The following is a 288,358-nucleotide window of genomic DNA, read 5'->3' on the forward strand; positions in this document are numbered from 1 at the left end:
TCAAGGGTTTGAATATCTCAAGACTCTGGAGATCTGCGCATGGCACCGTGCATGCTTAAAACAGCTTTTACTTTGCAAGAAATATCTTATTTATTATTCATTAGATTATTAAATAAGACCCACTCATAATTTCTGTAACAAGACAGGTTTGCAGATCATTTTTCATTTCGAAGGAGATTAAAAGAACTTTATATGAAAAACATAGAAAATGGAAGGAAATTGTCAGGATATGGCCCTTGCTATACGGCAAGAATGTATTTTTAAAATCAGATTAACAGTGCAAAAAAAAATGTATGCTTTAAAATGTTGGCAACAGTAGCAGATTTTTAAAAAGAAAGTTTGAGTATGTTGAGATGTTGCCAGCAACATCTAGATAGTTTTAAGAGTGTCTTTGTGAAGACAAGTTGTTAGGGGAAAAAGAGCTAGGGCAAAAAGTACATTTGAAGCTTTAAGTAAGTCACTAAAAATTACTTCTTCCTTAAAACAAAAACAACAAAAACAAAAAAATAACTGGCTAGACTTTGTGTTTACCCAAGCCAGTTTGTGGTACTATATGTGAGTGGGAAATGCATTGTAAATCCTTTTAATTTTTAGGGCTCCTTTGAACACTATGAATTAAATTGTAAAATAATTGAGGCAGATAGACTGGCAACTTTGTGGAAGGCTTGCTTGTATGTTAGTGTTTAATATGAATTGGGGTGGTAGAGGAATTTGCTGTAAACCAACATGAAAATTCTTAACTGGAAAAGCCAGCTCAAAGTCTGTGGAAAGAAAAATAAAGAAAGCAGTAGTCAGCGGTACGGCCGATCACCCTGCTGTAAGCTATTAGGCTCTGAAGCTTTAATAAAAGGGCATTGTGCACTTACAACGTGAGATATGATTGTAATTAAAGGCTTCGATAGGTCGTTAGAATTGTGTTAACAATCCGTTGACATGCTCACAACTCTTCTTAAGTCCACTTTTATTGATTTAGGACCACAGAGCTTTCCCTTTCTTACAGAAAGGTACTTGTAAAGCATCTATATTACTGCAATTTACCCTTGAATTGACTCTAGTTTTTAGTGTCCAATGAGGATGAGAGGGTGGGGAGAATGTACTGTGTTGGCCGCCCTTCAGCCTTCTTTGGTCTAAAAAAATCAAACACCCGTCTTTTCTCAGGCATGATTCCTTTGCTAGGCTGTTTTTTTTAAGCATTTGGGGTTTTTGATGGCAAAGCTGATATAAACTTCACAGAATGCATACCTCTGTGAAGAAGTGAATACATCTTTGTGTGGAGTCAAATGCTTTCTTTGACAGAGCTTTCAGAAATTCTTGATAAAGTACCAAACCCATAAATTGTTCTGTGCTGTGAATATTTATTGCTGAGTGTTTCCAATCTTTCTGCATTTTATAAGGTTCTGCATTTACTGCTTTAATAACTTGTATCACATCCTGGTGTTCTCTCTCTCTCTCTCTCTCTCTCTCACACACACACACACACACACACACACACACACACACACGTCTTTTATTTGATTGGAAGGTTACAAAGTCTCAGCTGAAACTGGGCATTTCGGAAACTTCTAAATAACTAATATGCATTAGTTGATTGTAAAGGGGCTGTGGTGGAAGCTTTTCTGCTTTGGAAGAAGGAATCAGATGCTACTTGGTGGGGTGAGAAAGGGGAGATGAGGACAAGGAAAGAAGACATGTGATCAGGGTTCTGTGTGTGACCATCTCCCCAGCCTCTGACTAGCAGTGCAGATCTGGCTGCAACCAGCAGTACACGAGTGCCTCCTCTGGGAATTTGCTGTATCTGCAGAAAGATACCCCTGCAGACACGTCCCCATGCCATTCTGTGAGTCTCCTCACTGATAACATTACCAGTTCAAATGAAGATGCAGCCGTGTGCCCTTTTATTCAGTTCAGAGTGTAGTATAGATTTTCATTCTGGAATAACTTCTTGGCTATTTTGCAAAGTGTTTGTGGAAACATGATTCCTTTTATTGAAGTCGCATAAGTCACACCTGGCACAAGGTAAATACAAGGGTAAATTAAAAATAAACATGAATAAAGCTGATATTTCTTAGAAAAGCAAAGTACTGAAAACAGACCCTTTAACTATAATCTTGGAGTTTTGTCATTCCAGGAGGGATTCAGAAGGACTTGGCCACGTTGTTCAGTCTCTAATTTACACAGTTCTCCTAGTTAATTTAAAACTACCTTTCCCCTTTATTTTTCATTCACTTTCACCTAGGGTAGAGGCTGTTTGTGCTTAGCTGAAATTGATTCTATAAAGCACCTAGAGAATTTCTCTTTCCACATTTGATAACCAGATGCACACTACAGGCTGTGTGATTCATTTCCAGGGCTCCTGCCTGCATATTTAGGCCAGTTAACAGTAGGAGGTTGTGGTCCGTGGTTGTAATGTTATCTGGCCCAGGGAGCTAATGGATTTGATCACAGTTTCTTTACATGAGAAGTCACATATCACAGAGAGTCTCCAGTCCCACTAATTAAAGTGTAAAAATTATACCTTTTAAGTGCAAAGGAGAGGGTTCTTTCATCAGTATTAAAATATTGAATGCCATATTAACCTTTTGATTATAAACAGATGCAACAAATCAAATGGCAGTGTATTTCTGAACTAGAATGAGTTCAATAGGAGCAAACAGACATCTCAGAATATAGGATTTATAGTGCCAAGTTCAAGGGAGCTAAAAGGATAGCTATTTTACTGAAGTGTTGCCACATATAGGTTTTAAATCCTAAGATATTTTTTGAGTTGGTATCTTGTTTCTAAAACCTTAAATGGACTTTAGTTCAGATTTTAATAGAAATAATTAATGATATCATAACATAGTAGGAAATGTTGTTTTGATTGCCAGAATTATTTAGAAAGGATAAGGCAATTTTAAGGTTGGATACTAAGAATTCTTTTTTCCTATAATATGGAAAGATACAACCTGAGACAATATAATCCTCTGCTCTTTATTTTTACTCTATAATTCAAAACTCCACCCCAGGGATGATCATGATGAACTCCCATTTTGAAAATTAAAAGTCACAGTCATGTAGAAATTTGGATATAATCAAGTCTATTTTTTTTTCTTGGCTTTGGGGAAGATGGTAAATGTTCAAAGCTCATACATCAAGAAGACATTCATTCCCAGAGATGGGCAAATTCTAACAAACACTTTAAAATACTCATTACCTCCAGTCATGCTCAGGTTTGTCAGCAACCAGTTATGTGACCTTGAGCATTGCACTAGGATTCTGTAGTTTTCAGTTTTGGTCTTAGCAAAGAAAGAGAAGGCTGGCTTTGGTTTTCTAATGCTTTTTACAGTTCGAGCGTGTTATTCATTAGTGGTTCTAACCACTTCCATCGTCTCCAAACATACCCGTGACAGAGTTTGTGGATGTCTTTGTTTTCCTCTAATGTGAACCCTTGGGAGAACCAACCTGTTAAATTCTTTAGTTTTGGGATGGCATTATCTGACAGACATTGTCCTAAATAGCTTGTTACTGATAACGCAGTTGGATATAAAGTATGGCTGCCACTTTGAAACCCTGTTTTTATAGGACTGGCTTCTCTCTAGAGTTGATTTCTGACATCTGCTCAGTCATGAAGGCAGGGAGCTGGGAGTATTTGTTTTTCGCTTTTGGCATTTCCCAAAGTGTATTAAGTGAGTCTACTTTAAAACAAGCAAAGAAACAATAAGAAATATTTTATGCAAAACAGACTGCTCTGACTTTGTAGACTAGATAAATCACAGGAGAACCTCACTGGGAACAGGTGGATGCTGTCCTAGGGAAATAAAGGCACATGAAGGCCCTTAACAGAAAACGTTGTGTGAATCAGGAGACAGCCTTTTCATCGGATTTAAATAATGTCATTAAATACTCAAGGAATTCCCCAAAGGGAATAGGTTTCTTTTCCCACAAAGAACTAGCAAATGGAAGGTTGCTGTTGAAGCAATGGTAATAGTGTATGTGGTGCCCTCTAACCACTGTCATGGAGTGGTGTCATTCCCACTTTGTCATGTGTGTTGTTCACCTTTCATAAAGATCAATTAAAAATATATCACTTGTCAAAGTGTAGTTCAACTTTAAAACGGTCTCAGAAATGACAGTTTCTTCCCAAAGGAGTCTAGACCAACAACAAAATTTTCCTGTTTTGTTTCTACTGTGACAGTGTGAGTTCTTGTGCTGTTAAATTTTATAGATCAGGCATTTTATAGGTCAAGCAACAAGGAAACTTGGAGAATATTGAATGTTAGTTTCTGGAGGTGTTCAGAAGTTAACCATCTGATTCTTAGGAATCATTATATTAAGTGCATTGACAATCCTCAGATGTCATTTCTACAGTTTGTTCCTATAAAATGTAATTATTAAATTCATTTTTGGTACTACTATGTTCCACTTATTCCTAAACTGTACCCATTTTAAAAAGAGAGGCATTTCTTTTTAAAAGTAATATCGTATAGGATCTCTGTCTTTAATGTGCTGTGCACTGTTATTTAATGCTATAACTAGTACTCCAACAGTATTTTTTCACTTTGTGTTGCTATGTGGGGGCAAACTGTTGAAATCTTTACTTAATATATACTAAACTGATCTTCTGTATATAAAGAGAATTGAAAATGAATCTTGATGTGAATGCAAGGGGAGAGGGAGCGGGAAAGGGGAGGGTTGCGGGTGGGAGGGAAGTTATGGGAGGGGGAAGCCATTGTAATCCATAAGCTGTACTTTGGAAATTTATATTTCATTAAATAAAAGTTAAAAAAAGTGATATCACCAATGATAAATTGTGTCTACATTGAGTATATTTCAAAGCAGTTACAGAAGACCTCATCTGATGCCCATTGGGGCTGCAGGCTGCATTGCCAGCTGCTCCTTGCCTAGAACCCAGAGAAACTGGTGACATAGGGCCTCTACTTGTGAAAAGCCATTGGTTATTTCAAATTTAAGTGCCACCAAACCTAAGATAGTAACATACTACCTTTTGATATAGTTGATGGTTATATATTTTATCACCAGTTATTTCTAAAAAGCTCGGTAGCACTTAGTGTATCTTTTGAAAAAGCAGTCTAGCATATATAAATTAATTAGCAAGTAGGCAGTTAAGATTTTAAAACTACTCTTGTATTAGTATGTTCCTGTGTAGAGGCTGAATATGATATATTTTATTCTTATGTTTTTAGCATGCTGACTTTAGGTGGAACAGATTCTGGAAGATTTGTACTTGCTCATTAAAATTGGTATGCTGATGCATAAAACATATTTTTGTTGTCATTGGTAAGGGATTTTTAGTCCATGTTTTTAAGGATGAACAAAACATTTGATTAAGAGCATAATACTCCGTCAGATTTTTAAAAGTAGATTTGCAGAGTTGCTCAGTGAAGTAGAAAATCTAAGAATTTTATGTTGATGAATTTGTTTTGGTAAAATAATAGCTATTAAGTTTAAATGAATAATAAATAATCTACTTGGAAGCCACTTAGTTTAACAAAAATAATTAGAACAGAATAGTCGCATAATAAAATTATTTCAGGTCAAGTAAATGATATTGACGTAACAAATACTGTCTGGTTGATTTTCATCACTGCTATTTTTAAAAATTTTTTGCTCCAATTCATTTAATTTTTCTTTTCAAGGCTTTATTTTGTCTGATTGATTGAAGTGTGTTGTGCTGATCACAGTACTCCTTCTGGTGATCTTCATCTATTTTCAGTTTGGAAAAAAAAACTGAAGTGTTGTATAATGTTTTAAAAATAAATTCTTTGCCTTAAAATATCACAGAAAACCAAAACTCCTGAAATCGCCCTCAGATAGTTTTAATTCAGAGAAATTGTTAGTCTAGTAGTTGTCATCAGGACTCTTCCATATATCTGTAGTTGACCACTCTTTAGCTCTCTCTTCAGGTAAAAACTTCTTTCTTTTTCCCCAGAGTTACATATTTGTCACTGTCTAGGAGTTGACCAGATCTGTAAAAGTCACCTCAACTACATACTGGCAGGTTATTTTTATTTCTCCACTGTTTGTTTCTGAACTAGTGATCAAGAAGAGGAGAGCTGGCCAAACCTCCAGGTCTCTGTCCTACGCTTCCCCTAAGGAAGCCAGGAGGCGGTACAACGTGGGTTCCAGATTGTTTCTTGTTTCTGATGTGGCTCCTGGTGTTAAGTCCAGGGCTTGAACTCAGGACGAGGCAGAAGAAAGAGAGGATATAAATAATGTGGAGGTAGGATTTGTGCTTTGAAGTTCCAATTTGTGAGGTAGTTATTTATTTATTTATTTATTTTATTTTACAGAGTTAGACAGTGAGAGAGAGACAGAAAGGTTTTCCTTCTGTTGGTTCACTCCCCAAATGGCCGCTACAGCCGGAGCTGCACCAATCCAAAGCCAGGATCCAGGTGCTTCCTCCTGGTCTCCCATGCAAGTGAAGGGCCAAAGCACCTGGGCCTCTTCCACTGCCCTCCCAGGCCACAGCAGAGAGCTGGACTGGAAGAGGAGCAACCGGGACAGAATCCGGCGCCCATGTGGGATGCCGGCCCCACAAGGCGGAGGATTAACCAAGTGATCCACGGCACCGGCCCAATTTGTGAGGTGTTTTTAATGCACCATGAAAAGTCAGCAGTTGTGATTCATCCTGGTCTGAAGTTAATTTAAATTTAATAAGTACAGTTGGGATGTTTTTTAGTTGCTAATATTTGTGAGAACATAAGAATCCTGTGTGGAGAGGTTATGCTGGACATGAGGAAACCCCAGTTTCAAGTTTTGGTTATTTCTGTGTGACAACCACAAAGACCTGAAGGCTTTTGCTAAGACTTCAGTGCCCTTAACTTCTTTCAAGATAAGCTCCGACTTGAGGAGTGGAGTAGAACTGCTATGCTTCCTTTTCCTTCAAAGACTGACAGATCTGACTGACAAGAATGCAATGGTTTGAGGAAGAAATGTGACACTGTGACCAGACACTCCAGCCCCTGCTGGACGGCATATATGTTCTGGCAGAGTGGGTAACTACCAAAACAGTTGGGTAAGCGTGTTATGAAACACGCGCTTCAGATCACGATCACGATTGTTCAGACTCTGTTTTGCTTTTCTAAACGCACTCCACAATGAATATTGCAGAGGAATTTATCTGCTTTATAAAAGAACCAAAGTGTCCTTGTGTATTCTGGTAGGCTTTATAGCAAAATAAAGTTTGGTTCAAGAATCTGATACATATTTCAAATACTGTAGAACAACAGAGTGGAATTGTTTTCAAAGTGATTGTGATTCATGAACATGGTAGATTTACCAAGTAATTCACATATGAGCTTATTTTAATAGAATGGACTTAATCCCTAGCCCAGATTCTTTGTAACTATTTCCTCATTAGTGAATGCCCAAAGTGAAATCAATTTTTTTTTCAATACTGATACCAAAGTTTGACTTTAAAAAATTGTAGAAAACATGTCATTAGGACAAAAATTGTTCATTTTTAAAAGTACTTTTGTGCTTTTTTTTTTTTTTTACATTTAATTAGATTTTTTCATTCATGACCATATAGGTCTCTGGCATCAACTAGAATAATCAAACATGTTCTTATTTTAGCATGGCTAAAATTAGAATTAAAACTAGTATCACCTCACTAGCTGACTTTAGCTTAATATAATCAGTTTCAAACTCAAATATTTAACAGTCGCAGTCAAACACATCAGGCATTGTCCTTAACATTTCATGATTTGCTCGCCGATGCCATTATTATTTTTGTTTTCTAAGTGAGAGGATTGAGGCTTCCTCTCTGGAATTTAAATTTTTATGTATTTGCTTTTTAAAGATTCATTTTATTTGAAAGGCAAAGTAACAGGGAGGAAGAGACAGAGAAGACTTCCATCTGTGGTTCTTTCCCTATTTGGCCCGGCTGAAGCCAGGGGCCAGGAACTCCATCTGGATCTCCCTTGGGGGAAGCAGGAGTCTTAAGTACTTGGGCCATCTTCCACTGCTTTTCCAGGTGCATTCACAGGGGGCTGGATGGGGAGTGGAGCAGTGGTGTTCATGTGGAAATGCTAGTGTTGCAGACAGAGGCTTAACCTCTGGTACCACAATGCTGGTCCCTGGAATTTATTTATTTTTACAATTTAACTTATCTAAAACTGCATAGTTCAGACATGAAAGACCCAGAATTTGAATCTTTATCTCCTGTAGGCACCCATGTTACTCACTAGTATGCAATAATTATACTCATTTCCCCAATGTTTAATTCCAAAACCTTACATGATACTTTGTTTTTTAGCAGTTGGGTGCCGTTTCACAGTGAAACAACATTATCAAGTTCACTTAATCGATGACACAGCCTGAATAATATAGGATAGCTGTATCACATTAAGATTTTTGTCTGAATAACCATGCATACTTTAGACAGTGATGAGACTGGCAGTATTCCTCAACTGTCAGTTTCATGAGCTAGTCTCAGTCCTGCGGCTAAACTCTAAATGCCTCACCCCATCCGTAGCAACCCCCTTGGAAAAGAGAAGCTGCAGAGCTTGCCCCCTCTTGGGAGGGCTACCCCCCTTCTGACTAACGGCTTCTTCTGGTCATGATTCCTGGCTCATCATTGAACTAATTCATATCTATGGGAACTACTTCCTACTTCAAGGTCCCAGAGACCTGTCTCCCAGGGGATTAGTCAGAGCTCCATATAGTGAACTTTCAGCCTAATTGAGCAGCCTGTGTTGGACTTGCATGATGCAAGTTACTTGTTCCTTATGATTCTGAGTGTAGAACTACCTACCAACCCTGCAGCATGGTATCTAGAAAGAGCAAATTCATTTCTGCTTCTTGAGTAAGAGATCTGAATTTTGGGAGATTGTGCTCAATGTACAGTTAGTTGACACCTTCTAATAATCATTACTGAATCTGATACTTCCTGGAATATATGAATTAGCTGAACTTTTGATATTCCAGAGCACATTTTTCAATGATCCAAACTTTAGAGAGGTTATTAAAATTCATGTGTTTAACTTTTCAACTTTTATTTCTTTTTAAAAAAATTATTTATTTATTTGAAAGGCAGAATTACAGAGATGCAGATATATATATATATATATATATATATATATATATATATATATATGTAGAAAGAGAGGTCTTCCATTTGCTGGCTCACTCCCCAAATGGCTGCAACAGCTGTAGCTGGGCTGATCGAAAACCAGGAGTCAGGAGCTTCTTCCAGGTCTCCCATGTGGGAGCAGGAGCCAAAGGACTTGGGCCATATTCTGCTTTCCCAGGCCATAGCAGAGAGCTGGATCGGAAGTGAGGTAGCTGAGACAGGTGCCCATATGGGATACCAGCACTGCAGGAGGTGGCTTTACCTGCTATAACACAGGATGGGATCCAATTTTTATTTATTTGAAAGAGAGTGCTGTCTCCCATACACTGCTTCATTCCTCAAATGCCTGCAATAGCCGAGGCTGGGCCATTTCCAAAGCCAGGAGTTGGGAACTCAATCCAGGTCTCCCACATGAAAGGTGGGGACCCAGGAACTTGAGCCATTGTCTGATGTCTCCCAGGATGTGCAATAACAAGAAATTAGAATTGGGACTGAAGCTGGGACTTGAACTCAGTTATTGTGATATAGTATGCAAGTATCACAAGCTGTGTTTTAACAGCTGTACTAAATGCCTGCTCCCATATGTTTATTTCAATAGGATCAACACTACCTATTTCTTCCAATTGTTGGACTATTTAATATATTTAATATTTATATATTATTTTACATTCCTTCTATGATACATGAGTAGTTTTTTTTTTTTTCTGAAGCAATTTGTCAGAAATACTTGTCTATTGAGTTGAGATGCTCCTGTCATTGGAGAGAGGGACAGAAAGATGGAAAAGCTTTTAAGAATAATGTAGCTTCTGCTTTATAAAGTCTATTTGTTTTGTTTTCATCTCCCTCAAAAGAAAAAAAGAAAACAGGAATCTGTAAGTGATAGCCTTTTGCTTTAATCATCCCATTGTTGGTTTATAGAAAGTAAAATGAATTCAAAAACTAAAGTGATTCAAGTTGAGTGTCTTGTCACAAATTCTCATTCCTCTGTGTTGGGGGTGTGTTTGGAAGTTTATTTTGTAAATGATTTTTATAGCTCTTGCATAATCAGGATTCTGTAGCTGAAATAAATAGACATTAGAATAAAAGGCTTTAGCCTTGCAGCCACTAGAACACCTCTTGGGTGCATGCCAACCATCCATAGGGCTCTCAAATACTGTCATCTCACCCTTCTGTCAATCTTTATAATCCAAGTTCATAAATGTATATGAAGGAAGACCCTACTATGCACAGGCCATGCTGTATGATATTCAGTAAGTGTTTGTAGGATTGCAAATAACTGTGGAGCAATAACATAACCTAATGTGAAGCAAGCGTACGTGACAGTAAGTTTGAGGGTGGAAAGTGGAAACCACGGAGCATTTCAGCTGATCTCAGTCAAATCAGAACACATCAGAACAGCTGGTGTTCTGTGACTCAGAATCAATCAACCGGGTTTGAATCACCTCATAGTTCTTTATTTCTCTTTACAGTTTCGAAGAGATTTAAGCCAGCATATGTCCTTCCCATTTGGTTAAATCCCTGCTCTGAGCTGCTTTGCTATCCCAATCTAATACCAATGAATGAAACCGACTGGATTATAAAAGAAAAAGTATAAAGACTAAAATTAAAGTGATTTCTGAAATGATGCTGCCACATATTGTAAAATGAACCATATGCTCAGATAAAATGCCCTTGAAAAAGCATGGAATTTTAAGGTTGTGTTATGGAATGAGAATAATGCTACATCAGCAGTGTTTGTATAAATAACAAATATGGCAACATTTATTGTAATTTTCAAGTGTACAATTAGTATTTTAGTGATGATACCATTAGTGGTACCTTGGGACTTCAGTAATACATTGGGAGCTGAAAGCTAAACATTATTTTGTGTTCTTGGTTGACACTGTCTCATCTCTTTGTTCTGATAGGCACCTATTACACCATACTTTGGCGAAGGCTGTTCAGCAGTGGTGACCTCTTCCAATCCAACACTCTACAAATTATTATCTCTGGACTCTCAGCTGACACCCTGCCGGAGGCAAGAGCTACTAAGCTAACTGGAACTGTGCCTTTTCTCTTGTCAAGGTTTTTTTCTTACACAGGAAGAAGAAAGAAAAAAAAAAAGATGAAGTTGGGCAAAGTGGAGTTCTGCCATTTTCTGCAGCTAATAGCGCTTTTCCTGTGTTTTTCTGGGATGAATCAAGCAGAACTCTCAAGGTCTGGATCAAAGCCCTATTTCCAATCAGGGAGGTCCCGTACCAAGCGCAGCTGGGTGTGGAATCAGTTCTTTGTGTTGGAGGAATACATGGGCTCAGACCCCCTCTATGTAGGAAAGGTAGGGTATTCAGCCTTTTGAAGTTGTAAATGATTATTGTCAATGTCTGTGTTTGGTTGGAGAGCTGCTGATTTTTTGCTTTAGGGATGGAAAACTCAGAACCTGACTCCCATGAAAGACTTTATGAAGTTTGGGGGCGGGGGTTGTTTATAAAAGAGTGAAGCTGCAACTTGGGGAGAGATGATTTATTCCCGAAAATAGATGAGGATTCTACAGAGGCCTTGTTGATCATTATTGTAGTTCACAGGTAAAGTTCTTAGTACCAATATCAGAACAAGAATATCCACTAAGAGATGAAAAGTAGTGGGCTAGTGCCAAGGTTGTTCGTTAGCTTCTGCTTTTGAGGTACAATGTAAATGGTGTTCAGGCTTACATTTATGCTAGCATAGCTTTTCCCAATAATTGCTATTCAAAAACTGCAAAGTGAAAGTATTGAGACTAATGCCTCTAAATTATGAACAATTCAGTCTTCTTTGGTCATTTCTGTTTATTTTCTGTTTTCTTTCCTTTTAAAATTTTCTTTCAGTTAAAAATGAATGTGAGCAGAATTAAGTAAAAGTAATATTAGACAAATGGCACTTCATGTTGTTGGGTGGCCGATTAGTAGCTATGCTGAGCTTTTTTTAAACTTCATTCTGTCTGATTATTTGGGAAGGATATTTCCATTCAAGAGCTGCGTGAACTGAAAGACTCGTCAGGAGAACTCCATCTTTCCCACTATCCTCATTTCATATGTACAGTCTATAGTCTACTGTGGGTTCAGTTAGTTTCATATTTGTAAAGATTGCCTGAATTTCTCAGTGTTGTGTGGAGCACCAGTGAAGGTTTTCTAAGTAAGGGATATTAGCAAGAAATCAATACCTTTCTGAATCTCCTCCTCACTGTCGATTTGATGCTTCTATTCCTGGTAAAATGAAGACCCGCTAACTGATGAATTTATTTGTCAATCAATTTTTCAATGTTGAAAGTCCAGCGAAGTATCTTTGTTTCTTATTCCGTGGGTCATTTTTTTTTTCATGTAAACACATCCTAATTAAGGGTGACAAAACTGCTTTGTTGGTAGGAATATTTACATAAATTAAGGTAGTGCTTATTGTATTATTTATCATAGTTTCCTCTTAATACCTCTAGTTTAAATAATAACTAACACTGTAGAGTAAATGAAAGTGTTAAAATAAATCAGAGGTTTCTAGGGATATTAACTAGGATTACTTTCAACACTGCCATAGCATTTTCCTACCCTAAGAAAACATATGTGGATACACAAGTGTCTCTGTGTACATCTGTCTTTAAAGCCATTCTTCCTTGTCAATGGGGCCTTCACATACACTTGCCTATGTGCAAAATTTATCTTACTCTCTGATTTGTTTTCTCGTGAAAATAAGAGAGCACTAGCCATAATTCAGTATTATTCACTAAGAATCTAGCTCTTAATTGCATTCAGTTTAATGGGCATTCAGGAGGTTCATCAGGCTTTCTTTAATGGACAGATCTACAATATTCAGTTAATTTATAATCAATAGCTTTTTGTGATAGTGTAATATCTTCCTAAAACAGCAAAATATTTCAAATTAGCTTGGTTTTCTAGGGTAAGGTTGACAATTAAAAAGTCAATATGACTTTTAAAAGTTAAATGCTTCTCTTTTTATAATCTTCACATTATAATTCAAAATGCTCATGCCTAAATAATCTCTACAATTTATTATTATGAGAATTTATTCACCTAGGTTACTTATTTTTGAAATGAGTATGAAATTACAGGGCAATGGTTGGTATTATTTTTCTGAGAGAAATTGTGTGGTCCCCTGATTAGGTAACAAAAAAAATATTGTGTATTTCATTTTTAATCAATTACTGAAGATCACTTAACAGATTATAGATGACAGGGATGTTAAATGGGTGTTGATTTGTTGCATGCTATATATTGGGAGTTCCATACAGCTGTTCATAGTTCGAACTAGGTTTTAGAAAGCTCTTAAATGACTGAAATACAGAAAAAAGAAAAGAAAAATCATTTGTGATACAGACTTATGAGCAAGAGACAAAAAGCTACAACTTTAGAAGAATGATTTCTATTTCTTAGGCAAAATGTAACAGGTACCTTGGGTTCCTGGATTTTCCATATGAGATGATGAAATGATTGTTTTTTTTTTTTTTTTACATTGGTATTGGAATAAACAAGGTTTAAGAGTAATTTTGACCTCAGCTATATTTTAATCACTTGAGCATGTAAAAGTAGATGTATTTTCAGTTTTTGTTTTGTGTATTTTTTATTTGAGGGGAATGATGGCTATGACCAGAAGTGTTTATAGGACTGAGAGATCTAAAAAATTGTGATGAAATGTGGAGGAAGAATGGCTAGACAGATAATCATATGAAGAAAATAAATAGTTTGATTAGTAATTTTCATATCTAACTAACCTATGTTAGTTAGATGGCCACACCCTTAGTCATCTTGACAAAATCTAGCTTTGAGGTAATTTGGAAGACGTAAATTCAATAGCTTAATTTGATCAAATAATGGGTAAGTATAGCATGTGTCAGATTGGCATTAGGGCTATTGTTCGCTCTATCACTTCTTACTTGTTGTATAACTTGGAATAGTTTCAAAGTTGCAGAATTAAACTTTAATTTTCTCATCTCTAAAATAATACATTATATGAATATAATGAACATATGAATAATGATATCTGTAATTCATGTCAATAAATAAGTGAGTTAAAATATTTGGAACACACATTTACTGGATATAGCTATTATTTATAACATGGCAATTATAAAATCAGAGTAATGGATTATTTGAAACTGTTGCGTATATGATCCCTCAGATGAAAACAAACATTATTTAATAGAGTTCACATTGTTTCCAGTTAATTAGAGGAAAGATTCTGTTTGTATATGCTTAGGAATGTAACATGTAGCAGAAATATGGTTAGTTGGTAAACAAAATTGATCCTGGAAAATTCAAATATCAGAGAAATCATGTCTGAGTTTTGTCAGACCTTCAGATTTGGGGACCACATTAGTACCTTGATGCCAGCCCAGCCAATTAAATGACTATGGACTAAGCAAAATATATTCATTAAGACATTGAAGATAATGAGGCCACAATGTGGCTTTAGGTCATGTTGTTTTAGATACATTGCTGGTTTTGTTTGATGTGTAATGAGCAAAATAGAATAGTCTGTCCAATGGGGCCATAGATGCTTCTACAGCCCTTACTGCAAAATTGCCAGGGAACGAGTTTTGGGGCCGTGCAAGGTTCTGAGTGCCAGTATCACTAACGTCCCATATTGTTTTCTTGAATTATAATTTGATATGCTGCAGAACCCAAATGTACAGACTTAAGGAAGGAGCCCTAAAATATTTCTCTGCCTGGGGTCTAATTTAGAGAAATGGTGCACCTTCCCCCTAGTGCATTTCATAATGACCACCGTGCCTACGTTCTTGTGCTGGTGTGAGGAGAATGAATTGGAGAGGCCTTTCCTCCTTGTGACTTTGGATCACCCCTGACTGGGTGATGTGCGGTGCAGAGGAGCTCATGTTTCCCATCCATCTTGTTGCATCAGTAAGCACTTTTCCAGCCCTGATTTTTCCTCACGTTGGCATTTCTCACTAACATCCCCTAACTATCTGACAAAAAAATCTGTCTACCAAACCACCTAGACTCTGTTCCAGGTATTAAGTGTTTTTCATCTTTCCTAACTGTAATGGGCTGCCAGCCGGTGGCTGTGCTCGAGGCCATCACTTTCACTGAAATGTGTGCTCCGTGCCTCTTGCACAGTCTGCTTCCCGACCTGCTGCCATCACTCTTACCTTTTTGCTACTCCTCTTTCTTCCTTACTCATTCAGGGAGAATTTATACCTATTACCTCTGTACAGGATGTGCAGGATTCACTTCGTTTCAAATTCAAGCTTGCTTGAGCATGTTGGTGAGCATTTTCAATGCGTTTAATTACACCTCAGCAGTTTCTATCACCAAGAAATTCTGAGTCTCCTGTTAGCTAAGCTACATTCAGTGTTACAGAAAAGAAATGTCTTCGTGAAAATATGTCATGTTAAAAATTGATTTATAGATTAGTTATCTTGGAAATTTTATATTAGATAGAAGGAAAGCAGCGAATCCCAAGTATGAATTACTTCTGGAGGAAAATATTCATCAAACTAAGATGTGTATTTTATAGATGTTGGTGGGAAAATACAGGAAAATTATTCTCAAAATATGTAGATTATCTAAAGTAAGATAAAATCTTAGGAAAAAGCCCTTTTTTAAAAAAATGTAGAGAAAAAAATTTTTCACAATGTCTTGATAACAAGAATTAATTTGTGAAACCCCTTGTTCTCCTCTGTTGTTAGGTTGCTAGTAGAAGTAGGAACTCTGATGGTTCCAAAAGGAACTTGGAGACGGATCAGCTCTTTGGGATGCAAATATGTTCTGATTTTTAGAATTATTTTGAATAGTTACTTTTAGATCTTATAATAGTCCAGTGAAACTATAAGTTATTTGGTGCACTTTCCCACAAAAAATGAAGAATTCAAATTTTCCTTTTTGCCATTTTGAAAATAAAATGTCAGATTGTACTACACATTTCAGGAGCTTACCATGAACTCAGTTTGCTATTGCTAACTCTCATCAAATTTATGTTCAGCAAGAAGTGAAGGTTGTAACTGCTAAAGTCTTTATCAGGTGGAACTAGATAGCTAAAGTTCAGGGGAGTGGGGGAATTTTATGTATATATCTAAGTATATCCAAGCAAGATTGTCTAGATTGAACTCTAAATTCCATGATTGTCTCTCTAGGTTGATCAAAATCATTTAGATAGGGGTTGGCACCGTGGCTCACTTGGTTAATCCTCTGCCTGTGGCGCTGACATCCCATATGGGTGCCGGGTTCTAGTCCTGGTTGCTCCTCTTCCAGTCCAGCTCTCTGCTGTGGCCTGGGAGGGCAATGGAGGATGACCCAAGTGCTTGGGTCCCTGCACCCGCAAGGGAGACCAGAAGGAAGCACCTGGCTCCTGGCTTCAGATCTGCACTGCACGCCAGCCATAGCGGCCATTTGGGGAGTGAAGCAATGGAAGGAAGACCTTTCTCTCTGTCTCTCTCTCTCACTGTAACTCTACCTGTCAAATAAAAAAAATCATTTTGACATGCTGTCTTCTTTAATATCTGTGTTTACACATACTGCACTTGCAACTCGAATGATTATAGAAACAGGAAGATGAAATACAGACTATTTGTGCTTTTTTTACTTATAAAAAAGGAACAAATTTCATGTATTTAGTACATACAGTTCTAAGAACATAATAATTCCCACCCTACCACCCCCTCTCTCTCACTCCTACCCTCTCTTTCATCTTTTTTAAATTTCTTATATTGAATAATTTTAATTTTCTTTATAATCACAAGCTTAATCCTCCACTAAATAAAGAATCCAACAAATAGAAGAAAAACTGGTGTTCCTCAATAGTATAGAAAGGAGGTATAAACAATAATTAAATTTCAAAACATTAATTTTGCCCATATATATTTTTTCGTACTCTTTATGTTAGTTACCACAAATCTTGGAAAACATATTTATCATTTTTGGACTGGCTTAAGCATAATGATTTCCTGTTGCTTCAATTTTATTGTGAAAACAGGATTTAATTCTCTTTTATGGCTGAGTAGTATTCCATCATGTATATATCCCATAATTTATTTACCTAGTCATCAGTTGATGGACATCTGGGTTGATTCCGTATCTTAGTTGTTGTGAAGTGAGCTAATGTATTGGGGGTGCAGAGAACTCTTTTATATGCCAATTTCATTTCCTTTGGATGAAATCCCAGGAGTGGGATGGCTGGATCTTACAGTACATCTTTTAGGAATCTCAATATTGTCTTCTATATTGGTTATATGAGTTTACTTTCCCATCAACCGCATATTAGGGTTCATTTTCCCCCACATCCTCACCAGCTTTTGTTATTTGTTGAATTTTGGATGATAGCCATTCTAGCTGGGGTGAGGAACCTCCATTGTGGTTCTTATTTGCATTTCTCTGGCGGCCAATGCTCCTGAGCATCATTTCATGTGTTGGATACCCATTTGTATTTCATCCTTTGAAAAATATCCATTCATATCCTTAGCTCATTTCTCAACTGAATTACTTGCTTTGTTGTTGAGTTTCCTGAGCTCCTTATATATTCTTGATCTTAATCCTTTGTCAAATGTATAGTTTGCAAATATTTTCTCACATTCTATCAGTTGCCTCTTTTCCTTTGCTGGGTGTTTCCTTTACTGTGCAGAAGCTTCTTAGCTTGATGCTATCCCATTTGTCTGTTTTTTATTTTATTGTCTATACTTCTCGGGTCTTATCCAAGAGTCTTTGCCTATGCCAGTGTCTTGTGGTGTTTCCCCTGTGTTTTCCTCCACTAATTTGAGGATTTCAGATTTTAAATTTAGAACTCTGATCCATTGTGAGTTGATTTCTGTATAGGATATAAGTCTTGTTTCATACTTTTTTCATGCAGAGATCCAGTTTCCCAAACATCATTTGTTGAAGAGGCTGATCTTTCTTCAGGGATTGATTTGAGCTCATTTGTCAAAGACTAGTTGGTTGTAGATGTGGATTAATTTCTAGGGTCTCAGTCTGTTCTATTGGTTGGCATGTCTATTCTCGTGCCAGTACCAAACTGTTTTGATTATAGCTAACTTACAAGTCTTGAAATCAGGAATTGTGATACTTTCAGCTTTATTTTTATTGTTTAGGATTGCTTTACCTATTTGAGGTCTCCTGTGATTCCATGGAAAATTGAAGAATTGATGTCATCAAAATGTCCATACTATACAAAGCAGTTGCAGATCCAATGTGATCTCAATCGAAATACCAAAGCATTCTTCTCATATCTAGTTGTGCTCTTGCATACATTTATGTTGAATTTTCACATGTCAAAACCAAGAAAAAAGCTCAAGTGATGAATTGGGTCTTTCTATTTTAAGTGCACTCTAATTGTTCTGACAAGGTTTATGTGGAGTGCTCATTGATAAGAAGTCACAGAATCCATGGCGGTCTCTGCAAGTCACAAGATACGTAACAGAAATGTTTAAGAAGTAGCAGGACAGTTACCAAGCCTTTGCTGATTTAAACATATATTGGTACGTGCTGTCCTGGGGAGATTTCATCCTAATCACTTTACATTATTTGAACTGTCTGTGACTTATGTTGACTATAGGAGTAAAACACTAGTTTGTATAAATATGTGAATGTTGAATCCAAACAAATCTCATGTGTATGCTATTAAACCTCACCTCTGTGCTCCTTTTCTTTTTCCTCCTTTCTCTCCTTTCTTCTTCAAATGCACATCAAACATCTACTCTTTGATAAGTATTGTGCTAAATGGAGACATTAAAAAACAATAGACTCTCTGTTAAAATTGAAAATACAGTTGATAAGCCAAGCACGTGGCCATAGAAAGCAGTGTATTCCAAGGCCAACCTATAGTGTGTGTGTGTGGGGGGGGTGGGTGAAATGGAGAAACCAAGGAACTAACTCATTGATCCATGAACAGAAACCTGGCATACCTCTGTGATTTTTTAACTTTTTGATATAATCCTCAGATCAAAGTAAAAAAAAAAAAAAAAAGAGGTGTACCTTCTTAGAAAGTAGAACAGACTCTTCTAAAACTCTATTGGGGGTAGCTTTGTACAATAGAAATATCAGTAACCAGAAACCCTGTGTTATAATTGTAATTTTGAGTGAGATACTGAAACAGTAAGTTTCAGTGACCTCATCTGTAAAATGTAGATCAAACAGTTAAAAAATTGTGAAGTTTTTAGTTTGAAATTATTTCAGATTAATAAGTTGCAAAGCACTATTCACAACTCCATTTACCACAAATATGTAGCCATGTTGAGATATTAATAAATTATTTAAACCAATAAATTAAGGTATATATAATGCTATTGACTAATCAACATTGCATTCAAAACATTTTTTTAAAGATTTATGTATTTTAAAGGCAGAAGTGTAGAGAGAGTTAGAGATAAAAAGAGAGAGGTCTACCATCTACTGGTTCACTCCCTAAATGGCTGCAATGACTGGAACTGGTCCAGGCCAAAGCCAGGGACTTCTGCCAGGTCTCCCAGTGGGTGCAGGAGTCCAAGCACTTGGACCATCCTCTGCTGCTTTCCCAGGCATGTTAGCAGGGAGCTGGATTGGAAGCAGAACAGCCAGGACTCGAACTGGTGCTCATATGGGATGCCAGCACTGCAGGCCAGGGTTTTAAACCACTGTACCACAGTACCGGCCCTGCATTTGAATTCTGCCAGTTCTAATAGGGTACTTTCTGTGGTGAGAACCAATCCAATATCATGCCTTCCCTTTGTCCTGCCTCCTTAGACTTTCCCAGTCTGAGAAATTTCTTTAGTTTTCATTGTTGTTATTCTTGACCTGTAACTTGGTAGAATATCTCAGAATGAGGATATGTCTCATGCTTCTTTTTAGTATGTTTTTCCCCTTTTCACCTAGGAGATAGTAGATGTGACTACTTAGTGATTTTGCCATTGATCATATGGTTAAAAATGTCCCTACCAGATTCTTCCACTGAAAAACCATTTTGCTAAAGTTTTTCGATCTTCATTAGTTGTAAAATCATCTAAACTATCATTGCAAATGAAAATAAATACTAACCCTGTTTGAAGGGTATGCAAAGAATGAATCATTATAGTTTGTTGTCCAATTTCAGGATGATGTCTGGATAAATTTATATTGGGGGGCCAAATTTAGATATGTAATACCATTATATATTGTCATTTTATGTGCTAATTGATCATGTTTCTCAAAAGCACATCCATTTGGAATGTCGCAGGGAAATTGATTTCTTTTTCTGAACCATGCAGTAGGAGTCTTTATTATCCATGATTATAGGAAAGTTTTTTGCCAACCTAGAATTGAAAACAAGTGCTGCTGTTCCCCATCATTGTTTATAAAATATAAAGAACTGTTTGCATTGAAAAGTTGGTCCCTTATACTTAGACATCATCATTATAAACAACACATTGTTTTTGAAAATAACAGACACTTAGAATCTTTTGTTAGAAGAGGTAGACAGTACCATCTAACTCCTATATTTTTATGTAGTCACAGAGTTGAAACTTAATACAATTATATTAAAGTTTAAAAAAATTAGTAATGACAATTCTTTCCAATGGTTCTTTATTAGAGTCTCTAGTATTTCTGTTTCATAGTGATAATGATTACATCTTCAGCAAGGCTTGTCAGCTGAAAGAATTTGTTTTTCTGTTAGAGATGAGGTCATAGTACATTTGGAAGTAAAATAGGTGGATCCAGGGGACAGCCTTCAGAGTTGTAATTGAGAAGAACTAGAAAGCGTATCTGGATTATTTACGTTCTGAGACTGTAGAACAATTTGAACTAAAATCAGCATTAATTTGTCATAAAATCAGGCAGACAGACTTTGAGGAAAGATGTTTTAAGTGTTGTCGTGGTCTGTTCAGGCTGCCACAACGTCGGACTCTGAGTGCCTTAAAAAGTAGAAATATATTTCTTATGGCTCTGGAGTTCTGAAATCACAATCATGGTGTGGGTAGGTTCAGTTTCTGGTGAGAGCTCTTCTCCAGGCATATACACAGCCACCTTTCCCCATGTCCTCACATGACAGAGGTCTCTTCTTCTGAGGCTACTGACACTATGGGATGACAGCCCACCTTTATGACTGGCTCCATGTAACCTTAATTATCTCCAAAGCCCTGTCTACAGAATCAGTTACAATGGAAATTGGGACTTTCATAAATGGAATTTGTGGCATCACAAGTAAGCCCATAGCACATATCTAAATATATGTTAATTTATAAAAGAAAGAATAGCAAGTAGTTTTTATATGTTAATATATTAAACAGTTTAGTTGTAATTAGTTAATTTGACTGTTTCAGAAATGTGTTGAAAAAAATAGTTTCACTGGGGGGTTGAAAATTGTACCTGTATTTCATTCATTGCACTGTTGAGATCTCAGGTCAAAAACCTGAGAATTATGTTCCGTCCTACCAGCACATGAACAACAACAACAATAAAAAGAGAGACCTGGGGGGAAACAAGTCCGTACAGTGAGGGCAACCACATGTTTAGTTAGGCTAGAATCCTTGTCTTCTGCAAGATAAATGCAGCAGGGTAGTGTCTCAAGACGAGGCTGTGTTATAGGAATGGAAATTAAAGTACTAGAACCAGAGTGATTAACATCATTCTGGCAAGTTGTGTGTGCAAACAGTACACAATTATCTGATAAGAATGCTTCCCTTGGAATGTTTACTTATCTCCTTAGTTAAAATGCTGACATGTTTTAAGGTATTTAGCTGAAAACACAGAATCAAAATTTGGCCAACATATACATAATGTTCAACAGATGTGAGTTTGAAAGATTTGTGATGATCACCAGTGAAATTAGTCAAACCATGCTTAAATTAGATTTTTCTGATTTGTGAGTCATTTAAGTGTCCGCGGTGCAACTGTTTATGTGTGGAGAGAAAGATTACATATTCTACTCTTGGTTCTGGAAATGAAGAAGTAATGATAAAATATGGCATCTTCTTTTACATAACGTATCTGAGAAACTCAGTTCTGTATCTCATATTCACTCTATCATAGGCGAGGTTTATGTAATTTTCTCAACTAAATCATGACAGAACTGAACTTAGGAGATTAACTGATATGTTTTCTTAATTCAAGAAAAGTAGTTCCTGGTGAGCACTAGTCATGGGTATTCCATTTAATTATACCCAAGAAAATTAAAATCATAAATATTTGAAAATTTAGTAAAGAAGTATGTGGAAATTGTTACATTGCTATGGAAGATGGTGTAGACTTATTTGTAGAGTGAAAGAATAATAGATTCTATAAGGAAATGCAGAACCAAGTCTAAAATAAAAGAAACTACATAACTATATAAAAGAGCATAGCCACAACCATGGAGAAATGATTTCTGTAAGATTAGTATCAAATGATGGGATGTAGGTGAAACTTTGACATTGAAATAAAAAAATAGAAGCTTTATTGAAAAGGATACATTATCTTGCTTTTTCATTATAGCTCCTGCAAAGACTGTACCTGTGGCAGAGCAGCTGTCTTCAGTGAATTTTGTAGAGCAGTTGTGGCGTGTAATGATCTGAAACAAGACTGTTTTTCTCGTTGATTAGATCATTTGTGGAAAACGTGAGGACGATGGGTGATGGGGAATGTATACAAGTGAGTAAGGATTCATAATTAAAATCAGAGGAGGAAGTGGATTCTGTTACTGGTCTAAGAATTCACAATGGATATTTCTGATTAGAAGCATAAATCATTAATATTTTGTAATATTTGTTCTCAGTGCTTTTCTTTACCCTGTTGATGGCTTCAGAGTTATTTTTAAGTTGGATTTCCCTGAGAGTTCTGCACACACTGATGAAGTTCACTTTTCACAGCATGTTACCTACCAACAGCTTAGGAATGATTGGGAGAAAAAAAATACTTTAAGGAGAAAGGCATTCAAGCTACTTTAGAGGTTTCAAGAACCATATATCACTCTTTCAAATTATTTTCCCAAGCAATGAAATCCCTAGGAATCTAGCAAGAAAATTTTGGTTATGAGATGTACATATATCACATATAATGATCTTATTAAACTGCATATGTTTGCTTAATATTGAAAGTTGATATTGTATTAATGTCAAATATTGTCATCAAAAAGAAAAATAACATTCTTACTGTGCATTTTAATATTAGAGCTGCTTCAGGTTTTAAAACTAATTTACTCTGGTCTCCTTTTGAATTCAGGGATTTTTGGTACAATATCCCCGTTGGGTGAGTATGCAGCTTCAGGTCCATCTCTTGGTGGGATCAGAGGTTGTGTGGAAACACGCATTTCAGAGTTCCATGATTTGGGGTTACATACTGGCTCTACCACTTCCAAACGATGTGATTACAAGCACGTGAAAACACACCTCATAAGGCTGTTGTTAACATGCAAAAAATGAAGGCATAGAATAAAATATGAAAGTGATGGATTATATTAGTAAAAGTTATGAGCTTTAAGAGTAAAGGGATTATGTGCAATCCACACTTAGTGCCTGTGTTTACTCAATAGGGGATTATTTCATGCCTAGGAAGCTTATGGAATTGTGAAACATTGAGAGTATTGTGGTGAGAGGATATTCAGCTTTGGGACACCCCTAACTTTTGTAAGCTGAATTACTCTTAGCTATTAAAATATTTGAGGAAGAAATTTTGCACCCTTCCAATTGTAAATGAACTCTTGAAAGGATTAAATACATGTATATGACATGATTTCCAGAACTATCCTCACATTTAGTTCTTACTTGTTTCTTGATTTTATAAAATATGATGATCACGATTAAACTTCATTCATCTGCTATAATATATCAATCATTTGAAAACAAAAATCATTATTTTTATGTATGTTGCTTTTGGTATGCATTCTATCCATCTAATAACACACAACATGACTTTTTAAACTATCATTATTATTTATAGCTCTTGAAAAAGACACTGTAAGAAAAATTAGCAGTTGAGACTTAGCATGATAAAAAAAAAACTCATGAAAATGCTTAAAGGAAGCAGAAGTGAAATTAAATATTAAAGTCAAATCAATCCATCTGAGAACTGTTTTCTTCAGGGAACTGTTAAATAAGGAGCCAGGATCTCTTCTTATGCAATAAGGTATGAAAATTTACGGTCCAGACTCTTGATTCTTGTTTCTGTTACTCCTCCTTTAGGTCTTTTGGACAGCACTGCATTTGCCACATTACTGAATCTGAGGTGTCCAGATGAGCATGATTGCCTTGGGGCTGGCATTGGGAGGGAGTGTTCATAGCTATTGCAATGTCTGCAACCATGTCTGGAGCCCTAGGTTCCAGAATAGTCAAATCAAAAAATGTGAGATCTGGGACCCTGAGGGGTCTGGATTTGAACAATGGCTTTGCCACAATAATATTACTGGTCATGACCTTATCCTGTTCATAATTTCTGTGGTGGCCCTGGCTCTCTCTTAAAATCATTCATATATCAAGCAGAACAAAATAAGGGAAAGCAGTAAGGTGGGGAGAGAGCTTGATACTTTTGTGACTGTCTAGAATGTTGAATATATAACTAAATCTTGTCCTTCAAAACCAAGATAGAAGGAAAACTTCAGGTGATTGCCTGATAAATGTACAAGATAAAAGCAAATGGGAATTGGACCTGAAAAATTGAGGTGGTAGATTTTTGTTTTGTTGTATTTTCTCATAGGGCATTAAAAATTATGTTCTGATTTACATGTCATATATTTTTCTTTGAGTTTATGATTTAATAAATATGGTATAAATAATAAAAAATTGGTATATTATGTTAGTGCATCGAGAAAAATTTCAATGTAGTTGTTAACTCCTAATTAGATTTCATAATCATTAAGACTTGAGTGTGATCTAGTGTGATGACTTGCTTGACAAACACTTAACTGTTTTTTTTTTTTTTTAACATAGAAACCTTTTATTTAAGGTATACAAACTTCATGCATTTCATATATACAGACTTAGGAACATAGTGATTCTTCCCACCCTACCCTTCCTCCCGCCTGCAATCTGACCCTTCGTCCTCCCTCTCCTATTCTCATTTTTATTTTTTACAAACATCTATTTTCCATTAACTTTATGCTTTTGGATTAACCCTACACTAAATAAAGAGTTCGACAAATAGTATGGAAAAAACAAAACAAAACAAAACTGTTCCTCAACAGTTTAGACAAAGGCTGTTCAAAATCATCGCACCTCAAAATGTCAATTTCACTTCCATAGATTACCTTTTAGGTATTCTATTAGTTACCACAGATCAGGGAGAACATATGGTATTTGTCTTTTTGTGATTGGCTTATTTCGCTCTGTATAATGGTTTCCAGTTACATCCATTTTGTTGCAAATGAAAAGATTTCATTTTTTATACCATTGTGTAGTATTCCATGGTATGCATGTGTGTGTATACACATATACACACACATATATATAATATATAATACATATTATATATCATATATGATTGTATATTATATATAATAGATACAATATCATATAATATATGATTATATACAATATATAATATGAATATATACATATATTGTATATATTATGGTATATGTATAATTTATTTATACAGTCTTCAGATGATAGACCCCCGGGTTGATTCTATATCTGAGCTATTGTGAATTGAGCTGCAATAAACATGAAGGTACAGATAACACTTTCATAGTCTGATTTCATTTCCTTTCAGTAAATTCCCAGGAGTGGGATGGCTGGGTCATATAGTAGGTTCTATATTCAGATTTCTGAGGTATCTCCATACTGTCTTCCACAGTGGCTGTACCAGTTTACATTCCCACCAACAATGGATTAGGGTACCTTTTTCCCTACAGCATTGCCATCATTTGTTGACAAACAGTTATCTTAATCTCTCTAAAGTAGCTTTACTGAGAAGTCTTATGTAACAACAGTTCCTTTTTTTTTTTAAAGATTAATTTATTTATTTGAAAGAGGAGAGGCAGAGAGAGAGAGGTCTTCCATCTGATGGTTCACTCCCCAATTAGCTGCAACAGCTGGAACTGTGCCAATCCGAAGCCAGGAGCCAGGGGCTTCTTCTGGGTCTCCCATGTGGGTGCAGGGGCACAAGGACTTGGCCCATCTTCTACTGCTATCCCAGGCCATAGCTGAGAGCTGGATCGGAAGTGGAACAGCCGGGACTAGAACCGGTGCCCATATGGGATGCCGGCACTTCAGGCCAGTTCTTTTTAGTGTACAGCACTTCTTGTTTGAGATACAGAAATAATTAATTAAGGATTACTTGTTAATATCAGTTCACATGCTTTATTTCTTTTCATTTTTTAATTTTATTTTGAAGACACGGAAAGCTGTTACATCCACTAGTTCATGCCCCCAAATGTCTGCAAATTGCTGAGCATGGGCCGGGCTGAAATCACAAGCCTAGGACTCAGTCCATTCCTCCCAGGTGGGTGGCAGGGACCCCAATACTTGATGCCTTTTGCTTCCCAGGGTGCACATTAAGCAGGAAGCTGGAATTAGAAGATGGCTGAGCTGGGACTCTGAGCACTCTGAGAGGAGTGGATGTAGGCATCCAATGCAACATTATAACTAGTGCACCAAATGCCTACCAATATAGAGGCTCATATTTTTACTGTGCATTCCATCTCTACTTTCTATAATGGACTTGATTCAGGTATTTTCGCTTTAAAGCATATTTTTTAAACAACCTAAAGTCTAAGGAGAAATCAAGGATGCACTCCAGCAAGATTCATCACATTGGCACACTTCCTGACCACAGACAAGTCCTTTAAATTACCTTTCCTTGTTCTCTCATCTATCACAAAAGGATGGGGACACCAACTCTCCTTTCTCCACAAAGTCGGAGTCAGCCTTGAATTGGATAACATCTGCTAAAGTGCTTTGGAATGTATAAAGTATTAAATGTTAAATAAAAATTTAATGAGAAGAGGAGATACTTGTTATATTTATAAGATGTTAAACACAGACTTTGCAACACATACTCTTTTTTGAGAATTATTGATGAATAATAGTAAGACAATATGTGTTTTTAATTATTGATGTATGATACTTTTCTATATATCAAAACACTTCCAGGACTTGGTTACCACTTTGTTTATGTATTTGGATTCAAATCAGGTTTAAAATCATACAGAGTAGCTTTTTAAACTACACATTGAAAAAAGGGCAGGACACACACACACACGCAGATTGTTCTATTTTGAAATCTCAAAGGCTGATGTGTGCTTTGAGAGCTTTCCAGGAGGAAGGCGATTCCAGAGCCATTAGAATTCCTGAAGAAAAGTGATACTTAATGGAACTAGATAAATGATATTGTTTGTTAATCTCTCAGTTAATATTTTTTTTTAAAGACTGTGCCTCAGGTTAGCACTTAATTTAGTCTAAAGTTTGACTCAAACCTATTGCTAGGGTTTACTGATCTCATACTTGATTAAACTCTGAATTCAGAAACTGAGCTTGACTAATTCATTTTAGTTCTACAGAGGTCACATTACTAAAATCTGAAAGGTATTCAGAATTAATACAGATTACATAACATTTTTGGAGCAGTAAAATTCTGACATTTTCAGGAGGAAATAGATACTGAAAATCTTGATGTAATCTAAATACATGTCTAGGCATGCATTTTTTATTTATGCCAATGCAAATATAAGCAAGTGAAAAAAATATTCTGCAATTCTGATAGCCTTAGGGGACATGTCCAGGGTTCCAGGAATTGTAGAAGCAAATGTCCAAGAATATAAAGAAAAGTCAGGTGACCTCTAATATAATCAAAGAAACATCAGGGAAAATAATGGCTGTATGTTATTTTTATGTTTATTTCATAAATAAAATGAAAGACATGTTACCAAAATTAATCATTCAAAGAATATGAAATAACAAGCAGCACAGTTTGTGGTGTAGTGTGTTAAGCCACGGCTTGGAATGCCCGCATCCCATATTGGAGTTCCTGGTTTGAGTCCTGGTTGCTTTGCATTCCTGACCCAGCTTCCTGTTAATATACCAGGGAGGCAACAGATGATGTCCCAGGTTCTTGGGTTCCTGTCACCACATGGGAGACCTGGATGGAATTCTGGATTCGTGGCTTCAGTCTAGCCCAGCCCTGACTGTAGACTGCATTTGGGAAGTGAATGAGCGAATATAAGCTCATGCTCGCTCGCTCTCTCCCTCACCCCTTCCTCCCTCTCTCCATTTCTCTTTTTTTTCCTTCTCTATGAGTCTACCTTTTAGATAAACAAAGCTTTAAAAATGAATGTATAAAAAAGGGCTTCCATAGATGCAATTCTACAGTATAAAGCTGAGGAAACAGATATGATCAGTATTTCCTGATGCCCCAAAATCATGTCAGTTGACTATATCTAGATGAACACTACCTGAATTTTAGGGCAAGTTCTACACGTTTGAGCATGGAAATCCTCAACTGTGTTTGATAAAGTGAATGCTAAACCACCCAGAATCTCACTGGGGACTTCTTAGAGGTATGCTGTAGGAAGGTGAGCCTGCAGGAGAAAAGCAAAGCTTTGCAGCCTGGAGCTCATTCATCCATTCAGAGGAGACATTTATGCTTTATTCCCCTTGATAGAAGCATCCGGTTGAATGGAGAAAATGTACATCCCGGCATCACACACTCTTCACTCAATAACTTGAGGTTTTGTGCTTTCTCCCTTACTCCTTGCTCCCTTATGAAATGAGAATTATAGTAAGACTGTATGCTGTCTTCCTGCACATCATAAAAATATAGCTATTATTGACTATAGCTATTATATTGTTTTTAAAAGTGTATATAAGTGTGTGGTAATTCCAGGTGTCACTTTTGTAACCATGTCTTCTTAGAGATGCTCAATTTTGGATTCACATTTGTCTGCTTTAATCACATCTCATTGAGAAAAGTCCTCAGCCACTTAGTGATTTTAATCTGTATTTTTCAGAGAGTCAATGAGTTTTCCTTTGTACTTGCTTTATTCTGATCCACAACAAAATGCCAGGTATGTGCAAGTGTCTGTCATTATTATTAAAGAGGTAATGTGCTGAATCAAAAGCACATGACCTTGAATTTGTACACAGTTATTTAGAATGGTGAACTAAAATTACAAACCAGATCAAAAACTGCACAGAGGAAAATGATTTGCATTTACTTCCAGGGATATACACTCTTATTCACTTTTTACTGTTTTAAAAATTAAAAATAATATTTGATTAATGTGTAATATTTGCACTTTTTAGAGACACCATATATATATATATATATATATATATATATATATGTAAGATGATCATATTAGGCAATTATCAGGTACGTTTTTATCTTCATGTTTGGAACCTACCAACTCTTCTCTTCCAGTTCTTCCTACAATATATAATACAATCTTGTTAACTGGAGTGCTCTACTGTGCTGTAGAACTCTAGAACTTATTATTTTTATGCAGTTGGGCTTTGGTACCCATTATCCAACTTCCTTTATTTTAGCCCCTCCTCTTAGCCCCTCCCAGCCTCCAATATTCACTATTCTATGTTCAGATTGACCTTTTTTCAACTTCCACATATGACAGAGAACATCCATCATTTTTTTCCTACCATCAGAGCTTGCATTGAAATTCGATTTTGATCCCAAGGAGCCTGGGTCTGAAGAAAGTGTCACTTTGCAGAGTGAAAACAAGTCCATGTCTAAATTTTGCACCCTGATGGCCTTGTTTGCCTCCCTCTAACCTGGCCTTTTAAAAGAGAAGTAGATGGGATTTACCCCCCTAAAACTCTGACACTGATTCAGTGACACTGTCCATGGCCCCATCTTCATTTGAGTCACATCTAGTTTTCAACAGTGCTTTTTGGAAACCAACAAAGCTATAAAATAAAAAATAAATGACTGCTAAATATGGTGTTGGGATGGGAAAAAGTGTTAGGTTCTTTCAGTGTTTGAGGAGGAACACCTGTCCAAACTAGAACATAATTCTACCTCGTGATGACACTGTTGTCAGGTTATCAGAAAATGCCAAGAATCATTTTCCTTGGATCCACTAACCCTGGTTAACCTTTCATCATATTATATATTTTGGATGTGTTCAATTTTATGCCATCTGCATTTAGTAGGTCATAAAGCATGAATGCACAGAGAGATATTGCTTTAAATAAGAAGCAATATTTCAAAATAACAGGTTAACAATACTTAAAATTTATCTTTTAGAGAGCATGAGTATAATCTCAGCCTACATATAATTACATGTAAATGCATGCAAGTATACAGTCACTGTTTTTACTGTAAACATTTTATATAGTCTAATGAAGCTTTATGCCACACTTTTGGAGTTATTTCACTTGAAAAAATGATTTTACATGTTCAGATTAGTATTTTATACATTTCAAATGGTAGTGTTATTGGGAAGAAGGAACAACAAAATAAAATGATTCAAATTTATTTTTAATTTTACATTTCTTCCATCCCTCTTTATCTGTCACTATTTTAAAGATTTATTTATTTGTTTGAAGGGCAGAGTCAGAGAGAGGGAAAGACAAAGAGAAAAAGATCTTCCATCCACTGGTTCATGCTCCAAATGGTTGCAACAGCTAGGGCTGGGCCAGACAGAAGGCAAGAGACTGGAACTCCCATCTAGGTGTCCCATATGGTGGCAAGGGTCCAAGCACTTGGGCCATCTTCTGCTGCTTTCCCAGGTGCATTAGCAGGGAGCTGGGTAGGAAGTGGAGCAGCCAGCACATCAATCAGCGGTCCTATGGGATGTGGGCATCACAAGTGGAAGCTTAGTCCATGCATCACGATACCAGCCACCCTTATTTTCTTGCTATACTGTCACATTTTAGTAATTGTATGACACTTAATAGTAGGAGTTGTTATCTTAAATGGGACAGAAAAGCATGTGTCTAAATATTCCATTGGTTAACTTGTAGGTAGAAGTAAAATTCATCAGTAACTGTAGTTTCAAAGTAAAGCAAAAATTTACTGTAGATGAGTTATTTATTTACAGTTGACTCTCATTGTAAATGTGGTTATTTCTGTGAAGTTGCTCCGAGTATTGAATTAGTGAATATTGAACCAGTGCTGCTAGGAGAAAGAGGGTTGGGTTCTTACAAGCCTCTGGTCCCAATGTTTTCATCAACCTGATTTGTTAACATTGAACTCAGCCAATGTACTCTAATGCAAGCCTAAATCAAAGTTACATAACACACATATTTTTCTTCCTAAGGCACATCAAGCCTTTTATGACTAGGATCAGTATACTACACTTGAATACTACATCTGGAAGTCATTTCAAATAGTAAATTAAGGAACAAAAGTTAAAAAAAAGTGTCACTAAAAAGATTGAAAAAAGCATAATTGCTTAGTGTGAGAGCTGCAACAAGAGAGCAGAGTGTTGCCCTATTTTCCCTCAGTTGGAAAATGTGTGAATTAGCGGACTCAATTTGTTGCTGCTTTCAGTGTGTCCATAAATGAGCTTGAACAAATTTTATAAACAGGAGGATACCAAAATACAGAGTCCAGGAATAGTGAAGATTATCCATTTAGCAAATGGTATAAGCAGAGTCATATTTGGACGACAATGTATGATGACTTTAATATTCAGGGACTAGGTAACTTATTCACCCAACTATATAGATGAATAAATAAAAAAATAATTAGAAAAAAAGAAAATAGTGATTAAGATAAATTAGCAGTAAGATAATTATAAAGCAAGAATGACAACAGTGGAAAATTATAAACAGCTGGAAAGAAGCAGGATTTTCTGTTTGGGTGTGTATATACTAGACAGAGGATTAATAAAATAATACACTGTTTAATGGCAACCGTGTTTCCTGTAGAACCTTCAGTTAAAGTCAGCAAATGATCAATGGATTCTTACTTAAGTCTATGAATATCAAATAGTATCATATACTTAAAGTAACCCTTAATGGTACAAAATGTTTCTGTGGAAAATTTATTAGCAAAAAATTTTCTTTTGAAATTGGGAGGACCTTTATGAGCTGAAGAAAACACGTTGAGGATCTTAAACTTATTCTTAGCTCTGCTCACAAGTGCCTTGTGCCTTGCTTTATCAGTCTAGCCTGTTGGATGGAAATCCTGACTTAGGGCCAGTCAGGTAATAGTCATTATGAAAGACAAAAAGAACTTAAAGGTGTTTACATCTTAGTGGGGGACATATTTAAAAATCAAATAAGAATGAAGAGTGTAATCAATGCTGATATAGAAAGGAATAAAAATAGAGTGTTAATAGAGATATTAAAAAAAAAAAAAAAAGGTGTGGGAGTTTAGCAAAGGCCAGAGAGAGGTTATAGAGTGAACAGAGTAGACAATGTTGACAGGAATAGCTAGTAATGAGTGCCCTGGTCTGTTTGTGTTTGATGAAATACAGAAGACTGTTGCCACTAATTTGGAGTGAGTAGCACGTGAAAGCAGAGAGGAAAGGGGAGCTCACCAGTTAAGTTGTCATGATCTGACCCTCTATATTATTTCTGTTATTGATGTAATGGCATTTGGCTGTGTTTAAAATATGCTATAAGAAAAGAACATTAGCAAACAAAACAATCTATATGTCTGTGTATTGTAGAGATGTTACCCCTGGCCTTCTGCCTTCTTAATAATGTTCCACAGGTTTTTTTTTTTTTTCCTTTTTTTAATGAATTACTTGGGGGAAATCTAAGGTAGTCTTAGTATCTGGAAACATTACGCTTGATTTCCATGTTCAATCTTCAGATTTCTGACCATACTCCTTGTCCTCTTTTACCATAATAATTAGGTAGGACTAATCTGCCCAACAACAACAGCTGTTGGGAGCAGTGTGCTTTTTGATGCTTTTTTGTCGCCTTCTGATTACTGAATCCTTTCTTGTCTCTAAGCTTGCTGTTCTAATGTCCTTGTTCATTTATGCTTCCATGTTGTTTCTAGTATCTTTAGCTACCATCATAATTCTTTTCTGGGGGAAAGGTATGCAATAAATGGATAGTTGAACAAATAGACATCAGGAAATTAAACTTGTGTTCTATGATATTTGTGGCAACTGTAGCTCAATTATTGGCTTTTGGATCTTCAGTTAACTATAATTTCGTTAATTTATTGCAACAATCCATTTGCAAGGCAATGCATTCAAACTGTTTTGAATGAAAAATTTTGTTGTATCTAACAATTTTAATGTTACTGATTTAGAGACCCACAATATAGGTGAAAGAAGCCAATATATCATATGTCAGCTAACCTATACCTGTTTGTGTTGGGTGATTCTTAGATCAAGGAAACAAAAGAAACCTATAGTTTCATATAGAGACAGCATGAAAACTGGATCATTTTGTTAGAATATGCTGAGTATGGGGTAAAGAAGATTATCACAGTGTAGCTTAATGCAAATATATTTGGTTAAAGTGGTAAAATAAAACTAATTGCATTGTTGAGGCAAATATTGATTTAATGAACACATTCTCTAACTCAGAGCATTTATATACATGTGTAAGAGAAAACTGAAAGGCATTAAAAGAAAAGACATAAGTGACAAAGATAATGAGAAAAATATCTAATGGTGTTTAGGAAATGTATTATATATCATTTTCCTAGCAGCGTTACTTTTTAAAATTTTTTTTCTTAAAATTTAAAAAAAAATGTATAGGGAGGGGAGAAAGAGAGACAGAATGAATATGTATTTCTCAAATGCCCACACAAGTTGGAGCTGGGCCTGACCAAAATCAGGAGTCTTCCATGTGGGTGGCAAGGACCTGATTACATGAGCCATCAGCTGTTGCCGTTAAGCATGATCATTAGCAAGAAGCTAGTGTAGGGGGTGGAGTCAGGATTCAAACCTAGACACTTTCTGTGTGATGTTGGCATCCAAGCAGTGTTTTAATTACTGAGCCACATACCTGCCCCCTTGTGGCATTAGTAGTGGAGCTCATTGTATGTGTCATGGAGCAGGTATTTAGTATTTGCTTTCTTACTTTGATATTATATAATAAAAAGCATGAAAATTATGATTGTAAAATACTGTAAATTAGAAGAGTTTCACTGAGAAGATTTCTACAAAAGATAAAAAATTACTAAGGGTTAAACTCTTTAACATATAAATTTTTTAAAAAGATTTATTTTATTTATTTGACAGAGTTACAGATAGAGGTAGAGACAGAGAGAGAAGTCTTCCATCCACTGGTTGCCTCCCCAGATGGCTGCAATGGCCGGAGCTGTGCTGATTGGAAGCCAGGAACCAGGAGCTTCCTCTGGGTCTCCCACACAGGTGCAGGGGCACAAGTACTTGGCCCATCTTCTACTGCTATCCCAGGCCATAACAGAGAGCTGGATTGGAAGTGGAACAGCCGGGACTAGAACCAGTGCCCATATGGGATGCCGGCGCTTCAGGTCAGGGCGTTAACTTGCTGAACCACAGCGCTGACCCCAACATATATAAAATTTGTAATCAGCAGTACAGTGATAAATTTTTAAGCAACATATTATCTTAGGATACTAAACATTTGGTTTAAAATCTCTCATAATTACTTGCAGTGTTCAATGCAACTGAATGTTCTGCCTTGGCATTCAGGGTCTTTTATACCCTGGGACCACATATAAATTACCTGGCATAAAGTAAATAAATGGATGCCCATTTATTTGGCTATTTTATGAATTGGTAGGAATAAAATACTTAGGCTTATATTTCTACAGGGGATGTACCTTATTGTATCATGGAGTTCATTGAGGAAGTACTTTTCCAGTTAAACAATTTCATTTATGACCTCAGAAGCATATTTAAGAGTTAAGGTGATTACCTTGTACAGATATGATTTTTTCAGGGTCTAATCCTGACATGATGTATGTAGATTTTAAAGCCTCAAAAGTAAAAAAAAAAAAAAATTGTTCTGGACCTTTTACAACATTATTATTCCATTGCTAAGCCTAATATCTCCCCTTAGTTCTTGAGTCTTAGAAATGACCTGTGGGCCGGCACCGTGGCTTAACAGGCTAATCCTCCACCTTGCGGCGCTGGCACACCGGGTTCTAGTCCCAGTTGGGGCGCCGGATTCTATCCCGGTTGCCCCTCTTCCAGGCCAGCTCTCTGCTATGGCCCGGGAAGGCAATGGAGGATGGCCCAAGTGCTTGGGCCCTGCACCTGCATGGGAGACCAGGAGAAGTACCTGGCTCCTGGCTTCGGATCAGTGAGATGCACTGGCAGCAGCGGCCTTTGAAGGGTGAATCAACGGCAAAAGGAAGACCTTTCTCTCTGTCTCTCTCTCTCATTATCCACTCTGCCTGTCAAAAAAAAAAAAAAAGAAAAAAGAAATGACCTGTGTGAGTATGAGAGTCTAAATCTTGAACTGCATTAGTCTCGGTGTGAATCTAACTTTGCATGGCCATCCATGAATCCGTACTAAAATGTTTAATTGAATGTATTACTTACAATATCCGTGATGGGATTGAGTTCTTGTGAAAGATGATGTTGTAAAAGGATATCCTTAAGGGTTGATAACTCTCTGGGTTAACTTTCTTTGTTTCCTGCATTGTGCATGAAACATGCCCATCAACTCAATATTTCTAATACAGCATTCTCACATTTTTATATATTTGAGCCAAAACAAATTAAGAATCATTATCCTTAGCAATAATTGTTGACACATGCAGACTGAAAGTCATGCATCAAACATTTAGAACATTTTATAAATCATTGTGTATTTTTAAAATTTAGTGGAGAGTTTATGTACAAATACATGTAGACAGAAAACTTTATTGGCAAAATATTTAACTGATGTCTGAAATTTATTGAATTATGCCACATGCACTTAGATTCTCATAAAATGTAAGAAGTATTATTGAATTTTAAGGAGATTTGTTTAATTATTTGAAGGGCAGAGTGACAGAAGGAGAGAGGGAGAGGGAATGGGGGAGAGAGTATCTTTAATCTGTTGGTTCACTTTTCAAATGCATGTAACATCCAGGGCTAGGGCCAGACTGAAGCCAGGGACCCAGAACTCTATCCAGACCTCCTACTTGGGTGGCAAAGGCCCTAGTACTTGTGCCATCATCTTTTGCCTTTCCAGGTGCATTCATAGGAAACTGAATCAGAAGTGAAGTAGCTAGCATCCACCAGGCATTCCAATATGGAATGCTAAAACCCCAAGTGGTGGCTTAACTCACTGAATCTTTACATCTGCCCGAGAATTATTAAACTTCTGATGGTAGGTGGTTGAGAATAATTGTTTCTGTTGCTGCTATTGTTGCTGTCACAGCTGCTGTTATAGAGGTGATTTTTGCCATCAGTGCCGTTTAATTTAGAAAGGACTTCTTGAGCATTTCGCAGTCATTCTACAGGAGATGATGAAAATGAGAGTAGTCACTAAATACTTGAATAAGTCGCACATTTTGAGAAATTATTTTTAAATGAACTTTTAAAAATTATTTGTTATACGAGCTTTATGTATTTCATATATACAGATTTAGGAACATAATGGTACCTCCCATCATACCCTCCCTCCTGTCCACACCCCAACCCTTCTTCCTCTCTCTACTATTCCCACTTATAATTTTTAGAAAGATCTATTTTCATTTTACTTAACACTTGTAAGCTAGCTCTACACTAAGTAAAGAGTAAATAGTATGAAGAAAAAAAAAAAACACTGTTTCTCAACAGAAGAAACAAAGACTGTAAACAGTCATTGAATCTCAAAATGTCCATTTCACTCCAATACATTATAATTTAGGTACTCTATTAGTTCTCCCAGATCAGGAAAACAATATAGCATATGTCTTTTTGGGTCTGACTTATTTCACTAATTATAATGGTTTCTAGTTGTATCCATTTTGTTTGCAAAAGACAGGATTTCATTTTTTTTATAGCTTAGTAGTCCTCCCCACTGTATTTATGCCATAATTTCTTTATCCAGTCAACAGTAGATGTATATCCAGGTTGATTTTATATCTTAGCTATTGTGAATTGAGCTGCAATGACCTAAATTTTAGAAGAATTGATTCAAGTAATAAGAGTCCATACAGAAGAACAAATTGGAGCTGCTTAGTTTTGAATCCTTTGCCATGAAGGACTGCATGGGCTATGCAGATACACCAAGTAGGGACAACAATGTTAAAAATAAAGAGCTGGAATTACTTATACTGGGAGCTGTCTCTTCTGTCAAGTGAAACAGGGTCTATATTTCATTCTTTATTCCTGTTACTTTGTGGATGATTTAAGTATTTCAAGAAATACATTACACAGATGAATATGGCTAAGAAACTGCAGTTCCTAAGTACACTGAGACTAATAGGAACATGCATTCAGGAAATACATTACCTATGTATTTCCTGAAAACTCAGTGAAGTTTAAGGCATACAAGTAGCCAGTTAGTGTGAAGACTAAACAGTAAATTGCATTTACTTTTTGTCATTTTAGATTGTAGTACATTTAAGGTACTGGAATATTTTATATTTTATTTTATTTTATTGACAGGCAGAGTGGACAGAAAGAGAGAGGGAGACAGAGAGAAAAGTCTTCCTTTTTCCATTGGTTCACCCCCCAATGGCCGCTCCATTGGCGTGCTGCGGCTGGCGCACCGCACCTATCTGAAGCCAGGAGCCAGGTGCTTCTCCTGGACTCCCATTCAGGTGCAGGGCCCAAGGACTTGGGCCATCCTCCACTGCACTCCCAGGCCACAGCAGAGAGCTGGACTGGAAGAGGAGCAACCGGGACAGAATCCGGTGCCCTGACTGGAACTAGAACCCGGTGTGCCAGTGCCGCAGGTGGAGGATTAGCCTAGTGAGCCGCAGTGCTGGCCACACTGAAATCTTGTGTTAAAATCTCTGGTAGGTGGAGCCAATGATGTGACATAGTGGGTAAAGCTGCTGCCTGCAGTGCCAGGATCCCACTTGTGTGCTGGTTCTAGTCCTATTTGTTCCACTTCTAATCCAGCTCTCTGGTATGGCCCAAGTCCTTGGGCTCTGCATCATATGGGTGATCCAGAAGAATCTCTAGGCTCTTGGTTTAGGATTGGCCCAGCTCCAGGCATTGTGGCCATTTGGGATGTGAACCAGTGGAAGGAAGACCTCTATCTCTGCCTCTCTGTAACTCTGTCTTTCAAATAAATAAATACATCTTTAAAAAAAATGTAGTATGAAAGATAAACAGATATTAGCTGAAAGGATTTTTAGTGGCCAATTTGTAGTATTCAGTTTATTTTTTAATTTTTTAAATTTCATATAAGTTGTTCAAGTTTCATGTATTTCATATATACAGATTTAGAGACATAGTGATACTTCCCACCGTATCCTCCCTTCAACAGCAACTAAACAAACAGTCCAGTTAAGAAATGGGCAAAGGACTTGAATGGGCATTTTTCAAGAGAGGAAATTCAAATGGCCAACAGACACTTGAAAAAATGCTCAGGATCACTAGCTATCAGGGAAATGCAAATCAAAACTACAATGAGGTTTCACCATAACCCAGTTAGAATGGCTCTAATATAGAAATCAGTAAACAGCAAATACTGGTGAGGATGTAGAGAGAAAGGTACCCTAATACACTGTTGGCAGGAATGTAAACTGGTACAGATACTGTGGAAAACAGTATAGAGATATTTCAGAGATCTGAATATAGACCTAACATCTGATCTGGCCATCCACTCCTGGGAATTTATCCAAAGGAAATGAAATCAATACATGAAAGAGTTTTATCTGTGCCCCTGTGTTCATTGCAGCTGAAAGGATTTTGGTGTGTGTTTTATTAATTAATTAATTAATGTTTGACAGGCAGTGTTAGTGAGAGAGAGAGAGAGACAGAAATGTCTTCCTTTTTCCATTGGTTCACCTCCCAAGTGGCCACTGCGCCCAGTGTGTTGTGGCCGGCGCACTGCACCGATCTGAAGCCAGGAGCCAGGTGCTTCCTCCTGGTCTCCCATGTGGGTGCAGGGCCCAAGGACTTGGGCCATCCTCCACTGCACTCCTGGGCCACAGCAGAGAGCTGGACTGGAAGAGGAACAGTTGGAACAACCGGGACTAGAACCTGGTGTGCTGGCGCCGCAGGCGGAGGATTAGCCTAGTGAGCCGCGGCACCTGCTCATGTGTGGTTTTTTAAAACATATTTTCACTAAACTCTGCCCTTCATTTGGTCACACCTTGAGAATAAGCTTTCTTGTATAACAAGAAACTGAAACAGGTTCATCAAGTAAGCAATTTATTAAAGTTAGGCTATTGACAACATGGTTGCTCACTTGCAAAGCATAGACTAAGACATGGATTGTGATTGGATGCACCAGGGATTTATATCGTTCTCCATTCTCAGAAACCTTCAAACACTGTGGACATCTTTTGAACTTAAAGCCGTTTTTATCTATATTCCTTCTGAAATTATCATTGAAATTTACAGACAAAATATAAAAAAACAGGAAATCAGTTGAGGGTGTCATTACTTAGTTGACTTTGGAGCACTTTACCTTATCTGCTCATCCTATAAATTATGCACAAAAATATGAAATACAAGGAAGGAAGGAAAGAAACCCTATTTGTCACAATATGTGTAGCTGTAGGCCATGCTTATAATGTGACCAGCTGTTTATAGAAAATCACTTCCTGCACAGAGATCACAGGAGCCATCTGCTGGTTTGCTAACTAATACATAGATGCTTGCATCTCTAGTGCCTCACTCCCTTCTGAAGTCACTACCTCACTGACCATATAAACTTGGCTGATGATGCTACCTGCCTGACATCTGTGCAATCCAAAGAACAGAAAGTGAATGCCATAAAAGTTCTACTCAGAGGAAAAAGCAGTAACATTACACTTGCCTTCCTGAAGATGGAGGTCCCCAGATTGTTCATTAGTGAGCTGGTGAGAATCATAGTTCCAATGTGAATCCACTCTGTCCTATCTAAGCTTAGATTTCAGCTGTAGCTAACGCAGTCTGTCTGGTTGAAAAACGAAATTTATGGATTAAAGACATATGAAAAAGAAGAGATTCGTAGTTTGTAATAGTTCAATAAGAAGTTATGACTATTTTTCAGTGACATTCATTGCTACTTTTTGCAGATTTTTCATGGAGTATATAGGCTGTAAATCCATGTTGATGCATATGGATTCATAAATATATGGGGGGTGTTTGGCAATAGTCATTAAGATGCACTTGGAAACCCACATCCCAGTGGGTTTGAATTGCAGCTCCACTCCCAATTCCAGTTTCCTGATAAAATGAATTCTGTGAGATAGCAGGTGGTAGCTCAAGTATTTGAGCCATGTTTACTGTTTGGGGAGACCCAGATTGAACTTCTGGCCGTTGGCTTCTGCCTGACTCAGTCCTATATGTTACAGGCATTTGGGGAATGAAGCAGTAGATGGGAGATTCTCTCGCTCTTGCTCTTGTTCTCTCACACAGACACACTATCTCTCTACTTCAAATAAACATAAAATTTAGAATATGCAAAGACATATTCTTGTGCTTATATAGGTTTCTATATGAGTATAACAAAATATACAGATGATCTCAGTGTTGCCTGACAGTGAATATTATAAATTGATAATGGAAGTTAAAGGACACAGCACCAAAATTGGCTTAGGGACATCAGGAAAGATTTGAAGGATGAGGTCATATTTCAGCTAAGCCTTGAAGGGGGAGAATGTGTTCTGTAATAAATGGGACAAGAGGAAGATATTGTTGTGCCAAGGTAGTACCCTGTGCAAAGGCATGGAGACATGAGAAAACATATTTCATTGAAGGGTGTGTAGTGACTCTGATTGCAAACTAATGAAACTGAAGAGGAACAGAGACTGCCATGCAGCAAGAGCTGCATGATCATGAAAGTTGGATTTGGTTGGATTTACTTGCTAAGGTTTTGGGGGTTTGTGTTTTGCTTTTTGCTTTTCGTAAGTTTGGCGGATAGTGTTGAACCAAATTACATTTTGGAAAGGTGAATTCTCATAGAGTAAAAGGTATAACATTGAAGATGGCAAGATTAGAGATTTAAAGCCAGTTCGGTGATCATTAAATATCCCAGTCAAAACATTCTAGGGATAGAAATATGGTAATGGGGAGAGAACAAAAGGATAAGATGAATAAGAATTATTTGGAAATTGGAGTAGTTCTGAGGGGATTAATAATGAAATGTGAACTTGAATGTGCAGTCAGGAATTCAGGAAGGAGGGAAAAGAGGTTGCCTCTTTCTCATTTTTGTATTTATAACATCGGCAGAAACAACTTCCATTTAATGAATACCATTCACTGGCTAGTAAATCCAGTGTTTCTAGCCCAAGGCTGGAAATACCAGATCAAGATGCCATTTCTCGCCTTTGAATTTGAAGTTGCCAGAGAGACTTCATGTGGAGGTGTGGGCACATGAAGTACTAGAATCAGTAAATGCAGAAGGTAGGTGAGAAAACAGCTAACTAAACCTGGCTGGTGGTGCAGCACATGATGTTTGACGCCTCTCAATGAGGAAAGATTGACTTTTCACTGAAGTGGTTAACAGGGACCCTTGGGGTTGAAGGGTGAGAACTACAATTTCTCAAACTTCATGTTTTCTCCCTCCTCTTCACCCTTTGTTTCTGCTCACTGAAGTAGTCAGAAATATTTTTAAAAATTGCATTAAATAGTCTTAGTAGTCTTCATAGGAGAACCATTGTTATAAACTGTCTATATAAGGTAATTGATTAGTTGAAAATGTGCCCGCTAAAGGAAAAAGTGCATGCTATTATTTATTGTGTCTGTAATAGTACATTACATAGACATTATGAAGAGAAGAAAATCTGTGTCCTTGAAAAATGTATTTCAAAGACATAGGAGATGTTTATTTTGAAGATTTCATTACTATTCTTGCTTATGAAGCAAGTTTCCTGCAAGTTTATGAAATACTTTAAGAAGGATTTAATCTGAATGTTATGAATGGCACTTCTATTTTTTAGTGTTTATCATCTTTATTTGAAAGATTAAACCTCTATGTATATATGAAAGTGTATTATACATACATGTGTATGTATGCATAAGTACTTGTATATGCATATTTGTATCTAATCAGTCACTTCTTTGCATACATTTGTACATGCAAATTAATAAAATGGCTTGGTTTGAACCATTGTCTCAATGTGAGGCTTTTGAATTGATAGTACCGATAGGATACAATGAAAACAGCCCTTTGTATAATATTAGGTGATTAATAAGAGTTGCTTTATCTCACTTAAGTGTTTGACTCTTTGAGGTTGGGGAGGCATTATCATCACCAGTTCACTGAAAGAAAGTTAGACAAGGACACATAATCAGAAGTGGAGCCAAGCCTCAGCCCCAAATTCTCCCTGTACAGACTGTGCCTCCGTTCTACTGTGGGCTGCTGTCTACGGCATCTGTGGACTCTCTCTGCATGAACCAATTCAGTAATATTGCAGCGTAGCTAGTGTGTCTCAAGGTTTATTTTCTGTTCTATACCAATATAGAAAGTGTCTTACAGAATTCTTAGGATTACAAAGTATTTCATGTATTACAAGTGTAATAGTTTAATTTTCATTCTGGAATTCTGTTCAATAAATGCTAGTTTTAGAATTCGTTCAGAATATGACAGGGTAATTGGGAAAGCAAAACCAAATTGCCTAGTTTGCATTGTTTCAACTCTCATGGTCATATATATATATTCTCCAATCTTCTTAATTTGTTTCTCTTTTGACTATTTTAAATTTCCTTCTCTGACTTTTAATTAAATGACATGTGACTAAATAAGCTTTGTCTTCTAGATACACTAATTTTATTACTTAGTATCTAATGCTTTAGTATTAAGATTTGAAAACTACAATCACCATTTTATAGTGGCATCTTAGCTATCTTGCTGAAGCACACCTAAAGCTGGTATTCTGTGCCTTAAAACTATGGCTTTGAGGATTTCTTGCTTTACTCCTTGGAGGTCCAGCGTGGCTAGCGCAGCCCATCTTTTTGTAAGCATGGCAAGACATATGGAAGACATCTTAAAGAATTTAGAAAAGAGAAGGAGAACAGGAAAGGGAGAGCTTTCTGACTTCTGTACCATGGAAGAGTCCTCTAGGGCTCAAGAAGTGGTCAGTGTCTATTGAGTACAAGTGTAAAGTATCAAACACCTGAGCTTTGCAATCTCCTTTGTCCTCTGGCCCAGGGAACCTTGCAGCTGTAGCAGCAGGCAACATTGAAGCTCAGGGCTGTGTGCTAACCATTTTATAATTTTTTACCTAATGTTAAAAACAGACTGCTGCTGGGTTAGGTCTATGAATAGCCTCTTTCTACAATAGTATGTGTGTGAATAATGTTGCATTCTAGAAGAAATTTTCAGGGTTATTTCCCAACATGACTTCTGAGTTGCCTTAGAATCTGGTTGTCACTGTGCCTTCCGGAGCAGGAAAAAAAGCAAAAACAAAACAAAATCCAAGATTCTATTCACTTTTTCCTCTGTTACCTGATTTCCAGAGCCTTCTCATCCATGCAGGCTGGGCTCAACAAAATTCCCCTCTTAGCCAGTTTCTATCAAAATGGTTATATCACGCTTTTCTCAGTATTTTAAAACTCATTATAAAGACAAGTGAGGTGTTGAAGAGTGTAACACAGAATCCCCTTTCACAAGTCATTATCTGTAATTTTTCCCTTTGCCCTTTCACTTCTGATAGCCTGTCTTTAAGGCTTTTTTTCCCTTTAATACCTTACTACCTTCTTACTACCTTCACAATGCATTCACCTCCTAATTTCTCTGTCCCTTTTTTATGCTGAAGCATTTAGTAATTACCCTTTTATAAAGGAGCATTTGGATGGAAGCCTTTGTCTCACTCTACATCCCACAAGGTTTATGAGACATTTCTTCTACATAAATATACATATGAAGAATCCATTTGTTTTCATTTCATTATAAAACAACAATAGTGCTCAATCTATTAAGAAGCCTGTACAACAATGCTATTATGACTCAGCCTGTAGATTGGAATTCAAGAATTTGGTAAGCTTTTTAGGTAATGGTGGTAAGTATAAATTGCTTATAACATCTCATCACACTACACTTATCACCTACCTGTGCTATCATTCAGTGTGATTGCAGTGGAGACTTGATTTTGTAAAGAAAATAAGAACAAGATAATCTTAAAAGATGTTCTGCAGAAAACGCATGTACTGCTAAACAAAATGCTGCTGTTTATTGGAACTGTTGTCACGTTCCTTTGAGGAATGTAGGATATTCATGGTTTCATGTGCTCCTTACACATTTATTTGACTTTCCTTGATTTTTATTTTAAATAAATGCAAAATACAGATCATTGGGAATCAAATATGATGGATTTGATTTTAGGAAAGCCCCAGGCAATGTGATTTTGCTTTGCAAAGCCTGTTGCATTCCCAGGAAAGACAGGGAAAAGTACAAGAATGGGGAAATTAGAAGTAGAAAGTAAGAGGTAAAAATAAAAACAAAAGTGGGTGTGGAGCTGGCTTTGCTGCATAGCAGATAAAGCCACTACTTGAAGCATGGACATCCCACATCAGGGTACTGTTTCAAGTCGCAGCTATACTGCTTCTGATCTAGCTTCTAGTTATTGTTAAGCCAGCAGATGATGGCTCAAGTACTTAGGCCCCACTACCCATTTGAGAAAACCAGGATAGAGTTTGTGGCCCTGGCTTCAGCCTGACTCAGAGCTGGCTATCAAAACCATTTGCTGAGTGAATCCATGGTTATAGAGCTCATTCTTCCTCTGTCACTTCTCTCTCTCTCTTCTTTTCAAATACATACATAAACTTTCAAAATAAAAGAACTAAAAAGAATCACGTGCTATCAGTTAAAAAGATAAAAAGAAGCATCTTTTTAAAATTACATTTTACCCTCTAAAATCAGGATGCCTATTATAATCAATAACATGTTAAAATTATATAATATGGCTTTTCTTTCCATGGTAGTATATGATGATAGTGCACATTTCAGTCAATGGGTTCACACTATTTAAAACCTTGAATACTAAGCTAGTATTTAGAGAAGAGAGAGAAAAAAAGAGAAAGTGTTAGTTTCCATTCACTGGTTCATTCTCAAATGCCCACAATGGCCAGGTCTGCGCTTTTCAAAAACTAGGAGCCAGGAACTCAATCCTGGTCTCCCACATGGCTAGCAAGAACTCAGTTACTTGAGTCATCGCCAGTGCCTCCTAACGTCATCATTAGCAGGAAGGTAGAATTGGAAGCTGGACTCAAGAATCAAATCAAGCCCTCCAATATGAAATTTGGACACCTAGCTGGTATCTTTTTTTTTTTTTTAAGATTTATTTATTTTACTCGAAAGTCAGAGAGAAGGAGAGGCAGAGAGAGAGAAAGAGATCTTCCCATCTGCTGGTTAACTTCCCAATTGTCCGCATCAGCCGGCGCCACGCCCATCCTAAGCCAGGAGCCAGGAGCTTCTTCCAGTCTCCCACGTGGGTTCAGTGGCTCAAGACTTGGGCCATCTTCCACTGCTTTCCCAGGCCACAATGGAGAGCTGGATTAGAAGAGGAGCAGCAGGGACTAGAACCGGCACCCATATGGGATGCCGGCCCCTCAGGTGGCTGCTCTACCTGCTGTGCCACAGCACTGGCCTCTAGCTAGTATCTTAACCACTAGGTTAAATGCTTGGCCTCTAAGCTGATCCTTAATATGGAAATGTATAGGGTACCATCTGTTTTGAGCTAGAGAGGTGTGTGAAAAATCATGTGATGTGTTAGAGATGTTAAATGATGGGAGACCAGTTAAGTGCATTTTTTAAAAAGGTCTGTCATTCATCCACAGGATAAATAAATACATCTTGATTCAGGGCAATAATGGATGAAGTGGAAACAGACAGTTGGAGGGCTTTGGAGGTGGAGCACTGAGCATTGCCTACTAACTGGGAGTGGGGATCAAAAGACAGGGAAAAGTCAGAAGCAACAACCTGAACATTCAGTAGCTCCATATTCATGTTCTGATGCACTAATAGTTGGCATTGTTTCTGTGAGGGAATCCCAAGAACCTAAGGTCTTCAAGGTCATTTCTAATGGTGGTGGTGGGCTTGGAGGGATCAGGGGTGAGACTGGGGATAGGCAGTACAGTAGAGTGGGTAGGAAATCAGGCTTTGTTCTGGGAGAGAACTAGAGTTAAGTCTGTGAAATCCTTGTGGGAGCTTGGGCAGAGCAGTCATGCTTTTAAATTAGCGTCTTCTCAGGTATACAGTTGTGACCATAATGCCGACGACACAAGTTGGTAAAGACCACTTTACCTCAATGACTGACATGTAATTATACTTAGCAAATATTAGCTGGTAGTGTTAGCTATTTGAATAGAAGAGCTATAAAACAAAATGTGAAGCCAAGTGGATAAAGACCAAGATTGAAAATGTAGAGAAGTATAAGGTTGAAGAATGGAGTAGAACTGCACTATTTAACAGCAGTGGAAGAAACTTTGAATTAGACTGGATCAAGTATACAGGAAAACTGTTATAATTTCATCATTGTTTAAATGGCCCTATTTCACAAAGTATTCCTTCCAAGTCAACCAATTACAGTGATTATTATTTTTAAAAATATTTAGTATGTTACAACATTTGCCCTTTTATGCAAAGATTTTTTTTTAAATCTAAGCAATGTAAAATAAAGGTGATATACTGGATTTTTTTTTTCATAGCAAAAGACATTTTCATTAATGGAAGGAACATTAATAGCAGGGCATGAGACGCCCACCCAAAATGATGCCCTCCAGGAATGTTTCTCTATATTGATATCCCTCAGCGGCAGGCTTTTCCCAGAAAAAAATCATTATCAGCTCAGCACTGCTGCAAGGAGTTTTGGGTAGTTCAAACTGAAATAGAATAGCACATCTAAACCATGTATCTATAATGTGACAGGATGAAGTTCAAAGAAAATGTGTAACATTGTAAATCTCAAACGAAACATAAATGAGCTTTCTTAGTGTGTGTATTAGTGATCCTAACTGAATTTGGGCATAAGATTTCAAATAAATTTTAAGTCACTACTACTCAAAATAAGCACTTATAAATAAATGTAGTTGGCCCAACTGTTGTATGTTTGGATAACATTATATTGGTATACCCTTTGAAGGTATTTTGTGTATGTTCTTGACATGATTTCTAAATCAAAAGCTAATTAATTCTCTTGAACTATCTTAATCAAATTGAAAGCTGGTATAACTAAGCAAACACAGATCCCCATTCTCAAGTGCCTTAATGCATTTATTCTACAAATTTTTGAAATCAGATTTTTCTGGGGAGGCAATAGCTTGCACATGTCCTGAAACACTACTGACTTTTCCAAGGTGGCATAGACATACAATTCTTATCTGTCATTTTATAAATTACTTTAAACTAAGGCAATCTATCATATCTGGAACTCAGCCTCCCTGCCTCATATCTTGTGCAGTTTCTACAATCTGCAACGACTATGGGACACTGGACCCCAGTTCCCTCAGCTGTCATTGTATGTCATGTTGCAGAACACAGGCATGAGTTGGCTTCAGTGTTATTCTGATCACTTCTGCAGTTGTGATCGTGGTACTGAAGAGCCTATTGTATTCATCTTGAAACCCAGGTCTGTGCATTGATGGATAATAGAATAGAGCTTGACTATTTGATCCTCATTCGGAAAAAAAGAAAGGTGTGAAGTGTCATACACACTAATAAATTTCCCTGTTAAAGTAAATAACCAGAGAACCTGTTAACATTCTTTAAATCTGACAGGACTTCATTGGTGTAAAAGCTTGACACAATTTTACAAAACTCAGTCTTCATCAGGACTTAGTGTCATTCATATTCCTTCAGTGTGTTCTCAGCACTGTGACGTGGCCACATCTTTCTAGTGTTGCCAGTGGAGTTCGTCTGTTAATTCCAGAAATACCTGCATACAAAGAGAGCAAAGCCATGCCTGTCTCCTGCAGGAAAACCAGTAATGACTTTCCAATGTCTACAGGTAATCGCTGCTTGAGGATGACCCACACTTGTGTCAACCTGTTGGTCAACCTGCTTACTGACTTTGCTCTGTGGTGCTGGTGCTTGCTCCCCTCTCTTAAATTCACTCCATCTCTCTCTCCTTTTTATGATGGATTTAATAAGCCAATGATGTTTGTTTAGGGAAATTTGTATCCTTAGGGCATTAAGCTCTACAGTTAAAACTGTTAATGTGTGTGAGGCAGGAGAGTAAAGACTCTGTGGTTGCAGAGACTGGGGACTAACAGGGCTCAGCACAGAGTCTACCGATTTTTTTTCCCATATGATACTTTGCTTGGAGAAGAAAATCTGAGGTCTCCCTAGGTCGCTTGAGCCAGAATGTGGCCTTCTTATTCAGTCTTCCTACTATTACTTAGATAAGCTGATTACATATTCTGTGAGTGTCCTGTTATACGGGCCAAGTTTGTTGTTTAGTGTTTATGAAATTATGCCAGTGGTTTTTCCCGAGGTATGTTTTTAAAAATGTACATGTTCTCAGAAAATGATTTCCCAGGTTCTACAAATATGCTCATTCCCTTTCTCTTATGTCTAATTAATAGACCTATTCCTCCTCTGACTTTCAAAAAAGTAGTTTCAATGTGATGCAAGAACATTTTTCTCAGACTCCCTGTGTTCATTTCTTCCTTTTAGGCCAATGGTTCTCTCTTTGGATGTGTAGTAGTTTGACTCAGGTAGTTTTTACAAATAAAAAGTCCTGAATTATGGGCAATATTCTGATTGAGTTACTGAGTGGTGGGTTCTGAACATCATGCCATTTGAGTGAACATAAGACATTCACCCTGGGCGTGGAGAACTGAGGAGGAATGCATGCAAGTCGGGTCCCTAGGTTCCCTGAGCTGTGGGAATTTTGCTTCATTCTCATCCAGAAAGGAAAAGCAGTGCAGTGAATCCTCTCCACTCTTGGGATTGCTTCAATCACTGTGTGAGGTTTCTAGAAACCAAAGCGTTTAAGAATGTGAAAAATATGAGTATGTCAGTTGTCGACTGAAGGAAACAAATTGCACTCTGCCTGTGGTTATGACATTCACGAACTTGGCCACTCTGATGCCTCTGCCTTGTCTGCTGTTCTTCTGTTTCCAAGTACACATCTCTCCAAGACGCTGTGCATGTGGCTCCCAGTCCCAGGCCCCTGGAATAGCTCAGGGAATGATGAGGACAGTTGTGCAGGGAACCACTCTCCAGTTAGTGAGCGAGTCATCGGCATCCATTGTGCGTGCCAGGTTCATTAGGAAATAGGCTTTGAGACAGGGATTGACCTATAGCAAATTTTTCTGATGGATTCCTGGCATAAACTCTTGGAATGGAGAAAAGCAGGAAGCTGGATTAAGCAGTAGAAGCAGTTGATTAGTCCAGCATAGGGCATGGCTGATCTTTTAGGGAGCTTTGGAGCGGGGAAGGCTCTTCAGACCCTCCTTACTGAGACTTGATTAATGGGTTTAATTGTTCAAAGATCAGATCTCTGTCTTCTTCTTGGGAAGAAGAAGCTCTGTGTTATCACTGACATTCTGTGTTCATCCATACTTTGTCCGTACACTGGGTTCCATGAGGCCACAGTGGACACATAAGATTATTTCCTTATGCTCCAATTAAAAAGCTACTCTAGAGAATTCTCTCGAAATTATACAAATATTGAGGTTGTATCCCTCAGAGCAGACTGAAAATCATGTTCCCATTGCTTTAACCATGACTGTTTATGTTTTCTAATGGTCCAGTAATTTTTGCTCTGTGACAAAGGGCCATGCTTTCTGTTGTGGGTGGTGCCTTTTTGTATATTTATTTATTTATTTAGAACACAAAACACACTATGGTGTGATTTTCTTAATTCATTTGTAAAATTAGATAAAGTGGACTTGTTAGTTAACACTATCATTAATTTTCACTATAATGGTGGGTTTGACAGACATTAAGTTATTCTGTGAAGTTACTGTATCAGTTGCTAAGCCCTTCCTACCAGTTTCTGTACTCACTTTGTCTTGGCACAAATGGCCACAGTCCTTGGGCTCCACTCTGCATGGTGCTGGTCCAGTCTTGTTTATGTACATTCTCTGCTCAACTTTAAAAAGTGAAATAGAAAGTCATCATGCAGAGAGAAAAACTTGGGCTTTTCAGGCATTTGCTTTTAACTGATTCTGGCCCATTGCTTGGAGTTTAAAACGAGAGCAAGGTACTGTCCTACTTGTGAGCCCTGAAGTAGGGAACAGGAAGTGCTGACAGTTACATTGAGGATGAGACTTAGCTTCAGGTTTGATCATTAAGGATTTGACTCTAGGCACATTTCTAAACTTGTGTGGAAGTTTTGGGTATGGCCTGGAGACAGCATTGGAGACGGGAAGAGATCAGTGCTCTGGAGTTTCCTCAGGGAGGCGACTGTTGTTGTTTGGAACAGAGAATGCTTCTCTGCAGAGCTGTCTCTTGGTCTTCAATGAAAAGGCTGTGGATTGAACGTGAAGCGCAGAGTAACCATGCCACAGGCACAGATGTGCAGTCTTTTCAAATAAAATCAAGATTATTCTCCTTAGGGAATGAGTATAATTCTATTGTACCACTACATATAAAACTTGTAAATATGGATAGAAAATTAAACGTTATGGAAATAGGTTTCATTTTATAGTAACTTCAACTTAAAGGCCAACTGTACATTTACAGTTACCGATCTAGAATAGATGAATAAACCGGGATTTGGGAGGGATCAGGGCAGCCCAACAAAGAGCATTCCCATGTCTCCATTGCACTGACCCGCACTTGCAGTTTCTGCTGCTAAGCCCGTGAACTGAGACCACAGAATGAACATGTATCACAGCCGAATTACTCTGACCTTTTTCTGAAAGTGAAGACAGTCTAACTACTACTCCTTTTTTATTCGCTGATGGTTAAAAAGTACAACAAAAAATGAGATTGTTCTTGCCAATTTTAATATTCCCAATGCACTTCCTGAATTATCCCTCTCCTTTGGGTTCCTATGTGTAATAATTAATGTCCATCCTCAAACCACATCATCAGAACTGTCTCACAAATAAATTGTGTGCCATTACTCTGGAACACAGTAATAATTATAAACTGAGAATATTTCAAGCAGAAAGAAATGACTCATACATTTTTTTCATCTATAATATTTCTTCAACAGTTTGATAATTCCAGTGTACCTAGTAGCATATAAAAATATTTATTATAAAGCATTAGAAAACTTGTATATAATGTGTATATTCAACTAGTTTTATTTATGCCAGTTATTGCTTAAATTTACTCTCAAACATAAAATTTTAATCTTGTAAATTTTAAATAAAACTAAATGGGTTGTAACAATCTGTAATACCCTTTCAAAGTCAGGAATCCATAATAAATATACCAATGACAGAACATACCATACCTTTGTTAATATTTAATACTTGTTTTAAGTATTAATACCTAACAAAATCATTTTCAGATTAACTTGCTACTCAACAGAGTACAGCTTTTACTCTGCCATCATTATTCCATTTGATTTATACAAATGCACTAGCAATATAGAATTGTATTTATATAACAGTGAATTTTCTTATTCCAGTGGTCATTACAAAGTAATGTATACAAAACAATAATCATCACCATCCTCTATACATAGGTTAGTGAGCACTATGGAGGTTTTACTTTAGTTTTATTTTAATGGTGTCAAAGCTTTCATAATAAATATTACCTCTTTTACAATTGTTTTGTCTTAATTTCAAATTTGCTCTTTTTTGGTGACATGAAAAGTTTAGTTACAAAAATTTCCAAAGACAAAATCATGAAAAAGTGCAAGCCTGACAGTATAGTAATTAACCTTTAAGGACTGCATTTACCATGTCTTCTTGAGTACGGCTTATGTTGAAGTATGGAGATGTGTGTGTCCACTTTATAAAGGCAGAGAATAAGGGCATGATCATTCGTAAGATCAATGACAGGTGGAGTTCCAAAGGACACACAGAGAAGAGTTAATCAATATATTGGATTGATTCCTTTTACCTCAGCCTGATAAATTGAGGAATACTTTCCTTTTTCAGACATCTTTAAGCAGGTAGATTTATAGTGGTAGGACAGGTGGTTCATATCAAACCTTTTCTAGTTAAATAGATGTGAGAAATTCATCAGAACTGCAGTGCATTGCTCTATTTTTAGCTGTGGTCTCTACAATCTTAAGTCATACCATAAGTGATGTCTAAAAGATTAATGGAGGGCATGGATATTTGGGCATCCAAGGACATTCAGTCCCCCCAGCACCTTCGTGTGCTTGTGTAAGTTTGAATAGGTGTGCCTCTGCACACATGTATGTGTGTGTGTGTGAACTGCTGTGTGAAAGCTGAGGAAAGAGAGGGATGAGAATGTATGTCTATCTCATGAGAATTACAAATGTGTAAATGTAAATGTCCACAACATGGCACCAAGAGCTACCATATGGTTATAACATGAGGTATCTGAACTCCAAATAGGAGGTTCCAAGGACTAGGGAGAATAATCTGTACAGGCTGTTTTTGCTTGTCCTGTTTTGCTTTTTGCCTGATGCTAGTATAACTTAAAAAGGTCAAAATTAAAATAAAACAAATAGTACTATTTTAAAATAGTTGATTGTAATTTTAAAAATGAAATACAGAAAACTTTTTTAGAGATTTATTTATTTATTTGAATGTCAGAGTTATAGAGAGAGAAGGAGAAACAGAGATTTTCCATCCAATGGTTCCTTCCCTAAATGGTTGCAACGGCTGGGACTGGGCCATGCTGAAGCTAAGAGCCTGGAGCTTCTTTCAGGTCTCTCATGGGGGTAGCAGGGACCAAAGCACTTGGAGCATCCCATTAGCAGGGAACTGGATCCAAAGCAGAGCAGCCAAGACTTGAACAAGCACATAGGTGGGATGCTGGCATTTCAGGCAGTGGCTTTACCCACTATGCCACAGTGCTGGCCCCCAAGCAACAAACTTTTTATTGAGAATGTGAAATGTGATAGGAAAAAGAACCTAGAACCTACAAAGTTCATAAATTACAGAAAAAGTTGACTATGAGATCAGCTAAAGTAGATTTTTAATATACAGCAGAATTATTTCATCCCATCATAATAATTTAAGCATGCTATGGAAAAGAAAAAACGGGATTGCAAATCTTTAATAAAAGGGAATTCACATTTAGCTGAATGGGACATCTGTTCATGTGTGTGACAGGGAAGGCAATGCGTTGAAAGAGGTAGAATTATTTGCTGTGCTCAGGCAGTGGGATTCTAGTCCCAGCATGCACTTGGCAAAACCAATACACTGTGAGATGGGGTGCAGAAGTGAGACTTGAGGGATAATATGTAGTTGCATTGAGCGCCTTAGTTGGGTTAAGCCCATACACCCTACGAAGTAAACAAACATACTTGATGAGCATGCTCAAAAGGCCAAGGAGTGAGAAGCAAGAGCCAGTCGAGTAAATGCTCCATTCAGTTTGAAATCACTTCTGAGGAGTGCCTTCCTAAGGTTATGCTTCCCACAGATTCTCATGAAAGGACTGCAAAACTAGGTGCTCCCAGTAATGGGCAGCCCCACACTTCACTCAGTAGTGCTTCGTCATAGGAGCCCTTCAGAGCCACTGTTGCTGTAACATGTGGATATCATCATTTCTCACTGTCATCCTTTCACAGTCATCAGTAAAGATACTCCTGGCATGCAGAAATATCTATCGCGGGCATCACATAATTTAATGTATATTTGAGGGGAAGCAATTTCTAGCAGGTGTTAACACAGCCTAGGTGAATTGTGCCACTAAAATTAGTTGTTTATTGGGGGGTTCTAGTGTGAGTGAAAGGATTCAGGATTCTTAGCGTGGACTGTAGGACAGAGAGAAAGAGAAAGGGTTTGCATATCATGGAGACAGTGGTTGTGGACCTCCATCAGGCAGGGGATGATGGAACCATAATGGATTATTAAGAAATGTATCTACTCTACGTGTACACTGTGCTTTGCATTCCTGTCTGGTGTAGATTTCGGGAGTCCATGCCAGTTTAGTATTTCTTACGTTTTACCAATTGTGATGCTGACATAATGATACAGAGGATTCGCACAACAGCCATGTCTCTCCCTTTGCTTCTCATGACTTGGACCTCACTATGGGTTCTGTGCTCTTCACCTTGTGTCCATTTTGGAAAAAAAAATTCTTAATGTAAGCATTTAGTTTGGTGTCACAACAAATATCTTGAAAAAAGATTTAGAACTCAGGTAGTAAAGGTGGGCTTGTCTCTTGATGAATGAATTGAATTTTTGTGGGAGGTTATTGTTTAGACTAATCTCAGGATCATATATATATATATATATATATATATATGTGTGTGTGTGTGTAAGTGAAACAGACGTAAGATTTGGTATGCCTTAGAGTGCCAACATCTGATTGCTTCTTATTTGCTTATTTATTCATTTACTCTAATGTTGTAGGACTGTACACTTTAACTACTCATAGTGGATAGTAACACTTCTCAGTTCTATTTATAGTGGCCAATTATCTAAGATGTATGTGTGTGCATGTGTGTGCATGCTCCCACACAGTCACATATGCCAATTTAAGAAAGACATTTGCTATTTTTATACTTGCAACACTTTCTTCTTTGTTGAGCATTCTTTCTCAGCTGGGAAAGGGGGCAGTTTTTCACCAACAGTATGGTTTCATTGTACCTATTAAGATTAGAATAACACACGCAGTCCTACAGATTAAATGTCTGACCGCGTCAGATAATTACGTATTCATCTTAACGTTTCCAAGTTGATCATCCACTTTTAACGGCAGATGCTTACACTAACCTTGCAAGGACACCGAGTTTAGACTGCAAGCAATTTTCTGTTTGTGAATTTGGCAGTGATTACAAGCCTAGTGCTGGGCCCAGCTGGGAGAGAATTGTCAGTGATGAGGAGGATGGTTAAGTTCAAGGCTCTTGAAAAAAGATGTATGTGGAGAGGGAAAGGAAGAAGGGGGAGAAATCTGATACTTGAGTGAACAGAGAAGAAAGCAATGTGAACTTTTTGCCTTTAAGATCTTAAGGTATCAGTAGTGGGGAACAATGAACAACAGTCATGTAAAAAACGGCCCCAGAGCTAGATGGAAGTTCACAGGCAGGACTTCATGTGTGTTTTCTATGGAGTTTACCCTGTCTCCCGTGCCAGAGTGCCACAGGAACACGGTGTCATTATGCCATGAAAACAGTGCCCAGTTGACATGAATGAGTCCAATGAGTCATCAGGGCTGGATCTATAAATGGTGGTCCTGAATGGCAATGAAAGCTGTAGGAAATCTTAGATGAAATCCACAGCCCATGTATTTATTTATTTATTTATTTTTGACAGGCAGAGTTAGACAGAAAAAGAGAGAGAGAGAAAGGTCTTCCTTTCCATTGGTTCACCCCTAAATGGCCGCTACAGCAGGCGCGCTGCACCGATCCGAATCCAGGAGCCAGGAGCTTCCTCCTGGTCTCCCATACGGGTGCAGGACCCAAGCACTTGGGCCATCCTCCACTGCCTTCCCAGGCCACAGCAGAGAGCTGGACTGCAAGAGGAGCAACCGGGACAGAATCTGGCATCCCAACCGGGACTAGAACCCGGGGTGCTAGCGCAACAGGCAGAGGATTAGCCAAGTGAGCCGCAGTGCTGGCCTACAGCCCCTGTGTTCCTCATCTGCTGAAGGTTGTCTGCAAGTGTCCCTAGTGTCTCACAAGTCGGTTAGCAGGAGCAGGTGGACCGGCCCACATAGCTGCTGCTCTGTAGGACCACAGATGATGGTTAGGGAATCCGGAATGGTTGCATTGAAAAGGGGGCTAAGAGATGGGTAGCTGAGCAAGTGTTTTTATCTGTGGCCTGTGTTTTGTCACGTGATTCAAGTCTTTTGTGGTGTTGAGCCTCTTTACGATGTGGGGAGCTATCAGGTAGGGGACGGATGGACTTACCTTTCTTTCCCCAGGTTCTCCATTGCAGCAGCTCTTCTTGCCCCTACCCCACAGGGAAGCGGTTCCTATTCCAGAGACTGGCAGTGGGAGTTGAGCCTTGCACTAGCAGGCCAGTATTCATAATCCTGGTACTGCCCGAGAGCTGATGCGTGAACTCAGTCAAGGTCCTTACCTTTCTTCTCGGTTTCCTCATCGGCTAATGGGATTAATGAGGGCACTGTGGATTTTGACTGAAGCACCGTGTAGAGAACAATAAGAACAGGGAATAGATTATATATTCTCTCTCTCTCTAGAGAGAGAGACCCTGAAAATGACCGAAGAAAATTCAACAATTCATCACAGTTCAAGAACATACTTTCCCCCAAGGTATGGTATACACAGGGCCCAGTGATCTGTTAGATAATTCCATATGGAGAAAATTAAAATATAATGGGCCAGAAATTTTTTCTTATATTATTCAGTCCCAACTAACAACTGCATGAACCAGAAGAAAGTCCAGGTAGTTAAGTACTGTGCAAGAGAGGGAAAACACAGCTGTTACCATGCAGGGGAGCCGTCCGTCGCTTCCGTAAATCCATGGTGCAAAAAGCCACATCTGCAGCAGCTACAAGGGACATGAAAATGAACTGTGCCGGTGCTTTCTCCTAAGTGACTTTCCATAGTTTACATTTTGTCACCTTATCTTTTAAAAATGCAAACATAGTTCTGTAGGGCAGTGAAAAGCTTTGTTATTTGGTAAATTGGGTTTCTATGTTCACATTAACTGAAGTCCAGGATGATGGCGGTTATAGGGAATGAAAGGGGTTGAAACGACAGATTGAGTGGTGTGTTTCTCAGGTTATGAAGTTCGGGAAAATGTGTAATTATTTCTAAGTTTCCTAAGGTTCCTCTGTTCAACATATTGTTCTGACATACAACAGGGACAGTTTCAGCTATGAAATGCAAATCCGTAGTTGCTGCCCTGCTCTGGATGTTGGGGTTAATCATGCAAATCTAATGCAGTTCTTGGTATTTCCAGAAAGGTTTTAGTTAAAGTCCCGTGCACGTATTGATTTAAAATGCTGACTTAGAGAGCAGTGTAATTTTTTTCAGCTTTACATTTTAACATGCAGAACAGGATTTGGAGAAATCAGTGACTGGACATCCATCCATATTTGTTAATCCTGGGAAGGGGAGTGAATAAGGATGAGGTAGGAGGGTAGAACAGAAGGGTTCCCTTAAACAATATGGGGAATTCGGAGCATATTGAATGACAAATTATAACTGTATTCACAAGTGTTCCACCACCTTTGTTTGGAATCAGACCAAACCTACTGATTATATAGGTATATTGAATGTTGTCTCTGTTCCAAGAACATGGCTAATTCAGGCAAGGACGGACCAAATAAAAAATACCACCACCACCAGTTCCTAACTTTGGGAATGATATAAAATACTTGGGAAATGAGACTATCTACAGGAAGAAATGAAATTGTCTTGCTCACTAGAGCAAGCTTGACACATTCTAATCGCCTCTCTGCTATGCGCAATCAGCATTCAGCTTATCTTTCCAAGAACAATAAACTTTCATGTACTGCTGCCTGACATAAGAATTATTTTTACATATCTCCATATCGCTGACTCTTGTAAGTTAATCTCATCTCACATGAATTTTTCACCAGCTTCACTCTGATGTTGATAAAGGAGATGGTTCCATCAAATACATCTTGTCAGGCGAAGGGGCGAGTTCCATTTTCATTATTGATGAGAACACGGGGGATATTCATGCGACCAAGAGACTGGATCGCGAGGAACAGGCCTACTACACCCTCCGAGCCCAAGCACTGGACAGGCTTACCAACAAGCCTGTGGAGCCTGAGTCTGAGTTTGTGATCAAAATCCAGGATATCAATGACAATGAACCCAAATTTTTGGATGGCCCATACACAGCAGGAGTTCCTGAAATGTCTCCTGTAGGTAAGTAAAAACCATACTACTTTTGCAGTGAGCATCTGATTTCCAGTGGTTTGTATTTAAATCCATATTTTTGTTAAGTACTGGAAAATGTATTATCTATAAAGCAGTTATCATGGTCAAAGGAAGGTGTGAGTTAGTAGCCAGTACCGTTAATTCAACACATTATTTTAGTTATATGGAAAAATACGAAACTATTTTTACATTTTACACTGTTCTTTTTACATTTTTTTTTACAACTCAATGTTTTTAGAAATTTTTAGGTCTTACAGTTTGTTTTTCATTTAATGTTTGTTTATTTGTTATTAAATGAATACAGTTATACCTCAGAAGTTAAACAATAACACCCTTCCAGATACAGCCCAGCGAAAATCTGCTACTGTTATTTCCATGATACTAGGATAATGATTCTCTTTCCAAAGATCATCGTGTGGCTGGACAATCTATGCAGAAGGTACCCAGTGGCAAGCCAGAGTGACATTCTAACCAACTGGTCTGTGTAATTGTAACAAGTGTGGTTGAACCCACAAATGTCCATTCACACGTCATCCTTCATCTTTCTGTAATTTCTCCAGAAACTTAGACAAATGAGAACTTTTTGTATTTGTAATAATCATAGCATGATACACAGTTGGGGATATAAAGCAATAATGAAGGTTGTTTTACTCAAAGGCATTTGGACATTGACTCATTACTTGAAAAATACAAAGCAGAGCAATTCTAGTATGTACTTTATACTAAATATAAACTGTTTGATATTTCATTTATGCAGGCACAATTGAAATGATCTTTAGCCAGGATGCAGTTTCAGTGTGGATAATATTACAAAACAATAATTAAAAGACATGAGAGTAGAAGAGGGACTAGTTGATTTATTTATTTACTTATTGTTTTTAATATTGAAGGAGGAAGTTTACTTAAAACAACATTGGACCTAATTTATCACATGGGGATTTTAGCCAATATTATTTGTGTTATTTTATTTATTTATTTTTCTTTCTTTTTTTTTCTTTTCTTTTTTTTTTTTTTTGACAGGCAGAGTTAATGAGAGAGAGAGACAGAGAGAAAGGTCTTCCTTTTCCGTTGGTTCACCCCCAAAATGGTTGCTACAGCTGGCGCGCTGCGCCGATCCGCAGCCAGGAGCCAGGTGCTTCCTCCTGGTCTCCCATGTGTGTGCAGGGCCCAAGGACCTGGGCCATTCTCCACTGCACTCCCCAGACCACAGCAGAAAGGAGCAACCGGGACAGAATCCGGCACCCCAACCGGGACTAGAACCCAGGGTGCCGGTGCCACAGGTGGAGGATTAGCCTAGTGAGCCATGGCACCGGCCTATTTGTGTTGTTTTAAATAAAAGTCATTTTAGTCATTCAATCAAGACCTCTCGTACATGGGTAGTTGGGATTTAAAGAATTGTATCGTTCATAAGCTTTAGGGGAGTCACAGTTTAGTGACCCTGAGTGTTTGTGTACCAGATGAGAGAGGGGCAGCTTATTTGTGGCACCATGGCCTTCGCTGGCTGGAGAAATACAAACTGGAAGTGAGACAGAAGAATCAGTGCTTCTGCTCAGAAGCAGGTCTGACACAGGTGGCAGAATCTCTGCATCACATGTGAGCATTTCTGTGGCCAACAGGTGTGTCCACACTGAGTCCTGCCCACACGTTCTCATCAAAGGCGGCAGCCACAGCAGCAGTAACCAGAGTCTCTACGTTGGGGAGAAGACACGTTTTCCTCCCAAAATTAGTGATGTTTACTAAAATGAGACTGTGTGAGGAGTGTTTGACCACTTCCGTTCAACTTCACAGCTGTGGTAGGGGCGTTTTGGGCACCATTCTTTGGCTTGCTAAGGTTGCATAGACTGTAACCATGCAAATTGGGTCTGTGTCAACTTTTTGTTATAGAAAGTAAGTAATGCACTGTAGTTTTATTTGATGGTGGTATCCTGATATCACACAGCATGATTATTAAGGACACCAGTATGTGTTTTAATTTACTTGAATTCAAACAAGGTCAAAACTTTTAGAAAATGATTTTTGGATATCATCAGATTTTACTTCATGCTAATTTGGACCACTGGGTTAATCTAAAAATTTTAACTTAGACAATAGAAATTTATACAAAATATGTTGCTATAGATTTGCAGTGTTAGAGTTTATGATGCTGTTTAATATTAACTAACTAATTATAATATCTACAAAATAGTATGGCCTGTACAATGCAAAGTTTCTATGTTTAATATTCAGGATTTTATTTTTCATTTGATATTAAATAATTATAAGATTTAATCCTCATGAATTATAACCTAGGAGAGTTTATTGATCACCAGAGGAGCATCAATAAACCTAAAACTCAATAAATTTATTTGCAAATATATGTATTTATGTATGTATATAGTCTGTGTCCATATATATAATATGTAATATAATCTGTATGAAATTAGTTAATGGCTACTTCAAGAAAATACATTATGCAGAAATAGATTAACTGGTTTTATTTTCATTGTTATTTTGAAGTTGCTCATTTTTTGAAATGAGATAGGAAATCCCCAAGTTAGCACATCAGCAGAATATATTGATATAAAGAAGCATTATAGAGAAAGCAGAAATAGGAGTGTAATTTATTATAGCATGTAAAATATTCACAATTTAATGAATTTTTATAAATACAATTTTTTATTGATTGGTTTTTAAAGTCTGAGTGACAGAGAGAGAAGGAGAGACAGACAGATATACACACACACAGAGAGAGAGAGAAAGAGAGAGAGAGAGAGAGATCTTCCATTTGTTGGTTCACTTCCCAGATGGCTGTACTGGCCAGTGCTTGGCCAAGCCAAAGCCAAGAGCCATGAGCTTCATCTGGGGCCCAAGCTCTTGAGGCATCTTCAACTGCTTTTCTGAGGCCATTATTAGGAAGCTCGACCAGAAGTGGAACAGCCACGCATGAGGCAGCACCCATATGCAGGCAGTAGCTTTACCTACTGTGCAACAGTGCCAGCCCCTCAGAGTTTAATTCTTGAAAAAGGTTTAACAAGCGCATTACTCACCATCTTGTGCCTACCAGGCATCCATAGTGCAAAAATACCTAAGAACATCGAATAAAAATCTTCAGGATTTTGGCTGGCGCTGCGGCTCAATAGTCTAATCCTCCACCTGTGGTACCTGCACACCGGGTTCTAGTCCCAGTTGGGGCTCCGGATTCTGTCCCTCTTGCTCCTCTTCCAGTCCAGCTCTCTGCTGTGGCCCAGGAGTGCAGTGGAGGATGGCCCAAGTGCTTGGGCCCTGCACCCGTGAGGGAGACCAGGAGAAGCACCTGGCTCCTAGCTTCGGATTGAGGGGTGAACCAACGGCAAAGGAAAACCTTTCTCTCTGTCTCTCTCTCTCACTGTCCACTCTGCCTGTCAAAAAAAAAACCAAAAAATCTTCAGGATTTTAAAAACGTGATGCCATGTCCTTATCTTCATAATTCCTTCCTAATGTTAAAGAAAATTGAGTTCGTAAGATCAGTCTTCCAAATACAAAAAATAGAATGGATTTGTAACAAAGTGCACATTCATGACTTATTTATTTAGAAAGATCTGTGTAAGAATACATCTAAAGAAGATGTTATAATTAAAATGTCACATACAGGAACTTAGTAGAAACAAATTAGGACCTTAAAGAATACGTCAATGTCTCATGTCCATCAGATAGGACATAAATTACATAATAGTATGTGCTAACTATATAAACTGTGCAATCATGAATTATTTTAGTATTTTGAATATTATATTTGAAATGGAAATAGAACAAACATATCAGTATTAATGTTTTCTAATGGAATAAGTTAGTTCTTGGTAAAATGAAGAAGCATGATCACATTTATCACATGCTGTAGAGAAAAACCCTAGTAATGCTATTTTTAAAGCTGCTTTGCTTTTCCTTCCTTGGCAGGGCTTCATTTAGATATTCATGCATAATTTGTTTTTAAGTTAGTTCCTTGAAACGAAGACAAACCAAAGCAACTCTCAAGTAGATAGGGTGGCCATCTACCTACTACCCATATAATGGGTCAACTGTACAATTCACAACATTTCTGTTTCTGTCTGGCTCTACCTAAACACAACAGTGAGATACCTCTATAATTTGTTAGTTGAGGATGTTATTAAATGCTATGCTGCCTTCTACATAGAGACTGACTTTTAATGAACCTACTTTTAGTGAAAACTGGAACCTGACCCTCAGAAGTGAAATTCCTAAAATTTCACTCCCGTCTGAGTCTCAGTATATGCTGATGTAACATGTGTCATCAATGTTTTTTTAACCTATGTATTTTCATAACTCTTAAATAAATCATGAGTTTACTAACCTTTAGCATTATTGGGAAGCTGACAGGGGCAAAGTAGGAAAAAAAAAAGTACGACAGTTTTGCGTGTGCCTTATTAAAGCAAAACCAATTAAAAATTGTAACTCTAATGGAGAATCTGCAATATTTTGTGAGTTCTTTCACTTTATCCCATTTGAATGTGTTTAACTCAATGGCTTTTGGATCATCACCTAGGGACCTCAGTGGTACAAGTGACAGCCACAGATGCTGATGATCCTACCTATGGTAACAGCGCCCGAGTCGTCTACAGCATTCTGCAAGGGCAGCCTTACTTCTCAGTGGAGCCAAAGACAGGTAAAAAACAGAAATGCGGAATCTCTGTAAGAGTCATCAGTGATATCTTGGCTTAGAGTCAATATCAATTTCTACTAAGTAAAATTGGCACTGATAACAGTCACTCTATTTTATCATGTTCCCGTATATATATCTACTATGATAATACATAGCATATTCTTAATGCAGGAGTTACCACCCATGTTCTTGACAAATTAAAGAAAATTCTATATATTTAAATATATTTCAGCTGCCTTCTCCTGGCTGTATAAGAAAATTTTGGTTATTTACTCTGTAAATTATTTTTGTTTTCTTCCACAGATTCACATAGGGAATTGTACTTGGCCATGTCTTTCAGTTGCATAGTTCATAGTTTCACGTTTTCCTTCCAGAAGCCGTTTTCTCAAGGAAACATGTTGAAACATAATGATTAGGATGATAGTCGGCTAGGTCAAAAACTAAACTAAAAGTATTTTTTTTTTCATTTGGGGAAAATTGTTACTATGAGTTGCAATGTATGTGGGGAGAATATTTATGTGGTTGACTTATTTGTTGTGTTTGAAATCTGAAACAGTTTGAATTGAGTAAGCTGTAAGTTAGAGCATTGTAGATATGGTTATAAAATTATATTTTAATACATATGAACTTTCTGGGTCTGTGCATAGGGAATGGTGCGGATATAAATATTGCCCTTGTTTTTTTTAATCAGTGTGAAAATATAAAATATCTCTGCTTTTAAATAATATTTTTCTGTCATATTCTAGTATTCTTCAAATACATAAATTTATGATTATAATTTTGATAGTACTATGCCCCCAAGTGAATACTACAATGCTATTGGTCTTGTTTTTCATACTTATAAAAAAGACAATATTTATTGATCTAGTCTCAAGTCATGATGAGGATAAATGTCTTTGGAGAATAATAGCTATAATGTGTGTGAACAGAGAAGAAATTTTAATCCTTGCTCATTCATTGGTGCTTTTATAGCAACTGCCAATTCATTTCTATGTGGTGGCAAAGTTTGAGTAGACATAGTTATAATTAAGCAAGTATTGAAGGAAAACCAAATGGAAGTATTTGATTTATGGTACTAATTCTATAAATGTAAAAAGTGTGCTCATGTTTGACTGAAGGATAGATTAGAGAAACCTAAATGCAAACACATATTCCTTAGCTTATATATCTACTCTCTGCAGCTTAGAAAGACATTGACAATTTTCTCACAAATTGTACATCCCTGCATTATAGACCCCATCTTACAACAGCATGTATTAATTCAAAGGATTAGTCATTTTTCTGCTACTCTTGATTGGCTTGTGATTTTTAGCTTTGCTGTAAGATAATAGGATTTATATATATAATCCTGTGGAGGTAAAGATTCAAAAATTGATAGATAAGAGGATAGTATATGTCATGGGGTTACATTTTTAGTCCTTCAAACTTAATTTTAATTTCAGAATCTAAAAGACTGTGTATTGCAGGAAAAAAGTCGAGTTTTTTAGATTCTGTAATCATAGTAATCATTGGAACTTCTCTTTCTATTTTTGTCAGTGCAGAGATTTGTGGGCATTTTTGTCCTTTGCTAACTCATGCAATGTAAAGCAAAAAAAAAAAAAAAACAAACAATAAATTGCATTGACAAACATGGGCAGTTTTCAGTCCTTTGGGGCATGGGAACTGTAAATGAAGTTTCAGTTCCTCTTTTCTACTTGGTGTCAGTCTGATTCTTATCTGTGTGAGAACTAACATTATTTTCTACTAATGTAAATCTAAACGTTTGGGGAAGAAAGTACATGTCTGACAGGATAAAATGTTAAAAATATGCCAAGTAGAGAAAAATAGGTACAGTTGGTTCTTGACCAGTGCAGTTCTATAAGTTTGTTTAACTTCTAAGAAGAAAAAAAATATGGTTAGAACCTCAGAGGATGTATTCTACTAAAACACTGTTTACAGGCAGAATGACCAGAGGGTAACTTTATTTTCTACTTTGATTTATTTTTCCAAAGAGCTAAAATGTAGATAGTTGTACAAACCAGTGTTGACTAACTACTTCACTATACAAATAATATGGCACCAGAAACTAGATAACATAGTATTAAACTACTAGGTGATCCTTGTCCACAAATGTGCTGGGAAACAGGATTATTCTTAGGCACATTAATCTGTTCTGTGGCCTGCAAGCCAACAGATACTGTTTTTGAATGTATATGATATATGGCAGGACTTGCTAAGTTTCACTTCAAAATGAAAATGTGACCCCTTGATCTAAAATTAGTAAGAATTTCAGTATATCATCAGCAAAGCTTTAGACTTAGGATGAGGTCAGTGTACCTGTACAGGTCACACACCAGAGTCTGTTATGGAAAGTGGATCAAGTGTTAAACTCTAATTGTCATTCAATTCTTTCCATATGACATGTGCAGCTGCTACGTTATGATTCCATGTGAATGGTTTCACTCTAAAAAATACCTCTCCCAAATATGCCCATCATGCACGTTCCTTTTTGTGTTGTGGCTCCTGTTGTGGCATGGTGTTAGCCCTGGCCCAGCCTACTGAAAACAATGTAGAAGAGAAGCCCCTTCCTCAAAGACTCTTGCTAATTGATGCCAGCTCGGGAATCCCTTGGTGTCTAGAAGCTGCCAGCTGTACTGCCATGGTTCTTTTCTGTCTTTCCAAAGGTAAAGGATACCAAGTTAGATAAAAAGTGTATAGACTAATAGAAACTTATTAGGCACTCACCTCTTAAATCTTTTGCATAAAATGAAATGTGCATTCAAATAATTTTGTGATTTTAATTTGAAAATAATTTTCTTTTTTTAAAGATTTTAATTATTTATTTAAGAGGTAAAATTATAGGTAATGAGAGGGAAAGAGAGAAAAAGGTCTTTCATCCACTGGTTCACTCCTCATGTGGCCTCAACAGTTGGAGCTGGGCCAATCCAAAGCTAGGAGCTAGGAGCTTCTTCCAGGTTTCCCATGGAGGTGCAGGAACCCAAGGACTTGGACTATCTTCTGCTGTTTTCCCAGGCCATATCAGAGAGTTGGATCAGAACAGCAGCAGCTGAGACTAGAACCAGAGTCCATATGGGGTGCTGGCACTGCAGGCAGAGGATTAACCTACTGTGCCACAGCACCAGCCCCATTGAAAATGATTTTCATCCAATAGTTTTCTCAATTAATCAACAACTTACTTCTTAAAAGAACCATGACTATGCATTTTCTCCATATTTGACATACTACTGGTAAATGCAATAATAAAATTATCTTTCTTAGTTGTATTGCTTATTTTATTAAGCCCATGAATAAATGACATTTCAGTTTTCAAACTATTATTATTAAAGGGCATTTTTAAAAGCAGAAACATATCTTCAATATTTTTGCTCATTTCCTAAGTTCCTTTGAAATGTAATTTTCAAGTATCATGGATATTTATTTTCCTTAAAAGTTGAAATCATTTATTCCAGAATCTTTGCCATCACATCTCAGTTTCTGTATTTGTATGAAAGAGTAGTGTTTGACACTATTCTTTGTTTATTTTTGTAAACTGATAAACAAGTTACATAATGATTCAGAGTGTTAGACATAATAGATTTTATCTTTCATATAAACTTTTTTTTTTCTGAGAAGCAATTCAAGTATCAAAGGTATATACACCTAAGAATGTCCAAGTTACTCTCCATTGGCCCTCAATTTTTTTTAACTTTATTTACTGTAGAGTTTTGCTGCTTTTTCTAATTTCACTGGTTATCAATATGTAACATCATAGAAAGAGTTGGATTTATGATGCTTCATGAAATACTCAACCAGGAGCTCTCTCTTGCAAAGGGGGTGGCATTTAGGACTCTACATGAATTTTTAAAAGTGACCAACACTAACCATTTTGAATGTGTATAGGGGAGTACTTATTTCTCATTTGTAATATAGTAGATGATCACATTACATTAAAATATGCTTATGTATCTCTGCTAGCAAAACATGGCATTGGAATTGTTTCCTGAATATGTGCTTTATTTGTAAACATCATATAATATAACATTATTTGATATTAGATAACCCAGAATAGGCTAGTGTTGGTTATGAACATCCTTGGGATATTTTAAAATATTAATGATGCCTATTCAAAGAAACTGAATACATAAATACCATTACAGATTCATCTCATTGCCAGAGATATCTACCATTCTAATTCACAGGTTCACATTAACATAAAAAAAAGCTGTCATCTCTGTAGTAGCTACTGAGAGTGCTAACATAATATCCAATCACATCTGTTAAAACAGAAGCACAGCAAAAGGACAAGCTGTATGAATTTCCCACTGTTTTTGTAGCACAGAATCTCCTGTCTGTTTCTCAGTGACACTCTCAAGGTTGACTCTGTTCCCTTTTGGCGATGACTGTACCAAATGGCTTTGTTCAACCATGGTCCTTACCTCCGGATATGAACAAGTATTAAATAAATGCAAAACATAAGGAAATTAATGTCTCTAAGTCTGTGACCTGAGAACTCTAGGTGTACCTATGTAAAATAAACATGGTAAAGAAGAAAATGTGTTAGACAGATGGTTTTGGGAGTTGGTCAGTGCAAATAACCCAGGTCTTAGTTATTGTAAGAAAGTTTTATCAGCCAGCGCCGTGGCTCAATAGGCTAATCCTCCACCTTGCGGCATCGGCACTCCGGGTTCTAGTCCTGGTTGGGGCACCGAATTCTGTCCTGGTTGCCCCTCTTCCAGGCCAGCTCTCTGCTGTGGCCAGAGAGTGCAGTGGAGGATAGCCCAAGTGCTTGGGCCCTGCACCCCATGGGAGACCAGGAGAAGCACCTGGCTCCTGGCTTCAGATCAGCGCAGTGCGCCAGCCGCAGCGCACCTGCCGCAGCGGCCATTGGAGGGTGAACCAACGGCAAAGGAAGACCTTTCTCTCTGTCTCTCTCACTGTGCACTCTGCCTATCAAAAAAAAAAAAAAGTTTTATCAGATCCCTGAGAAAGGTGGTTTTTGAATATTGAGATTCTTTTAAGACTTAATCCATTCAGAGTTATATTTAAATATTCATTGCGTTTTAATGAGGAAATTTCCATTGATTTGAACCCTTACAGCATGAATACCCTCTAACCAGTGTTGCTTGGGTTTATGTGCTTTCCTGGCCTCTTAAGGCTGATCCACAGCCTGGTTCTGGATAATCTAGGCCCCACAATTGGTTCCCTGAACTGCGGTGCATTGCAAAAATGATTGCTATCTGTTACATGTGGGACATACAACAAATCTTTTTAAAATACTTATGTGTTTAAAAGGCAGAGTTACCGAAAGAGAGAGAGAGAGAGAGGGAGAGGGAGAGGGAGAAGAAGAGGAAGAGGGAGAGGGAGAGAGAGCGGTCTTCCCATCTTCTGGTTCACTCTGCAATAGTGTCTGAAATGGAATCTGAAACTCCGTCCGGGTTGCCTGTGTGAGGGAAGAGGCCCTAGCACTTGGACTATCTCCCGCGGCTTTCCCAGGTGCATTAGCAGGGAGTGGAATTGGAAGCACAGCAGCAGAGACTTGAAATGGAGCCTTTGTGGGATGCTGTCATACAGGGTACTGCCACTGCTTGGGCCCCTGCCACCCATGTGGGAGACTCAGATGGATTGCTAGGCTCGTGACTTCAGCCTGGCGTTGCCCTGGCTATGGCAGCCATTTAGGGAGTGAAGCAGCAGATGGAAGGTTGTCTCTCTCTTTCCGTCTCTGTCTCTCCCCTCTCTCTAGCACTGCTTTTCAAATAAATAAATCTTAAAAAAAAGAATAAGATTGGATTCAAGCAGTTCCAAAGCATAGTCTTAGCTATTTGCGCTGCATGTTTGTGTGAGTTCAGCTATTTATCTGTATTTAAATATGAGAATAAGTTTTTAAATAGGGGGCTTATCCAACTAGAAATCTATTATGACTGTATAGATTCAACTTATTTAAATTAAAATTTTCCAAATTTTTGTATTCTTGTTGAAACTGTGTTTGATAGTTGAGGCATTGGGAAACTGCCACTGATACCTGTATTAATTTGAAAAGTTTGTGATGATTTTTGCCTTGGAAAAGTGTTTTTTTTAAGAACACATACAAAGAAGCAATAAGAAGTGTTCAAAATCAATGAGTTGACTTTGTCTATTAGGTTTCTAACATAATGACGCTGTATTTCTTTTCACAAATAATATCTCTAAGCAAAACTATGTTAGGGCCTGGTGCTGGTTCTGTAGCACAGCGGGTTAAAGCGTCAGCATCATATGTGGACACCAGTTCAAGTCCTAGCTGCTCCATTTCTGATCCAGCTACCTGATAATGCACTTGGAAAAGCAGTAAAAGACAGCCCAAGTCCTTGGGCCCCTGCACCCATGTGGGAGACCCAGATGAAACTCCTGCTCCTGGTTTCAGATCAGCCCAGCTCCAGCTGTTGTGGCCATTTGGGGAGTGAACCGGCAGATGGAATGCCTCTCTCTCTCCCTCTGTCTCTACCTATCTCTGTAACTCTCTTTCCAATAAATAAGAAATCTTAAAAAATAAAATAAAAACTATGTGAAGAAGGGACTGCAGTGTTTTCTGTTTAGTTGATAAATCATGGACTTATTACAGTGAACATGCAAAGGGGATAACTGACTTATTCAAATTGGTATTAGAAGGAAATGAGAGATGAAATAAGGCTCTGGTAGAACATTTTCCTAAAATAACTCATTTTACTAATATTTTACTAATACTTTTCATATAGATTAAACATATTTGTAGGTCAAATGTTCAAGATAAGTAATAAGTAAGATAAGTAATACTTAAGTAAGATAAGTAATACTCAGTTTTAAAAAGATTTACACAAAAAAGGATGGTTAAGAGCAAGAAAACATAGAAAAGCATAAAGATGTGTAAGTCTTGGAACTTTGTAAAACAATGATTATGTTTGGTGACAATGAGTTCTATGTTTATTGAGATTAGAGTTAGCAAAAGTATTGAGAAACCAAATTGAAATATTAATAGAACCAATACAGTCTAAGGTGACAATGTTTCAGACACTCACCAACTGAAACTCATGCTTATAGCACTATGCTTTTTTTAAAAAAATAATTGTAATCTTTCAAAGATTAGTTGTAACAGCAAATAGAAAACCAAAAGGATTCGTGCATTTCTGAGAGTCTCTATTATTGTGACTGTTGCAACAGATGCAGTGCATTTTTGAAATAAGTAAGAAATGCTAAGTCAAAACCAAAAGCCCTACCTGCTCAAATAAGTGTAAATTAAATGCTTAAAAATGTTGCAGACGCGTGTGCATTCCTGCTTAACAGCAAGTGCTCAGATCTAACCAGTACTACATTTTCTTAAGCTGTTATGAGTGACATCTAACTTGGAATCTTAGAAACTGATCACATACTGCTATAAATTATTATAAGCTCTTCAAAAGCAGAAAAGAGAAGAAAGAAATACCTTCACTGCTTTGTTCTAGTACAGGTAACTACCCATTATTCTAGACAAGGTGTCCATTTTGTTGACATTTAAGCTAGTATTTCACTCACCATGTTTCCCTGAGACCCATGAAGATGACTGTCTATTTTCTTTGCTTTATATTATTGTATATGTTTACCAAAATATGTGATGTGTAATGCACAGTGAGATTATTAAAAAGCAAAAACAAAACAAAACACAACCTAACAAAAGCAACAACTGAAGGGTAGGTATCTTGCTACCTATTTCAGTGTTATTTGCTGCTATAAATGCAGTGGTTCAGTATGCATTTCATTAGGATTTGAAATTTTACAGGAGTCATCAAGACCGCCCTTCCAAACATGGATAGAGAAGCAAAAGACCAGTACTTGCTTGTCATTCAGGCAAAGGATATGGTTGGTCAGAACGGAGGCCTGTCAGGAACTACATCAGTCACCGTGACCCTGACTGATGTCAACGATAACCCTCCCCGCTTTCCTCGAAGTAAGTACCATTTTTGTTCACTTTCCTCACCAAAATTTGTAAAAATCTTTAAAAGGAATTCTTTAAGTGCTTCTCCATCAAACACTATTGTCTTGCATTCTCTCCGAATTTTATTTTATCAAGGATAGTTTTATAATTGATTAGTTAGTAACTATAAGGATATTGAAAATAAATAGAAACCATTATATATTTGTATTACTTCTATTTTTAAAATGATTTTAATTAATATTTTGAGTATTGGATAAATATTATATTTACATAACCATTTTCTTTTCTAAGCCATATACTTTTTATACATTCTGTAATTTCAAAGTTGTTGTCAATTAGTAGTATTCAAATATATCTTATCAGTTCTATACCAAAAATATTGGTTTATTTTTAAAGATGAAAAAATTAGCAACAAACATTTTCCTTTTTCATTCCACACTTTTTTAACCAATGTAACACACTTAACATTCCTTTAGCAGTTCTAACACATCTTTCTTGTACTGACATTCAGGGTTTCAAAAGAAATCAGTCCAAAGAACTAGAACACCACATGCCCTCAATTCAGCTTCTTTGACCAAAGTCTTTTTTGACTTAACCAAGAAAAAGGGAAAAATAACATATTCTCTAGGTAGAGGTGTTGTGTTTGTAGAAAGCATTTCATCTCATACTCTTTTTAGTTGACTTTTTTTTTTTTTTTGTCAGCATATGTGGTACTTCTTTAGAATTCTCAAGAAAATAGGGGATTATACAGACTCTGATGTCTGTGCAAAGTTTTTAAAATGCTTATCCAATAGAAATGAGAAAGTAAACTTTCTACCACAAAAGGAAAGCAATGATATCAAATAAGGAGGCTTTCTTGAGCAAATTTGAATGATATTGTTTTTTCTTCAAATACTGCTTCTTCAGATATTCATCTTGTTTATATATTTTTAATATTAATATTTTTGCAATATTTACAAGAAGCATTATTATCTCCTTGATGTATAGAAAAGTCACTGAAAGTTTAATTTTTCATAAAAACATGAAAATGAGTCTGTTTTTAATTGTGACATTGTTGGATTATCATATTACAGTAGGAAGTTTTAGGGGAAAAAAGTAAGAATGTAATAATCTTGGGTTCTTAGTAAATTAACTGCTTTTCTTTAAGTCTGGAAGGATAAGGCAATGTACTCAGATAAGACATTATGCTTGGAATTTTAGTTTTAGTTATGTTTTGATAAGATACAGCACAGATTGTCTAAGTTATTGGATACTCTGCTTATTAATGTGAGGAAAGGCAAGGATATGTCCCAGAAGCTTACATTTTTTTCTGACTTTTCCCACCAATTAATTATCATTCTAAGCTTGAAATTTTCAAATCTTCTTGAGAACTTTTCCAACTGTATCAAAGAGGTCACACGAAAACCCTAAGTATATGCTGTAATCATTTTTTAAAAAGTTTATAACTATCACAGCCTTTAGAAACTCACAGCCTAAAAGTGATTCCTTCATAGGAGTGCGTTTTTCTTTCCATCTTTCTCTCGAAGAGAACCCATTCTTCTCCTTTCATATGAAAGTACGAATGTGCCATAGTTTGTCAAAAGAGAATGGTGTAAGATGAAGGAGGTAAGATAACATACACAATTAGAGAAGAAGTAAAGAAACAGGATTGCGAGGTGCCTCCACTTTCCTGGTGATGGTCCAGCTGTTTCCTCTGCCTCCTAGCCTTGTTTTTCAAGATGAGGGATGGTGAGGAGGAGTCATTTTAAAAGTTAAACACTCAAAAAGTTACCCTTAATTTCTTACTTATATTTCTTCATGTTCAAATAGTACTGACAATATTCTTGGACTGTCATACCCTAATTAGTTCCATATACAGCTCACAAAAGAATTCTCATCTTTAGTAAATGTGTAAGCTAAAAGTAGATTAATGAAAGGGAACACCAGAAAATTCATGGAAAAATTTGGATTGAAATATGTTTATTTTGTTGCAAAAATATTTTGAAATTCTCTGCATGAGGAATCTTTAAAAAGTTCACAGAAAAAATGGGTTATGAAAAAACTTCATGAATTTCCAAGTGTTCTGCACCCACGTACACTCATCTTTTAATTTATTGTTCCATGTACCTTTTGAAGTGTCACTATATTGTCTTCTACTTCCTGTCCTGTTACCTGAAATGTTCTTCAAAAAATACTACATAAATTCAAACATTAAATTATCAGAACTATTTAGCCTTTTATTTGCCCATTTGAAGCCTAAGCTGTTCTATTTTTATTTATTATTTGTTTTTATTTATTACAATTAATTGTATTTATTACAATTAATTGCCTATATTTAAGGATTATATATTAATTAAAATTATTTTAAATTTATTTTTATTAATAAGAGTGTCATTTTTTTCTCAGAGCAAGAAATGCAGGAAGGGAGGAAGGGAGGTGTTTTCCTTGCCTGTCCTCAAGCTACCTGCCTCCGCTATTACATAGTGATCATTATCAAATCATCCCAATCAAACTGCTTGAAGTTACATGAAACTTACCATTTGTCTTAAGTTGCCTTAAGTATCTTATTTATTGAAAAAAAAATAAACAAATTAAACAAAGAGGATGCAAAACAGCATCTAGGTCTTTGTGGTTGTGAGTTTGGTGTGAGGTTATGTTCAGTTCACATTTTGAATTTCACAGGGTCTTACCAGTACAATGTCCCGGAATCATTGCCTGTAGCCTCTGTGGTGGCCAGAATTAAAGCTGCCGATGCAGACATTGGAGCCAATGCTGAAATGGAGTATAAAATCGTGGATGGTGATGGGTTGGGAATTTTCAAGATTTCTGTTGATAAAGACACACAGGAAGGAATCATTACTATACAGAAGGTAAGGTTTTCTTTATTTTTATTTTTATTTTCTCCTGGGACGGCATCACAGGAAACTGAGAAATCATGTCTGCTTTGACAGCAGAAGGTATTAGACAAACTAAACAGCCATATGGAACCATTGATATTTTAACTTTAGTAAGATGAGTTAGGCATTTCTTTTCTCTCTTTAAAAACATAATTTTATTTATTTATTTGAGAGGTAGAGTTACAGACACAGAGAGGGGGAGACAAAGAGAAAGGTCTTCCATCTGCTGGTTCACTCCCCAAATGGCCATAGTGGCTAGAGCCTAGCAGATCCAAAGCCAGGAGCCAGAAAACTCTTCTGGGTTTCCCGTGTGGGTACAGGGGCCCAAGCACTTGGGCCATCTTCTACTGCTTTCCCAGGCTATAGCAGAGAGCTGGATCAGAACAGGAGCAGCATGAACTTGAACTGGTGCCCATATGGGGTGCCTGTGCCACAGTAGAGGCTTAGCCCACTACACCACAGAACCGGCATTTATTTTCCATGCCAAAATGCTAGGGAAACTTGAGTGACTATTTATGATACCCCATGAATTTTACTGTCTGAGTAAAACCACATCCCATATCCATGATCCTAGAACAGTAAGGCACACTGGCAAATGTGCTATTGCTGCTTTGAAGAACAAGTTGGGGAAATGAATGTTTCTTCATGACTATTCCACTAATGAAACCTTGAAATCAACCAAAAGTCTGTGTATACAAGTCATTTTATTTTGTTGATACATGGAAACAATACAGATACAATTGGAAGTAGAAACTAAAATGTGAAAACTTACTATATTACCAGTTACTCTGGTTTGTATTTTGCATTTCTTTCTTTCTTTATTTATTTTAAAGTCAGAGAGAGAAAGAGATTCCCCCATTCAGTGGTTCACTCCTCAAGTACCTGTTATGAGTGAGGCCAGGCCAGGCAGAATCCAGAAGCACAGAACTCAGTCCAGGTTTCCAACACGGGAAGCAAGCACAGAGCTATTGGAACCATGTTGTGATGCCTCCCAGAGAGTGCAATGGCAGGAAACTGAAGTCAGGAGTGTACCTGGAGCTCAGAACACCCAGCTACTCTGATATGGGTTATGGGCACCCCAAGAAATGTCTTAACTGCTATAGTAAATGGTCCCTTTTTAAAATTTACAGTAATTGAAGGACATACAAGAAGTATTGTGAAGAATGAGACCTATCATATTCTCTAAGTAAAAGTGCAAAGGAGATAAAAAGTCAGTGAAGATTCTGTGCCAATGTATATTTAAATTATCCCCCAATAGGGGCAGGCATTGTGGTGTAATGGGTTAAGCTACCACTTGGGTTGCTCACATCCAATATTGGGGTGCTGGTTTGATTCCTGTTTATGCTACTTTGGATCCAGGTTGTTGCTAATATGCTTTGGATGCAGCAGATGGTGGCCCAAGTTGTTGGGCCACTGTCACCCATGTAGGAGGCAGAATTGGAGTTCCTGGCTCTTGGTTGCAGCATGCCCAGCCCCTGCTATTGTGGCCATTTGGAGAGTGAACCACTGTATGGAGGATACTCTTTTTCTCTCTCTCTCCTCCTCCTCCTCCTCTCTCTCCTCCTCCTCCTCCTCCCTCTCCCTTTCTCTCCCTCTCCCTCTCTGTTCCTCCCTCCCTCTTTCCCTCTCTCCCTCTCTCTCCCTATCACTCTCCCTCTTTCTCTTTCTCCCTCCCTCCCTCTCCCTCTCTTCCCCCACCCCCTGCGTCACTTTGCCTTTCAAATAAAAACATAAACCTTCTGAAAAACTGGATTAACCCTGACATTGAATATATATGGAGGAAAGGAGCTCTTCTACAGAATACAGGTATGATCTTTGGCAAGTTTTCAATTAAAAATAAATTGAAAGATGTTATATCAGAATATAGTCTTATTCTATCATGTATTTGAAATATTTAAAATATGTAAAAATCCCTACTTACAAAGATACTTGGATTTTTTTTGCCAGTTTTACATTCCAGGTTTATAATTCTATAGTTAACACCCCTTGATAATTAACATATATAAATCAAAAAGTAATATTTTATTTGTTGTAGGAAAACATATGTTTGATTTAAGGCCAATGGGAAAATATTTCTGCAGTTATTTCCACTGACAGCTGTTATTTGAGTTCTGCTGGTGAGAGTCTGAAGAAGTTTTAATAACTAAGATAGCCAACTGTGGTAAAATATTTTGTTGTCTAAAATAAGAAGAATACAGTAAGGTACACTGCTGCTCAGACTTCAAATACACATCTGGAGTCAATCTGCTAGGTTCAAGAGTCTTTAATACATTAAAATGATTTTTATTGAACATGTACATACATTTTATATATTATAATAAAGACAGCATGGATGATCGAAAAATATATTCAAAATGAGATATTTGATATATTTTCAATTTTGTAATAGAATTCCTCAAACTTTAGAAACTTGCCTGTGAAAATGGAAGCCTAAAGAACACCTAGAAATTCAAAATAGAGATCTTTCTCTCACCATACACAAAAACCAACTCATCAGGGATAAAAATGTAAGTCCTGTGAAACTTCTAGAAGAAAACGTGAGGAAGCAATTAAAGACATTGGGATAGGCAAAGAATCTTTAGAGGAGACCCCCAATAGCATAATCAGCTAAAACAAAACAGATGAGTGCAAAAAGGCAACCTAAGAATCTCCTGCACAACAGAGTCTACAAAGTGAAGACACAGGCAACATAATGGAAAATTCATTTGCAAGATGTTCACCCTTCAAAAGATTAATGCCCAGAATAAAAATGGACCCAAACAACAGAAAAACAATCAAATTTTGAAATCAGCACTACTTGAATAGATATTTCTCAAGACATGCAAATATCTAAGTGTATGAAAAAATGCTCAGTATCACTAATCAGGGAAATGAAGATCAAAAGAACGGTAAGATATCATCTCATCTCGACTAGAATGACTATTATCAAGAAAAAAAATGATAAATGTTGGAGAGAATGCATACAGATATGTCCTATTTTATACCTGTAATAGGAATACAAATGACTACAGCCTGTATGGAAAACAATATGGAGATTCCTCAAAAGTCTAAAAATAAAACTAGAGGGGCGAGCACTGTGTCGTAATGGGTAAAGCCTCCACCCCCAGTGCTGGCATCCCATATGGGCGCAGGTTCGAGTCCCAGCTGCTCCACTTCCAATCCAGCTCTCTGCTATGGCCTGGAAAAGTAGTAGAAGATGGCTCATGTCCTTGGGCCTACTCACCGACATGGGAAACCTGGAAGAAGCTGGTGGCTCCTGGCTTCGATTCAGCACAACTTCGGCAGTTGCTGCCATCTGGGGAGTGAACCAGCAGATGGAAGATCTCTCTTTCTCTCTGCCTCTGCCTCTCTGTAACTCTTTCAAATAAATAAAATAAATCTTTAAAAATAAAACTATAAAATAACCTCACTAATAGATGAATATCCAAGGGGAATGAAATAATTATATAAAAAACACCTGCATTCCCATGTATATTCCAGCACTAGTCCCGATAACCAAGGCACAAAATAAACCAGTGTCCATCAAATGAACACATGAAAAGATAGTCAGCAAAAAGGGTGAAATACTGTCATTTGTATTGATGTAATGGAATTAGAAGACATTTTGTTAGGTGAAATAAGACAGCTACAGAAGACTTAATGTAAATGATTGTTTGGGAGCAAATGTACACAATATAGGAGAATATTAAGAAACAGTCATGGGGCTGGCGCTGTGGTGCAGCAGGTTAAAGCCCTGACCTGCAGTGCCGCTGTCCCATTTGGGCACCTGTTTCAGTCCTGGCTACTCCACTTCTGATCCAGCTCTCTGTTGTGGCCTTGGGAAAGCAGTAGAAGATGGCCCAAGTGCTTGGGCCCCTGCACCCTCATGGGAGACCTGGAAGAAGCTCCTGGCTCCTGGCTTTGGATCAGTTCAGCTCTGGCTGTTGCAGTCATTGGCGGAGTGAATCAGCGAATGAAGAACTCTCTTTCTCTCTATGGCTCTACCTCTCTCTGTAACTCTGTCTTTTAAATAAATAAAATAAATATTTAAAAAACAAAAGAAACCATCAAGGTGAAAATGTTGATAATTTTTTTGCTGTGGCATAAATAGCCAGTAGGGTTTCAATATTTTGTGAAGCAGTTTTTGTTCATTCTGAGTAAATGTAGAGTGGAAATCCAAATTTGCCATCTGGCTACCAAGGGTAAAATATCCATATTATATTAAGTGTGGGAATTTTAAAGATAGCCCCAGAAAGATGTTGAATGCTAACATGATTTTGCTTGTCCTTCTAACCTACTAAAATACAGGGTTTATGAGAGCAGTAGGTTAGACTAAGAAAATTACAATGATTTATTACTTTTAAATATGGTTGCTCTAACTTGCTTTTATTTTTGCTAATGTAGAAAAGTGTCTTGGTTTCTAAGTTTTATCTTAATATGCAGGAAAGGAGCAGAACCATCTTACAGTGAAAGCAAAATAGTGTAAAGCAACAGATAACATGACATTAGAAATATATTTTTGCCATTTTTAACAAGAACATTTATTTATTTTCATTGACTTGAAAGGCAGAACAATAGATCGAGTGATTGATCAATCTTCCAACTCCTGGTTCATTCCTAAGTGAGCACAATAGCCAGGCCCAGGTCAGGCCAAAACCAGGAACCTGGACCTCAGTCTGGGTCCCCCTACGTGGATGGCAGGGGTCCAAGCACTTGCTTCAACATCTGCTGCCTCCCAGGATGGATATGTAAGAAGATGGTTTGGAAACAAGAATGTTCAAGACTTCAGTTGGCATTCCATTATGAGACCCACTGACCCAAGTGGTTGCTTGACTCATTGGGCCATAATACCTGTTGCTGCCATGTTTTTATGATCACTAAGTCAGCATAATCAGATATATGTATGTTAAGGCAGTATATATGAGATTTTGTTATTTGAAATAGGTAAAATTAAGAAAAATGTTGTGATGCTTACAAAGTGTAACTAATCTCTATATAGAAATAAGTGGAAATAAAAATCTCAGTTTTCTTAATGTTAAAAATCTTTTTTTAACTTTTATTTAATGAATATAAATTTCCAAAGTACAGCTTATGGATTACAATGGCTTCCCCTCGCCCCCCCCATAACTTCTCTCCAACCCGCAACCCTCCCCTTTCCCACTCCTTCTCCCCTTCCATTCACATCAAGATTCATTTTCAATTCTCTTTGTATACAGAAGATCAGTTTAGTATACATTAAGTAAAGATTTCAACAGTTTGCACCCACATAGAAACACAAAGTGAAAAATACTGTTTGAGTACTGGTTATAGCATTAAATCACAATGTACAGCACATTAAGGACAGAGATCCTACATGAGGAGTAAGTGCACAGCGACTTCTGTTGTTGATGTAACAAATTGAAACTCTTGTCTATGGTGTCAGTAATCACCCTAGGCTCTTGTCATGAGTTGCCAAGGCTATGGAAGCCTTTTGAGTTCACTGATTCTGATCATATTTAGACAAGGTTGTAGTCAAAGTGGAAGTTCTCTCCTCCTTTCAGAGAAAGGTACCTCCTTCCTTAATGACCTGTTCTTTCAATTGGGATCTTACTCACAGAGATCATTCATTTAGGGTTTTGTTTTTTTTTTTTTTTTTTTTTTTTTTTTTTTTTTTTTGCCAGAGTGTCTTGGCTTTCCATGCCTGAAATACTCTCATGGGCTTTTCAGCCGGATCCGCATGCCTTAAGGGCTGATTCTGAGGCCAGAGTGCTATTTAGGACATCTGCCATTCTATGAGTCTGCTGTGTATCCTGCTTCCCATGTTGGATCATTCTTTCCCTTTTTTATTCTATCGGTATTTGCAGACACTAGTCTTGTTTATGTGATCCCTTTGACTCTTAGTCCTATCATTATGATCAATTGTGAACTGAAATTAATCACTTGGACTAGTGAGATGGCATTGGTACATGCCACCTTGATGGAATTGAATTGGAATCCCCTGATACGTTTCTAACTCTACTGTATGGGGAAAGTCAGCTTGAGCATGTCCCAAATTGTACATCTCTTTAGCATTAGCAAATGTTGCTTCACAAATTCTCCCATCCTTCATCACATACTTCTGTATAAATAATTGATACTGGAGGGGCTGCCTGGTACACATCAGCCTAATTTTTATTCTCAAAATATCTCTATTCACAAAATTCATTTCTAAGGTTTTAAAATTCTTTGTAATTTTTAAATTGATTTAAATTTCTTTTTAAGGAATTTGTTAATACATTAGATTCTCAGTAGCACAATAAGTGTGTGATAATTACTACAACAAAATTCTCATCAATTCTCATGTTAATGTTCTATTAATTCAAATACAACAGTTTCCATGTAGTTTATAGATACAATTCTAAGAATATGATACTTCCCTTCTTCCCTCTCTCCTCCTCCTTCCTTTCTTTTCTCCCTCCTTCTCTCTCACTTTCTCTCCCTCTCTCTCCCTGTATCTCTCTTTCTGTTTTTGTTCTTTAAGATAAGATTTTTAATTTACATAATTTACATAATAGTAAAAGTCTTAATGCTACACTAAATAAAGAATGCAACAGGTAAAAAGCAAAATTTTCTACTGATGTATTTCCTTATCTAAATAATTCAGTGGAGAATTCTCAACCATATCAAAATGAGAAAACAAATAAGTTGTTCCAGTAAGAGGTGATTAAAATAGTAGAAAGTATATATTTACTTTGTAGTTCAAGATTAGTTATACTGAGATTTCTACACCTATAAATAATTCGTAGTATTATTTATTCATTGTTTGTAGATGAAAACTATATCATCCTCATGCAATTTTTTCATGCATTTATTTAGAAATGTTATTCACAGTTTATGTGCAGCTTCTATCTATGCCTAGTACTAGTAAGTCTCATTGTATAGTCTCCAGGACCTATCCTGTTTAAACCTCAAATAATGCTGGCATCTCAGCCCCTTATAAGGATCTGAAAGTACTATTAGACCTCAAATTTTATTCAGACTGCTGTTTGCCAGATAGATATTTCACTATTCATCCATTGTATTCAAAGATCTAAAGTTGTATATTTATTTGAAAGACAGAGTTAGTTACAGAGAGAGGTAGAGCCAGAGAGAGAGAGAGGTCTTCCATCCAAATCACCGCAACGGCTAGAGCTGAGCTGATAGGAAGCCTGGAAGCCAGGAGCTTCTTCCAGGTCCCCCACACAAGTGCAGGGGCCCAAGGACTTGGACCATCTTCTACTGCTTTCCCAGGCCATAGCAGAGAGCTGGACTGGAAGAGGAGCAGCTGGGACTAGAACCGGCATCCTTATGTGATGCCAGCACTGTGACACAGTGCAGGCCCTCCAAGCTCTTCAAATACCTCCTACTCATGTATACACTTATCTGTATGATCTTCTATGCTGTGTGCTTACGTCCCTTCACTGTTACTAATCTTTAAAGTATGGAATAAAGGTTCCATTATGCCTTCTTTAAGCTAAACAGACAAGCCAAGGAAGTGAAATTTTCTCTTCAAATTTTATTTTTCAAGGAAGGGAGTGTGTCTGTGTGTGTGCATTCCTCCACATAAGGGGAGCTACTCTATCACTAAAATGCAGATGTCTCGGTTCTACAAATGTCATTGCTCTTTTCATAGACTTAGCTGCGACAACAAAGAATTGGGTAAATATCCAAGGCTCTGTTGCAATGTGCAAGAGAGCTCAGGTCCCATCTGCCAGCCACCTGCTTATTCCCAGCAAGCCTCTCCCAAGGATTTGAGCATAGCCTAGGGTAGGAGTTGTGGAGAAGGTGTATAGTGCTGTCCCTGATATAAACAAGGTGGAAGGACACCTTCTAACAGAGGTGACCACAAGTACAAAGACTCCACCGTATGAGATAACACAGTAAATCCAGGAAAATCTAGAAGACTTCCACTAACTAATGTGGAAGAAAAGTGTGGGTGTGAGCACCCAGTGAAGTCATGTGGGTGAAAGAGCTGTACTACGCTTGCACCAGAGTGCTGTTAGTGAAAAGGAATACATACAGCATTTTAGCAGTAGGAAGGGCTTGCAGATAGTGAATATTACAAGGTATTTTATGGGAAGCTTCAGGAGATTAGATGATGAGAAATTAAATATTTGCTCATTTCGCTTGAACCTTTATTCTTGAAAGTGTGATAATTCTAATTCATTTGTTTCAAAGTACTATTCTGCAGTAAATATCAATATTTATTTACAATGCTGTCCCTTTTGTGGCACCTTTCTTTCAAGTTTAGAGCCTTGAAGTAATTTTTAAATTTTACTTTTGCCCATCTTGACTCACAGTAGCTTTCACTGTGTTTTTCCCTTCAGCGTTACCTAATCATGGTTTTCCTTGCTTCATCCTAGGTTAACTCCATAGCTTTTTTTTTTAAATTTTTATTTAATAGATATAAATTTCCAAAGTACAACTTTTGGATTACAATGGCTTTCCACCCCTATAACCTCCCTCCCACCCGCAACCATCCCATCTCCCACTCCCTCTCCCATCCAATTCACATCAAGATTCATTTTTCGGCCGGTGCCGCGGCTCACTAGGCTAATCCTCCGCCTTGCGGCGCCGGCACACCGGGTTCTAGTCCCGGTCGGGGCACCGATCCTGTCCCGGTTGCCCCTCTTCCAGGCCAGCTCTCTGCTGTGGGCAGGGAGTGCAGTGGAGGATGGCCCAAGTGCTTGGGCCCTGCACCCCATGGGAGACCAGGAGAAGTACCTGGCTCATGCCATCGGATCAGCACGGTGCGCCGGCAGCAGCGCGCCTACCGCGGCGGCCATTGGAGGGTGAACCAACGGCAAAAGGAAGACCTTTCTCTCTGTCTCTCTCTCTCACTATCCACTCTGCCTGTCAAAAATTAAAAAAAAAAGATTCATTTTCAATTCTCTTTGTATACAGAAGATCAATTTAGCATGCACTAAGTAACGATTTCAACCATTTACACCCACACAAAAACAGAAAGTATAAAGTACTGTTTGAAGACTAGTTATACCATTAACTCACATAGTGCACCACATTAAGCACAGAGATTCTACATGGGGAGTAAGTACACAGTGACTCCTGTTACTGATTTAACAATTGACACTCTTATTTATTATGTCAGTAATCACCCAAGGCTCTTGTTATGAGCTGCCAAGGCTATGGAAGCCTCCTGAGTTCACAAACTCCAATCTTATTTAGACAAGGCCATAGTCAAAGTGGAAGTTCTCTCCTCCCTTCAGAGAAAGGTACCTCCTTCTTTAACAGCCCGTTCTTTCTGCTGGGATCTCACGCACAGAGATCTTTCATTTAGGTCATTTTTTTTTTTTTTTTTGCCAGAGTGTCTTGGCTTTCCATGCCTGAAATACTCTCAATAGATTCTTAATTCATGACTTCCTTCTATATTCTCAATCTTTATCCTTCTAAAAAAAGGCTACTCAAAATGCAATATGGTTTATTTTTATTATTCCAAATAGTGGCCTTTTTGATGATTTATTTTATTCATTTGAAAGAGCTGCAGAGTGAGGTAGACACACACACACACACACACATGCACACGGGAGGGAGAGAGAGATAGAGAGAGAGAGATAGAGTTCTTCCATCCACTGGTTAACTCCCCAGTTGGCTGCAATGGCCAGAGTTGAACCCATCCTAAGCCAGGAGCCAGGAGCTTCTTCTGGGTCTCCCACATGGAAGCAGCAGCCCAAGGATTAGGCCATCCTCTGCTGCTTTCCCAGGTGTATTTGCTGGGAGCTGGGTGAGAAGCGGAGAAGCTGGGACTGGAATCAGCAATCATATGGGATGCCAGCACTGCAGGCCAGGGCTTTAACCCACTGTGCCACAGTGCTGGCACCTCCAAGGAGTGTTTTTAAATTTTATTTAATTTATACAAGTTTTATATATTTAATATATACGGATTTTGGAATATAGTGATACTTCCTACCCTACCCTCCTTCCCGCCCATGCTCTAACCCTTCGTTCTCCTCCCTCTCCACCACACTCCTTATGTAATGCATCTTTTTTGTGTGTGAAGATTTATATATTTATTTGAAAGGTATAGTTACAGAGAGGCAGAGCTAAAGAGAGAGAGAGAGAGAGAGAGAGGTCTTCCATCTGATGGTTCACTTCCCAGACGGCCCTAATGACCACAGCTGTACCAATGCGAAGCCAGGAGCCTGGAGCTTCCTCTGGGTCTCCCACGAGGAGGCAGGGGCCCAAGGATTTGACCCATTTTCTACTGCTTTCCCGGGCCCATAACAGAGAGCTGGATCAGAAGTGGAGCAGCCGGGTTTCAAACCAGAGCCCATGTGGGATGATGACACTGCAGGTGGTGGCTTTACCCGCTACGCCACAGCGCCAGACCCTTCCACACTTAATTTTTACAAAGATCTATTTTCACTTTATATGCCGATCTTATTCTACTTCCTAATAGTTCATATTTGAGAATGTGGAAGTGCCAGTTATCCACATTTGATCACTACATATATATATATATATATATATATATATATATATATATATATAAAGTTATATACTGTACTCCATAAATAAATAAAAATATTACATCTATTAAACACAATTTTTAACAATTTAATACAACTTACAGTTCACATAATTCTCTTAAATCCTTACAAGTACTTGCACAAATGCCATACAGCAAAGGAGTCTGCAAATCAATGTGTGAGTCCCCAAATTCTCACCCTGTGCCATAAAGCAGTGGAGTTGTTGAGAGTTTGGGATGGATTTTTAACTCAAATTAGAGAGTATCCCATCTAAGCCCAAGAAATTCTGATAGAAAACAAGTGGTGCCTGCTTGCATCATTCCCAGCGTTATATTTTTTCAGCTTTTACTAAGATAAGCAATAGGATGCCATGGACAGCGCACCAGAACGAACCATTTTTTGGCAGATCTTCCAGTGCTTCTTAAGTATAGGCAAACATTTGCGACCTGGCATTCCAAGATGTTGACAAGATTTTTGTTAAATACATACATTTATTTTTTTAGAAGTTTCCAATGTGTAAATGCTACTTCATATTCATATAAAAGATTTCCAATGTCTATGTGTATAGAGTCATTTCTATTGGAATAGGTGATTTTGTACCTATGGCCCATACTTGATAATCAAATAAACTTATTTTCCCTCCTATAATCTAATGAAACTTTAGTCCATATCCTTTTTACCATCACAGTGAGAATGAAATTTATTGTGGATTGAACAAATATGATCATAAGTTGAATATTCCCTTGTGTTTTAATTTGCATAGGGTAAAGTTTGGATCGGGAAGAGAATAACAGAAAAGCAATCTTTAAAAAAATACATTCAAGAAAGAAAACGAGTAGAGAATTATGAAAGATTACTTTTTTAAAAGATTTTATTTATTTCTTTGAGAGGTAGAGTTACAGACAGTGAGAAAGAGAGAAAGGTCTTCCTTTCGTTGTTTCACACGCCAGATGGCCCCAATGGCTGGAGCTGCGCCAATCCAAAGCAGGAGTCAGGAGCTTCTTCCTGGTCTCCCACATGGGTGCAGGGGCCCAAGCACTTGGGCCATCTCTACTGCTTTCCCAGGCCACAGCAGAGAGCTGGATTGGAGGGGGAACAGCCTGCATTAGAACCAGTGCCCATATGGGATGCTGGTGCCAAAGGCAGAGGATTAACCTACTGCGCCATGGGCCAGCCCTGAAAGATTACTTTTGATACTGCTTTACAGCTCCAGTGTCATTAAAAAGAGGATTAAGTAACCAAATGTGTTGAATCCACAGGAGTAAAATCTCAGTAAAGATCTTTTTTTTTTTTCATAATATCATGTCATCTTCTATATGTTAAAAGAATGTGAAGGGCGGGCATTTAGGTGCAGCAGGTCATCCTGTCATACAAGCTGATCACATTGCACATTTGAGTGGCAGTTCCAGTCCTGGTCCCTTTGCCTCTAACCCAGCTCCCTACTAATAAGCCTTGGGAAGCAGCATACAATGGCTCAAGTACTTGAGTTCCTGCCACTCAATTCAGAGAGCTCAATAGAGTTCCTGGCTCCTGGATTCAGCCCATATAGCCCTGTCTATTTGGGGAGTAAAGCAGAAGATGGAGGATATCTCTATTTCTTTTTTTTTTTTTTTTTTTTTTTTTGTACAGGCAGAGTTAGAGACAGAGAGAAAGGTCTTCCTTTTCCATTGGTTTACCCCCCAAATGGCTGCTACAGCCGGCACGCTGCGCCCATCAGAAGCCAGGAGCCAGGTGCTTCCTCCTGGTTTCCCATGCGGGTGCAGGGCCCAAGCACTTGGGCCATCCTCCACTGCCTTCCCGGGCCACAGCAGAGAGCTGGACTGGAAGAGGAGCAACCGGGACAGAACCCGGGGTGCCAGCGCTGCAGGCGGAGGATTAGCCTAGTGAGCCACAGCGGTGGCCGGATATCTCTATTTCTCTCCCTGCCCCTTTTTCTTTCTTTCTCTCTTTGTCATTCTACCTTTCAAATAAATAAATCTTTTATAAAGAGTATATCTTGGAGCCAGCACTGTGGCATAGCAGTGCCGGTACCCCATATGGGCGCCTGTTCTAGTCTCGGCTGATGCACCTCCATTCTAGCTCTTTGCTATGGCCTGGGAAGGCAATAGAAGAAGATGGCCCAAGTCCTTGGACCCCTGCACCCACGTGGGAGACCCGGAAGAAGCTCCTGGCTCCTGGTTTCGGTTCGGTGCAGCTTCTGGGGAGTGAACCAGCAGATATAAGACCTCTCTCTCTCTCTCTCTCTGTGTGTGTGTGTAACTCTGACTTTCAAATAAATAAATAAGTCTTAAAAAGTAAAACATATTTTTAAAAAAGTATATCTTATTATACAGTTTAAAAATGGAAGACTTGGTGATGAAGCTACAGATTTAAAGTTAAAGCAATGTACTCATAAATACTATTTACTGGCCATTTATGAATATTTCTATAAACCTCCCTATTGTCTGTATAGCGCTTCAAAATCCACACACTGTAAATATAAGGATTATTCCACATGATTGAAAACTGTTTTTTGTTCCATCTAGAATTCTTTTCTTTCCCTGCACTTCTCTATTGTAAGTAACAACTTAGAAACATTCATCATTTGTTTTCCTTTAAGATACTGCAATCATTTCTCTAATGTACTTCAGTTTTCAATATAAGACCTCAGTTGGGATTAAATATGGAATTTTTCTTCTACTAAATGCATTATAATAGTATGGTAAAAAATGAGCATTTTCAAAATGCATTTCCTATGATGGATAACTACACCTTTGCTCTCCAACATGTGGATGGCTTGTTTTGTAGCTCGCCTGCCACTCTATAAGGATAACATATTTAAGCTTCTTCAGGACATTTTTGCTGTGCTATTTTCATAATTTCTTCATATCTGTACCCTACTAAAGGGTGAACGATGGCAAATAGCAGAGCATTTTTGTGAAGATATTGATAAACTGTCTGCTTTCACTCATTGTTTGTGAGGAGGAGTAGATGCTCAATGTCCTTTCAACCTTCAATTCAACTGTATGTATTTGTAACATCTATGGGTTTTTCATCTTGCATGAAAATGTGATCTTCACCTACTACTTGAAATTAATAAGAGCTAATTTCCTAAACCAAGTATGTATTTCAGTATTTCATAAAATATTGCTCATGTGTGATGGGGGAAAATAAGAACAAAAATTTTTCCTATTTATTTTTTTTCTTACTATATTTTCTTTCAAATATATTTTTCAGTTATTCTTGCTGCAAAGGTATTTGTCTCATTTGGCATTGATGTTGATATGAAGGCATTTATTTTGGGATATTTCCATTTTAAATATTGAGATATAACAAGATTAATTTGGTGAACCTCTAAATTGCATATTATGTTTTACAATTTGGTCAAGCAGTTATTTCTATGTCTATATTTAAGTATATCCTCATATCTGTTTAATCATTATGCATGTTTGTGTGCACAGATTTGTTATTATCTCATCAATGTTTAAACTTACTTACCTGTATTCAAGTAGTTATGACAGAGATGAATTTAAGGTATTATAAATAAAATAAGCATTTTGGAAGAAAGTTGACATTGGTGTAAATACTAATATGTGGTACGCTTATGAAAATATACTAGGTCTCTGTTCACTCAGGAATATTTTCTAATTTCTTTGACTCTGGTTATCACAGTAATGTTCTCAGAATATGCATGTGTCAAAGACATTTCTAAAGAAGTCCACATGAAATTTATGTTATTGAAACAAGTCTCAGATAATGTAAAATTTTGCTTAATGGTGTCTTTTTCCATTCTATGTTGATTCCTGGAGCAGTTTCAATGGATAGATTTGCAATATATTTTTAAAATTGGTAGGAGATGATTAGGAAGGTCAGAGGGAGAACTTAAAGACACTCCAGTGTCTGATGTTTAAACAAATGGCTAAATAGTTGTGGTGCTGCTTGAGAAAGGGAATGTGGAGATGATGGGTAGTTTGAAAATGTCGTGTTTGGCATTCCTGTACTGTCCAGGTAAATATGTGAAGGAGGCACAAGCAAGGTTATGAAACGCAAAGGTGAGGTTGAACTACAGACTTAGGTCAGGGTCATAAGCACACGTGCATGGCAGTCAAAGCTAAAGAACGGTTCAGAACTTCCATGGAGCACATATGTAAAGTGAAGGGAAGGATGCTTTGGATATTCTTTGGGGAAATGAAAATACTAAGGTGCAGAGCAGAGAAAACTTAAAACAGGCAAGTTTTTGCTTCTAAGGTTGAAATAATTTGAAAGAATTTAAAAGCAAACTTATCAACAAAGCTAGCAACATTCATATTCAGATAAAGACAGGAAAAGGGATTGCCTACACTATCAATAGAGGAGAGAACAGATGGACCCTGGAGTCTATGTTGGATACCAGAGAAGAGACATCCTGATAAGGAAAAGAAATTTTCATGTCTAGACCTGACATCTTCTCAATTGTTTAATTTAGTCATTTTGATCTATTTTGATTCATTTTTTTTCTGTATATGCTATCATCACATTAAAAAGCTGAAGTCACCAACTCATTCTTTCCCTCTTCGTGACTGGCTCCATGATCCACTGCTGTTTGATAAATATCCTCAAAGCCTTGTGCTTTAAAACGAGAAAATCCCTGTATCTCATCACTGGGTGGTCTAGTAGTGTTGCCTGGGCTCACCTTGGGTGAGCTCACACATGTATCAGTGGTGGTTCTGTGATATGGAGTTGGCTGCATGTATGCTTCAAGGGGACTAAAAGGATGCTCTCCACAGCACTAGCTACCCTGGGCTTGTTCTAAGAATTGAATGCAGAAGCTGTCTGGACTCTTGGGGATGATATACAGAATTGATGTGATACCATTTCTGCCACAGTGTATCAAATTGAAGCAAGGCAGGGGTCCTCCTAGATTGGGATGAGGGAAGATAGGTATAAGTGTTGTGGATGTGGGAAAAATAGAAAAAATAGTCTCAGTCACAGCTGCAGAGACACGAAATAAACCTAAGCTTACACTTAGGAGATAGTGACAAGACTGAGTATCCGGTTGGCTGGCTTCCACCATCGTCTTCTCTCATCTGTCATCCTGACTCACAAGGTAACTTCCTGGGTCAATATCAGTTAGTATTGGCGTCTGTTTGATGAATGTTCCCAGGAAACCATAAGCTGAACTGCCTTTGGGTCACAGTCTGTACTCAGCTTCCTTGGTAATGTATGAGATCCTCCTGTGATGGGCGCTGGGTACAGTCAGTAATGCATGCTGGGAAACATGGAGCTCTGCAGTGTCAGTCTGCCTTCAGGTGCTGGCCAGAAACGGAGTCATTTTCAAGCCTTCTTTATGCTCATAACAATTAAGACAGAAGACAGCTTAAACTCACAGCAGGAGCTTGTGCTAAATGTTATACTGGCCCAGAAGTACCCATAGCACCTATCAATATTTTACTGTACATGGTAAAAGGAATTTTGTGCATGTAACTAATGAGCCTGATGTGTGAAGATTATCCCTGGTCATCTGATTTGGCTCAGGACAAACAAAAGGGTCCTTAGGAGATGGATGCAAGATGAATCAGAGTCGGGAGGAAAAAAGAGAGATGGCAGAGGAAGATGCCTTGAGCTAGGAGTGTACGCAGCCACTGGACACTGTTAACAATTCTCCCCTGAAGCTTCCGTAAGGAATGCACCCTATCGATGCCTCGGTTTTGAACTTCTGACTGCCCAAACTATAAAATTGCAAATTTGGGTTTCTTTATGCCTCTGGATTTGTAGTAGTTTGTTACCACAACAGTGTTAATGTAGAAGTTAAAGTGGAACATTTATGTGGGGCAAAAGCTAAAACAACACAAAAGATAGTTGTGAACCAAGTATGGACAGGAATCTGGGTAGGCCATGTGCTGCATTCCGCACTCAGTTAAAACAAAAATGCATCATAGCACAGACGTTTTGGTGATAATATCCCCTGTGTTTCTGTCTCCCTCAAACTCATCCCTCCAAGAAACATTCCTCTTGTATGTCAAGGTTTGGGCTTATCCCAAGTTGTCCTTTGTCATTTTCCTGGCATTCTGGTATACTCACTACTATTTTAGATTTTTGTCTTTATGCTTCCAATTTATTCTGATTTCTTTAAAAAGCTAGTTTGTGGGCAAACAGCCACTACAGTCACACTACCAAGGCTGCTTTCGGTGAAATTGTAAGAAACTCAATCTCTTCTTCTTCTTTTATTTTTTTTTAACATGGATTTATTTATTTGAAAGGTAGAGATAAAGAGAGAGAGAGAGAGAGAGAGAGAGAGAGAGAGAGCGAGCGAGCGAGCTTCCACCTGCTGGTTTACTTCCTAAATGTCTGCAATGGCTGGGGCTGGACCAGGCTGAAGCCAGGAGCTATGAGCTTCATTCAGGTCTCCCACGTGGGTGGCAGGGGCGCAAGGACTAGGGGCTTGTTCTGTTGTTTTCCCAGGCACACAGCAAGGAGCTGGATCAGAAATGGAGCAACCAGGACTCATATCTATGCCCACATGAGATACTGGTACTGCAGGCAGTGGTCCAATACTCCAGGCCACATCACCAGTACCCAAACCAGTACCCCCTTTCTACCTCCATTGCCGGATTTGTACAACAGAACTGACAAAGTCTATATTGTGCTTTAAGTTATTGGAAGAATTAAGGAGTTGGGAACAGTTAATGAATTAATTTTATAAAACTTCTAAGGTAATAGCTTGCATATATTAAGATTAATAAAAATGTCTTGTTAATGGGAAATTCATTCAGTAGTTTATAATATTGCCTTCTTGTAGACAAGTCCAGCTACAAATCTGAAATATGCTTTGCACTTAGTTGGTAATCAAGAAACTCAGGGAAAATGTGGCAAAGTCTAGGTACTAGGTTATATCCACTTGAATTTCCTTTAAAAAAGTGTAAGGACTCATTATATCTACATTAAAACAGTAATTTCAGATCTTATGGAAAACAAAATTTGGTATGATGATGGAAATAATAATTCATATTATCCATATTCTGTAGTATCTTACATATTTGATGTTTAGGCTATAAATTCTTATCATTGATTATGGTACCTTTATCCCAAGATAACTTCAGAACCCAGGCACTTTTCTATGTACAGATAACAGTGTGTAAAATGTGAGTATTTTCCTCTTCATCAGCTGTGGTAAAAATAAGGTTAAAAATAATCTCAATAATTATTCTCTTAGAAAAGTGAAGTGGACATGGAGGACGCCAGTAATACTTTTTACTAATTCTAATTTTGTTTGTACTTACTTTACTATTTTTTAGACAATTCATTTGAACTCACATAATTTTGTCCCCTCATGCAGAAATCAGTGAATCTATTATGTTCAGGACAGTTGTTATTTGATATAGAATTGTAATATTAGTAATTTGGGGTTCTATTGTAACAATCTTGGAGTCTCCTGCAGCAATAGATTTCAGAAGGGTCACTCCCCTTGCAGAAGACATCTGTGGAGCTGGCCAGGCCTGCAGAACTCTGTGAACACAACCCCGAGGTGTATCCACACAGACTCATAGAATTTGTTTTACATGTATTATCTTTCTGATATCTCCTCTGTAAAAATTGTTCCCTCAGAAATCTGGATATAGGTTTCACAATCCACAAAAAATTTGAGACAAATATCTTCATTTAACTACAAACATCACTCATATCTCTCAAACCAAAAATTGCACTGAACAAAATTGAACATATAAGGAAGACTTCTTCTAGGCCATTACAATAGGGGAGATAGACTGCATTCAGCCCAAACTAAAATTTGCTACAACAAAGAGCTGGGACATTAAGGGTGAGGAGTGGGTATAAGCACTCTGTTTTTGTTCATTGGCTTTATCCAAATGAAGAGTAAATGTTCTTAACCTTTCTGACAGGAGGTAGTATATAATGAGGAGTTCCATTGACCGTTTCATTTCAAAGATATGGCCCCTGGATCCTTGAAGAAGGTATTCCTGGGCTATGAATGATCAGCAAGATATTTTTTTTAGAAAAAGATTTACATCTCAAAGGGGCAGGGAAGCATTTGCTATTACAAATGTACTAAGAAAAGAGAGGTCTTGACCTAGAATCAGAAGAAGCCTGTCTAAATGTGCTTAAGCTGAGGGTAACTGAGAGACTTTATTGGTCACAACTTAGGTTAAGAATAAAGTAAGGACAGCAAGGCAGTCTTGCTTTTGGAAAGTACTTGGGGGGCTGGCACTGTGGCATAGTGGGTAAAGCTGCTGCCTGCAGTGCTGGCATCCCACAAGGGCACCAGTTTAAGTCCCTGCTGCTCAACTTCAGATCCAGCTCTCTGCTATGGCCTGGGAAAGCAGTAGAAGAAGGCCCACGTGCTTGGGGCCCTGCACCCATGTGGGAGACCCGGAAGAAATTCCTGGCTCCTGGCTTCCCAGTCAGCCTGGCTCCAGCCATTACGGCCATCTGGGGAACGAAGTGGATGGAAAACCTCTCTCTCTTTTTCTCTCTCTCTCTAAGCCTCTGCATTGTATAACTATGCCTTTCAAATAAATATTTAAAAAAATAAAAATAAAAACGAAAGTACTTCGGAAATGACTTGAGACTCCTTTGGCCATAAATATACAGAGCTATTCAAGCTGAGATACCTTTTCCAAGGATCTGGATCACTTCTGATGTTCCGAGTAGCAGATTCATTTATAGTAAAATTATCATAAAGGAAAAATCATAACAGAGGGTTATTTTTCCGTAGTTGTGAACTCACTTAAGTCCATTTACTAAGGAAAAATTAAAATTTATATTCATTTTATCTAGAAGTAGGGAGGAAACAAAGTTACAGAATGTGTGTTGCTTTAAAAGGCAACTGGAGACACTAGAGAGGGGAAATGCTTTTAAAGATGAGAATCTGTCAGAGAGCTTTTGCACAAAATCAGCATTAAAATAAGACATTTAACATGTAGGCATGGACATGTGTACACGGGCTAACCAGCCCTGATGGTATTATGATGTAGTTAGAAAGAACAGAGTGCAGAATTTCCAGAAAGGACTAACTTGGAAAAATTCCTGAAAGATTAACAACAGCATTGGACAAATGTCCATGATTCAAATGGAGGTCACTAAGCTTAAAGAGAGTTTACTTGGTGATCGACTGGAGGCCAAATCCAGTGAACACAGAAAAACACAGTGCAATGATTTCATTAAATGAATTTAAGATTTTACTTAGATTTTACTTAGGTTTTATTATTGAAAATGGTAAAAATGCCAGGAAAAACTAATGAGACTCCACTGATCACATTATGTGTGATATATTTCTAAAAGTCAATAATGACTGTTGTACACTGACTTTTCCAAGGACAAAGAATCTGGTTCAGGAGAGGAAGCAGATGAGAAAGAGGGAGGTTGACTTTCCAGGTGTCCATAACTCAGCAGGACACATTCATACTAATATTAGTAGTGTAATAAGAATAAAGCAAATGCTTACACAGTGAGTATTCTGTGTCAACTACTGCTTTTCTATACATCTCCAAATAATTTACACTGAGCCTGTGGAGTGGGTGAGGTAAGCTACTTGCTACAACATATCACTGGGTGATAGGATGCCCTAACTGCTCACAGAGCTTGAAGCAGGCGTGTTTCTTGGAGCAAAGGAGAACGGATGGTGCACACTTGGGATCTTGAGTTCACGGAGTGTGTCTGCCCCTTAATCATGGGATTTTTAGATTTTCACTGCATTGTTTTCCTATCCAATTTTCAGATCGATTTATCATACTATTTTAGTCAGTTCAAGTTTCTGTAAGAACATGTTATTTACTGGGTATTTAAACAGCTAGCATTTTAGCATTTTTTTTTTTAATTTTTGACAGGCAGAGTGGACAGTGAGAGAGAGACAGAGAGAAAGGTCTTCCTTTTGCCGTTGGTTTACCCTCCAATGGCCGCCGCGGTAGCGCGCTGCGGCCGGGGCACCGCGCTGATCCGATGGCAGGAGCCAGGTGCTTATCCAACAGCTAGCATTTTGTTTCTAACAGTTCTCAAGGTTGGTAAATCCAAAATCAAGGCAGATTCACTTTCTGGTGGGCACCTGCTACCTGCTTCATGGATGGCTGTCTTCTTGCTATGTCCTCATCTGGGAGAAAGAGTCAGGGGTTTCTCTGCGATCTCATTTATAAGGCTAATAGGAACGTTCATGAGAGCTGAGGGCTTTAGCCTTATGACATAATTCTGTGCCACATGCCCCCCTTCCTAATGTGCTATAGCAAATTGGGGTCAGGATCTTAATCTGAACTTCAGGTGAGCATAAATATCTAGTCCAACATGAATACTAACCTTGAATTTCTAAAATTTTTAGCAGACATAAAAATTGCACATATTTATAGCATCCAAGTGATGTTTGGATGCATGCACACATTGTGTAACATCCAGTTAGGCTAAATATATCTTATCTCAAACATGTAGCATTCTTTTAAATTGAAAACATCAAAAGTACAATCTTTAGTTTTTTTTTTCTTTTCATACAGGTTATTGTTTATAGTCCTTATCTATATGCCCATGCAACAGTGATCTTTCTACTGTTTGCTTGTTAAACATTATGGTTTGTGGTGCATTAAGCATATGATTATAAAATGATTTGAAAGTGAGTTATTGCAAAACTTATAAAAAAAGAAAGGGAGTGAGGAGATTGTGATAAGAAAAGAAGTATGTTTATCTTAGAATCATACCTATGAAATAACATTAAACTGGTTCACTTTATATTAATAAAAATTTTCTAAAAAATAAAAGTGTAGTGCCCTAATTTATCTATAGTCACCCTACTGTGCAATAGGCCCTCTGAAGTTCTCACTCCTATTAGCTATAACTTAGTACCCATTAATCAACCTTTCCTATCCCTCCCAGCCTCTAATAACCACCATTATATTTTTAATTTCTATGAAATCTTCTTTGAAACATGTGTTAAAGCTGTGTGTGAAACTCCTAGTGCATAGTTAGCTCTCATTGTAAAGATGTTTCATTATGACTTAGGTACAGGGGTGGTGCAAACACTTATAAAAGTGATGGTCTCTAAGATATTTCAGTGAGAATGAGAACAGCAGATGATTGGTGCGGGAAGAGACAGTGTCCTCCAAACAGTCCATTTTATTTGTAGCAAAATGAGTGGAAGGAGGAAGGGAGATGAGCATTGAATTGGGAAAGAACGTGTGACTGCTGATCTATTGCACCTTAGGAGTTAACTTCACCCTGTTTGACTCCTTATGTCAAAGAATGGCAAAGATCTGGCTGCCTGCTTTCCCCATGAGCCAAGGATGTTTACTATTATTAAATGATTGAAAAATTTCAAATTGAGAGGAATGTGCCACAAAATGTAACTCTCAGTGTCTGTTCATGAGATATTATTGGTGTACATCTGTGTGCATTCAGTTCAACGTGGCACAGACGGAAGTTTGCACATTCTTGCCTTGAATGTAACTCTTCTTTTTAATCCTGCATTTTATCGCCCCTAATGACAGTAAATTTTGAGGATCCTATTTTATAGTTTGGGAAGTAACAGCAAACAAACTGCTTCCTTTGTCTGTGTCTCCAACGTAGATGCCTCTTGCCTGGAGAACAACCAGGTGCTAGCATCACCTTGAGGTTCTGTAGCCTCACTCTTTCGAGTCTTTGTCACTCATGGTGGATCAGCTCAGAGTTGATCCCAGGGTCTTGTTAATCCTGCTTCATGGTTCTTATTGTGGCTTCTGGTGTGGACACTGCTTTGGTTAAATTTCCAAAAACGTACATAGTCTCTGATCGTAGATGGCTTTAAATGTTGAAGAGAACTGGCTTAGATGATATGTTTTCCTCCTTACTCTTCTGCCTCTTTCCTCACTTGTTTATTTTTTAAAGGATAACCTTGGTAATTAAATGTAATGGTGATAGAATGTATTGCTCTTATAGAAATCAATAATGAGAAAGAAAAACATTAAAATTTTATTGCACAAACATATTAAGAATTCTATCCATCACCCCACCTCTCTGACAAAGCTCTATCTTTGGCTTATCTTTATATGATCTGAAAATGACTTTGTATAGCTATTCTTTTGTCTGCATTCTCGATTCATAGGTTTTCATATGAACTCTTTCCTTGCTCCATTTTCATAACAGCTTCTTGACAACCAATCTTCATGCATAATATTATGTTTCTTTATGACTTTGTAGCATCCAGATGTCTTTACTTCATGTTGCTGCATTTTTGACATGTTTAGTAAAAAAAAAAAAAGTTGCTACAGAATAATTGCATTCAGTTAATTTTAAATTCTTTTAATGGTGAGACAAACTTTTACATTAATTCAGAAATACTTAGTATCCCTTGTGGTAATGTTGAAAACATGAACAAATATCTTAGAGGTTATTGTAGCTTTGCATTAATTTGAAAGAAGATGTCAAATAGGAATTTTAACATGTTATACTATATACAGACATGCAGTATTAAGATCAGATTTCTCCTTTGTCCTTGTAAAGAGGAACAGAAGAGTAAACTGAGAAGTCTTTTTTTTTTTTCCAAATAACGAGTAGGTAAATAAGAAAACTTTCTTCTTAGCAGTTCAATATGTTCATTTTCATCTTTGGCCCCAGGAAAATTTTAATGACTCAACCTGGTTTATTCAAAGCGAGGTTACATCATAATTACCTGAAGAAGCTTTAAAAATAGATTTGCCTGTGCCTCATCCTGGATCTGCCAAATCAAAATCATGTGGGAAGAGGCCAGGCCTCGTGGGTTCTGATTTTCATCCTTATTGAAGACCACTGGGCTGGACTCAGTATTAGATAATAAACAAACAAAAACGGTTACTTCATACAAATACTAGTTAGTTAATATGTTTATGACAACACTTATTATATGCCCAAACTTTTTTATGTGAAACCTCAGATAAGACTTATACTTTTCTTCTCCTGAAACAATTTTATGAAGTTTTTCGTGGTCAAGAGAAAACCATATACCTGATTGTATTTCCTCTCCTGTCTCCTATTTTAACCATCAAGATTTCCTAGATCAAAGGTATAATTCATTTTAAGGCTTTTGTGGACTGGCTGTCCTTGCTGTACTTTTACTTTTCCTCATTCAACAAGAATTTGTTGAGCATCTTATATAGAGAAAAACATTGTAAGTACTGGGAATAGTGATAAACAGAGCAGTCTGGGTTTACAACTTACGGGATGAGACAGATGCTAAACATTTTGGTAAATTTGCATTACGTAGTGGAAACCTATTTATTTTGGATTTTGTAAAGCTGTAACTTGAAAAATTTATATTTTTATCTCATATTAACCAGAGATGAGCATGGGTTAACCGTCTTTATCTAATGTTTATATGCAAATATACATATAATATACAGTAAATATACATACACAAATTCACATATACCTGTTATATATGTTTGATTATAAATGTATATGATATTCAAAAAGTTCATTAAAGTGCACAATATGAAAAAACAACATCTTTCAAAATGTTTTGCACCCAGATGAACTTGAATGGAATTATGAAATAATTCCATTTTATAAGCTTTTTGAAGTACTCTCATAAATGTTTTATTATATTTGATATAAATAGTAAATATACACTACTTTATAAATAGTATAGCATATATTGTATATGTTATGTGCTTGTAGATTCTATTTTGTATTTATTTAACTGCACTGCTTTCTTTATTTTACTCAGTCTCATATCCTTTATGGAATGATTCGGAATATATGTACATGTCTACATGTGTACACACATGTATGGCCGTAGAGGTATGTGTGTGTATAAGGAGTGCATTTGGATTACAGTTTTCAGCATTACACTTTAACTCATATTCTTAGTTTTTATTTTAAAAGATTTATTTTACTTAATTGGAAGGGAGAGTTACAGAGACAGGAAGAGACAGAAACAGAGAGAGATAGAGAGAGAGAGAGAGAGAGAGAGAGGTCTTCTATTCGCTGGTTCACTCCCCAAATGGCCACAGTGGTCAGAGCTGGGCCAATCTGAAGTCAGGAGCTTCTTCCAGGTCTCCCAAATGGGTGCAAGGGCCCAAGTGCCTGGGCTATCTTCTACTGCTTTTCCCAGCACCCATATGGGATGCTGGCGCCACAGGTGGAGGCTTTAGCCCACTATACTACAGTGCCAGTCCCCTTAGTTCTTTTTTTCATAAATGTTGACAATTAAGTGGAGTATGCATGATAGTTTGCAATGTTTCTCCTGTTATTTACTATTTTAACAGTTTTTGATTTACATCATAAAAATAAAGATTACTTGGGGACAGTTTTGGAAATCCATCAAAAGCTCTTTGTATCCATGCAGGAACTGAAGCATGCTCTCGTCACAAACAACTTCTGCCCATTCTGTACATAAGGCTGTTCTTCCATAGATGGTGTTTCACTGCTGCCATACTTAGTGGCCTTTCCTTCCAAGCTTCCGTACTGTTTGACTTGGTCATGATGTTTTGAGGAATGTTTCAGCATATTGATCCTCACAGAATAAAGATTCTGGACAATAGTCATCAACCATCTGGGGGAGTTATAGTGATGGAGGAATAATGAAGGTAGAGATCCTGGGTGTTCTGCTGAGATGGATCAGAAATGTTTCAGACTGGATATCTCAGTATGCTACCCCAGCCACTGTACTTGACAGCTCAGGGTCATAATATTATCTTCCAAATCCCACACATTTTAAATGAGAGATTTCATGGAAGGCTATATTTTTCTTCCTTTTTTTTTATCACCCTTGGGAGTACTGTTAAATTACATAATTGAAGAATATCCCATTGATGTCTCTCATGGAGGAGTTTTTAAATCTTATATATTTTCTTTTAGTAACAATCTGAAGACCTGTGTGTGTCAGCTGAGTGGATTAAGTTAGCTCAAAAGCACTTACCATTGTCTATGAGACAGAAAAATAGCAAGGATTCTGATTGGCATTTTTATTTATTATTTTTGAATTCCAGTGGTGCATTTGCATGGCAGACTCATTTCTATGCTCAATGACATGCATGAGTGAGAAGGCTGTGCTTTGCTAAGAGGTAATTTGATTCTCTTGATAATTTTCTCTATAGGAACTGGATTTTGAAGCCAAAACAAGTTATACTTTACGGATAGAAGCCGCAAATAAAGATGCTGACCCTCGTTTTCTAAGTTTGGGACCATTCAGTGATACAACAACCGTGAAGATAATTGTGGAGGATGTGGACGAGCCCCCCGTGTTTTCCTCCCCCTTTTACCCCATGGAGGTATCAGAAGCTACTCAAGTGGGGAATATCATTGGCACTGTTGCAGCTCATGATCCAGACTCTTCCAACAGCCCTGTGAGGTAAAGGCTCAAAACTTTGCTTTTCTCCCATTTTAAGTGAGTGTGCCATCATTCACCACTCATGTGATGCCTCTCTGTTCATAGGAACATGGCAGAAGTGAACAGGATCAGAACAACATAACATGTTACTGATTTAATTTCAAAAAGAAAAAAATAATTTTGAACACTTTGTTAATAGTTTATAATCTGAGTTCAATAGTGTGCTTTAGTGTGTGCATGTACTTGTGTCTGTGCATAAGATAAGTGATTCTTATATTTTTAGTAACTATTAAAATAGAATATACTTGAAATAATATGACCATCATACTACAGGTCTTAGCTTGAGTTTGGAAGATATTAAATTTTACAGTGTGAAAGTGGGATTTTTAAATAAAAAGAGTATAGGTTAAAAAAACCAGTAATTATTTCCTATTCAGATATATTCAGTTTATTAGCTAATCTCAGACTTTTAAATTTGAATGATGCTTAACAATGGTAACTGCTTTTGAGCTAACTTTTGAGCTTAGTCTGGATATTGTCTACAAAGTGTCATGAATATTATTGGTAATTTACAAAATGATTCTTGGCTAATATATGCTAATAATATTCCTTATTTCCTCAAGTAATACATATATTACTTTAAGTAGTAAGTTCGAGCTCTCCTTTTTTTTTTTTTTTTCCTACCAGTAATAGAACCTAGTAAAGAATTGGCAGGAAATCATACTGATTGTTTATTTATCTATGCAATAAATTCTGGTTATGTGGGTGGCAATCCTACTTTTAATGTGGTAATTGTAAATCATATCTGGCATATTTTGAGTCACCAATGTACCAGATAAATAAGTGGACTCCTGTCCCTTTAATCACTCTGCTTTCGTTGTCAAAACAGCTCCCTGACTTAAGCTCAATCACACTCAGCAATTGACTTGGCAAGATTTGAATTTGAGTTGTGCAGCTCTTGGTAGAACACCAAGTCTTCTGCACTCTTGACGATAGACAGCTGCACAACCATAGGCCTAGAGAAAACTACCTAGGATAGCTTGACTTCTGTTTTTCATTTAATGGTGAGATATTGAGACATGTTTCATGGAGTTGGGAATATAGAAAAGGACAAAGACATACTAATATATATCACAATGTATTAGAAAATGAATTAATATACTTAAGAATATTTTGATTGATTGTACTGATATTTTTATATTACTTATTTTTCCTTTACTCATTATCTTGTGTGTCAGTCTTTTGAAGCTGTTCTGAGAATATTTCACTTTTACATTTTGTTTGAAGAAAATTAACAATAGTAATATTTAATAACAAGGTAAAACAGGAAGAGTAGCCTCCAGTGAGTACTTCAGTTGGAGAGAGATGACATGAATGTCAGGTTTACTATTGGACACACAAACATGGAAAGCTTAAACGACTGAACTCTGTTGATTTTGAAAGCCAAGAACTCTGTGACCTTACAGTGAAGGGTTATCAGTCTAGTACTAAATATATCCCTACTTTTCAATTTCTTAAATGTAGTTAAAATTAGTATTAATTTACATTAATATCTCAGAAATACATAGGTTGACTTTGTCTTAAGTGAATTAAAATATTATTTTGTATGTGTTTTTTGTAGAATTGATTTACTGACTTACGTTTTACTTGTACACTTGAAGCATTTCTTCATACTTTTTCATAAGGTCAGCATGATAATTCATAGCTTAAATTTCTGTGGGATTTGTCACTCACATATTTCTCTTCCCCTATCCATATGTGATAACTTTTAAGTGTTCTCGTTTCATACTTTTGGTGAAAATGCTTATTCTCATGCTTTGCCTGGAAGATTGGTTGGTTTTCTCCAGCACTGCTGATGCTTGGTTTAGGGCCTGTCACTTAGTTGCCTAATGTTTGATTTAAGCCAACAAAGAGGAAAAGTAACTCTGTCTCAGGTCTTTTGAGCAATTAAATTAAACAGGAAACATAAATGGTGCTTTTAAATTGAGACTTGCGACTTAAATCTGAGCAAGTATTAACATTATGATTGTGATTATTAAATATTATATTTTCAGGCCACTTTATTTCAGTCAATATAGACAATGAAGAGAGATATTTTATATATAACCATATTGACTGTCTATATTGAATATTATTTTATACTCACATCTATTCCACATATAGAAAATACTACATAGTTCTTTGATGCATGTGAATTTGTCTTTGTATGGAACACTCATGCTGCCATCAGAATGTAAACCCTGCTCCAATATATGCCAAAGGATGCATAAACTCGTTTCTAAAGTAGTAAGAAGATGAATCTCCAGATTGAAAAGGAAATGAAGAATCTTAACAAATGATGGCTTTGTTCTGTTGCTTTTGAAATATTACAGTTCTTGATGACTGGAAAAGTAGCATTTATTTCATAACACCAGCCAAAGCCCATTCCTAACACCCCCCCCCCCGCATTGTAATTGTTTAAAATTAGATCAATGGTATTGAAATTGTAAAATAATGTGAGCTAATGAAAAAATCATTTTGACTCTATTGACATTTTTGTTTTATAATACTGAAATATAATATGTGCCATTTATGCTTGAAATATTTACTGATATGTGGGGGAAGAGATTAGAGTTCTAGAGATAAAGATACTTACTTGCCTCAAGCATGGTGAAATTGAGATCCCTGCCTTGCCAGCATGTTAGAAATTCCACCTCCTTGATTAAAACACCAACCAAAGCCCATTCCTAACCCCGCCCCATGTACTTGACTTTCCTAAAAGGAATACTGGAGTGCCTACATGATCAGCGGCACCTTGCTACTTTGACTGTTGACAACCGTAGTCGTCACAAATGAAAAAACTTTTTTTTTTTTTTAATTCTGGGGAAATTTTATTTATTTTGAAAGGCAAAAAGAGGAAGAGAGAGAGACAGAGATCTCTCATCCACTGGTTCATTCCACAAATGCCCACCATAGCTGGGAATAGGCCAGGCCAACACTGGTAACCTAGAACTCAATCCAGATCTCTCACACGGAAGCAGAGTCCCAGGTGCTTTCTGACTCCCAAGGAGTCCGTGAACAGGAAGTGAGAACTGGAAGCAGAGCTGGGGCTGGAACCCAGGCACTCTTAACGTGGGTTGTGGATGTCTCAACCACTGTGCCAAACGCCTGCCCATGGAGAAGGATCAAACGAACCTGGAGCCCACACTCTTGTGTAATGTTTTCTCTTTTTTATAATTGTACCACCACCCTGATAGCTTATCTAGACCACTGTTTCATGTATGCTTTTTTTTTTTTAACCCCCATATGGGACCTAAAGCTCCAGTCAAAGCTAAAGATAAAAGTTAGCTGGTATTTAATTTAAAAAATTGTATTTTTGTGAAAAAGTAGGTAACTGAGGGTAAATTCATTCCTGGCTTCTTTTCTTTAAAGTAATTATTTGCCTAATTTTATGTGAATTCTGCCCTTGAATGCTAAATATCATGCCTTACCCATGGAACTGGGAAGGGTTGATTATGCTCTGCTGAGTCGGATCATCTTTTGAAATGGTGGAAATTCCACTTCTGTGCTTCTAATGCACAGTGGTAAACATGGCAGGATCAGCCTGGAGTCTAAAAGACTCCAACCCATTCCTCATGTGAGCACTGGCATACTGATCAGTGACTCAGCACTCAGTGTGCTCTGTGCAAGACACTGGGGGGGGATGCTGATGGGAAACAAAGATGAATAAAACCTTTTCTTTGACCTCTAGGAACTAGAATCTGCATGAGGTAGCAAACTCCTCTAAAAGTTAGACATTATGTCCAGAAGAAAAATGTCAGCAGTGGAACATGGCAGATTGTGAGATAAATCATATTTACTCTGAGTTCACTGGACAGGAGACTTTGAAGAAGTGATAACATAGGTTGAGCTTTGAGAGATGGCACAATTTGGACAAGCCAAAGAAACATAATGCAAAATGCATCTATATGATATTTAGTTATAACCTAAGAGCCAATTGCTAAGTTATGAAATTAGCAAATTCATTACTTAGGCAGTACTATTTGCCCATGATCCCATGCTAAGAATAGCCAATGATTCAAAACATGATATTATCACAAAGAAGATCAGATGTGAAGACAGATGAACCAAAATAACTTGCATTCATTTGTAGCATTTCTAACATTTTAAATAGATAACTGTGTTTATATTTATGTTCAAAGATATTTTTGTAATATTTACTTGTAAGTTCTTTTGACATCCCTTGTATTCTGTGTCCTCAAATAAAAACTATAAAATACCACCAGAGATAATATTATGTAATGTGACTAGTATGAACATATTTGGAGGTGTTTAAATAATTCAGTGTGTATTTTAAGTAGCTTGTAGCATGCATGCATTTGTCAACATTATTCTAAGTTGTGACTATCTGGGTTTTGTAAGAAACAGTGTGCCAGTAACATCTACAAAATAGTGCTAGCAATAAAACTGGTTAATTTCAAAAGTAGCAGAAACTAAGCTATAATTTTGAAAATGCTATTTATTTTAATGTTAACTACTACTAAAAATTAAAAAAATGTATTTAAGTATGGTGAAAATATAAAATGCATTTTTGTTTGAGTGGAGTGCTATGTATGCAGAACTGCTTTTCAAAAGGTGTTAAGAAAGAAATGTCTGGTTTATTTAAGTCATTTTCCATTTTTGACTATATTGTTCTGGAATTAATATTGCTGGAGGGAAAGACATTCTGTGTTAGCTTTTCAGAAGACCCTAGGGAAAATGAATTTTTGAGAATTGCATTTTCTAATTTGTTCCTCATAGTGTTTTCCAGGTCTAAAATATTTACTGAAAAGTAAATATTTAAAAAAAACACCTGCAGTCTCTTTGTTGTAGATCACTGAGAACTGTAGATGAGCTTGAAAGAATAGGGGCTTGCTCTTATTTATCTTGCAACGTTCTGTTAGCATTACTTCAATTGAAATAAGCAGAGAGTAGCCACAGTGAACGCTAGATTGTGTAAGGTTAAAAATGCTTAAATTCCCAAGGGAAAATTGAATTGCTACTATAAGAAAAGTGAATGAGGACGCAAACAAAGCATGTGCAATCATGAACAGGATGCAATAGTTTGTTTGGAATTTTTTTTCATTAAGCCCTTATAAAGCAAGAATTGTTTTTCCAGTGTTACAAAAATAAATGTCCTTGGCCATGTAAGGAGCACATGTATTTCCAGGATTTTTGTCGATCTCTCTGAAACCTGAGCAATACTTCACAGCAGTACTCAGCAGCGCACTCATACACACACCATACTTACAGATTTTATACTGGATTAAGATCTCAACTCAACTAATTGAGATATTTTGTCCATGTTATGTCTTTTGCCATTTGGGGAGTACTGAAGATATGTTAGTGTGAACATATCCCACTCACCTGAACATTCCGTTTGTGAACCCTGACATGCAAATTGAAGTCATGGAGGTGCTACCTGTAAATTTTAATTGCTCTCCTCAGCTTATCAAATAGCAGTGATGATAATAGCAGGCATTTGTTGTGGAATTCATTTTATAACAGATGTGCAGAGTACTAACAGCACACAGATGTATGCGAGGCAGTCTCAGCCCTCAGTCTTCTCCTAAATGTGGAGCCCTCTTGGTATTTAGCTATAGAAAAGATTTCATAAAACCTTTGAAGATCCAAGATTAAATCTGTAAGTGAAAGCTCATCTTTAAAATTTCCTAATTTTGCAGATGAAGAAATAGAAAAATTCAAACAGTGAAGGAAAAGTCCCAATTAGTGCATTGGGTTGGTGGTGGGATCATGAACATCCTTTGTTTCTGTTTATGGTTCTAAGGCGCGTTCAGGAAAGTGGAAGATAAAAATATAAAATAGTCATTTAAAATATATTTAAAATATATAAAATAGATATTTTATATATTTATATAAAATATAAAACGAATTAGTAAATATCTACCATTTTTACCCCTTTTTAGTGAAAACATAAAGATGTACATGTTTAGAGTGCTATGTGATACTTTGGTTTGTGTGTCCATTGTGTAATGTATAAATTAGTGTAAATACATATATCTTCCCAACTATTTATAATCCCTTTATGGTAAAACCATTCAAAATTCTCTTCTCTAGTTTTTGCAGATTATACATTGGTATTGAAAATCCTCCCAACAACATTCTTTTGCCTATCACTTTCTGTAACTTAGTTTTAAGGACACCATGTCTACAAGGGAAGCTGACAAAGATATATTTTTTTTCCTGGTGACCATATAACTGTCTACCAAAAGCAGTATTTTCTTCATAATAAATGAGAAGACAGAGCTATTAAGGATGCAAATATAAGTCTTTTCTACACATGATCTTACACATTTATTTGAGAATCAGGGAAAAAGTTTATAAAACATATTAATTTATTAATGAAAACATTTCTTAAAGTGTCATTAGCATGTGCTCAAGAGTAATTTTTAATGTCTGACTGAATGATAGGATGATGTGATAAAGAAGTCATAAATCGCAAATAAACAAACATATAAATACATGAAGACTCCTGTCATTTGGATGAGGTTTGAGTGTCCCCTGATGGTTCATGTGTTAAAATTGAATTCCCATCGTGAGATATTATTAGGTAGAAACAATCCTGCTGATTATATTTTGAGAGGGGACCTTGGAACGATTAGATCAGATCAAATCATTAGTTTGAACCCCATGGTTGAGTTTTGCGCATTTGTATTAGACAGGGAGGGACCAGTAGACTATTTGTCTCATAACATGAGATGCTCTGCACCACTTTGGAACTCTGACAAAAAGAAAGCCCTCACCAGATGAGATCAGTACACCTGTACCTTCAGAAATGTGAGCCCAAATAAGCCTGCTTGCTTTATGAAGTGGGCTATATCATGGTGGCAATGACAGGCTAATGCACACACCTGCTCTCCCCATCGCTGCACATACATATAAGCACACTTACGTAGTTGTGCTATTTAAAGAGCTCTATGTATTACTATTACATGCATACATAAGTGGATTCTACGGAGTTTATTATTTAGACATGATTAACATTTAAATTGCAGAAATTTGGTTTGCTCATATTTATTCAATTCCTTTGAAATACAAAGGCCTAGGCTTTAACTCAATCCCTCAGCGACTAGTGATTTTTTTATATAAGGTGATTAGTGGTTGAGAACATTTAACATACTAAGTGAATTCTAATATTTAAAATATTTTATTTTAGGGCCTTGAGACTATTGATAATAGAGGCAAGTCTTTTAGTCATAGACTTTAGCCTTGAGAGAAATTAATTAACTGATTTAGACAGATGTATATCAAGTTCAAGGCCTTTTTCATTTACTAAACTAAAAATTTATTCTGTCATGAATATGCAAATGTTGTTACTACCTTAAATATTTTATTTGAAAATTAAAGAAGTTTAGAGTTAGTTTAATTGATGCATGAATGCCTTGTTATTAAACTGTAAGCTTTACAAAGAATAATATCAATTGCTCGATTATCATTGGTTAAAATATACTAATGAATATGTATATATTATATATAAGCACACATGCTTACTGGTTGCATATGTATGTTTATATATGTATAGACTATATGTTTAGGTATATGTACCCCAAAATAATCCTTTTCTAGGGAAATGCATTCCTCATATCTCACACTTAATACAACTGTAAATCCTGCATCATGAAGCTGTCAATATTCTGAAAATCAAATAGTAGTAAGCAGTTTGGGGAAGAAGACACTGTTAAAAGTATTTCAACTGGTGATGCATTTATCATTATTTTTCCTCTACCAATCCATCACCTGTACTAGAAAAAAAAAGCATTAACAAAATATACCCAAAGTAAACTGAACGAATAGAATAGTAAAGAGATAGAAGTCAATTTATTTGAAAAATAATAGGAATACAGAAATCAATGAAATTAGAAGCTTGTAGTAACTGAGGAAAATGGAAGAAACACAATAAACATAAGCAAAAATGTGAGCTATCACTACAGGCCCTGAAAACATATAAAGAAGATAACAAAATCCTATGAACAGCTGTGCCCTCATAAATTCTATAGTTTAGATGAAATTTGGCAGCTTGAATGAAATTGGATAATTGTTCACAAAATATAACCTTTCCAAAACCAGCCAGGATGAAATACGTAGTCTGAATACAGTAATCTCAAAAAAATATTGCATTTGTGATTTACTCCTGAAAAACAAACAAAAAAACCTAAGCCAAGATGATTTCATTGGAAAATTCTGCCAAGCATTTAAAAGAGAGTTAGAACTAACACCAGTTCCACATGGCATTTCTGAAGAAGAGAAGAAGGAATGCATCCCAACTTTTTTTGTAATTCCAGCATTATTCTCACTACCCAAAACCAGGTAAATGTAGTAAAAAAGAATAAAATATCAGATAATGAGCTCTCATATCAGCATTTTCAACCAATTATTAGAAAATTCAGTCAATATAGGCAGAATTTATCATGGTAAAGTATGGTTTAACCAAGAGTTATAATATTCAAAAATCAGGACAATATAGTTCAGCATATTAAAATATTAAGTTAAAAATTCAAATCAATTTATGCAGAAAAATCTTTGGTGAAATTCAACACTCCTTTCTGTTTAAAAGACAGTAAACTAACAATACAGTGAAACATCTTAATTCTGATAAAAGAAATCTAACATGCTACAAGTAATATAATGAATAGTGAATGAATCAATACTTTCCACTACAGTTCCAAAACAAGAAAAACATATCCACTTATATTGTCTATCATTCCGGAAGTCCTTGTCAGTGCAATAAGGCAGGAAAAAGAAATGAAAGTTGTAACAGTTTGGAAAGGAATAAGTAAAACTGTCCATATTTAAATGAAAGTATGATCATTTACACAGAAAATCCCAAAGAAATCTTTAAAATACCATGCAGCAAGAGATTTTTCAGAAAACAAAGATACAAAGTCAATACACACACAACACACACACACACACACTCACACATACTTGGTTTTTATATATTAGCATAGGGTGATTAGAAATAAATGGTAAAAGCCGGCGCCGTGGCTCAATAGGCTAATCCTCCGCCTTGTGGCGCCGGCACACCGGGTTCTAGTCCCGGTTGGGGCGCCGGATTCTGTCCCGGCTGCCCCTCTTCCAGGCCAGCTCTCTGCTGTGGCCTGGGAGTGCAGTGGAGGATGGCCCAAGTGCTTGGGCCCTGCACCCCATGGGAGACCAGGAGAAGCAACTGGCTCTTGCCATCAGATCAGCGCGGTGCGCCGGCCACAGTGCGCTAGCCGCGGCGGCCATTGGAGGGTGAACCAACAGCAAAGGAAGACCTTTCTCTCTGTCTCTCTCTCTCTCACTGTCCACTCTGCCTGTAAAAAAAAAAAAAAAAAAAGAAAGAAATGGTAAAAAGAAACAGTTTACAATAATTCCAACAACTCATATATATTTAGGTCTAAGTATAGCAAATCTTGTATGGAATTTGTGTAATAAAAATATAAAATGCTGATGAAAGAAATCAAGGAATTCCTAACAGCATGGCCTACTGTGTTTGTGGTGTGGAAGACTCAGTGCAGTGAAAATGTCAATTCCTGCCAAATCAATCTATAGGTTCAATGAAATTCAATGAAATCCCAGCTGTAATTTTTATAGACATAAGGCCACCACAAAATACACCAAACACCGGAGATAGAGGAAAGGTTTATTGTCTGGTGGGGGGGAGACCAGTGCACTGAGGGGAGAGGGTGAGCGAGTAAAAGAGAGTAAGAGAGCTAAAAGAGAGAGCACTTGATGCAGAACAGCTCCCGTTAAACCTTTGCCAGGGGCGCAGGCAGGGAAGTAGGTGCAGTGACTCTCATTAGGGTGGGGGTGGAGCTGACACTGGCAGTTGGGCCATGGGGCTTAGAACGGAAGCCTAATGTGCAACTTGGGGCCAGGGGCCAGGGCCTAAGATGGTGACCAGGGCACAGATGGTGCCACAGATAAGACTGTGCTATTTTACTAACAATAGATATGATCTTTAATTTTATAGATGTAAACTAACTGAAAGACTAAAATTTGTGTGAAAATGCAAAGAATCTAGAATGTTCAAACAATTCTGAAGAGGAAGTATAAAATCTATCAGATTTTCGATTTATTATTTAGCCACAATAACCAAGACATCGTGGTGTTGGAAAAGTGGGTTGGGAAGCACAAATCAATAGAACACAATGGCTACCCTAGAAGTGGCTCCACAAACATAGGGAACATTGCTTTTGTGGAAGTTACAAAGGGAAATTGAATGGGCCGGCGCCGCGGCTCACTTGGCTAATCCTGCAGCGCCGGCACCCCTGGTTCTAGTCCCGGTTGCTCCTCTTCCACTCCAGCTCTCTGCTGTGGCCCAGGAAGGCAGTGGAGGATGGCCCAAGTGCTTGGGCCCTGCACCCGCATGGGAGACCAGAGGAAGTACCTGATCCTGGCTTTGGATCGGCGCAGTGCGCTGGCCATAGCAGCCATCTGGGGGGTGAACCTACGGAAAGGAGGACCTTTCTCTCCATCTCTCTCTCTCCCTCTCACTGTCTAACTATGCCTGTCAAAGAATAGGCCTCCCAACAAATTAGCATAAAAACTGGGAAAGCAATGAAATCCTGGTCTAACCCTTTTGTCTTCCACAAAGTTTAGCTCAAAAAGGATTCAAAAGCTCCTGGCTCCCAGTTTTGGATCAGCCTAGCCTTGGGCCCTTGCAGCCATCTGGGGAGTGAACCAGTGGATGGAAGACCTCTCCCTCTCTCTGTCTATAATTTTAACTCTCGAATAAATAAATAAATCTTAAAAGGATCTTGTTTCTAAGTATAAAGTGCAAAACTATGAAAAATTTAGAAGATAATACAGTAGAAAATATTCCTGTCCTAGTGAAAAAAACCAGATTTTTAAATGTAACACCAATGGAACAGCTCTTAAAAAAATGTATTAAACTCTTTCAAGTTTAAAAGAAAATTTGTTCTTTGAGAGCTGCTTTTAAAGAAATTGAAGGGGCTAGTGCTGTGGCATAGCACGTAAAGCCACCACTTGCAGTGCCGGCATCCCATAAGGGTGCCGGTTCACAACCGGGCTGCTCCACTTCCGATCCAGCTCTCTGTTATAGCCTGGGAAAGCAGAAGATGGCCCAAGTCCTTGGGCTCCTGCACCAGTAAGGGAGACCAGCAAGAAGCTCCTGGCTGCTGGCTTCGGATCGGCGCAGCTCCGGCCATTGTGGCCAACTGGAGAGTGAACCAGTGGATGGAAGACCTCTCTTTCTTGCTCTGCTTCTCCTTCTCACTCTGTGTAACTCTGACTTTCAAATAAATAAATAAATCTCTTTTTTTAAAGAAAAGATTGAAAAGAAACATTTTTCAAATTATATATCCAATAGCAGTCTAGGTTTAAATCTGTGTAAAGAACTCTGAAAAAGTCATAACACAAGCAAATATCATGATTTTAAGAAGGATAATTTTTAACAAATCTTAACTGAAGAGGACTATGAGTATGACATAACCACATGAGAATATGGTCAACAGAATCAGGAAAATGCAAATTAAGGTTGTATATGGTGAGGTTACAGAGCAATGAAATCTCAATATTTCTAGTAGGAATACAGATTTGGACATTTGTGATAGAAAAGGTTGAGAGTTTTTTTTTCAGTTTTAATATACTTTTTAAAAATTTTACTAATATAGAGATAACAGATTCTGTGTATTTCATAGGTACAATTCTAAGAAGATAACCATACCTTCCTCTCTTCCCACCTCAAATGACCCTCTTCTTTATTTTCTTTTTATACTTTCAATTTTTTCAGTAACATTTTTATTTCATATATACTTATATATGAAATTATTATTTCATATATACTTATATGAAATAAAGTATATACATATATACTTCCCATTATACCTTCCCTCCTCCTTTCATTCCCACACTCCCTCCTCCTTTTCTTATTTTTCTTTTATTTTTTACAATGATATACTTACAATTTTCTTTATAATCACAAGCTTAACCCTCCACCAAATAAAGAATTCAATGTGTAGAAAGTATAAAAACCACTGTAGACTAGGTCTATAAACAATAAACAAATCTCAAAATAACAATTTTGCTTGAACGTTACATTTTTGTACTTTGTATATTAATTACCACACATCAGGAAAGAATATGTACACATCTGACAGTTCCTTATAAACTTATATATATGATCTGACTCAGCAATCCCACACCATAGGGAAAAGAAAGTATCTTTAAACTTACATTAGCTCTACTAGCCAAACCTGCCATAAATACAAAAAAACTTTCAGTAGCTGAATGGGCAAACATGCTTTCCTATATTCACATGATGAGCTACTACCAAACATTAAAAAGGAATGGACAAAAAGTTGGATAAATCTCATTTATTACACCAAATAAAAGCAGTCAGCCCCACAACATTACATTCGATAGGATTCCTTTTAGAAGACATTTTCAAAAGCTTTAAATTAAAATATTGGGGAGCAACACCTACACTGATATAATCAGAGTTCAGTTGTCAGGGAAGTTGTACCCATAGGAGATATCATAAGGGAATTTTGAGGTGAAAGGCCATTTCTGCAACCTGGTCTCATTAGTGGTTGCCCAGTCCACATGGGTTAAAATTTACAGACTTTTATTGAAAAAAATCAACGTTTGTGTCATTTTTTATTACTAATAAAATAAAAGCTAAAAAATTGTGCTATCTCTTCTGAAAATTGCTTGAAGAGATGTGTAAATCCATTACTTTTGATAGCCTAGCCACAAACCCTGAATCAGGAGGGAACATAGGCAATATTGTCTAGAAAGCCTGGAATTTTGTATTATAGCTATATACAGGCTCATGTTTCACAAAAGATACAATAAGCAGTTTCATAACACTTATCAATGAGCTTTCATGCCTCACTTATTCTTTGTTTATAAAATATATTGAAGCTGCCGTCCAAAATAATTTAATAAAAATTTTTGTACAAAATAATTTAATAGGCCGGCACCACGGCTCACTAGGCTAATTCTCTGCCTCTGGCGCCAGCACCCAGGGTTCTAGTCCCAGTTGGGGCGCCGGATTCTGTCCCGGTTGTTCCTCTTCCAGTCCAGCTCTCTGCTGTGGCCCAGGAAGGCAGTGGAGGATGGCCCAAGTGCTTGGTCCCTGCACCCTCATGGGAGACCAGGAGGAAGCACCTGGCTCCTGGCTTTGGATCTGCACAGTGCGCCAGCCGCAGTGTGCCAGCCATAGCGGCCATTTGAGGGGTGAACCAACGGAAAAGGAAGACCTTTCTCTCTGTCTCTCTCTCTCTCTCACTGTCTAATTCTGCCTGTCAAAAAAAAATTAATAAAAATACTAACAACCTTATTCCACCCATTTTCCAAGTTGACTCCCAATGACCTATGTGACAAATGGAATATGATAGAAACGATGACATTTTACTTCCAAAGCTAGCTTGGAGAACTGCTGCAACTTTCACTTCCTATTTTTGATTTATTGCTGTGGGAAAGCCGAGTCTCAGGCTCTGAGGCCACTCAGGTAGTGTCGTGAAGGCTGACTTGTCAGCACCACTGAGTCAAACCTGCCATTCATTCCCTATCTAAGTGAATAAGACCCTTTGCAACTGGATGCCCCAGCCCCAGCCAACATTTGACTGCAGTTTCCTTGGAAATCAAGAACTAATATGCCTGCCAATACACTCTCATAAGAAAGAAAAGATAAATTGAATGCGTATTACTGGTTTGGCCACATAACGTTAGGTGTTACAAAGTGGGTAATTACTGAGAAATGATAATGATGTCCATGTTATATGAATTGATAAAAAAGAACTGGAGAAACAAAAAAATATCAATAGAGAAAAACATGTTGATAACATTGATATAGTAGTGCTTCACCAGGGTATATAACATGGGAGAAGGTGGTGTGGGGCAGTGTAAGAGGCTTGAAATAGAGTTCAAAGTAGAACATATGAGAGCTGAGAAGCCAAGGGGATGTTTGTAGAATCTGTCACTATGTGGGGGTAGGGGATCAGGTCACTGAAGACCAGAATGCCAAAGATGTTAGAGGTCAAAAGATTTGAAGCACCTTGTGTCTCTTTGAATGGGTGACTAGCCCTCATACTTAAGTGGGTATTTTCTTGTTTCTCTGTTTATTTGCTTAATTATTTCTTTTTTTAAAGATTTATTTTTATTTCAGAGGTAGAGGTACAGAGAGAAAGAGACAGAAAGCTCTTCCATCCGCTCGTTCACTCCCCAAATGTCTGCAGTGGCCAGAGCTGGCCCAATCTGAAGCCAGAAGCCCAGAGCTTCTTCTGGGTCTCCCACACAGGAGCAGGGGACATAGCATGTGGGCCGTCTTCCACTGCTTTCCCAGGCCAAAAGTAGAGAGCTGGAGCTGAAGAGGAACGGCGAGGACACAAACTGGCGCCCTTATGGGATGCTGGCCCTGCAGGCTGCAGCTTAGCCTACTGTACCACAGCACCAGCACCTAATTATTTCTTTTTAAATGAGGACCTGTATGTTGCTCTTCTAGAAAAACTGTGACGGAATTTAAGGATGACCATTAAGCAGGGGAGGGTGAGTTTTGTGTATGGAACAAATAGTATCCATGGAATAAGAATACAAGTACTTCACTAATGCTTGGATTGCAAATGATTTGAGAAAAATGCCTTTTACATGTGAAAATAGTCATGTGATTTTAGGGTTTCTACTTTAGAATGTGTCTTTGGAACCCTGGTCAAGACATCTAAGTAGAAGATAAAAAAAAGGAATGATTATCAGGTTGGTGTTTTAAAAAAATTTTGCTATTAACTATATTGAAAATAGGCAAGATGTATAAATAAGGTAGACAATGCCCATGAGGAAAATTATATTCTCACTTTAAAACTTTCTTTCCCTTTGGTCTGAAAGGGAGGTTTTTTCTACTTACTGTATACTTCGCTGATGGCGAAGTGAATCTAGCTATGAGATTATTATTTAAGCTCTTATTTTGGCTATGCTATTACAGAAAAATGTTAGCCATCTCTTTTATAAGGTCTAAAGATTAAATTGTGCGTCCTACAGATTCCTTCATAATAGAATTAGTTTCCTACCTTGAAGAGAATAGAGAAATGAAAGAACAAGTTGGGCTTCGAATAGAGAAATGAGGGAGCAAGTCCTAGATCGCTTGCTGACAATAGCAATATCACATGAATACTTAGCAAACCGTTTCAACCATTAGATAACAACTTAAGAAAACATTTACCAGAAGGTCCAATGCCTTCTATAAATTTTAAGAATCATGTATTTGAAAACACCTCTTAAATATCTAACATGGTGTAGTTTGTTTAATCAGTAAACTTAAGCACAACCATCTAAAATGTTTTTAGTTTCTTTCTACCAACACGTTTAAAACATATGATACACAGATTCAGGTCACACAAATTAAAATGTATCTTTGATTGATTTTAGCAGCTTAAATTTATGGACAATCTTATCCATAAGCCATTTAAAATAAAACTCTTAATAAAATTTCCCCATGTGGACATACAATATGTACACACATATAACATAGCATAATAGACCAATATAGCAATTTTAATACTAGCTTTTAAAATCTTTAACTCTTTTTGTAGATTGCCAATTGATTTGAATTGCTTTTTGTTTTTAGTAACCTCAGTTAACCATACTTTCTCTCAGTTGGTACTGTTAATACATTATTGGCTTCATCTGTTTACAGAGCCATCCCAAAGTACTGAATACAATAGAAGTGGCTGGAAAAAGTCCATAGGAACCTATAGGAGGACAGCTAAACACAGAACCAACAACGCTTTAGTTTTATGAGCAGCACATCATATATAATATGGATGACAAAAGACTTTAAGTCGCCATGTTTAAAATTATAAACTCATCAACCAACAAGAGGCACTTGCTTACTTCACAGTATTTTTGAAAGCACCTGTAGGATTTTACAAGTATTTAACCCTTTAGGCCTCTGGAGCTTTCTCATTAAGATAACTATCATGTCTAGTAACACAAGATCATTAGACTTTTTAAAATATATATATTATTATTATTTTTGAAGGATGTATAACCATGGCCAGGGTTATTAAATTTATTATAAATGTATTTAAGTAGCTAAAATGGTAATAATAATAAATTCAAGGTTATAATAACATATCACAGAGAATTATAAAGATAACTATGTTATGATGTTGCTTTGTACTGTGGCAGAAAAGAAAAAACATTCCTGATATATAGGATAGGAATCAGTTATTACACAGGAGAAGCTTAATGTAAGAAAAATGTTTGTCTTATTAATGTAACGGATGATGGAATCAGCAGGAAATTGGTGATTGGCTATAGAATTAATGAAATAATTTTAACAAAGTATGACCAAACATAAACGTTACTTTTTTTAAATTTTTCAATTAGGTATTCAATTGACAGAAATACAGACTTAGAGAGATACTTCAATATTGATGCCAACAGTGGAGTTATTACAACAGCCAAATCTTTGGATCGAGAGACGAATGCTGTTCATAATATCACAGTCCTTGCAATGGAGAGCCGTAAGTTATAAGGCTTAAAATTAAATTAGGGTGGAGGACAGGGAGACTGGAGAATAGGCTATCGTGAGATTATAAATACAATCAGAATTTTAAACATTATATATATGAATTGAACAGAAACTTGAAAAGTCCTAAATTTTTGACGCATGAAGTAAATTTATATTGACTAGCTTTATTTGTAACATTTAAATTTTATTTTTTTATATTCTTGGTATTTTTATTCAATGCTGTGTTAAATGTTCTAGCTAAAATTTTAATAAAAAGAAATGACTGTGAACTAACGAATATGACATACCTTCAGAGGGCTGCTGCTTTATTATCAGGCCAGAGTTCATATATCATTCATGCTGAAATGGAGTTGATTAAATAGTTTACAATAGCAAACTAACCACTAATTCATGCACTCAGATTTAAATATTCTACATTCAACTAATTTTAGTTTCTGATAAGAAAACTTTTGAAAAAAGAACAAATATTTAAAGCATATTATATATATAATGTTTAATATATGCATATATTTAATACAAGTGTAGATAATGCACATGTATATTTATTTATAGAAATATGAGCTCTAGCATTAATGGTGTATTCTAGCATACATAGTGTGCCACCTATTCTTTGACATTTAGCTGATGACAGACAAAATACATAAATACACATGGGTATGTCAAAAAGTTAACGGAAAGTGGAATTAAAAGATAAGTTTATTTTAGTGAAAAAAAACCCACGTTTGAGGGGCCAACATTGTGATTTAGGAGGTAATTCTGCTGTTTGTGATGCTAGCATCCCATATGGGCTCCACTTCATGTCCCAGCTGTTATACTTCAGATCTAGCTCACTGCTGTGCACCCAGGACAGCACTGGATGATGGCCCAAATGTTTTGATCCCTGCAACCCATGAGGGAGAACTGGATGAAGCTCCTGGCTCCTCCTGGTTCAGCCTACCCCAGATCTGGCCATTAAGGCCATCTGGGAAGTAAACCAGTGGATGGAAGACCTCTCTCTCCTTCTTTATCTCTGTAACTCTTTCAAAGTAAATAATAAGTATTGAGGGGGAAAAAAAAACTTTGAAATGTGTATGTAGATTCATAATACACATTTTTCACAAATTCTTTGAAGATGCTTATACGTCTATCCATAGATTCATTTCTATGCACAATATATCCATAAACATACATTTAAACATGTATATATGCATACATATGTAGAAAGATACATACAGTACATATATCTGTAGCTTCCTTTGAGGCATACAGTGCTGTGGTTCTGGATTTCATAAGATACTTTATGGCTTTATTCTGAGTTTGCTTTAGAGAGGCAAACCTGATTTCTTGATTCTAATTGTCTCCTGAGTAAAATGGCAGCGGAACAACAGCTTTGCTATCAGAGTAAGTAATGCATTATCTTATTCATTAGAGAACCCATCTCAAGTGGGAAGAGGCTATGTGGCCATCACCATTCTCGACATAAATGACAACGCCCCCGAATTTGCCATGGACTATGAGACCACCGTCTGTGAAAATGCCCAGCCAGGACAGGTAAGAGGCTTTCAAACACTGTACTACCGTTCTGTGACTTTAAAAATATCCAGCAGCACTTGTCTTTGAAATTCTTCCAGCTTTCAGATAAAATGTAATCAGCTTGTTTCAGCAAAACCAACACTTTGATGTGTAGCATAAACTAATATTAAAGGAACTTGCAGAGTCTGGTTTAATTGGGTGACAAAAACTCCTAGGGAAGAAAAGGTAAACACTGTAAAAGCAGCCTGATGGCTGAGGGCTCCCACTCCTTGTAAGGGAAACACAGAGCATTAAGGTTTAGTGGGCTGCTCCCTCTTACACAGCAGGGGTTAAGTGCCTTGACAGTCTAAGAATTAAGTGCAGTTCAGGCTCATTTTGGTTGGTTCACCCATGGTGTGCAACACCTTGTGATGTGTGCCGGGGTGTCTAATCAATTGGCATGGCTTATTTCCCAGGTTCACAAAAGTAAATTCAAACGTAAAATTCTAGAAGGACATGATGTTCCATACAGCCTTCTTTTAGATTGGGTTCATTTTACTCCACCTGACCCTTTCTGGCCCCACTCATTCAGAAATTTGGAATTTATTAGAGGGTGTGCAGTTGTTCTGTCTTGGCCTCAGAAAATCAAGGCGTGCTTCCCTGTTGTGTGTGCTCCTTTCCTAGGTAATCCAGAAAGTCAGTGCCGTTGACAAGGATGAGCCAGCCAGTGGGCACCAGTTCTACTTCAGCTTAACAACCGAAGCAACAAATAACCACAATTTTACACTCAAAGATAACAAAGGTAAGGTACCGCTACTGTCATTGGTGACGGCAGCAAGTACAGCCTCACCAGAGCACACCCTTGTTCTCCCACAGAAATGCTGATTATGGATTTTTTTGAGCAGCCAAGGACATTAATTAAAGGGAAGTTGGCCCCTCAAGTAATTTTTATCCATGGATTTGCTGTCATGAAGGAAGACCTGTTATCTAGATCACTTTAGGCCTAAAGCCAAATGGTGAAATTTAGATCTATTTCTTTCTTTTCTTCTGGACACTTGGGTCCTTATTTTTATACCAAATTCTTTATTGCAAAGAACCAAATATGTTGACGGCCAGCTTAATACCTTAATAAGGCTTATGTTGCATAGATAAAACTTGAGACACTCCGAAAAAATTGGACTTTATGCATTTTTAATTTTTAATTTAATACTTTCAATAACATAAAATATTTTTATATTTTGCAAAAAAAGGAAACCAAATAATAGTCATAATATATTTATGATACTGAGAATTATAAAATTAAAGATAATAAATCTTTCTCCTGTCAAATCACATTTCTATACTTCAAAGGTAACTGCTCTTAGCAGTTTCCCAAGTGTCACGAACAAACTATCTTTACACAAACGTGTGAATAGATTCTGGTTTCACTTAGTAGATATGCAGTGACAATTACAAGAATTATAGAGAAAGCATAAGAACCTGTTCTTTTTTGTCTAATTTTGAATTTCTATTCAGGATACTTATTTCAGCAGACAACTGTATTTGAACGTGGTATAAAGGGAGAATAATATCTCCAAACAGTATGGAAGATGTAGTTCTTCCTTTCATTTAGGCTGATTATGTAAGCTTGGTTTCAGGGGAAATTGCAGTAATAGATATTCCAGTCAAATACTGGCCTGTCTAAAAAGACTTGGTTTCAGAAGATGGGTATTTTGAGGACTTTTGCCTGAGGCCAAAACCTCCTTTAGAGCAGCAAATCCAACTCTGGCCTCAAAAACTAATCTGAAAACAATAATTTTCTCCTGATTCCATTCTCCATTTAAAGAGCACGCTATCTATTCCCTTCAGTACTATAAAAAGAAGAACATTTCCTATGCGGGCAATCCCAAACTCTCTCACTTAATCATAGACGGAAAGCGTTATTCTCGGCACTGGGCTTCATCTGGTCAGGACGGAGACTGGGGCCTGGATGACTTTCACAGGAAGGATGAATACATGGCCCCTCAGTCACAACCGGCGCCACCAGGGCTGCTGAGCAGATGTGTGCCGCAATGTCTGTATTTATATTCACACAGCCACAGCCAAGCTCAAGAAAACAGAGATAGAAAGTATCCAAATACAGTGACAATTCTTATTTTGTCTTCTGTCTTAGGGAGCAAATAAAGCACTTTGTGCATATTGTAAACTCTTTTCTGAATACTGAGTTATCTTCTGATGGACTTACAGCTTCTGCTCCTCAATTCTGTGTATTTGTGTGTGTGTGTGGGGGGGGAGTTGATTTTGATGTCAACCACGGGAGATTACACATCAATATCTTGTGAAACTTTTTCTATTGAATCATAGAAATATATGTCAACTGAGCTAGTGGTGGCATGAACCTGTGCGTTGATAGGTGTGTACTCAACACAACATTCTTCAACAATGCATGCTTAGTTTTTCAGTGAATACCTTTTGCATGTATAAGTTTTCCAGCAAAAGATCAGTTTATAAAAAATCCCACCACTTGGAATCTGAAGATCAAACTTTTTTTTTTTTTTTAAACAGGCAGAGTTAGACAGTGAGAGAGAGAGAGACAGAGAGAAAGGTTTTCCTTCCATTGGTTCACCCCCTAAATGGCCGCTATAGCCGGTGCGCTGCGCCCATCTAAAGCCAGGAGCCAGGTGCTTCTCCTGGTCTCCCATGCGGGTGCAGGGCCCAAGCACTTGGGCCATCCTCCACTGCACTCCCTGGCCACAGCAGAGAGCTGGCCTGGAAGAGGAGCAACCGGGACAGAATCCGGCACCAATCAGTTTTATTTCTATCCCTACTGTAATGACAAGCAATGCATTTTTTGAAGTTCTGTGTGAGCTTGCTGTTTTGTGCTGTTTGAGACAGAATGAATTTCAACTAGGTCCTTCATTAGAGCACTGCTAATTCTTTCAGATTAACATTGGATAAATATAAAATTTGACTGTTTAGAAAGATAACAGATATATTCTCATGAAACTATGGCCCAGATTTTCTTCCTTTCCTTTATATTTTCATTACTTGCTATAAGTTTCAAATCTTATAAATTATCTAATTGGTTAAGACATTTAGGTGGAAAAAGCACCAACAGATATAAAAAAAATGTGATTCTGAAACAGACATCCCACTTAAGTTATAGAATTATTGATTGCTTTTTAAAGTTTCATAATGACTGTAAGTATTTAAATGAAATAGAATATTGATATAAATTAAACAGGAGTGACTTGTTTTGTTACTGATACAATGTTTGCATACCTGTGGTTATAATTTCTAAAAATAACAATATAGAATTTTAAAAATACCTATGTATTTATTTTGAAAGTCAGAGTTAGAGAGAGGGAGAGACACAGAGAGATCTTCCATCTGCTGGTTCACTCCCAAGGTGGCCACAATGCCCAGGGCTGGGCTAGGCCAAAGCCAGTTGTCAGGAATTACATCAGATCTCCCACAAGGATGACAGAGGCCCAAGCACTTGGGCCATCATTTGCTGCTTTTCCAAGAGCATTAGCCGACAGCTGGGCCAGAAGTGGATTAACCACAACTTGAACTGGCACCCATTTGGGATACCAGTGCCACACAGTTGTCAGCTTACCCAACTCACTACATCACAGTTCATACCCCTGGAATTGTTTTAAACTGTACAAATTCCTTTTCTGAGTAGCTTTGCATACTAAATTTATTTTTTAAAAATTAACATACATATGAAATTATAAATATTTGTGGGGTACCATGTGATGTTTCAACACATGAGTACATGTGCATTGTCCAGTTAGGTCATTGCAGGGTTAATATGTTTGGCTCAATGTAAATAAAGCTGAAGTGTCTTGTCTTATATTTTGCTGTACTGAGCTTGGAACTTTTGACAGAAAGTTTAGATTGGAAGTTTCATCTATTCTCTGTGATGATGCTGAAAATATATTTAGCTTGCTAGTATTTACTCTCCTTTCTAGAAGCATATGTTTCAAATTTGAGTAAAATTGGTATCCTATATGTAGTTTTTACAAAGTTGTAATTAACAATTCATAAATGTTTTCATGTTTTATTTTATAACTGCTGCTTTGGTCATAATTGTGCAGAGTGATGTAAGTATCTTAAAATGTATTAAGGAGTATGTCTCTGTTGAAACTGATTCAAAGAGAATTTTTTAATAAAAAGATCTGTAAAGTTATAACTTTCCCTAATTAAGGAATCAAAGTAAATGGAGTGAGTTAAATAAAGTTCGGGACAACCGACTCCGTTGGAAATCTTATGTTATAGACTTGTTTTCTTTATCCTAGACAACACAGCCTCAATACTAACCAGGAGGAATGGCTTCCGGAGACAGGAGCAGTCCGTTTACTATCTGCCAATCTTCATTGTGGACAGTGGGTCCCCTTCCCTCAGCAGCACCAACACCCTCACCATTCGAGTCTGTGACTGTGATGCTGATGGCATAGCTCAGACTTGTAACGCGGAGGCCTACGTCTTGCCTGCTGGCCTGAGTACAGGAGCCCTGATAGCAATACTTGCCTGTGTCTTGACGTTGCTGGGTAAGTGTTATTTCCAGTGCTGAGTCTTTATGAACAGTCACAACAGCAGCTATGCCTCACGACGCCCCTGTTTTCTTCTCCATTCTGTCAGTTATCTTTTTGGTGACTGGAATTGTGACACAGCGTGTGCAGGTGCCATGGGTGATGCTGGCATCCTGTACAGAGTGCTGCTGCTCTACTTGTGGTCAACTCCCTGCTAATGCTCTGAGAAGCCAGCAGAAGGAGGTCCAAGTTCTTAGGCCCCTGCCATATATGGGGGAGACGAAGAAAGAATTCCAGGTTCCTAGCTTCAGGTTGGCTCATCCCTAGCTGTTGGAGCCATTTTAGGAGTGAACCAGCAGATGAAAGACCTCTTTGTCTTACTCTGTCACTCTACTGTCAGATGATTAAAGAGAAAAATCTTTTTGTCTTTAAAAGGTCTTCTAGAGAACATTTGCAAATATTTACTGGATGTTGTTTTCACTAAGAAACAACGAAAACCTGGTCATAGTTTCCAGTGGTATAGTAAAGTACAACTGACAGGAAATATTAATTCATTTATTTAAATCAATAGCAAAGATAAATGGCTTTGTTTTAAACTTTCTCCATTCCAGCTCTTCACTTTAGAATACTCTACAGAGAATTTTGTCTATATTGTTCTGATAATATACTTCTTTAAGAAAGTTTGATTTTATATCCTACACTTTTGGAGAAATATTTAAGGTGGCTTTCTTAGAATATTACAAATTTAAAAGTTTTCTTCTTCAGCAATGTAAATGCAGTAACTCCTGGGGAAGTATCAACATATTTATTGTTCTTTTCCTTGATTGCTCTTTTACAAGATTAGGTTTATAATTCACACTAAAGGTATGGGTTTATGGGTTTATGGTTTTTTTTGTTTTTCTAAGATTTATTTATTTTACTTGAAAGAGTTACATAGAGAGAAGGAAAAGCGGGGGGGGGGGGGGGGTGGTTTCCATCTGCTGGTTCACTCCTCAGATGGTCACAACAGCCAGAGCTGAGCTGATCTGAAGCCAGGAAACAGGAGCTTCTTTTGGGTCTCCCACGTGGGTGCAGGGGCCCAAGCACTTGGGGGCTATCTTGCACTGCTTTCCCAGGCCATAGCAGAGAGCTGGATCAGAAGTGGAGCAGCAGCCAGGTCTTGAACCGGCGCCCATATGGGATGCTGGCACTGCAGTCGGTGGCCCTACCCACTACACCATAGCGCTGGCCCCCAAAGGTATAGTTTTGTAAGATTCTACAGCAACCTTTTAAAAATTGGGACGTCCAGTGTGGCCACAGGGTAATGGGTTTATTCCAGAGCAATATTATCCTTCCATGTAACTTCCTATTACAAGGAAACCGACACTTAATGTTGCACCTGAGACTGTTCTATGTGTTTTCTGGGGTGTTAATTGAATTAAGAAATCCATTTAGAACAGATTTTTATAAAAAGCACATTTACAGAAGGAGGTAGTATTGTATAAAGTTTAAAAAGTATATTTGTGGTGATAGGTAAGCCCAGCTTTTATTTATGCCTTCAAAATGCCCTAGTTCTTCTTCAGAGGAGTATAAATTCCTTTGTAGACATCTTTTTAATTTAAAGCTGAAAATTTATAGAATTAGCATTGTAAGGTTATTGGGAAAATTAAATGAGATAAGTTATATAAGGTACACTATATCTCCCAAATAATGAACATTCAGAAATTTTAAGTGTTTTTGATGATGCAAAAATTCACGCTCTATTAACAAAGCATACACCTAGTAGCTAACGTATTGACAGTGATCTTAGAATAATAGAAATTAGTACTCAAGAACTTAAACTGATCAAATAAATCAAGGGAAAACATATAACATCTGTCTTTTTGAGTCTGGCTTGTTTACTAAGCATAATGGTTTTCAGTTGCATCCATTTTGTTGCAAAAGACAGGATTTTATTTGTTTTTTTACAGATGAGTAGTACTCCATAGAGTATATATACCATAATTTCTTTATCCAGTCTTCAGGGAATAGACATCTGTACAGATTCCATAACTTAGCTATTGTCAGTTGAGCAGCAGTGAATACGGGAGTACAGATAACTCTTTCATATGCTGATTTCTTTTGGTTTGAGTAAATTCCCAGGAGTGGGGTGGCTGGGTCATCTTAGGTCTATATTCAGATTCCTAAAGTATCATTACCATTCTGTTTTCCCCAGCAGCTGCACCAGTTTACATTCCCACCAACAGTGGATTAGGGTACCTTTTTCCCCACATCCATGCCGGCATTTGTTGTTGATTTCTGAGAGTCAGTCTGATGGGTGGGTGAAACTTCATTGTGGTTTTGCTTTGTATTTCTTGATGCTTAGTGATCCTGAGCATTTCTTCAAGTGCCTGTTGGCCATTTGAATTTCCTCTTTTGAAAAATGCCTCTTTGAGTCCTTTGCCCATTACTTAACTGGATTGTTTTGTTGTTTAATTACTTAGCTCTTTATAGATTCTGGATATTAACCCTTTATCAGTTACATAGATTGCAAATGTTTTCTCCCATTCTGTGGGTTGCCTCTACACATGGCTTAGCATTTCTTTCGTAGTGCAGAAGCTTCTCAGTTTGATGTAATCCCATTTGTCTAGTTTATTGCGTATATTGCTGGGATCTTTTCCAAAAGTCTTTGCATATGCCAGCGCCTTGCATGGTTTCCCCAGTGTTCTCAAGTAATTTGATGGTACTGGGTCATAGATTTAGGTCTTTCATCCATTTTGAGTGGGTTTTTGTGTAAGGCGTAAGGTAAGGGTCTAGTTCATCTTTCTGCACATGGAGATCCATTTTCCTCAGCACCAGTTGTTGAAGAGACTCCTTGCTCCAAAGCTTGATTTTAGCTCCTTTGTCAAAAATAAGTTGGTTATAGATTTGTAGACTGTTTCCTAGAGTTTTTCTTCTGTTCCACTTGTCTACGTGTCTTATTTTATGTCAGTACTAGGCTGTTTTGATTATAACTTCCCTGTACTATGTCTTTAGATCTGGTATTGGGATATCTCTTTGTTTTTGTTGTATAAGATTTCTTTAGTTATTCAGAGTCTCTTCTGTTTCCATGTGAACTTTAGCATCATTTTTTCTATATCTGAAAAAATGTTGTTGGTATTTTGATTGGGATCACACTGAATCTGAAATTGCTTTTGGTAGTATGGACATTTTGATGATGTTGATTCTTCCAATCCATGAACATGGAAGGTTTTTCCATTTTGTAATGCACTCTTCTATTTCTTTCTTTGGTGTTTTGTAATTTTCATCATAGAGATCTTTGACATCCTTGGTTAAATTATTTCCAAGCTATTTAATTCTTTTTAGCTATTGTGAATTTTTTTGATTTTAAAAGTTATTTTTCAGCCATGGCATCGTATGTGTATAAAAGGCTATTGACTTTTGTCTGTTAATTTTATATACTGCCACTTTATCAAACTCTTTTATGAGTTTCAATAATCTTTCAGTGGAGTCTTTTGGATCCCCTATATATAGAATCATGTCATCTGCAAATAGGGATAATTTGACTTCCTTTTTTCCAATTTGTATCGCTTTGATTTATTTTTCTTGCCTAATGGCTCTGGCTAAAACTCCCAGGACTATTTTGAATAGCAATGGTGAAAATAGGCATCCTGGTAGAGCTGCACACAGTGACTGCCCAGAGACCCAGCTATACCCCAAGTCCTTGCAGTACACAAGTTTCCCACAGTCACTGGGTGCAAATGTTCCTATCTCCCCTGCCATCCTATCTGATCCACAAAGAGGCAAATGTTCCCTTAGCCAGCTGTTCATAGGTGCTCTGCCGAGGTAGCTGGAGCCCTGGAGCCTGTGGTATGTTGGGAGGCTGGGAGTGCCTCTCAGTCCTATGTGGGTGCCCAGCTACCATCTATCCTCTCAGCTAGCCTCAAAGTCAGTGGGAACCACAGATTTTTCCCTCTGCCAGAATCTCTGGATCACACATATACACAAAAGCCATTGGCCAGATGTTACCCTCTCCCTGCCACTGCCACCAGTACTGCCAAGAAGATGATATCCTGTCTCAGCTAGTTGCTGTGTCTGCACACAAGGGCTTCTGTATCTGCTGCCCAAACCCAAAATGGTGTCCACCCTCTCATCTAGATGCTTGGAGCTGTTGTGGGGAGGGTGGGTGAGGAATGTGCGCCTTTTACTTCCACTGGGTCCATGGGTACTTGCTAGCCCCTAGGGCTCCAGGCTAGATTCACACTACACACTCTCCCTCCTGCTATATCATCATGGGCTGATGGAGTTTGATCTCATCTCCGTCTCCAAGCTGCCTTCTACTCTGGCTCTCGGTTCCTTAGTGTGTTGTGTCTGTTTGTGCTGTGCATCTGCTCCTTCCATTCAGGTCCATGGTGCTCCTCTTCCCCTGTAGAATTTCCACTGTGGTTTTCTCTCTAATTCTCCCTTGACTTTTCACACTTGTTTTTTATTTTTATTTTTTGCTTTTTATCCCTAGCCTAATGCAGTACGTTGTTCCTTGTTCTGCCATCTTAGAATCTCTCAATTTTTTAAAACTTTTAATTTTTTTTATTTTTCAAAGCTGTCTTAGAGATGAAGCTGGTTTCACTTGCACTAAATTCTCTCACATGTGACTTTGGTGTTCCTAGCAATTTAGGTTAGGTTGCTTTATGGTTCTCATTACTTAAGATTCAGGTTATGTATGGTTGAATGTTACTAATGCAGCATTTCTCTAGATGTAATTCTTGGATATCACATGTATGAAGGGGCGTGTGTGTGTGTATACAGGTTTGGGAAATTTTGTCAAAATCTAAATAATTACTTTCTCTGTTAAATTTAAATATAGCACTTAGTGAAACAACAAATTAAGAATGTCTCATTTCTAAGGATCAAGTTTTTAACCTTTATATTTTATTCATTGTTTAAAACTTTCCACAATTATTAAAAAAAACATAAATCCAACAAAATTGTATTTTATTGAAATATAGTTTGGAACCAGGGGCCACCTGCTGCTTTTGTTTTTATAGTGGCTCTGTGAATAATAAGTATGTTCAAATGCCAGCATAATAGCTCAGAATTGTGGTCTATGTATCTTATTTCCTAAATAGTTAGAAGCAAATAATCAGGACTCTTTGGTCTCTTTTGAGTCTTTGTTCATTCTGGATTTTTCACATGAGAGGTACTAAAGCCCATGGAATTGAATATTCACAGAGGATACAGATTAGGTACACAGCCTAACTCATATTTGATTTCTAGTGCACAAACGACCCATTCCTGGGGCAGGCGCTGTGGCATAGATGGTAAAGCCATCGCCTGCAGAGCCTGCATCCCATATGGGGGCCGGTTCAAGTCCTGACTGCTCCACTTCTAATACAGCTCTCTGCTGTGGCCTGCAAAAGCAGTAGAAGATGGCCCAAGTCCTTGGGCCCCTGCACCTGCATGGGAGACCCATAGGAAGTTCCTGGCTCCTGGCTTCAGATCAGTACAGCTTTTGCCATCTGGGGAGTGAACCAGTGGATGGAAGACCTTTCTCTCTCTGCCACTCTGCCTTTCAAATCCATAAAGAAATCTTAAAAAAATCAATTTTTCATACTGCCTCAAAAATGATGTGAGTCTTATGTCTAAACATTAGCTATCTGATTCAAACCTTCTAATCAAATATTGCCAGAAGAGAGCAAGGTGAAGAGGTGGGGTTAGGGGAGAACTTGAGAATTGAGTTCAGTGAAGCTCCTTGGCTTGGGATTCTTAACAAAATCAAATAATTTTCCACATGTCAACTTTTTTAAAGATGTGTTTATTTATTCGAAAAGAAGAGCAATGTGTGTGGGTGGGGGGCAGGAACTGGGAGGTCGAGTGAGAGATAATCTTCCATCTGTTGATTCATTCCCCAAATGGCCATAAGAGCTGGGGCTGGGGTAACCAGAAGCCAGGAACTAGGAACTCTAATCTTTGTCTCCCACACAGGTGGTAGAGGCCCCCGCAGTTGGACCTTCATCTGCTGTCTTCTCAGACCTGTTAGCAAAGAGCTAAGTAGGCATCAGAGTATGGCATGGAACTGCACCACAACACTGGCCCCTACATTTCAAATTTTGTTCCATTGATTTGACAAATTAAAGCTTCTTGTAACCTAACAAAAGGGGATGCAATGAAGTTTGTAGAAAACTGAGACATCCAAGAAATCAACTCTAGTCCTAATCTCTGTGCCTTTCAGAGGGGGAAACAGGTTGAGGTGCTTCAGGATTTATAAGAACTCATATAAGAAGAAAGAGGCTAGTTAATATGGTTATTGGTTTTCTTCTTCTCAACCACTATTTTTAGATTAAATCACAAGGCACCAAACCTTAAAATACAAAAAAAATTCACATGATGTGCCTTCTCAAGATCTGAAATTCATGTTATCTGAAGGTAGATTTATAAGTTTTCACTTATATTTGTATCCTTTTCACTTTATGGGTGAACTTTTTCTCTGAGTTCTCTCACTTTCCCCCTCACTTTCGTCTCTAACTTACTTGCACCTGAATTCTCTAACAACTTACACCTGGATTCTCTAAATGAAAGGGATTATCCAAAAGTTAGAACATGGAATTTCCTTTGTTTATCATGATACTTGAATGGGAATTATTCAGATTTCATGATACAGTGGCCAATCAGCTGCCTCAAATTTTTTTCATGCAGAAAATGCTATCACCATATAGAAAGATGCTCTAGTATTCTCTTGCTTGAAAAATATGTTCCCCATCTCTAACACCAATACCAATTTATACATCTTATTAAGTTCAGATTTATTGATATGTAGTTATTTTATAGTACAATAATAGCATTTCTTAAAAAAGTCTAGTAATGACTGAGACATCAGATTTTTTTTTTCTTTTTGACAGGCAGAGTGGATAGTGAGAGAGAGAGAGACAGAGAGAAAGGTCTTCCTTTTTGCCGTTGGTTCACCCTCCAATGGCCGCTACGGCCGGCGCATCACGCTGATCCGAAGCCAGGAGCCAGGTGCTTCTCCTGGTCTCCCATGTGGGTGCAGGGCCCAAGCACTTGGGCCATCCTCCACTGCCTTCCCGGGCCATAGCAGAGAGCTGGCCTGGAAGAGGGGCAACCGGGATAGAATCTGGCGCCCCGACCGGGAATAGAACCCGGTGTGCCGGCGCCGCAAGGCGGAGGATTAGCCTGTTAAGCCATGGCTCCGGCCGAGACATCAGATTTTTAACAAATAAGGAAAGAATTTCAATTTGGGGGCTTAAAATATATGCCAATATTAAATATCGCCCCCTATTTTTTAGTATATTATGGTTAGATTATATTATTCACAAAGGAGATTTTCACTGTGCATGAAAGCTGCCACTGAATTCACTAAAATTTGTCTTTTTCCCTCCCTAGGCCTCGAGTTCTAAGTAGTTGAAATCCCATAGCATTTCTTCTAGTTCTTTGCTCTTCTGACAAAACTGTACCTAATTAGGTCGGCACAGCTTCATAAACTCCAGTTTAATCAGGTATTTGTAGAAACTCACTGTTCAGTGCATGGAACTCAAATCTACCCAGATGTTTTGTATGGCCACCTTGTCACTTACCAGCCATACATTTTCACTTTTCTTCCCTGATTTCCAAATGCTAAACTACATTTCACCACCCATCACTGTAGCTACTCATGATTTTATTCAACAGAAAAATATTTTCCTGGTATTGTGACAATGGACATTACTGAAGAATATTAGTAAGTTGCTAAAAATAGTAGCACTGCGCAAAAACTTGATCCTCATCATGATTTATGATAGAACATATTTCACATAGCAGCCCTAGAGATAATCATAGCCAATGTGTGAGAACAGATGTGTTCCTCTTTCCAAACAAGTATGAGCATACCAAACATGATTTGCGTTTCCTAAGATCATACTGTGTTTTAGATAATAGCTTAAGTGGTATTCATATAACAAAATTCTTACACAGTGTTATTATTGTATTCCCTTTTGGTATGAAAAACGTACAGCTTAGACAAAATGTGTAGAAAGTGATAGGGTGAATGAGTGTCAGAGGACATGAGCACAGGTAGGATCTCAGACTCATCTGCTTTGTTGGATGTCTCTAACCTATCTTGCTCCTTACAGATGAAAGTATTTTCACATGTAAGTTTTCCAATATGAAAGACCCCTGTGTCTCTGGGAAATGCCTATAGATCTGTGGCTATTGCAACCCAGACATTTTCAAATTAGAGGCAGCAGTATCTTTGATCTGTTTCACACAGTGACTTTTATCAGTGCTTTGGTTAACTCTGTCTAATTAATAGGACCCTCTAATTACTTCCAACCTCCAGAGAACACACATAAAATTTTGTTAAGTTTAGGCTATATTTCAGTACTGCCAAAATATAATATACAAATTGTCTTTGTTCATGAAATAGTCATTTTACTTAACAACAGTGTATTTCTGTCTTAAATGAGATTCAGATTAAACCATTCCAACTCTCACATTTAAAGAGATCTGTGATATTTGTTTTGTGAGAAAGCAAAGTATATTCAGCTGGAAATAAAACTTCCCCTGTCTTGAGACATGGAAAGAATTATTTATTTTATTCACATGTATTGCAAATCTTTGTTTCAGATCATTCACTGCTGATCTAACTATGTGAATTTCCTGTACTATTGACAACTGAAGTTAGAAATCCAAAAAGAAATACCAAGTCCTGAGCAATTTTCCTGTATCTTTGCCTCTTTTTCAGAATTATTTCCTTAATATATTTTCCTGGGTGTAATCAGTGAGACCTCCTTCTTCTCTGTGTTCCATCCTTCACAGTAAATCAGCTCTCAACTACTGTTAATTTTGCTTTGGGAGTTCTTGAATCATTTCATTTCTTTCCCTTGATTTTGTCAAGCATCCACCTCTCCTGTCCTGAATTATGCTGACTGATGCATTCTCTACCACAGCCAACCCATCAGTAAATCATACGGACTAAGGCTTTTAAAGAAAATACGACTGTGACACACTTGAGTTTAAAATAATATTTCCATGACTCCTTAATGTCTACAGACAAAAATCCCTGGAACTCCAGGATTGTACTACTTCCTCCTTATTGGTCTTTATTTCTCTTTACTCACAGGGTATACTTGAGTCAAATTGCCTGTGTTAATTTCTCTCAGCTCATCACTTTGTTCATATGTGCCCTAACCTACCTTACTTTTTTATGGCTGAAATTTCTCTTTCCAGAATTTGTTAGTGTCTAACTCCTTTGTGAGTGCAAAATTCACTTCTTGGCTTCTGAGTTCTAGTTCAGTGCTGTTCCTAATGGCACCATAATACACGGAGTTGAATAGTATTAGAGCATTATACCTTAACTTGACTGACTTATTAGTCTGTTCCTTTTTCTGTTTTCTCTAGTAGACTCCTGCTCTCAGAGGCAGGAATAAGCATGATGCTATCTTTATATATATAGCACCTCATAAAATAATGATCTGACATATAGAAGGTATGCTATCCATGCATGCAGAATCCAACATATAATTTCAATGTACCCTTAATGGAAAATAGCATTTGATTTTATTTTTATTATTATCTATAAAAAGTTTATCCATTAGATCTTGATTTTTCCCATTTTCTGTTTCTATAGTTTCTGAGATGCAGCCCATCTCTTTAACTTTTCTGTAAAATATATATGACAAGGGTTAAAAGCATTCAAATTATATTTTCAGGTTAATGACCATAGATTTATAATATAATAACTTACAATTCAGATTATATGAATAAAGATAGAGGAAATACGAAGTAGAAATGTCAAGGACACTTTGTTACCAATTTAAAATGTTATATCAACATCTGCTTTATCTCAGTCATTCACTTGGATTAGATAAATTACAAAACTTTTTTCTTTTGTGAGCATAATTAGTAGATAGAACCCATATGTTCAGCTTGGATGTTGGTCTTTGTTGCTGAGGATCTGGGTGTTACCCTGACTCCACAGCACATAGATTGAAACAAAATGATAAGTTGATGTCTCCTCTTTCTTTAGTTCTTAGCTCAGATGTCACTTTATATGATACATTTTTCTGGTCACAACCAGACTATCATTTCTCTTTTTAAAGAATAAATTATTTCATGTCTTCGTTTGAATTATTTGATATGCATCAAAAGTACTTACACAGAGCCAAAATTTTTTCCATGGTCCACAAATTGAATCCTGTTCTTAACACAAGCTCAACACTCTAAGATACCAGGCTTTCTGATCATTTGGTTACTCACCAGAAAGGGTCGCAGGGTCTTTCTTGTCATCATTTTCAAACCACACTTTTTATGAAATGTTCTTTCTGACCCCCTTAACCTGTCAAGCTCATATTTTCATGTATTCTCCAGCTTCAATCTTTTCTCTTCCCAAGGAATTCCCTTATCACCATAAATAAATTAGATTCCCTTTACATTCATTATTCTTTATTTCCTTTCTAGTGCTCATCAAATTTCAAAATACATACTTGTTTTCTTAGCTAAAATATAAAAGTTTTTAAATAATAATCTCTTACTTCTCCCTACAGTATATTTGCAAATCCTAGCGTGATACACAGATGAAAAAAATACTGAATAATCCACAAATATAATTTATCGTGCCCTACTGTATTTTACTGTATATTTTATGGTATCTCTGTTATTTACTTTCCATATAGCAGATAAAATGGAGATCACATGCATCTAAATTAATATCAGATCATCATAATCACATATGAGTGCATAATAAAGCTTGTATTTCTGTTTGTGCATCAGGTCCATAACTTTCCAACTGCTACAAGAACCAAAGGAATAGGAATTGAGTTATTCAAGAATTTGTTGTATGAGTTCACATAATACGAATTATTACTTAGCAAAAAGACAGTGCTTTCAATGTGGAGGTACATTTAACAAATTTACAAAAAGAAATTCAGTTGATACTCAAAAGATCACTATGAAGTAACAACTTACAGTCTCCATTTTAGATGGAGGGAACAGTCTACATTTTATTTGGAGGAAACAGAGGCAGAAAGAGATATGATACCTTGTCTAAGTTTACATGTTCAACAAATGGAATAACAGGGATGCAAAGCAGATAAGGATCTTAAATGAGCAGAGAAAATGTATATATGGAAGGGATTTGATAAACATTCCATGGGGTACAATATACAAGTATTGTTTGAATGGTATATGGGATGAACAAGAGTTGAAAACAAAGAGAAAGTGATAAGTTGGAGTCAAAGATTACCTGGAAGTTTCTAGTGTATGTATTCCCTTACTGGGGAGAACAACAAAAATATGAAAAAAAATTAGATGAATAGTATGAGTTTCAACTTAGAAGCTAATGATATTTGAGTGAAGTAATTTGGATTGAAAGCTGTATTAGTAAAAGCAATAGCAGTAATAAGCAGTAAAAATAACTGCCATTTTTATAATTTATTATATTCTTAAAAGTAGCTATATTTTATTATCAATAAAATTGTGAGAGGTCATTCATAATATGATCTAATTCTCCAGAGAGGTAGACACAGCATTTAGAGGTGTAAGAGGCATCAACTTTTGCCATATAAGAAACAATTAAATTTTGGGTTTCATTGGGCTCACCTAGGAACTACATGAGATGGAAAGGGAACAAAACAAAAATAGAGCCTGAAGAGTATTTATTTTAAGTATTTCTTAGAGAAGAGTAGCCACAGAACAAACTGGTTTGAGAGGATAGTGCAAAACTATTTTTCATGGAAACCGACTGAAGGGAGCACCATCATATTCTGTTGAATGAGTTCAAGAAACCTGACCACACTGAGTTTCCATGCTGAGTTCCACATCAAATGGGACAGATATGCCATGCAAGCAAAGGGCTAAGAATGTTAATATTTTTGATATCCTTAATACAGTAAATAACAGGGAAAATAGATTGCTGTGGCTAAAATGCATTCAGTGTATAAGAAAGTGCAAGCATGAGATAGGATAGTTTTACAAAAAAATAAAAACTAAACAAAATTTAGTGTAGATGAAGATAAATTATTGGTTAGAAAATATCTGGAGACTGTTTCTACTTATTGGTCTATTTTTTGATGAGAGCGCTGAACTCTGGTAGAATTGTGTGCATGGGGACAGAAGAGAGGGTTTGAAATTGAAATGGAGTGAGAATAGGAAGCATCTTCATTATGGTTGTTTCTGATCTAAATCCAAAAATCTTCGAATTCAATTCAAGATTAAAAGAAAATTAGCAAAACTTAATTAGTGCCCAACAGAGAAAATGTGGCACATTTTTCATAAGTTTTATGTAAATCAACAGGATCAAAGAATAGTGAAGAATTAAAAAAAGAAAATTATTGAAAGATCCAGTTCTTTTTGCACACTGATATGGATAATTATTTATTATGAATTATTGAACTTCTACACACACCCGCTAGAGTATTTCTCATTTATATTAGATTATTTTTCAAGTTCACTTTATAAGTATACTGATAATCACAGTTAATAGCTGGTTCACTGTACAATATGTAATTTGACAATAAAATTTGAAAGAATATCTTATAACATATGTAATTAAGATTTCTATCTAGTTTTTTCTGAAATTTTTGTTTATCTAGGTTAACTGTGCAAAATAAATTTATTATGAGTCACTGTGTGAATCACCAATGCAATTTTAAACCTTCAAGTGGTTTCATTACAAATGTAAAAAATAAACAAGTGAAATAAATATTATGTTTTTCAACATAGTACCCACAAATTATTATTTTAACATGCAGCAAATATAATTGTTAATGCAACATTTCCTTGTTTTAAAAAAATCTTCAACATTTATGTGCATTTTACAGCACATATCAGTTCAGAATATTCCTGTCTTAAGTGTTCAAAGCTACATGTGGCTAATGACAACCATACTGGGTAGTGAAAATCTACACAGCTATTTTGTGGCTATTAAGAAGCCACAATTGTTCATAGACACCATAGCAAATGTAGTGTGGTGTGGCGAAATCTGACACATTCTTCAAGTTACCACTCAGAGTTCATCCCTCCTATGAGAACTGAGAAAAGAAAAGGAAGAATTTAGGTGCAAGCAGGGTAAAAACAGTTGTTTCTCAAATATATTTCTCTAGCATATTTTGTTATGCAGTTTAATTCATTATATAACAGTCAACTGATTTTTTTGCCTGTGCAGATGTGGAGCTTCTTAGAAGCCGGGGCTATCTGCATATCTCTAATGTGGTCTCAGTGCTCTGCCAGTGCTTGCCTAATGTATTCAACAAATGTTTACTGAATATGTACTCTCTATTACATGCTGTTCCTTGTGCTTAGAATAAACCTATAGAGAACAAAATCACTGCCCTAAAGGGCTCACAGTTTTAGCAAATCGTTGCTCATTAAAGAATATTGTTGAATAAATGAAATTCAGACTTTATAGCAGTGGCAGTAGTAACTAAATGATTCTTTAATCTTAAGAAAGTGATATTTAACAGAGTAGCTTGTAAAGTCTTAAAATCAGATTTTTTTAAGAACTATTTTTCAGAGTATTAGGATGGGAAAGATCTATTTAATGGCACTTCACATTATTTAGTGGCTTTAAGAGAATACCAGACTAAATATTTTGAATATGTTATAAAAACGAAATGCATTGATATCTTTAATAAAATATACACAGTCTTACTTAGGAGTGGTACCAAGCATAGAAAACCCAGAGCAGAGAACTCAGGATGACTTTGAGGTACTGAACTCCAGAATAGCGGAGCACCATGCACCATGCTACAAGTGTCTGTAGATTACATCGTCATGCCTTCTAAGGTGCCTGCCATCTTTAAGAATACCCGGCACGTGGCCGGCACGCGGCTCAATAGGCTAATCCTCTGCCCTATGGCACCGGCACACCGGGTTCTAGTCCTGGTCGGGGCGCCGGATTCTGTCCCGGTTGCCCCTCTTCCAGGCCAGCTCTCTGCTGTGGCCCGGGAGTGCAGTGGAGGATGGCCCAAGTGCTTGGGCCCTGCACCTGCATGGGAGACCAGGAGAAGCACCTGGCTCCTAGCTTCGGATCAGCGCGATGTGCCGGCCGCAGCGCGCCGGTCATGGCGGCCATTGGAGGGTGAACCAATGGCAAAAGGAAGACCTTTCTCTCTGTCTCTCTCTCTCCCAACTGTCCACTCTGCCTGTCAAAAAAAAAAAAAAAAAGAAAAAAGAAAAAGAAAAAGAATACCTATCACGTGATGACAGAAGAAACTCATTGGCAAGCAGGGCTTCCCAATTGTAGACACAAATATGTGATTACTACTCTGCAGGGTGAGGCTGCTGACTGTTGTAGGACTGAAACACTTTTCAGGTGATCTGGTAAAAATCTGGTTCCAATTTAAATGTCTGGATATGTGTTTGCCAAACCACAGTAAAGCTGAGAATAAAGGGGTCCACTAATTTACAGACTGTTGTGTGTCATGCACTTACATAATTTCTCTCCAGCTTCATTTTGTTTCTCTCAGTTTTGGGAGAATGATGCTGTTCTGGGCGACATGTTTATTTTCACCTATGCTCATCTGTACCTAAGTTGATTTATCACAACTTACACTAATCTGCATCTATATGTCCTCCAACATTTGAGCAGTTTACACGTAGGATGTCTCTTGATACAACTTTTCCAGCATCCACCACTGTTTCCTATACTCAGATACTCGGAAAATTTAAATTGAATGCTATGAAACTGAATTTTAAAACACCAGAACTTTAGGTAAGCATTATACTTCTACTGCAGTGATAACATTCTGATTTCTTCTACATGTACTTTCTCTCTTCCTCTCTTTCATCTTGAGTGATTGATTGATTGATTGCTTTTTTAATTTTTATTTTATTTAAAAGGGAGGGATCTTTCATATCTGGTTCAATCAAATGTTCACATCAGCCAGGGCTGAGAGGCGCTGAAGCTGGGAGACCAGAAATCAATCCTGGTTTCCCACATGGGTGGCAGCAAATTGACTACTCAAACCAGGCAGTCCAATGTGGGATGTAGAGTCTCCAAGTGGAACTTTAACCACTTCAGCAAACACATGCCCCTGGAATGATTATATCATGCAGTCCTTAGACCACATTTGTCCTTGAGCTTGTAGACTTTGGCCCATGCTTACATCCTCAATTTTATCCTCCTACCTCTTTCTTTGCCTCCATCCTTGTTGGCCTCAAACCTCTGCCCACTGTGTGCCAAGAATGTTCTTCTCTATCGCTGAGCCGCCAGTTACCCTCATTAAGTCTTCCTCACCTGCAGAATATATAGCTTAATTCCCTCTGTTTAAATAATCAAAACTCTGCTTTCAAATTTTTGGTTGATATCTTTTTCAGTGAATTACAAGTTCCATGAGAAATGTGTACATTCTCTCTGTGCAACATTGTGTCATCATATTTAGTATATATAATAAGTGGCCAACATATGTTTATTAAATAAGTATATAAATTCATGAACAACCAGCACAATATTGTCACATGAATGTACTTTAATCAAAATATTTCCTTTCATCTCCACTGAGAAGGATGTGTGTTCATATGACAGAGAAGACAAATGATCAGATTTCATAAAACGTAAAATATCATGATTACTTAGGCAGAAATATTCATGTTCATACAGGAATTATTTGCATAGTCCCTGAAAAGCAGTTAGTACTTGTTCTGTAAAGTTTAAAATGTATCTTATATGTGGTCATGTAAAAGTTCGAAATTAATATTCCCTAAGTCATTGATATGTTAAATTATCTAACTATAGAAAACGCTTCCCATTTTTTGGGAAGCAAAAACACTTCCCATTTTTTTTTCAAGCAAAATTGAGGAATGAGGACAACTCCATGATATATTAATACCCTCTGTGTGTGTTACACCAGTAGATAATGCATCCATCAGTACTCTTAGTTTTCTTTTTTATTGAAGACTTGTAAGTCAAAAGGCAAGTTTGTGAAAGTATGAAGTATATTTATAATGCAATAAAAATAATGTATGTATATACATAAGAATCAATATATGAAAAAACAGTTGAGAATTTTGAAGTGTGATGCCTACTTTGATGTTGACTTTGAGTAAATGAACATCTAGTTCTCAGCCTTTTCATTCCCTTACTCTTGAGCTCATCCATTTCTTACATCTTTGTCTTTCATTTTTTATTATTTATTTGTTTATCTGAGAGGTAGAGCTACAGGCAGAGAGGGAGAGACAGAGAGAAAGATCTTCCATCTGCTGGTTCACTCCCCAAATGACTACAATGGCCAGAGCTGGACTGATATGAAGCCAGGAGCCAGGAGCTTCTGGATCTCCCTTCTGGGTTCACGGGCCAAAGCACTTGGGCCATCCTCTATTGCTTTCCCAGGCCATAGCAGAGCTGGATTGGAAAGTGGAGCAGCCTGGACACAAACCAGTGCCCATATGGGATACTGGAGCTCAGCCTAGCCTTTTACACCACAGTGCCAGCCCCACATCTTTGTCTTTCAATTGGTTATTTCCCCCTTAATGTGCTGACCAATATGTGCAACATTTTCTGTTACCTTCCTCAACCACTCCATCCAATCACCACTCTCTTTCATACTCACCCTTCTGCTCTCTGCTTTACTCTGATTTTTACTAAGCAAGGTTTTCTGGGTCCCACTTTCTTTCTGCTGTAATTTCTTTTACATTTATGGCACTGTGTGAAATGTTTCAGAAAATAAATTTGTATGTACATTTAAAATAATCATTTTATTCACTGATGTCTCTTAAAACTTACTGATATGGCCTTCGCTGCCATAGCTCAATAGGCTAATCCTCTGCCTGCGGCACCAGCACCCTGGGTTCTAGTCCCGGTCGGGGTGCTGGATTCTGTCCTGGTTGCTCCTCTTCCAGTCCAGCTCTCTGCTGTGGCCCAGGAGTTCAGTGGAGGATGGCCCAGGTCCTTGGGCCCCGCACCCGCATGGGAGACCAGGAGAAGCACCTGGCTCCTGGCTTCGGATCAGCACAGTGCGCCGGCCATAGCGCGCCGGCCACAGCAGCCATTGGAGGGTGAACCAACGGAAAAAGAAGACCTTTCTTTCTGTCTCTCTCTCTCACTGTCCACTCTGCCTGTCAAAAATAAATAAATAAATAAATAAATAAAATTAAAAAAAATTTACTGATATTTCTTTCCTTGAGCAAGTAGTTTCTCCAAGCACTTCTTATTATAGGCTTTGTTCCTCAGTTATCTTCTATGAAAGTTGTAAGCTCACACAAGAGAGACAAGTGGGGTATACCTCTTTGTTTGTCATTGCATTTAATTGCATTGGCCATAAACAGATAATGTTCTTTAATATGCCTAAGATAACTGTCAAATTAGAAAGGACTTATTCCAGAGAATTGTTGTGAAGCTCAAATGTTAAATCCCATGTGCAGAACTTCATTTCACACCTTCACACCATATCTGGGTCTCATTTAATTTTTAATACACATACTTACCCATATATGTGGTATACCTTCTACTTTGCTTATTACCTATCTTATTTTTCTTTGGCTAAATACAAATATATTTTCCTGTGCTATGATCATGTAATTTACAAGTAATGTTCTTGACAGGCAGGAGAGGAACCATGAACACTGCTTTGCTGCACAAAATCAAAGCCTCTGGAATTCAGCTAACTGCTTATGTAATTCTCATGTCTATCTTTATAATCAACCCTGTGAACACTGACATTGGCTACCATCAGGTATAGCTAGGATAAGTTAGCTGAACTAACTTGCCCCAGGAGCACACAGCCAATGTGAGGTAAAGGTGGACTTCTATCCAAGGCCTGCTCTACAGCAAAGCCCACGCCCCTGCTGTGGTAACATTCTAGTGTGGATCTTGGGAACCACAGGCTTTGGACTGGTGGACATGTTGAAGTCCAGAAGACAAAAAGGGACAATCCTCTTAGCAGGGGAGGAAGGTGAGTATCAGACTACTTAGAACAGGAAGACATGCCAGCAACACCTGCTAGTAGGGTAGAGTCAGTGGAGAGCATTGCAGTCAGTGGAGAGCATTCACATGCAAGAACAGAAAAGAAGGAGGTTCACAAGAGCCACAGCAACATGAGAAAGGGGTCAGAAAGGCTCCAGAAATAGAAATGAATGTCTAAATGGCAAGCTTTCCATAAAATGCAAAACTTATAGGATGAACAATAGGGTCAAATAGGAATAGAAAGTGTCAGTACATACGTACATCATACATATATATGCTTTCATCACTATTTCCAAAGATCTCCCTTAAAAATTTCTACATCACTCCCATTCCTGTTGATAAAAGAGAAATACTTAAGAAGGCTCACACTTTTCACTGAGTATAATAAATTCATTGTATTTAAATGTCAGTATTTAGCTTTTTGGTTTTTGAAAGTAGACAGAAGTAGAGGCTTGAGTGCACTTCTCTCCCGCTTCATACAAGCTCACTGTGCTACAGTGAGGTCCATTCGGGTTTCATATTTTTATTTTCTAATATATTCTAAATGCCAAAGCAATCCACTTAGTGTATATTTTGATCCTTTTAGATTTTATAGGAAAAAAAAACTTACGTTGATGCAATAAAAATTGTTAAAAGGTATTTTATTTACAGATAGATAACTGCAGATAACTCATATAGTGTTGAATTCTATCTAAAGTGCCTTTTCTACTTCACTCACACTCAATGCAAAGGTTCATGAAATCTAACGTGTTTCCAATTCAGGGAGCACTGAGTTGCTTAAGGCCAAAGCAGTCTCCATATTCCTGTGGATCCACTAATAAATACAGAGAGTATTCAGTGTGTTTCAGTCAAAAGAACTGCCATGGCTGTTCTCCTTTGCTTCCCAATGCAGCTACAAGTTTCTTGATTTGACTGTTTGTTTTGATCTAGGAAGAATAAATCCTAGTGTTAAAAGGGTGACTTATTTCTTAAATGTACCAGTGGCTGAAGCTGAATGTCTCAAAGCCTGTGTTCTGCCTCTAGGTAGGCATAAAGGCCAAGTTCAGTTTTCACGCCCGACAGCGGGGCTCAGTATATTATACAGCATCATTTATTGTTGATATATCACCTGGATTTTACTTAACAGTTGGGTTTCGCAGACAGGGACCAGGCATTTCTTCAAAGAACCTGACCAATTGCTGTAATCCATTTCCTTCTGAAATCGCGCTTGTTAAATTAGACACAAAACACTTAGAAAATGTCACTTTGCCTTTCCAGCAATTAAGGAGTTCAAAGAAAAAAAAACCCCCTTTGTGTTCCAGGCCTTTGAAATGATATTTATTGTGAACTGGCCCTTCAATCTGTTCTGTCAGATACTCGGGCGGTTCGAGGGAGACATCAATCCTGAGCAGGTGTGGAAACAGGTTTCTTGAGGTGTAGAAGGCTTCTCGTTTACAGCCATTTCAGCCGTTTTTTAGCCCGTCTGTCGCTGTGAATCCAGGTTTCCCCAAGGCCGGGGAGCTGTGCGGGCCCGCAGCCCGGGCCGCGCCGCCCCGGGTCCTGACCGCCCTGTGCCGTCTCCCTCTTGCAGTGCTGATCCTGCTCATCGTCACCATGCGAAGACGGAAGAAAGAGCCGCTCATCTTCGACGAGGAGAGGGACATCCGGGAGAACATCGTGCGCTACGACGACGAGGGCGGCGGCGAGGAGGACACCGAGGCCTTCGACATGGCGGCGCTGAGGAACCTGCACGCCCTCCGCGACGCCAAGACGCGCAGGGACGTGGCGCCCGAGCTGCAGCTGCTGAGCCGGCCGGCGTTCAGGGCCGGCCCGGACAGCGTCCTCTTCCGGGAGTTCATCTGGGAGCGGCTGAAGGAGGCGGACGTGGACCCGGGCGCGCCGCCCTACGACTCCCTGCAGACCTACGCCTTCGAGGGCAGCGGCTCGGTGGCCGGGTCGCTCAGCAGCCTGGACTCGGTCAGCTCGAGCTCGGAGCAGAACTACGACTACCTCAGTGACTGGGGCCCGCGCTTCAAGCGGCTGGCGGACATGTACGGCCCGGGCCGGGACGGCGCCAGCTCCTAGCCCCGGCCCGGCGCGCTGGCCACAGGCCTCGGGCCTAACTTGAGGTTCGGCCTGAGGGGACGCGTCCCTTCCGCAGACTCTGAGCGTCGTCGGAGCAGGAGGAGGGCTTTGGCTTTTTGTGTTCGCTTCCACACAAAGAAATGCTCAGTGGTCTGTGAGTAGATAGCAACTCCCGGATACCTGCAGAGGCACCTAGCGTCTGTGGGCCCGCGGCGCCCTGGGCGCGCCTCCCCGGGCCTGTCCGGAGAGCGGAGCTGCGTGTGCCGCCGGAAACCCTTGGAGCTTCTCGTGCATCACAAATCGGGACACAAGTCACTGACAGCGACGCTTCCAGCTTGCTATGTTAGAGAACCCAGCGGATTTTATTGCTGTTGGCTAGCTAAAAAAATGTTTTATTTAGAAATATATACATTCTCTGAGTTTCCTCCCCAAATGCAGGCCTCCCAATAAAAGCCAGTACAATTTGGTGAAAGGCAATACAGACCATTGTTTTTAGTCAATACGTTATAAACTGTTCCAAATAAAAAAAAACAAAACAAAACGGGGAAATAGTCCTTAAAGTTTACAATAGTTTTGCAGATGCTTGTGTAGGTATGATAAAAAAAAAAGTTGCTGTCTATTCGTCAGTTTTTATTATCTCTTCTGATTTGTACAGGAGAATATCTTTTTTTTTGACACATGGTATTATATTTATTTTAGAGCTCCAATCTCCGCAAATTCAGGTCCATCTTACTGCCTCATAGTGCTAAACTCATCAGAACATGCTGATTTTTCTCCAGCCTGAGCTACATGAAGGAAATGAGGCATGGAAATGGAGAAATAATAGTAAAGCAATTGAGCCCTGTTGCAGTTCACATCTCAAAGAGGAGCACGGCTACACAGACATAGAAATTGTTCTTCTGAGCCATTAAAATGTACAAAACATTAGATAAGATATTTGTATTTTAGAAAGACTTCAGAGGGAATTGAGATTTTCTTTGATGCAAGATTTATTTTTCAAGGTCGTGAGTTCTGTATGCTCCAAAGACTTGCAAGAATCTGTTTTCCAACCTCTTTTGCTGTAAACAAATTGAATAAAAGATTTTTTCTTTTATATCTTAAACAACATAACGTTATAAATTTCAAAACTTGTCTTTGGATTTCAATGCGAATGCATCACCCAAGAATTAACCAAATGGTATCTAAGTTCCATAGTGTTTTAGATGTGCCAAGCTGAAGAGGGCAGTCACAGGGAACCACATGTATTTGTCTGAGATGAGATTCTTAGAAGAAGAAGACTTTTATGACCAAAATAATATTTCTACCTATTTTTCCCTATATTAATACTAGTTTGGCGTGCATATATTCAAGTAAGATTGGATTTTTTTTCCTTCCTTTGTCCTTTAAAATATATTTCATCCTCGGGCTCCTAATAAATCTACAAATAGTGAACACTGTATGGGAAATTATGTTCTAAAGTGCTTCTTCAGAATGGCAGACTCTGGAACCAGGACATCCGTATGTTGATCACATGAAGAGAAACTATGTAGGATTCTGTAAACTTACAGCTCACCTTTAGAAATGAAATATGTGAAAGTGGCCTTCAGCTTCATAAAAATAAATAAATCAATAAATTTGACTATCTGCAACCAGTCCTTTACTTTGATTTAGAGGCATTGTTTCTTCATGAAGACAGTTGATGCTATGTGCTGGATTAATACACATATGTGTGAAATGACAATTTTATAACAGAGTAAAAAATATTGTTCATGACTTTTATTCATACATGCATGCAAGTTTTTTGATTTAAAACATAATATACTTACCCAGTTCAATAAAGTCAGAGTGTGGTGCCAGAATTGTATAGATAAATCAGTAAGGTGCTGAGAAAACAGATTTGTAATAATCCTCTTGATGTCTGCAAGAAGATCAAATAGTTTATTTAGCACATGTGGATTATGCTGTCAAAACAGCTGATTGTTACATGTACCATTAAATGAAGGTTTGTGTGTATTTTAGAAAAGGAACATCACTTCGCTCACCTTGCTTTCTCTCCCTTTATGATATGTGTATTTTCTGTTGTAAAGTTGTTTTCGTATTTACCAGTAATACATTGGAAAAAGAAAGGCTAAGCTGTAAATAATGATGTGAAATTCTTACATATACCCAACTGCTATTCATGTGCAAAATATTCTACCGATACAGTACTAAGATTATTTTTTAAAATTTATTGAGATGGCTAGAAGAATGTCTAATCTAGATAGAATATATATGAAATACTTTAAGGATAATTGTAATGTTGAATTTATTTTTTTTAATTTTAGCATTTATCTTATGCAATCTAATGCTATATATGTTTTTCTGGCATAATACTAGAGAGAGGTTTTGCTTTTAAAGAGATGATGGATAAAGCAATCTTAAAGCCAGTTACAAGAGTCTCCAGATATCCATTACACAAGTAAGTATTATGTAGTAGCTTCAATTCAGTATTTTGTTGGAACCAGTCAGAACCAGCTCTCTGGAATCAAGTGTGCACAATCTCTGTCCAACCTCACAGTGACAACATTTTGGTTGATTGACTTCAGTCATGGTGAAAATATGAAGACTAATATGGGAAATGGCAAATACTATCTTTTTTTCTGGATAATCATTTTTAAATATTTAACAACACTCCACTGCTTAAATTGCTTTATAAAAAAGAAACCTCATGATTGTACATATACTAGAAGTGAATGAATATCAAATAATGGCATGAAAAGAATTTTCATATGACCCTACCTCTAAATATGAGTATATGTGATAATGATTTCTTGTTATCAAATAATTGGAAATATAGGGAGAAAACCCACCTTTTAGGGAAGCAGTGGCTTTGTGATTTCAAATGCAGACAATAGTTCAGGAAATCAATATATTTAACTATTTTCTACTTGTCTATACATAGGCATTAAAAGAAACACAAGATTTAAAATAATACCATTTTAAATAATTTAGGTTTCCTTTCTTTCAGATACTACATTCAATGTAGTTCATAGAATTCTAAGAATATAACACTTTTGTTTCTTAAAACTATTTGCCTTTCACTTATTATTGTCCATATCAAGGAAATATACTCAACCGCATTTTCTGAAATTTATTCTAGCATCATTTTAATTTTACATAAAAATAGGAAAAACAAATCTTATTAAAAAAGAAGACTTTCACAGATCAAGGCTAAGTCATCAATCTTGTGATACAGATCAGTCTCCCTGTTAAAGCACTATCTTAAGATTAGCCAGAGACCCAAATCCAGAAAGAAATATGGAGGAAAAGTAAGGCATGTGGAGGCAATGAATAATTAATTTAAAAGTAATTTCTAGGTGTGCTTGATAAACCATTCCTCTGTCATGAAGCTCCATTGAGCCTAAGTGGAGTTGAGGTTAGAAGACTGTAGGACACATCCAGAAAGTGGTAGTATTTAAGTGATGAAAGCTGCCTTTTCAACAGGACCTCTGAGAATGTTTTAAATTATCTTGTTTTCATGCACAAATTTACTTATTATTCAGATGAAGAGTAGACATGGGCCTTTATTCTCATGCAAATGGTGTAGTTGTGCAATAATAATATTTGTGATGTGACCTACCCATCTAAAGAATGGGATGTTAGAATGATATATAAATATACAATCTAAAGAAGTTTAAACCAAATTAAATATTTTGCAAGATGGAAAACAATGTATTTTAAAAATTGTAAGCACTGGCTGAAAATATTAATCTTTAATTTTTAAATTTTATTTTGGCATCTATTTGCTTGAACACTTTTAATTATCGAAATTGATAATATTTGAAGATTTACTTACAGTATATCTAATGTTGGTTGACACTTCAGCCAACTCTTTTAACTCTTTCTAGTCATGGATGGCCAGAGGCAGGTGGAATATATATGAGTGTGGCAATTAATCTATGAAACATTTTATTTTCTGGTAGTCTATGAGAAATTTTATGCAGTCAGCTATTTTTAAAATAATAATGTCTTATGTGTATATATATATGACAGTATATAAAAATTTGACAAGGAAGGCTAATACAAACTTGCTAGCTGATTATACAAAAATAAAGAAGAAAGGAGGAATAACATTTGAATTTTGAATGTGATTGAAATTGTTTCAGAGGAGTGGGATAAGCCATTGAGAAAAATTCGAGGTATTTGAAGCCCTGGTTTGACAGGTATCACAAAGTATACATGCTAGATAATTTTTCAAGCAAAAACAAGGCAACGAGTGTGTTTTACTTTCTGACACCTTTCATTGTTATGTTAATGTCTACCTGTCCAGAATTTGGCTGGAAAAGATGTGTGTCTATGTGTGTGTGTATGTGTGTGTGTGTGTGTGAGATTGGATGACGTTCCAAGAAGTACATCCGAAGCAATCTTTTAAAAAAAAGAGTGTAACATTATCTGGTTTATATCATTATGTTTTTGTCATTTGTCAAGTAACTGTAGTGACATAAAAATTGAAAATCTGATAATGAAGGGGAAATATTTTATTTGCTTTAATTTATTTTAGAAGAATTTTGGTGGCTAAGAGAAGAGCATTCCACTGAACTAAGTCTATAATTGCTGCATGTTAATTTCATTAGGCAGCTGCAATCTTATTGTTAACATAGACATATGTATTGCAGAATGTCACCAGGCTTTGACCTTTTGAGTACCAGTGTGGAACACGAAGCACTACTGCAGCTCTGTGGTTATAAAATCTGGGTCAGAAGCTCAGCTCCAGAACATTTTTAGCTGCATCCTGGATGCAGTTCTAATTCTCTGAACTGTTATATATTTATAATTAAAATGGAGCTAATGACTATCCTGTTTCAGAGGCTTGTGAGATGATTAAGTGAAAGCACTGGGTAAACTGTAAAACCATGAGAAAATCATAAGCTTTATTATGTGAAATTATGTAAAAGAGTTTATTATATTTATTGTTATATGGTAAACACAGATAATTTCTGTTTGGGGAAATGTGCACTAGGGAAAAATACATGCAATTAATATCCCAAATTGTGAAAGAATAAATATTCAAAGAGGTGATTAGCAAAATTAATTGAAACCACAAAACAAAAACAAGCAGTAAGGTCTTTAAAAGTTAGGTTCAATCAGTTATGAGAATTACAGATGTAAACTGGGGGAAAAGGATTACAAGAAACAATTCGTTCTTCATAAAGGCCTTCCAATGGACCTGGCCCTACTGTGGAACAGCTCTATTTGTACATTGCTCTAGAGAAGATGATTAAAAGACAATCATGTATACAAGTTACATGGTCATGGAGACATCCAGAGTAGATAAAGTGAAGTTCTAGAGAACTACATAATTTTCTGCCACAGGGGTATGTGTAAGTATTAATTCTTTTCTTGAAATGATTATAATGCAATAAAATTACATCATGATAGACATCATCAATGTAATATACTCTTGGTTTGATGACTCAGTGGCACTTATTTTACAGTATCTCATCCTAGCCTTTTATAAATTAAGAAACTCTAGGAAATTAAAAATTTAGATACACTGTATACTGCTGTTTGTCAGTGGTGTTTTACTCATAAAATGAATGCTTTAGTTACTCTTCTCAATCTTTTATTTATTTGGTTATTTGATGCTCTGTGAATGGACATTATAAACAATTAGGTTAATAACTATGTAATGAATTAGAAGAATGTGGAGAAGTACAGCATATTTTCTTTCACACCATTGATGCATTTTAATCCCATAATTAATGTAATTATATTAAAGATTTATATTTTTATAAGTAGGAAAAATTGTATGATTCACTACCCTGCTGCTTCATACTGTATTTTTTTGTGAATATAAAAACTCTGTTTTTAAATATCAAGGTCTGTTATATGTTATATGTTGTATATGATCAGTATTTCAAAAGTAATATTTTAAAACAAATGACATACCTATATAGCAGTTGTATATATATTTGGTTTCAAATTGTGTGCATACATACACGTCTCTCTCTATATATTCATTTATTTGTATATATATATATATATGCTTTACATATATGTAAAGCATTCACACACACAATCACACAATTTGAGGTCAGATGTAAACATGAAGTAAATAGCTTTTAATATTTTTGTTTCCATTTTAAGACAGTTTGTGGCCATCAAATCCAAGTTCTAAAATTACATTTTGTGGACATGTTAAACAACAAGCTACAGATTTGTAAAGCTGCTGTTTACCACAGATTTCAGAACTCCTTTCTCAAAATTTAAGGAAGTGAGTGATTCATTTGAATAAAACATACTGACATTCACTGAAACAAGTTCAACATGCTTATGAGATTCTGTTGGAATTACAATAAGAATCAAGTCATTTTTATAATGTTCTTGCTTAAACAAGAGTCACTTGAATATATAAAAATACCAGACAAAATAGTGTCACAATGCTAATTCAGTTGACCACAGAACTAGTAATACTCGGGTTGGAATGCATTCCAGAACCTGAAGAAATCATTTTAGTTGAGGTCAAGAACTTTCAGTCAAATAGTCTCCTGGAGTATGAAGCAATTGGGATATAAAAAGAAGATATAGGCAATAAGATGCTGTTTTAGAACTACACTACATGTAGAGAAGTAGACAAAGTGTGCAATGCACATGAATCAAGTATAGGAGTCCAAGTGGCAATCATGTGGTAACTGCGTTTATTGCCATGTTTTCTTGATGTGTGTTGTGCTATATTTGAAAAACCAAAAAAAAATAGTTACAGATTAAGTTATTATAGAGGAAAATGAATTCTCATATTCCTCATGATTGGTAAAGCCTGAGATATTGTGCTGAGCTTCTACTATTATCATTCTGGTCTGTCATGGTGATCTCTACTTGGCTTCCAATTTATACCTCCTGATAAGCTGGTGTGGAAGATGAGCATAATTGTAATGAAAGTCTGAAGTTTTCTTCTAAAGAATTGATGTTTTATAAAAACGTAGCATAATAAAATTCTTTCATTGATATACAATTTTAAATCCAAAAATATTATAATATTATATGTGCTTTCAGTTTTCTCACACATCTGTGAATTGTTCAAGTTAGGCATTATTCGGAGAAAATTGAATCCTGGAACAATTGTAATTTATCCAATTATTATGTGAAGTATATGATACTGATGAGAAAAGCAAAAAATCAACATTAAGACATTTTTCCCATTATATATTGTACTATCAGGAATCTTTAAGAAATGGTTATCTTGTTAAGAGTTAAGAAGAGAGTTGAAACTCAGATCAAAATAAAACTCACCAATCTTAATTAGGCTTCAGTTTTTGTTATGAAGACTTTAAGAAATTTCTTATTTCTTAAGTGCTGAGAAAATGATATTAAATTGATTTTTAAAGTAATGAAGAACAAATATTTGTAGTCAGTAAACTTGCACTTCAATGCTGTGTTACAATCAATTTCATATTACCTCCTTGAGATGCTACATCATCCTGAGAAAGGACCATATCAAAGATGTGTCAGACTAAATTTTCTAAGGGTCATCTTCTCTGTAGATTCGTAGACCTTAAACTGTTGGCTCATGACAGTGTGTTTAAAATCCAATCAAGCCATCCACCTTTGTCCACCAGCCACCCGCAACCTTCATCTCCCTACTGCCCTAGCATACCCCTCCTCCCCAGAAAAAGAAAAACTGAAGAAAAACTGAATTCTATGGATCTGAGACGTCAACAAATAGGGCTGCAGATGCTGAGCTGGTGGAAGCTGCCAGTCTACAGCTGGGACTGTGGAAAGCACCAAGGCTCCTGTGTTAGTCACATCAAACTAGGTGCTCATGCCACATAAGGACAAACATTTCACTCCACCTTCCACAGATTATTTTAAATCAAATACTGATGATAAAAAATAATTTCAGGAATCCCCATAGTAGATAAGACACTGTGAAAGAGGTTATAAAAACCTCCCCAAACTTCAAATATTGTAATTATTAGAAATAATAAAAAGCCATATGTAGGATATATAAGAATATAGTAACAGAAATAATAAAGAGATTGTCAAAGATGTAGTATATTGCACAAGTATCAAAGAGCATATTTAGAAACAAAAGATTTAATCTTTGAAGCTAAAAATATACGGATTACAGTAGATTCTTGGTAAGTAAAAAGCTAGGTGTATCAAATTGGGTAAGCTGTCATATAGATTCAAATGATTTAATCTACAGAAATGTAAGAGGTAAGGATGGAATGTGGCAGTATAATGTATCTTTAGCCGTTGTGATTAGTACTAATAAGAACTTCATGCCACGCCACGGCTCAATAGGCTAATCCTCCACCTTGCGGTGCCGGCACACCGGGTTCTAGGCCTGGTCAGGACGCCAGATTCTGTCCCGGTTGCCCCTCTTCCAGGCCAGCTCTCTGCTGTGGCCAGGGAGTGCAGTAGAGGATGGCCCGAGTGCTTGGGCCCTGCACCAGCATGGGAGACCAGGAGAAGCACTTGGCTCCTGGCTTTGGATCAGCGCAGCGTGCCGGCTGCCGCGGCTATTGGAGGGTGAACCAAAGGCAAAGGAAGACCTTTCTCTCTGCCTCTCTCTCTCTCACTGTCCACTCTGCCTGTCAAAACAAACAAACAAACAAACAAACAAACAAAAAAACTTCAGTAGAATGTTTTATCACCTTATTTTACTCTCATGTTTGAATGGTGGTTTAACTGTGTCCAAATCCTTGTATGCCCCCAGCCTTACAAGAGACAGTGCCCACTCTGCAAAACATAGTTTGATTTATGAAGCTTAATGATCCACTTAACAAATATTATCTTGAACATATAAAGTCTCAATTCTAGCAAAAATAAATTGTATACATTCATCAAAACCTGTGGCACAGTTATGAAAAATAAGCAGGGTGCCAAAGCAATTTGAATTAGAGTCAGATAATTAAATGGTCAGGTCATCAAGAACAGGCTCTGTGCTTTATCTCTGCTCTCTAGTGTGCTTTGGATGACTTCATCTGTCGTCACTGAAGATAAAACCAAAGCTCCAGTTTTCTTCCCCTCTGCTAGAAGGCTTACGTAGTTTGAAAGAAAGAATATAATGTAATCAATGCTAGTGGCATAAGTTAATATGGTGGTATATTCACTCCCTGTGTTCTCAACCCCTCAAAATTGTAGCATGAGTATGTTCTGTAGTGATAAAACACAGCGAGGTGTGGATTTGGCCAAATCTGTAGCTGCCAGATGGTACATTACGCACTAGTTCTGACCTATGCCACTTCTATGTGGTCTTAAAGATCTTGACTTTCAAATATCATGGAGAACATCGCCTTGCTTTGCCATTTCACAGTTTTGTAGCAAAAGGGATGCCATCTATTCTCATTCAAGGTAGAAAAAAACCTGCTATGTTTTTGATTTTACCTTTTGGGCATCAAAGGATATTGAGAGGTAAGCAAAGTGTGGCTAGGTCTGGTCCTCGTAAGATGTTAGCTAATTCGTGGCTTTATGATAGGTTCTGATCCTTTGTACCTGAAGACATTTGTTTCCTTGATAAGAGACAATAAGCAACTACAACTCAGTCTTCTAGTTCATACTGCAGGTACAGACTGTGGATATGTCTGTAATTATTTTAAATGGATCAAAGAAAATCAGGCTTTGAAAAGGCCCATATTCCATTTCTTTAGACCAAAAATTAGACTAATTTTAGCAAAAATAATCAGTAAAAAAGATGGGTCTCTTAAAAATGAGTGTTTCTTATTTTTAATAGCATAATGCATTTATATTTTAATTATGTATAATCACATCAGGAGTGGTTTAAGTCATATAAATACTCAACTGAAATGTATAAACAATATTTATATGAAATGTATTTTACATCCTTGCACATGTATTTTTTGAGGACGTGTATTATTGTCACCTACTTAATGTATATGTTTTGGATGTCACAGAGGGAGAGAAATTTAGCTTATTAAAATTTATTATATTTACTTCAGCTTAATACATGATGGGGGTTGGGGAAGGACTCCAAAAACCGTGATCCTTTAATCTCCAGTGTATCCAAGCTAGAATATGTGCTATCTGGGTTTATAGTCATAATCCTTTTTTAGTTTAATTTTTAGTTGACACATGATAATTGTAGAAATTTACATGAAACAACATATTATTGTGTATTTAAAAACATGTAGAGGAGAAAATCTTGAATGTTTTACCACAAAGTAATGATAGATACTTGATGTGTTGGATATACTAACTGCCTTAATTTAATAAACACATGTATTCATGTATTGTAACACACACACACACACATATATATATATCCATGTTTATGTAAAACAAATATTTCTTAAGTTTTAAATGTTTAGTTCACCTTCTTAGCACCATATTGGTGTATAGACAAATAAAACAGGAACAAGAAAGAAATAAAGCCAGATGGTTTGGATGGTTGTAAAGCTTAACTGAGATGTTACGCATGGAAACTAGAATCAGAAAGTTCAGTTTAAAATGGGATGCTCAGAATAGAACACACTGATGGAAAGCAGATGTACCTTAGAGAAACAGGCAAGAGATGATTTGGTTATCATAATTGCCGCAATACATATGTCTGCAATCGAAAAACTCTTGATGATGAATCATACACAAACAAAAAAGTGTCTATAGTTCTTGAGTCAATTCACATTTTTTTTTAACTTTTATTTAATGAATATAAATTTCCAGTGTACAGCTTATGGATTACAATGGCTTCCCCCTCCCATAACTTCCCTCCCACCCGCAACCCTCCCCTCTCCCGCTCCCAATGAAAGCTTCAGAAAATATTGATTGAAAGTAGAGTATCTTTGGAGAACTATTATTCTGGTTGGCTGCGGTTTATGTTAAAACCCCTCCTCATCTTCAGTTCCATTTCCCCAAATTTAATCAGTCATTCATTCATTTTAGAAGTTTTATTAAACATCTACTATGAGGTAGGTGCCGGACATATACAGTAGTGATTTAGGTCGACTCATTTACATGCCCATCTGACGTTTTCTCTGAATGCAGTCCCTGGGTTATATAAATCTTTAATTCTTACTAAATAATGACATTCTTATTAATAAAGCATGTTCCTACATGTTTCATACTGCACACTGAATTAGAATTTCTGGGAGTGGGAAAACCTTGAATCAAGGCATATTCTTCCCTGGTCACCAACTGCTGCGTTTGCAAACAAGTGCCTCTGTGCGACTTTCCACCACTAGGATGAACAAATAAGATTTGTTATACAGTATCTGATAAAATGATTCAGGAATCCACCAGTCTCAGGTAAGAAAAAATTTATACTTATCAATGATACTTAATGACTTCAAACTGTCTTTTCCAATTTGCTATCATGATTAGTACTAATAGTAGAGATTATTTGTTGATTAAAGTAAAATCTGTGAGTTCATGATGGTAAAATGAATAAAAATGATAACAAGGATTAACGAAAGTACTACCTGGTTGTAGGATGCCAGCCAATAAAAACTGAAGGGAGGATGAATGTAAGTAGTAAAAGACAGAAAAATTAGTGTGTGGTGTTTGATGATAAATGTGTTATTTGTGTACATTGATGTTTTCCTCCCACAATATTTATTAATTACAGAGAGAAAATAATAATGTATAGTGGAGAAGTCTGGCAGACACTTCATCACCCAATTAAGGAAAAACTTGTTCAATGCACTGTGATTTAAGTAAGCCAAGAAGGGCACATCATCATTTTTATGTTATTCATGAGAGATATGTGTTTCCTACTTGTAATCAGGAGGACAGCAATACAAACCCAAATCAAAGTATGTGACACAAAAGAATCAGCCTGCGGTTTTCAAAAACGGCAAGTTCTAGAAATAGAAAGAAAAGTGGAGGAATGTTATATATTAACAAAATAATAAATCATACAAGCTCAATGCAACTATTTCCACAGTTAGAAGGTATTTTTTAAAATACTTTTATGATAGTATAACCTGACAGCCAGCTTAGCCCCTGTCAAATCACAAAGAGAAATTTCCCTTCTTGTACTAAATGAATAACAAATAGAATTTATAATTACACTAGAAATAGAATATTAGAGTCAGCATTATCATAGTCCCTAAATTAATCAAAGATAATTGAATTAAATGTATTAAGAGACTTGCATAGGACAATGCTGATACATAATATGTACATTCAGGAGTAGTTTCTATGGTGATTAACAAAGAGTTGTTAGTAACTATCTTTTTTCCATATGACAGCATCTTTTTATTTTTCAACTCTAAGAATTGATTCATTTTATATATACATGTGTCACACACACATTCACATCACAATAATTTGTCTAATATTTCAATAACAACAGTTACACACATTTATGAGCTACAGTGTGGCATTTTTATGCATGTATATAATACGTTTTTTGATTGACATTTCTTCTTTTTTGACATTACTTAAGGACTGGATCTTTAGTATAGTGCTGTGACTATAGTTCATGATAACCTACTTTTATATTTTATGAAAAAATAGAAGAAGCTCCAATAGTTAACTGATTTTTTTCAATTTATAAATATTAGAATGAATATTGTCACTTTTTTCTATTCAGTGAATGATGGTGTATTTGATAGGTTTAGTATTGATTCACAGAATAGAAATCTATGTATTAATTTAACATTTTAGATTTTTCTCTAAGAAGCAGACTAGGGCTGCTTTACTAAGCATCATAAAGTATTTTAAGAGGCCTGTTTAGAGCCCAGTGCTGTGTAGTAATGGGTAAAGCCTCTGCCTGCAGGGCCGTTATCCCATGTGGGCCATTTGGGGAGTAAACCAGCAAATGGAAGACCTCTCCCTCTCTGCCTCTGCCTCTGCTTCTCTATAACTCTGCCTTTCAAATAAATAAATAAATCTTTTTAAAAATGCCAATTTATCATTCTTTTTACTTCTTAAGAACAAAATGAGGCCAAATATTTTGTCATCACTAAATAAATGTTCAACTATTTGCTGTCAAACACAATCCTGATAGAGTCAGAGTATATGAGATGCATTTTATATTAAAGTATTGAAAAGAAATTTAAAATATTACATATAAACAAAAGGTAAAAATGGGGGCCGGCGCTGTGGTGCAGTGGGTTAACTTCCTGGCCAGAAGCACCAGCATCCCATATGGACGCGAGTTCAAGACCAAGCTGCAAAACTGTCACCTGCAGTGCTGGCATCCCATATGTGCGCCAGAACAAGTCCTGGCTGCTCCACTTCCGATCCAGCTCTCTGCTATGGCCTGGGAAAGCAGTAGAAGATGGCCCAAGTCCTTGGGCCCCTGCACCCACGTGGGAGACATGGAAGAAGCTCCTGGCTCCTGGCTTCAGATTAGCTCAGCTCTGGCCGTTGTGGTCATTTGGGGAGTGAACCAGCGGATGGAAGACTCTCTCTCTCTCTCACTCTCCCTCTCTCTCTCTCTCTCTCTCTCACTCTCTCTCTCTCTTGCTCTACCTCGCTCTGTAACTGTCTTTCAAATAAATAAAATAAATCTAAAAAATAAAAAAGGTAAAAATGACAAAATACACTTTAACAAAATAATACAAAACTGGGGGATTTATTTGGTCTGCTTTAAAGGTTGGTAAAAGATAAGCTATTGTTACAAGTTTGTGTGTAGTTAATACTATTAATATCTTTATGTATATTTCACTGAATGAGAAATTATCTCCTAACCTTTATTTAAATTTCCAATGGGTATAATATACTCAATGTTCTTTCTTCCTAGATAATTTATTAAGATATTCATTCGGAGAATTATCACTTCCCCAGAGTATCTAATTCAGAGAAAAACCCTGTTTTTTTTTTTTTTTAACCTTTTCCCAAAACATTTAACACAAGCTCTACCACTATACATCTTTTCTAATATCCTGATAGTGAGAAGCCCTGCAACTTTTCACTGTGTGTTCACCTTTATTACAGTGAGCAATTAAATCCAGCAATGTTGAGCCCCTAGCCTGTTAGGGGTGGCCTTTGCCTATAGAACATTGTAAATGGTTGCACTGCAGGGAATGATGGAGAGATAAGAAGGAGTTCAAAGAGAATGCAGAGTCAAGAGAAAATTTTAATGATGGAACAGTAGTATAATATTTCTGAAGATGTAAGTTGGAGAAATATTAGTTCTAGTTAATGATAAGGATATCAATTATTAATATGTTAAAATTTCGACAGTTATATGGGTAAAATGCATCCTTGCATACTTAATTTCTTTATCAGAGACAGAGAGAGAGGTGAGGAGGAAGAAGGAGGAAAAAGGGATAAATTCAAAGAATATTAGCCACAAACTCTCTAGACACACTGTGACACCCCCAGAAAGATACTTCAGGAACAAAATATTTTTGTGGGGCAGTGAGTTAAGCCTCCACTTGGGACTCCTACGTTCAGTAGCAGAGTGCTGGAATGAAGTCTTGCCTCTGCTTCCCATCCAGCTTCCTGTAAATACACATCGCTAAAGGCAGCAGGTGATGGCTACTGTACCCAGGTGCCTGCCATCTGTGTAACAGACCCAGATGGAGTTCCTGGATCAAGACTATGGCCTAGCCCAGGCCTGACACTTGTGTGCATTGAAGAGTGAACCAGCAGAGGGAAGATTCTGTCTCTACAATTCTCTCTCTCTTTCTCTGCCTTTATAATGAATAAAATAAATAAGTGAACTTTAAAAATGTAAATACAAACCAAAGCATAATATCATATTTTTCTTGCTTCCTCTTATTAGCCTTGGTCGTTCTTTCTTTTTTTACTCATTTTTATGAACAGTTTATTGAAATAGAATATGCATACCAAGAAATGCACATTAAGTATACAGATGAAAGGGCTTTTGTTATCTGATCAAACTCATAGTAGCACCCAAATTAACAAAGCATTATGAGTACCCCAAGAGTCCTCACTTTGCCCTCCCCATATGTTTTTCTAAAGATGTGAAATAAGAGCATATTTTCTTTATAAGGTATGACTTAGCAAACATTATTTATAATAATATGCCAAATGGTTTTACATCCACAAAATTTTTTAAAGACTTATTTATTTATTTGAAAGGCAAAGTTAGAGAGAGAGTAAGAGGGAGAGGGAGGAAGAGAGAGAGAGAGAGAAAGAAAGAATGAGAGAGAGTCTTCCATCTGCTGGTTCACTCCCCAGATTGCTGCAGTAGGTAGATTGGGGAGATCTGAAGCCAGCACCGCAGGTAGCAGCCTTACCCACTATGCCAGTGCTGGCCCCCCATACAATTTTTGTACTCTGTATATTAACTGCCAAAAATAAGAGAAAATGTGATAATTGTCTTTGTCTTTTGGGTCTGGCTTATTTCAATTAGCATAATGATTGCCAGCTGCATCCTTTTTTTTTTTTTTTGCAAATGTTAGGATTTCATTTTTAATGGCTGAATAATATACCATCGAGTATATATGCCACTTTTTAAAATTGAACTTCTATACGCAAGGTAGTGTAGGTAACTCTTTTGTATCCTTATTTCATTTCCTTTGGATATACTCTCAGGAGTGACATAGTTGGGTCATATTGTAGATCTATTTTTAGTTTTCAGAAGAATTTCCATATTGTTTCTCATAAGCTTTCTTTTTTTCATCAAGCTTCTTAGCCTGATTTAATCCTATTTGTCTATGTTTGCATTCATTTTTTGTGTTTCTGGAGTCTCATCCAAGAAGTCCTTTCATATGTCAATGTCTTGCAGTGTTTCCTTGATATTTTCTCATAGTAATTGGTATGTTTTTCAGGGCTTAGGTTTACATACTTGATCAATTGTGAGCTGATTTTTGTATAGGGTGTAAGGGAGGTATCTTGTTTTAAACTCCTGCAGATGGAAATCCAATTTTCCCAATACCATATATTGAAGAGACTGTACTTTCTCCGGGGAATAATTTAGCTTCTTTGTCAAAGTTGGTTGTAGATCAGTGGATTTTAAAAAAAAGATTTATTTATTTATTTGAAAAGCAGAGATATGGAGAGAGATGAGGGATGTGTATATGTATGTGTGTGTATGTGTGTATGTGTGTGTCTGTGTGTGCGTGAGAGAGAGACAGAGACAGAGACAGAGAGAGACAAAGAGATCTTCCATCGGTTGGTTCACTCCCCAAATGGCTGCAAATGCCAGACAGGGCTGAGCCAGAATGAATCCAGGAGCCAAAAGCTTCTTCCAGGTCTCCTACATGGTGCAGGGGCCCAAGTGCTTTCCCAGCATATTAAGGGAGCTTGATTGGATGCGAAGCAGCCAAGACATGAACAGTGCTCAAGTGAGATGCAGAAATTACAAGCAGAGGCTTAAACTTCTACGTCACAACATCGACCCCAGATAAGTGAATCAATCTCAGAGATTTCTATCCTGCTCCACTGGGCTACACCTCTAATATCACGCAGCCTTTCTGAAATTTCTTATGGGTTCTAATAATCTATGTTTTTAGAGGAAAGGTTTATTTTCAGGTGGGGGAAGCCCGACATGCCAGGGGGGAGAAGGTGAGAGATTAAAGAGAGATCAGGAGAGAGGACATGTGTGCAGGAAGCAGGTCCTATTATAACTTTGCATGGGGCAGAGAAATAAGAGCAGCAAATACCATTAGGGTGGGGGTGGAGCTGACACCTGTAGTTGGACTATTTGGTCACCTGGCTTCTAGCAATGGGAGCTAGAGCTGAGGATGGTGTCTGGGGTGTTAGATCATGCCACAGATAAGACTTCACCATTTTATTTACATTCTCCCCTTTTGTTTTTTAATAAAGCAAGTGTTGTATGGGATTACTTCAGCCCCAAAGTCCAGGAGGGGTGAAGGAACAATGATCTGTCTTTAGAGCTACTTTCTGCTGACATGTGGGTGACAAATTACTCTCTACTGGCCTAATAGGTCTCAAAGCTGTAATTCCTGGGTGGGGAGCTGAGTATATATATCCCTATAGCAGCATTTGGCTGACTGCCTGGTTGGTGAAGTCTTTGGTTCATTTCTTTTACCATCTCCTGTAAACACTTAAACAAAGAAGATAGTATAAGGGCCAGGGTGAGAATAGCAGCCAATCATCCTAGGAGTAGCATTAGCCAAGTAATGAGAAGATTTCATAGCGGACAGGAAATGGGGGGTGGGGGGTCCTCTAGACCATAGTGAAGACTTTGATAGATGTGATTTTATCTGGCCTGATTGGTTAACATAATAACAAACCTGTTAAGGCCCCTCTGTTCCATGGTACCACGCCTGTTAGTGAGGTGATATGGCTTTGGAGATCTTGGATGGTTTCAGCAATGTTGGAGTTCTTTTGAAGTCAGTTAGTTGAGATAATATTGTGGCCCAAAGCTGTTCCTGAGATCACTACTGAGGAGAGAGGGAGACTTGGAAGCTGATCCCAAACAAGACTGGGTAAAAGGCTACTCATCTCTCATGGGTAGAGGGATTTTTCTGAAGAAAAATTCTGAACAGGGGCCAGTGCTGTGGTACAGTGGGTTAAAGCTCCTGCCTGATCCCATATGGGCACCTGTTCAAGTCCTGGCTGCTCCACTTCTATCCAGCTCTCTGCTATGGCCTGGGGAAGCAGTGGAAGATGGCCCAAGTCCTTGGGCCCCTGCACCCACATGGTAAACCTGGAATAAGCTCCTGTCTCCTGGCTTCAGATCTGCACAGCTCCAGCTGTTGTGGCTAATTGGGGAGTGATCCAGTGATTGGAAGCCCTCTTTCTCTCTCTGGCTCTACCTCTCTCTGTAACTCTGTCTTTCAAATAAATAAAAATAAATCTTAAAAAAATTCTGAACAATCATACAACATTAAGTTGGGTAGGGACCCATCAATACCCGCATGTTGGGAGTAGAGCCATTGATGTAAGAGTAGAGAGTATGATTTCAGAGAAATGAGGCCCCAAGTGGTCTGGACAGAGTCTAGAACAAAGGACAGAGTCATTAGTAGAGGACCTAAGAGAGTGGCTATCTAAACCACGAATAAGTTTTCCGATTCAGCGACAAATAGATACTGACAGAAGGAGCCTGATTATAATCAGATGGGTTTAAGGCCTTTCTAGTTATGAGTCTCAGGCCTATCTATCTCTGCACAAGGAGTACATCATAAGGGAGGTGTGAACCTCTTTCGGAAGGCACCCTGTTGACTTCCATTACCTAGTTGGTCTGGCCTGGGAGGAGAACTGGCCAGGTACAGGCAGGCGGCATCTCCAACAGGAAATTTACAGTTCTGCCTGCAATGTTGCTAACCCTACTTGGCCGTCCCCACAGAAGCTGGGCCCAGTGAATAGTTTTCAGCTTAGAGACAACAAGATCTGTGGTTCTGACCTGGGCGTCCTTCGACTCCAGGGCAGTTACATTTTCAGTGATCCAGCTCTTGGCTGGCAGAGCTACCAGGGCTCTTCATAAGCTAACTTCTGCTGAAGCTCTGGTTTCCCACACCAAAAGCCACAGCAGTAGACTGGCCTATTGGCTCTCTTTGATGGCAGATCACTGTGTAAAATAGCCTTAATTTACCTGCCATCTATCTTTGCATTGCTTCTGCTGCCTAGCTTTCTATTCTTCCTGGTTTCTGTTAAAGCAGACCAGAGGAAACCTTTAAGAGGATGCAAGTCAAGGGGGTCCTCAGTCCCATCTCTAATCGTTGGTGGCCTAAACCAGAAGTCTGTAGTCACAGGCATGTTCTGGTAGTGGTTTTTCTGTGAGGTAGACAATGCCCATGAGGAAAGCTTTCTCTCCCTTTGCTTGGTTTGAAGGGAGGTTTTGCCTGTTTATTGTGCCCTCGGTAAAGTAAATCTAACCATGAAATCATAATTTAGTCTTTTAGTGGAATCTTTTGGTACCCCTACCTAAAGTGACATGTCATCTGTAAACAGAGATAATTGATTTCCTCCTTTCCAATTTATATCCTTTGGAATTATTTTTCTGACCTAATGGCTCTAGTTAAAACTTTCAGAACTATATTAAATATTAATAGTGAAAGCAGACAGCCTTGTCCGATTCTGGATCATAGTGGGAATGCTTCCAGCTTTTCTCCATTCACTATGATTCTGGCTGTAGTTTACTCATAGATTGCCCTTGGTTAAGTTGAGATATGGTCCTTTGGCACAAATTTTTTTAAGTTTTTTTTTTTTATCATGAAAGAATTTTGGATTGTACCAGATGCTTTCTCTGCTTATATTGAGAAAACCATATGGTTTGTAGCCTTCATTTTGTTGATGTGATGTATCATGCTTATTGACTTGCCTATATTGAAGCATTCTGTATCCCTGGGATAAATACCACTTATTCCTGGTGGAAGATCTTTTTAATGTGTTGTTGGATTTGATTTGTTAGTATTTTGTTAAGGATTTTTTGTATCTATGTTGATCAGCAGTATTAATTTACCGTTCTATTTTGTCATTACATGTTTCTCTGGTTTTGGAACTAAGATAATTCTGGCACCAGAGAGAGACTGTGGAAGACTTCCTTCTCTTTGAATTGTTTTTGAATAATTTAAAAATAATTTGAATTAGTTCTCCCTTAAAGGTTTGATAGAATTCACCACTGAAGCCATCTGGTTTTGTGCTTTCTCTGTTTGGAAGCTCTTTTAAATGACTCAGTCTTGGATTTGGTTAATGATTTATTCAAGTTTTCAATGTCTTCTTACCTTAATTTTAGTAAATTATATTTGTTCAGAAATTTATCTATTTTTTTTTAGCTTTTCTAATATTCTGGCATAGAGCTGTATATAATAATTCTTACTGTTTCTTTGTATTTCTTGGGTATAATTTTTAACATCTCCTTTTTCTTCTCTGATTTTACTAGTTTGGGTCTCCTCCATGTTTTGGTAAATTGGGAAAATTGTTTTATAAATTTTCAGTATTGTTTCAAAAAAAAACTCTATTTCACTGATCTTTTGTGTAGATTTTTATTTCTATTTTACTTATTTCTTCTCTAATTTTTATTATATCTTTCCTCCTCCTAATTTTGGATTTGGTTTTTTTCCTACTTCCTTGAGAATAATTATTAGATTATTTATTCAATACATTTCCAATATTTTGATGTTTGCACATAAACTTTCTGTAACACATAAGTTTTGATATGTTGTGCTTTTATTTTCATTCATTTTAAGGATATTTTTAAATTTCTCTTTTGATTTTTTTCTAAGATCCATTGTTCATTCAGGAGCATGTTATTTTGTTTCTATATATTATTGTGCTTTTTCGAGTTGCTTTTATTGTTAATTTCCAGCATCATGCCATGTGGACAGAAAAGATACATGATATGATTTATATGTTGAGACTTGTTTTGTGGACTAATATATGGTCTATCCTAGAGAATGTTCCAGACAATGATGAAAATAATATATGTTCTGCAGCTGTGGGATGAAACTTTCTGTAGGTGTCAATTAGGTCCATTTGGTCTGTAATGTAGATTAGTTCTGTTGTTTCACTGCTAATTTTTTTTCTAGTCCATGTGTATTTTGTTGAAACATGGTGTGTTGAAGTCTCAAACTATTATTGTTTTGGAGTTTATATTTCTCTTTAGGTCCATTAATGTTTTCTTATAAAACTGATTACCCTAGCATTGGTTACATATACATTTACTATAATCACATCTTCTTGCTGACTCGATCTCTTAATCATTAATAATTGTCCAATTGTCTCCTTAACAGTTTTTGTCTTATAGTCTATTTTGTATGATAAGTATAGCTACTCCTGCTCATTTTTATTTACATTTGTGTGGAATATCTTTTACCATCCTTTCATTTTCACTCTGTATGTATTTTTATAGATGAAATGTGTTTCCTGTAAGCCAGCATAATACATGGATCTTTTGGTATTTTTAATCAATTTGGACAGTCAGTATGTTTTATGTGTAGAATTTATTCCACTTAAATTCAAGGTTATTTTTAGTTAGAAACTGCCATTTCTCCATGAATATTCCTTTATTTTCCCTTTGAATCTTCTTTGTTCTTTTACTTGGAGTTTTTCTGCCTTCACATTCTTTCATGGTATTCATTGTCTTTCTCTGTTTCTATGTGTAGCATATGAGGTATAATTTGTAAGGCTGGTCAGTCCTTTTAATATTTCTTATCTTGGAAGATCTTTATTTAACCTTCATTTATGAGTGATAGCTTCATGAGGTAAAACATTCTGAGTTAGCAGGTTTCTTTTGTTTGTTTGTTTTTTCTTTTAGAATCTAGACTATATCTCTCCATTATCTCCTGATCTCTAAGGTTTCTGCTGAAAAATCTGCTGCAATCTGAAGGGACTTCCATGAAAGGTTACCTGGAATTTCTGTCTTGCAGATTTTTTTTAGCTTTTATTTAGTAAATATAAATTTCCTAAGTACAGTTTATGGATTACAATGGCTTTTTCCACCCCATAACTTCCCTCCCACCCGCACCCCTCCCATCTCCTGCTCCCTCTCCCATTCCATTCACATCAAGATTCATTTTCAATTATCTTTATATACAGAAGATCGATTTAGTGTATATTAAGTAAAGATTTCATCAGTTTGCATCCACACAGAACATAAAGTGTAAAATACTGTTTCAGTACTAGTTATAGCATTAATTCACATTGAACAACACATTAAGGGCAGAGATCCTACATGAGGAGTAAGTACACAGTGACTCCTGTTGTTGTTTTAACAATTTGGCACTCTTGTTTGTGGCATCAGTAATCTCCCTAGGCTCTAGTCATGAGTTGCCAACACTATGGAAGCCTTTTGAGTTCGCCGACTTCAATCTTATTTGGACAAGGTTGTAGTCAAAGTGGAAGTTCTCTTCTCCCTTCAGAGAAGGAAGAGAAAGATACCTCCTTCTTTGATGGCCCGTTCTTTCTACTGGGATCTCACTCGCAGAGATCTTTCATTTAGGTTTTTTTTTTTTTCCAGAGTGTCTTGGCTTTCCATGCCTGAAATACTCACATGGGCTCTTCAGCCAGATCCCAATGCCTTAAGGGCTGATTCTGAGGCCAGAGTGCTGTTTAGGACATCTGCCATGTCTTGCAGATTTTAGGATATTTTCTTTATATTTTACTTTTGAAAAATCATTTATAATGTGTCACTGTCAGGATCTTTTTTGATCATGCCTATGTGGTGTTCTATGCACTTCCTATATCTATATGGACATATCATTCTCCAAATTGGAGAAATTTTCTATTGCTTTAGTGAATAGGTTTTCTAAGCCATTATTTTTCACATGCCTTCAGGAACTCCTAAGACTTATATATTTAGTTGCTTGATCTCACCCCATAGATCTCAAACAATGTTTTTGGTCTTTCTAATTTTTCCTCTCTTGCTCTCATTTTTTTACTTTCTTCCTGGGATTTAAAAAAAATCGTCTTTTAGATTGAATTTTTTTAATCTACCTCACTGTGTTTGTTGATAAGGCTTTCCAATGTATATTTTATTGGACTTACTGAATCCTTCATGATTAATATTTTTATTTATAAATATCTCTATCTCTTTGCAGATTTTTTCATCCATGTCATTTACTGATATTTTTATTTCACTTAATGGTTTTCCTTGTTTTTAGTAACCTTACAATCACTCTTTTGAAATTTTTTTGCAGTCTTAATCCTGGAAATGGGCTTCTTTGTCTTGGCAGGAAGCCTAAGGCTTACACTTGAATTTCATGAATGTATGCTGGGTGGATCCAGGGAGCTCTGGCCACTATTTGTGGGTGGGTCAAGAGCCCAGAGTGACACCCACAATGAGTATTGGAGCACCTCTGACTATAGTCAATGGGAGGATGAAATGTTGAAATAGGCTAATGTGTTCACATTCCCAGCCCTTCTGGGAATCAGCTGAGTCACAGCCTAAAATGGGTTAATTGTACCAAATTTTCCCATCTACCCAGACACACTCACCATAAAGATCCCCAACCTATTGTGTGATGTTTCCCCTGACCTTGCTCTTAGATCCATCCAGTGTGCAGGGAGTTCCAGTTCTCTGTAATCAGGCGAGGTATGTGTATAGGAACCCAGCTGCAACCCTGACCCTCTCATCTCCATGGCCTATGTCCAGAACTGCTGCAATCACAAAGTAGAGGTATCTGCTCTCCACCATGTCTGCTGCCCCATCCTCCATCCTGGTGACCTCCAGCAGGAACAAAATTGTCCACCATTCTGATACAGGACAGATTTTAGTTGTGAATCCACCTCAATAAATTGAATCTGGGCTCATAACAGAAAGGGTGGGAGGCAATGTCACCTTCCTGGATGGAGCAAAATAGTCACCCAGCCCCCACCTACTCCCAGGCCAGATGCAAATCCAGTGAGGACCATGGAATTATTCCTTATTTAAAGTCACTGGAAGAGACTCCTCTCACCTTGTCCTGGGACAGCTGGAAGCAAGCCATGTGGATGAGGGATTAGTTGGCTGTGGGTATCTGCCCTCTCTCTGCACGCTCAACAGAGTCTGTTTGTTCTGTCCATTCTTTCTTGAAAGTTTATCTCATTCCCTTGGGAAAGTGAACCTTCTTTTGTTTTTCTTTCAATGGCTGAAGTTAGTGCAGCTTCATAGCTTATTTTGAAAGTGTCCACTTAACTGACATGTCTGATATGAAATGTTTATTGATATGTATTCATTTACTTGAGAGACAAGAAATACACATACATGAGAGCGCAATCAATCTTACCTATCTGCTTCACGCCCCAAATGCCTACAAGAGCCTGGAATGTACCAGGCTTCAGCCAGGGGAACACAACTTCATCTTGGTCTCCCATGTGGGTAGCAGTGGTGCAGTCAATTGAATCATCATCTACTGCCTCCCTTGAGTGCATTAACAGAAATTTGGATAGGGAGTGAGGTAGCCTGGACTGCAGCCAGCACTTAGATACGAATTGTGAGCATCATAAGATGTAGATTTTCTTGCTCTGCCATTATGCCCATCTCTGTGTTTTAAATATTATTGTGAGGGGCCGGCAATGTGGCGCAGTAGGTTAATCCTCCACCTGCAGCATTAGCATCCCATATGGGCATCAGTTCTGCTTCTGGCTACTCCTCTTCTGATCCAGGTTTCTTCTATGACCTGAGAAAGCAGTAGAAGATGACCCATGTCCTTAAACCCCTGAACCTGTGTGGGAGACCCAGAAGAAGCTCCTGGCTTCTGGCTTCAGATCAGCACAGCTCTGGCTGTTGCCGTCTTCTGGGAAGTGAACCAGTGGATGGAAGAAATTTCTCTATCTCTCCCTTTCACTATCTGTAACTCTACCTCTCAAATAAATAAATAAAATCTTTAAAAAAGAAAAAGAAAAGGAAAGTAAATATAAGAAAGTGATAGTGTGGGAGTAAATGGGAGATGGGTAATCTGCAGCCAGATATGAATTTTGGGTTCAACAGTCCAAAGTCAGCAGTCAATAGTGAATAACCTTTAAAAGAAAAGTATTATTGTGAGATATCAAAGGACAGCACCCATGTGAACACCTAAATTACTATAATTTATAACCCTTCTGTTTCAATTTTTAAAAAATTGTGTTTATTTATGCTTAAAAATTTGTTTTTGTTGACTGGAGATTAGTAAAACATCTGTGTTGATGTAAAAGACCAGACCATTTCTATTAAATGAAGTTTCTTTCTCCAATCTACAAAAATCCAAATAAATTCTAACAAAACAAATTCTCTCAGGAATTTTATTGACGCCAATGCACTAAATAACTGTCACTTCGTGAAAGAAGTAGAACGATATGTGATGGTTATGTTAACAAAGTGCATTTGTTGCCTGGAAGCTCCAAAGAAGAGCTGAGATTCAAGGGGAGGAATGGTTTTCATAAAAATCATGACAAAACTACACTCATTAACTTCTCCTTTAGGGGATGAATTCAGTGTGAGGTATTAGTGATGGAGTTCTTTTTATTTTTAGAAAATTGTGATTCAATGATTTGCTTTAGCTTATTAAATAATTTTGCCTTCTTTTACAGGCAATACCCACAGAGATATAAAAGGTACTTTGTTTGATATTTCATTGCATTTTACATTCAAGGACATTGTAAGGATTTATGAATTGCATAAAATTAAAGCCATTACTGACAAGAACAAATACAAACATGAAACTACTTTTTCTTTCTTTTTTCCATACTAATTACCTTGCCAAAGCTAGAGATGATAGCAGAGATATAGAGAAGCAATTATTTTCAACTTCACCATACTTATTCTTTTATTTTTCTATATATAGAGAATAAAGGTCATTTTGAAATATTGAAATAAAAATTACTTTAAAACTTCAAATCAGAGTACATAATATAGGGTTATTCAACATATGAAAATTTTTTTCTAGACTATAGAAAACTACCTTTTTTAAAACTACTACTTTTTGGCTGGCGCCGTGGCTCAGTAGGCTAATCCTCCACCTTGCGGCTCCGGCACACCGGGTTCTAGTCCCGGTCGGGGCGCTGATCCTGTCCCGGTTGCCCCTCTTCCAGGCCAGCTCTCTGCCTGTGGCCAGGGAGTGCAGTGGAGGATGGCCCAAGTTCTTGGGTCCTGCACCCCATGTGAGACCAGGATAAGCACCTGGCTCCTGCCATCGGAACAGCGCGGTGCACCGGCAGCAGCGCGCCTACCGCGGCGGCCATTGGAGGGTGAACCAACGGCAAAAGGAAGACCTTTCTCTCTGTCTCCCTCTACTGTCCACTCTGCCTGTCAAAAAGAAAAAAAAAAACAAACTACTACTTTTTCTGACCATGGTGGAATGATGCTGGAAATTAACAACTGAAGAATCTATAGAATATATGAAGAACATGGAGACTGAACAACCTGCCCCTAAATAAACACTGGGTTATAGAAGAAATCAAAAAATAAATCAAAAAATTCCTAGAAGTAAATGGAGATGGCAATACAACATATCAAAACTTATGGGATATAGCAGTAGCAGTGTGAAGGGGGAAGTTGTAGCAATTAATGCTTACAGCAAAAAATCCAAAAGGCACCAAATAAACGAACTATCAGTGCATCTCAGGGACCTAAAAAAAAAAAAAAAAAACAAAAACAAAAACAAATCAAACCTAAAATTAACATTAGGAAGACATAAATAAATAATTTGAATCCCCCCCAAAAATACAAAATATCACTGAAATGAAGAGGTGTTTTTTTTTTAAATAAACAAAATAGATAAACCATTGGCCCAACTAATCAAAAGAAAAAAAGAGGGAGAATATCCAAATTAGTAAAGTCACAGATAAAAAAGGAGATCTAACAATGGATACCACAGAAATAAAAAGAATCATCAGGAATTATTACAGATTTATGCCAACAATTGGAAAATCTAGAAGAACCAGAAAGATTCCTGGACACATACATTCTATCAAACATGAGTCATGAAGACATAAAAAACCTAAACATACCCATAACCATGTCAGAGATTTAATCAGTAATAAAGGTCCTCCCAACATAGGGAAGCCCAGAACCCGATGGCTTCACTGCTGAACTCTACCAGACTTTCACAGAACTAATTCCAATTCTTCTCACGCTATCAAAATATTTAAAGGGAAGGTCTTCTCCCAAACTCCTTCTATGAGGCCAGCATCACCTTTATCCCAAACCATAAAAAATACAGCAAAGAAGTGAACTATAAACCCATATCACTGATGAGCATAGATGCAAAAATCTTCAACCAGATACTAGATGATCAAATCCAACAACACATCAGAAAGATTGTCCACCCAGACCAAGAAGAATATATCCATGATATGCAGGGATAGGTCAACATATGAAAATCAATAAATGGGATACATAACATTAAAAATTTGAAGAAAAAAATCATATGATTGTCTCAGTAGATGCAGAAAAAGCATTTGATAAAATACAACATCCTTTCATGATTTAAAAAAAAAAAACTTTAAGCAAATTTGGTGTGGATGGAACATTCTTCAACACAGTAAAGGAATTTATGACAAATCCACAACTGGCATCATATTCAGTGGGGAAATGTTGGAAGCATTTCCACTATGATCCATAACCAGACAAGAATGGCCACTTTCACCATTGCTATTCAATATAGTCCTAGACGTTTTAGCCAGAGCCATTAGATAAGAAAAAGAAGTCAAAGGGATACAAACTAGAAAGAAGGAAGTCAAACTTTCCCTGTTTGCAGATGACATGATTCCGTATGTTAAGGGAACCAAAAAGACTCTACTTAGAGATTATTGAAACTCATAAAAAAGCTTGGTAAAATTGGAGGATATAAAATTAATACACAGACATCAATAGCCTTTGTATACACAGATAATGTCATGTTTGACAAAGAACTTGTAAGATCAGTCCCATTCACAATAGCCACAAAAAATTTTAAATACCTTGGAATTAATTTAACCAAGGAGGTGAAAGATCTCTATGATGAAAATTACAAAACATTAAAGAAAGAAATATAAGAAGACACACAATAAGATGGAAAAAAATCTTCCATGTACTGGATTAGAAGAATTAAATTAAATTAAATCATATGGTTCCCCAAATTCCGGTAGCACATGTGGCACCCCAGATAGCACTTCTGGGGAACTTTAAGGGGCCACATTTTTGTATAAATTTTAGGGGGTTATGTCCAATTTCAAGCTGAAGAAAGAGTAGGAGGTGACTTGGAGTTATTTCAAACATTTAATTTTGAGAATTAGTTTTATTTTTCAAGTCTGGAGACATTGAAACAGTCAATGCATCGTTTTATTTATTCAGATTATCCAAACCACTTGGATTTAGAAGTCTTTAATCATTTAAAAATCACTGGAATTACTAGTGAAAACAACTAAATTCCAAATATTTATCCACTGATGTATTTATACATGCTAGTCTGCATATATGTGTATATATGTATGTAACAATGAAGGCATTTCAAAAAATTCATAGAAAAATAAAATTCAAATGAGTTCATTTTGGTGAAATTTTTTTTTAAATCCATGCTTAGTTTTTTCATAAGACTCATTTCCAAGAACTTTTTGAAGACTCCTCCTGTAAAGAAATTTCCAGGCATTTTTGTACCAATATGAACTTAACTTTTAATACCGATTTATTCAGTATTTTTTAAGTTCCCTCATATGTATTTATATGTAGACAAGTATGTTGCCTTTGTACTGAAGCTGAAGTCCAACAGTCAGTCCACAAATATGTAGCTTGTGTCATGTTCATAGGTTGCTGATGTCTTTAAGACTACTCTTGGAAAATTCACATCCCATTACTATAGGCCCATGGTCTAATATGCTTACAGACACTCATAGAATATTTTTTCTAGTATGTCATGAATCTAAAATCAAGCAAGGAAATATTTTGCAATATGAGGAGTTGTTTGTCCTTTGCAGCCTGCTAGAGTAACTAAATCACTTACAGTTTAGGAGCAATTAAATAAACATGTTCTTTTTTTACTGAGACTGATCTTATGAGTATAAAGGCCTCACATAAACAGTATCTGTTAGAAGATTGTTATAGATATCTTAACTATTTCATTCCTAGAAAAGAGATTCAATCTAATAGCATCCACAGAATTTGTTTTTAATTTATTTGATGATATTTACTTTATATATGTCATTATGAAAAGATTTCACATGTCTACATGTTTCTATGTGTGCTTCCCTACTTTAATATGAAATAAGTGCCTCTCTTTATTTTTCAAACTTGGTTTGAAGATGTGGTTATGGCTCTCTTCTTAAAACTTTCTCTTTTGTATAGAATGCACACTGTTTCAAGGAAGGACTAATTCTTTTCTTGTAAACCAAAAAGATATACTTCAAGGATTCATATAATAGAGCAACTGAAGACGTATTAATGTATTTATTGGAGTGTTTCTGCGGGTCTCCCTAGTTTTGGACCTTCAATTTCAGAATGTTCTGTATGCTATTCAAACTTCAAACGCAAAGCTAAAATCAAATCAAATGCTGTCATTTTTTTTAGTTGCATATTGTTTGCTAGCAACAGAAAGACATTTTGAATAATATGCTTGTATAGTTTTGGTGTCATGGTTCCACAGTATGTGCACCAACCCTTGAACAGTTCAGTAATGTGTTGTGCTGTGTTGAGAATTGCTTGTGTCTGTGATCTGCTAACTTAAAATTATTAAATTTAGTGCACTTTGGATAATGTAAAATTGAACACGGAAAACTAAGATATAAGTTGTACTCTGCAAGCAATAAATCAAATTCTTTTGAGCCTCTAAAATCAGCATAAAATACAGAGAGGGATGAAAAGAGACAATTCAAAGGGCGATTTCCATCATTCCTCATCATTTAGCAGGGCTGCCAGCATACTCCTGGATCTCCCACCTCCACCAACTCCCACCAGCAACTCTGCAGTCACGCTATTCACATGACCATGATTCTTCTCCTCTGTCTTGTTCTCTTTCACCTTGTATAGGATTTCCTCAATGCAGCCTCAACAGAAAAGATAATTAAGATAGTTTTGATTTTCATGTTATAAATCATATCAAAAATGAACTGCATTTGAAGGGTGACACAAATTGTATTCAGAAACTGTGCTTTCATTCTTATTCTGTACTAGTTTGAGCAAATCAGATAATCACATAGAAGAAACTCACGTCAAGTTGAGGAATTATAAACACCATGAAAGTACGCAATCCATAATTTTTTATGAGTGGAAAACTGGGCTTTCAAGATTAAAATTGTATCTACTAGGCATATTTCAATTTTGAACACGATATTTTAGGTTTATTTGTTATGCAAATGCTTTAGTCCTCTGATAATCAGCATGTAATAGCATTTAAATAACTAATAAGGCTCAAAAATATAAACACATAGTAAATATACTGAGTTTTTATAAATCGAGATGGTTCTAACAATAAATAATTAACAAAGAAATCCAGAGATATTGTAGACTATATTGCACTCTTTCCCAACACAAACACTCATATAGAAACCAGTGAATGCATACCCACAGAACAAAAAGAAAGCAAAGCATTTAAAAGATTGAACTTCTGTTTCAGTAGTTTGGAAGTATCCTCTGGTAAATATGCGTCATGTAAACATTCTGATTTAAAGCAAATATGTTATAGTACTATCAGCAGATGTAGACCTTAAAGCAATAAATTTACCAAAAATAAAGTGATCATTTCATAATACTAAGAGCAGAAGTTCATCATGAAGATATAACATTCGAATGTTTACATTGATTAGAACTTCTGAAGATACTAACAAAAATTGAAAGATCAGCAGGTAGCAAAAGACGAACTTATAATAATAGAGTTTTTAATAATTAAAAAATCAGTCTTAAATACAAATAATATAAACCGAATAACATAAATGATACTATTGAAGTTTACATCCAGCAACTGAAAAGAACGTGTTATATTTTTCAAGTTCACATTTAATGTCCACAAATCTAAGGGATGTTTGGTTATAAAGTAAATCCCTGGGTGGGCACTTGGCATAGTACTTTAAGATGTTGCTTGTTGTTCCCTTCATCGATTTCACAGTGCCTGGGTTCAAGTCCTGACTCTGCTCTCAACGTTAGCTTCCTTCTAATGCACACCATAGGGTGCAACAATTGTTGTTCAATCAATTGGATTGCTGCCATCCACGTGAGAGAGCTGAATTGGGTTCCCAGCGTCTGGCTTTGTCCTGGAGCAGGCCCGGCTGGCTATCCTCTGTGTATCAGGTGGAACACGCTCACTCTTTTTCTCTCTCTCTTGATTCTCAAATAAATAAAATATAATAAAGCCAAATGTATTTCAAAAGCATGAAATCTTACAATTATCCTCTCTAAATGCATTAATGTTAAATTAGAAATTAAAGATGAAGATATCTAGAAAAGCCTCACACAATTGGAAATATTCATGCAGCTAGGTAAAGTATTAATTTTGAAAATAGGGAAATGAAAGAATATTTTAAGGTGCTTGTTAATGAACAGACAGCATTCCAAGTGTGGGGTATGGTTAGAGTTCTGCCCAAGGAGAAGTTGATTGCTTATGTGTTTATGCTAATTAAATCCAAGTGTGCTTCAAAATTCTCAGAGAAAATATAATTAAAGATGAGTTATTTTGATGTAAAAAAATCTTGACACCTATGCATATGAGAGGTATTCAAAATTGTCACTAAATTTATGTTGAGAGAAACTGCATGGATTTAAAAAATTGTAATAACACAAACTTATTTTTTTAAATTCTATTTTCTATTAACTTTTGAAGTATCCTATATAATTCCTTCATTTTGCCCCCTACCAGTGTCCATTTCAGAAAATCTGAATCTATCACTCTAGATTTGTTTACATTTTCTAGAACTTATAAGGATGGAATTCTTCTGAATATAATCCTTCTTATCCTTTTTTTAAATCAGTAGATTGTTTTGGAATTGATTGATGCTGTCGAATTGTATTTAGAACTAAGATTCCATGTATGATTATGGTGTTATTTGTTATCCATTCAACTCTTGGAGTATTTCCAATTTAGTTACTACAAATTAAGCCACCATGGTCATTTGTGTAGAAGAGTGTGGGCAAGCCTGCGTGAAAAGATATTGCCTCCTCCATTTAGTGTGGGATAATTCTGGCTGGACCAGGAATATCAATGTCAATCAGCCTGACTTGGCACCCAAAAAACTTAAACCCCACATTATTCGTATCTCTGCATCCTTGGTTATTTTTCCCAGTCTTGAAAACTCATACTCCTACTTCAAACAATGTGTATTCCATCACTTTTTTTCACCCTAAACTTTAGCATGATTTTGACAGTTCTCTTCTAACGTCCAAATATAATCGTGAATTTTTAAATAATGGCTTGCAAATTAGACCATAATAGCAATGGAATGTGCCTAAATTTTAATGTAATCAACTGAAAGAAGAACTATTCCAAATTTTATATAATGTTTTTCAGAATTTAGTGTTTTAAAGTGTTCTTTGCTTTCCGAAGTTAATTTTATAAAAGTTGTTCTTGTTTTAGAGTTGTCCTTTCTTGGATGAAAACTAGCAATACAATCCTAATGTGTCTGCTTTGAAATTACTGGTATAATAAGGGCAAATTTTGGAATTTTTTTTTCCAAAACACTTCACAGAATATCCTCTAGGCTTTGCATAGCCGAAATCTGGCCTCCTTAAGGACATTAGTTCTCCCGTTGAAGTGGATCAATCTCTCACATTATATGAAAATGATACGCTTGACACCTCCAGAAATGAGTGGGAAAATCCACAATTAGAAGATATAGTTGTGTTTGAGCTCTTGAGCAAGCAAAATAATACTTAAGACTCAGTCATGGGTTTAAGCACTGTGGTGTAGCTTGTAAACAGCTGCCTGCAATGCCAGCAACTCATATGGGCACCAGTTCAAGTCCTGGCGACTTCACTTCCGATCCAGCTCTCTGCTATGGCCTGGGAAAGCAGTGTAAGATTTATTTTCCATTTTCCATTTGCTAGTTTATTCCCTAAATGGTCACAAGGATTGGAGCTGGGCTGATCCGAAGCCAGGAGCCAGGAGCTTCTTCCAGGTTTCCCATGCAGGTGCAGAGGCCCAAGCACCTGGGCCATCTTCTACTGCTTTCCCAGACCATAGCAGAGGGCTGGATCAGAAGAGGAGCAGCTGGGACTAGAACCAGTGCCTCTATGGGATGCTGGTGCCACAGACAGAGGATTAACATATACTGTGCCACAGCGCCACCTTCGATAAATAATTTAAAAAAAAAAAAAAAAGTCAGTCATCAAATGTCCTACCCTATTGAAATCTTTGCATAAGATGTGTTTTAGAGTATGCATATGGCAGTACTTTCAAAATCAGAAGTATGAAACACATGCAACCTTGTTATGAAACATTGTCTTGTCGTCAAGGCAAAAATTGCCGCAGACACCAACAAGCAAGAGAGACTTTATTCAAGGCTGTTTGCAAAGGAGAAGAGGTCTGAGCTCTGTGGGAACTCAGCTCCTCTGAAACAAAGCACTAGAGCACTGGAGAAATTTTGAGATGTAAAAGAAGACTTTCTCCCCCAGTAAGCCAGGTTTGTTAACTGCTTGGGGCAAAGTGCACAGTGAAGTTAGGCTCCCACAGTCCCCATCCCAAGAGAGTTGTCTCCCTTGATGGTTGCATATCAAAATGATGGCTCCCAGGCCTTTCAACAAAGACTCCCCTAGATTTTAATTGGGGCAAAAGGCCTTTTAAAATTTTACATCTCAAAGTAGCAGAGAAAGTATTCACTTAACAATGGTAAGGTTTTTTTTTTTTTTCTTTCTTTTCAATAAATGCTCTAAAAGGGAGAAACAGGGATTTAAACTCCAGAAGCCTGTCTGGAATAGAGTCAAGGGGAACTCCAGGGCATCTTGGTCACTGGCTGTAACAAAATAGAGCTATAAAAACTGAATTTAAAGATTGGAAGGAAATGAATATTCAAAGAACAAAAATTAAAGCTCTTTAAAGGAGTCATAAGGAATACATGTAAGCTAATAGGATTAAAAATTAGCCACCAAAGTCACAAATAAAAGTAAACAGAGATTCGACACATAACTGCTGACATCTGAAGCTCTGAGAGTTTTCTTTACCGTCTTGTCCTTTTAGGAACCACACATTTCTATTTAACAATCTTGTGTTGTTAGAATCAATGTGTTCATACCTTTGCAATACCTGGTGACCCATGATTAACACATTAGCAACCCCCGCTGACAAGTATTTAATATATTGAGTTACTTTTTTCTCTCCCCTCCACATCTTTGTGCAGGCCATGGCTTATGTATGTGCTCTTGGCTTTCAAATGAAATAAAAAACAATGGATCATAAACAAAAAGGTTCTAAACCAGAATGCAGATAAGCACCCACAATCCTTGCACTGGAGTTGACTGGTACTGTATCTTTAAGCAGGGCAGATAAAAATGCTAGAGTAACAGAGGAGGGAGAGAGAGAAAGTGTGTGTGTGTGTATGTGTGTGTGTGTGTGTGTGTGTGTGAGAGAGAGAGAGAGAGAGAGAGAGAGATCTTCCTTTCACTTATTCATTCCCCAAATCCCTTCCATAGCCAGGGCTGTTGCCAGGCAGAAGCCAGGAGCACAGAACACCATCAGGTCCAGGTCTTCCCAGGCTTGACAGGGACCCAAGAACTTGAGCCATCACCTGCTGCCTCCCAGGAAGTGTGTATGTGGGTGAGAGTGTGGGTGTATACATATGTGTATGTGAGTGTGTATGTCTATATGTGAGTGTGTTTATGTGTGGATATGGATGTATGTGTGTGTGAGCATGCGTGTTTTATTGGGTTTGTGAGAAGATCAAGAGATCATCTTTCTTTATTGACCTGTTTGTGATGCACTTCTACTGTTTCTTCATTCCACCAGAGCAATTTAAGACAATTTATTCACCTTGAGGACACATAAACCTGAATGAAATGTGTAGTTTACTTCTGCAGTGATCTTTTTTCTCTGTAATTTTTGTCTGAGTCTTCTTTTCTTTGTAGTTACAAATTTTAGTCATTTTTCTCCATACCAGCAAGGCTGACACAAAGCATGTACCACACTTTTAGCTGAGCTTATATGGTTTCCAACAATCATGACAATTGTTCTGGGGAAAAAAGCAACAACACATTTGGGACTCACATAAATGAGTTTCCATTTCATCTTGGATCATGCTTCCTACTTTTCCTCATGTTTTGGCTTCCTTAGTTGCTTTGCAATGTAAGGAAAATCCACTTTAAATGTCGTACAGATTTTATACTGTTTAGTAAATAAGATGTAAGTAGTAATCACTTCAAAACCAGTTGCAGACAGACACATAGAATATTGATTTCTGCTTATGAATCTACAGTGATTTTTTTAATTTAGTAAATATAAATTTCCAAAGTACAGTTTATGGATTACAATGGCTTCCCCCACATAATTTCCCTCCCACTCACACCCCTCACATCTCCCGCTCCCTCTCCCATTCCATTCACATCAAGATTCATTTTCAATAATCTTTATATATACAAGATTGATTTAGTATATATTAAGTAAAGATTTCATCAGTTTGAACCCACACAGAAACACAAAGTATAAAATACTGTTTCAGTACTAGTTATAGCATTACTTCACATTGGACAACACATAAGGGCAGATCCCACATGAGAAGTAAGTACACAGTGACTCCTGTTGTTGATTTAACAATTTGACACTCTTGTTTATGGCATCAGTAATCTCCCTAGGCTCTAGTCGTGAGTTGACAAGGCTATGGAAGCCTTTTGAGTTCTCTGACTTCGATCTTATTCCGACAGGGTCATAGTCAAAGTGGAAGTTCTCTCCTCCCTTCAGAGGAAGGTACCTCTTACTTTGATGGCCCCGTTCTTTCCACTGGGATCTCACTCGCAGAGATCTTTCATTTAGGTTTTTTTTTTTCCAGTGTGTCTTGACTTTCCATGCCTAAAATACTCTCATGGGCTCTTCAGCCAGATCTGAATGACTTAAGGGCTGATTGTGAGGCCAGAGTGCTATTTAGGACATCTGCCATTCTATGAGTCTGCCTTGTATCCCACTTCCCATGAACAAAACAAAAATACTAAAATGGATAAAGTATTACATTGTACATCAGCAGTCAGCACAAGAGCTGATCAAGTCATTGTTTCTCATAGTGTTCATTTCACTTCCACAGGCTTGCCCTTTGGTGCTCAGTTAGTTGTCACTGATCAGGGAGAACATACGATATTTGTCCCTTTGGGACTGGCTTATTTCACTCAGCATGATGTTTTCCAGATTCCTTCATCTTGTTGCAAATGAGCAGATTTCATTGTTTTTGACTGCTGTATAGTATTCTATGGAGTACATGTCCCATAATTTCTTTATCCAGTCCATTGTTGATGGGCATTTGGGTTGGTTCCAGGTCTTAGCTATTGTGAATTGAGCTGCAATAAACATTAAGGTGCAGACAGCTTTTGTGTTTGCCAGTTTAATTTCCTTTGGGTAAATTCCAAGGAGTGGGATGGCTGGGTTGTATCATAGGGTTACATTCAGGTTTCTGAGGAAACTCCAGACTGACTTCCATAGTGGCTTAACCAGTTTGCATTCCCACCAACAATGAGTTAGTGTCCCTTTTTCCCCACATCCTCTCCAGCATCTATTGTTGGAGGATTTCTGAATGCGAGCCATTCTAACCAGGGTGAGATGAAACCTCATTGTGGTTTTGATTTGCATTTCTCTGAATGCTAGTGATCTTGAACATTTTTTCATGTGTCTGTTGGCCATTTGGGTTTCCTCTTTTGAAAAATGTCTATTGAGGTCCTTGGCCCATCTCTTAAGTGGGTTGTTTGTTTTGATGTTGTGGAGTTTCTTGATTTCTTTGTAGATTTTAATTATCAACCCTTTATCAGTTGCACAGTTTGCAAATATTTTTTCCCATTCTGTCGGTTCCCTCTTCACTCTCCTGACTGTTTCTTTTGCAGTACAGAAACTTCTCAGTTTGATGCAATCCCAATAGTTAATTTTGGCTTTGACTGCCTGCACCTCCATGGTCTTTTCTAGGAAGTCTTTGCCGGCACCTATATCTTGCAGGGTTTCTCTAATACTCTCCAATAATTTGATGGTGTCAGGTCGTAGATTTAAGTATTGTATCCATGTTGAGTGGATTTTTGTGTAAGGTGAAAGGTAGGGGTCTTGCTTCATGATTCTGCATGTGGAAATCCAGTTTTCCCAGCACCTTTTATTGAATAGACTGTCCTTATTCCAGTGAATGGTTTTAGATCCTTGATCAAATATAAGTTGGCTGTAGATGTTTGGATTGATTTCTGGTGTTTCTGTTCTGTTCCATTGGTCCATCCATCTGTTTCTGTACCAGTACCATGCTGTTTTGATAACAACTGCCCTGTAGTATGTCCTGAAATCTGGTATTGTGATGCCTTCGGCTTTATTTTTGTTGTACAAGATTGCTTTAGCTATTTGAGGTCTCCTGTGTCTCCATATGAATTTCAGCATCATTTTTTCCAGATCTGAGAAGAATGTCTTTGGTATTTTGATTGGTATCTCATTGAGTCTATAAATTGCTTTTGGGAGAATGGACATTTTGATGATATTGATTCTTCCAATCCATGAGCATGGAAGATTTCTCCATTTTTTTGGTATCCTCTTCTATTTATTTCTTTAAGGTTTTGTAATTTTCATCATAGAGATCTTTAACATCCTTAGTTAAGTTTATTCCAAGGTATTTGATTGTTTTTGTAGCTATTGTGAATGGGATTGATCTTCGAAATTCTTCCTCAGCTGTGGCATTGCCCGCGTATACAAAGGCTGTTGATTTTTGTGCATTGATATTATATCCTGCTACTTTGCCAAACTCTTCTATGAGTTCCAATAGTCTCTTAGTAGAGTTCGTTGGGTCCCCTAAATAAAGAAACATATCATCTGCAAAGAGGGATAGTTTGACTTCTTCCTTCCCAATTTGTATCCCTTTCATTTCTTTTTCTTGCCTGATGGCTCTGGCTAAATCTTCCAGAACTATATTGAATAGCAGTGGTGAGAACGGGCATCCCTGTCTGGTACCAGATCTCAGTGGAAATGCTTCCAACTTTTCCCCATTCAATAGGATGTTGGCCGTGGGTTTTTCATAAATTGCTTTGATTGTATTGAGGAATGTTCCTTCCATACCCACTTTTCTTAGAGTTTTCATCATAAAGTGGTGTTGTATTTTATCAAGTGCTTTCTCTGCGTCTATTGAGAGAATCATATGTTATTTCTGTTTGCCATGATCTTCAGGTAAAGACAACAGATGACTACCTGGTGTTGCTATTAATTGAGCAAAAAAAAGTTTGAAAAATGGCCTCAGCAATGCCAACAATTACACATTTATATACAATAACTTAAAATAATCAAAGGGAACAGATATTTGTGGGTTTTACAGTTGAACACTGCATTCCCACACATACCTCACTCTTTTCCTACTGCTGAGCTGTAGGCATTTTCATGCTAAATAATAGAAGGAACCATTTTGATATAATTCTCTCTTATTAATTCCCAGTTATTCCTGCATTATTTTTCATGCCAAAGCATCCAAATGGAACAATAAGACATTTTTGAAAACCACTCATTTTACATTCTCAGTAATAAAGACATTATGTTTCTCTACTTATTTATTTGTTTGAAGAGATAGAGTTTTGGAGTCTACAGAACCAAAAGTTACCATGTTCTTACATTCTGAGCTATTGTAATGCTTTGTATTCCCACAACTTCTACCCCTACCCCAATAAATTATGGTTGACTGTTTCCAATATAGGTCATGTGTACAGTGTCTTCTTTCAGGATTACTTGCTTGTCTTCTCTACAGCTTTCTTGAGGTACAATGTAACTATAATGTATAGCGTAATTTTACAAGTGTTGATTATATACTTAGATGTTACACAAGCATGTACATATGCATTCATTTGGCTAAGAAAATGAACATATTACTACCCTGAATTTCTCCGAATGCCTGTATAATCTTGTTCTCATCTTTTGGTGGCCCACCCATTCATAGCCAATCACTGATCAAGTTCCATGCCCTGTAGATTAGTTTGCATTTTTAGAATTTATATAAAAGAAATTATACACTATGTTTTACTCCTTATCAAGTTTTTTAAATTCAGTATAAAGGCATTCATTCATGTCATGAGTTTAGGTGTGGTGTCTTCATCTTATTACTGGGCAGTGTCTCATATTACCTCATTACATGGATATTCCACAATCCAGTGGAGGGACATTTGGGTTACTTCTAGCTTATGACTATTTCAAATAAAGCTATTATGATCACTTTTAAATTAAAAAAAATCCTTTGCACAGATATATATGTTCATCTTTAAGAGTCAAATTTGAAAAAATCTGAAAGCATTTTCATCAAGGGTATGGTTTCAAACTGCTAGTTTGAATACATTCCCCAAAGATTGTATATTGGAAAGTTAATCTCCAATGCAGCTGCATTAATAGATCAGACTTTAAAGAGCTGAATAGACCATGAGGGATCTGATTTCATGAGTGATTCAATGCCTTTATTATGGGAGTGAGTTTCTATGCAAGGAGAAGTATGAATCTTTCTGATTTTTCTCATTCATCTCCTCTCTGCCCTCCCACCACAGATAACACAGCAGGAAGACCCCTGTGAAATGTTGCCTTATTGATCTTGGAGTTATCAGATTCCAGAACCATGAACCAATGGATTTTTATTCATTGTCAGTTACATGGTCTTTGATATTCTGTTACAGCACAATGGAATGCCGAAGACAACTGCCATTAATGTGTGACTTCCAGGAGCACCATGTCTTCACTGACACTATGTATGGCCAGATTTCCTAGTTTTGAACATAAATGGATCTTTGGTTGTGATTTTATTTAGCCCTTATCTGGTGACCTGATGTATGTCCATTGCACCAAGTATTCACCCCTATCCTGAACCTAACCCAGAGCTTGTTCTGAGTTAGTAAAAGGTCTCCCCTTTTACTGCTTTTCCAGGCACATGAGCAGGAATCTGGATCAGAAGTAGAGCAGATGGGTCTCAAACCAGTGCCCATATGGGATGCAGGTTTTACAGGCAGAGTATTCACTTGCTGGTCCCCTAGCAATCTCTTAATTATTTTTCCTGGTGATTTTTCACCTGTCAAAACTCGAAATACACTGCTATAAATAATTTTACCTTCTTACATAAACACTCTGAGACCACTATAAAATTAAGTGCACAGGGAAATTTCTATCATCTATTAACTAGTTCTCTTCTAATACTAGTGTCTTAACTGCATTCCACAGTTGTGGAACAAAACTAATTGTATGAAACCAATATAAGGATAAGTTGAAAATAGGTCTTATAAACTTGAAACTATGACATCAAATCTAGGATAGACACTTCAAATGGTAAGTTTTCATGCTTTGCAAAATAGCTTTGAACTTTTTTATAAAATTTAAAAGAATTTAAACTAGTGGTTCAAAGCAACAGGCTAGTAGCTGCTTTTTCTTTCTTAAAATTAATTTGTTTTCTTAATCTGATGACCTACCTATTTGAATATATGTGAATATTCAACTAGAAATAACATAGTAAAATCTATTGTACTTAAAATGATACATGCAATAAATATGCCCTAAATGATGAAAATAATTCAGAGAAAACTGTCCAATGATAGTAACATAACTAAATTAATCTACAAAATTTTTATTTTATGTTGACAGTTTATATTAAAGTCATTTTTATAAGCTATTGATCTCCATCTTTACTAACTGGATATAGTTTATATTTCTTTCTTTCTTTCTTTCCTTGGAGGATAATGATCTTAAAGAATATAATTCAATATATGCAATACAATGAAAAAATCAGTATAGTTGATTGTACTACTTGACAATTTTCAGTTCACTAAGAACTGGTACAAATTCATCAGAATATCCCTTTAAGAAGACATGAACATAGTTCTACAAAGACAATCAAAATTAAGTTATATTTGAGGAATTTCAAAAATTAATGGGTGTAAATTACTCCTGGCAGTTTCCTAATTGTTTCCAAAGCATCATAAATTTACCTGTTTTCCATTTCATTGTGCCTCTGCAACTCCTCTTTGTAGATAGTACAGGACACACTCTGAAAATTGCTGTGCTTTGCCAAAAGAAGCATTTTCAATAACGATATAACTCAGTTTTCCCTACTTACCCCATTAGTCCTCTCACTTTGGAAAATATTAGTATTGAAGCTCACATTGCAGGGCCTTTGGTACGTTCTATGTTCTTTGTTGTGCAGAATCCTCAGGACAGGACCCAGCTTGAGATACTGTTCATGCATGTAATGAGGTAACAGAGATGGGCAGTAAAAATTGGACAGGGAGCTCGAAGCTTGTTTTGAACTACATAAACATGAAGTCCTTGTGCTGACAATTCACTTACTGTTTCCTTTGTTCTACTAAATTAATCTCTTTCTTTTAGTGTCTTCACCTGTAAATGAACATGATTTTATCTACTTTAAATGGTTACTGTGAGATTTAATGCTTATGTTTGTTGTTTTTTGCTTCTTGTAATGCTCATTACTGCCTGTGGTGATTTTATGTGGTTATCAATAAAAAAGTTTACTTGGAAGGCAATGATCAGTACATTTTCATGAGTCATATTTTTCCTATGACAATGATTTTAATTTCTGTTACTGTTATTTTGCTGCTGCTTGAGTTATGCAGTTTTAATAAGTTTTGTTCTTTTTTTTAGTGCTGTTCTCATAGTACAGAAGTTAACTTTTAACATCTCTCAGTATTAAATATTTAATAATGTTTGAATACTAACTTCGTAGAGATGTTTTAAAGCATTCTGTAAATACACTGGTACAAATCATAAAGGTTTAGACCTCTGCTAGATGCTTAGAAAAACAGAGAATTAAATGTACTACAAGCTAAGTGAAGTTGCATAGATTTTATATGGTTAAGGAGAGCAAAGAATGTATTTTCATTTATTTCCCTGGAGTGAAAAGGTTTTTCTGCTAATTACTAGTTAATGATCATAAAGGGCATTGAAAATATGTAACTGCTGTATATAGTCCTTATAATGATGGAATCTTTATGACTCTTTCAAATTATATGATCATTTAACAACATTTGAAAACCCTTTATGCTAATTGCTTCTCTTAGTCATTTACTTTGCAGGGTGACTGCTCCCATTATAAAGGAAAAAATATTCACATTCTCTGAGTACTCATCCCATTTCTCATCTGTGCCTTCTGGTTTTCGTATTTCCTTTTAGTTCAAATATTATTTTTAAAATTATTTTCATTTTTTTGAAAGGCAATGAGAGAGGAGAGAAGAGAGGAGAGAAGAGGAGAGGAGAGGAGAGGAGAGGAGAGGAGAGAAGAGAAGAGAAGAGAAGAGAAGAGAAGAGAAGAGAAGGGAAGGGAAGGGAAGGGAAGAGAAGAGAAGAGAAGAGAAGAGAAGAGAAGAGAAGAGAAGAGAAGAGAAGAGAAGAGAAGAGAAGAGAAGAGAAAGGAGGGGAGGGGAGGGGAATAGAGGAGAGGGGAGGGAGGGAGGAGAGGAGAGGAGAGGAGAGAAAACAGAGAAGTCTCCCATCTGCAGGTTCTCTCCCCATATGCCCACATAGCCTGAGCTGGCCAGGCTGGACCTGGGGGTCAAGAACTCAATCCTAGTCTCTCACATGGGTGGCAGGTACCCCACAGCTTGAACCACCACCTACTTCTTCCCAGAATGCACTTTAGTAGGAAGCTTCAGTTGGGAGCCAGAGCCAGGATTTGGACCCAGGTATTCCAACATGGGATATGTACATCCCAAACCATATCAGAACTATGGAGCCAAACTCAAGTCTTGGCTCAAAGAGTCTTATAACTACTAATGTCTACCTCTATCTATAAGTAACATCAGTGCAAAGGATACTCCCTTTATTCCTGTACCTTCAAAAGTAACATTCTTTCAATTTTTAAATGGTTAATTCTCTAATACACCAAATGTGCATTTTTATATTTAATCTTATACACACTCGATTCTGGCCCACTGCCGCGTTTCCTACCTCCTCTTCCTTTAAAGACACAACTTCAATTCTCCAGGGTATGGTTTGGCAGCACATTTTGTATGCAGCTCTCTAAACACTGCCATAGCAACATAAAATGATAACTTACGCTTATATGAACTGTCATGGATTGAGAAAATGAATGCTTGGCATAACATCAAATACTTTTCTATATTTGTTAGTTCTCTACCCTGCTATAAAACAAAAATTATGGATAGGTTGTTTCTTTTATCTTTTTCAGCGTATAGAGGTCCAAATTAGCTGCGATGATTCATGCTGACCTCCTAACATTACTTTGCAGTCATAGTCCCTTAGTGCTCAATCTTGCATCTGAACTGAGCAGCAATCAATTTATCACAGAGCAAAGAAAACAGAAATGGAGGGGAGTGAACAGTGTGTTAAAGACAAACATATGGCTGCCTGCTAGTTAGATGTGTTTCTTTTTTGAAATTATATTATTAATGCATAGTATATTGGGTTAAATGATTTGTAATTAATAATTCATATCTATGTACCAAATATTATTTATGCCATTGGATCAAAATATGTGTTATTATATATGTGTTATGAGATCAGAATTATCATTGCTTTATATAATATATTTATTACTAAAATAATACATATCATTTTTAAGCTTATTTTATTTTATTTCTTTGATAAGCAGAGTGGCAGAGAGAGCATACTAGAGACAGAGAGAGGGATATTCCATTTGTTGGCCACAATGGCTAGATCGGGCCAAAGCCAAGAGCTCAGAGCTCCCATAAGGGTGCCAAGGTCCCAATTCCTTGTGCTATCTTCCAATGCTTTCACAATAGCAGGGAGCTGGATCAGAAGTACAACAGCCAGGACTCAAACTGGTGCTCTGAAACGGGATGCTGGAGTTGCAGGTAGAAACTTAATCTGGGGGCCAGCACTGTGGCTCACTTGGTTAATCCTCTGCCTGCAGTGCCCATCCCATATAGGCGCCGGGTTCTAGTTCCAGTTGCTCCTCTTCCAGTTCAGCTCTCTGCTGTGTCCCGGGAAGGCAGTGGAGGATGGCCTAAGTGCTTGGGCGCCTGCACCCACATGGGAGACCAGGATGAAGCACCTGGTTCCTGGCTTCGGATTGGCATAGCTCCGGCCATAGTAGCCATTTGAGGAGTGAACCAATGGAAGGAAGACTTTTCTCTCTGTCTTTCTCTTTCACTAACTACCTGTCAAATAAATAAAAATTAAAAAAAAAATTTTTTTTAAAGTAACTTAATCTGATGCCAGCCCCTAAGCTTATTTTTTTTTAACTTTTATTTAATGAATATAAATTTCCAGTGTACAGCTTATGGATTACAATGGCTTCCCCCCCCCCCAATAACTTCCCTCCCACCCGCAACCCTCCCCCCTCCCGCTCCCTCTCCCCTTCCATTTGCATCAAGATTCATTTTCAATTCTCTTTATATACAGAAGATCAATTTAGTATAAAGATTTCAACAGTTTGCACCCACATAGAAACACAAAGTGAAACATACTGTTTGAGTACTAGTTATAGCATTAAATCACAATGTACAGCACATTAAGGACAGAGATCCCACATGAGGAGCAAGTGCACAGTGGCTCCTGTTGTTGACCCAACAAATTGACACTCTAGTTTATGGCGCCAGTAACCATCCTAGGCTGTCGTCATGAGTTGCCAAGGCTATGGAAGCCTTCCAAGTTCACCGACTCTGATCATATTTAGACAAGGTCATAAAAGACAGAGTGAGGATAGTAACCAATGATCCTAAGAGTGGCATTTACCAGGTTTGAACAATTATACAGCATTAAGTGGGGAAGAGGACCATCAGTACCACACATGTTGGGAGTAGAGCCATTGGTGGTAGAGTAGAGGTTATGATTACAAAGGAATGAGGCCCAAGTGTACTAGACAGGGCCTAGAACAAAGGACAGAGTCATTATTAGAGGAGCTAAGAAAGGTGCTGTCTAAGCTACAATTAAGTTTTCTGATTGAGAGGCAAATAGAACCTGATAGAAGGGGCTTGATAATAATCTGGTGGGCTTTAGGCCTTGTAAATTCAGAGGCCCAGACCTATCTAGCTCTTCACATGGGGTATATCCTAAGGGAGGTGTGAACCTCCTAGGGGAAGGCACTCTGTTGACTTTCATTACTTGGCTGGCCTGGGAGGAGAGCTGGCCAGGTAAAGGCAGGTGGCATCTCTAACAAGAAATTTACAGTTCTGCCTGCAATGTTGCTGACCCTACTTGACCATCCCCTCAGCTGCAGTGGTCCCTTTGGAAGTTGGGCTGAGTGAAGGGCTTTTCAGCTTAGAGCCAATAAGATCTGTGGCTCTGACCTGGGCATCCTTCGACTCCAGGGCAGGTCCATTTCCAGTGATCCAACTCTTGGCAGAGCTGCCAGGGCTCTTCACAAGCTGACTTCTGCTGAAGCCCAGGCTTACCACATTGAAAGCCACTGCAGTGGACTGGCCTGTTGGGTCTCCTTGAGGGCAGATCACTGTACAGATCAGCCATTAATAGGCCTGCCACCCATTGCTTCTGATGCCGAGCTTTCTTTTCCTCCTGGTTTGTGTTAAAGCAGACCAGAGGATGCAAGTCAAGGGAGTGCCCGTTTCCCATCTCTAATCTTCGGTGGCCTGAACTACAAGTCTATAGTCACAGGCATGTTCTGTAGTAGTTTTTCTAAGGTAGACAATGCCCTTGAGGAAAATTATATTCTCACTTTAAAACTTTCTTTCCCTTTGGTCTGAAAGGGAGGTTTTTTCTACTTACTGTATACTTCGCTGATGGCGAAGTGAATCTAGCTATGAGATTATTATTTGAGTTCTTATTTTGGCTATGCTATTGCAGAAAAATGTTAGCCATCTCTTTTATAAGGTCTAAAGATTAAATTGTGCATCCTACAGATTCCTTCATAATAGAATTAGTTTCCTACCTTGAAGAGAATAGAGAAATGAAAGAACAAGTTGGGCTTAGAATAGAGAAATGAGGGAGCAAGTCCTAGATCGCTTGCTGACAATAGCAATATCACATGAATACTTAGCAAACCGTTTCAACCATTAGATAACAACTTAAGAAAACATTTACCAGAAGGTCCAATGCCTTCTATAAATTTTAAGAATCATGTATTTGAAAACACCTCTTAAATATCTAACATGGTGTAGTTTGTTTAGCCAGTAAACTTAAGCACAACCATCTAAAATGTTTTTAGTTTCTTTCTACCAACAAGTCTAAAACATATGATACACAGATTCAGGTCCCACAAATTAAAATGTATCTTTGATTGATTTTAGCAGCTTAAATTTATGGACAATCTTATCTATAAGCCATTTAAAATAAAACTCTTAATAAAATTTCCCCATGTGGACATACAATATGTACACACATATAATATAGCATAATAGACCAATACATCAATTTTAATAATAGCTTTTAAAATCTTTAACTCTTTTTGTAGATTGCCAATTGATTTGAATTGCTTTTTCTTTTTAGTAACCTCAGTTAACCATACTTTCTCTCAGTTGGTACTGTTAATACATTATTGGCTTCATCTGCCCTAAGCTTATTTTAAAAGTAATTCAACAGTAGAATTTGATTTCTTGAGCTTATTATTGTAATCTTATACTTTCCTACAATTTAGTACTTACAAATAAAGTTGTTAGCTCCTTCATAAAATATTGAGTTGCAAAATTAATGTGGATTTATCTAAACAAGGAATATGTAGCTACATAAGGCTGCTCAAAATATCTGTTAGTTCCACTTCCATATATTCAACGGATCAAGGATCAAAAAATACATTTTTGTAATTGTTTCTGTACTGAACATATACAGACATTTTTCTTGCTATCATTCAAATAACAATACCACATAGCAATTACTTACATAGCATTTACCTTGTACTAAGCATTACAAATAATCTAGAGATACTTAGAATATAAAGAATGATGTGCATAGATTATATGCAAATAGTGTAATATTGTACAAAAACAACTCCTATAAAGAAAAATTTTTCATCAAGTATTTGGGTATCAATGGATTTTACTGTTCATTGATACTAGAACCAAGACCCTATGGATATTAAAAGAAAATTGCACTCAAATTTTGGGAATATATTAGACTAGTACTTGGTATAATTTATAAAGTTGTCATGAAATTACAGTAGACTTTTGTTTGGAACGGGAAATCCTAGTACTTCATGAGCCATGGCAACTAAAGCTGTAAAGGACCCCTGAATGAATAAGATCAGACATGCAGGGGAAGAAGTCATCCTTAACTTCTGGGTTACATTTATATACATGGTTGTCTACAGGGAAGTATTTTAGAGTTGAACAAAGCAGAAAAATGCTGTGAATTTCCTACCCCTACAACTTCAGTAGTTTATGTTAAGGAATGTTGATGCTTATAAAAGGTTTAAAGAATGTCAAGGACTCTGAATGACCTAGTATGACTTGACCCTTTCCAAACTATAACAAGCCAGGCAAAATGCTGAAATCCTGGCTCATCACTGTATTCTGTTTTCCAATAAAAAGGATAAAAAATAGAAAAAAGTAAGGAAAAGATAAAGAATTACAAAATTAAAATAATTTCCAAGATACTGAAATCTTCTGGATTCTAAAAGATTCTAAATGACATGAGGATGACAAAGATGGCAATGGTGATGATCATGATTATAATCATGACAGGAGCAATTAACTTGATTGAAATTGAATCATGTAAGAGGTACTACAACAAGTGCTTTGCATCAAGAATCTCATTTATGTAATCCTTCCGACCACCCCATGGTGTAGTCAGTTATATAAAAAAAAAGAAAAATAACATATATTGATATGGAGTATAGCATTTGGATAGAATGTGAGTAAGAGATGGTATAAATGCAGGCAATTCATATTAATGAAGATGACAGGCATGCATTCTTCTATAACATTTAGACCCTAAAGAATATGAAAGGCTGAAGAACTAAAATGAAGAGTGAATTGAATGAAAATAGACATGGTGCAATTGTACTGGAAATGAAGAAAGAAGTAAGGACAATATAAACAAGTGGTTTCAAAGCAGCCAGGGCTGAAAACACATAGAGGTTGAGACTAGCAAGGATGGTAAGGAAACTAAACTATTCCACATTTTGGAGTAAATGTTGAAGATCTTTAGCAACAATAAGGATAGTCTCCATTTGTCCCCTGACATCTCATTGTAAAAGGACTTTGTCTCCTTTTCTTTGCTTCAATTATGATGGTAAATAGCATAATCCTTCTACTCTGGGCCCTCCAAAATAATGTTTCATTTCCTTAAAGCCACCTTCGTGTGTCTCCTGTTCTTCCTGTGGCATCTCCTACTTGACTTCTCAGGTGAAATGTCATGCCAAACTGAGATGTGCCCTATGCTCTGTGCTTCAAAAGTCACATTAGCACACACTGAGAATGCTCCAGGCTCGACTTTTCATGACACTATCAGTAACACTGTCCATTTGTAATTTCTTGCTTACAGCCACTGTTACTTGAAAGGAGGGTTCATAAAGACAGATATAGTATTTAATTATGGCATTTAGCTCTGACACATGGGAGAAACTCAATATGTATTTCAGGAATTAAATAAACGATTGAATCCTGTGTTGAAGAATTATAATTTAGGGGCTAGTGCTGTGGTGTAACAGGTCAAGCAGCCTGCGGTGCTGGCATCCCATATGGCACCAGTTCTTGCTCCAGCAGGTCCAAACCTACTCCCTGCTAATGTCCAGAGAAAAGCAGTAGAATACAGCCCAAGTTCCTGGGCCTCTGTCATGCGCATGGGGACCCAGATAAAGCTCTTGGCCTCTGTCTTCCAACTGGCCCAGCCCTGGCCATTGCAGTCATCTGGGGAGAGAACTACCAGTTGGAAGATCTCGATTCTCTCTCTCTCTCTCTCTCTGTCTCTCTCCCCCTCTGTGTGTGTGTGTGTTTCTCTTTCTCTGTAACCCTGATTTTCAAACAAAGAATTTGAAAAACATTGTCATTTCAATTATATACATGCTTTGGAGTTCTAATCAAACAGGTATGATTTAGAAATACAATTTTGTAAGAACTTAGTTTCCAACAAAGCAGCCTCCAAATCAAAAGGAGGAATGAACTGTTGAAGGTTTGTATGAAACTGATTTGTCAAAGGATATAAATGAAACCTGTACCTTACATTGACATCAGATGGATTAAAAATATAATTGTAGAAAGTATTACAATTCCTATAATATTGCTGCTAGAAGAATATTAATGTGCTCTATCTGGAAAAGGACTTGATAATCATTACCACTCAAGAAAAAATAGGAATTAAAAAATTGCAAGGTAAAAATCAATGTACAATTGTCCCTCATTATCCATCGGTGTTTCTCCTAGGGCCCCATGTGCATATCAAACCACTGAGATGTTCAAGTCCCTTATATAAATGTCATAAAATTTCTATATAATCCATGCGATTCTCCTTGTACATTTCAAGTTACCTTGCAATTTATGATACCTAATGCAAGGTAAATGCCATGTAACTATTCGTTAAATTGCATTGTTTAAAGTTAATGGCAAGAAAAATGCTACTACTTATTTGATATAGGCATATCTTCACTATATAATCATTTGAATCCATATTTGCAGAACCATGGATATAAGACCTGACTGTATGAGTATTTGGCTTTAAAAAATTGAATTCTTCTTTAAAGGATACTTTGGAGAGGTCTCCAGATTGCTGGCTGCTTGAAAGTTGATATGCACAAATCAAGGTAATGTATAATATCTAGAAATAAAACATATTACCAAAGGGGAGATGAAATTTAAATGGGAAAATCCTAAGTGATCAAACAGACTGTGGTTGCTATTCTAAATCATTTTCTTTTTTTTTTAGAATTGAGGAATTATTATTTTTTTATTTAGTAAATATCAATTTCCAAAGTACAGTTTATGGATTACAATGGCTTTTCCCCCACCATAACGTCCCTCCCACCTGCACCCCTCCCATCTCCCACTCCCTCTCCCATTCCATTCACATCAAGATTCATTTTCAATTCTCTTTATATACAGATCGATTTAGTATATATTAAGTAAAGATTGCATCAGTTTGCACCCACACAGAAACACAAAGTGTAAAATACTGTTTGAGTACTAGTTATAGCATTACTTCACATTGGACAAAAAATTAAGGACAGATCCCACATGAGACGTAAGTACACAGTGACTCCTGTTGTTGACTTAACAATTTGACACTCTTGTTTATGGCATCAGTAATCTCCCTAGGCTCTAGTCGTGAGTTGCCAACGCTATGGAAGCCTTTTGAGTTTGCCGACTTCAATCTCATTCTGACAGGGTCATAGTCAAAGTGGAAGTTCTCTCCTCCCTTCAGAGAAAGGTACCTCCTTCTTTGATGGCCCCGTTCTTTCCACTGGGATCTCACTTGCAGAGATCTTTCATTTAGGTCTCCTTCTTTTTTTTTTTTTTTCCAGTGTGTCTTGGCTTTCCATGCCTGAAATACTCACATGGGCTCTTCAGCCAGATCCGAGTGCCTTAAGGGCTGATTCTGAGGCCAGAGTGCTGTTTAGGACATCTGCCATTCTATAAGTCTGTTCTGTATCCCACTTCCAATGTTGGATCATTCTCTCCCTTTTTGATTCTATCAGTATTAGCAGACACTTGTCTTGTTTGTGTGATCCCTTTGACTCTTAGACCTATCAGTGTGATCAATTGTGAACTGAAGTTGATCACTTGGACTAGTGAGATGGCATTGGTACATGCCACCTTGATGGGATTGCATTGGAATCCCCTGGCACGTTTCTAACTCCGCCATTTGGGGCAAGTCCAATTGAGCATGTCCCAAATTGTACATGTTCTCCCTCTCTTATCCCCACTCTTATATTTAACAGGGATCACTTTTCTGTTAAGATTTCAACACCTAAGAATAATTGTGTGTTAATTACAGAGTTCAACCAATAATACTAGAACAAAAAAATACTAAAATGGATAAAGTATTAAATTGTACATCAACAGTCAGGACAAGAGCTGATCAAGTCATTGTGCCTCATAGTGTCCATTTCACTTTAACAGACTTGCATTTTGGTGTTCAGTTAGTTGTCGCCGATCAGGGAGAACATATGATATTTGTCCCTTTGAGACTGCCTTATTTCACTTAGCATAATGTTTTCCAGATTCCTCCATCTTGTTGCAAATGACCGGATTTCATTGTTTTTGACTGCTGTATAGTATTCTATAGAGTACATGTCCCATAATTTCTTTATCCAGTCTAAATCATTTTCAATCAGCAAATGTTTGCCAAAATGTGGGGATTCTAAGTAATATCTTTCAGACTGTTCCACACACACAGACATAGATTTGACAGGCTGAGCACTGCTCTAGATGTGGTTAAGTGGTACCTTGGCAGTGATGCATGTGTGTGGTATATCATAGTCATTTTATAGAGAAAACTGATAGCTCTCAGCTTATTTTTTCAGCCTCTCATTTTCTCCTGGTAGTGGGATTATATGTTCATACCTTTGTCCTACAGTGTTACAGTGCCTTTCACTAGATAGGGGAATTATATATGACACACCCATTGATTCTGTCTTTCAATACATAGCCCACAAAATATGACAAGTGGACTTGATGTAGGGGAGATTTTAAATAGCCTTGTAGAGATTTCTTGTTTATATTTTAATCAGTTGGGAGAAAAACATGCTTCAAGTTACTGTATCTTCATGAAAGAAAAATGGAACATAACGGTATTCCACCCACAGTCTAACATCAGGGCTCCTGCAGGAGCAGATTCACTAAACCCCAGGTTGGTACATGCTTCCATGATAAAGCAGGAATATGTCTTACTTTTTCTTTGCTTTCTTCAATGAGACTTCAGTGTATTTCCTATTAAACTGCTTTAACTAAGTCTTTATTGAGACTCCTACCTCCCTTTTCCCCAAACCTCAGCCCAACCACATTAGCCTGAAATCAGCTTCTATAATGATTCTCTACAATGAGGATGTTGATCGTGACACCACCCTGTGTGAAATCCTTTGACAGATTTTTAAATTTTCATGACACATGAAATTCATTCCCTTCATGTGGAATGTCTGTTGTGAGGATGACACTGGTTACTCCTCTACTTGTTCTTCCCCTACAGCTCCACATGCAACCTTTGGTTTCTGTGCTGTACACCATCTGTTCTTACTTGAGAACTCCCCACACGTTTAGTACTCCTCTATATTCTCAGCATCTACAATTACATTTCTCAGACTCCATTGTCAGCAGTGTTCTTATTTACACACTGCTCATGTCAGGTATTGGTACAAGACTGGGATGATAGAACACAAAGAGAATGTGTCAATATGGTTCTGACATGGGTTAACAGGTGTGTGAAATTTTGCAGACAACTGATAATATGTTTAACAGAGACTATGTCTCTTACTGATTTTCACTTTAGTGAAGCATTGACGTGAAATCATTGCTGGCATTTTTGTTAAAATATTTTAACATTCTGATTTCATGAAATCATCGGAAGCTTCCCTTGCTCCTATTGGGAGATCATTTCATCCGACCAAAAGTTTCACAAAAACGTAGTGTTCTCTATAAAGGTTTTACCTTAAATCTCTAGTGTGTTTTCCTTTTTTATGACTGTTGATGGAAGTAGTCTACAAATGAGTTAGATGGTCTCAAGCATTTCTGCTTTTTCATATCTTGTTTTGTTTACTGAAAAATCTCTTCCCATTACTGCTTTGCTTACTTTCTAGTTATCTTGCAAACCTTAGTTGAAAAATTGCTTCCTTTTGAAAGGCTCCTGAACCATCTCTTTATAAACCTGATAAAACATGCTTCCATTTCAACCTGACTTTAACTCTCATCATACCGAATTTTCTTTATTCCTTTACTTGTCTGTTTCCTACATTCAATATTGCTGAAGGATATTTTCTCAAAGCCTTGCTCAATAGAAAACATTACCAAGTAAACTCCATGTGTCACTAAGTGTTCTTTGGATGCAAAGAATAAAAAGGACTAAGATACACAAAATATTACTGGAAATACTCTAGGTAGCACAGGAAGTCAAAGGAAAATGTTGAATACTTAGACATCAGGAAACAAAGATTTGATGGCAGCCCTGGGAATCCAGGGAACAGAAATGCATAGATAGTCTCAAGGAACCACTACGTGTCAGCTCTGACATGTTGCTGTCTGTGTCATTTCACCCGGACTCAGGCACCCAGAGGAGAGGGACTGGTTTGCCTCATTTGAGTTATGTGGTCATTCCTTGATATATGTGTGTTAGTGGCCAAAAGAGGGAAGCATAAAGGGAACCTTCATTTCCATGTCCTTCCAGGATTGTGTATAACAGGGGAGTGGGAAATAGCCAAGAGAAATAAAGGCTTTCTTCAGCAGGAGGGCACAGCAGTCATTCTCTTAAGTCCTACCTCAGGTGCTCTTTATTTTACTTATACATTTATTTTATTCCACTTAAAAGGTGGATAGACAGACACAGAGATGGTGACACAGAGATCTTTCTTCTATTGCAAATGACTGCAACAACTAGGGCTGTCTCAGCCCAAAGACATGAGAAAAAAATTCAACCTGAGTCCCCCATGTGGATGGCAGGGCCCAGGTATACCTTAACCACCATTTGCTGTTGCATTATCAGAAGCATGCACATAGCAGAAAACTGGAATCAGAAGTAGAGCTATGACTCTAACACAAATCCTCTGATAGGGGATGCAGGCATCCCAAGCAGCGTATTAACTACTGCAACAATAACTTACCCCATTAGGGTGCTTTTTAAAATAATATTTTTTATTAACTTTTATTTAATGAATATAAATTTCCAATGTACAGTTTATGGATTACAATTGCTTCCCCCCTCCCATAACCTCCCTCCCACCCGCAACCCTCCCCTCTCCCACTCCCTCTCCCCTTCTATTCACATCAAGATCCATTTTCAATTCTCTTTATATACAGAAGATCAATTTAGTATACATTAAGTAAAGATTTCAACAGTTTGCACCCACATAGAAACACAAAGTGAAACATACTGTTTGAGTACTAGTTATAGCATTAAATCACAATGTACAGCACATTAAGGACAGAGATCCCACATGAGGAGCAAGTGCACAGTGGCTCCTGTTGTTGACCCAACAAATTGACACTCTAGTTTATGGCGCCAGTAACCACCCTAGGCTGTCGTCATGAGTTGCCAAGGCTATGGAAGCCTTCCAAGTTTGCCGACTCTGATCATATTTAGACAAGGTCATAAAAGACAGAGTGAGGATAGTAAGCAATGATCCTAAGAGTGGCATTTACCAGGTTTGAACAATTATACAGCATTAAGTAGGGAGGAGGACCATCAGTACACACAGGTTGGGAGTAGAGCCATTGGTAGTAGAGTAGAGGTTATGATTACAAAGGAATGAGGCCCAAGTGCGCTAGACAGGGTCTAGAACAAAGGATAGAGTCATTATTAGAGGAGCTAAGAAAGGTGCTGTCTAAGCTACAAGTAATTTTTCTGATTGAGAGGCAAATAGAACCTGATAGAAGGGGCTTGAGAATAATCTGTTGGGCTTTAGGCCTTGTAAGTTAAGAGGCCCAGACCTATCTATCTCTTTGCATGGGGTCATCCTAAGGGAGGTGTGAACCACCTGAGGGATTAGTAATATTTTTATTTAATTAAAATGGCAGAGTTCTAGGAGGGGGATGAAGAAAGAGATTTTCCATCCAATTGTTCACAACCCAAATGGCTTTGATGGTCAGGGCTGGCCAGGTGCAAACCAGGAGCCAAGTACTTCCAGCAAGTCACCCACATGGATGGCAGGGGTTCAAGTAGTTCGGCCGTCTTCCATGGCTTTCCCCGGTGCATTAGAAAGGATCTGGATCCACAGCACAGCCATTGGAATTGGAGCTTGTACTCTGCTATGCGATCTGATGTTGCAGGAGAGTCTTAACCCACTTCATCGCATCGCTGACCCATTAGGTGCTTTGGTTTTGTTTTGTAATCAAGGGTGAACAAACAGCAGTCTCCTGATTGAACCTCTTGGTGGTAGCACCACAGGAGTCTGTGTTTAGAAGGAGATAAGTCCAATGAGGGCTACTCAAGAATTCAAGAAAGAGAGCTCCATCAAATCCGTGGGGAACATCAAGCTGTCAAGAGCATATGAAGAAGCAAAGGTAGTGCCCAACATAACAAATGCAACTTTGTAAATGGAATTATTGGTGCATAAAGAGTATTTACAGAAGAGTTAAATACATGAATGTTAACACGTGAGGTTACTGTTTCAGATTAGATAACAGAATGGGGGAGCCTCATAAATGAAACTGTAAGCAAAGTAATATAGTGTTCCACCTCAGAGGCTTTAAAGTTACACTCACCAAGAGACTGGAATACAGCTCTGCCACTTGCTGTTTGTGTTATGAAGGAATAATTACTTCACATTGCTATAGGTCGGTTTTTACATCTGTAACATAACATCATTGAAATTACAATATTTCAATTACAGTTAAACTATATAAAGTGTTTCACATAGTGCTTCATGTAAAAAGTGCTCAAAAAAGGCTAGTATTATTAACATTATTATGATGATGACATGTAGTACTAGGAGTCACTAACTTTTCAAATTCAAGGATCAAATAAGTTTATAATGCATTGCTTGATACTTTAAACTCTTGTTACTTGCTCTATAAAAATCTAGAACTCAAATAGAGACACTGGCACAATGCTATATCACAATCTAAATTAGTTCTGTGACTCATGCTTTGAAGTTTGAAATGAAATTGACATGAATAGTAATGGTAAAACGTATAAACAAATGCAATGGTGGTTTCAGAAGTTGGAAAAATAAGTAATGATTTGATATCAGGCTTTATCCAAACAATGAGTAACATGCTTAATCTTTTGGGAATTGAAATAAACTTTGAAAATCATACATTAAACATTTGGGAGAAGAAATTAATTCAAACATAATGAGATTTCAGGAAAACAACATATTTTACCACTCTTGGCCAAGATTCAAATAAATACTATCTTATACTGGTTCCTTTCTATATATTTTATTGCATTTTGCTACATCCTAATCATAGCATAGCATCAGATCATGTAATATAGTGACCATTTGAGATACAAGAGCTTTTTTAAATGCCACTTTGTTACCTTGTAAGTGAAAGAGCCATTTGCTCTCAAGCAAATAATTTACTCAACTTCATGAAATACAGACCACATCCTGAACAATTGTTTGAAACACAATAATATGTACATATGCTTTGGGGTATTTATATAAAAGACAAATTTCAGGGCTGGCACTGTGGCTCAGCGGGTTAATACCCTGGCCTGAAGCACCGGCATCCCATATGGGTACTGGTTCTAGTCCCAGCTAATCCTCTTCCAATCCAGCTCTCTGTAATGGCCTGGGATAGCAGTAGAAGATGGCCAAGTCCTTGAGTTCCTGCACCCATGTGGGAGACCCGGAAGAAGCTCCTAGCTCCTGGTTTCATATCGGCGCAGCTCCGGCTGTTGCGTCCATCTGGGGAGTAAACCAGCAGATGGAAGACCTCTCTCTCTGACTCTACCTCTTTCTGTAACTCTGTTTTTCAAATAAATAAAAATAAATCTAAAAAAAGAAAAAGAAAAAAAGACAAATTTCAGAATACCTCACATTTTTCTGTACTAGTTTTTAGAAAACTATTTGTGAATATTTTAATCCAAATATTTTTGCCAAGTAAAACTTCTGCATATTTTAGAGCAATAATTCAATGTATGTAACTTAAGAAAAATGCTTATAAATAACCAGATATTTATATTTATCATTTCTATGAGTAAGCATTAAAATTAGCTGATAACCAGAAGAATTCACATCATAGATTTTCTGAAGGTGCTGAACTCCACCTATGTGTGCATATTCATTCATTCACATATTGAAACAATGTGAATTTTTTATGTTTTGCTACGTTGCTGGGAGACTCATCATATTTTTCATAGTTTGTCTTTGATATGCTATATATATATATATATATATATATGTAGTGAGTAGCAAAATGTATGGTTCTCTAGAACAGATTTGTAACAATAACACATGTTGAATCAATATTAGATTGGGGATTTTAACCAGTATACTATTCTTTTAATTTTAGTTGTTATACTATAATGAGTAAGTTATGAAGCTCTTCCTGTTTCTGTGTATGTATGTGTTTGTATATATTTGTGTTTTTTTTTTTTTTAAAGGCAGAGTTGCAGAGAGAGAGAGAGAGAGAGACAAAGAGTGAGAAATTTTCCATTTGCTGGTTTACTCCTTAGATGGCTGCACTGGCCAGCACAGTGCCAGCCCAAAGCCAGGAGCTGGGAGCTCCCCACCCATGCACCCACTCAGTCTCTTACATGGGAGCAGGAGTCCAAGCACTAGGGCTATCTTCCACTACCTTCCTAAACACATTAACAGGGAGCTGGATTGAAGGTGGAGGAGCCAGGACTCAAATCTGCACCCATATGAGATGTTGGTATCATAGGTGGTGGCTGTACCCGCTATGCCACAACGTCATCTTATATGTGTACTTGTATTTTAAGTCCCAGAAATCTAAAAGATTTCACTATAAGTGTTTTGAAAGTGTAATTATGGGCCGGCGCCGTGGCTCACTAGGCTAATCCTCCGCCTTGCGGCGCTGGCACACTGGGTTCTAGTCCCGGTCGGGGCACCGATCCTGTCCCGGTTGCCCCTCTTCCAGGCCAGCTCTCTGCTGTGGCCAGGGAGTGCAGTGGAGGATGGCCCAAGTGCTTGGGCCCTGCACCCCATGGGAGACCAGGAGAAGCACCTGGCTCCTGCCACTGGATCAGCACGGTGCGCCGGCCGCAGCGCGCTACCACTACGGCCATTGGAGGGTGAACCAACGGCAAAAGGAAGACCTTTCTCTCTGTCTCTCTCTCACTGTCCACTCTGGCTGTCAAAAATTAAAAAAAAAGAAAGTGTAATTATGACATGATAATTAAATGTCTCTTTTTTATTTTTAAGTTATAAATTACTATTGGTTAAATGTAATCATTACAAGTTCAATTTCTTTATGATCTTTGGCAAATAATTCAATGTGTCATAATATATCTAGTGTGCATCTATACTTTAATGTACCATTTTGTGTTCTATATAATTATTAGATTTTAAAAGTTTTATAATTTTTTGAAGTACAATTGATAAATGAAAATGTTATATATTTGAAATGTACAACTATATGCTTTTGCATAAATAAAAAAGTGGCAAAAATGATCAAAGAGAGATGTGTCAAAGAAGACAAACTTCCATTTATGAAAGATGAGCAATTATGAGATTTTAATACATATGTAAATTAAAGTTCATATATGAATTGTGTATGTTCCTTTCTATGGTTTTTGCAAAGTGGATCATCCTATCCCAAATACAAATTGTGTAACATCATTATCAGTGATTTTTCACTCTAGTAGACAAAAAGGATGGTTTATGTTCTGAAAGTTCTTTGCTACCTCGCCTGAGAATATGAAAGTTAGAATTGCTTCAGGCACATGTTTGACAGGCTCACTGTGACTGGTGATAGCTCAGTGTTCAAAGATGAGAACGACATGAAAAGAACTATCTGGTATTAAGAGGAAAAGAAAACCTTAAGAGAGCTGCTCAACTTTAGTCATTTTGTATAATATAAAAGCATCCCCAATTTGATTTTTATAAAAATGTCATATTTACAAAGCATGTTAATGATATTTGATAAATACATCTTCCCTCAAGTGAAAAGGAAGAAGCTGAACTAGATAATTTTAAGGTAGAGTTCAAAGAGGATATTACTCTAACTTAGAAAGGAAAATCAAGTGAGGTAAAATTTTCTTCAGTTATGATTATAGACAAAGTACTGAATAGAAATAGATTTAATATAATTTTATTTGTTTTTTGAATACATTGTTTCTATTATAGGTAATTGTCTTTTTTGTGGTGATTTTTAAGATAAAATCATGGATTATAGTACATTCAAGTGGTAGACAGAAAAATATTCTTCCAAAGATGCTCATATCCAAATTAGATTTCACAGCACTAGAGATTTAGGTAGTAGATGGAATTCAGATTGTTAGCTGGATGATCTGAAAAAAGGAAAATTATTCTAGATTATCAGAGTAAATCCAATATAACAAAAAGATCCTTTGATGCAGAAAGAGTCAGAAGAATCAGAGTCAGGGCGATGTGTTCTGAAGAAGATTCACGTCATGGCTTTCAAGATGCTGGGCTTTGAGCAGGCTAAGGCTCCCAAACTCACACAGACATGTGACCCCACAGTCTTCTGTTCATGGTGGTAAGAGGTGAACACACAACCCCCCATGGGTCTGCAGGTCGCCTTTGTGAAGTTATGGTGTTGGGTTGAGTCCACCCTTGATGAAATCCTGTTTTATCTGTAAGACATCTCATGCACGGAGATATTCGGACTCCCTGTTTGCTTGTGGTGCTCTTTGTCATCTCAGGATTCTTAGAGCAAGCAACATCATGAGGTGCTCTTCAGTCAAGGACTGTGAACTTCCAGAACGATGAGACTTGGTGAGTCTTTTCCCTTTATGAAGTTACCTTCTCCTTCCCCCTTTGCTATAATTACAAAAGCTGCCAAATACAGGGACCATCAGTCAAGGAATGCTGGCAACCTCTAGAAGTTGGAAAAGGTAAGGGAACAAATTTTCCCTTTAAGCCTCTAGAGAGAAATATCTGACCTTGCCCAGTGGACTCATTTTGGACTTATAACTTCCAGGACTGTAATATAATAAAGTAGTAATGTTTTAACCACCAAGTTTGTGGTCATTTGTTATAGCAACAAAAGGGGATTGATACAGGTAGAATAATAGTGCAAGGAAATGTTTGGAAGTCATATTGACTTAATTATTTGATTTGAATTAATAGTTTCTTCAAAGAGGAAAAAAGATTCAGTACCTATGACTAGAAGGCAGGAGTTGGATGGTAGGCAAGGTTGAGTTGATGCTTAGATTACAAAGCATGAGCCTTCCAAGTCTCCCTGGCTGTGTGATCAGGTCATCTGGATTTTGAGTGGTCATCTGGAGGGAGAGGCAGTCCTTTCACACAGGTAGACAGTGTGGTAGCCCAGCAGGAATGATCTGTGGATTCAGGGCGTATTCAAAAAGCAGACAGAATCTTTAAAACTGGATACACACCTGCTAACTCTTGTCCTAATATATCAGTTAATTTGAGAAAGACTTCATGGTTTACAGTAGGAAGATATTAATAAAATATCGAGTATTAGTTTAAGCCCAGTTTCTTGATTTAATGACAGAAAACAGCCACTAAGGATTCAGTAATTCTTGTCAGCTGGTTTGTTGTTGGTTTTGACAAAATATTGATAAATGAAACAGATGAAATGCCAAATTTTTTCTCTGAAATCCTGTGGTACTGACATATTTGGTGAATTTATATTTTAGGGCTATGATAAATCCTAAATGGCCAGTTAATTAAAGCTATTCTGAAAATATGCAAACCTGGTTTAATTCCTTCAATTCATTCTAAGTATGTTTAAAAATTTAGTGCAAAAAATGACACAAAGAAATTATCTGACACCCACCTCATAGCTTGTATTAGGCAGTATGGCTTCCTAAAATTGTCCCTGCCCTAATCTCTGGAAACTGCGATAATGTCACATTCCATGACAAGAGAGATTTTGCATATGTAATAACGTGATTGTTCTTAGATGGGGAGATTTTCCTGGATCATCTGGGTCTTCGCAAAGGTCTCTAAAAGTAGAGAACTTTCTCTAGTTGAAGTCAGAGAGGTATACCAGAGAAGAAAGACAGAAATGAAGCCTAAGAGGTGTTTGCCTTTCATAGCTAGAATTGAGACATCTGGAAAGCATGAAAAAGTGTGAGGGGAACAGTCTTTGGGAGCAAAGAATGGCCTCCATCTGACAGCAAGAATTGTGAACCCCAGATGTACAACCATAATGAACTGAAACCCAATCAACAACTTGTCAAGCCATTCTACTTCAGAGCCTCCAGTGAGGAACGTACTCCGGCCAACACATTGCAGACTTCTAAGACACTAAAGAGAGGACGCACTCAGTCCCCCACAGATGCTGAGAGGTGATAAATGCATGCTGTCTTAAGCCCAGAGGCTTGTAGAAAGTGTTTATAAGAGTTACAGGAAATGGATACTTTGCTTCAGGAAATAGACACTGCCTTGGAGTCTCCAGGGTTTGGTTAAGCACCAGTGATATGGATTATAAACCGTGGCTTGGAGGTGTACCACGAGTTGCAGAGGAAAACACAGAATTATTAGTGTACCTCCTCTCCTCTGTCAGCTGGATGAATTGCCTCAGAATTCTTGTTGACATTACAAAAACTACAAAGTTAAAAATAAAGTCTGCTCAATGCTTTCATTTCAAGATGGAAGACTGCCATGTGTTTTTGGTTCATCTATCATACCACCATGCCACCTGGCTCATCCTGAACCAAGACTGCAAAGTATAACTCCGATATTCTCAATTTTCTATTGCCATGAAATGTGTTAAAGGAGATGTCGCAAAATTATGTTTCTTTAATGCTGCCAGTTTCTGACAATTTGAAATCTGAGTTCCAACTCAGATCTCACTATTGAACTGCTCCCTTTGCAGGACTTCTCTTGAGAGTTTAAGTGGTTTTGTTTTCATTTGAGCAAATTCCTGAAGAAATCTTTTTGCAGTTACACTAGAATGTGTCTCATCAGATATCTGTAAAAGATTACTATTCGTTTGAAAAATGTATTTTTTAAAGATATCTGGGCTACATAGAACAGTATCACTAGTTTGCTACATTCTGTGAAACATTCCTTCACTTGCTTCTTTTGGTTTTAATACTTTTCTCTAAATCTTTATATCTCTTCCCATGTATCCTTCAGTGAGTTTCTTCCTCCCTCAGTTAACTGTGCTCACTTAAATGAAAGTCACCTGTCTTTGTCATTAAATGGTACCCTGTCCAAAGAATTTAAAGACCTCAGAGTAGCATATCAGAAAGGTTAACGGCAAATGAAATGGTGCATTTCAGTATTACTATGGACTTCATTAAAATTTAGTATTCATTATTGGTCTTTTCTAAGATCACGAGTTGCATTGAATCATTTGATTCTGCCCTTGCAGTTTCATTAATAATTCAAAAAACTTTGTTTGAAACATCTCTTGTCAGCATCTTTCAGCATCATGCTAATGACCCAACACCACCCGAATATCAAAGAAGGGGCCCTTTGATAGAGAAAGGTTTATTGTCAGGAAGAATCATATCTCTTTCCCACACAATTTCATGAATGGATACAGTCTCAATTTATATCCAGGAACAGTGTACCCCAACCATGTTTTCTTTAATGACTTGAGTAATTTGATGACACATTTATAAAAATAAGTGCTCATTATAAAATTTAATATGTAGAAAATTTAAGAAAGAAAATGCAAACTACTCATTTTCTCTTTCACCCAGAGATAGCTTCCTGTGTCATTTGATATTTGTGTCTCTAGTAGTTAGACCTATCTAAGGTTATATTGTGTCTCTAGGTTTTCAGTCCATTTCAATTTGCTTAAAAATATGTCCTGCATATTTTTCTTTTCATTAATGAATTTTATAAATTGAAATTTCTAATGATTATGATAACACGATTTATTTATTATTAAATTCATCATTATCAAAGATGCGCTCTTGCAAATAACATTAAATATGTAAATTTTATATTTATAATTTTCTCCTATCCTTGATAAAAGTATATAAACTATCAGAAATATTTTTCTTGACAGGCAGAGTGGACAGTGAGAGAGAGAGAGACAGAGAGAAAGGTCTTCCTTTACCATTGGTTCACCCCCTAATGGCCACTGCGGCCGGCGCGCTGCGACTGGTGCACCACGCTGATCTGAAGCCAGGAGCCAGGTGCTTCTCCTGGTCTCCCACACAGGTGCAGGGCCCAAGGACTTGGGGCATCCTCCACTGCATTCCCAGGCCACATTAGAGAGCTGGACAGGAAGAGGAGCAACAGGGACAGAATCTGGCGCCCTGACCAGGACTAGAACCCAGTGTGCTGGCGCCGCAGGTGGAGGATTAGCCTATTGAACCACAGCACCAGCCACTATTGGAAATTTTGATAGATACAACCAGTTGCCTCCAAAAGTCTATGAAGTAGTGCCACATAGTTACCCCTCCATCATTTAATACTATCTTCCAAGTCTGCCAATTTGATACGTGGAAAATAATATTTCATTATTTTAACTTGCATTGCTTTTGGTTTCTGGGGAAACCATATGTTTTCAGTCAAAGCTTCATTATCTTCAAAATAGTAGATTACAGATTTATTAGAATGTTTAAGTTAGTCATCTATATTAAAGGCTTTCTTGATTCCTGTTGTTCTCCAGCACATCGATTTTTTGTGCTAGCATTTTTGTCACTTAAATTCTCTCTCATGAAACTACACTATTGTATACTTTAGTAGCATGAGCTGTGGTATTTTTATGAGTGTTCTTTAAAAAAAGTGAATGAAAATCCTTAAAAATGTCAGTGGCTATCTCGGTGTTACAGTGACTGATAAAAAAAAAAAGCCATCATATAGAGATTGAGTTGCATGACTCCTTTGCAAGTTACATTTTTGAATATAACATATCATCATGTGAATGCATCTTCAGGAGTCTAGGATGGGGTTCATGCAAGTGAAGAGGGATCTTTAGTTTATGATAAGCCTCTGCATTCAGCATTGCAAAGTTATTGCAAATGAAACTGACAGGCACATTTGAGAGTCATGGAAACCTAGGGAAAACCCAATTGACTAGAATAAACAGAGATCTTTTCCCTCAATAGAAAACATTTAGGTTGAGAACTAAAGGATGAACTAAAATATGAAAATAGCAGAATTATATTCCCATAAGATTGATTCTGAGAATGAACAAAATTACTTGTGGGTTACAACAAACTGAAATGATAGGGTGATGTGGCAGAGACAGCAAATGACCTCTTTCCGTTTCTCATTTTACTCTTGGATAGACCAATGCATGGGCAGACCATCAAGGAGCCATGTGACAAAGGAGTCTACCACAGTTTGCAGAGCTCCAGCCTTGTATTGCACAATTGATAATAGCAGAATAATTTTCTAACTGAGATACAAAAGATAAATAGCCTGCGCAGATGTTATTTAAAGGGAAAATGATCAAAATTCTCAAAATTTCACAGTCAGGTATAAAAGGAGCCTAGAAAAGTAGTCTTAGAAAGGAAGGTAGCCAAGAAGAATGATGACAATGCACAATGAAAACCAGAGGACAAGTCAGATGAGAAACAGAATGGCCATATGCAGAGCCTAGATAACCTTGCTAAGGACAATCTTAGTGGGATGCTAGAAAACTGACAAATACTGAGTGGCTAAAAGAACAAATTAGGGTGAATAATTTACATATTCCCTTGTCTGTGACAGTTCATAGGTCAACTTGACTGTGCCTAGAGTGATCAAGTTAAACATTATTCTGTGTGTGTGTGAAAGAGAGAGTGTTCCTATATAAGATTGGCATGTGGATCCGAAAATTGAGCCTTTGAGGTTGAGCTGGAACAGTATGAACCACTCTCCCGTCTTTTCCATGTTGACTGCTATTTTGAGTTTTTTCAGCCTCCAAATCTCGTGAGCCAATATAATACATGTCTCTCTCTCTCTCTCCCTCCCCCATCTTACTCTTTCTGTTTTTCTAGAGAACCTGACTAAAACATTCCTGATCTTTAAAACTGAGTAAGTTTGGTTTGTGAAGTTATCATTAAACTAATGAAAATAGAACTCTTATAGAAGTTAAAAGTATATGAAAGTAATTCAAAACACTGATGGGAAAGAAATTAAAATATAAATTTATTTTCATCAAAATTTTTGAAATCTATGCATTGTTTTTTCACAATATGCATTTTGTTAATTTTTAAAAACAGCTTACATCCCTTGATTTCAAAATCCAACTTAATTTAAACATCAGTATGGGAAATATATATTGATTTCATGAATGATTTTATTATTTCTTTACTAAATATGTCTGCATCATAAAAGAGAGAAATCACTATAAAAATAAAGAGGAAATGTGGTAAGCAGGAGCATAATTTGCAATAGCTCACTTTCTCCCTTCCAAATATCATTATTTTCTTAATTTAGAGTAAAATTCTTACAGGTTTCTTCTTTTATATGGAAATACCTAGAATATTTTGTTGTATTAGACAGAAAAACAAATTGGCTGAATTTCTCTACTGAAATACCAGCTGCAATGGGTCCTCCCTTCATCTCTGGGAAAAGCAACCAACAGAAGTATCTATGAAAAAAATGTACAGGCTACACTTACCACTTTCAGTGATACAGAACAGGAGTTCTGAAATCTGTGCTAAATACCCCATGATTAAAAATCATGATTCTTCAATCACAAAGATTGTGCTTTCTTGAGCAGGGCTGTTTGATCATGATTATGGCTGATGAAGGAAAGAAACAAGTGCAGCCCTGGCCTAGAGCTTTGGAAAAGCCTACCAAAGCACCTCACTAGGTGTTCAGTGTGCATTCCACACCCATCGGCAGAACTACAGGTTAAACATGAGAATAGAAATTCAAATTTATCAGGAATATAATAACTTGAAGACTATTTACAAAATACAAAGGCACAATGGGGTCCATTAGCTAAGCTTACAGATCCTAGTGTGTGGATGGACGCTTGTGTTTTGTTTTGATACTTTTTTATAAAGATTTAGTTATTTATTTGAAAGGGAGAGGGAGAGGGAGAGAGAGAGGGGGAGGAAGAGAGAGAGGGAGGGAGAGAGGGAGGAAGAGAGAGAAGGAGAATCTTTCTTCCTCTGGTTCACTCCCCAAATGTTTGCAATGGTTGGAGCTGGGCTGATCCTAAGCCAGGAGCCACAAGCTTCTTCCAGGTCTCACACCTGGGTGCAGGGGCCCAAGGACTTAGGCCATCTTCTACTGCTTTCCAGGCCACAGAAGAGAGCTTCATTGGAAGAACAGCCAGGACTCAAATCCGCACCCATACGCGATGCCGGCACTGCAGGCAGCAGCTTTAACACTATGCCACAGCACCAGGCCCGTCTGTGTTTTAATGCCACCACTGTCAACTTGCCGGTGTCCCTGATGGTGGTATTGTATCCTCTGTGACTCATTTCTTCATCTTTACAACAGAGATAAAAGTAGAAACTCATCCCATCTCAGGAGGTTTTGTGAGGATTAAATTGGTTAATGAATTAAAAAACTTAACAGTTTCTGACAAAGTCTAAGATTTGGCTAATCAAAATAGTATTCATAACACATATAGGAAACATAAACATGGAAAGCCATTCCTGACTCCTGGGGATATGTCCAAATTCAAGGGAAGATAATGCATTTCCTGATATGATTTGTGTTGCATCAGATTCCAGGGAGGTAGTATTGCTTTACATAAACAAGGTCTGTGCTATTCAGGTTTGATTAATTTGCTGGCATCTTAGTCTGACCTTTTACAAGTGATAACATGTTGCTTAATTCCCTCTGGTGTCTTCAAGGTATCTAAGAATAATAGAATTTTCTTATAGCCTAAGAGTTCGTAGCTGATGGGTCTTATTTGTAGCGTACTAGGAGGGAATAAAACAACAGTTTAAGAAAGACATGGAGGCTCAGCTTCATTTAATTTACAAAATCAAGTGCCTCCCTGCTATAGATTATTTTGTTTACTTTCATAATTTTCACTTATTAGTGTGAATAGTATGTCATTAGTAGATAGAATGATTTATGATGATAAGAGGCAGTGTAATTAATATGCATGCATAGTATAAATAAATATTTGAGGCAACCTTATTATTTCAATCAAGCTCAAGGAAACAAATCATAATAGTTTTTAATCAGTCTTGTCCCAGACTCTGATTATTGCCAAATGATACAGTTTAACAAAAATCTAAGCATTCCCTTTAGAGTTAGAAAATTATTGGGTCTAAATGTTGCCATAATGTTTTTTTTAAACTTTTATTTAGTAAATATAATTTTCCAAAGTACAGTTTATGGATTAAAATGGCTTCCCCACCCATAACTTCCCTCCCACCGGCAATCATCCCATCTCCCACTCCCTCTCCCATCCCATTCACATCAGGATTCATTTTCAATTATCTTTATATACAGAAGATCAATTTAGTATATATTAAGTCAAGATTGCATCAGTTTGCACCCACACAGAACATAAAGTGTAAAATACTATTTGAGTACTAGTTATAGCATTAGTTCACATTGGACAACACATTAAGGACAGATCCCACATGAGACGTAAGTACACAGTGACTCCTGTTGTTGATTTAACAATTTGACAGTCTTGTTTATGGCGTCAGTAATCTCCCTAGGTTCTAGTCATGAGTTGCCAAGGCTATGGAAGCCTTTTGAGTTCGCCGACTTCGATCTTATTCCGACAGGGTCATAGTCAAAATGGAAGTTCTCTCCTCCCTTCAGAGAAAGGTACCTCCTTCTTTGATGGCCCGTTCTTTCTACTGGGATCTCACTCGCAGAGACCTTTCATTTAGTTCCTCCATTTTTTTTTTCCAGAGTGTCTTGGCTTTCCATGCCTGAAATACTCTCATGGGCTCTTCAACAAGATATGAGTGCCTTAAGGCATGATTCTGAGGCCAGAGTCTGTTTAGGACATCTGGCATTCTACAAGTCTGCTGTGTATCCCACTTCCCATGTTGCATTGTTCTCTCCGTTTTTAATTCTATCAGTTAGTATTAGCAGACACTAGTCTTGTTTGTGTGATCCATTTGACTCTTAGACCTATCAGTGTGATCAATTGTGAGCTGGAATTGATCACTTGGACTAGTGAGACCGCATTGGTACATGCCACCTTGATGGGATTGTATTGGAATCCCCTGGCACATTTCTAGCTGCACCATTTGGGGCGAGTCCAATTGAGCATGTCCCAAATTGTACATCTCCCTCTCTTATTCCCACTCTTATATTTGACAGGGATCACTTTTCAGTTAAATTTCAACACCTAAGAATAAATGTGTGTTAACTACAGAGTTCAACCAATAGTATTAACTAGTACAAAAAAATACTAAAATGGATAAAGTATTAAATTGTACATCAACAGTGAGGACAAGGGTTAATCAAGTCACTGTTTCTTACAGTGTCCCTTTCACTTCAACAGGTTCCCTTTTTTGTGCTTGGTTAGTTGTCGCCAATCAGGAAGAACATATGATGTTTGTCCCTTTGGGACTGGCTTATTTCACTCAGCATGATGTTTTCCAGATTCCTCAATTTTGTTGCAAATGAACAAGTTTCATTGTTTTTGACTGCTGTATAGTATTCTATGGAGTACATGTCCCATAATTTCTTTATCCAGTCTACTGTTGATGGTCTTTTGGGTTGGTTCCAGGTCTTAGCTATTGTGAATTGAGCTGCAATAAACATTAAGGTGCAGACAGCTTTTGTGTTTGCCAATTTAATATCCTTTGGGTAAATTCCAAGGAGTGGGATGGCTGGGTTGTATGGTAGGGTTATGTTCAGGTTTCTGAGGAATCTCCAGACTGACTTCCATAGTGGCTTAACCAGTTTGCATTCCCACCAACAGTGGGTTAGTGTCCCTTTTCCCCCACATCCTCCCCAGCATCTATTGTTGGAGGATTTCTGAATGTGAGCCATTCTCACCTGGGTGAGGTGAAACCTCATTGTGGTTTTGATTTGCATTTCTCTGATTGCTAGTGATCTTGAACATCATTTCATTTGCCTGTAGGCCATTTGGATTTCCTCTTTTGAAAAATGTCTATTGAGGTCCTTGGCCCATCTCTTAAGTGGGTTGTTTGTTTTGATGATGTAGAGTTTCTTAATCTCATTGTAGATTCTGTTTATTAATCCTTTCTCTGTAGCATAGTTTGCAAATATTTTTTCCCATTTTGTCAGTTCCCTCTTCACTTTCTTGACTGTTTTGCATACAGAAACTTCTGAATTTGATGCAATCCCAATACTTAATTTTGGCTTTGACTGTGCCTCTGAGGTCTTTTCCAAGAAGTCTTAGCTGGTGCCAATATCTTGCAGTATTTCTCCAATTTTCTCTAATAATTTTATGGTGTCGGGTTGTAGATTTAGCTCTTTAATCCATGTTGAGTGGATTTTTGTGTAAGGTGTGAGGTAGGGGTCTTGCTTCATGCTATTGCACAGGGAAATCCAGTTTTCCCAGCACCACTTATTGAATAGACTGTCCTTATTCCAGGAATTGGTTTTAGATCCTTGATCAAATTTAAGTTGGCTGTAGAAGTTTGGGTTGATTTCTGGTGTTTCTCTTCTGTTCCATTGGTCCATCCATCTGTTTCTGTACCAGTACCATGCTGTTTTCATAACAACTGCCCTGTAGTATGTCCTGAAATCTGGTATTGTGATGCCTCCGACTTTATTTTCATTGTACTAGAATGCTTTAGCTATTTGAGGTCTCTTGCTTCTCCATATGAATTTCAGCATTTTTTTCTAAATCTGTGAAGAATGTATTTGGTATCTTGATTGGTATCGCATTGAATTTATAAATTGCTTTTGGGAGAATGGACATTTTGATGATGTTGATTCTTCCAATCCATGAGCATGCAAGATTTTTCCATTTGTTGGTATATGCTTCTATTTCTTTCTTTAATGTTCTGTAATTCTCATGATAGAGATCTTTAACATCCTTAGTTAAGTTTATTCCAAAGTATTTGAGTGTTTTTGTAGCTATTGTGAATGGGATTAATTTTAGCAGTTCTTTCTCAGCTGTGGCATTGCCTGTGTATACAAAGGCTGTTGATTTTTGTGCATTGATTTTATATCCTGCTACTTTGTCAAACTCTTCTATGAGTTCCAATAGTCTCTTAGTAGAGTTCGTTGGATCCCCAAAATAAAGAATCATATTGTCTGCAAAGATGGATAGTTTGACTTCTTCCTTCCCAATTTGTATTCCTTTAATTTCTTTTTCTTGCCTAATAGTTCTGGCTATCTCTTCCAGAACTATACTGAATGGCAGTGGTGAGAACAGGCATCCCTGTCTGGTCCCAGATCTCAGTGGAAATGCTTCCAACTTTTCCGCATTCAATAGGATGCTGGCCGTAGTTTTTTCATAAATTGCTTTGATTGTATTGAGGAATGTTCCTTCTATACTCAATTTGCTTAGAGTTTTCATCATGAAAGTAGGTTGAATTTTATCAAATGTTTTCTCTGCATCTATTGAGATAGTCATATGGTTTTTCTTCTGCAGTCTGTTAATGTTGTGTATCATATTGATTGATTTGCGGAAATTGAACCATCCCTGCATACCAGGGATAAATCCCACCTGGTCTGGTTGGATGATTTTTCTGATTTGTTGTTGTATTCTATTGGTGAGAATTTTATTGAGGATTTTTGTGTCTATGTTCATCAGGGATATTGGTCTGTCATTTTCTTTCAATGCTGCATCTTTCTCTGGCTTAGGGTCAAGGTGAATCTGGCTTCATAGAAATAATTTGGGAGGATTCCATCTTTTTCGATTGTTCTGAATAGTTTGAGGAGAAATGGAGTTAGTTCTTCTTGAAATGTCTGGTAGAATTCAGCAGTGAATCCATCTGGTCCTGGGCTCTTCTTTTATTTATTTATTTATTTATTTATTTATTTATTTATTTAATTTTTTAGAGGCAAAGTGGACAGTGAGAGAGAGAAACAGAGCAAGGTCTTCCTTTGCAGTTGGTTCACCCTACAATGGCTGCCGTGGCTGGTGCGCTGCGGCCAGCGCACCATGCTGATCTGATCACAGGAGCCAGGTGCTTCTCCTTGTCTCCGATGGGGTGCAGGGCCCAAGCACTTGGGCCATCCTCCACTGCACTCCTGGGCCACAGCAGAGAGCTGGCCTGGAAGAGGGGCAACCAGGACAGAATCTGGCACCCCGAAAGGACTAGAACCCTGTGTGCCGGTGCCACAAGGTGGAGGATTAGCCTAGTGAGCAGTGGCACTGGCCGTGGTCCTGGGCTTTTTTTTGTTGGGAGGGCCTTTACTACTGTTTCAATTTCTGTCTCAGTTATGGGTCTGTTTAGGTTTCCTATGTCTTCGTGGTTCAATTTAGGAAGGTTACATGTGTCCAGGAATCTATCCATTTGTGATAGATTTCCCTGTTTGCTGGCATACAAGTCCTTGTAGTAATTTCTGATGATTCTTTTTATTTCTGTGGTGTCTGTTACATTTTCTTTTTCATCTCTGATTTTATTGATTTGGGTCTTTTCTCTTCTTTTTTTAGTTAGTTGGGCTAATGTGGTATTAATTTTGTTTATTTTTTCAAAAAACCAGCTCCTCGTTTTGATCATTTTTTGTAATTTTTTTGGGGGGGATTCAATCCTTTTGATTTCTTCTCTAATTTTAATTATTTCTCTTCTCCTACTAGATTTGGGTCTGGTTTGCTGCAGATTTTCTACATCCTTGAGATGAATTGAAAGCTCATTTATTTGGTGCCTTTCCAATTTCTTGATGTAGGCACCTATTGCTGTAAACTTTCCTCGTAACACTGTTTTTGCTGAATCCCATAAGTTTTGGTATGTTGTGCTGTTATCCTCATTTACTTCCAGAAAATTTTTGATTTCTCTTCTGATTTCTTCTATGACCCATTGTTTATTCAGGAGCATGCTGTTCAGCCTCCATGTGTTTGCACGTGCTCTGGGGATTCCTGAGTTGCTAATTTCCAACTTCATTCCTGTATGGTGTGAGAAGTTGCATCATATGATTCTATTTCTTTTGAATTCGCTGAGACTTTCTTTATGGCCTTGTATTGGTCAATCCTAGAAAAGGTTCCATGTACTGCTGAGAAGAATGTAAATTTTTTATGTGTAGGATGAAAAGTTCTGTAGGTATCTGTTAGATCCATTTGGGCTATAGTGTCGTTTAAATCTACTGTCTTGTTGATTTTCTGTCCTGATGATCTGTCTTTTTCTGAGAGTGGAGTATTGAAGTCCCCAGTACTATTGTATTGGGGTCTGATTCTCCCTTTAAGTCCCTTAACAAGTCTGTAAATAAACCAGTGCCCTGTAATTAGGTGCATATACATTGATAATCATTATATCTTCCTGTTGAATGGATCCCTTAATCATTATATAGTGCCCATCTTTGTCTCTCCTAACAGTTTTTGTGGTAAAGTTTATGTTGTCTGATATTAAGATGGCTACGCCTGCTTTTTTTAAATTTCTGTTGGCATGTTATATCTTAATCCAGCCTTTCACTTTCAGTCTGTATGCATCTTTGTTGGAAAGATGTGTTTCTTGTAAGCAGCAAATAGATGGGTTTTGTTCCTTAACCCAATCAGCCAATCTGTGTCTTTTAACTGGATAGTTCAGGCCATTAACGTTCGATGTGACTATTGATAAGTAGTAACTTTGCCCTACCGTTTGCCAAAGATATTTTCTAATATATGCTTTGAGTTTCCTGTGATCTTTTGCTGTGAGGTTTCCTTCCTTTACCTTCTTTCATATTGATGGCCCTGTTTCTGTGTTTCTGTTTGTAACACATCTTTCAGCATCTTTTGCAGGGCTGGGCGAGTAGTGACAAATTCTTTCACTTTCTGTGTGCTATGAAAGGTCTTTATTTCACCTTCATTCACAAATGAGAACTTTGCACGATATAATATTCTGGGCTTGCAGTTTTTCTCTCTTAGTACCTGGGCTATGTCTCGCCATTCCCTTCTAGCTTGTAGGGTTTCTGATGAGAAGTCTGCTGTGAGTCTAATTGGAGATCCTCTGAGAGTAATCTGACATTTCTCTCTTGCACATTTTAGGATCTTTTCTTTATGTTTCACTGTGGTGAGTTTGATTACTACATGTCGTGGTGAGGATCTCTTTTGTTCATGGTTACTAGAGGTTCTATGAGCTTCCTGTACTTGGATGTCTCTGTCCTTCTCCAAACCCAGGAAGTTCTCTGCAAGTATCTCACTAAAAAGGCCTTCTAATCCTTTCTCTCTCTCCATGTCTTCAGGAACTCCTAGAACCTCAATGTTGGTTTTTTCAATAGTATCCTGTAGATTCCCAACAATATATTTTAGATTTCTAATTTCCTCTTCTTTTCTTTGGTTTGACTGTTTCCTTTCCTGTTCTCTGTCCTCTAAGTCTGATATTCTCTCTTATATTTCCCTGATTCTGTTTTTAAGGCTCTCTAATGTGTTTTTTGTTTGAGTTTTGTTTGAGTTCTTCATTTCATTTTGATTTCTTTTCACTATCACACTTTCCTGTGGTACTAGTTTCTGCATTTCACTTTGATTCCTCCTTCAAATTTCATTTTCTTGAATGAGATTTTCTATCCTGTCCAGTAAGGAATTCTGTAACTCAAGCATTTGTTTTTGAAAAATTCTGAATGTTCTTATAAATTTTTTGAAATCCATATCTTGCATTTCTTCCATCTCATCATCTTCATAATCTTGGCTTGGGGTGTCTTGTTCATTCTGGGCCATATTAATATCTCTCTTTTTCTTGTTCCCTCAGTTTCTGTGTTTGTTTTTTGGCATTGTGGAGATATTCTTTGGATTCTTCTTCCCTTGCTGTGGTGTTTTTCTGTTATACTATGACTGTATTAAGTGGACTGTCTGCTTTTGATGGATCCTTAGAGGCTTGAGATTGGTGTGACCTGAGAGCTCTGTTTGGTTCCTCAGGGTTAAGGGTGTGCCAAAGGTGATACTCCCAGGTTAGGCATGGTAAATCTCTCTCTCTCTCTTTCTTATTTTCTTTCTTTCTTTCTTTTTCTCTCTCTCTTTCTTTCTTTCTTTCTTTCTTTCTTTCTTTCTTTCTTTCTTTCTTTCATTTCAGAAGGGAAGTAATTCTGCACAGCTGAGTGGAATTGAAGGTAGTTAACAGGCGAATGATATACCCACAGGAGCCAGAGATCAGAAGCTCTTTCCCAAGGTCCACACAGGGAATATGTGCTGCCCTCAGTGTGGGCTCAAATTCTCTTGCAGTCTCCCACTGGGTTGCCAAGGTTACAGAAATGTAGCATCTCAGGAGAGTGCTCACGTGAATTCCGTGAGTTCTCTCCCCCACCGTCTCTTTTCACAGTCTCAGTTCATTTGCACCACACATTCACTAGGTCCTAATCTCCTGTTATTTCTCTCTCACACACACACACACACACCCCAGAGTCAGGTTTTTCTGCTTAGCTGAGGGCGGGTGCAACCCTGAGGTCGCCCCGCTTATAACGTATATCCAAAATGGTGTCTGTTCTTTGTCTTGCTTGCCTTTGAGAGGTAAGCAGAGAGAGAGAGAAACTTGTGTCCATATCAGTCACTTTTTTTTTCTTTCTCTTCTAGTTAGCCTGGTGAACTTTTCCCCACAGGGTTTCAAGCCTCATTCCCTCTAGTCTCCTCTTTCCACTTTTGTGCCATTGTCTTGTGCTATTGAGATTCTGTTCACCTCACATTCCAACGTTGGTGTGTTGATTCTGCCGCTGGTGTCCCGAACTGTGGTCTCCCATGCCTTCCACGCAGGTCCACTGTGAATCACTAGTTCCGGAAGAGTTTCCTCTGCTGTTTCTTCCCCTACTCTTCCTTGAACCTGCAGTATCTCCACTTTTATTAAACTGTCGCTTCCTGGACCATCAGTGTGCTCCCTTCCTATTCCGCCATCTTGCCGCTGATCTATGTTGCCATAATGTTTAAGAGAATGCTTTTTCTGTTTTCTACTTTGTTTTATATCTTACTGTGAGAAATATGATGTTAATGAAGGTTGCTATTTCACTGAATTCTTTCAAAAGCTTTTACAGGAGGGAATGCAAAAGCCTTTGTGAAATGAATGTTTAGTTCAGCAATTTAAAATCATTTTTTGTGTAGGGTTGTAGGTTACAGTGCTAGCTTTGATAGGGAGAAGAAAGTTTCTTTTTGTTGTGAAGCAATCTACTTTTTGATGCCAGATCTAAACAAATTTTTTAATTTAAAATTTTTTTTTTATTTTTAACAGGCAGAGTGGATAGTGAGAGAGAGACAGAGAGAAAAGTCTTCCTTTGCTGTTGGTTCTCCCTCCAATGGCCGCCACAGCCAGTGTGCTGCAGCTGGCACACTGTGCTGTTCCAAAGGCAGTAGCCAGGTGCTTCTCCTGGTCTCCCATGGGGTACAGGGCCCAAGCACTTGGGCCATCCTCCACTGCACTCCTGGGCCATAGCTGAGAGCTGGCCTTGAAGAGGGGCAATCGGGATAGAATCTGGCGCCCTGACCGGGACTAGAACCCGGTGTGCTGGTGCCGCTAGGCGGAGGATTAGACTGTTGAGCCAAGGCACCAGCCCAGATCTAAACAAATTTAAAACTGACTTATGGGCCGGCACCATTGGAGGGTTCACCCAACATCATAAAGGAAGACCTTTCTCTCTGTCTCTCTCTCTTACTATCCACTCTGCCTGTCAAAAAAAAAAAAAAAAGAAAGAAAGAAAGAAAGAAAGAAAAAGGAAATAAAACCTGACTTATGAAGATCCAGCCTGGCTACAAAACAATTTCCCTGCGAATGTAGGATGACATCATGGGCAACATCCTTCCCTTTATTATGACATTGTTCAGTGTTCCAGTTCCCTTTTTGCCACAAATTCTTTCCCTCAAGCCCTCAATATTGTGGCATGCCACCAAGATGCCCTGCAGGAATGCAAAATGTGTTTCCTCATTTGCTAGGAGTGTTGCCACAAGATGACCATTAATGTCACCTGTTTTGAGTTGCCTCAGCAGACAGAAACTGCCTAACACAGATTACATCTTCTTCCAAGATCAGGCTCCATCCTGGGATGAAGGCCAGACCTTCTTACTACCATCCTGGGGAACTCTTAAGAGCTTTCCAGCCTCAGGGCTCTACACAGGTCAGTGAGTCCCTTACTGTGACTGCATCCCAGTTTGTGCTCCCTTCAATTCTTTTATCCTTCCCCTACTGCATGAAATGTTAAGCTCAAGTACACACATTGATAAACATCCTATATATTCATCTCTACTTAGTGTCAGCTTCCAAGAAATCCAGCCAGTTAGTCAAACCATGTGCTGCAGCACACACATAACCCTTTAGAGTTATTGATTTTTAACCATTTGGGGAAATATGTTTAAATAAAAGTTAAAAAAAAAGAAAAAATAACTATAGAAAAGGGAATGTATGGTAATGGTGCAACTCAATGATTTCCCTCTAAACTCACACTTCACTATTAATAGTATACAGGGGAGGTAACCAAGCATTGTTGGGTATCTAGAAACCCTTTCTGGGTCCTACCTCTCTCAAATAAGTTGATTATTGTGAGTTATAAAGTCAAGAATTCTACTTTTCAATTTTATGTGGGGAAAGTCACACAGTCTGTGCTTTGTTCTCTGGCTCTTTAACTTACACAGGGCTTGTGAGATCCATGTATGTTGTCACATGTAGTTTAGTTCTTTCAATGCAATATAATATTCAATTGTTGTTAAGATGATATACATTATTCATAAGTTTATGGACATTTTCCCCAACTTTGGCTTCTAAGAATAGTGCTGCAAAGAATATAATGGTAAGTATCTTTTGATGAACATATGTATGCATTTTTTAGGTTATTCTTATGTTTTAAGAACATTGGTAGATCGTAAGGAATTAATACTTTTGGGCTACACAAAACCATCAGTTTTTCAAAGAGTTTAGGCCATTTTATGTTTCCATTAAAGTATTAGTTTGTGGAATCTTCAGAAATTTTATGGGAAATGGAATTTAAAAGTAAGTTTATTTTGCTGCAAACATTTCCCAAATCCATGCATTTTTTATAATTCATACATAGTTTCATTGAGTTTTGTGACAATCCCTCTTATATATGTATTGCAATTTTTGCAGCAAAACAAATTTATTTGTAATTACATTTGCCATTAACTCTTTGAAACACTCTTATATTGTGCAAAACCTGTATTTGAATTTGAATTTTTTTGCAAGAAAATGAACATACTAGCTTGTTATAAAATGACTGAATATTGTCTAATTCGGGGCATTTAGAAGGATAAGACATCAGTTTGAAAAGAACTCCTATCACACCAACATGAATTCTGCTAAAACTGAAGCAGGAGCAAGCATCAATTTATAATGAATTTTAGGTGGAAAAATGGTGAAATCCTTGATACTTTACAAAAGTCACTAGGGAAAGTGCCTTAAGGCAATCTGTAGTTTGCAAAATAGATCATTTGTTTTAAGAAAGGGAGAGATGAAGTTGAACATGAAGCCTGAAACAGCCATGTAGCCAAATCAATTTTCTAAGTGAAATTTAATCCTATTTGTGCCCTAGTTTAAGAGAACTAAGGGTTAATAACAAAAACATTAGGTAGTGCTAGAAAAATCTCAGTATCTCATTGATTGAGCTCATATAATTATGACTGAAAAATCAAAGTAACACATTTGATTTGTGAGTGCTGAAAATGTTGTCACCCAGATCAGTGGCAGACATAGGGCAAAACTTTCAACAAAAATTTTAAACAAATGTAATGAAATTCATGGAGTAGTTCTTCAAAGAACTATAGGAGGAGATGGAATCTAGTTGTACAAGTACGATCCTAGCGAAAAAATACAACCCACCAGTGGCTTCTAAGGGGTGATGAAAATGGTGCAGTCAAGGCAGAAGGCGAAGGGTCAGGGGAAAGGGCTTGGCTGTGGGCTTGGGAGATGCTCAGGGAGTTTTTTTCCTGTATTCTTTCTGGAGGACCAAAGAAGGATAACATCTGCTAAGTAAGAAGTGATTTTGAGACAAGGAGAATAAAAGTACACGGATCCTTCATCATAATGCTCCTGTTGATTCCTCCCATCAGTCAGAGTTTTGATAAGCAAATCACTATGTATTCATCTTAAAGTATGTATATGGCTTATTCTGACTTCTGCTTGTTTCCTAATCTTTTTTTTTAAATGTATTTATTTACTTGAAAGGCAGAGTTACACAGAGAGGAAAGAGATAGAAGTCTTCCATCCTCTGGTTCACGACCCAAATGTCTGCAACATCCAGAGGCTGGGCCAGGCTGAAACCAGGGCCCAGGAGCTCCATCTGGATCTCCCATGTGGGTGCAAGGGCCCAAGACTTGGGCTGTCCTTTGTTACTTTCCAGCATATTACAGGGAGCTAGATTGGAAGTTGAGCATCTGGGACTCAAAATAGTGCCCATATCGGATTCTAGCATAATGTTGTCCCCTTGTCTCATAATCTTAAAAAAAAATATGTTGTTATCTAATGGTTGAAATGGTTTGCTAAGTATTCATGTAATATTGCTATTGTCAGCAAGCGGTCTAGGACTTGCTCCCTCATTTCTCTATTCTAAGCCCAACCTGTTCTTTCATTTCTCTATTCTCTTCAAGGTAGGAAACTAATTCTATTATGAAGGAATCTGTAGGACGCACAATTTAATCTTTAGACCTTATAAAAGAGATGGCTAACATTTTTCTGTAATAGCATAGCCAAAATAAGAACTTAAATAATAATCTCATAGCTAGATTCACTTCGCCATCAGCAAAGTATACAGTAAGTAGAAAAAACCTCCTTTCAGACAAAAGGGAAAGAAAGTTTTAAAGTGAGAATATAATTTTCCTCATGGGCATTGTCTACCTTAGAAAAACTACTACAGAACATGCCTGTGACTATAGACTTGTAGTTCAGGCCACTGAAGATTAGAGATGGGAAACGGGCACTCCCTTGACTTGCATCCTCTGGTCTGCTTTAACACAAACCAGGAGGAAAAGAAAGCTAGGCATCAGAAGCAATGGATGGCAGGCCTATTACTGGCTGATCTGTACAGTGATCTGCCCTCAAGGAGACCCAACAGGCCAGTCCACTGCAGTGCTTTCAATGTGGTAAGCCTAGGCTTCAGCAGAAGTCAGCTTGTGAAGAGCCCTGGCAGCTCTGCCAAGAGTTAGATCACTGGAAATGGGCCTGCCCTGGAGTTGAAGGATGCCCAGGTCAGAGCCACAGATCTTATTGGCTCTAAGCTGAAAAGCCCTTCACTCAGCCCAACTTCCAAAGTGACCACTGCAGCTGAGGGGATGGTCAAGTAGGGTCAGCAACATTGCAGGCAGAACTGTAAATTTCTTGTTAGAGATGCCCCCTGCCTTTACCTGGCCAGCTCTCCTCCCAGGCCAGCCAAGTAATGAAAGTCAACAGAGTGCCTTCCCCTAGGAGGTTCACACCTCCCTTAGGATATACCCCATGTGAAGAGATAGATAGGTCTGAGCCTCTTAACTTACAAGGCCTAAAGCCCACCAGATTATTATCAAGCCCCTTCTCTCAGGTTCTATTTGCCTCTCAATCAGAAAACTTAATTGTAGCTTAGACAGCACCTTTCTTAGCACATCTAATAATGACTCTGTCCTTTGTTCTAGGCCCTGTCTAGTGCACTTGGGCCTCATTCCTTTGTAATCATAACCTCTACTCTACCACCAATGGCTCTACTCCCAACCTGTGTGTACTGATGGTCCTCTTCCCCACTTAATGCTGTATAGTTGTTCAAACCTGGTAAATGCCACTCTTAGGATCATTGGTTACTATCCTCACTCTGTCTTTTATGACCTTGTCTAAATATGATCAGAGTCGGCAAACTTTGAAGGCTTCCATAGCCTTGGCAACTCATGACGACAGCCTAGGGTGGTTACTGGCGCCATAAACTAGAGTGTCAATTTGTTGGGTCAACAACAAGAGCCACTGTGCACTTGCTCCTCATGTGGGATCTCTGTCCTTAATGTGCTGTACATTTTGATTTAATGCTATAACTAGTACTCAAACAGTATGTTTCACTTTGTGTTTCTATGTGGGTGCAAACTGTTGAAATCTTTATACTAAATTGATCTTCTGTATATAAAGAGAATTGAAAATGAATCTTGATGCGAATGGAAGGGGAGAGGGAGCGGGAGAGGGGAGGGTTGCGGGTGGGAGGGAAGTTATGGGAGGGGGAAGCCATTGTAATCCATAAGCTGTACACTGGAAATTTATATTCATTAAATAAAAGTTAAAAATAAAAAAAAATTAAAAGGTACTGATTTATCTTTAGTTAATAATGTTTAAAAGACTGCATTGACATGATTTAACTCTCAGGACCCTCACTTCTCTAGGAATAGTCTTAATAGCTTTCATTATCACTTACAAAAGTTTCTTGAACCTGTTGCACTTATGTTGAGAAATAAAATTTACATTTTTATCACTTAATCCCATAACCACACAGTCTTGAAATCCCTTTATGTAAGCCATTCAGCAGTGCTATTCTTTAAGATTTGTTGAATAATTTTAGAGTTTTGTTTTTCCATATTAATTTTAGATACAATGTTCCAGTTTTGGGACAGAGAGAGAGAGAACGGCTGATGGAATTTTGATTAGGATGGATTGAATCCTCATTTCAATTTGGGGAGAAATACCTTCTTTATAATCCATGAATGATTTAAGTAGTTGCATTTGAAGAGTTTTTATTTCAAATGAACTGCTCAGTGTATATGGTGAAAAATGCTAACAGTGACTGGGAGCTCAAAGAGCGTTGTCATCCACAAAATTCACTTGTTGCTCCCACTGTCCCATCTCTTCCAGGTCCAGGGATACAACAATTTCACGGAACACTATTCTCTTTTTAGTGCCAGCATTTTCTTTGCTTTTGTATTACCATCTGACAACCAGGAAAAGTGAATAGACCTGGAGCATTCAACCCCTCTGGCAGGAAAGGCGCCTGTCAATTCACTTTTCTGACTCTCACCATAAGGAAAGTTCAGAAGCTTATTGGACCCTGTACAGTATCCATAGTGATTAACAAGATCAAATGGGAAGGAATAATACCAATTGTTTATAAATAGACATAATATATTTAAAAATATAGCTGGCTTAGTCCTAGTAAAGTCATTTATGGGTAAGGTTTTCAACTTAAGTTGAAAACTAGTTGCATTTCCTTATGAAAAAAAAAACTTTATTACATATTCACACACTGAAATATGAAATGTGATGAGTTTTAAGATTCCAATATTTCAAATGCAATGTCACCTCCCTTTTATCAATATTCTTCTGTGGTGTGACATTATCTTTTGAATCTATATATTTTATAGAATTCAATTCTCTAATGACAGTCTTAACCATTGCATCTGTTGATTTATTTTTCTGTTGGCTTTGTTAAATATATCAATTTTAAGATATTTTAACGTTTTTAATTGCTGTTACTGGTAGTTTACTGAAATAATTGACTTTCCTATAATCTGTTTCTCATGTGAATTTTTACTCTTGTTTCCTCAGCACTGAAACAGAAAACATTCTCTTGTCTATTTGATCTTTGTTATGGGAGTTGAGTTCCAGATTTTGTGGTAACTGAGTAGAATCTACAGGTGACATTCTTTTCTGTTAGAATTAATCATTTAATCTTATCTGGCCATAATTATACAGTGTTTTTGATCCCTTTAATGCAATCAGAAACAGAGGTTATATATTTTGGATTAGTTTACCTTCCAGCTACAGACAACCTTGTTAGACATTCAACTCAGACCTGAGTTTTTCAGAACCAAATCTTAGATATATCTGTGCTTTAATATTTGCATTATCATCTCAGAAGACTGCTGTAGACTGCTTCTCATAGAATTTTACCTTTGCATTTTAGTCTTCTGCCATGCCTGGTTTCAGAATTCACTAAATATTTCTTAAAGAAAACTGATATTCTGTTGAGACACCTCAAATTCCAATTTTTTGTCTTTTCAAAGTTTCAAAATTACTAAAAGTTTTACTATTTTCTGTATCCCTCCATTGCTCCTATCTGCTGAGGGAAAACCTTAGTTTTTTGCTCTCTGCCAAGATCCGTTGTTTGCCCCAGGGATAAAGCGACTTCAGAAAATCAGCTCATCTTTCTGAAATGCATTCCTCTTCAGAATCTCAATACCTTATTTCTACTTTGTTTCAAAAGCTTTGGTTTGGAGAGATTATTTTGGAACATTTTTAGCTTTTTTATTGTTCTAGGTAATAAGAACAATGTTGATTTCTTGCCATATATTCCTTCAAATCTGGAATCTGTAGTTCAACTTTTCCAGCTGCTGATGAGAGAGAGGGGTGGGGGAGAGAGAGGGAGAGACAGATATATATATATATATATATATATATATATATATATATATAGAGAGAGAGAGAGAGAGAGAGAGAGAGAGAGAGAGGCTGGTACTCATACGTTCCTTTTTCAGATTCGGATTTGAATATAATGTACTATTCAATGTGAGATGAGTTGGTGCAACTTATTTTTTCACTAAAGCCAAAAGAGTAAAATAAAAACTGAAATTTTTCATGAAATGTTAAGAAAAATTTTAGCCACATGCTGCAGTTATTATATGTGGACATTGACTCTGGAGACTAAGCATACAAGAGCAAGCTTTAGAACTTTTTGCTCAAAGATACGGCTCCTAAAGCAAACAAATTTCAGTGTATCACATTGCTGCATTTCATAGTCCCTTTGAGTGGTTGTTCTGTAGTCAACACTGCATTTCAGTTGTTGAATAACTATGTTTGTTTTGAGCCTTTTGGACATTGTTTTAAAATTATTTACTTGAGAGGAAGAAAGAGAGAGAAACTGCCATCTACTTGTCCATTATCCTGACATGTTCAATGGCCAGAGCTGGACCAAGCCAATGCTATGAGCTGAGAGCTCAATCTATGCATCCAGTGTGAGTGGAAGGGACACAACCACCTCTGTCTTCATGTGAAGCTTTACAGCATATGTGGTAGGAGAAAGCTGGAGTTGGGAGTGGAGCCAACACATAAATCCAGACATTCTGATATGGGATGTGGGCAAAGCTAGAAGGCTGGAACTCTATCCAGATCACCCACAAGAGTGAAATGGATATAGGGGTTTTGGGATATCACCTGTGACCTCCTGGGGTGAGCACTAACAGGAAAGTGAAATTGGAAGTATAGCTGGGATTTGAAGCAAGAAACTCTCTCTCTTTTTTTAAAGATTTATTTATTTATTTGAAAGAATTATATATAGAGAGAAGGAGAAGCAGAGAGAGAGAGAGAGAGAGAGAGAGAGAGAGAGAGGTCTTCCATCCGCTGCTTCACTCCCCAAATGACTGCAATGGCCAGAGCTGCACCAATCTGAAGCCAGCAGCCAAGAGCTTCTTCTGGGTCTCCAATGTGGGTGCAGGGGCCCAAGATACCACTTACAGTGCCAGCATCCCATTTGGGTGCTGGTTCAAATCCTGGCTTCACCACTTCTGATCCAGCTCTCTGCTGGATAGTAGAAGATGACCCAAGTCCTTGGAGCCCTGCATCCACGTGGGAGACCCAGAAGAAGCTCCTGGCTCCTGGCTTTGTACTGGCGCAGCTCTGGCTGTTGCAGCCATCTGAGGAGTGAACCAGTGGACAGAAGACCTCTCTCTCTCTGCCTCTGCCTCTCTGTAACTCTGCCTTTCAAATAAATAAGTAAATAATTAAAAAAAGAACAACTGCAACTGTACTCTTGTTTATAAAACCTGATTAGATGCGGCAGCAAATTATGCATAGGTGGTACTTAAATTGCTACTCCTTTGTCTCTTTTCTACTAAAAGCCTTAAAACACAGTTATATGCATATCCATAGCACAATATCTGTTGATATTTTCATTAGCTAAAATGTATTAAAAGTGTCATGATTTAAAGAGAGAATAAAATAAATCTGACTTCTCCTAGAATACTACATTTATCAAAATTCATTTTTATGATCTTAAAAATTGCTACAACATTATGCTCCAATCCCATATGGCAAAACTTTCTTATTATGGGAAGTACATGTGTAATACAACTGATATTTTACTACTCTAGGTCACAATTTATTGGGCCATGTTATTTGTAATACAACACATTAGACATAAAGAAAAATCAAACTCAGAGAAACATAGTAATATGGCTTGAATCATCAACTCAACTATAAGAACATGGAGAGCAACAAGATGGTGGAAAAGGAAGGGAGCACATTGATAGTCAGGGAAGAGACAGTTTAATAAAAGTGGAGATACTGCAGGTTCAAGGAAGAGTAGGGGAAGAAACAGCAGAGGAAACTCTTCCGGACTAATGATTCACAGTGGACCTGCGTGGAGGGCGTGGGAGCCCATGGTTGGGGACACCAGTGGCAGAATCACCACACCAGCACTGGAACGCAAGGTGAGCAAAACCTCAATAGCCCGAGACATTGGCAGGCTAGTGGAAAGAGGAGACTAGAGGGAATGAGGCTTGAAACCCCATGGGGAAAAGTTCTCCAAGCTAATTAGAAGAGAGAGGAAAAAAAAGGGGGGACTGATACGGGCACGAGTTTCTCTCTCTCCGGTCACCTATCAAAGGCAAGCAAGACAAAGAGCAGGCACCATTTTGGACATACGACATAAGCTGGGTGACCTCAGGGTTGCACTCGCCCTCAGCCAAGCAGAAAAACCTGACTCTGGGGGTGGGGGTGAAATAACAGATTAGGACCTAGTGAATGTATGGTGCTAATGAACTGAGACTGTGAAAAAAGAGACAGTGGGTGAGAGAACTCACAGAATTCACGTTAGTACTCTCCAGAGACAATACAAGTCGGTAACCTTGGCAACCCAGTGGGAGACTGCAGGAGAATTTGAGCCCACACTGAGGGCAGCACAGATTCCCTGTTGGTCCTTGGGAAAGAGCTTCTGATCTCTGGCTCCTGTGGGTGTATCATTCGCCTGTTAACAACCTCCAATTCTGCTCAGCTGTCCGGAATTACTTCCCTTTTGAATCAAAAAAAGTAGAAAGAAAGAAGAGAGAGAGATTTACCATGCCTAACCTGGGAGTGTCACCTTTGGCACACCCTTAACCCTGAGGAACCAAACAGAGCTCTCAGGTCACACCCATCTCAAGCCTCTAAGGATCCATCAAAAGCAGACAGTCCACTTAATACAGTCATAGCATGGCAAGAAAAAACACCACAGCGAGGGAAGAAGAATCCAAAGAATATCTCCACAATGCCAAGCAACAAATGCAGACCAAGGAAATAAGAACAAGGAAGACATTATGACACACCCAAATGAACAAAACACCCCAAGACAAGATTATGAAGATGATGAGATGGAAGAAATGCAAGATACAGATTTCAAAGAAGTTAGGATAAGAAATTAGAATTTTTCAAAAACAAATGCTTGAGTTACAGAATTCCTTACTGGACAGAATAGAAAATCTCATTCAAGAAAATGAAATTTAAAGGAGGTATCAAAATGAAATGCAGAAACTAGTACAACAGGAAAGTGTGATAGTGAAAAGAAATCAAAATGAAATGAAGAACTCAACAGATCAAACAAAAAACACATTAGAGAGCCTTAAAAACAGAATCAGGGAAATATAAGAGAGAACATTGGACTTAGAGGACAGAGCACAGGAAAGTATACAGTCAAAGCAAAGAAAAGAAGAGGAAATTAGAAATCTAAAATATATTGTTGGGAATCTACAGGATACTATTAAAAAACCCAACATTTGGGTTCTAGGAGTTCCTGAAGACATGGAGAGAGAGAAAGGTTTAGAAGGCCTTTTTAGTGAGATACTTGCAGAGAACTTCCTGGGTTTGGAGAAGGATAGAGACATCCAAGTACAGGAAGCTCATAGAACCTCTAGTAACCATGAACAAAAGAGATCCTCACCACGACATGTAGTAATCAAACTCACCACAGTGAAACGTAAAGAAAAGATTTTAAATATGCAAGAGAAAAATGTCATATTACTCTCAGAGGATCTCCAATTAGACTCACAGCTGACTTCTCATCAGAAACCCTACAAGCTGGGAGGGAATGGCAAGACATAGCCCAGGAACTAAGAGAGAAAAACTGCAAGCCCAGAATATTATATTGTGCAAAGTTCTCATTTGTGAATGAAGGTGAAATAAAGACCTTTCATAGCACACAGAAAGTGAAAGAATTTGTTGCCACTCGTCCAGCCCTGCAAAAGATGCTTAAAGATGTGTTGCAAACAGAAGCACAGAAACACGGCCATCAATATGAAAGAAGGTAAAGGAAGGAAACCTCACAGCAAAAGATCACAGGAAACTCAAAGCATATATTAGAAAATATCTTTGGGAAATGGCAGGGCAAAGTTACTACTTATCAATAGTCACATTGAACGTTAATGCCCTGAACTGTGCAGTTAAAAGACACCGATTGGCTGATTGGGTTAAGGAACAAAACCCATCTATTTTTCTGCTTACAAGAAACACATATTTCCAACAAAGATGCATACAGATTTAAAATGAAAGGCTGGAAAAAGATATACCATGCCAACAGAAATGAAAAAAGAGCGGGTGTAGCCATCATAATATTGGACAATATAAACTTTAACGCAAAAACTGTTAACAGAGACAAAGATGGGCACTATATAATGATTAAGGGATCAATTCAACAGGAAGATCTAATGATTATCAATGTATACGCACCTAATTACAGTGCACCGGTTTATTTAAAAGATCTTAAGGGACTTCAAGGTAGACTTAGACTCCAATATAATAGTACCGGGGGACTTTAATACTCCACTCTCAGAAATAGACAAGCAGGACAGAAAATCAACAAGAAGACAGTAGATTTAAACGACACTATAGCCCGAATGGATCTAACAGATATCTTCAGAACTTTTCAACCTACGCATAAAGAATTTACATTCTTCTCAGCAGTACATGGAGCATTCTCTCGGATTAACCATATACTAGGCCATAAAGAAAGAATTTACATTCTTCTCAGCAGTACATGGAGCGTTCTCTTGGATTAACCACATACTAGGCCATAAAGAAAGTCTCAGCAAATTCAAAAGAATCAGAATCATACCATGAAGCTTATAAGAACATAAAGGAACGAAGTTGGAAATTAGCAACTCAGGAATCCCTAGAGCATATGCAAACACATGGAGGCTGAACAACATGCTCCTGAATGAACAATGGGTCATAGAACAAATCAAAAGAGAAATTAAAAACTTTCTGGAAGTAAATGAGGATAACAACACAACATATCAAAACATATGGGATACAGCAAAAGCAGAGTTAAGAGGAAAGTTTATATCAATAGTTGCCTACATCAAGAAATTGGAAAGGCACCAAATAAATGAGCTCTCAATTCATCTAAAGGATCTAGAAAAACTGCAGCAAACCAGAACCAAATCTAGTAGAAGAAGAGAAATAATTATAATCAGAGAAGAAATCAACAGGATTGAATCCAAAAAACAAACAAAAAAAATTACAAAAAATCAGCCAAATGAAGAGCTTTTTTTTTTGAAAAAATAAACAAAATTGACACCCCATTGGCCCAACTAAAAAAAAAAAAAAAAGAAGAGAGGCCAGCACTGTGGTTTAACAGGCTAATCCTCTGCCTTGCAGCACCGGCACACCAGTTTCTAGTCCTGGGTGGGGCGCCGGATCTATCCCTGTTGCCCCTCTTCCAGGCCAGCTCTCTGCTATGGCCCGGGAGTGCAGTGGAGGATGGCCCAAGTCCTTGGGCCCTGCACCCGTATGGGAGACCAGGAGAAGGACCTGGCTCCTGGCTTTGGATCAGCGTGATGCGCTGGCCACGGCAGCCATTGGAGGGTGAACCAACGGCAAAAAGGAAGACCTTTCTCTCTGTCTCTCTCTCTCTCTCACTATCCACTCTGCCTGTCAAAATAAATAAATAAATAAATAAGAAAGAAAGAAAGAAGAGAAAAAACCCAAATCAATAAATCAGAGATGAAAAAGAAAACATAAGAACAGACACCACAGAAATAATAGAATCATCAGAAATTACTACAAGGACTTGTATGCCAGAAAACAGGGAAATCTATCAGAAATGGATAGATTCCTGGACACATGCAACCTACCTAAATTGAACCATGAAGACATGGAAAACCTAAACAGACCCATAACTGAGACAGGAATTGAAACAGTAGTAAAGGCCCTCCCAACAAAGAAAAGCCCAGGAACAGATGGATTCACTGCTGAATTCTACCAGACATTTCAAGAAGAACTAACTCCAATTCTTCTCATACTATTCAGAACAATCAAAAAAGAGAATCCTCTCAAATTCTTTCTATGAAGCCAGCATCACCTTAATTCCTAAGCCAGAAAAGGATGCAGCATTGAAAGTTACAGAGCAATATCCCTGATGAACATAGACGCAAAAATCCTCAATAAAATTCTCACCAATTGAATGCAACAACACATTAGAAAGATCATCCACCCAGACCAAGTGGGATTTATTCCAGGTATGCAGGGATGGTTCATTGTTCGTAAATCTCTCAATGTGATAGACCACATTAACAGACTGCATTAGAAAAACTATATGATTATCTCAATAGACGCAGAGAAAGCATTCGATAAAATACAACACCCTTTTATGATGAAAAGTCTAAGCAAACTGGGTATGGAAGGAACATTCCTCAATACAATCAAAGCAATTTATGAAAAAACTACCTCCAGCATCCTATTGAATGGGGAAAAGTTGGAAGCATTTCCACTGAGATCTGGTACCAGACAGGGATGCCCACTCACACCACTGCTATTCAATATAGTTCTGGAAGTCTTAGCCAGAGCCATCAGGCAAGCAAAAGAAATTAAAGGAATACAAATTGGGAAGGAAGAAGTCAAACTATCCATCTTTGCAGACAATATGATTCTTTATTTAGGGGATCCAAAGATCTCCACTAAGAGACTATTGGAACTCATCGAAGAGTTTGGCAAAGTAGCAGGATATAAAATCAATGCACAAAAATCAACAGCCTTTGTATACACAGGCAATGCCACAGCTGAGAAAGAACTGCTAAGATCAATCCCATTCACAATAGCTACAAAAATAATCAAATACCTTGGCATATACTTAACTAAGGATGTTAAAGATCTCTACGATGAAAATTACAAAACCTTAAAGAAATAAATAAAAGAGGATAGAAAAAAAATGGAAACATTTCGCATGCTCATAGATTGGGAGAATCAATATCATCAAAATGTCCATTCTCCCAAAAGCAATTTATAGACTCAATGCAATACCAATCAAAATACCAAAGACATTCTTCTCAGATCTGGAAAAAATGATGCTGAAATTCATATGGAGACACAGGAGACCTCGAATTGCTAAAGCAATCTTGTACAACAAAAACAAAGCCGAAGGCATCACAATACCAGATTTCAGGACATACTACAGGGCAGTTGTTATCAAAACAGCATGGTACTGGTACAGAAACAGATGGGTAGACCAATGGAACAGAATAGAAACACCAGAAATCAATCCAAACATGTACAGCCAACTTATATTTGATCAAGGATCTAAAACCAATCACTGGAGTAAGGACAGTCTATTCAATAAAAGGTGCTGGGAAAACTGGATTTCCACATGCAGAATCATGAAGCAAGACCCCTACCTTTCACCTTACACAAAAATCCACTCAACATGGTTTAAAGACATAAATCTATGACCTGACACCTTCAAATTATTAGAGAGCATTGGAGGAATCCTACAAGATATAGGTACCGGCAAAGACTTCTTGGAAAATACTCCAGAAGCACAGGCAGTCAAAGCCAAAATTAACTATTGGGATTGCATGAAATTGAGAAGTCTCTGTACTGCAAAAGAAACAGTCAGGTAAGTGAAGAGGCAATCGACAGAATGAGAAAAAATATTTGCAAACTACACATCAGATAAAGGGTTGATAACCAGAATCTACAAATAAATCAAAATACTCCACAACATCAAAACAAACAACCCAGTGAAGAGATGGCCCAAGGACCTCAATAGACATTTGTCAAAAGAGGAAATCCAAATGGCCAACAGACACATGAAAAAAATGTTCAAGATCACTAGCAATCAGGGAAATGCAAATCAAAACCACAATGAGGTTTCACCTCACCCCGGTGAGAATGGCTCACATTCAGAAATCTACCAAAAACAGATGCTGGAGAGGATGTGGGGAGAAAGGGACACTAACCCACTGTTGGTGGGAATGCAAACTGGTTAAGCCACTATGGAAGTCAGTCTGGAGTTTCCTCAGAAACCTGAATATAACCCTACCATACAACCCAGCCATCCCACTCCTTGGAATTTACCCAAAGGAAATTAAATTGGCAAACACAAAAGCTGCCTGCACCTTAATGTTTATTGCAGCTCAATTCACAATAGCTAAGACCTGGAACCAACCCAAATGCCCATCAAAAGTAGATTGGATAAAGAAATTATGGGACATGTACTCTATAGAATACTATACAGCAGTAAGAAACAATAAAACCCGGTCATTTGCAACAAGATGGAGGAATCTGGAAACATTATGCTGAGTGAATTAAGCCAGTCCCAAAGGGACAAATATCATATGCTCTCCCTGGTCGGCGACAACTAACTGAGCACCAAAGGGGAAACCTGTTGAAGTGACATGGACACTATGAGAAACACTGACTTGTTCAACTCTTGTCCTGACTGTTGATGTACAATGTAATACTTTATCCATTTTAGTATTTTTTTGTTCTAGCACTGGTGCTTGAACTCTGTAATTAACACACAATTATTCTTAGGTGTTTAAATTTTAACTGAAAAGTGATCCCTGTTAAATATAACAGTGGGAATAAGAGAGGGAGAACATGTACAATTTAGGACATGCTCAATCGGACTTGCCTCAATTGGTGGAATTAGAAACGTGCAAGGGCATTCCAATACAATCCCATCAAGGTGGCATGTACCAATGCCATCTCACTAGCCCAAGAGATCAATTTCTGTTCACAATTGATCACACTGATAGGTCTAAGAGTCAAAGGGATCACACGAGCAAGACTAGTGTCTGCAAATACTAACTGATAGAATCAAAAAGGGAGAGAACGATCCATCATGGGAAGCGGGATACACAGCAGACTCATAGAATGGCAGATGTCCTAAACAGCACTCTGACCTCAGAATCAGCCTTTAAGGCATTCTGATATGGCTGAAGTGCCCATGAGAGTATTTTAAGCATGGAAAGCCAAGACACTCTGGAAAAAACAAACAAACAAACAAAAAAACTAAATGAAAGATCTCTGTGAGTGAGATCCCAGTAGAAAGAACGGGCCATCAAAGAAGGAGGTACCTTTCTCTGAAGGGAGGAGAGAACTTCCACTTTGACTATGACCCTGTCAGAATGAGATTGAAGTCGGCAAACTCAAAAGGCTTCCATAGCGTTGGCAACTCATGACTAGAGTCTAGAGAGATTACTGATGCCATAAACAAGACTGTCAAATTGTTAAGTCAACAACAGGAGTCACTGTGTACTTACTTCTCATGTGGGATCTGTCCTTAATGTGTTGTCCAATGTGAAGTAATGCTATAACTAGTACTCAAACAGTATTTTACACTTTGTGTTTCTGTGTGGGTGCAAACTGATGAAATCTTTACTTAACATATACTAAATCAATCTTCTGTATATAAAGATAATTGAAAATGAATCTTGATGTGTATGGAATGGGAGAGGGAGTGAAAGATGGCGGGGTGCGAGTGGGAGGGAAATAATGGGGGGAAGCCATTGTAATCCATAAACTTTACTTTGGAAATTTATATTTACTAAGTAAATAAAAAATGTATAAAAACAAAGTAGAGTGGGCTTAAATATATTAAGCTGAAAAATAATTATCATTTTAGTAAGTCTTGGATTTTGCCCAATCATATAGTCTTGTGATTTTCCATACTAACCTAGTTATGATGCAATCAATTTTTTCTGAAATATTGATGAATGAAGGTAAGATAAATACTTCTTTAAGTTTTATAGATAGATGGGTAAATAATCTGAGATTATTAAAACCCTCTTAATTACACTTATAAATATCAAGTTATTTATTTCTTTGTTAATAAAATAGAAGGTGATTTATTACACCATCCTCATAAAATACAGATGGAGTATTATAATGAAAAAGATGGAAATACAATAAGGTTTTTTTTTTTTATCCAACCATGCCCCTTCTTTTCTCAAAATTCTGAAAAGCATAATTTACTACATTAGCAAGAAAATATTTTATAGCTCTGTTCAATCTTCATGTTTTTCTATTTTTGATATCAATCTGTTTTGGATTATTTTTCTTAATGTTTTCTCCTGCTTAACTACTGAACCACATATGTATAAAATCAAGTCTAATAATATTCAAAATGACATTTTACTAAAAACACACCATATTGTCCTCTAATGATGTATCATACTCATATAATTTCTTATGAAAACAGAATTTTCACATTTGCAATAATCTTAAAATGTTATTTAAAATCTATTTTAGGTAGTTTTCACCAGGGTGTGTCTTACAATCATGTAATGGTTTTGAACCTCAGTGATTAAATTGATAGTATCAGAAGAAATTGTGCTTATTTATATTTTTGGCTTAGTAACTTAGTTTCTAATAGATTTTGATCATATGAAACAGTGTTGAATAGTAGAATAGGACAAAATTACACACACATGCACACACTCCTAAAATAATTGAAAGAGTTATGCTCTAGATTCAGAAAGACTCTTAATAACTCTTTTAAACTCTTCCACTTTCATAAACTCAAATTTTGGCTGCTTTCTCCTCCTACATTTGGCATTATATTCCTCATTGCCACTGGGGTCTAGATAATAGAGAATTTGTGCTGTGCAAATACAGACTGATTATATAATGTTGACAAAATACCAAGCACTCTAATAAGGTCACCTAAATTCTCAGAATACTTTGATATCCATTTAAACACATGATAGTTACTCATAGAAGTGGCTTAAGCGAGATAGGGATGCAGCTAACATCCTTGAACGTCTATTTCCAACTAAATGTATTTATGTTATTAGTTAATTAATTAATTAACTAGAAAGGTAAATGTCAGAAAGATAGTGAAACAGAAAGATTTTCCATCCCTGGTTCATTCACCAAATACCTACAACAGCCAGGGCTGAGTGAAGAACTACTTCCATTTAGGTCTCCCGTGTGGGTGGCAAGAACCAGACCAAGTTCCTGATTATCATCTGCTGCTTTCCTAGCTGCATTAGCAGAAAGCTGGGTCCCAAGAAGCAAAGTCAGAACTCGTATGTAATGCAGGCATCCCAACAGTTGCTTAACCTGTTGCACAACAATGCCTGCCCCTCAATTTTTTGTACAATCTGAGTCACCTATCTATAGAAAAGAGGTATGGAATAAAACACCTTTTAAAAATATCCGTTCTGATTCACTGCTTTTTCAAAGAATTCTTGTGTCAGCTGAGTCCTTTTGATGCCATTTGGTGTGTTTTTAGTAGATCCTCTGAAAAACAATGCTGGTAAATTTATCTGCTTTATGTGGCCCCTTTTACCAACCCCTGACTCAAGCTAACATTTGTAGTGTAGAACCTGGCACAGAAGCTTTCAAGCTATTTACTGAATGAAGGACAGAGTGGAGTAAATCCAATTTTTAGATATCATAAACTCTAGCCTGCAAATCTATGCTTATTGGGCTTTTACCAAAACATTTGATAAATGAAGACCATCATCAAGTTAAAATACAAGCCTTTTTTCTCTACATCTGCTTTTAGATAAATTTATTCTTAAAATCTTGCAAGTTTATTATGGATATAAAATATTGAAAATTAAATGGAGGAGAAAAATCAAATGATATCATGTCATGTTCTATTTCTATCCACCTCCTAGGGCTCCACTTTCCAAACTGGAAGTTGGAATTTGGCTTTTACGTTCTGTGGTTGTGGATAGACTAACACAATAGCATTTGTGAAGATGACTACCTGAGAGGTTTATTCCAAGCAATGGTGGGTTCTATGTGCAGTCAGATGTCAGCACAATTTAGGTAATATTTATATAGCAGAAAGGAAGAGACACATTTTTAACTGATGTACATGGGAGAGAGAGAGAGAGAGAGAGAGAGAGAGAGAGAGCACTCCCATTCACTGGTTGACTCCCCAGATGGGAGTAGACGAAGGTCAAAGTCAAGAACCAGGAAGTTGATCCAGATCTGTCTCAGAGACAGCAGGGACCCAACTATTTGAGCCATTACTGCCTGCCTCTCACAGTGCATAATACCAGGAAGCTGGAAGCAGGAGTCTAGGACTCAAATTCAGATAATTTGATATGGGACACGGACATTTACATTAGCATTGTTAGTGTTATGAGAGACACCTGCCCCGATAAAGATTTTTAAACAAGGGATTTTGGCATTATCAAAAATCTGATTAAGATTGAGAAGTAAATGGTCAATGTTCTGGGGGAGGGGGAAATTTAAGAACTTTTTTAATTTAAGAACTTTCTAGAAGGTAGAAAAAAAATGAAGCAAAAGCTAATAGTTTTTATGACTTCCTTTGATACTAATCTACATTTTCTAACAGTTACAGCAAATGCAAATTCCAAAGATGATATCTAAACAATTCCCTTTAAACATGCCTCTTTACTAGTTTTGATGTATTTTCATTAAAAATAAGAACATAAAGTTATAAGAACATAAAGTTATAAAATATTAATGTATTGTCTGGGGTGGGCATTTTGGCGCAGCAGGTTAAGATAACTCTTGGAATGCCTTCATCCCATATTCAGAGTTCCAGTTCAAGCCCCAGCTCTTCCAGTTTTTATTGAACTTCCTGTTAACATGCCTGGGAAGGCAGGTGATGATGGCCCAAATAGTTGGATCCTTGTCACTGATGTGGCAGACTTGGATGGAATTCTTGGCTCCTGGCTTGAGCCTGGCTCACTCCCTGCTGTTGTGGGTATTTGGAAAGTGAACCAGAAGATTAAAGAATCTTCCACCACTCCACTATCTCTGTCATATGACTTTCAAATAAATATATAGATATGTCTATATTTCTATGTCATATTAAATATTTATATATCTATATCACATATTTGTATATTTACATTATTTATTTGCTTATACATGTTCATATATTATATTAAATATGTTCATTAATTATATATAATTAATCATATAAAATAGTTTAAAATATAATGTCAATCTAATTTTGCCTTAAATGTGAACAAAATACAGATTAGTTCATCATACCTCAGTTAGAACCTTTCTCCATACCTTATAATAGCCTACCTTGGGTTAAAAAAAGCAAAACCATAAAAACCAAAAAACAGTACCCCAAAATTAGCACAGAATGACTCTTTCCCACTACTAGAACACTTTCAGGCCATTTTGTGGCCTGCTTGCATTATTGTCATGTCCCATTTTAGGATAGAGCTGATGTCATTGAGGGACAAATAATTATGGATAATTAAAAACCAATCTATCTTTAGTTACCATTGACTTTACATGGAGAAATTAATATAGGAAGAGCTCATTTTCTAGTCCTCTAAGAACCTTACATTTTTATGTTCCTTTTCCTTGGAAGATGAACAAGGAGATTATTTTTAAACAAAATAAATAATTTGGAACCATGCCCCAGGAGTCATGATTAAATGTGGTTCTTCAGATAATTAAGCATTCCGTGGTAAAAACTTACTGTAAAGCTGAATTAGCCTCTGATTTTAGCTGGGCACCATATTTTCCCAAGAGATGACTTCATAGACAGTACAGATAGGAATCATTTCCTTTTTTGATAATATAAAAAATATTTAGGACCAAGTAACTACTTTGACAAATTACCCTAAAGTTGAAAAATAATACAGATTTTGAGTTAACCTATATATTTGAGTTTTGGAAAAACTTTAATTTCACTCTGTAAGCTTTTGTTTCCAGTAGAAAATGTCTTGAATAGATCAACGTATAGCTCAGGGACAGAGGCTTATGACAAGAGCCCCAGAAATACCACACACTGGGGGGAAGTGATTTACCATACCCATGAATGCATTTTCTAGCATGCTGTGTGCGGGTTGACTTTTATCGGGTAATTACGTTGAACCTTCTCCTAAACCTTTTGTTCCCCGGGCAGCACCATCTTTTGCGTACAGCATCATCAGTATGCCTTTCTCATGCATCATCGCCGTGACAGCTTCAATGGTGTACTGAAGCAACAGCTCATCAGAGCAGCAGTGCACTGTGATGATTTATCATGGTAACACATCATCGAGAGAGGCGGCAGGATAATCTATGGCCAGAAGCATTCAGGAGAGTGGTACAGGAGCATATTTAGTTGTGCAGTAGGATTCAAGGAAACCCAAAAACCTCACTTCAGCTACTTGTGTCCTATTCCATACATGGGGATATTTGTGATGTTGGCTATTCATTCACACTAAACAGTTGGACACCTGCCTGTGGTATGTTGTCTAAATATTTTGAGTTTGTTTTCATAGAGTCTTTGTAAGTAAAATTTGAATTTTTTTTATTTGCAAGTTTGTGCTTATTGAAAGTGTCATATATTGGGAGATATAGCTTTATTTTAGGGTCACTCTGAAGTTTGACCTTCTCATTTCCTAGAAGTATTTGTCACCTAAAAAAATAAAAATAAAAAAACCCTCCGTCTTGGAAACCACTCTTTCATAGGAAATAGGTTCACTCCAAGCCAGTTAGTAAGTAATGAATATTTCATCTTGTAAATTAGCACAAAGAAAAATAGTCTACTTTTTTAAAAAAAAAACTTTTATTTAATGAATATAAATTTCCAAAGTACAGCTTATGAATTACATTGGCTTCCCCCCTCCCATAACTTCCCTCCCACCCGCAACCCTCCCCTAAGAAAAATGAATGTTTACAAAATGTAAATGTTAAGGAAAAGATTGACAGTTTTTTCTGTTCGACAATGACAGTTATGATCTTCTATAATTTTTAGGAAAAGTTTTGATGACATCCACAGCTCTTAAAGGGTAGCAGATATAAACTGACTTTTTCAGAAAATTTGCTAGCATTAGAAAATTCAACATTTTTCATAAAAGAATTGATTTTTGAAATTACAATAATCACTAAAAAGCTATATTGGGCACGTTGACTTTATTCAACTGCAGATCATTCTATTTGTTACACATTCCTAGTCCTAACTGTTCATGCATGATGTCGCATAGCCACATCTGAGATGATTAGCGGGATACTGAAGCAGATGAGTTAGGAAGCAGCACACTGTCTCCTCCGATGAGTCCCACTTTTGGAAGGACAGAGAGTGTCCGGCCCTAATCTGCATCTGTACGTTTGTCCTACTTCTTGAAAGTGCTGCTGAGGTAGAAATAGCTCTTGGCAAGCCTCCCAATGCAGCATTTGTCAAGATCTCATGACTCTTCAGTCCCAATTGGATGAGAAATATTACCTGAGTGAATTATTTCTTCCCCATTCAGTGGGAAGCTGTTGTCACCAACTTTATTGGGCAGTAAAGAAGAGGTTTTAAAGGGACTAAATCATACATTTTGTTGCCAGCTTGTATTTTTGATATCCTCAATATGCAGTATCTTATTTTATGAGTTTGGATGCAACATTTCCCCAATTCCTTCCTGCCTAGGCTGTGCTCTGAGCAATTTTTTTGTGCCACTTCAACAGCACTTATCCTTACGTAATACATCATTGTAATGTATCTGTGTACTAGTGCTTCTTCCCCAACTAGGCCTTGAGGCTCAAAAGGACAAGAATTATGTTTTATCAGTTTTTGCATTCTCAAGGGCAGCACTTACCCAGTGCCAAATCGATGTGAGTTGATATAATTTTGTTGTTACCTATGGTGCCATTACATATCTATCTATATCTATCTATATTTCTATTCACCTGAATGAATTTCTATTTTTTTCATTTATTAAACTTTTATTTAATGAATATAAATTTCCAAAGTACAGCTTATGGGTTACAATGGCTTCCCCCCTCCCATAACTTCCCCCCCACCCACAACCCTCCCCTTTCCCGCTCCCTCTCCCCTTACATTCACATCAAGATTCATTTTCAATTCTCTTTATATACAGAAGATCAGTTTAGTATATATTAGGTAAAGATTTCAACAGTTTGTCCCCATATAGCAACACAAAGTGAAAAAAATACTGTTGGAGTACTAGTTATAGCATTAAATAACAGTGTACAGCACATTAAAGACACAGATCCTACATAATATTTTTTTAAAATTAATTAATTTTCTATGCCATTTCCAATTTAACACCAGGTTTTTCCTTTTTTCATTTCCAATTATCTTTATATACAGAAGATCAATTCAGTATATAATTAGTAAAGATCTCATCAGTTTGTACCCACGCAGAAACACAAAGTGTAAAAATACTGTTTCAGTACTAGTTATAGCATCACTGCACATTAGACAACATATTAAGGACTGATCTCACATGGGATGTAAGTACACAGTGACTCCTGTTGCTGACTTAACAATTTGACACTCCTGTTCATGGCTCAGTAATCTCCTTAGGCTCTAGTCATGAGTTGCCAGTGCTATGGAAGCCTTTTGAGTTCGCTGACTTTGATCTTATTCCAATAGGGTCATAGTCAAAGTGGAAGTTCTCTCCTCCCTTCAGAGAAAGGTACCTCCTTCTTTGATGGCCCGTTCTTTCCATTGGGATCTCACTCGCAGAGATCTTTCATTTAGGTCTTTTTTTTTTTTCCCTTTTCCATGGTATCTTGGCTTTCCATGCCTACAATACTCTCATGGGCTCTTCATCCAGATCCGAATGCCTTAAGGGCTGATTCTGAGGCCAGAGTGTTGTTTAGGACATCTGCCATTCTATAAGTCTGCTGTGTATCCTGCTTCCCATGTTGCATCCTTCTCTCCCCTTTTTGATTGTATCAGTTAGTATTAGCAGACACTTGTCTTGTTTGTGTGATCCATTTGACTCTTAGACCTATCAGAGCCATCAATTGTGAACTGAAATTGATCACTTGGACTACTGAGATGGCATTGGTACATGCCACCTTGATGGGATTGTATTGGAATCCCCTGGCACATTTCTAACGCCACCATTTGGGGCAAGTCCGATTGAGCATGTCCCAAATTGTACATCTCCTCCCTCTCTTTTTCCACTCTGAAATTTAACAGGGATCACTTTTCAGTTAAAATTTCAACACCTAAGAATAATTGTGTGTTAATTACAGAGTTCAACCACTAGTACTAGAACAACAACACAACAAATACTAAAAAGGATAAAGTATTACATTGTACATCTAGAGTCAGGACAAGAGCTGATCAGGTCATTGTTTCTTATAGTGTCCATTTCACTTCAACAGGTTTCCCCTTTGGTGCTCAGTTGTTGCCAATCAGGGAAAACAAATGATATTTGTCTCTTTTGGACTGGCTTAATTCACTCAGCACGATGTTTTCCAGATTCCTCCATCTTGTTGCAAATGACCGGATTTCATTGTTTGTTACTGCTGTATAGTATTCTATGGAGTACATGTCCCATAATTTCTTTATCCAGTCTACTGTTGATGGGCATTTGGGTTGCTTCCAGGTCTTAGCTATTGTGAATTGAGCTGCAATAAACATTAATGTGCAGATGGCTTTTTTATTTGCCAAATTAATTTCCTTTGGGTAAATTCCAAGGAGTAGGATTGCTGGGTTGTATGGTAGGGTTATGTTCAGGTTTCTGAGGAATCTCCAGACTGACTTCCATAGTGGCTTTACCAGATTGCATTCCCACCAACAGTGGATTAGTGTCCCTTTTTCCCCACATCCTCTCCAGCATCTGTTGTTGATAGATGAATTTCTATTTATATAGCTCTTATATTTATTTTGTGTTTTTCCTCCAATAGTATTTTTATACCTTTGACTGATGATATATGGTCTAGATTTAGTTCACAAACATCTATTCAAAACCCACATTTACCATGGTTGCTTGCAGCACTTAGCGTGGAGAAGAGCATGGCTATGTAAGGACATACATACCTAGAAGATATGTTGTGTTCCAGAATCAAACCATTATAATAACAATTATTAACTGGGAAAATATAAATACATATTAGTGAATTAATGCATTCAGAATGAAATGCAAGTTTGTGCTCTCTAAGCAGAATATACTGTACTTTTATATAAATTGTTGAATTAAATACACTCATTCTGAGGTAGGTGTCCCCTTGTCCTAATACTTCAAAGGATAAGGCTGGTATAACATGAATATATCACTTCATCAAAGGTAGATATTTAGTATGTGGTGTTGCAAATATTCAATGCCAGGTGTCTAACTTGAATCCTAAATTTGAATTACCTCCTGACGTATTTTATTAAAAGTAAGCACAGCTACTGTGATATTCCATAGACTGAGGCTACCAGCAAGGATTTCTTGGGCCATTTAAATGGAGTATTGGATTTTTGTCCTCCAGATATGAAGGCCTTCAGTGTCTTAAAGGGAGTGATATGTTGACTCACTCCAGTAGCAGAGAAGAGAATTTATTTAATAGAGTAGGACTAGGGACAGTATAATTAAGAGCAGTGGTTCTTGGTCTTTTATGTACATTAGAATCACCTGGATATCTTGTGAAAGCAAACTATTGGGCCCAATACCCAGACATGTCTGCAAGAATTACAGTGTGTTTAAAGTTGCATGCAACTTACTGTGTAACAGGATACCCTGTCACAGTTTTGTGGGTAATGTTAGAAAAGACAAATTACTTTATTACTCATGGTACATAGGAATCATGCACTTCATACTATTTCAGTTCCCTTGACTTTTCCTGCGACCTATTGAGCAAGAAAGAATGATGGGGTACATGCTATACACAAAGTGGGCAGGTGTCACAGCTAAACAAACATGATTTTAGAAAGCCATGAACTTTTCAAGAGATTGCCAGTAAATGTGTCAGATTTTCACCTTAGATGGAATCAGTGTCTTAAATATTCTCAACAGTAAACACATGTGGCCTCCCCCCAGAGAGTGTCACTTTCCAAGCTATGTTTGGTGTGTATTCATGAAAAGATGACCCAAAACAAAGGCTGCTACAGGGAGAGCAGAAGCACAACAGGAGCTTCTTCAAATGCCCAAATGTAATATCTTTTCTTCTTAAGAATGTTTACCCTTTACCATTTATTTCTTTATATTTGTTAGCAATATGATCCAAACTAAAAGTATGAGGAACACACACAATTATGGCTTAAAGTTCAATACAGCTGTTGCCTCACTAACTGTAAATTCTAATGTCAAAATACCTATCAAAATTATCTCCTTTTCTGCAGCCTTTGAGTCCTTGCTGTTATTGTCCTGAACTGTTGTGACAATTCAGAGCAGTGGTTCTCCAACTGTTGCATCCAGATAAGCAATGTAATCACCAACAGAAATCAGACACAAAGAGTAGTGAGTACTCTATACTTCCACTTATATGAAATCCTAGAAAAGACAAAATTACAGTGATAGAAAGTTGATCAGTGATTATCAAGGACCTGGGCATGCAAAGAGTGTTGCCAATGAAGGGATATAACCAAAAGTTCAGAAAAAGAATGTTCTAAGGGCCGGCTCTGTGGCACAGCTGGTTAACGCCCTGGCCTGAAGTGTCAGCATCCCATATGGGCACCGGTTCTAGTGCCGGAAGGTCCTCTTCCGATCCAGCTCTCTGCTATGACCTGGGATAGCAGTAGAAGATGGCCCAAGTCCTTGGGCCCCTGCACCCACGTGGGAGACCTGGAAGAAGCTCCTAGCTCCTGGCTTCGGATCGGCAAAGCTCTGGCTGCTGTGGCCAATTGGGGAGTGAACCATCGGATAAAAGACCTCTCTCTCTCTGCCTCTCCTCTCTCTGTGTAACTCTGAATTTCAAATAAAAATAAACAATAAATCTTTAAAAAAGGCATGTTCTACATCTTGGCTGTGGTCATTATGCTGTCTACAGCTTTATTCAAATTGATCAAGTTGTGAAACAAATATTTGTGAATTTTATTTTGTATAAATTATACCTCAATAAAACTGAATTAAAGCAAATTAACATATTTCAGACTATGTATGAGTATTTTCTGAATTTTATTATAATACCAAATCTTAAGATTTCATAATAATGTTATATATAGTTTTATATTGAAAATAAATTTTTATATTGTCATTCAATTTTTTTCTTGTTTTATAATCTATTGTTAACATTTTTCTTTCATTCAAACATGGAATTTATGATCTTGGCACCATTCAGATGAGCTCATCACACTTTTTCAGTTTCTCTACCTTAAACAGAGATCATTCTAGGTTTTGCATTTCTTGTTAATATGTCTTCTGATTTATGAGTTTTTCAATGTCCTTATAATATGTCACCTTAACAAAGTGTTCATTTTTTAATATGCTCTTTGAGCTCTAAGACCTTAAGATGACAGGATTTTGATTATGTCCCAAAAGAGGACTAAAAGAAAGCACTGACTCAGAATAGCAAAGGAATTCCCCATCTCAATATTGGAGTCAGAGTATTTAAGAATACAAACCTAGTTAGAAGAAATATTGTCTAGCTACCCATCTGTCTATCCATCTACCTATCTAAATGGGAAAGGTATACAAGATCAATTATGATTCAGGAAATTGGGAAAAGCATATCTCAGACAGACAGTACCAGACAGAAGAGACTCCACCCAGGGATGATAAATAGAACACTCTGACCAGAACACTGTGAGGCAAGGGTAGCATCATGCAGAATGAGAAGAGATGAGAGGTGGGTGGCTGCCAGGATACCCAGTTTGTCTTTCTGCAGGTTCTCAGAGTGAACCCATTCCCTGGCTCTTTTCAGCTTTATGCAGGACACTGCTTTCATCATCAAAGCCAGCAGCATGTCCTCCCCGTGATCATACTTCCGTTATCAAATCTCCCTGTCACTCTCCTCTGCCGTTCTCTCACTTTGAAGGACTGTTCCTCTTGTCTACAGCCAAGCTGTCTCAGGATCTGTACTCTTCAGCACAACTGCAATGCCCCTTAGGCTGCATATGTAGATTAACAGGTTTGGGGGATTAAACACAGTTCCTTAGACTGGGGGACAGTTAGTATGCCACCACACCTAATCATTTGGATAATTGTGACATGTATCTCACTAAACGTGCCACTGGTTAATTTAACTTTCATTCACAAATTCGAGAGTCAGTTTAGTCAAGTGCTATACTAGCAAGTGCAAATGCAGAAATGAACATGATATAGTACCTCACCAAGTAGTCTAGAAATATAGCAGGAAAGCAGGAAGTATTGGTTGTAAACATAGCAACGCAGTGCCATAACAGGTAGGCAAATAAATCAGACTGAAGTGGAAATTGGTAGAGCCAGATGGAGGTATGAGAAGTTCAGGAGAGGTTTGCCAAAGCAGGTGAAGGTGAAGTGACCTGATTTTGCACAGAAGGTAAAGAGCTCCTGAATTGTGTAACATTCTGCAAGCAATTTAGTTCCCAAATAGTTATATTGGGCATTAGGATTCTATCTCAATGAACCCACTAAACCATTGGTGAAAATTGTTTTTGGGAAGATAGATTAACATTTTTCATATACATGTAAAATGCACAGTATGCAAACCATTTCCTACCTCTGTTTTACCTACCTTTTAAAATCTCTTCTTTGTAGAATTGCATAGTTACCTCCTTTTTAGGAAATTATGTCCTATGTTAAGACAGATACGGCTACACCAAGTGAAAAAAAAAAAAAAACAAGCAATTAAACTAACCACTTTCACAAACAAAGCTGTATTCTCAAAACTTCTTGGAAGTCCCTGTCCTTGCCTTTTCTATGCTCCTCCCCCTCTCTCTGTCTCATCACTGTTCACTGTAAGACATAAGAGTAAGGACTTAGCTATGTGCTCTTCCCACATGTTTCCAGGGCACCTTTGATTTAGCCATTATGTAACATTTAACTCTCCCTATATTGTCATTTCCAACACTTCTGTGAATCCGCCTCTAGTTTGCAACCAGTTTGAGGAAAGGCACAATGTCTCTGATGCTTTCATGACCCTCGTATGTACAAGATTTCTTAGAAAAACCTCAAAAATAACTAAAAAGAATATTTTTCTGGATTTATATTTGTAATAAGATACTGAATAACTAATTTATCTGCTTTCGTGGATGAGGGAGCTCAGGCTTACAGTGATAAATCAACTTGCTCAATTTATTGTTAGTCTTGCTACCAGCTGAGTTACAATCCCATAAAGAACTCTTTGAAGAACCTGTCATTTAACACCTGCATTGTTTCTACCCATGGAGGTCTGATGGCCTAGAGGAGAAGGAATGGTTGGCTCCTTCTAAAAACATAATGCTTGAAGGAACACAAACCTTCAAAGTGTAAAAGAACTCCTTAACAAAGTAAGCTTGAAGGAAGGTACTGTAAGGACCAAGGAGATCAATTGTGGAATCAGAAACTCAGTGGGGGAAGAACACACAAAATTGCCTTTAACCAAGTAACTTGCTCTTGCCTCCTGCAGCAACATTTTGGGGAGTGACACATTTTTCCACTCAGCTATTTTGGTTCTGCCTTATTTATGCTTACAAGGAAGCTAACAAATCTAACATTTTTTATCCTCCTGTATAACATGCTTTGCTTTGAATTAATTTTATTTCCAAAAAAAGCCTCTCCTATGTATCATTATATTGAATAAAGAAAAAAAAATGGTGCAACAACGTATAAAGAAGGCAGAAGAGGGATACATTATTTTCCATTTGGAAAGAGAGTCAGAGCTGCCATTAGCTGAGTATGTGACATGAGAGTGGAGGACCTCAGGCTGGAGTCACTGCCACATTTTATGCTGGGAAGAAAGTAAATGTGGGCTTTACAATCAAGCAAAATGGCCTTGACTTCTGCAGCCTCAGCCTCTGATGGACTAATGGTTGGATTTAGTAAATAATCTGGAACCCAGGCTTTAATATCCTGTGTACTGGAAGAGGAAGTCTGTAGAAAAGGTTTCCTCCCTAACTGGCAGAATTGCTAGGTTGCCCAGGATGACTGGATATTCTCATAAGCAAAATTTCCTAGTTAAGATCCCAGGGAGGTCATGGCTTGCTACCACTAGAGCGAGACATATTACTCATATAAATAATATATTTGGCCTGAGGATTATGCAATATGTATTTAAAGGAGGAGAATTTATTTTACAGCCTTTAATTTGATAATGGAATTATAGCTATAGGCAACACATAGAAGATGGCACAGCTAATGGTAAAATAAAAGGCAGACCAGAGATCCTGTCTTGCTACAAAGGGAGAGTTTCCTTGTCCCCAATCCATTAAAGTAGACTTAGTAAGTAAGGAGAAGAATTAACTTATCTGTATATGTTTTACACTGGATCTCAGACCAACTTTTGAATTCTGGGAAAATTGGATTTCCACGTGCAGAAGCTTAAAGCAAGACCCATACCTTTCACCTTACACAAAAATTCACTCAACATGGATTAAAGACTTAAATCTATGAACCGAAACCATCAAATTATTAGAGAGCATTGGAGAAACCCTGAAAGATATAGGTACAGGCAAAGACTTCTTGGAAAAGACCCCAGGAGCACAGGCAGTCAAAACCAAAATTAACATTTGGGATTGCATCAAATTGAGAAGTTTCTGTACTTCAAAAGAAACAGTTAGGAAAGTGAAGAGGCAACCGACAGAATGGGAAAAAGTATTTGCAAACTATACTACAGATAAAGGGTTGATAACCAGAATCTACAAAGAAATCAAGAAAATCCACAACAACAGAACAAACAACCCACTTAAGAGATGGGCCAAGGACCTCAATAGACATTTTTCGAAAGAGGAAATCCAAATGGCAAACAGACACATGAAAAAATGTTCAAGATCACTAGCATTCAGAGAAATGCAAATCAAAACCACAATGAGGTTTCACCTCACCCCGGTGAGAATGGCTCACATTCAGAAATCTACCAACAACAGATGCTGGAGAGGATGTGGGGAAAAAGGGACACTAACCCACTGTTGGTGGGAATGCAAACTGGTAAAGCCACTATGGAAGTCAGTCTGGAGATTCCTCAGAAACCTGAACATAACCCTACCATACAACCCAGCCATCCCACTCCTTGGAATTTACCCAAAGGAAATTAATTTGGCTAACAAAAAAGCCATCTGCACATTAATGTTTATTGCAGCTCAATTCACAATAGCTAAGACCTGAATTCTTTCACTTAATATGTTCTAAAAGCAAACCCTGATCATTGAGATATTAATAATATGGTTTACAATTTAACCACTGACTAATTAGAGTTTTGGGAGTTTTCAATTCAGCATCAAAACAAGAAGTATTTTTCATTCCCATGAACCTACTCTTGTGACATGAAAAGTCACTTCTAGTGGAAACTAGACTCTTTGAAGAGTATCCATAAGGCTGGTGCCATGGCTCAGCAGGCTAATCCTCCACCTAATGGCACCGGCACATCGGGTTCTAGTCCCGGTGCGGGTGCCAGATTCTGTACCGGTTGCCCCTCTTCCAAGCCAGCTCTCTGCTATGGCCTGGGACTGCAGTGGAGGATGGCCCAAGTGCTTGGGCCCTGCACCCCATGGGACACCAGGATAAGCACCTGGCTCCTGCCTTCGGATCAGCGTGGTGCACTGGCCACTCTCTCACTGTCCACTCTGCCTGTCAAAAAAAAAAAAAAAAAAAAGAGTATCCATAGTACTGATCACTTCTGGTAACCACAATCATCATGATGATATGTTGCTGGCACCAGCATCTGCTGATGGGAAACTGGCCCTTGGAATCTCAGGGTGGACAACTGTAAAGTGCATGTGCACATGGGGCCAGTGCTGTACAGCGGGTTAACACCCTGGCCTGAAGTGCCAGCATCCCATATCAGCGCTGGTTCAAGACCCAGCTGCTCCACTTCTGATCCAGCTCTCTGCTGTGGCCTGGGAAAGCAATAGAAGATGGCCCAAGTCCTTGGGCCCTTGCACCCACATGGGAGACCCAGAAGAGGCTCCTGGCTCCTGGCTTCAGATCAGCACAGCTCCGGCCATCACGACCAACTGGGAAATGAACCATCAGATGGCAAACCTCTCTCTCTCTCCGTCTCTCCTCTCTGTGTAATTCTGACTTTCAAATAAATAAATAAATCTTAAAAAAAAAAAGTGTATGTGCACATATGGAGAAATCTGCCCCTCTCTTGCAGTCTGGATCATGATTTATTATTGGCAGCAGAAATGATTGTGTTTTTTATCTGCATTTGCTGATAATCAGATGCAATCCAATTTAGTGTATGTCTGTGAGATGTTTGAAGATACTTTACCATTAGAGAGCATGTGCATATTATTTTATATTAAAGACCATAGTTTGGTTTTGAAATTCTTGCTCTACATTTTTCCCTTAAGTTCCAAAAAGCACTTGAGCCCTCTTAGCGTTCATTAGAATCTCAGTTACAAACAGCTATTTATTATAAGTTGTGACAAAAAATTATGGCAGATGGGGAGTGGGTAGTAAAATTCTGTCATTTTAGCTTTCTTATTTCCCTTAGGCTCTTTTGAGTTCTTTTGTATTCAAGAGTTTCATTAGAAATGTTACTTCAAAACTCATGTCTTCATTTTTCCTCTAAAATATTTTCAGACAACTTTAAACGGTTTCTCTAGTTAGGAGAAATGGGAACCACGTTTACATTCAAGCACGAATTTCTGAATTTCACCTTTTCCTTTTGTGCTGCGATTTTCTTTTCTTTTTTCTTTTGTTAATTTCATGAATGACATTTTTAAAGAAAACATTAAAATTCTCAAAGGGTGCTCAAGAATTATTAAAGCATTTAAAATGCACTTTCAGACCTGGTTGATGCTTTATGCCTGTGGCAATCTTAGCTAATGAGACCATTTACATTCATGAAATAAAAAGATGGTTTGGAGAAAGTCATGAGATACATTTTTATACATTTAAATACATTACTGCATTATCTGGACGTTCGAACTGCAAAGCCAGAAGCCTCAATTACTTGAGAAGCATAATTTAGAATAGCTGAGTTCCCCTTAGAAAGTGCAGTCTTAATTTTTTAAAGTTTATATTGCTAGGGCACCCTTTATAATGAGTGTTCATGAGTATTCTTACTTGAAAATGGAGCTGTGATATTTCTTGTTGAAGTAGACCATTAAAGTGTATTTTCACCGTTTTCAGTCAATGTAATGTTATACTAGAGTCTCATAGTATTTGAAACATTTTCTGACTGCAGTTAGTTTAGCCAGCAGAATTAGCTATTTTAGGATATTAAGGTACTGCTTGGATGATTCAAGCAGAAAGCTACCAAAAATACCCCAGAATCTTTATCAACACCTAGGGCCAGCTTGTGCAAAAGCTGTGTTTATTCATTGTGTGATGTACACAGTCCTCCTTGGTATCTGTGGGGATTGTTGCCAGGAGCCCTGAAAATACAAAAATGTGTGGGTACAAATCCTCTGTGCTCTGCTTATTGATCTTTCCATCTCCCAGTTCCCCCAAACAACTGACATTTTATTACTTCCATGGTTTTCATCCTTTTCAGATTATAATACAGTGGGAATAGCATAGTATACAGCATTTCAGATTGACTTTTCTCACTTCACAATGTGTGTTTACATTCCCTTCATGCCTTTTCATGATTTGATTATTTATTTATTTATTGGACTTAATATGATACTTATTATCTAGCTCTATCTGGCTTAATTATCCACTCACCTACCGAAGAACATCTTGGTTGCTTCCAACTTTGTGCAATTATAAATAAGGTGTCTTTAATATCGACATGCAGGATTTCATGTGAACATAAATTTTCATCTCCTTTGTATAAATATCTTGGAATAAAATTGCTGGATTCTAGAATAAGTGTTTGTTTAATTTGGTAAGAACTAGACAAATTTTCTTCCAAAGTGGCTACACCATTTTGCATTTCCAATCATCAGTGAATGAGAATTTCCATGGCTTCATACGCTGCCAGCATTTACTCTTATCAGTGTTCTAGATTTTGGCCATCCTTATAATTGTGCAGTATGCTTGTTTTGAATTTACAATTTCCTAATATTTTTATTAAGAGCACAGCATACATATATACGTACATAATTTTTGTTAATATATTTCAAATTTCTTCAACTTAATAAATCATTGCAAATGTCATTATATTTTAGTGGCAAAAAGCCCTAGTGTTGCTCTGGAGAATAACCTTTCTTCCTAAACCACAGAGGCCTTATCCTGCACAGGTCCATAGTGACATATATGAAGCAATATCAATACTTATGTTTCCTAAGCTGTTCTCTGAGACACCACTTAAGTAGTTTAATATGCGTATATTATTTGTTAAATGATTTTAATGCATTGTAAAAACTTTATACCTAAAATTTGTGTAATTTTTTAGAGATTGTCATCAAAAATATTGAGTGAAAAAACTGTATTAGCATTTTTATTTTAGCACACTAGAGACAGAAAAAAATGCAAGCCATGTATCCAAGTGGTAAAGTTAAAACTATGTTCATTGCTTCTTCTCTTAAGATATCCTTAGAGGATTAATTTTTAAAAATAGATTTTTAAATTATAATTTCATATTATATAACTAAGTATTTTCTCATTTCACCAATCTTATCTTTCTTTTTAAAGATTTATTTATTTGCAAAGGAGGCAGAGAGACAGAGAGAGAAGAGGGAAAGAGAGGAGAGAGAGAGATAATTTCTGCCCACTGGTTTACCTTCCAAATTCCCAATAGACAAGGCTGGGCCAGACTGAAGCTAAGAACAAAGAACTCCATCAGGATCTCCAAAATGGGTAGCAGTTAACTCAAGTACTGGAATCATTACCCACTGCTTCCAGGTGCATAAGAGAGACCTGGGGGGGCTGGCATCCCATGCTGTAGCGTAATCTGTTGCACCACAACACCTACCCCTTCAAACTTATCTGTTGATATGATACTCTAGCAATGCTTATTTGATCAATGTTATTTCATGTTGAGCTGTTGGTGTGCTGCACTTCATTATTTGCAGAAATATCTAGTATCAAAAAGCTTTTATAATAAAAGTTGATTATGTTTCACTATTATTTATATGATCTTCCATCACAAATCTAACTCCAATGTACAGGGTATTTTATCTACAAATGAGGTAAATCTTTATGGAGACAATAATGGTTTAGGGTATGTAATTATATTTCATTTTCATATCTGAACTTTTCATTATATATTTGGACAATTTTGGTCAGCGCTGTTAAATTTTAAGTAATAAAATTGATCATTTTCACTTATCATGCTTTGTAAATTATGATCACTCTTACTATAGAGCTTATCACAGTCACTACACATAAATAATAAAAATGTTTCAATGTTAATGACAGCTCTCCACTTCTTTTAGTAACTAAATTGTTTGATTTCTGTTTGTTTTATCAGGCAGATATTTATCAACCAAACCCTTAAAGCTGTTTATTTCTGCCACAATTGAGGAAGAGAAATCAAGAGGATATGAATTAGCAAAGAGTGAAAAATCATGACAGGGAGGCAGAGAGGGAAGAGAGGAGGGAGGAATGGAGAGAGAGAGAGAGAGAGAGAGAGAGAGAGAGAGAGAGAGAGTGTTATCTTGAGTTCCTTACAATTGCTGATCCCAGATCAGGCAGTTGTCATCTGTGTGACGGCACAGACAACCTCTCAACACTGCCAGCTTCCCAGTTTCTCCATGAGCATCTCGGAATTGTGAGCACATTTGATGATTCACTGGCCAATAGTAAATGGACTCAGTTCCTTTTTTTTTTTTTTTCCTATTTATAGGGCAATAAAGAAAGAAAGTATTTATCAGGGAATGACTCAAACTAGTGTTAAATCACAAATCTGATAAGAGTTACAAAGAGGAAGTACACCATGCCGTGGGGGCGTAATCGATGAATTTAGCCAGTTACTCAGATTAAGAAAGTCTTCCAGGTCAATGAAGCTTCAGCTGCAGTATGGCAAAATGCACAGAATGAGCTTTCACGTTTCGGTGAACAGAGTGAACATTACCATGTGGGGCCTAGGCAGACCAGGCACTGAGAGGGCAGATTTACTAGTGCAAAGGGCTTGTGGGAAGATACGGTCCCTGTGTTCAGAGAGTAAAGAGAACATGGAGTGCAGAGTAGGCTATATTAAACATTTAAGTCTTTGTATTATGTGCAGTCAAATCGCAGTGAATTATTATTATTTTAAATTAATCAATTGAATTTAGAAAATTTATTTTGATTTCAGTGCAGAAAATGGATGGACACTAGGTAGGGGGTGGTTACCATGTATATGCCATGATAATTTCTGGGTCCCTTTTGTGCTATTGTTTCCACAATATCAATAAACAAAATACCTCTTATTGAGCTCTTCAAGCAAGATTATATGGTGGAAACTATGATTTTAAAATTTGTTCTTGCAAAACTGAGGCATAGAGAAGTAAAAATATCTTTGGAAGTGCAATATAATTAGTAAGTAAAGCAACTGAACATCAAACACACTTCTTCAATTCTCGGTTCTTGTTTAAACCCAAATTGAAATACTCTCTACCAGCATGACACCTTCCCATCATTCTGAACATCTGACTGGGTGTGAGGGGTTGGCTAAGCATGGGTTGCTCTTGTGCAGTGGAAAACACCTTGCGCTACACTGGTCAGTTCAGCTTCTTAGAGCATTTCTGCTTTCTGTGAAGGAAATCTATTTAGGAATTTTCCATATCTTTCCAATGCTGAGTGTCTAAAGCAACTACAAAAAAAAAAAAAATTGTCCCCAGTGGTGATCACCAGACATTCCCTGTAACAGAGGCAGTGACAAATTCTCAATTCATGCCTTACTTGTTCCCTCAGTAGCATTTAATAGAGTTGATTTCTCTCTTGAAACACACTTTCTTTGCTTGGTTTAGAACATCACCCTGTACCCTCTTTTCTCATTTACCATTCTTTCACATTCTCCATGACTGAATTCTCTATCTCTCCCCCAAAGCTAAGTGTTTCAAAGCTTTTCTCCACCATGACTTCTGGCTTGGAATCTTCTAAACTCCTTGCTCATATTGTGTTAAAGTAGACCTGCACTCTAAAATTCTTCATAAATTTAGAGTCATTTATATGTTTCCTCAATCTCTCCACTTAAAAAAGCTAATTGGCAAGACCAGCACTGTGGTGCAGAAAGTTAAAGCCCTGGCCAGCATCCCATATGAGTGTCAGTTCAGGTCCCAACAGCTCCACTTCTGATCTAATGCACCTGGAGAAGCTGTGGAAAATGGCCCAGTCACTTGGACCATTGCACCCATGTGGAGGACCCAATAAGAAGTTCCTTGCTCATAGCTTCGTATCAGCTCAGCTTTGACTTTGTGACCATTTGGGGAGTGAACCAGCAGATGGAACAATTTTCTCTCTCGCACTTTCTCTACCTCCCTCTGTAACTCTTTCAAATAAATAAAGTAAATCTTACCAAAAAAGATAACTGGAATCTCAAACATAATATGCTGACACCGAATGTTTCACTCACGATTCCTCCATCATTCTTAGAAAATAATTTTTAAAATAGATTGTGGATTTCTTCTAATGTTTTGGCACACCACATATTCAACACATCAGCAAAGGGAATTAACTCTGTAATCAAAAAGTGTATTGAATCTGACCCCATGTAACCACCCCAGTCTTCACTGTCTAATATTGCATCCAAAAATGGTGCAGTACAGATAATCACCCATCACTTTTTGACTAGTCTACTGTGGTATCCCCTAATAGCTGCCAGTTACTGTCTAGTCTTTACACAGATGTCAGGCTGATGTGGTTCAACTCTCTCCTCCATTGATTACTCGAGCCATGTGGAACAAAATCCAAAGTCCTTTCCATCCACTAGAGTCACTCATGAGTTGACACATAACTGCCTCTCTCATGCCAGTTTTTACTCTTTCTTTGGTTTATTCTGTTCCTATCAGAGTGGTCCATGTGTTCTTTGAAACACTCTTTAGCTCAGAGCTTTACTATTTGTTCTGCCTACAACACTTTTTTCTCTCAATAGTCTCATGGTTCTTTCACTCATTCACTTGATTCATGTTCTTGCTCCAAAATTATCTTCTCAGAGATCATCAACATATCTGAGGAAACACTGACCTAGGCTATAAAAATCTTACTCAGACTTACTTTTGTTCATGACTTGTCCATAGCACGTATTTTAATAAGTATTTACGTGCTTATTTGCCAGTACATATCTCTTGGTCTATAATGCTGATAAAGACTTTTTTTTCTTTCTCATTATTATAAATAGCACCCAGAACAGTGTCTGCTAAATTTTACATGATTGTTAAATGCATGTTCAATTAGTTATTAAATAATTCAATGAGTCAGTCTGCATACCCACAGATTTAAGACCTACACACCTCTGGATTCCTCTTCAATTTTCCCATGGCTTAAGTTACACCCACAAAAGTTATATGGATGCTTTCTCCTGCACCCCATCACTTCTCTACACTTCGTGGTCAAGTGTTGGTCTTTGAGCTACATAGTCCTAGATTGAGACCATAAGTTCTTCATCTTATGACCTGCACTCATGGACAAGTTCTATGTACCTCATTTCCCTCAAATGTACATGTGGCCTACGAGTGTCTGCTTCACAAGATTGAGATAAGTATTAAATATGGTAAAATTTTGAAACTAATAAGCATAAAATCTAGCACACAGTAAATATCTAATGAATTTATCAATATTTTTATTGATCATTAGAAGTTCTCAAATTGACTAAAATTATTTTGGTCTATTTCTTTTTAAAGTGTCTATTTTTAAATGTAATTCTGTTTTGTGATAACAAATCCATATATCATGTGTACTAAAATAGACTCATAATTTACATTACAATTTTCATCTTATTTTCTGTATTTATTGTATACTTAGTTTAATGGTTGTTACTTAACATTAATTCCTTTCCAGTAGAAAAAAGTGGTCATTTGTAGGGAATCCATTTTTAAAATCTTCATATGTAGAGTTTCTTGGGAGTATCTTCTCTTAAAATAAAGCATTACTTTACAGCTTGTAAAAAAGTTGAATTATGGCTGGCACCGTGGCTCAACAGGCTAATCCTCAGCCTAGTGGCGCCGGCACACCGGGTTATAGTCCCGGTTGGGGCGCCGGATTCTGTCCCGGTTGCCACTCTTCCAGGCCAGCTCTCTGCTGTGGCCCAGGAGTTCAGTGGATGATGGCCCAAGTGCTTGGGCCCTACACCCCATGGGAGACCAGGAGAAGCACCTGGCTCCTGGCTTCAGATCAGCATGGTGCACCAGCCACAGCGCGCCGACTGCAGCGGCCATTGGAGGGTGACCCAACGGCAAAGGAAGACCTTTCTCTCTCTCTCTCTCTCTCTCTCATTGTCTACTCTGCCTGTCAAAAAAAAAAAAAAAGTTGAATTATTTCATTCCTAGTTTCATTTAAATTACTCTAATTATGTTATCAATAGCCAAAGAAACATTATTTTAAATAAAAACATACATCATAAAATTATTCATGTAGAGAAGATTCCTAATAGAATACTCATCCCTACATTTTTGTTACAGCTGCAGCCAATTATATTTAGTTTTCAGCTTAATGGAGTCAATCTCAAGCAGAAATAGAGGTCTAAATGAGTCATTGAAATGTGCTTTGCTTCGTAAGATAACACTTTAGTTGACAGGGGTTTTGCTCATTTAATCATGCAAATGGATTTTTTATTTACTCTTCTGATATCTCAGAAAATTGATGTTTGAAAGATCAATAATATCAACATGAGATTTTGTAAATAGAAAAGATGGGTAACTATGTTATGCTTTTAAATATTCAATACCATTTACATTCATATAACTCGGCATTTTAATTGGTCAACTAATGATGATAATTATTATAATAATGTCTGCGGAGAATTTTTACTACATATTCCAACAATATTTGTTTATCATTTTAAGGTGGTCTTGGGAATAGGACTAAAATATAGTTGTCTGCTGTGCAAGCCCCTAACTATGTCAATTTTAGAGCCATGGAGCCTCAGATTTGCCTCAGTTCTCCCAATTAAGAAGTTTGAGGAATGCCTTTGTATAATGAGGCTCCACTTTTATCACTGAAAAAGATTTGGACTCAATTAGTCATGAGATTCTTCTTCTTTTTCCACTCTTTCCATCATATTCTGTGTCTAAATATAGGGACATTCTCTGGCACAGGGTGTAACCATAATTCTGTGTGACAGGCTAATTCAATGGTGAAAATACATAGAAGTTCAGGATTTCTTTTCTGTGTATTGAAACTGGGGAAAAACTCTCATCCGTATTCTGAAAAATTTTTATCAGAAAGACTAAATTCATGACTCTAGACTTTTCTCAATACACAAAAGCTGTGAGAATTTCCACATCAATCTACATGTTTTTAGGCCACCTCCCATTTGAAATTTGGGTACCAATTCATGTTCATTTTGTTAATTTTTCTTTAGTAGAGTACAGAAAACGTTGTTTCAAAATTGTATTTTCCTTTTCAGATAAATAATCTGTTCCATCAATATTGTAACTGTCAAACCTAGAACTTCCAGAGATGTCCTTCAAAGTGAAATCTAATCTTATTACTCAGCAGAGTATTTGTAAATAACTATGAAGGATATTTCATATGAAAAGGCATCTATGTTTTGGAGTTAAAGGAGGATGTATTTGTTAATATTCTCGATAATATAATTTTTGGTTGTTGATACACTGAGTTGTTGAAAAAATTCTCAGTACCTTAAAGAGATTTCTGAATGAGTGCTTAGATGGTCCTTATTGAAGCACATTTTGAATTTCACTCATCCTGAAAAAAGTTTTTAAGGTGTAATTCTCCACTTAAATACATTTAAAGAGGGGCCAGCTCTGTGACATAGCGGGTAAAGCTGCCGCCTGCACTGTCGGCAGCCCATATGGGTGCCTGTTGCAGTTGATTTCTTAACAATATTGCAGTGGTTTCGTTTCTGAGAGGAGGAGTGTGGTGGGGGCAAGAGGCGTGGAGTCACCACACAGACCCTGGGAGTCAGAGGAAAGCGGGCTTGAGGCAAGCAGCCCGCAGCCTCATTTATTTCAGTTGGTACAACAGCTTATATAGCCAAGACCAGCCAATACGGTCAAGGGGCAGTCTACGCCCCAACCAATCACAGCCTGTTGCCAGGCAGTTTCCAAAGCCATCCAATCACAGCCTGTTGCCAGGAAGGCTCTGTTGCCAGGTGGGTTTCAAAGCCATTCCTGAGTAACTGATGCTCGCTTGCCAGTGGCCATTTTGGCATGGCCTTCTCATTCCACCACAGGTGCCGGTTCAAGTCCAGGCTGCTCCACTTCCAATCCAGCTCTCTGCTATGGTCTAGGAAAGCGGTAGGGGATGGCCCAAGTCCTCAGGCCCCTGCACTCACTTGGCAGACCCAGAAGAAGCTCCTGGCTCCTGGCTTTGGATTGGCTTAGCTCCGGCTGTTGTGGCCAATCAGGGAGTCAACCAGTGGATGGAGACCTCTCTCTCTCTCTCTCTCTGCCTTTCCTTCTCTCTCTGTGTAACTCAGACTTTAAAATAAATAAATAAATCTTTATAAATAAATAAATAAATAAATATATTTAAAGTAGGAGTTGTTCCCTGAAAGTAAATATTTCTCTTGATTTTCAGTTCAGTGCAGTATGCCTTGATGGCTTTTCTAATTCACTATTGGGCATAAATTAAATATGTATTAATCAGTTTACATGCAAATGCACTCAAATAATTAGATGCAGTGGCCTTCAGTGTTTATATTTAAACAACCATCTTTTTAGCAATCCCTGATAGTTCTTTCACTGCAGGGAACAATAAAATTGTACAGATGGCTTAGCTTTATACATGGGCTTTAAATAAGCAATGTGTCTTTCTTTCCTTAAAAAATCAGTTAGAATTTATTGATTGCTCACTATGTGCCTAAGGGTGAGACTCAATTTTCATGTTGACAACCATGGAAGTAATTTTTCTGCCTATGGAAGAAATGGGGTAAGTTCCCCTTATATTCCATAACTCAGTTCTTACTCTGGATCCAGAAAACACTTTGGTTAAAGTCTAAAATGACTCAAAAACAATTTTATTGTTCTTTACATAGATTCAGAATACGTGAACCATTTAAGGAATGGAGAAATTTGCCATCATCTAGCTACTGGATTTGGTTTAAATGATTTCCATCTCTTTGCCTTTTTGTTTTGGGAATTTAACTACTAACATTTTGTGTTTACAGTGCACCCGTTGGAAACACATTTTCTATACAAACTTGAACATATTTTCTTCTACACATGAAGTTACTGTGCCATGCACATGCTAGAGATTAATATTTACCCTATGAATGATAGACAAAGATAAGTTAAGACCTTAACCATAGGTTACTAAGGGAGGAATGATCTTGTATCCTAAATGCATTTAGGAGATGAGACAATCTGATAATCACACTATCTGGAGAATCTGTTATGCTGTGAAAAATACTAAATTAGGGGCCAGCGCCATGGCTCACTTGGTTAATCCTATGCCTGTGGCGCTGGCATCCCATATGGACCCCGGGTTCTAGTTCTGCCTGCTCCTCTTCTAATCCAGCTCTCTACTGTGGCCCGGGAGGGCAGTGGAGGATGGCCCAAGTGCTTGGGGCCCTCACCAGCATGAGAGCCCAGGAAGAAGCACCTGGCTCCTGGCTTTGGATTGGCACAGCACCTGCTGTGATGGCCATTTAGGGAGTGAACCAACGGAAGGAAGACATTTCTCTCTGTCTCTCTCTATCACTGTAACTCTACCTGTCAAATAAATAAAAAAAATTAAAAAAAGAAAAATACTAAATTAAACTGGATGGGTTGTAGACCATGTACCTACTAAGCCTGCAGCTACAGGGAGAGAAACTATCAACCTAATTACAACCTTCCATATCTGCTTCTCCAGCTGCTCTTATAAACAGATGAAAAGAAATATTTGAATTTAGAAAATTCTTAGACAAATTGTAAACCAGAAATTGATTAGTAATATGGAAAGCTTTGGTAATCAAGATATTTTTAAATATTTGTCTATTTATTTGAAAGTCAGAGTTACACAAACAGAGAAGGAGAAGAAGAGAAAGAGAGAGAGGTTTTCTATCCACGGATTTACTCCCCAGTTGGCCACAATGGCTGGAGCTGTAAAGATCCAGAGCCAGGAACCAGGAGCTTCTTCCAAGTCTCTCACGTAGGTGCAGGGAACCAAGGACTTGGGCCATCTTCTACTGCTTTCCCAGTCCACAGCAGAGAGCTGGATCGGAAGAGGAGCAGCCAGGACTAGAGCTCTGGCACTGCAGGCAACAGGTTTACCTGCTATTCATCAGTGCTGGCCCCAAGATATTTTATTTTAAAGTCTTTGTAAGACAAAGACTGAACAAATCTATTCAATTGGATAAAGTTACACAGAGGAAAATATTAGGACATGATTAAAATAATAGAACCCATAAAAACGGTCAGTTGAACAAAAATAACTCAAAAATCATAATGATAAGCTTGGGGTAGTCTGAATTAGGGATGAATGGAGGGAGGAAGGGAAAGAGAGAAGAAGAGAGAGAGAGTAATGTAAAGAAATGAATTATATTTTGCAAGTATTGTTGACAACAAACACATTGGGGTTTTACTGGGATGTCGTCATTGGCACATCTGAATAATGTTATAAAAATCGAACTCAGTGTTGATTTGGAAAGGATTACATAGCCAAACAAAGCACCAAGCACAGATTGTAAATAAGCCTCTGAAACTTGGGACTTACACATCCTGTAGGAACACAACGCTGCAGTGCAATGTGATGTGGGTGTCCCTAGCAGCAGTATACTTGCCATACCACATCTACCCCAACATGCATCATTTTTACAAGTATACTATGCGAAGCACCAGACTGATCCAAACTAACATGTATAATGAGGTAAAGAACATACTTTAAAATAGAGTGACAGAACATGGGCGGGTAAAGCTCTTTTTAAATATTTTTTGATCTTTATTTAATGAATATAAATTTCCAAAGTACAGCTTATGGATTACAATGGCTTCCCCCCGCCATAACCTCCCTCCCACGTGCAACTCTCCCCTCTCCCGCTCCCTCTTCCTTTCCATTCACATCAAGATTCATTTTCAATTATCTTTATATACAGAAGATCGGTTTAGCATATATTAAGTAAAGATATCAACAGTTTGTACCTACACAGAAACACAAAGTGTAAAATACTGTTTGAATACTAGTTATAGCATTAATTCACAATGTACAACACATTAAGAACAGAGATCCTACATGATGAGTAAGTGCACAGTGACTCCTGTTGTTGACTTAACAAATTGACACTCTTGTTTATGGTGTCAGTAATCACCCTAGGCTCTTGTCATGAGTTGCCAAGGCTATGGAGGCATTTTGAGTTCACTGACTCTGATCTTATTTAGACAAGGATCAGCCCTTGTCCTGAATGTTGATGAACAACTTAATATTTTATCCCTTTAGTATTTTTTTGTTCTACTTAATACCATTGGTTGAACTCTGTAATTAAAACACGATAATGCTTAGGTGTTTAACTTTAAAAGACTAAAAGGGATAAAGTATTAAGTTGTTCATCAACAGTCAGGACAAGGGCTGATCAAGTTACTGTTTCTCAAAGTGTCCATTTCACTTCAATGGGTTTCCTTTTTGGTGCTCAGTTAGTTGTCACTGATCAGGGAGAACAAATGATATTTGTCTCTTTGGGACTGGCTTAATTCACTCAGCATGATGTTGTCCAGATTGCTCCATCTTGTTGCAAATGACCGGGTTTCATTGTAGTTTGACTGCTGTCTAGTATTCTATAGAGTACATGACCTACAATTTATTTATCCAGTCTATTGTTGATGGGCATTTGGGTTGATTCCAGGTCTTAGCTATTGTGAATTGAGCTGCAATAAACATTAATGAGCTGATGGCTTTTTTGTTTTCCAATTTAATTTCCTTTGGGTAAATTCCAAGGAGCGGGATGGCTGGGTTGTATCGTAGGGTTATGTTCAGGTTTCTGAGGAATCTCCAAATTGACTTCCATAGTGGCTTAACCAGTTTGCATTCCCACCAACAGTGGGTTAGTGTCCCTTTTCCCCCACATCCTCTTCAGCATCTATTGTTGGAGGATTTCTGAATGTGAGCCATTCTCACCCAGGTGAGGTGGAACCTCATTGTGGTTTTGATTTGCATTTCCCTGATTGCTAGTGATCCTGAACATTTTTTCTTGTGTCTGTTGGCCATTTGGATTTCCTCTTTTGAAAAATGTCTATTGAGGTCCTTGGCCCATCTCTTAAGTGGGTTGTTTGTTTTGTTGTTGTGGTGTTTCCTGATCTCTTTGTAGATTCTTGTTATTAATCCTTTATCTGTTGCATAGTTTGCAAATATTTTTTCCCATTCTGTCGGTTGCCTCTTCACTTTCCTGACTCTTTCTTTTGCAGTACAGAAATTTCTCAATTTGATGCAATCACAATTGTTAATTTGGGCTTTGTCTTCCTGTGCTTCCGGGGTCCTTTCCATGAAGTCTTAGCCGGTGCCTATATCTTGCAGGGTTTCTCCAATGTTCTCTAATAATTTGATGGTGCCGGGTCATAGAATTAGGTCTTTAATCCATGTTGAGTGGATTTTTGTGTGAGGTGTAAGGTAGGTGTCTTGCTTCATGCTTCCACACATGGAAATACAGTTTCCCCAGCACCATTTATTGAATAGTCTGTCCTTGCTCCAGGAATTGGTTTTAGTGCCTTGATCAAAGAAAAGTTGGCTGTAAATGTTTGGATTGATTTCTGGTGTTTCTATTCTGTTTCACTGGTCTATCCATCTGTTTCTGTACCAGTACCATCCTGTTTTGATCATCCTGGGTAGATGATCTTTCTGATGTGTTGTTGCATTCTATTGGTGAGATTTTTATTGAGGATTTTTGCATCTATGTTCATCAGGGTTATTGGTCTGTAATTTTCTTTCAATGCTGCATCTTTTTCTGGCTTAGGAATTAAGGTGATTCTGGCTTCATAAAAAGAATTTGGGAGGATTCCCTCTTTTTTGAATGTTCTGAATAGTTTGAGAAGAATTGGAGTTAGTTCTTCTTGAAATGTGTGGTAGAATTCAGCAGTGAATCCATCTGGTCCTGGACTTTCTTTTGTTGGGAGGGCCTTTATTACTGTTTCAATTTCTGTCTCAGTTATGGGTCTGTTTAGGTTTCCTATGTCTTCCTGGTTCAATTTAGGTAGGTTGTATGTGTCCAGGAATCTATCCATTTCTGATAGATTTCCCTGTTTGCTGGCATACAAGTCCTTGTAGTAATTTCTGATGATTCTTTTTATTTCTGTGGTGTCTGTTGTTACGTTTCCTTTTTCACCTCTGATTGTATTGATTTGGGTCTTTTCTCTTCTTTTTTTAGTTAGTTGGGTCAATGGGGTATCAATTTTGTTTATTTTTTTCAAAAACCAGCTCCTCGTTTTGCTCATTTTTTGTAATTTTTTGGGGGATTCAATCCTTTTGATTTCTTCTCTAATTTTAATTATTTCTCTTCTGATTTGGGTCTGATTTGCTGCAGATTTTCTAGATCCTTGAGATGAATTGAAAGCTCATTTATTTGGTGCCTTTCCAATTTTTTGATGTAGGCACCTATTGATATAAACTTTCCTCTTAACTCTGCTTTTGCTGTATTCCATAAGTTTTGGTATGTTGTGCTGCTATCCTCATTTACTTCCACAAAGTTTTTGATTTATCTTTTGATTTCTTCTATGACCCAGTGTTCATTCAGGAGCATGTTGTTCAGCCTCCATGTGTTTGCATATTCCAGGGATTCCTGAGTTGCTAATTTCCAGCTTCATTCCTATGTGGTCTGAGAAGCTGCATGGTATTACTCTAATTCTTTTGAATTTGCTGAGACTTGCTTTATGGCCTAGTATGTGGTTAATCCGAGAGAAGGTTCTATGCAGTGCTGAGAAGAATGTAAATTCTTTAAATGTAGGATTGAGTTCTGTTAATATCTGTTAAATCCATTTGGGCTATAGTGTTGGTTAAGTTTGCTGTTTCCTTGTTGATCCTCCGTCCAGTTGATCTGTCCATTTTTGAGAGTGGAGTATTGAAGTCTTCCAGTACTATTATATTGGAATCTACTTCTCCCTTTAAGTCCCTTAACATATCTTTTAAATAAACCAGTGCCCAATAATTAGGTGCATATACATTTATAATAGTTACATCTTCCTGTTGCATTGATCCCTTAATCATTATATAGTGCCCCTGTTTGTCTCTCTTAACAGTTTTTGTGTTAAAGTTTATTTTGTCTGATATTAATATGGCTAAGCGTGTTTTTTTTTTTTTTTTTTTTTTGGTTTCTGTTGGCATGGACTATCTTTTTCCAAACTTTTACTTTCAGTCTGCTTATACCTTTGTTGGAAAGATGTGTTTCTTGTAAGCAGCAAATAGATGGGTTTTGTTCCTTAATCCATTCAGCCAGTCTGTTTTTTTTAACTGCAGAGTTGAGGCCATTAACGTTCAATGTGACTATTGATAAGTAGTGCCTTTGCCCTGCCATTTTCCCAAAGATATTTTCTTGTATATGCTTTGAGATTCCTATGATCTTTTACTGGGAGGTTTTATTCCTTTACCTTCTTTCATATTGATGTCCGTGTTTCTGTGTTTATGTATGTAACACATCTTTAAGCATCTTTTGCAGGGTTGGTCGAGTAGTTACAAATTCTTTCACTTTCTGTGTGCTATGAAAGGTCTTTATTTCACGATCATTCACAAATGAGAGCTTTGCAGGATATAATATTCTGGGCTGGCAGTTTTTCTCTCTTAGTACCTGGGCTATGTCTCGCCATTCCCTCCTAGCCTATAGGGTTTCTGATGAGAAGTCTGCTGTGAGTCTAATTGGAGATCCTCTGAGAATAATCTGATGTTTCTCTCTTGTACATTTTCTTTGTGTTTCCCTGTAGTGAGTTTAATTACAATGTGTCGTGGTGAGGATGTCTTTTGGTCATGTTTATTAGGGGTTCTATGAGCTTCCTGTACTAGGATGTCTCTGTCCTTCTCCAAACCCAGGAAATTTTCTGCTAGTATCTTACTAAAAAGGCCTTCTAATCCTTTCTCTCCCTCCATGCCTTCAGGGACTCCTAGAACCTGAATGTTGGGTTTTTTAATAGTATCCTGTATATTCCCAAGAATAGTTTTTAGATTTCTAATTTCCTCTTCTTTTCTTTTGTTTGACTGTATACTTTCCTGTGATCCATCTTTTAAATCCGACATTGTCTCTTCTGCTTCACTGATACTGTTTTTAAGCCTCTCCTAAATCGTTTGTCATTTGACCTATTGAGTTCTTAATTTCATTTTGATTTCTCTGCACTATCACAGTTTCATGTTCTACTAGTTGCTTCATTTTATTTTGATTCCTCCTTAATATTTCATTTTCACGAGAGGGAATTTTTGTCCTGTTCAGTAAGGATTTCTGTAGTCCAAGAATTTTTTTTTGAGAACTTCTTAATGTTCTTATAAATTTTTTGAGATTCGTATCATGCATTTATTCTGTCTCATCATCTTCATAATTTTGAATTGGAGTGTCTTTTTCATTTGGAGGCATCATAATGTCTTCCTTGTGTTTGATTCCTCGGTTTTTGCGTTTGTTGCTTGGCATTGTTGAACTATTCTTTGGTTTCTTCGCCTTAGTGGTTTTTCTCGTTATACTATGACTCCAGATTAAGTGGACCATCTGCTTTTTTTTTTTTTTGACAGGCAGAGTGGACAGTGAGAGAGAGAGACAGAGAGAAAGGTCTTCCTTTTGCTGTTGGTTTACCCCTCAATGGCGACTGCGACCGGCGTGCTGCGGCTGGCACACCGCGCTGACCCGATGGCAGGAGCCAGGTGCTTCTCCTGATCTCCCATGTGGTGCAGGGCCCAAGCACTTGGGCCATCCTCCACTGCACTCCTGGGCCACAGCAGAGAGCTGGCCTGAAAGAGGGGCAACTGGGACAGAATCTGGCGCCCCGTCCGGGACTAGAACCTGGTGTGCCGGCGCCACAAGGTGGAGGATTAGCCCATTGAGCCACAGCGCCGGCCATGGACCATCTGCATTTGATGGATCCTTAGAAGCTTGTGATGGGTGTGGCCAGAGAGCTCTGTTCAGTTCTTCAGGGTTAACGGTATGCCAAAGGTGACTCACCCAATTTAGGAGTGATAAATCTTCTCTCTCTCTCTCTCTCTCTCTCTCTCTCTCTCTCTCTCATTCAGAAGGGAAGTAATTCCGCACAGCTGAGCAGAATTTAAGGCAGTCAGTGTCTGAAATCTGGCCGCTGTGGGTACAATATCAGTCTGCTCTGTCCCAAGGACCACACAAAGGATCTGTGCAGTCCTCAGTGTGAGCTCAAATTCCCCTGAGTCTCCAACCTGGTTGCCAAGGTTACCGAGTTTATGTACTCTCCTGAGAGTACTCACATCTCGAGTACTCTGTGAGTTCTCTCCCACAGCTCAGTTTTTCACAGTCTCAGATCATTAGCTCCACACCTTCACTGGGTCCTAACCTCCTGTTATTTCTTCCCACCACAGTCAGGTTTTTCTGCTTGGCTGATGGCAGACGCAGCTGTTATGTATGTCCAAATTGGCGTCTGCTCTTTGTCTTGCTTGCCTTTGTAAGGTGAGTGGAGAGACTTGTGTCTGTACTGGTCCCATTTATTTTTTTTTTCTCTCCTCTAGTTAGCCATGTGAATTTTCCCCAATGGGGCTTCAAGCCTCGTTCCCTCTAGGTTCTTCCTGCCATTTCCCCGCTGATGTCTTGGGCTCCCTTTCCAGAGCTGGTGCATAGACTCCATGACAGGGGTCCTGAGCCGTGGGTGTCCCTGCCTTCCATGTAGGTCCACCATGTACCACTAGTTCTGGAAGAGTTTCTTCTGCAATTTTTTTCCCTAACTTTTCCTTGAAACTACAGTATCTCCACTTTTATTAAACTATCTTTTCCCAGACTATCAGTGCACGCCCTCACTATTCTGCCATTTTGGAGGACTCCCTCGATAAAGCTCTTTTGATGCTATCTATTGCATCACTCATTGCATCTCTGTTTGGCATTTCTCTCTGGTACTGCTTTATTCCACAATGATGCTTTCTTTTGATGCTCTTGGGTTCCTCCTCCTCCCTTTTTAAAAAAATACTTATTTAATAATTTGAAAGTCAGAGCCACAGGGAGAGAGGGCAGGACAGAGAGAGAGAGATGTCCTCCATCCGCTGGTTTGCCTCCCAGATAATCACAACACCTGGGACTGGGCCTGGCCAAATCCAGGTGCTACGTGCTTCTTCCAGGTCTTCCACATAGGCAGCAGTAGCCCAGGCACTTGGGCCATCCTCTACTGTTTTTCCCCAGGCCACTTGCTGAGAGCTGGATTGGAAGCAGAGCAGCTAGAACACAAACTGGCACCTATAAGGGATTCTGTCTTCGCAAGCAGGGTCTTTATCTCCTGTGCCATGGCATCGGCCCCACGTCCTCCTCCTATTATCCAAAAATTACTTGCTTAAAGGAAACAATCAGAATGGTAAATAATTTGCTCTTCCAATTTCATCTCTAATGATGAAAAAAATACCAAATTACCATGTTTTGATCATTTCCATGCTTTGAGATCAAGTTGTTAGGGTAGCTGTGGTCATGAGAACACAGAGGGAAAAATATTAGGTGCTTTTTAACAACTTCTACAATATCCTGTGAAACCTAGCTCCAGCTGATTTAAAACCTACGAATCAAAATTCAGTTACAAAAATTTTATTATCAGAAAAGGTCACCACCACCCAGCAGAGGAACTATTGAAATAATAATAAAATGTGTGATGTTTGGAGGAAGTGGACTATTTCCTATAATAAGAAATAGAGTTTTTGTGGATAGTGCTTTCTTCCAACTGCTTGAATTTCTTTTCTTTCCGGAATGATTTAGGCAGATTTTCTGCTCTTCTCTGGGCTCTTTTTTAGCAGCCAAGGAGAAATTTGAAATATTGAAAATAATAGTCATTTTGAAAGGTGAAAATGTTAGATTTGTATCTAGAGGACATTGCAGTGGTTAAAAATGTTGATATAGCATCTGGCAAAGACAGCAAGCTGTGGTTTGCATTCTCAATTCAAGTGCATGGAAAGAAAGTTGAAAGGGAAAGTCTGTTGATAAGTTTTGTGAAAGCACAGAAGCTATGTCCTACCTGACAGGGAGAATAATTTTCAAACTCTCTCGAAGTGTTAACTGAATGTAATGTCAAACTGTCAACATCTGCTTTCGAAAAATAAATTACCTCTAATACTTTGTGTATTTTTTCCCACCTTCTATTCCCCTGTAACCAATTAGTTAATACTAGCTTTGACAGAGAGAAGATGATTCTCAATAATCTAAGACTTCAGATGCAGTGTGAAGAACTTGAATAATGCCCTTACAGGAGAAAATCTCTCCTAAAGCCTCACTATATCAAATCCTAATTTAGAGAAATGCAGCAACAAGCTGCAAAGTGCTCTCAAGTTAATGTGCACATGTTTATTGGATTCTCATTTCTTGTCAGGTTCATGTTTCACTTTTGTGTCTGTCTTCTCTCAGGGACACATTTTCTAAAGAAATTTATATTGCTTTTATTGATCACCATTGAAAATTAAAGTTATATTCGGCAAGAATAAAATGCATCATTCCGGAATTACTAAACAGTTTGTGTTGTTGATACACATGGGAAAGAATTATCAGAAAATGAGGTCACATGTTATGGTATCTGAAAGAAGTATTTTATGAAGAGACTGGAGAAGTGGGTAAGGGAATAATAAAAATTATATATTATTCAGGAAAATAAGCCAAACAACTTTCAGGTTAAACAGCAAGGAAAGTATGTCTTAGGAAGAAGAGAAGAGATATTTAAAGTTGTACCAATGATTGCAGGGTGATTCTAAGTCATTACACTCATTAGAATCAAACTAAGATGGACATTGTCAAAATCAAATTGTTCTATATGAGAAGCTTGATGTCTTTTCCTTGGGATACCCTTCCAACACTTTCAGATACATGTCATCTTCTGTGTCAGCCTCCAGCCCTGCCCTGGGTCATCACGATTCTCTTCTGAACCCCAGAACACGAACTTGGGACACCATGTCTGCACTGATGCTCTTTTCTTCATTCTTTCCCCCAATTAGCTATTACTAGTCCTATAGCTCACTATTTTTATCTTTTTGCATGGAAATTATATCATAGCTGTTGATATAGAAAAAAACTGCCTTAATTTTGTGATAAATAACTAGCACTTTGCATAGAAGAAATGCATACACTATTTTTCTTGAAATCTCCACATTCTCTTCTCCCTATTCTTTTATTATTTATTAAAACTTAAGACAAATTATGTAACTTCTTCACTCAAACCCCTTCATTGTATTTTTGTCTTACTCAGATTTGAAATTAATGTTTTTACACCATCAAAATTAAAATTAATAAGGGAGCAAGTATTTAACTGAATGGTTAAGGTGCTCATCTCCCATATCAGGGTGCTTGGTTCAGTGCCTGGCTCTGGCTCCTAACTCCAGCATTTGAGGAAAAATCAGTACATGTGAGCTCATATTCATTCTCTCACTCTCTCTCCCTCTTCCTCTCAAATAGTTTATTTTAAAAAAGTGAAATGATGGACAAGATGCTCTGTACTCTGCAGTATCATCCATTTCTTCCGTCTATCTACTTTTCTTCTCCAACTTCATTCTTTTGCACCATCTCAAGCCACACTGGCTTCCTGCTGGCTGCTCCTGCAGATGCTGAGTCATGCCTACTATAAAGTCTTCACTCTTACTCCTCTTTGTGCCTAGAACGTTTCCCCTCAGTTATCTGGTTGGTTGAGGCCTGAACCTCCTTCAGCTTGTACTTTTATAAAGAGTTCTTTTCTGGTTATAATACCTAAAGTTGCCTTCATCAGATTTCCATTCTCTGCTTTTTTCCCCTTTAGATCTTACCACTTTCCAGCACATTATATATTTTAACTATTTTCATTATCTTTCGTGAGAATTTAAGCTCTGTGAAGGCAGATTTCGTTGTTGTTGTTGTTTACTGCTTCATCTCAGATGTGTGTACAACTAACAAATGTGCTCATGACAGGCAAATGAATATGACCCACACAATGGTCATTAAAACCTGAACCTTCTGAAAAATGAGGTCCCTAGTTAATCCCTTCAGGTGAAATTGGAGAGGCAGGCAAATGCAGAGACTCACAGTCAAGGTCACCTTGTCTAGACCAGATCCACTGCACCATACACTGCTAGGAACACTTCAGTGGTAATGGAGGCTAATTATTGTAGGCTGGTGTGAACCAGAATGACAGTGAGAAATTCTCGGGGGCCAATAAGTTAAGGAGAGTCTCTCATTGCCTGGGAGTTTGTCTTAAGGAAGCCCATCAGATCTGCATGGTGAAGGAGCAAGGGTAACCACAGAGACACACACACAGAACATTCTCCACAACAAAGACTGCTTTCCAAGGAACAACACTCTGCCTCAGCTTTTCCTATGCAGGGGAGGGCATTTCTGTATCTTTAGCCACTTCATCCTTGTGAAATTCTCAGCCCAAGAAATACTGCCAACACAAAAACTGAGTTTTAATGTAACTTTGTAGCTGTTTCACCAGTGCCACATTTTACCACCACTTAAATATAACTCCAGTGTAACAACTGTAACTGTAAGTTATAGCTGAAAAATATATACAGTGAAGACTTCATGTAAGAAGTTTTTAGAAAATGTCAAAGACAACAAGGGAATCAAAAAACAGGAACAAGAGGAATAGAAGTCTCTGATGCCTATAGCTACAGCAAACATTTAAACATAGCCCAAATCAACCAGATTAACATTGGACATCACACTGAAAACCACTATTATTCATTTTCTACTATTGTTTGCCTTTTACTTTAAAAGTGTGCTAAGAATTAAGAACAAAGACTTTTATTGGACAAAGTGAGCAACAAAAGCCAACTAAGAGAGGGCCAGTAACACAGCAGGTAAACTGGAGTTGGGTATGCCAGCTTCCCATACCAGAGTACCTGGTAGGGTCTCAACTCTTCTCCTGATATCAGCTTTCTGCTAATGAGCATCTTAGGAGGCAGGAGATGATGATTCAAGTACTTGGTTCCCTCTCAACCATGCAGGGAGATTTGGGCTCCTGACTTTAGTCTGTCTGGCCCCTGGCTACTGCAGGCATTTGGGGAATGAACCAGCAGATGGGACATCTCTCTCTCTGTCACTCTTCCACTGCCTTTCTGCGTTTCAAATAAAATGAAAATAAAGAAAAACAGACTCAGCTGTGACAGATTTTAGTTATGGAAGTGAATTGAAAGTAACTATGATCAACATGTTAAGGGTTTTACTGGAAAGGAATAAACAGTATGCAAGCACAAATGGACAATACAAGCACAGACAGAAACATGATCAAATGAAATGTCAGAAATCAGTCACTGTAACAGAAATGAAGAATGCTATTGACGGGCTTATCACAATGTGCTATTTAGCCAATAAAGGAATGAGTCAGCTTGCATGTATGTCAGTAGGAAGTTCCAGATTAAATAAAAAATAACAAAATACACAAGGGAAAAAATGTACAGAATATCCAAGATTCATGAAAAAAAATTAAAAAGATGTAATATACACATGATTATAATACCAGAAAGAGAAGAAAGAGAGAATGGAACAGAAGATAACACTGGAAATAATAATTCCTAAAACATTTCAAAATTAATGACAGATATCAAGACATAGATCCAGGAAATTTAGAAAACATGAAGCAAGATAAATATCTAAAACCAGGTAACTATGCATATAATATTCAAACTGCATAAAACAAGGAGAAAATCTGAATGATATTTTGAGGTCATGGGGTGAGACTCCTTATCTATCCAAAACTGCAATCAACCTCTTATCAGAAATCAGGCAAGAATGATTTATGGCTTGTCCTTGCATCCATATACAAATTTTAGAAGGAAAGCACCTCTCTCTGAGCTGTTTTCTTCAAATGTTCCTTGCTGTGTCTGTTTCATCACATTCTACTTGTCTCTCGATGCATTCCATGCTGACCCTGTCACCCTTACTTTCACTGAAGATTTCAATGTTATCTCAAATCCTCCAACACAGCCACCCCCGTATTTTGATGTAACTCTCAGCAATTTTCACACTCTTAGGGTAATCCTTTCCCTTTCCTTTCCTGATCTCCTCTGATCTTTTCTTCTTCACTTTCTTTCTTTCAGTTCCACGTATTATTTTGCTTTAGATCTGCTTTAACTTCATAAAATTATAAAATAGGGAACATGAAGATAATACAATTGTGATACTCACATTCTCATTGATCAGAAAAACAATACAGATATCATAAATATTCCTGATTTTATTTTTAGGAAATAAATGTTTAAGTCATGTGTATTTGATAAATGATATGATAAATGCTCCCCTTTCCTTTTCCTGCAACCATAGTTATCATAAGTTTTAAATAAACTTTTCAGCCTTGGCGTTCTAAATTCACATTATTAGGGCTGTGTGTGTGTGTACTTTATGGAATTATTTAGCTATTTCAAGAAATTTCACTAAAGCACATTAACATGTGAAAACACAGACCCTCCCCCTTGGCCTGAATCTACTTTGCTGTGAACCAATTTCTTTGTTTAAGGATCATTAGCCAAGTCTGTAACTATTTAACTATTTGTCTCTCTGAAACCAGCTAAATGCAGAGAAACCATGCTATCCAGTTAATTGATTCAGAATGCCCCTCCTTACAAATCATTCCAAACCATAAATCATCCCATCTCTGAGCTATGTACTCCTACCTTTGAATTTCAGACGGAATCAGTTGGCTGAGATACTTTGACCTTGGAATAGAGGAGCTTTCCCATTGTAGTAGCCTGAATAACACCAAACTTCTTCTCTAGTTTCCGCAGTTGATGGTATCTTGGATTTCTCTGCCTTTCACCAATAAAGACAACTTATACCATAAAGCTGTGCACCTGTATACTCATAATTCTTTGTCTTCAAGTACGCACCAGATGGAATTTCAGGTACTGCAGAGGAAGGTCTCATGTCAATTAGCTTCCATCATATGTACCAGGGAAAAAGACAGCAGACTTGGGTATTCACTTTTTATTATATTTTTTACCCAAATTGAAATGGTAGCAAAGCCCAGCTGAATTAACTTATTTTCATTTCTTCCACATTTCAAATATATATGTCTCAGCTTGAACATGGTTCCTAATATTAACAAATTAATATTTTTATCTACTAACTAAAGAAAATTCTGAACAATCATACAACATTAGATGGGGGAGAAGAGCATCAGTACACACAGGTCTGGAGTAGAGCCATTGATGTTAGAGTCGAGGCTGTGATTACAAAGGAATGAGGCTCCATGCAGGCTAGACAGGGTCTAGAACAAAGGACAGAGTCACTATTGTGTAAACCACGATTACGTTTTCTGATTGTGAGGCCAATAGAAACTGACAGAAGGAGTCTGATAATAATCTGGTGGGCTTTAAGGCCTTGCCAGTTATGAGTCTCAGGCCTATCTGTCTCTTCACATGGGGTACGTCTTAAGGAAGGTGTGAACCTCCTTGGGGAAGGCACCCTGTTGATTTCCATTACCTAGCTGGCCTGAGAGGACAGCTGGCCAGGTGAATGCATGCGGCATCTCCAGCAGGAAATTGGCAGTTCTGCTTGTAATGTTGCCGACCCAACTTGGCCATTCCCTCAGCAGTGGTGGTTACTTTGGAAGCTGGCCCAAGTGAAGGGCCTTTCAGCTTAGAGCCAACAAACAAGATCTGTGGCTCTGACCTGAATTCTTCTATACCTATCTTCACATTGCTTGTGATGCCTCCCTTAACTTTCCTCCTGATTTTTATTAAAGCAGACCAGAGGATGCAAGTCAAGGGGGTGCTCACGTCCCATCTCTAATCTTTAGTGGCCTAAATTAGAAGTCTACAGTCACAGGCGTGTTCTGGGAGTGGTTTACTGTGAGGTAGACAGTGCTTATGAGGAAAGCTATGTCCTCACTTAAAGCTTTCTCTCCGTTGTTTGGTCGGAAAGCGAGGTTTTGCCTGTTTACTGTGGTTTGATGAAGTAAATCCAGCTGTGAAATTATAACTTAAGCTCTTATTTTGGCTATACTATTATTACAGAAAATGTTAGCCATCCCCCCCCCCCCTTTTTTTTGACAGGCAGAGTTAGAGAGAGAGAGAGAGGTCTTCTTTTTCATTGGTTCACCCCCCAGTGGCCACTGTGGCCGGCGCACTGCGCTGATCTGAAGCCAGGAGCCAGGTGTTTCTCCTGTTCTCCCATGCGGGTGCAGGGCCCAAGCATTTGGGCCACCCTCCTCTGCACTCCCGGGCCACAGCAGAGAGCTGGACTGGAAGAGGAGCAACCGGGACAGAATCCGGCGCCCCAACCAGGACTAGAACCCGGTGTGCCGGCGCCGCAGGCAGAGGATTAGCCTATTGAGCTGCGGCGCCGGCCTAGGCATCCATTTTATAAGATCTAAAAATTGAGCTGTAGAACCTGCAGAGTTCTTTAGTATAGAGTCAGTTTCCCATCTTAAAGAGAATAGAGAAATGAAGGAGAAAGTCAGGTTCAGAATAGAGAAATGAGGGAGAAAGTACCAGATTGCTTACTGACAATAGCAATATCAAATGAAAACTTAGCATGCAATGTCAACTGTTAAAAAAAAAAAATCTAACATACTGTAGCTTGTTTGATCAGCAAACTGAAGCACAAACATATAGAAACATTTTAGTTTCTTTCTACCAGCAAATTTAAAACATTTGATACAGAGATTCAGGTCACATGAATTCAACTGTATCTTTGAGTAAATTTATCAGTTTAAATTCAAAAAGCTTACCCTGTCTTTATGAGCCATGAAACAAATATCTGGACCCTCTAATGGTAACTTCCAGTTGTGTATAGTCATCCCTGTGTCTCTGTGGGGTTTATCTTTTTTGAACTTTATTTAAGTTATACAAGTTTCATCTTTTCATATGTACAGATTTAGCAATGTATTGAACCCTCCCAATTCCCTCTCTGCCATGCTCCAACCCTTCTTCCTCCTCCCTCTCGCATTCCACTCTTAATTTTTACAGAGATTTATTTTCAGTTTTCTGAATGAACATATAGTTAACCCTACACTAAGTAAAATATTTCAATAAATATTATGAAGAGAAAAACATAAAAACCCTGTTCCTCAACAGAAGAGACAAGGGCTGTAAACAATCATTGAATCTCGAAATGTCCATTTCACTTCAATACATTATATTTCAGGTACTCTATTAGTTACCTTGGATCAGGGAAAACATGATATCTGTCCTTTTGGGACTGGCTTATTTCACTAAGTATAATGGTTTCCGGTTGTGTCCATCTTCTTGCAAAATAAAGGATTTCAATTTTTTTAACAGCTTAGTAGTACTGCATAGTGTATGTATACCATAATTTCTTTATCCAGTCAATAGTTGATGGACATCTGGATTGATTCCATATTTTAGCTATTGTGAATTGTGCTGCAATGAATATGGATGTACAGATTACACTTTCTTATACTGATTTCTTTTGGTTTGGGTAAATTCCCAGGAGTGGATGGCTAGATCATATGATAGGTCTCTATTCATATTTCTGCCTTTCACAGTGGCTGCACCAGTTTACATTCTAAAACTTCAATTCATTTATTTATTTAAGAGAGACAGATGAGTCCCATCAACTGGTTCACTATTCAAACAGATGCAGTGGCTGAGACTGTTCCAGGCCAAAGCTAGGAGCCAGGAATTCATTGCAGGCTTACCATGTAAGAGGCAGGGACCCAACTATTTGAGTTATCTTCTGCTGCCTCCCAGAGTCTGCATTGGCAGCAAGCTGGGATCTAGTGTGAAGCCAGACTCAAACCAAGCACACTGAAATGAGATTCAGGCATTCCAACAAGTGTCTTAACCATGAGGCCAGGTACTGGTACCTCCTGGGTACTGAAATTTTGACCTATTGAAATGCATGTAACTTTTCCTGTATTTTGTTGATGAAACAATCTAAGTGATTGATTTCTGATGGTAACCCAAGCTTGTTTGCTAAAATAAATCCAGCTTGGCACTGATATTCCAGTTCAGTGATTTTTTTTTCTTTTATTTTCAAAAGCTGTTTGATCTCTCTTTTTAGTTCCAAGTTTCCTTTACTGAATTATTCAGGTTTAGAATTTCCATTTGATATTTTTCATAGTATATAGTTCTCTGTTATAATTCCTTATCATGTCATCTAATTTTTGATACATATATACTATAGGCATTTTAAATCTGTGCCTGATAATTCTGATATCTGAACCTCCCATAGGTATGTCCTCGGTCTGGTTTTCGCTGTTTTCAGTCATGTATTCTTATTTCCAATTAAGCTTTGTAATATTTGTAAAGCAGACACAAACTGAGTTAAGTTATTGTAAACATCTTGTGTTTTTTGGAACATTATTACAAAGCTAAATTACATTAGACTTTAATAGGTCAAGAAGTTACATTGTAACCTATAGTGTAATGGCTAAAAGCAGAGCAAAAGCTGTAGTGCTAACAAGCTAAAAGAGGGACACAAAATGTAGTTTTTAAAATCTTTAAATGATTTGAAGTAATATATTTTCAAAATAAAAGTGGTATAACAAGAATGAAGCAAGAACTACTTACCCAGTGTTTTCTCTTAATTATTTGAAATAGAGAAAGAGAGAGAATTTCACTTGCTGGTTCATTCCTGAAAGGCCAATAACAGCAAGGAATGAAGAGTCAGGAAATCTAACTTGTTCCCCTATGTGAGCGGCAGGGACCCAATTTCTTTAGTCACCACTTGCTGCCTACTGTGGTCTGCATTAGCAGCAATCTGGAATTAGGAGTCATAATCCGACTTAAATCCAGGTACTCTGATATGGTTATGGGCATTGCACTCAGCATCTTCACTGCTGGGGAAAACAGCCACCCACCACTCATCAAGTCTTGATGAGTTTACAGTGAATGCATTGCTCTATTTATCAATATTTCTGGTATTTTAAATTTTTAAATTTACTAAATAAATATTATTTTTAATAGTTTTACTTGACACTAATGATTTTTTAACAGATTTATTTATTTGAAAGGCAGAGTTACAGAGAGAGAGTGAGATAGAGAGAGAGGAATCTTCCATTTTCTGGTTCACTCCCTACATGGCCACAATAGCCAGGGTTGGACTGAGCAGAAGCCAGGAGCTTCTTCAGGTCTCCCACATGGGTGCAGGGGCCCAATCACTTGGGCCACCCTCCGCTGCTTTCCCAGGTGCATTAGCAGGGAGCTTGATAGGAAGTGGAGCAGCTGGGAACAAACTGGCACTGATACTGGATGCCAGTGTTGCAGATAACAGCTTAACTTGCAATGCCAAAACACTGGGTCCCAGCACTCACAAACTTAAATATTTTATCAAAATGGTTAAAGGTCAATGAATAATCAATAATATGCTTCCCTTTGGGCATTAAGAACACTTTGCACTTTCAGCTTGTACAGTCATTCTTATGCCTTACACTGTCATGTAGAGAAAGGTCTAACCTATATGTATAACACCTCTTGCTCTACTTGACATGGTAAATGCAAAGATTCCACAGGGGTGGGAGACCTTTACATTTTAAAGTATTGAAAGCACTGAGATTTGGCTGTAACTTGCTGTGGTAACACTCATCCTGCTACATATTTTGAAAGCTTATTTATATACAGATTTTTTACTTAACTTAAAAGGCTGAGAGGGAGAGAGAGAGAGATATCTTCCTTCATCTGTCCCTTCCCCAAGATGACTGCAATAGCCAGGGATCAGCCAGTTTTAAATCAGAAGCAAGTACGTAAGCCATCATCTGCTGCCTCCCAAGATACACAGGAGCTGGATCAGAAGAAAAGGAGCTGGGACTCAAACCAGACATTTGGAAATGAGATGCCAGCATCGTAAATGCTGCCTCAATTGCTGCCTGTCTCTCATTTGGAAAGCAACTTCCAGTCAGGATTGAGCATCTAAAGTGTATCTTTCATTAGACTGCAATGTGTCAATTTATTTATAGTATATGAACTATCAGAATAGTTGTAAGCATTATTGATTACAGATTAACTTCAAAGAAGATATTTCTTGGTTCTATAATATCTTCACTTTGTACTATCCAGTGTATCATAATAAAATACAGTTGTCCTCATTATTTTTGTATCAAAATTATGATGGATTAATGACATATAGAATCAAATCACTGACAAATTAAAGAATGTATTTGGGAAGAAGGAAGAATTCCTCCCTTAATATTCAAACAGAATTATTCTTTGAAAGATGCTGACTTGCCATCCATTTTCATTTGTTTAGTACATATCACATTTCCTCATCTAAACAAGTATCCATAGATACTCAATTTGAAATGAGATACACTCACTGCCTTCAAAAATTAGAAAAGATGAGTACCTTGAATTAGACCCTGCAGCCTAACCGCACATTCTTTGATGGATGGACTCTGTCTTTCCTGGATTACTGGTGTTAATGAGCCACTTACAGTAGCTCACTGGAACTAAGACTCAAAATGCCCCATGTTATTTTAGTCTTTTATGATGGCAGGTTATGCAGTAATCTGTAGATTTTTAAATTACATAATGTGTTGATTTTTCAAAATATATCATATATGAAAATAACATAGCGTGTTATGAATTTTTGAAGAGGAATCAGAAAATATTCCATTTTCATTTATAAAGAGTGGGAGTGAGAGAAAGACTGGAAGCTAGTCTAGCAGAAAAGTCTCAAATGGATATGTCGTTTTCTTTTTGGTTGCTATTCTTCCTCTTCTATTGATTATCTTCTCTATATAGATCTTATTTTTCCTCTTTTTATAATGTTATTAATTTTGGCAGAGAACAAATAGTCTCTTGACTTTTTTTTTAAATAGAGTGTTATGTATTTTCATTTTTTATATGCACTCAAGTACTCATCCCCCACAAGCAATTACATTGCAAGTGCTATGTCAGCACAAAGTAATTACATGCTTTTATAGATTACTTGATAGTTATTCCTGACATTACTGAGTATTTTCAAACATTAACTTGTAATGTTGCTGGAATATTTGATAGTAAACCATTTGAACACATTTCTGAAAGAGAAAGAAACCTACACAACAAAGAATTTGTACTCTATTTTCACCTTAGCACAAGAGAAAGTCATTTGCAGCTAATAGGTTTTTCTGAGCATAAAATGATTATTCACTGGGGGCCGGTGCTGTGACTCACTTGGTTAATCCTTCGCCTGCGGTGCTGGCATCCCATATGGGTGCTGGGTTCTAGTCCCGGTTGCTCCTCTTCCAGGCCAGCTCTCTACTGTGGCCCAGGAGTGCAGTGGAGGATGGCCCAAGTGCTTGGGCCCTGCACCCGCATGGGAGATCAGGAAGAAGCACCTGGCTCCTGGCTTCAGATCGGCATAGCACCGGCCGTGGCAGCCATTTGGGGAGTGAACCGATGGAAGGAAGACCTTTCTCTCTGTCTCTCTCTCTCACTGTCTATAACTCTACCTGTCAAAAAAAAAAAAAAAAAAGATTAGTCACTGAAAGTAAGTGGCCTTGATCCCCCCCCCCAACAAAATGTATTATTAAACACAGGTGTAATTTTCTGAAATCATAAATTATTTCATTTACATTGATTGATTCATTTGACATTTTGTATGTTTACAATTTGCTGGCACATTGCTAAATTCTGGGGCATAAATGGGAATAAAAAAATAACTTGGTGCCCATTCTCATTGTTTTCTTTTATAGTTGGGTGGTATAAATAATGATTGAACAGATTATCTCACAGAGAGATTATTGAAGTATTTTTGAAGATTTATTTATTTATTTGAAACGCAGATTTATAGAGAGGCAGAGGTAGAGGCAGAAACAGAGAGAGAGGTCTTCCATCAGGTGGTTCACTGACTAAATAGCAGCAATGGGAAGAGCTGGGCCAATCTGAAGCTAGAAGCCAGGAGCCGAGCACTTGGGTCGTTTTCTATTGCTTTCTCAAGCCATGGCAGAGAGCTGGATCAGAAGTGGAGCAGCAGGGTCTCAAACCTGCAACCATATGGGACGCCAGGACTGCAAGCAGTGGTTTTACCAGCTATGCCACAGTGCTGGGCCTGATTATTGAAGTTTTAACAATGCTAAGGACTACCAATAGAAGGTGTAGAGGGCCAGAACATAATCTCAACATTTAACCTAGTCTAAGTTGATTGAAAACAGAGAAAAATGACCAGGGATTCCATATTTGAAACATAAATCAATATATCTTTGAAATGGAAAATTCCATTTCAGTTTAGTTTTGGAGAAAATGCAAAACAGATGCATGACAGGTTAACTGACACAGATGTAAGAAACAATTGACCATTATGGACCATCTTGAAGATTACATATATGCCCAAAATACTTACGGGGCATCTTTTCAGGATTTTAAGCATGCTGGCCATATGATGAGATTTGAAATACCTAGGTGGAGATCTAGGGCATGATTTAAGAGTCTACTGCAGTACTGTGGATAAGAAATAATAGGTTGGGATTCACATCGTGGTGGTAGTGAAAGGAAGTGGATGATTTAGACAGGAATTGGGTATTAGAGGGAGAAGGGGAGGAAGTATAAAACACTTTTTTAAAAAAGATTTATTTATTTATTTGAGAGGTAGAGTTACAGAGACAGAGAGGAAGAGACAGAGAGAAAGGTCTTCCATCCACTGGTTCACTCCCCAAATGACTGCAATGGCCAGAACAGAGCCAATCTGAAGCCAGGAGCCAGGAATTCCTTCTGAGTCTCCCACGTGGGTGCAGGGGCCCAAGCACTTGGGCCATTGTCTACTGCTTTCCTGGGCCATCAGCAGGGAGTTGGATTGGAAGAGGAGTACCTGGGATATGAACTGGTGTCCATAAGGGATGCTGGCACCACAAGTGATTTCTTTCCCCACTAAGCCACAGCGCCTTCCCCAAGGACACTCCTTAATATTCCTGGCTTGTGCAACTGGAAGTAGATAACCATGGAAGAGGACTGGGTTTTCATGGAAGACATGAATTCCATGATTAGTGTTGAGCATGTTCAGCCTGAAAAATCCTTCAATTTTCTCAGCTTTTTGTACCAAATATGTAGTTGAGTATATAAAGAATCTCAGCTGGAAATTTGGGGGCAGATTGTAATGCTCAATATATGTTTCAGGAGAACAGGAATAACGCAACAATAGAGCTGAATCTGAAATCTTGCCTTGTAATGCTATATGCTTTCCACTATGACATGATGCCACATGTTGAAATTTCGTTTCAATAAGAAAACCCTTAAACAGCTATTCCTTAGGCCCATTGACAGTTATCTCCACTTTGTAGTCTCCTGGGAAAATAGATGCTTTTGTTTTCCCTGCTGTCATGAGTAATAGCTGCTAGTGGCTTGCCTCTGCCTCTCTGTAATTCTGCATTTCAAAAAAAAAAATCTTTATTAAAAAACACAACTTTTCGGCCGGCGCCGTGGCTCACTAGGCTAATCCTCCGCCTTGCGGCACCGGCACACCAGGTTCTAGTCCCGGTTGGGGCACCAATCCTGTCCCGGTTGCCCCTCTTCCAGGCCAGCTCTCTGCTGTGGCCAGGGAGTGCAGTGGAGGATGGCCCAAGTGCTTGGGCCCTGCACCCCATGGGAGACCAGGAGAAGCACCTGGCTCCTGCCTTTGGATCAGCGTGGTGCACCGGCCACAGCGCGCCTACCGCAGTGGCCATTGGAGGGTGAACCAACGGCAAAAAGGAAGGCCTTTCTCTCTGTCTCCCTCTACTGTCCACTCTGCCTGTCAAAAAAAAAAAGTTAAAAAAAAAACCACAACTTTTCATAATTTAATAAATCGCATTCTTGTATCCATGTCTTAGGCTCTCCTTTTAAGCAACCAAGGAGAATTCTTAGAAAAAGTGAATTGATGTCTAAAATTCCTAATATTTTGATAGCTTATATTTTTCAAAAATGAATTATTAATATTACTGATATTCCATTTACTATCACATACACATGAAATTTTGTTGTTACAAGCAACATTTTGTTGTGTATATTCACTCTAAAATTATGCCACTGAAAATGAATATATTCTTCTGTACCATTATGTAATTTATATAAAATTTTGAGTTCTCACTACTTATTTGTAATTTTATGACAATCATCATAGTATGCACTACTGTTTGTTAGAGGATATTATCTAATTCTTAAAATTTCAAAATGTTGCATTTTCCTTTCAAAGTATATATCTGAAAAAAGTGGAAAGGTAATTTGTTCTTCAAGCACTAAATGAAAGAAACATTTCTATACCTGAATCTTATTTTCCATTTTAAAATTTCAGATAATTGTTTTGGTATTGAATTGAGTGATTTCCTCATATATATTTTTAATATTAACCACTGATAGTTTGCAAGTATTTTTTCCCCCCAGTTCTTGGCTGCTTTGTCATGTTGTTTATTTTCTTGGTTGTACAAGAGATTTTTAGTTTGACATAGTCCCACTTGTTTGCTTTGCCTATGCTACCCAAGTTTTTGGTAAGGTGTGATATCCAAAAATTCATTCCTAAAGTGAATATCAAGCACATTTATTTCCTTCATGTTTTCTTCTAGGAGTTTTACAGTTTCAGATCATTTAGGCAGCTGGTCCATATTCAGCTTATTTTTGTGTATGGTGTAAGAGAATAGTCCTATTTGAATCTTCTGCATATGATTCCCAGTTTTTCCAAAATCACTGATAGGTGAGCATATCCTTATCTGCTGCGCCATATTTTGCTTTCTTTTATTTCACCACTGTAACCAAGTTATTTTCATGGCAATGCACATGTAAGTAATCTTTCAGCTTTACAATCTGGAGCAACACAAGTTGTTGATGTTAATTACGCCTCTGCCACCTGTGTTTGCAGTAAAAGACTTTGCCAACCGACTTAGGTTTAATTTTTGCTACATTTAGAACTTCTGAGATTTTTATTTATATACGAATAATTTTGTGAGTTTTGATAAAATATTTATTGATTTAAGTGAAAATATTGTTCAGTGTTCACTAGGGCTACATCTACGGTCAGATACTTCATAAAAATGAGTGTAATTTACTTGTGCATGTGTACAAGGAGATTTTTATTTATCCTTATTAATGAATGAGAAACCAAAACTTAGAAAAATGATTTGTTTTTATAGGGTCTGATACATGTTAAATTTTAAGAGCATATATTAAGACCAATGATTCTATGACTCCAGAATATTTTCACACTTATATTGCTGTTGGTAGTAAAACTAAACAGTGATCAAGACATTCTTGAAAAAAATTTTGGGAAATTCTAAACAATGTGATTTAGAAAACTAATTCTGGGGACAATATTTTGAGTAATTATATTAGTTCTTATTTCATATATACATATATATGTATATATACATACACACACAGTTTTCTTAGGATTTTATGTCCCTGAATCATAATTTATTATTTGTAAGCAAAATGATAACAGATCAATGTACAGTAAAATTTTAAAATTATTTAGCCTTCACTTGGATTGATACTTAATTAGTAGTGACTTTCCATATTTTAACTATAATTTCTCCTGTCAGTCTATATTGTGAATCAATTAGAATGTCATATCAATTACTTAATAAAGTAGAAGCAGCATGAAATTAACTCATGAAATTTAATAAATCCATGGATCAAAAATAATCATACTCTATCATTTTAGGAATGAAAACAGTGGGCAGCATTAAGTTACTTTGTTACCTGATTGACCTAAAATCTTATATAATTCTCAAATCCAATGTTTTTTTTTATAATTAAAGTGTAATAAAAGTCTCAAATAATAAAATTAGTGTATCATTAACAAAAAAACTGACAATATCAGAGAACATTCATTTGACATACATAGTTTAGTTCAATCACCAAGAAGTGGAAAAAATATACAAATTAAAAGTTGATATTGTAGATGAACCTACTTAGCAATGTTGGGAGAATGTCTTTGTTTTCTGTAAGAGAATGTATCCTTCAAAACATTTATGGCACTTACAAAGGATAGCTCTGCATTGTGAAAAGTATTTAATATTATTATCAGTTTTCCTCTTAAATCATGACAAGAAGTTATGAATAGGTTACTTGCTTCTGTTCTAATTTTCTAACATTTCCATGGATGCATCTTCAAATTACACATAATTCCACTAACTCCCACAAAATAAAGGCCTTGTTTTTATGGCTGACCTAAATGTTTGCATTTTCAGAAGAGAGATTTACCAATCAGTCAGGAAAAACATTTAGGTAGTGTTTATTCTGTACCCTGAGATCTGTCCCAGGTGCTGAAATTGTGGCCTTGATCAATCTAGCTGAGGAAGAGATGAGACCCCAATACCAACACAAACTTCCTCCTAATGCCTCCCAATGCCAACTGACTGCCAGCCGTGCGTAAACAGAGGGTAACAGGGAAAAGTGGTCCAAAACCCAAGAAGATTCTGTTTTTGGAGGGCAGAACTTAACTGAGTGAGGTTTTCTTGTTTCTCTTTGAATTTCCCCAGCTCATATGCAGTTCTAAGTGGAACTTAGAACATTTCCTAACTCAAAGTGTTAAATGAAAAATACCAAAGTTGGCAGCCTGACTGGAAACTTAAAGGAGGATGTCCCCAAAGAATAGGAGGTACAGTGCAAAATTCTGAGAATAAACTGCCAAATCCTCCACACTCTACTAAGCAGGCCCAGGGGAGACCACCAGAGGGCACACAGTAAGTAGGTAGCAACCACAAGCCTTAAAGCTGAGCAGGGATATCAGGGCCTGACCAGGAGTCGAGGTTGGGGGACAACTGGCTGAGTCTGGGCTAGACCACTGCTTACTAAGACAAAACCCAGTACTTGCTTGTGGGCCTGCAACCTTAATTAAGTTAGTGCAGAATGTGAGAAAAAGGGAACATGTAACAGTTTTGGTGAAAGAGTGATTAAAGGGATTGCCTAATCCTCTGATTAACAAGATCAGAAAAGGAAATAGCTCTTAAGGAAAAGACAACATATGAATAGATAATCACTGAAGGTTTCACTGAAATAAGGAAAACTGCAAAGTCTAAGATTTCGGTAATGTGGTGAACAGAAAGAAAAGTGGTGACTTTCTTCTGTGTTTTATTTATTTATTTATTTATTTTTGAGTCTCTTTACTCTCATCTAAACTTCTCACAACAAATGCTCTGGTCCCGCCCCTGGTCAGCTTGTCAAGGCTCCTCAGGTGGATAAATGGCCTCCATATTCCTTTTCACCTGGGAAGGGCTTGACCTTGTCCACACCTCAATTCCAGTAAGTTCCTTTGCAACCACAGCTCTTGACATCATTTAAATAGTTTACTTTATCTAATTTTGTGAATTGCTGTATATTTTGTCATGCATGTTTACAATTCAACCAGAGTCACATGTTCTATTTATTATGTTATGGTTGTACATTTTTCTATAGATTAAATGTAGCCCAGTATGGTGAAGGAAATCTCATTGCTGAGTACATATCCAGAAGTCATGAAATCACTGTATCTAAGAGGCATCAGTTCCACTATGTCCATTGCAGCTGTTCACAATGACCAGGATATAAAATGAAGCAAGGTGTGCACCATCAGATGAACATGTAAAGAAAACATGAGTCATACACACACACACATATATGTATGTGTGTGTGTATATATATATATATATATATAGTGGATTATTATTCAGTACAATGAAAGAGGGAACTCCTGGCACCTCAAGCAAAAATGCATGAAATTGTAGGACATCATGTTAAATGAAGTAAGCCAGACACAGATAAATGCTGCATGTTTCCTCTCAAATGCAGAAGTTAAATCCTCAATCTGAACACATAAAGAGATTACTAGAGACTGGGAGATGTGCAGGGGATGGAGGGGATTGAATGATGAGTACCAAATCTGAATTGGATTGAAGGAATAAGTTGCTAGTGTTACACAGAATAGTGGGGTTTCTATCATTCATAGTAAACTTCTATATTTTATAATCAATAGAAGGAAGGAGCTCCAAGGCTTTTTATCAAAAACTAATGTCAAAAAGCAGAAATATTGATCACTATCATTTCATCAATATATATTGTATACATGTATTGAAATGTCACAGATAGCTCAGAAAAACATACAATTATTACTAACAAACATGTTTGCATATATATATAAAATATATAAAACAAGGTTTTTAAATAATATTATGTATGCAATAACTATTTTAACATTTACTGTTTAGGTTAATAATTAGGATCTCGAGAATAAAGTGAAAAAAAGCTTATAACTTCTTTGAGATAAGATTTTTATGTAAAAGAATTGTGCATGACTGACTGTGTATGTATATTAATGAGGCTCTGCCTTCTCTTGTCCATTTATTTTATACACAATATTTTTTAAAATAATGCAAACATTGTATATTTGGAGGAATTTATTTACTGGTGGAAGTAAATTAAGAATAAAAAATATATTAGAAGCTGTCCCTGAGTAATTCGCAATGTGTACAATGTGAGAAATACAGTAACAACTCTCAGAGCAGTTTAGATAAAGTTCTAATTGCTAAATGTATAGTTTGTAACTGCAAAGCAGTATAGTTCTGCATATATTCCTATGGACTTACTTCCAAGAGTACAGTTTAAAAACTTGCCATAGGAGTTAGAAAACTGTGTTTATTATGTAAATCTGAAATTCGTAAAGGAAATTATGTGTTATCATTTACCTTGAAAGTTTATAGATGACTAGGATTTTCCGAAGCCTTTTCATTTATCAGGATTTCAAATTACAGCCTAAATTCATCAACTTAACCTTATAATCGAGCAGGGGCATTACCTCTGAGCATCACTGCGGTCTGTTAATTTTCATATTTCCTTGACTGCTTAGATTTTATTTATTTATTTATTTACATGTATCTAACAAACACATTAGGAACATAGTAATTCTTCCCCCTGTACCAACCCTCCCATTCACTATCCTACCCTTCCTCCTCCCTCTCCTGTTCTCTGTCCTGTTTTTCACTAGGATATATTTTCATTTAACTTTACATGCAGAGGATTAACGCTATTCTAGGTGAAGCATTTGATGCTTAGTCTGAGAAAGAAAAAGAAAAAGAAAGAAAAAAGAGAAAAAATGAAAAAAAAAATCACAACCATTCCTCAATGATCCAGACAAGTGCTGTTCACTTCCTCAATGATCCAGACAAGTGTTGTTCAAAGTTATTGTGACTCAAAGGTGATTTTGCTTTGTTTTTTTCTTTTTTCCCCTTCCTCTTTTTCCTTCCTTCCTCACCCCTTCTTTTCTTTTAGAAACTTAGTTATATTTAAAGAAGAACCCAAGAATGATGCATCTTTTGTGAACTCTTAGACATAACGATAACTTATAAGACGTGAGAATTTCCCCCACTTAATACATTAAAAGGAAATGATTCTTGAGAGCAAGTTTACTATTAAGTGTCATGATAAAACTCTTAGTTATAAAGGTCCTACATGAGAAGTTAGTGCACAGTGACTCTTGTTGTTTATTTAAAAATTAACTCTCTTACATATAACATCAGTGACCACCCAAGGCTCTTGAGCTGCCTAACCTTGGATTCTTTTGGGCCAACTAACTCAACAAGGCCATAAGCAAAGTGGAAGTTTTCTCCACCCATGAGAGAAAAGTGCGTCCTTCTTTGGTGACTGTTTGTTTCCACTGGGGTCTCACCTATATATGTCCTATAGTGTAGAACATTTTTTTTTTGCCACGGTGTCTTGGCTTTCCATGCCTGAAATATTTCCCTGTGTTTTCAGATAGACCAGAATGCCTTAAGTCTGATTCTGAGGTCAGACTGTTACTTAAATGATTATCATTCTATGAGTCTACTCAATGGACTGCTTCCCATGTTGGAGCATTCACTCTTTTTTAAATTCTATTATTGTTTACAACCACTATTTTTATGATCACTTTAACATTTGATCCTATTATTATGGTAACTTTACCACTTAATCCTATCCATTTTATCTCTATAACATTTAAGTTGCTATTTTTACCAGCCAGTTTAAGGGGATTTGGGGTCCCATGGCAAGTTTTTAAACTGTACCCTTGGAAGTAAGTCCATAGGAATGTATGCAGAAATATAAAGTTTGCAGTTACAAACTTTATACATTTAGCAATTAGAACTTTATGACCTTGGTGATTCTTTCCACCATAACTGTTCTCCCACCCACTCTCCCTCTCCCTACCTCTTCCCTTTCTTTTTCTCATTCTTAGTTTTTACTAAGATCTATTTCCAATTAACTTTATACACATATGGTTAACTCTATGTTAAGTAAAGAGTTCAATGATTAGTATGAAAGAATAAAAGATAAGGAAAATATGATAAAGGAAATGAAAAAAGAAAAAAAATAAAATTGAAATTAAAGCTGTTCCTCAACAGTCAAGAGAAGGGCTGTTCAAAGTCATTACTTCTCAGTGTCAATTTCATTTCTACATGTTGCTTTTTAGGTTTTCTATTAGTTATCACAGATCAGAGAGAACATATAGAATTTATCCCTTTGGAACTGGCTTATTTAACAAAGTATTATGTACTCCAGTTTCATTCATTTTGTTGCAAATGACTGGAGTTCATTTTTTTATTGTTGTGTATTATTCTTTGGTATACTTACGCCATAATTTCGTTATCCAGTCATCAGTTGATGGGCATTTGGGTTGACTCCATGTTGTTGCTATTGGGAATTGAGCTGTGATAAACATGGAGGTGCAAGCTCTTAAAAATGCTGATTTAATTTGCCTTGATCTCTCTATTCTGGTTATTAATCCTTTTTCAGTTGTATAGTTTGCAAATATTTTTCCATATGTCAGTTGCCTCTTCACTTTGCTGATTGCTTCTTTTGCAGTGCAGAATCTTATCAATTTGATATAATACCAATTGTGGATTTTGGCTTTGGTTTTCTGTGCCTCTGGGGTCTTTTCCAAGAAGTCTTTGCCTATGCTGCTGTCTTGTAGGGTTTCCCCAATGTTCTCTAATAATTTGATAATATCAACTTTAGATTTGCATCTTTAGTCAATTTTGAGTGGATTTTAGTGAAAGATGTAAAGTAAGGGTCTTGCTTCATGATTCTGCATGTGGAGATCTAGTTTTCCCAGCACCATTTGTTGAAGAAACTGTCCTTGCTCCAGGAATTGATTTTAGCTCCTTTGTCAAAGTTAAGTTGGTTGTAGATGCTTGGATTAATTTCTGGTGTTTCTATTCTGTTCCATTGTTATATCTGTCTGTTTTTGTACCTGTACCAGAGAGTTTTGATTATAATTGCCCTCAATACGTCTTGAAATTTGGTATTGCGATGCCTCTGGCATTGCTTTTGTTGTATGTGATTTCTTTAGCTATTTGGGGTCTCCTGTGTTTTCATATGAATTTCAATATCACTTTTTCTATATCTGAGAAGAATGTCTTTGGCATTTTGATTAGTATTGGATTGATTCTGTAAATTGCTTTCTGTAGTGTGGACAATCTGATTATTCCAATCCATAAACATGGAAGTTTTTTTCCATTTTTTGTATCTTCTATTTCTTTTTTAATATTTTGTAATTCTCATCATAGAGACCATTGATATCCTTAGTTAAATTTATTCCAAGGTATTTGATTTTTTTGTAACTATTGTGAATGGGATTGAACTTAGAAGCTCTTTCTCAATTGTGTCATTGTGTGTGTATACAAAGGCTGTTGATTTTTGTGTGTTGCTTTATATCCTGCTACATTTCCAAACTCTTCTATTAGTTCCAATAATCTAAGTGGAGTTTTTAGATCACTTGTATATAGGATCATGTCATCTGCAAATAGGGATGGTTTGACTTCCACCATCCTGATTTGTATCCCTTTGATTTCTTTTCTTTTGTCTAATGGCTCTGTCTAAAACTTCCAGTACTATACTGAAAAGCAATGGTGAGAGTGGGCATCCTAGTCTGCTTCCAGATCTCAGTGAGAATGCTTTGAACTTTTCCCCATTCAATATGATGCTGGCCATGAGTCTGTCATTGCCATGATTGTGTTGAGGGATGTTCCTTCTATACCCAATTTGCTTAGAGTTTTCTTCATGAAAGTGTTTTATATTTTGTGAAATGCTTTCTCTGCACCTATTGAGATAATCATATGGTTTTGTTCTTCAATTTGTTAATGTGATGTATCACATTGATTGATTTGCAAAGGCATACTAGGGATAAATCCCACTTAGTCTGGGTGAATGATCTTTCTAATGTGTTGTTGGATTTTATTGGCTAATATTTTGTCGAGGATTTCTGTGTCTATGTTTATCAGGGAGATTGGGCTTTAGTTCTCTTTTTCTGTTGTATCTTTTTCAGGTTTAGGAAAAAGGTGATTCTGGCTTCATAGAAATCATTTGGGAGGATTTCCTCCCTTTTGACTGT

The 288,358-nt window shown here is 37.4% G+C and overlaps 1 protein-coding gene across 1 annotated transcript; it reads left to right on the plus strand.

Moving 5' to 3' along the window:
- Positions 1-11,177: 11,177 nt before the first annotated feature.
- CDH7 (cadherin 7) lies at positions 11,178-141,311 on the plus strand. Its single transcript, XM_062200303.1, has 11 exons — positions 11,178-11,387; positions 57,459-57,753; positions 62,285-62,404; positions 70,146-70,313; positions 72,963-73,150; positions 98,643-98,896; positions 115,247-115,383; positions 116,800-116,921; positions 117,567-117,684; positions 121,166-121,417; positions 140,818-141,311. The coding sequence occupies exons 1-11, from the start codon at positions 11,178-11,180 to the stop codon at positions 141,309-141,311; spliced, it is 2,358 nt and encodes a 785-aa protein (XP_062056287.1).
- The last annotated feature ends 147,047 nt before the right edge of the window (positions 141,312-288,358 follow it).

Source organism: Lepus europaeus, chromosome 9, assembly GCF_033115175.1.
Source record: "Lepus europaeus isolate LE1 chromosome 9, mLepTim1.pri, whole genome shotgun sequence".
Classification (NCBI taxonomy): domain Eukaryota; kingdom Metazoa; phylum Chordata; class Mammalia; order Lagomorpha; family Leporidae; genus Lepus; species Lepus europaeus.

Bases quoted from the DNA above. Each gene is read 5' to 3' on its own strand.
- CDH7 (XM_062200303.1), top strand. From the start codon at position 11,178: ATGAAGTTGGGCAAAGTGGAGTTCTGCCATTTTCTGCAGCTAATAGCG. The intron at 70,314-72,962 runs GTAAGTACCATT...TGAATTTCACAG, and splicing joins CCCTCCCCGCTTTCCTCGAA to GGTCTTACCAGTACAATGTC. The intron at 116,922-117,566 runs GTAAGAGGCTTT...CTCCTTTCCTAG, and splicing joins AAAATGCCCAGCCAGGACAG to GTAATCCAGAAAGTCAGTGC.